We start from the raw sequence: 276,842 nt of genomic DNA, 5'->3' as shown, positions 1-276,842 counted from the left end.
TGAGCCAAGATTGCGCCATTGCACTCCAGCCTGGGCAACAAGAGCAAAATTCCATCTCAAAAAAAAAATTATATTATAAAGCCTGTTAATCTTCTGGTCTTTCGTCTTCACTTTTAATTTTATTTATATTTTGAATAGACACAGTATTCACATGGTTCAAGATTCAAGAGAACAAAAGGATATGCTGAAAAATGCGTTTCCCACCCTGTTCTTCAGCTCGTTTCCTTCCTGGGAAACAACTCGTGTTATCAGCGCATGCGCATATAAAAGCAAATTGTGTGTCTCTGCACTTTTTCCGTTTAAGTATAATTGATAAACAACTTGAACACTGCTCTGCATCTAGGTTTTATTACATAACAACCTGTCTTGGGGAGCGTTCTGTAAGGAGAATCCTAGTTATTTTTGACAACCATATGCATTCCATTGCAGGGCATACAATAATCATTCATTTATCCCATCTCTATTGGTGGACATTTAGGTTGTTTCCAGCTATTAGATTGGTGCAAAAGTCTTTGCGGTTTTGGCTATCATGTTGCAGTGATGCAGTGAAAAGCCTTGTGTATTCCTTTCACTTATGTGTGAGCATATCTGTAGGATAAATTTCTAGAAGTGCCAAGTCAAACAGGACATGTGTTTATATGTTTGATAAATACTGCCCAAATATTCTCTTTTGAGGTGGAGTCAGTCTACACACCAACCAGCAATGCAGGGGGATGCCAGTTTTCCTCCCCACCTTGCAAATAGTGTGTTACAAAACTTTTTTTTTTTTTTTTTTTTTTTGAGACAGGGACTCACTCTATCGCTCCGGCTGGGGTGCAGTGGCACGATCACGGCTCACTGCAGCCTTGACTTCTCAGGCTCAAGCAATCCTCCCACCTCAGCCCTCCAAGTAGCTGGGACTATAGGCATGTGCCACCACGTGCGGCTAATTTTTTTTTTTTTTTTTTTTTTTGGTAGAGACAGGGTTTTGCCATGTGGCCCAGGCTGGTCTCGAACTCCTGGCTTTAAGTGATTCTCCTGCCTCAGCCTCCCAAAGTGCTGGAATTACAGACATGGGCCACTGTGCCTGACCTACCAAACTTTTTTTTATCTTTGCTGATCTGGTAAGTGAAGAATACTATCTTTTGTAGTTATAATTTTCATTATCTTAATAAGTGAGTTATTGAACATCTTTTTACATGTTTATGAGCCCACGAATTTTCTTTTTGCAGGAGCAAGCACTGTCTCTTCATTTTTTTTTTTTTTTTTTTTTTTTGGAGGGGGGACAAACTCTCTCCCTGTTACCCAGGCTGGAGTGTAGTGGCACAATCTCGGCTCACTGCAACCTCCGCCTCCCGGGTTCAAGCGATTCTCCTGCCTCAACCTCCCCAGTAGCTGGGATTGCAGGCACCCACTACCACACCCAGCTAATTTTTGTATTTTTAGTAGAGACAGGGTTTCACTGTGTTGGTCAGGCTGGTCTCGAACTCCTGACCTCGTGATCTGCCTGCCTCGGCCTCCCAAAGTGCTGGGATTACAAGCATGAGCCACCACGCCTGGCCCATTTAGGCTATTTCTGATTTTCCAGTATTATAAGTAATACTGCAGTGAAAAGCCTTGCACATAAATATTCTATTTCCTTAGGCTAAATTTATTTATTTTTTTTGAGACAGTCTCGCTCTGTCGTCGAGGCTGGAGTGCAGTCATGTGATCTCAGCTCACTGCAGCCTCCGCCTCCCAGGTTCAAGCGATTCTCGTGCCTCAGCCTCCCAAGTAGATGGGACCACAGGCACGCGCCACCCCACCTGGCTGATTTTTGTGTTTTAGTAGAGACAGAGTTTCACCAGGTTGCCCAGGCCGGTCTTGAATTCCTGACCTCAAGTGATCCACCTGCCTTCCAGGCATGAGCCACCACGCCCAGCCTCTTCAGGCTAAATTTCTTAAAGTGATCTTACTTCCTGTCCCCAAACTGCCCTCCAGAAAGCTGGGCTGCACTTCTGCCGCAGCAGGATCTTTACTCCTCTTAAAATCTCCACGGAGCCTGGGCGGGAGAGGCAGAGCCCCCGGGGGAAGATTCTCTCCTGGCCTGATGTAGTGTTTTCCTTGGCTTGTCAGACATGGAGGAGATTATGCTAGATATGATAGTGGAGAGAGTCAGACATGTATGAGACTGGAGAGAGAAAAAAAACAAAATAGCCTCTCAGGTCTTGCTCAGAGCCTACTTACTCTTACTTTACACACAATTCTATATTCCAATATGTTTGTGACCTGGTTTTTAAGAGTACAGAGCAAATTAGGAAGGAGAAGGAAGGCTGCTACCTACAGGTACCCTGGTCCTCCATGAAGTTTCCAAAAGAAGAGCAAATGCAAGTAAAATAATAAAACACAGCCAGTCACAAAGCAATCAATTTGGACCATGCAGTGCAAGGCTTTAACTGTCCCAAGGATTCCAATCATGGATAAGGAAGATCTTAAATTTGATTATAAATCTGAAATTCTGGAAGTCAGCTTGAATATTGTGATAGACATAATAATATCCTCCTCCTCAAAAGATGCCCTGGTTCTAATGCCCAGAATCTGTGAATATGTTATGCTACCCAGCGAAGGGAAATTACAGTTGCAGGTGGAATTAAAGTTGCCGATCCATTGTTTTAAAATAGAAAGATTACCCTGGATTATCTGGGTAGGCCCGATGTAATCACAAAGATGCTCACCAGTGGAAGCAAGAGGCAGAACAGTTGGTGTCAGAGTGACAGGTTGTGAGAGACTGGCGGGCCACTGCTGGCTTTGAAGATGGATGGGGCCACCAGCCAAGGAATGTGGGCAGCTTCTAGAAGCCAGAAAAGCCAAAGAAACAGGCTCCCTTCCAGCCTGGAGAAAGCTGTATCCCTCAACCCCCTTGCTTTTAGTCCAGCGAGACCCATTTTGGACTTCTGATTTTACAAAACTTGTAAGATAGTAAATTTGTGTTGTTTTACATTTGTGTTACCACAGCCACAGGGAACCAATACAAATATTATCTGGTACCGCCCCGTAAAGCTGCTCAGAGACAGGGAGTCCCACCCTGGCGGGGCTCCCGCGGCTGCACAACCTCTGCAAGTAGGATCAAGATGAGAGGTGCAGGCCAGGTGCGGTGGCTCACGCCTGTAATCTCAGCACTTTGGGAGGCCGAGGCGGGCGGATCACTTGACGTCAGGAGTTCGAGACCAGCCTTACATGGTGAAACCCTGTCTCTACTAAAACTCCAAAAATTAACTAGGCGTGGCGGCGTGCGCCTGTAGTCCCAGCTACTCGGGAGGCTGAGGCAGGAGAATCGCTTGAACCCAGGAGGAGGAAGTTGCAGTGAGCGGAGAAAGCGCCACTGCACTCCAGCCTGAGCGACAGAGCGAGACTCTGTCTCAAAAACAAATAAAGGAAAAAGAAAAAAATGAGAAGCGCGTGTTCCCGACTCCGGTGCTTTTTCGCAAGGTCGTGCTACTGAGCCTTCTGAACTACGAGTCCCAGGTACCAAGACAGTTGAATTGCGTGCTGTGGCGGGTCCGTTATCTGCACCACCCGTCTGCACGGGATGCGCTGGCTTCCTGCCCCGGATGCGCAAGGCTCCCTGCGGGACACTCAGGGCGAGGCTCTGAGCCCCTCCCCCGCGGCAGATGCCGTCCAGATGTGGCCGGCGGGGCCCGCGGGCTGCGGCGACAGGGACCCCGTCGGGGGCGGCAGGAGCCCTGGTGCATCCCAGGCCCCGGGGGAAGGCCGGGCCGTCGGAGGAGCGGAGGAGCCCTGGGGGGCTCCCGGGAAGCCGCGGGCGGACGTGGGAGGAGCCCGGGCGGAGCTGCGGGCGGGCGGCCCGCTAGGGGTGAATCGGGAGGAGTAGTGGTCGGGTCAGGTTACGGCCCTTTAAAAAGACGGGAAAGGAGGAGTCCGGTGCTGGCGGGGCAGGGACGGCGGCGGCGCAGCGCGGTGTCCCGAAGGCTCGGAACCCGCCAGGGTCCAGGGTCCAGCGCCCGGCGTCCCAGGCAAGTGGGGCGGGAGGGCGGGGGCTGCGCGCGCGGGTAGGGGTCGCGGGGCCGTTGGGTGCGCGGGAACCGAGGGAGCTGCAGACCCAGCGCTTGGCGCGTGCGGAGCTGGACTTCTACGGCCGCGACGCCCCTCTTCCCAGATAGGTAAACTGAGGGCCAGGGAAAGAGAAGAATTCTTTTGGCCGAGCTCCCACTACGATCTCGCGGCCAAGTGGGTCCCCAGCGGGCCTCGCAGGGGTCGGAGGGGCTCCCATCTGGGGAGGGGGCCCCAGGGTGGGCGAGGGCGGCGGGAGCCTGGGGAGGACGGACGGGGAGGGCGGCAGAGCGGAGCCAAGCTGCGGCCGGTGGACCCAGCTCGGCCGCCGCCACTCCGTCCCTGGTGGGTGGGGCGCGGCCGAAGGCAAAGGGCGAACCCGGCCCGCCTGTGGGGTCTCTGGCCAAGACTGGGCTCAGAGGCCCCTTCTTTAACCTTAGATCTCGCTCCTGGGTCTAAAGCCTCCGCCGCAGCTCTCGGTGAAGAGGAAGGGGAACTCTAGGTGCTCAACGCCCGCGTTACAGTCGCGTTCTCCCTCGCTCCTACAACCCGGCCAAGATGCCAGGGCATGGATGGGGACCGAGGTTTGGGGGTTGTGGAGCCTATTCCACGCCCTCCCTGGTGAGCAACTGAGACAGATCCAGGGCCCCATTGCAATCCACTCTTGGTCTGGGAAGAGGTCCCCTAAACAGGGCCAATGGGATCCTTTCCCCAAATAACTCCAGAACCCCCCCAGCAGTGCGGTGGGCAGGGACGGCCCAGGTGGGCTATGTCCTGGGGTTTTGTGACTTGATCCCCACTCCTCCCCCACCTCAGCCCCTGGACTGCAACCCGCCAGGCCGTGTTCGGGGGTGGTCAGAGCCCTGGTCTCAGCCAGACCTGAGGTCTGATGTGGCTTCATCCCTGAGTCTCTAAACGCCCTGACCTTACTGGGCCTCAGTTAATTCACCTGTGAAAGGGAAGGCTTGGACCAGAGGCCCCTCAGGGCATGTGTTTTGTGGCGGGGAGGGGGGCGTGTCGGGTAGGGGTGGCCAGGAGGAAGTGGGGACGGCCTCTGTCCCACAGGAAGGCTGGCTGGCCCCAGTGGGTATGGGGGAGCTGGGCAGGGAAGAGGGTAGACTCCCCTCTCCCTATGGGAGGGTGTGCTGGGCCCATGCAGCCCTCATCCACTCTCAGCCACCTTCCTGTGGAGCCCTAGCCCCCAAGGCCACACTATGAGTGCAAGGAGGCCACCCAAAGCGCTGCTCCCGCTTCACAGATGGGGAAACCGGCCCAGAGTCTTGAGGCAGCCCAGCCCCCTGCCCTGTGCTTCCCCCAGAGCCTTCTGGGGAGTGAGACCTTCGTTACACACTGGTGCTCCTTACACTGCTACAGCCTTTAAGCTAAGGCCTCCAGCCCCATCGCTGTAAGAATTGTATGCTAGGCATTCTGAGGACATAGATGGGGGTCCCCATGTCGGAAAGAGCCGAGGTTTTGGAACTGGGTCCAGTTCCTGGGCTGGCTCTGGTGGGAGATCTGGAACCCTATGCTGGGGCTCCTGGACAGCCCTGGAGGCGTGGCATGGACAGTGTGTCAGCCGCACACTGAGGCCCTGGGGTGCCCTTATTCACCTTGGCTGGCAGCCATCTATCCCTAGCCTGGGCTTCACCCCGGGTGCCTGTCACTCCTGGCCCCGCAGTGGTCCCAGTCACACCTTGGAGGCAAGATGTGGGTCCTCCACAGGCCTGTGTCTGGAAGCAGCCCCCAGCACTCCCTGGCTAACAAGTTCTACTTCCGAGAACTACCCCCAGCTCCCAGCCTTGGTCTGGCCAAATGGGTGCGTGTCTCCTCCTGTGTCTTCAACGCCCCTTGGCACGGCCACAGTAGATGTGAGGGGCTGTATGGGAGGACATTTTTAGGAGGCATATGTAGTTAAGCTGTTGAACCTGCTGCTAACTAGCTGTGTGACCTTGGGCAAATCACAACCTTTCTGTGCCTCGGTGTCCTCATTTGCCAAATGGGGGTGATTATCCTGGTAGGGCACATAGTAGGTGCTCAGTTTCACCTACCATGTGTCTCACCAGGATAATCACCCCCCATCTGGCAGATAGGAGTTGCCAGGCAGGATCTGTGGCCCCACACAACCCCTATGTGTACTTCCCCCACCCACAAATGCCTCCGCTCCTTCCCTCCTGTGTGCCCCGCATTGGGCTGAAGAGGCTGATGAGAGGCAACTTCCCACTGGGGCCTTCTGAGGTTCTTGCAGGAGGGGCAATGTCCAAGGCTCCCAGAGGAAGCACCCTGGGGTGATGCAGCTATGGGCGGAGGCCTCAGAAGCCTGGGAGAAAGCCAGGGGCCTGCGGGGACAGAGTGTGCCCTGGCCCAGCCCCAGCCTCGTCCCTACCCTTCTCACTCACTGCTCCGTCAGAGCAGACAATGAGCCCCACGTTGTCCCTGAGCTCCTAGTCTCATAGTTCACAGTCAGGGACACTGATTGGGAGTGGGTGGGGCCTACCCAAGGACCCAGTGGTCGGGGATGGAGCATGGATAACACAGCAGCTCACCCGGCCACGGGTGCTCAGCTTTCCCGACTACAGCCCCTCCCAGGCTCCTGGAGTCTTCATATTAGAGTAGAAAGCCTTTTGTACTTCACATCTGAGACCAAGGAGCCTCTCCCCACCCACAAGTGTGGGTATCTTCCACACTGCGACTGTGACTTAGATATGCCCTGGCATGATTGTCGTCAACCTTTATGTTTTTTGGTTTTGGCTTTGGTTTTAGTTTAGAACAACTTACGTTTTCTGGACTAAAACATAGGCAGGGAAATAATACATAAACCCATAGAAAGGCTGCTTTAGTTGAGGTGAGTTGAGAGCTTGGCTTCTACCCCGTCAAAAAATTCACAGTGAAAGGAACACATGCATTTTGCTCACCAGCAGAAAGGGCCTGCACCAAAGACAACCCACAGGGCCACCACCCCCAACATCATACAGGGTGAAGCAGCAGTTCCCAAAGTGGGTGCAACTGGACAAGATGCTTTTAGGAACTACCTAGAGGAACAGTTTTTTTCTTTTATTTATTTATTTTTTTTTATTGAGACATAGTCTCACTCTGTCGCCCAGGCTGGAGTGCAGTGGCACGATTTCGGCTCACTGCAACCTCTGCCTCCCAGGTTCACGTCATTCTCCTGTGTCAGCCTCCCGAGTAGTTGGGATTACAGGCACCCGCCACCACACCCGGCTAATTTTTTGTATTTTTAGTAGAGATGAGGTTTCACCGTGTTAGCCAGGATGGTCTCGATCTGCTGACCTCGTGGTCCGCCCGCCTCAGCCTCACAAAGTGCAGGGATTACAAGCATGAGCCAACACGCCCGGCTGAGGAACAATTTTTAAACCAATAGTCATGAATTGTTAATATAAATTAACACATCCAACCATGATTTTATTATCACTCAGAAGGAGGCTAAGAAAGTGAATTGATTTAAAGAAAAATATGAAGTAAATAATCACAAAGGTGGATCACGAAGGTGGTTTGTGCACAACCCAGAAGCCCAGGAAGGAATGTTGGGTAGGGAGGGTGGAACCTGTCCCGAGGATCAAGGCTCTGAAGTTCCATCCTTAACTGCTGTCTCTCATTCTTGCATTGATGCCCCATTCCACAAGCACGTGTTGCCCGCCCATTGCACGCCAGGTGTAGAGGATACGGCACACCTGGTGCTACCCTCATGGAGGCACTTGGAGGGCTGCCTGGGGGCAGCACCACTGACTTGAGTCTCCAGGGCAAGTGGGCAGTGGATGAAGCAAAGGCAGGAAGCTTTCCAGGCCCAAGGATCAGCTTGTGTGTAGGGGGGAGGGAGAATGAAGGAGGGAAAAACAGATTGGACTTGAACTGAAAGAGGCCACTGGGGTGGAGCACAGAAGTGACGGGGGAGAGCGCTTGAGATGAGGCCAGAGAATCACTGGGGACTGGATCACACGGGCCCTGTAGGTCGTGGCAAGGACTGTAGGTGTTGTCATTCACTTGGCCAACATGTGTTGGGCTCCTGCCTTGTACTAGGCGTGGAGGGGCATACGATGCCACCAAGCCTTCCTTTGAGGTGCTTAGGTGTAGTAGCAGTAGCGTTTTTGAACACATCAGTAGCGTTTTTCTTTTTTTCTTTTTTGAAACAGAGTCTCGTTCTGTTGTCGTCCAGACTGGAGTGTAGTGGCACGATCTCCGCCCACTGCAACCTCCACCTCTTGAGTTTGAGCGATTCTTCTGCCTCAGCCCCCCAAGTAGCTGGGACTACAGGCGTGCGCCACCATGCCCAGCTAATTTTGTATTTTTATTTATTTATTTATTTATTTTTTGAGACAGAGTCTTACACCGTCCCCCAGGCTGGAGTGCAGTGGCACAATCTCGGCTCACTGCAACCTCCGCCTCCCGGGTTCAAGCAATTCTCCTGCCTCAGCCTCCCGAGTAGCTGGGATTACAGGCACCTGCTACCATGCCCAGCTAATTTTTTGTATTTTTATTAGAGACGAGGTTTCACCATATTGGCCAGGCTGGTCTTGAACTCCTGACCTCGTGATCTGCCCGCCTCGGCCTCCTAAAGTGCTGGGATTACAGGCATGAGCTACCACACTCAGCCTCAGTGGCATTTTCCTAAGTGCTGTGATAGAGGCGGGAACTGGAGACTGGGGAAGCACAGAGGGGAGTGGGGGCTGGTGTGCATGATAAGGCAGTGACATTGAGTTGGGTTTTGAAGGATGAGTAGGAGTTTGACAAGAGGGAGAGGAAAGGCATTCCTGGCAGTGGGAACAGAATGAGCAAAGTCACAGAGGTATGAAAAAGCCCCGATGATCTGGGGAGACGCTGGCAGCTGGAGCCACAGCGAGCAGTAGAAAGAGGACAGGCCAGAGGGTCAAGTTCACAGAAGGTATTGAGGCCCAAGCCAGAGTTGAGGTTTCACTCTGCAGGCTGGGCACCAGGTTTGAATGGGAGAGTCCCACCCACACTCTTAGGGAGAGCCCTCTGCTGACATGTGCTGGTGGGGTTGGGTGACAGGGGAGGGCAGCATAGCCGCCACTGCCCGATGGGGTGTGGAGGTGGCCAGGCCTGGGCTGTGGCAGGGGGCTGGAGGAGGGAAGCCCTTTTGTGTGTTCCTGAAGGTGGGGGCTGCAGAGCATGGCTGTCTCTGTGCCCCCAGCCTGAGTTGTCCTGGTGCCTAGAGCAGGGACCTCTCATTATAGAGCCAACTTTGGGCTACCTGCTGCACCAACTTGGAAGACCAGAGGCCTTGTCCAGAAGAGTAAAGATTCCAGCCAGCTGGGCCTATGGTCTGAGTCCAAAGCAAACAGGAAGAGACCATGGTGGGCCAGGCAGGGCCTCTTTCTTTGTTTAGAAAAGGGATTAGTCCAGGCCGACTTGTGGGTCTTTCTGCTGCAAAGGTGGGAGGGAGCTGCAGGCTCAGTCAGGGACATATCAAAAGGCTTTTCATGGGCAGGCATGGCGCCCCAGTGCCAGCCTGGGGGGTGCTGTAAAGATGGCCTCCCTCGAATGCCACCCTGATGGGAGGAGCCTGGCAGCATGTGCTGGGAGCCACTGCTCCCTCTCTCACCACGCCCAAGCTGGAGCCCTTCCTGACACCTGATTTCGCACGAGTGCCCCTTGGGGTCATCACCCAAGCCTAATGGGGTGTCTGCTAGTCACTGCAGTGAGAAGTCCACGCTGGTCCCAGACCAAGGCCCCTTGGGGAAATGCCAAAGGCTCAGAACACCCTCAGTCTCAAAGGTGGGCACCCAGGACTCCCCCAAAGACCCTGTGCTCAGAATCGGCCTCCACTCACCAGATGAGAGGCGGCAGGCATTTGTGTTTTGCTTATGCCTGATTGAACTAATCCACATGTCCCTTCAGTTCACACATTGCATTTATTTAACAAGCCTTCCTGCAAGCTCAGGGGTGGCAGGGGTGGCAGGGGTGGCAGACGGGTGAGGCCCTCAGGGAGCAGAGCTGAGGGAGCAGGAAGGCATGTGGGCCCTGACATGCTGGGGCCTGGCACGAGTCCGGCCTGCCTGCCATGCTTGGAGAAGGGCTCAGAAGCGGCAGGCACTTCTCCTGGGGCAGGTGTGGGGTGGGGACAAGCTGGGAGACAGAGGCCCGAAAGACTTTGGTAAGGAGTTTCTCCTGGACTGACTCATTCATTCATTTACTCAGTCCTTCGTGCATGTGCGTATCCACTCAACATCTCAGTAATGAGGACCTACTGTGTGCCAGGCACTGTGCTAAGTGCTGGTGAGGCCCTGCTGTCATGGGGCCTGCAGTCCAGGACTCAAGTTATCACCACACAGATCAAAGGGAAGACCGCTCTGAGTTCTGGGGCTTTGCAGAACAGGTTTGTGGAGCTAATGGAGCTCATAGGAGCTTGACTTGGTCAGGGAGGTCAGGGCAGCTTCGCTGCGGAAGACTTGTAGGATGGAAAGGAATTAACCAAGGCAATAGGGAAGAGAAGATCCAGGCAGAGGGAACAGGTTGTGCCAAGGCCCTGGGGCTTGATGAAGGCCAGAGTGGCTGGGGCACTGCAACAGAGGGGAAGAGGCCGGGAAATGGGCAGGCTGACTGTACCCGGGCTTGTGGGTTCCTTTAGAAGGTCTGGTCTGGACTCTACAAGCAAAAGGAAGGGTTTTTTTAGCAGTGGCGTAAAATGATCCAATTTGTGTTGAGCAGGTTCAAGCAGGCCCGAAGGGAGGCAGGGAGTCCCATAAGGGCGCTGTTGTGTCCACATAAATGATGAGAATGGCTTTGACCAAGTGCATCTTGCGATGGGGGAATGTGGGTGAACTGGATGTGGAGTGAGGTCAGGCAGTGTCGAGGTCGGAGAAACTGGGCTGGTGGATGGGGAAAGTGACAATGAACATAATTTTCCTGTAAGGTGTGTATTTTATTTTGTATGGTAAGTAATATCTTCATTTCTACCAAGGATAGAAAGAGGCAGTGGTTGAGCTTTGGGTAAGAAAGAAGGGAATGATTTTTTTCTTTTTTCTTTTGAGTCAGAGTCTCACTCTGTCACCCAGGCTGGAGTGCAGTGGTGCGATCTCAGCTCACTGCAACCTCTGCCTCCCAGATTCAAGCAATTCTCTGCCTCAGCCTCCCGAGTAGCTGGGATTACAGGCGCCTGCCACCACGCCCAACTAATTTTTTTGTATTTTTAGTAGAGACGGGGTTTCGCCATGTTGGCCAGGCTGGTCTTGAACTCCTAACCTCGTGATTCACCCACCTCGGCCTTCCAAAGTGCTGGGATTACAGGCATGAGCCACCACGCCCAGCTGGGAATGATTTTTAATCATTCTGCTATTTGGTGTTTAATATGTTTTCTCATTAAATCTGTTCAACAAACCTGAGAAGCAAATACTGTTATTTATTTATGAGGAGAGAGGTTCAGAAGGGTAAAGTTACCTGCTCAAGGTCACAGCTGGAAAGAGGTGAAGCCTTCAGCAAAAAAGCAAAACAACTCATTTCATTTTATTCCGTGAGCTGATAATGGAGGAAAAAGTATTTGGCAAGAAGCAGCAGGGAGGGGAATCTGGAGGAACTCCCTGCTCTTGAAGAATGCAAGGGAGGCTGGGACCTTGTCACTGAGGAGCCCCTGGCATCCTTCCAGAGATGCAACCAAAGGGGTGACCCCAGTGTATTCTTAATAGGAGCCGGGAACCCCTTCTCTGTGCACCACCCACCTCTTGCCCCTGGGAAGTCCTTCCCTGACTCTAACCTCAGTTCTGATGCTGTTCCCACCCTCTCAGCTCTCAAGCAGATCAATGCAATGCCACCTGGCTGCTTGCTCTACCCGCTGGGCCCACAGCCGGAAGCCTGCCCTTCAGCCCTCGGGCCTGATCCCAGGCCGCCTGCAGCCTGTAACCAGACACTGTTTGCTTCCAGCAGGCACCCCCCGAGCCCAGCTCCACACACCGTTCCTGGATCTCCTCTCCCCAGGCGGAGCGTGCCCCTGCCCAGTCCAGTGACCTTCGCCTGTTGGAGCCCTGGTTAATTTTTGCCCAGTCTGCCTGTTGTGGGGCTCCTCCCCTTCGGGGATATAAGCCCGGCCTGGGGCTGCTCCGTTCTCTGCCTGGCCTGAGGCTCCCTGAGCCGCCTCCCCACCATCACCATGGCCAAGGGCTTCTACATTTCCAAGTCCCTGGGCATCTTGGGGATCATCCTGGGCGTGGCAGCCGTGTGCACGATCATCGCACTGTCAGTGGTGTACTCCCAGGAGAAGAACAAGAACGCCAACAGCTCCCCCGAGGCCTCCACCACCCCGTCCGCCTCAGGAACCACCAACCCCACCTCGGCCACCACCTTGGACCAAAGTAAAGCGTGGAATCGTTACCGCCTCCCCAACACGCTGAAACCCGATTCCTACCAGGTGACGCTGAGACCGTACCTCACCCCCAACGAAAGGGGCCTGTATGTTTTTAAGGGCTCCAGCACTGTCCGTTTCACCTGCAAGGAGGCCACTGACGTCATCATCATCCACAGCAAGAAGCTCAACTACACCCTCAGCCAGGAGCACAGGGTGGTCCTGCGTGGTGTGGGAGGCTCCCAGCCCCCCAGCATTGACAAGACCGAGCTGGTGGAGCCCACCGAGTACCTGGTGGTGCACCTCAAGGGCTCCCTGGTGAAGGACAGCCAGTATGAGATGGACAGCGAGTTCGAGGGGGAGTTGGCAGATGACCTGGCGGGCTTCTACCGCAGCGAGTACATGGAGGGCAATGTCAAAAAGTGAGTTCCGGCTGGGCTGCCCGGTGGGGTGGATCCGAGGTGCTGAGGCGAGGCTGGATTCTGAGGGCCAAGGAAGGACTTAGCTTGCAGGCCTTTGAACCCTGTGGAGCCCGAGACTGGCCCATTGCTTCACCTCCAGCTGCTGGCAGAGCAGCTGCCAATGCGCCAAACTGGGAGGGCTTCCCCACCCCTCACCAGGGAGCTGGGGATGAGGGACGGAGTGTCCCTTGGACAGACAGGAAAACCGAGGCTCAGAGGAGAGAAACTCACCCGAGGTCCCTGAGAGCCTGCTGGCATCCTGAATCCAGAAGGAGCCCCAACCCCCACCAGTCAGCTGGCCTGGCAGGGCTCCGGAGGCTCCCAGGGAGGCGGGGGTGGGAGCAGGAGCAGGGGTTAGGCTGGGGCAGCCTTCCATGTACCCCTTTCCCTGCACGCCTGGTAGCATCCTCAGAGCCCCTCCCACACCCCCAGCCCTGGCACACCCTCTAACTTTCCCGTTGGGGCAGGGTGGTGGCCACAACACAGATGCAGGCCGCAGATGCCCGGAAGTCCTTCCCATGCTTCGATGAGCCGGCCATGAAGGCCGAGTTCAACATCACGATTATCCACCCCAAGGACCTGACAGCCCTGTCCAACATGCTTCCCAAAGGTGAGTGGGCCCTGCCTGCGGCCACACGGCCAGGGAGCAGGCACTCTGGGCTGGGGTGTGGGGCAGGAGGGTGCATCCTCACACACGCATGCTCCCTGCCCAGGTCCCAGCACCCCACTTCCAGAAGACCCCAACTGGAATGTCACTGAGTTCCAGACCACGCCCAAGATGTCCACGTACTTGCTGGCCTTCATTGTCAGTGAGTTCGACTACGTGGAGAAGCAGGCAGCCAATGATGTCTTGGTATGAGGCTAGGACCTTCTCTCCTTCATATGGGCTGGCCCCGGCTTGAGGGGTCTTCCTGTTCTCCTCATCCCTGTGCCCGTTTCTGAATCGTTAGGCCAGGGTTTGAATCCCACCTCTGAGTGATTTCAAGCAAGTGTCTTGTTCTCTGGTTCTCCATTTCTGCACCTGAAAAATGAAAGCAATGGTTTCTCCTCATGAAGAGAGTTCCTGACCCACCGGTTCCAGACAGATGGTGGCTATGATGATTGTTATTCTCCAAAGGCCCTTCTCTAGGACCCACAGCCTCCAGACCCCCCTAGCGTTCCCCTCTGCTGACCAGGCCTCTAGGTTTAGCTTGATTGGCCCCCAGCTCTGGCCCATCAGGGATCCCCCCAGCCCACTGGGCCCTGGGACCCAGCCTACCTGCCCCAGGATCAAACAGGAGCCCCTGGCCTGCTTCTTCCTCACACCCTGCAGATCCGGATCTGGGCCCGGCCCAGTGCCATTGCAGCAGGCCACGGCGATTATGCCCTGAACGTGACAGGCCCCATCCTTAACTTCTTTGCTGGTCATTATGACACACCCTACCCACTCCCAAAATCAGGTGAGGAGAGGTCCTTGAGGAGGGAGGCAGTGGATGGAGCTCCACTCCCGGAGGCCATCCTGCCAATGGCCTCGCCTCCCCAGACCAGATTGGCCTGCCCGACTTCAACGCCGGCGCCATGGAGAACTGGGGACTGGTGACCTACCGGGAGAACTCCCTGCTGTTCGACCCCCTGTCCTCCTCCAGCAGCAACAAGGAGCGGGTGGTCACTGTGATTGCTCATGAGCTGGCCCACCAGGTAGACCCCATCTTGGGGAGTGTGGAGAAGGAAACAGGGGCTCCGAGAGGAGATGGTGCAGGTCCAGGATCCGCCCCAGGCTGCTGAGAAGGGAGGAGGGTGCCGCCTGGCAGGGCAGCAGGAAGGGGTCACGATGGTGTTGAAGGTGGTGCTGAAGGGGTCACGATGGTGTTGAAGGCGGTGTTGAAGGGCTGGCAGATGGCCAGCCCTGGGGAGGGTAGTTCTGGGGATTCTCAGTGCCCAGCCTGGGCGTGGCTTGCCCAGCTGACCCCTCCCCACGCAGTGGTTCGGGAACCTGGTGACCATAGAGTGGTGGAATGACCTGTGGCTGAACGAGGGCTTCGCCTCGTACGTGGAGTACCTGGGTGCTGACTATGCGGAGCCCACCTGGAACTTGGTGAGCCAGCTGCCCTGGGGTCCGGTGCAGGAGGTGTGGAGGGAGACCTGGGCCACCGCTACCAGGCCAGTCTCCTGATGGCCCTGGGGAATTTGCAGAAAGACCTCATGGTGCTGAATGATGTGTACCGCGTGATGGCCGTGGATGCACTGGCCTCCTCTCACCCGCTGTCCACTCCCACCTCGGAGATCAACACGCCGGCCCAGATCAGTGAGCTGTTTGACTCCATCTCCTACAGCAAGGTGCAGCCCGCTCCTCGTGGGGCACGGGGAAGGAGGTGGGGACTTGGCCTGGAGGGGCCTCACTGAAGCCGGGGTCTGGGGGCACAGGGTCCTTGTGGCTCTGCACAGCCTTCTGAGCGCCCCCTCACCCCCACCCCAGGGCGCCTCAGTCCTCAGGATGCTCTCCAGCTTCCTGTCCGAGGACGTATTCAAGCAGGGCCTGGCAGTGAGTACCGCACCCTGGGCCAGCCATGAGGGTGGGTCTCCTTCTGCCCCTGGCCCTTGACCCGGGCCTCTGCCCACCACAGACGGGGAGCCTCGGGGGCTCCGGCTGTGCCCTCACTGTGCTCTGTCTTTCCACAGTCCTACCTCCACACCTTTGCCTACCAGAACACCATCTACCTGAACCTGTGGGACCACCTGCAGGAGGTCAGTAGCAGCCAGCCCCTCCACAGCCATCCTGTTGGGGTCTTGAGATGCTGAAGGTGCCTGGGGGCAGCACATGTGTAAGAGAATGGGTCCACCTCTGCGGCTGACCAGCCCTGCAGGGTGGATGGAGCCTCCGTTGCTCCTACCTATAGTGGAAGCTGGGATGGCTCCTTGCAAGAGGTGTCTGAGTGAGGCTGTGGTTGAGGTCCTGGCCGGCAGCTGACCTCAGGCTACAGCGGGCTCCTTGATGGGAGCTGTAGAGCCCCTTCCTGGTGGTGAGGAAACTGCCCTCATGGTTCCCGCCTCTGCCTGGAACTCTGGAGCCTGACATTCAACCTTCTCCCCACTCCTGGCTGCCCTGTGCCACCCGCTGGCACCACGGGCATGTCTTTGCACACAGCTCCACCACCCTCAGCAGGAACTCTGCCCTCTGCCCCTGCCCCGCCTCGAGTTCCTCTCCATCAGACCCCGCACAGCCCCTGTTTGTGGGGCAAACCCCCAGACTGCCACACCCTCCTGCCTTCCCCCAGAGGCCGCCGCTCCTCCGCCTCCCCCGGGGTTGGAGTCCACCTGCTCTCCATCCTGCCCCCATCATTTCCGCTCCCTGACAGCTGCCCCCCACCCCTTCCCTGCAGCTCTGCCCAATGCCAGCCTCTTAAGCCAGAGGACAGACATGTCCTCGCCTCACCGACAGCCCCTCCAGAGTGCCGGGCCCCAAATTCCCGTCCAGCTTCTACCCCACTGTTGCCGCTGCACTTCCAGTCCAGGCCAGTCTCACCAGGGAAGCGAGACCCAGGATCTTGTCACAGAGTCACAGCTGAGGTCTAGGTCCCTGCTGGGCAATTTCCAACCCCCCAGACCCCAAGATGCTGCTGACAAAATGACACTGTCATTGCCTGGGTCTCCCCCACTACCTTCCTTGCCGTGCCCCAACTTCCCCTCTGCGTTCCCTCCTAAGCCAAGCTCTCCTCCCTCTCACTCCTCTCTCCTGAGACCCTCGGCCGGCAGCCCCCAGCTGGTTCCTCCCCACATGCTCTTCTGCCCTCTGTGTAGCCCCGTTCTTAGGTGATTCCTTTCTTCAGTTATTAACAAATGGTGTTGGCTTTCTGTTGTGATGATAAAGGCAAGGCAGGCACATGAGCAAAGATCCAAGAAGACAACAGCAGTGCCCCTGAGTCCTGCCCCACACCCCAGTCCGAGTGCATTTCCCTCATGCGACCCCCAGGGCCCCGTCCCCGACCCCTGCCTGTGACACCCGAACACTGGCTTTCCCTCATCTCTGTCTCCTCTTTCTTGTCATCCTCCCAGTGTTGTTCAGGAAGAGCCATGGGCATCCTGGGCACCCCCTCCCTGACATACACACCTCAGGGTGGACCACAGAACGGGGGGCCACATAGATTTGCTGGGAAGCTCTCCAGCTCGTCCAGCACTGAGCAGCCGAGGAGGGGCAGAGCTGGACGGTACCCTGGCTCCCGGCTCCCAGCCCAGTGCCCTTCCCAGGCCTCCCATACAAGTGGCCCCCCGGGGTCGAGGCGAGAATCTGCAGGAGATGCCCTGAATGGCAGGGACTGGAGGGTGGCAGCCCACTGATGGCCACACCCTCTCGCTCCACCCACAGGCTGTGAACAACAGGTCCATCCAACTCCCCACCACCGTGCGCGACATCATGGACCGCTGGACCCTGCAGATGGGCTTCCCGGTCATCACGGTGGATACCAGCACGGGGACCCTTTCCCAGGAGCACTTCCTCCTTGACCCCGATTCCAATGTTACCCGCCCCTCAGAATTCAAGTGAGCAGATAGGGTCACTGAGGCATGGTCAGATGGGTGTGGTAGAGGGCGGTTACTAAGGGTCCATAGTAGGACTGGCCTCCTGTGGTCCCAGCCCCAGCCACTGTAGACAAACCCTCCCTCCAGAGCCAGGAGATCGGGGCACTCGGTGCCAGAGCTGGGCAGAAGCTGGGAGCCTGGGCAGCTGCTCCTCACTGGCATTGACCACACCGCCATCTCTCACCACCTCTGGGTCTTTAATTGCAGCTACGTGTGGATTGTGCCCATCACATCCATCAGAGATGGCAGACAGCAGCCGGACTACTGGCTGATGGATGTAAGAGGTAATCCAGCCCTGCCTTGTGGGCAGCAGCCCCCACCCCATACTCCTAGCTCCTGGCCCATGTTCTGAGGGCTGTGATGGGCCATTCCATTCCAATCAACAAATGGAGTTGACTTCTTTGGTTCCAATCTCCACTTTGCTGCTGCTTCACTGTGTGACTCTGGGCAAGTTACCATCCCTCTCTGGTCTCTAGTTCCTCATCTATAAAATGAGGCTAAGAGCAATACTCCATTAGTTATGTGAGGATTAAAGGAGAGAATCCTAGGCCAGGCATGGTGGCTCACGCCTGTAATCCCAGCACTTTGGGAGGCCAAGGCGAGCAGATCACCTGGGGTCAGGAGTTCGAGACCAGCCTGACCAACATGGAGAAACCCCATCTCTATTAAAAATACAACATTAGCCAGGTGTGGTGGTGCATGCCTGTAATCCCAGCTGCTCTGGAGGCCGGGGCAGGAGAATTGCTTGAACCTGGGAGGCGGAGGTTGCAGTGAGCCAAGATCGCACCATTGCACTCCAGCCTGGGCAACAAGAGTGAAACTCTGTCTCAAAAAAAAAAAAAAGGGAGAGAATCCACATAAAATGTTTAAAGTAGTGCCTGGCACATGTTATGAGCAGCACTACTCAGCCAGGCACTGAAGAAGCGAAGGACATGACAAGTCGTCCTTTGCCTTGGCCAAGGCTACAGATGAAGGAAGGCAAGAAGTTGGAGGCATTCTAGTGCTGTGCTGAGTGCTTTCAGTGTGTATGGTTGGGGCTAGTGAGGTATGGGGACATGGAGCCGGGAATAAGGGAGATTCAAGTTCATGGAGAGGTCAGGGAGGGCTTCCCAGAGGAGGTGAGCTGAGTCTTAGAGGAAGAGTAGGAATCAGACAGGCTAATGTGGCAGAGAAAAGAATTCCAGGCAGAGGGAATAGCAAGTGCCAGGGATAGAGGTAGGAGAGAGTGTGGGGACTGAGTGTGGCTAGGGCAGAGGTGTGCCCAAGAGACAAAGCTGGTCCCCAAGGGCCCCAGGGGCTGCAGGAGACAGTGGATGGGGCAGGTGGGAAATGAGCAACCTATTGGCCCTGACCTCTGGCTGCTGAAACAAAGTATGAGAGGAGTGAGGGAGGAGGGGGACCCACAGGGAGGAAGGGGCACTAAGCCCCAGGAAGAGACAGCAGCACTGGGGGGCTGGGTGAATGGGAGGGGAAGGGAGAGGAGGAGTTGCCTGTGGTTCCCACTTGGGTGACAGGTGTGATGGAGTGTGGAGGAGCGCAAGGAGGAGGAACAGCCTGGGTTGCTGAGTGTGAGCAGCCTGGCAGCTGGCCTGGCCATGCGGAGCCTAGGGAGGCAGGGCAGGTTCTGAGGTTTGGGGTGGCATGTCATCCTCATGAGTTTATGGTCTGTGAAGCCACTGGCAGCCCAGTTCTTCATTCCTTCTTTCCCCACCCCTAGCGTCACCCCAGAAGCTTGAGGGTGAGGTGGTGCCAGGCTGCAGGGGCAGCTGCTCTTGCAAGAGGTCCAGGGGTCAGCCCATGGCCTCTGAGCAGCCCTGCCCAGGTCTCGTCCCTCTCCACAGCCCAGAACAATCTCTTCAGAACATCAGGCAATGAGTGGGTCCTGCTGAACCTCAATGTGACGGGCTATTACCAGGTGAACTATGACGAAGAGAACTGGAGGAAGATTCAGACTCAGCTGCAGACAGACCACTTGGTGGGTGTCTGCCACCCCTCGCCCTGCCCCCTGCCCCAGGACAGGCACCAGACTGCAAGGCCTGCCACCCACAGCCAACCTGTGGTCACATGCTGTGCTTCGCATTCTAGGCCATCCCTGTCATCAATCGGGCACAGATCATTAATGACGCCTTCAACCTGGCCAGGTGAGTGCTCCGCTTCCTGGCTCAGCTGTAGAAGCTCGTGATTTCGGCAAGTCTGAGTCCACAATGAGGGCCCCTGCTCCTCCTGCTGCCCTTCCCGCATGCCACGTGCTGTGCACTGAGCTCCTGTGCTCCCTGGACGTCCCTCCCTGGGTCCCCACACACCCATTTCACAGATGAAGAATGTGACACCTTGCCCGAAGTCACACAGTAGTTCATGACAGCCAGACGGAGGCTTGTCCAACTCCAAAGCCATCCTCCACAGCACCAAGTTGTTGTTTTTGTTTTTGTTTTTGTTTTTGTTTTTTGAGATGGAGTCTCGCTCTATTGCCCAGGCTGGAGTACAGTGGCGCGATATCAGCTCACTGCAGCCTCCACCTCCCAGGTTCAAGCGATTCTCTGCCTCAGCCTCCCGAGTAGCTGGGATTACAGGTGTGCACCACCACGCCTAGCTAATTTTTGTATTTTTAGTAGAAACGGGGTTTCACCATGTTGGTCAGGCTGGTCTCGAACTCCTGACCTTGTGATCCACCCGCCTCGGCTTCCCAAAGTGCTGGGATTACAGGCATGAGCCATGGCACCCGGCCATGCCCCCCTACTTTTTTTTTTTTTTTTTTTTTTTTGAGATGGAGTCTTGCTCTGTCACCCGGGCTGGAGTGCAGTGGCGTGATCTTGGCTCACTACGACCTCTGCCTCCTGGGTTCAAGTGATTCTCCCTTCTCGGCCTCCTAAGTTGCTGGGATTATAGGCATGTGCCACCATGCCCGGCTAATTTTTGCATTTTTAGTAGAGATGGGGTTTCACCATGTTGACCAGGCTGGTCTCAAACTCTTGACCTCAGGTGATCCACCTGCCTTGGCATCCCAAAGGGCTGGGATTATAGGTGTGAGCCACCGTGCCTGGCTGCACCAAGCTTTTCCTGAAGGCTGACTGTGCCAGGCCACTGTTTTAGGTGCCAAAAATCTGGGCTGGACAGGGCAGGAGGGATGCAGCATGGATAAACAGGTACTTATTGAGTACCTACTCTGTTTGGGGTGAGGTACTCTAAGCTCTTGGACATGAGTGATGTCACCCATAGACAAGGACATTTGTGAGCTAAATGTGTACAGAAGGCAGGGGGAAGAGGAGGAAGAAAGGCCTAGAATGCCCAGAAAGTCAGAAGAGGTGGGCAGAGTTAAGAACATGGGCTTCTTGCCCTTTTGAATCTCAGCTCTGTCTCTCGTGAGGTGTGTGACCTTGGGCAAGTCAGTTCACTTCTCTGAGCCTCAGTTTCCTCACCTGTAAAATGGGGATAATAAGCAAGGGAATGAGACTGGCAATGGGTGAGGGTGGGGCCTTGTTTGTGGCACCACCCAGCAGCCATGTTGCTCTTTTTCCATGGCAAATGCCTGAGCTGGCTCAGTTGGGACTCTGGGACCTCGGGCTCCAGGAGCGGATACAGGGGGCCTAGGGATGTGGATTATCTTTGAGGGCCTGGGCTGTGGTTCCCAGGCTGTGGCTGGCCTGGGTGGAGGTGCTTTACTTGGGCCCCTCTGTTTATTCCCAGTGCCCATAAGGTCCCTGTCACTCTGGCGCTGAACAACACCCTCTTCCTGATTGAAGAGACAGAGTACATGCCCTGGGAGGCCGCCCTGAGCAGCATGAGCTACTTCAAGCTCATGTTCGACCGCTCCGAGGTCTATGGCCCCATGAAGGTACGGAGGCGCATGGCAGGGTTCAAGAACCAGTTCACCCCAGTGCCTGAAAGTGCACTATTAGGAAGTTAATAGACTATTGCCTATTGGACTCCTGGTCAGGGAACCTTCAAAAGCAAAACAAAAAACCGAAAAAAAAAAAAGAAAGATTGCCTTGTCAGGTTCTCTCCTGAGAGCACGCAGGTGAAAGAGTGAGCCAGACGGACATCGAGGTGAGTGAGCAGGCACTGAGGAGGTGAGGAGGCTGCGTGGGGCAAAAAAATAAAGGTCGCGGAGACTTCAGCAAAGTTTGTTGATTTGAAATATGGGGAATTAATGCTTTCAGAAGGCACAGAAAAGGCCACCATGCTGAGGGCCAGAAGACCTGTCTTTTGCCAGCTGTGTGGCCTTGGGCAACACTTTCTCAGACCCAGTTAACTCCTCTGCTAGATGAGCAGGTCTCTACCTGCCCGGCCAGCCCACCTGCGCTATGAGAGAGATGTGGGTATTGGCTGCTTTGGAGTATTTTAATGCTGAGCATGGGGGCCTATTTGAGGGCTGAGGCTCCCACTTGGGAGACCAAAAGGAAACTCGAGCTTATTCTGGATGAATAAGGTACACCCACAGGATGCTCACTGCAGCAGTTTATAAAAGACAAAAAGCAAACAAAACACAAATACTTAAATGTCTAAAGGTTGAAGATTGGTTAAACTGTAGAATATCCATTTCAGGGTGTGATATGTAGTCATTAAATCATGCTTGAAGAGATCTTTTTTCATTAAAAAATGTTCAACTATCGGACCTAGTGCAGTGGCTCATGCCTGTAATCCCAGCACTTTGGGAGGCCAAGGCGGGTGGATCACGAGGTCAGGAGATCGAGACCATCCGGGCTAACACGGTGAAACCTCGTCTCTACTAAAAAACAAAAAAAACCAAAAAATTAGCCAGGCGTGGTGGCAGGCACCTGTAGTCCCAGCTACTCAGGAGGCTGAGGCAGGAGAATGGCATGAACCTGGGAGGTGGAGCTTGCAGTGAGCCAAGATGGTGCTACTGCACTCCAGCCTGGGCAACAGAGCAAGCCTCCATCTCAAAAAAAAAAAAAAAAAGTTCAATTATCTGTTAATATCCATTATGGTAAATGAGATATTTTGGTAAATGAAGTTTCAGCCCTCTTACCTGCTCTCCCCACATTCCCCATCCTCTTAATGTAGTTAAATCATATAAGCATTTGCTTTATTGTGATTATCTAAATAGTATTCTCTGCTGAGCCATGTAGGGCACTATGTTTATGTTTCCTTTTTTGTTCACAGTTACAAATGTATCACACAATAGGTCAAGTTTTTGTTTGTTTGTTTGTTTAGAGACAAGGGCTCACTCTCTTGCCCAAGCTGGAGTGCAGTGGTGCAATCACGCTTCACTGCAGCCTCAAATACCTAGGCTCAAGGGATCCTTCTGCCTCAGTCTCTCCAGTAGCTGGGACCTCAGATGTGCACCACCATGCTCAGCTATTTTTAAAATTTTAATTTTTTGTAGAGATGGGATCTTTCTGTATTGGCCAGGATGGTCTGGAACACCTGGCTTCAAGCAATCCTCCCTCCTTGGCCTCCCAAAGTGTTAGGATTACAGGAGTGAGCCACTGTGCCCAGCCCAGTTTTGAGACTGGACTCCTCCTGGAGTCCTATTCTGCCTGCTCTCTTCCAGAGCTGCCACACAGCTCCCATGCTTGGAGGTGCCTCCCTCTACTGTGTTTCCTGCATCCCATGGATTCTTTGATTTTTTTTCCCTCTCATAGGGGAATACATCTTCCAGGAGTTTTTGAGAAAGGGTTCATGAGAGGTGGCTTTTCTGGGGTAGATCATCTGAAATGTCTTTATTCCACTCTCACACTGGATTGAGTGTTCAGCTGAGTTTAGAAGTTCCAAGGTGGGAAACTATTCCTTTGAATGTTTAAGGTCTTGCTCCACTGATGTCAGGCTTGTCATGTTGCTGATGAGATGCCCAGAGCCATTCTTATTTCCAGTTATTTGAATGTGACCAGTTTTCCTCCCTTCTGGAAACTTTGGGAGCTTCTCTCAGTCCTGGTGGGCCTTGGTTTGGGCCTCGTCTCCATCTACATTTTCCAATCAGGACTGGCATTCACATCATCTAGTATTGGAAGATTTTGTATTGCTTCTTTAAACTTTATTCCCTTCCTTTTTTCCAGTTATCTCTTTCTGGAACCCCTGTAAATCCAGCTTATTTCTCTTGCTTTCATCCTCTAGTTTTCTTTTTCTCTTCTGTTTTCCAGCTTATTGACTTTTTGTTCTGCCCCCTGGGAGGTTCCCTCAGCTTTGCACACCACCTCACCTAGAAATTGTTTTCATTTCTTCTGTCATATTTTTAAATTTCCAAGTGCTCTTTCTGATTCCGGCAACTTATGCAATATCTTCTCTTCACTCTCAGAGGATATTTATTACAGGCTCTTATGAAGTTTTCTTTTTTTTTTCCATTGACTCGTTTCCTCTTGAGTTTGGTGTTTGTTTTGGCCTCTTTTCAAGTTGGAGGCTGAGCTACCCCTTTGGATTTGAGACAGATACAAACAAAATGCAAGTGGAAGCTCCATGGGAAGGTAGAGTGTGTTGTCCAGGGGATCTCATTGTGAGGTGACTGGGTGGCCAAGTAACTCTTCACTGGGGACCCTCAAAAATTAGTCCACAGGTTTGTTCTCTGGAGACCATGCAGTTTTTCCAGAGAGTGAGCCTCTGTCTTGTCCCATTCTGGGACACAGGAGGGAAGGGAACTGGGGTGCCGCCTTTCAGTATGGAAACTTTCACCTCTGACCCTCTTTGCAATCCAGCAACCCTCCCACTGTGGTCTGGTGACCCCACTTTCTGAGCCTCCTGGTTCAGTCTCTCTCATGGGGGTGGTGAGGGGTGCTGCCCTCTACAAGGAGGGAAGTGGGGACTTGGGGGTTGAATGACTCCTTCCGTAGACTTTGACTTCATCTTCCTGTTTGCAGTCCTCACCTCCCCTCTGTCCCTTGCTGACTTGTCCCTTTACTTTTTTTATTTATTTTTATTTATTTATTTATTTATTTTGAGACAGAATCCTGCTCTGTCAGCCAGGCTGGAGTACAGTGGCCCGATCTTGGCTTACTTCAACCTCCACCTCCCGGATTCAAGCGATTCTCCTGCCTCAGCCTCCTGAGTAGCTGGGATTACTGGCGCCCACCACCACACCTGGCTAATTTTTGTGTTTTTAGTAGCTTCGGGGTTTCACCACATTGGCCAGGCTGTTCTCAAACTCCTGACCTCAGGTGATCCACCCGCCTCAGCCCCACAAAGTGCTGGGATTACAGGCCTGTGCCACCATGCCTGGCCTTGTCCCTTTAATTCTGAGTCTTGTCACAGCAAGTTCCCTTGCTTCTGTCTCCCCTTCTGCAGATCCTCAGTTGCAAATTCTCCCACTCTGCCCAGCCTGGTACATCTCCCTTTCTGTGTGTCCCAGCTGCCTAAACTATGCTGACCTTGCATCCGTTGTTGCCTCTCCTGTTCTTTGTTCTTGGGGGTTTATTCCTTTTACATTTGGGTGTGGATCCAGGTGGGCACAGAAATCAACCTGCCATGTCAAACCAGAGTCCACAAAGGATTTTACTAGCATGGGGTGGGGCTTACACTACAATGTTAGGAGAAAAAAGCCATGTGCAGAATATGCTAAGTAAAAAAGAAAAAAGTATAGAAAAAAGAAGATATAAATGCATCAATGTGGAAATTGTAGTTTTGGTGAGCTCCTGGGTGTGTTTTATTTTCTGCATGTGCTTCTCTGTGTTTTCTAAATTCCCCACAATAAGTCATGGAATTTTTTTTTTTTTGAGATGGAGTCTCGCTCTGTCACCCAGGCTGGAGTGCAGTGGCGTGATCACAGCTCACTGTAACCTCTGCCTCCCGGGTTTAAGCGATTCTCCTGCCTCGGCCTCCCAAGTAGCTGGGATTACAGGTGTACACCACCACAACCGGCTAATTTTTTAATATTTTTAGTAGAGACATGGTTTCACCATGTTGCCCAGGCTGGTCTCGAACTCCTGGACTCAGGTGATCCACCTGCCTCAGCCTCTCAAAGTGTTGGGATTACAAGTGTGAGCCACTGTGCCCAGCAAGTCATGGAATATTTGTGATTGTGTAGGGAAAACCCAACATTTCATATTAAGAAATGGTGACCCGTAGACAAGGAATATTGCAACTGACTAAGGCTTTAAGCAGAAAGAAACTCAGCTCAGTTATTTGAACTCTAGACTTCTATGGGCCCCTTTGAGCACTGTTTGGCCTCAGGTGAGGCCCCGACCTCTGACGTCTCTGCCGGCACGGCCCCCCAACATCAGAGGCTCCGTGGGGCTCCAGGCAGGTCAGGCATGAGTCTTTGATGCGATTCATGTTTTCTTTTCCCCAGAACTACCTGAAGAAGCAGGTCACACCCCTCTTCATTCACTTCAGAAATAATACCAACAACTGGAGGGAGATCCCAGAAAACCTGATGGACCAGTGAGTGGGAGCTCTCATGGGTTTGGAGGTCCTGGGCACCCTGGGGAGTCAAGAGCAACATCCTGGCAGTGTTCTCTGCCGCAACTCTCAATGCGGGGGCACCAGGCAGGGAGAGACCCCCACCCAGGAGCAGGGAGGCCCTGCCCTGAGGCTCCATGTGGCCTGTGGGCCCATCAGACCTCTTTATACAAAGACTCAAACTGAAACTCTAGCTCACCCCACTGGCTTGAGGTTATACAGTTTCTAGGTGTTGAAACTGGGGCTGGAGCCTATTCCTGCCCTTCTGGGTCCCTGGGCTGCTTTGGGGACCAAGGAACCTCAGGCCCAAGGCACAAAGCACATACAGGGGGGCCCAGAGGGCCAGTTAGTCCACAGAGCCTTAGGCAGGGTGCCGGCCTGGGGTTGTGTGTCAAGAGGTGAATCTTGGCTGGAGTTGGCCAAGTGTGCTAACCGCGTGTCACCCCGGGGCAGGTACAATGAGATTAATGCCATCAGCACCGCCTGCTCCAACGGAGTTCCAGAGTGTGAGGAGATGGTCTCTGGCCTTTTCAAGCAGTGGATGGAGAACCCCAATAATAACCCGTGAGTGTCTCCCCTGCGCCTCCTCTGCCAGTCTTCATCTGCCCCCCACAGCCCCATCCTCAGCAGACCCCTGTCCCACCCTCCCCGCTGCTGCTCCACACCTGACCTCCCTACCCTACACCAGGATCCACCCCAACCTGCGGTCCACCATCTACTGCAACGCTATCGCCCAGGGCGGTGAGGAGGAGTGGGACTTCGCCTGGGAGCAGTTCCGAAATGCCACACTGGTCAATGAGGCTGACAAGCTCCGGGCGGCCCTGGCCTGCAGCAAAGAGGTGTGGATCCTGAACAGGTGAGTCCTGGGGCAGGGTGGGACTGCGAGATCCCTCTCCCCACCTGGAGAACCAGGCAGGCCTCCACACTCCTCACCAGATCCTTCACATGACCTCCACAGACCTGTTGAGGTGGAGGCAGTATTTCCAAAGCAACCGGTGCAGATCAGAAGCTTTAATAAGTGATAGAGACAAGATCTGGACTCAGGTCTGAGTCCATGTCCTCTGCTCCTAGTTGCTGTGGCCTCTTAGCCTTTACCTGACAACAACTCGTGTTCACTTCTGTCAAAGGCTCTGGCGTAGCTGGACCTGAGTCTTTTCAAACGTCCAGCTGGGCACCCCCTCAAGCCCTTGGATGAGGGTCCCCACCTCCCACCATGTGCCTCATATACCATTACCTGGATGCAGTAAAGAAGAGCCACCCTTGAGGAGGGTGTGGTGGCTCACACCTGTAATCCCAGCACTTTGGGAGGCCGAGCTGGACGGATCATCTAAGGTCAGGAGTTCGAGACCAGCCTGGCCAACATGGAGAAACCCCGTCTCTACTAAAAATACAAAAAAAAAATAGGCATGGTGGCACATGCCTGTAATCCCAGCTACCTGGGAGGCTGAGGCAGGAGCATCACTTGAACCTGGCAAGCGAAGGTTACAGTGAGCCCAAATAGCCCCACTGCACTCCAGCCTGGGTGACAGAGTGAGACTCTGTCTCGAAAGAAAAGAAAAGAGAAAAGAAAGGAAAAGAAGGGCCACCCTCAACGTCAAAGATGAGAGTGGCCACCCACCTGGTGCCAGGGCTTGGGATGCTAGGACTCCTTCCTTCATTGATTCATTGTCAAATATTTCTATGTCAGGCATGACACTAGCTTAGCCAGTGACCCTGTGACCCTGCTTAGGTGACTCAGTTTTCCATCTACAGAGGGAAGAAGGAGCAAGGGGTCCCTCAGCCCCTGGCAGGCCAAGGGGATGTTGAGAGGACGCAGGCATAGGTGATGTGCGTGGGACAGTCCAAGTTCTCTCCTGAGTCACCTGAATTAGCAGTAGCTGACTCAGCATCTGGCCCTCTTAGGTACCTGAGCTACACCCTGAACCCTGACTTAATCCGGAAGCAGGACGCCACCTCTACCATCATCAGCATTACCAACAACGTCATTGGGCAAGGTCTGGTCTGGGACTTTATCCAGAGCAACTGGAAGAAGCTTTTTAACGAGTGAGTCTGTGGAATGGGTGTCAGGGACAGCGAGCGCCGAGGCTGAGGCCCCGGGGGGTGGCCTGTGCGCGTAAGACACGCCGGGGGCTCTACCCAGGAGTGGACAAAAATCAGCCAAGCCTGGGGGCTAGGGTGGGGCAGGAATGGAAAGACAAGCTGGGGTATGGGCCGTCCCTTTTCCCATTCGGAATGAAAACGTGGCGGGTGGGCGTATTTTCCAGAAGAGAGGGGAGTGAGGAACTCGGCAGTCAGACCTGTGTTCAAGCTGTGGCTCCCCCACGTCCTAGTGGGGTCTCCCAGGGCGTGTCATTTCATCTCCTCTATAATCATAGCTCCCTCCCCAGTAGGCGTGAGGATGAGCCTCCTTAGTTCCCGGCCTCCCTCACAGTTCACCTCTCTCCCTCCCTGCAGTTACGGTGGTGGTTCGTTCTCCTTCTCCAACCTCATCCAGGCAGTGACACGACGATTCTCCACCGAGTACGAGCTGCAGCAGGTAACAAGTCATTCCCCAGCCCTGGGCTCTGCCTACTTCCTTCCCAGGCCAAAGGGGCACTGTATTCTCCCACCGTGTCCCTGAGGGAGCGCAGGCTCCACGCCGCCGGGCCTTCCTCATTTACAGAGGAAGCTGAGCAGCCAGGCTTTGGAAATGTTGATAATTCAATTAAAAAAAATTCATCTTGGAATTTTTGTATAGGCACAAAAGGAAAGAGTGGTATAATGAACCTCCACGTACCCATTACCCGGGTTCGACAATTATCAACATTTTGCCAGTACTTTTTCCGGGCGGGCAATTTTTAAGCAAATCACTGACACCATGTAATTTTACCTCTAAATAATTTAGTCATATGAAAAATAAAGGCATTCTTTTTTTTTTTGAGATGGAGTCTCGCTCTGTCGCCCAGGCTGGAGTGCAGTGGTGCGATCTGGGCTCGCTGCAAGCTCCGCCTCCCGGGTTCACGCCATTCTCCTGCCTCAGCCTCCTGAGTAGCTGGGACTACAGGTGCCCGCCATCGCGCCTGGCTAATTTTTTTGTATTTTTAGTAGAGATGGGGTTTCACCATGGTCTCGATCTCCTGACCTCATGATCTGCCCGCCTCGGCTTCCCAAAGTGCTGGGATTACAGGCATGAGCCATGGCATCCGGCCTTTTTTTTTTTTTGAGACTGAGTCTCGCTCTGTCACGCAGGCTGGAGTGGTGCAGTGGTATGATCTTGGCTCACTGCAACCTCCGCCTCTGGGATTCAATCAATTCTCCTGCCTCAGCTTCCCGAGTAGCTGGGATTACAGGCACACGCCACCACACCCGGCTAATTTTTGTATTTTTAGTAGAGACGAGGTTTCACCATGTTGGCCAGGCTGGTCTCGAACTCCTGACCTTAGGTGATCCACCCGCCTCGGTCTCCCAAAGTGCTGAGATTACAGGCGTGAACCACTGCGTCCAGTAATAAAGGCATTCTTAAAACATAATCACACTGTCCTTAGCAAACCCAGGAAAATGATTATCTTCTTACTATCATATACCCAAGCCATATTCAAATTTTCTAAGTTGTTTATAAAAGGTCTTTTTACAATTGATATATATGTTTGAATTAGAAGCTTGACAAAGTCAACTTGGATTAAGTTAGTTTGTCTTTTTTAAAAATTGAGATATAATTTGCTGGGCGTGGTGGCTCACACCTGTAGTCCCAGCACTTTAGGAGGCTAAGGTGGGTGGATCGCCTGAGGTTGGGAGTTCCAGACCAGCCTGGCCAACATGGTGAAACCCTGTCTCTACTAAAAATACAAAAATTAGCTGGGTGTGGTGGGGGGGTGCCTGTAGTCCCAGCTACTTGGGAGGCTGTGGCAGAAGAATTGCCTGAACCCAGGAGGTGGAGGTTGCAGTGAACCAAGATTGTGCCACTGCACTCCAGCTTGGGCGACAGAGTGAGACTCTGCCTCAAAAAAAAAAAAAAAAAAATTGATGTATAATTCATGGACCATCAAATTCACCATTTTAAGTGGTTTTCAGTAAACTAACAAGGTAGGGTGGGTGGGGTGCTTCATGCCTGTAATCCCAACACTTTGGGAGGCCAACGCAGGAGGATCCCTTGAACCCAGGAGTTTGAGACCAGCCTGGGCAATATCGTAAGATCTCATCTCTAAATAAATAAATAAATAAATAAATAAGCTGGGCATGGTGGCGCATACCTGTAGTTCTAGCTACTCGGGAGACTGAGGTGAGAGGATCGCTTGACCCAGGAAGGCAGAGGTTGCAGTGAGCCGAGATGGTGCCACTGCATTCCAGCCTGGGTGACAGAGCAAGACCCTGTCTCAAAAAACCAAAACCAAACCAAACAACAAAAAAAAACCACATGGTACAACCATCACTACTGTCTAATTCCAGAACATTTTTATTACGCCACAAAGAAACCTTGTACTCATTAGCAGTCACTCCTTATTCCTACCTGGTCCCCTCAGCCCCTGGCAACCACTAATATACTTCTGTCCCTATGGATTTATTACCTATTCTGGATGTTTCATAAAATGGAATCATATATACACAGCATTTTTGTGTCTATCTGCCTTCTTTCACTTAGTATAATGTTTTCAAGATTCATGCATACGGTAGCAAGGATCATTCCTTTTTATGGCTGAATAATGTTCCATTACATGGATGTACCACATTTTGTTTTCAGCTCATCACTGATGGGCATTTGGGTTGTTTCAGTCTTCTGGCTATGATGAATATCATGGACCTTCACGTGCAAATTTTGTACAAACATGTTTTAATGTATCTTGGGTATACACCTAGGAGCAGAATTGCTGGGTCATTTGGTTACTCTGTGTTTAACTTTTTGAGAAACTGACAAAATGTTTTCCAAAGCAACAGTACCATTGTCCATTCCTATTAGCAATGTATTGCATGAGGGTTCTAATTGCTCCATGTCTACACTTACCTCTCTTTCCCTCTTTTTTTAGTATAGTCATCTAGTGGGTAGGAAGTGGTATCATTATGGTTTTCAGTTGTATCTCCCTAATGAGTAATGACATGATGTTGAATAGTTCATGTGCTTATTGGCCTTATACACATTTGTGTATCTTTGGAGAAATGGATAAAACTGACTGTTTTTCTTTTCGAGAGAGGGTCTTACTATGTTGCCTAGGTTGTCCTTAAATTCCTGGGCTTAAGCAACCCTCCCACTTCAGCCTTCTGAGTACCTGGGATCACAAGCATGTGCCACTGTGCCCAGTCTTTTGCTATTTTAAAATTGGATTGTCTTTTTATTGTAAGAGTTCTTTATATATTCCGAATATTAGACTCTTAATCAGAGATAGGGTTTGCAAGTATTTCTCCCATTCTACAGACTGCCTTTTCACTCACTCGATAGGTCTTTTGATACCCAAAAGTTTTAAATCTTGATGAAATCCTATTTATCTGTTTTTTTTTCCCCCTTTGGTTGCTTATACTTTATGTGTCATATCTAAGAAACTATTGTCTAACCCAAGGTCATGAAGATTTATACCTATGTTTTTTTATTTCAAAAAAAATTTTCAAACCCACAAAAGACCTGACGATGTTTTTTTCTGAGAGTTTTATTGGCCAGGCACCGTGGCTCACGCCTGTAATCCCAGCACTTTGGGAGGCCAAGGCGGGTGGATCATGAGGTCAGGAGTTCAAGACCAGCCTGGCCAAGATGGTGAAACCCCTGTCCCTACTAAAAAATACAAAAATTAGCTGGGTGCGGTGGCAGGCACCTGTAATCCCAGCTACTCGGGAGGCTGAAGCAGGAGAATTGCTTGAACCCGGGAGGCAGAGTTTGCAGTGAGCCGAGATCGCACCACTGCACTCTAGCCTGGGTGACAGAGCAAGACTCTGCCTCAAAAAAAAAAAAAAAAAAAAAAGAGTTTTATTATGTTTTCACTCAAACGTAGGCATTTGATCTATTTTGACTTAATATTTGTATATGATATGAGGTTGGGGTCCAACTTCATTCCTTTTGCATGTGGATATCCAGTTGTCCAAGTCCCATTTGTTGAAAAGACTGTTCTTCTCCCACTGAATGGTCTTGGCAACCTTGTTGAAAATCAATTGACTGTAAATGTAAGGGTTTGTTTTTGGATTCTCAGTTCTATTTCATTGATCTATATTTGCATTCTTATGCCTGCACCATACTGTCCTGATTACTGTAGTTTTGCAGTGAGTTTTAAAATTGGGAAGTGTGAGTCCTCCAATTTGGTTTTTTTTTTTTTTTTTTTTTGAGAAACGGTGTCACTCTGTCGCCCAGGCTGGAGTACAGTGGTGAGATCACAGCTCACTGCAGCCTCAACTTCCCAGGCTCAGGTGATCCCCCCATCTCAACCTCCTGAGTAGTTGGGACTATAGGCACATGCCACCATGCCCGGCTAATGTTCTGTATTTTTCTGCAGAGACAGGGTTTCACCATCTTGCCCAGGCTGGCCAACTGTGTTCTTTTTCAGTATTGTTTTGGCTATTCTGGGTCCCTTGCAATTTCTTATGCATTTTAGGATCACTGATCAATTTCTGCAAAAAAAAAAGTAGTTAAAATTTTGATGGGATTGAATCTCTAGAGCAATATGGGGACTACTGCCATCTTAATAATGCTAAATCTTCCAGTCCGTGGACACAGATTTATTTGGGTCTTTTTTCTTTTTACTTAGGTGTTCTTTAATTTCTTTCAAAAATGTTTTGTAGTTTTCGGCATACCAGTCTTGCACTTATTTTGTCAAATTTATTCCTAAATATTTTATTCTTGTTGATGCTGTCGTACATGGAATTGTTTTCTTAATTTCATTTTCAGGTTTTTCATTGCTAGTGTATAGGAATACAATTGATTTTTGTGTATTGCTCTTGTATCCTGCAACCTTGCAGAAATCATTAGTTCTAACAGTTTTTTTAATGGATTCCTTAAAATTTTTATGTATGCAAACATGTCATACACATAGTTTTACTTTTTCCTTTCTGGATTCTTTTCATTTCATTCTCTTGGCTGATTGCCTGGCTAGAACCTCCAGGACTGATAACTCTTCTAATTTGTAGGAGTATTTTTTTTAAAAAAACCCATTTATTTATTGAAGCAACTGGATCATTTGTGGTATAGAAATTTCCACATTTTAGATTTGGCTGGTTGCTTCATTAGCCCCTCTCTACTCTCTTGATTGGATTGATATTATAATAAAATATTACACATGAAGGCCAGAATCTCCCTGAGCCAGGTTTTGCCTGGGATTTTCATTTTGCAACCTCTGTGTTGACAAGGACCTTGCCCGGGAGCAAGGTGGACGTCCTCCCTATCCCTGCAACTGGGTGTGGTCCCATCCATGGGGACTGTAAAGTGGGAGTGGAAAGCCAGAGGCCTGAGAGAGCTCCTCCTCAAGGCTGTGTTAGGGACCCAGCCCGGGCTGAGAATCTTTTGTTTTTCTGGCAGCTGGAGCAGTTCAAGAAGGACAACGAGGAAATAGGCTTCGGCTCAGGCACCCGGGCCCTGGAGCAAGCCCTGGAAAAGACGAAAGCCAACATCAAGTGGGTGAAGGAGAACAAGGAGGTGGTGCTCCAGTGGTTCACAGAAAACAGCAAATAGTCCCCAGCCCTTGAAGTCACCCAGCCCCCATGCAAGGTGCCCACGTGTGTCCATCCCAGCGGCTGATGGCAGGGCCTCCATTCCTGGAGCCCGAGGCACCAGTGTCCTCCCCTCAAGGACAAAGTCTCCAGCCCACGTTCTCTCTGCCTGTGAGCCAGTCTAGTTCCTGATGACCCAGGCTGACTAAACACCTCCCAGCCCCTGCCCCTCATGCCAACCCCCCCTAGGCCTGGCATGGTGCCTGTCGCCCAGGGCCCTGGGGCTGATCTCAGGGAAGCCCAGCTCCAGGGCCAGATGAGCAGAAGCTCTCGATGGACAATGAACGGCCTTGCTGGGGGCCGCCCTGTACCCTCTTTCACCTTTCCCTAAAGACCCTAAATCTGAGGAATCAACAGGGCAGCAGATCTGTATATTTTTTTTCTAAGAGAAAATGTAAATAAAGGATTTCTAGATGACTGAGACTCATTACTAAACTAAAGCAGGAGTGGGTCAACACAGCAGCTGGGGAGGCCGGGTGGGGGAAAGCTGGGTGCATGCAGAGCACCGTGGAGCCTGGGACCCCAGAGCACAGGAGGGGAGATGTGCCCAGCCTGCTGGCCCTTCCTGCAGGTGCCCTGTGCCTGTGCCTCCGTGTCTGCCTGCAGGACTCCGGGCTCTTTTTTCATGCTCTATCGACTGAGCTAGCTGGGTGGTTTGCAGGGCTCCTTTTATCCCTATTTTGATGGCAGCTGGAGATGCTGGGTGGTAGGGAGGCATCACGAGGTGGAGGGTGGGCAGCTGTGGACCCAGTGCTCCCGCAGTGAGTGGTGAGAGGGGCCCTGGCAGAGCGCAGGGAGTGCTCTCCAGGAAGCACCCTCCTTAACGTGAGGCAAGGGTGCAGGGTGCTGGCCGTGCCCCTCTTCCCGCCCCACAGGAACACCTGGGATACCTGGGACAATGCGGGACAGGTCTGTGCAGTGAAGGCAGCAAGCGCAGGGTCCCAGACCTGGTGCCATCCTTCACTGGCCAAGGGCACGCCCCACCATCTTCCATGGTGGAAGGGTGGAGTGGGGTGCGGGTACCAATGCATAAAGAGGTTGTTTTCTAGAGCAGCACACAGGGAGGGGCTGGGCTGAGGAGCAGGCAAGCCATGGGGTGGGGACAGCTTTGCCAGGCTCATAAAGTGGGAGCTGTGCCCTCCACATCACCTGGGGCAGAAGACGGTCAGGGCCAATTCTGAGAAGGCCTGGGACCAGCGCAGCTCCACGCACACATTGGCCCTGGTGAGCATTTCTTGACAAATGGAGCCCCACTGTGGCAGGCTCCCCTCAGCCTCTGCCCCGCAAGGCCCAGTTGAACATCCAAGGCTGAGGGGAGGGGGAGAAGGCGGGAACAGCCGCAGGGGTCCTTAGGAGTCACCTCCAACAGACACCCATGGCCAGCTCCGCAGGCTGGAATCCTGGAGTCCAGCAGGTCTGGTTTCAGTTTCTTAGACAAGGGACCCACATGCCCAAGCCTCGGTCTCATCTGCACAACGCGGCAGTGTCAGAGCTGTTGGGCTCGCATGTGGATTGAAGGAGATACATGTACTTAGCAAATGGCATGACACATAAGGAGAGCTGGGTTTTATTATCACCCTCGGCCCTCTTCCCCCTTGTGAGAAGCGGCAGGCCTGGGGCCAGGAAGGCCCCCCATCCCCCACCACCATCTGCACATCAAAGAGTAGGGTGAGCTAAGGGCGGAGGCCAGCCCGGATGATGGTGCGCTGTCCCTCCACCAGCCGGGAGGCTCCCTGGGCCACCCCAGATTAAGCTCCACCAGCCACTTTGGGCCAACCCTTCCTGTCGCCAGTATCCAGTGGCCGTGGCTGGCACTTGACCTTCTGGGGACCAGCTGTGGGAGGGGCCAGCCTCACCATCTTGAGTTCCTAATGGGCTCTAGGCTCCCTGGACATTGCAGAGGAGAGAGCTGGCCTGCCAGGGAGAAGAGTTTATGCACATTATTTCATTTAGTTCTAAACTGTACCATGAGATAAGGAATATCTTTATCTCAACTTCACAGATAAGGAAACTGCAGGGCAAGGAGATGAAGTCACAACTCGGTAGAACTGAACTGGAACCGCTGTCTGGCCTTATTCCCTGCACAGAAATGGAAGCCAGTTCTCCATCTGGAGCTGGGGTGGAGTGCGTGACGTCTAGACTGCCATGCTTGTGCCCTTACTGGAAAGGGGTCTCGATCCAGACCCCAAGCAAGAGTCCTTGGAGCTCATGCAAGAAAGAATTCGGGGCAAGTCCATAAAGTGAACGCAAGTTATTAAGAAAGGAAAGGAATCAAAGAATGGCTACTACACAGGCAAGGCAGCAGCATGGGCTGCTCAGCTGAGCAAACTTAAGAGTTATTTCTTGATTTTTTTTTTTTTTTTTTGAGACAGAGTTTCGTTCTTGTCGCCTAGGCTGGAGTGCAATGGCGCGATCTCGGCTCACCACAACCTCCGCCTCCTGGGTTCAAGTGATTCTCCTGCCTCAGCCTCCCAAGTAGCCAGGATTACAGGCATGCACCACCATGCCCAGCTAATTTTGTATTTTTATTAGAGATGGGGTTTCTTGACCCCAGGAGATCTGCCCACCTCAGCCTCCCAAAGTGCTGGGATTATAGGTGTGAGCCACTGCGCCCAGCCTTATTTCTTGATTATATGCTAAACAAGGGGTGGATTATTCATGAGTTTTGGGGGGAAAGAAGTGGGGATTTCCCAGAACTGAGGGTTTCTCCCGTTTTTAGACCATACAGGGTGACTTCTGCATATTGCTGTGGCATTTGTGAACTGTCATATGCTGGTGGGAGTGTCTGTTAGCAGCTAAGGCATTATAATCAGCGCATAATGAGCAGTGAGGATGACCAAAGGTCACTTTTGTCACCATCTTGGTTTTGGCGGGTTTTGGCTGGTTTCTTTACTGCATGCTGTTTTATCAGCAAGGTCTTTGTGACCTGTATCTTATGCCGATCTCCTGTCTCATCCTGTGACTGAGAATGCCTAACCTCCTGGGAATGCAGCCCAGCAGGTCTCAGCCTCATTTTGCCTAGCTCCTATTCAAGATGGAGTCGCTCTGGTTCAAACACCTCTGACGATGCCACCTGGCAGTGTACAATGCTGGCACTCATCAGGACCTCCATGGCTGATCCTGGAATGCAGTGAGGATACACAGAGCCAGAGGAATGCCTGCAGGAACCAACTAGAACTCTGGCGGCTGATTCCCTGCCCAGCGCCCTTGCCTGCCAGAGAGACGAGCCCTCAGCACTCAAGTCCAGCAGGAATGGAAGGTGCTGAGGCTCTGCAGCCAGCAGCCCTGGTGGCTCCTCTGACCCAGCCTTTCGAGACTGTGGAGTCAGCGCTAAGGCAATCTTTCATTTTCTTTTTCCCTTTTTTTTTTTTTTGAGACAGAGTCTCACTCTATCGCCCAGGCTTGCAGTGGCACGATCTCGGCTCACCGCAACCTCCACCTCCTGGGCTCAAGCGATTTTCCTGCCTCAGCCTCTTGAGTAGCTGGGATTACAGGCGCTCACTACCACACCAGGCTAATTTTTTGTATTTTTAGTAGAGACGAGGTTTCACCATGCTGGCCGGGCTGGTCTCAAATTCCTGACCTCAAGTGATCACCCCACCTTGGCATCCCAAAGTGCTGGGATTACAGGTGTGAGCCACCGTGCCTGGCCTCAGTACTCATTTTATTGAGCACTTACTATGTGCCAAGTATTAAAACCCTGAGAGGCAGGTCTATTATTGTCTCCACTTCACAGTTGAAGAAACTGATGCTCAGGGAGGTTTCAAAGCTTACCTGTCAGTCTCACTTGGTTACACAGCAAGTAAGAGCCGAGTAGAATGCGCAACCTGGGCCCCAATGCTGTGTCTCTGCTCTAACCTTGCCTGGATTTTTCTCATCCTTCCAGCTGTGGCTGACAGCCCCTCAGGACAGCAGGGCTCTAAGGGCAGAACCAGAGCACTTCTGGAAGGTTAGAGGAAGAAGGTACCTCAGCACCACCCAAGATAGTTCCTCCTTTAGGAACTGTGAAAACTGAAGCTCAGAGAGAGTGACTTGCCTGATGCCACAGGACATGTCAGAGGCAACGGGCAACCTTGCAGGATGACAGAGGAAAGCCCCACACATCAAGAGCTCAGGCCCAGGAAATCAGGCAGCTCATGCTCTGTGCTGCCTCTCCCTTTCTCTCAAGCTGGACTGTCGCAGTGGCCTCCTGCCTGGTTCCATTTCTATGAAGCGGCCGAAGGGACTGAGAGCAGACTTCTTACCAGCTCACCCCCAACTCCCAACCCTCAGTGCTGCCCATTACTCAGGAAACGGAGGCCAAAACCTCATCATCCACCACATGGAACTCCCCACAAACTTGCCTCCAAGCCCCTTTCTGGCTCTGTTTGCCACTTTTCTCTGTCAACTCTAGACACTAGACGCTTGTTTCAACTTGGCTCATGCTGTTGCTCCTGCCTGGACCTCTCTTCCCTCACTCCTCTTGGTAAACTCCTGCATATCCTTCAATACCCAGCTCCAAGGTCACCTCTTCTGCAACTCTCTCCTCCCCGAGTCAGCAGATACAGAAGGAAGTTACCACCACCACTGGCTCCCATGCCCACGGGAGCCTTTGCTAATAGATCTTGGCATCCTTTCCCCAAGATCCTGGCAGTGCCTCTTACTCTTAAGACACCACAATCAAGGCAGCAGGACCAAGGAATCAGGTAACTCAAGAATGAGATGGTACTGCCAACCTCGCCTCCCACCAGGTTACCGCATCCTGGTCCCTAAGCACCTCACACAAACTCCCATCCTTGTGTTTAGGACCTGGGCTCTGATCATTTATTTCCCTGTAATTCACATTAGTTGGGGAATATTTTCTCTCTGGCACCTAACACATGGTGTTATGGGCTTAACTGTGTCCCCATAAAATTCCTGTATGGCTGAGCGCAGTGGCTCATGCCTGTAATACCAGCACTTTGGGAGGTCGAGGGGGCTGAACTGTGTTCCCATAAAATTCCTATGTTTGGCTGGGCGTGGTGGCTCACGCCTGTAATCCCAGCACTTTGGGATGACGTGGCAGGTGGACCATTGGAGGTCAGGGGTTCAAGACCAGCCTGGCCAACATGGTGAAACCCTGTCTCTACTAAAAATACAAAAATTAGCCGGGCATGGTGGCAGGCACCTAGGCCAGCTACTAGGGAAACTGAGGCAGGAGAATCACTTGAGCCCGGAAGGCAGAGGTTGCAGTGAGCTGAGATCATGCCACTGCACTCCAGCCTGGATGACAGAGCAAGACTCTGTCTCAAAAAAAAAAAAAAAAAAGTTTCTTATGTTTAAGCCCTAACATCCAATACTTCGGAATGTAACTGTGACTGTATTAGAAGAAAGATCCCTGAAAGAGTAAATACAGTTAAATGGGTCCCTTAGGGTAGGTCCTGATCCAACATGACTAGTGCCCTTATAAGAAATCAGGACACAGACAATAGAGACAGATGTGTGACCGTGTAGGGGCTCAGTGAACAGACAGTCAAATGCAAGCCACAGAGAGAGGCCCCAGAAGAAACCGAACCTGCCAACACCTTCATCTTGGACTTCTTGCCTCCAGAATTGTGAAAAAATAAATTTCTGTTGTTTAAGCCACCCAGTCTGTGGTTGTTTTTTTTTAAGTTTTTTGTAGGGACAGGGTCTTGCTATGTTGCCCAGGCTGGTCTCGAATTCCTGGCCTCAAGGGATCCTCCCACCTCAGCCTCTCAAAGTGCTGGGATTACAGGCATAAGCCACTGCACCCAGCCCGTGGCATTCTAGTATGGCACCCCTCGCAAACTAATACACTGGGCCTAGCACATAGGAACCACTCCCAGCATTCTTTGAAGAAAATTTCATGTCATTGTGAAAGAGCCCTAAATCACAGGTCTCTGGGACTGTGGTCTCCCCATTTGGGGCTCCTGTCTGTCTGTCCACAGCTGCATGCACCCACCCCCCCAGTCACCAGGAATGCACCCAGAAGAACACAAAAGGGCCGTGGTGATGTGGCTGGGGCAAGTGGGCAGGCCCAAGCTTAGCCCACCTGTGCTACCTTGCACAGCGAGCCAGGTGGAGCTTTTGGCCCTGGAGCTCCAGCGCAATAAATATGGTCAAACTGACAAATGAGGGCCCATACAAACCTTGGCAGGCCTGGATTCGGGAAGGAAAGAGCAGCGGAACTTGTTCCCCACAGAAGGAAAACATGTTTCCTTTTCCAGAGGCAAGAAAAACCCAGGTTGATGGACAAAAAACAAGACCAAACCAAATTTTTGTTGTGTGTGTGTGTGTTTTTTCTTTTTAAGTACAAAAAAATCAAAGCATACAGGGCTCTGGCCAACTGTCACCAAGAAGCAGAGCCTGGGGCCGGCCTCCTACACCCATTCTCCCGCCTGTCCCTGCCCAGCTGCCTTTAGGGTAAAGGAGACCCCTTCTTAGAGCAGCTCAGACTGTGCTCTGCAGAGCGCTAGGCATTCTGGGAGTGTCTAGCAGTGGAGGACAGTGCCCCCACCCTGACTCCATCCAGGGAAGGTACCCGCTATCTATTTCAAACACTGCTTCCCTGAAAGACATCACTTGGAAAAAGGGAGCCTTGGCTAAAGGAGAACATGAAAAGCCACTAATTAACAAATGAGGAGGCACCCAAGCTACAGGCCTGATTCCTGGATGGAAAGAGGGAAGCCGAGGCCATTTAGTAGAAGATGCCCAGGTGGGCCCCCTCCAGATCTTCTTGCCAAAGTTCAGGGCAGCCACTGAACCGCAGGCCTGAGCTCTGGGGAGGGCTTGCTTCACTGAGCTGGAAGGCGGCGCCCGGTCCCTGGTCCTCTGAGTTGGGCACCACCTCTGCACTGTGGCTCCAGCACCCCCAGGGAGTCTGAGGCTGCAGTCTCTGGCATGATGGGTGGGGCAGGAGAGATGGAGCTCCCAGCGATAGACAGGACTCTGGAGACACAGAGAGACCCTGCAAGAGAGATGAGAGCAGCCTGGTTAGTGGGCTACTCCCTGATGTCCAGAGATCTTGAATCTGGTTGGTTGCCATGGTATGGCTGGCAGCATTCGGACAGCCCTGGTGCCATGAATGCAGCAAAGCCAAGTGGTTAAGAGGACTGGCTCGGGAGATACTCTGCTAAGGCTTAAATCCCAGTTCTGCTACTCACTAGCAATGAGAACTCAGGTAGCTTCTTTTAGTCTCAGTTTTCTCACCTGTAAAATAGAGATGCTGATAACACCTACTTCCTAGGGTCATTACTGGGGCTGAATAATACATGTAAGGTGCCAAGAATGATGATGGGCACATAGAAAGTGTTCAACAAATTTTGGTTAATATGATTTTTTATGGACCATGAGTCATTCATGAGCCTCATGAATGAACGAATCTTGAAGAAAACTTGAAATCACCAGCTCTAGGCCCATCTACTCAGGAAATGCTGCCCTTACCCTGGGACTTCCTTCCCCCACTGCAGTCTTAATAGCACTTGAAGTCAGCACGCCCACCCTGCTACCTTCCACCCTCTGAGCAAGTCGGTGGGCTCCCCCTCTTTCCTATGGCTGTGAAGACTGCTTGGGGTGACTGTGGAGATGGCCTTAACTTCCCAGGGTCCCACCTCTTCTCCCGAGGAGCCGAGGGTTCCTTCCATTCTCCCCTCCATTAGATAATCCTGGAGTAGATAAGCTGGGATCGAAAAAGTATGAGATTCTCTGCAGACTGGAGGCTGGGGAACACAGCAAGGGCCTCCACACATACCTGGTACACTGCGGCCAGCTCCAGGGTTGCTGGGGGCGTCGTCCAGGGCACTGGTGGGTTCCGGGGCTCCGGGGACGACTGCGTCCAAGGACAGCCTTGGGGTGGCGTCCAAAGAGACGCGTCGGAGGTTGTCCCTTGGGACGAATACGGGGGCGACTGTATCTTGGGGCAGTAAGGGGGTGTTGCCCAGGGATCCGTGTCGTGGACCCCCCTCCCCAGGCGCTCGGGTGCGGCTTGGGCTCCGGGGCAGGCGGACGGGGATCCCCAGGACGCCTCGGCGAGGACGGCGGACACCAGGCCCGGCCTGGGCCCCTGTCCTTGCCCCTGCCCTTGCCCCTGCCCCTCCGCCTGCGTCTGCGCCTCCGCGGGGCCGCGGTCGGGGCACAGCGGGCAGCCCCGAGGGGACCCCGCGTCCCCGCGCTGCCTGCGCCGGCACTGCAGACTCTCCTCGCTGAGACCCAGCACGGCCGACAGGTGGCCGATGTAGCGGATGGCCAGGCGCAGCGTCTCGATCTTGGTCAGGCTCTGGCCGGCGGGCGCCACGGAGGGAGGAAGAAAGCGGCGCAACTCGTGCAGCGCGCGGGCCAGCGTGCGCATGCGCAGTTTCTCCCGCTCGCTGGCGCTCTGCCGCTGTCCGCCCGCTGGCTCGGTGCGCGCTCGTCTGGGCGTCGTCGCGGCTGCCTGTTCGGCTCGGGAGCTGCAGCCCGGAGGCGCTGGCTGCGGGAGTCCGCGGGCGCCGTCGCAGGGGCACGAACCCGACGAATCCGAGGAGGAGGCCGGGGACGTGGAGTCCGAGTGGCCGGCCCAGCCCCAGCCCTGGGCGAAGATCCAGTGGTCGTGGCCGAGAAGGCTCTGCGGAGGAGGCGACTGGGCCATGGCCGGGCTGCAGGCTCTGGGAGGCTGGGCTGGCCACCTCCAGGCCTGAGCTTTTATGTTGACCAAAGGTGCGAGGTGGCCCCCCGCCAGGTTGCAGAGAGGTGTCAAAACCCACAGAGCCCGGGGAAGGTCTGGGCAGGGGGCCCCTGGGAAAGCGGGCCCATTTGCGGAGGTGTGGATTCTGATTCCTTGGGGGCTCTAAATGGAGGCCCCTGCAGCCCGGGAAGTATGGGAGGGACAATTCGCATCTGGATGGAGCTGCTAAGCTTCTCACCACGCTCCCACCCACGCCCCTGCCCCGTCCACTGCTCACGGTGAGTGCCCGGGAGCCCAACAGTGGCGGGTAGTGCCATGGTCTGTGGGTGCCTCAGGAACCCCGTGAGGAGTGGGTGCCTCTCTCATCACCAACCTCCCGGAGATCTGTGCCCAGGACGCGGTGCCTACTGTTGTATTAAATAAGGCATCAAGACAAGCCCGGAGGGCCCTGCCCATGGTGGCTGAGGAAGAAGTACAGGTGGGCCCTTCTGGGGTCCCCAAAATCCACAGTTTCTGATTTGTTGAGTGACACCAAGAAAGGCATCTCACTGCCCATGGTCTGTATCTACTCTTGAGAAATGGAATAGATTAGGTTGGGGAAGAGGAGTTGGGTACCCTAGGTGATGAAAACCTGCAAAAATGGGTCCCCAAGCTGGCCTCTTTATTGGCTGTGACCTTGGTTAAGTTATTTAGCTCCTCTGAGCCTCAGATTCCCTCATTGGTACCAATAGTGATACAAAATACCTATGCCTAGGATGGTTCCTGGACTAAGTACAGCGATCCCTGTAAAGCACTTAGGCCCTGGCAAGTGAGCTGAAGGTTTGCCACGATCATTTTATAAAGAAGGTACTGGCCAGGCGCGGTGGCTGACGCCTGTAATCCCAAGACTTTGGGAGGCCGAGGTGGGTGGATCACCTGAGGTCATGAGTTCGAGACCAGCCTGGCCAACATGGTGAAACCTTGTCTCTACTAAAAATACAAAAACCAGCCGAGTGTGGTGGCAGGCACCTGTAATCCCAACTACTCGGGAGGCTGAGGCAGGAGAATCGCTTGAACCCAGGAGGTGGAGGTTGCAGTGAGCTGAGATCGTGCCACTGCACTCCAGCCTGAGTGACAGAGTGAGACTCCATCTCAAAAATAAATAAATAAATAAATAAAATAAAAGGAAAGTACTTACATTTCAAGGCACTAATGGGCTTTATTCATTTAATTCATATTTATTTATTTATTCTCTCTCTTTTTTTTTTTTTGAAACAGACTTGCTCTATCGTCCAGGCTGGAGTGTAGTGGCACCATCTCAGCTCACTGCAACCTCTGCCTCCTGAGTTCAAGTGATTCTTCTGCCTCAGCCTCTCAAGTAGCTGGGACTACAGGTATGCACCATCATGTCTGGGTAATTTTTGTATTTTTAGTAGAGACTGGTTTTTGCCATGTTAGCCAGGCTGGTCTTAAACTCCTGATCTCCAGTGATCCACCCGCCTTGGCCTCCCAAAGTGCTGGGATTATAGGCGTGAGCCACCGCGCCTGGCTGAATTCATATTTAGCAACCAGTAAATGTCGAGCACACAGGGTGAATGAGCTAGTCATGGTCTCTGCTCTGAGATTTCAGTCTTGTGGGAAAGAAAAGTGAACAGGCCATTGTATAACAGTAGCTGTATGCCCTTAGGCAGAGCCCTTAACCTGTTTGAGCTTGAGCTTCTGCTCAGTAAAACAGGAATAATGATAGTATCTACATGGGACTGTGTGAGGGATAGTTGAGATAGTAAAATTTATAAAGTAAATTATCTTCTCAGCAACAATTACAGTTTTAAGGAGATTGTCAATGTCCTGTGTGGTCTTGGGGAAAGGGCTGAGTCCTGAGGCTAAGAGCCAAAAGAAGGCCAGGGACATTAGGGTTCTGGCCACAGAGGTGAAGAAGTCATAGCTGGGCCTTGAACCATGCGTAGGATTTGAGTAAGGAGAGAGGCAGGTGCCGTGCATTCCGGATGGGAACTGCATAAGCAAAGACCTGGCCTTGGGACCTTCCAAGATGCCTCAGGAGCAGGGCACTGGGGTGGTGATGTGGAAGGCCAGAGCACACCTGGGCTGGGGCCAGGTTAAGGAGTTGGTTTTGGGAGCCATGGGGACTTTTGAGCGGAAGGGTGATACAATTTTAAAAATCATTAGCTGATAACTAACTAAAGATCAACATGACAGTGGTGTTCAAGAAGAGATTAACCTGCAGCAGCCTGAAGTAGCAAATGGCTTTGTAATTATGTAATCATTATTATTATTTTTTGTAGAGTTGGGTTTTACCCAGGCTGGTCTTGAACTCCTGGGCTCAAGTGATCTGCCCTCCTCAGCCTCCCAAAGTGCTGGGATTATAGGCGTGAGCCACCAGGCCCAGCTGCCTTGTAATATTTTTGTGGCTGATTTTATTTTATTTTATTATTTGTTTTATTTTTGAGACAGGGTCTGTCGCCCAGGTTGGAGTGCAGTGGCAGCTCACTGCAACCTCCGCCTCCCAGGCTCAAGGAATCCTCCTGCTTCAGCCTCCTGAATAGCTGGGACCACAGGTGCACGCCACCATGCCTGGCTAATTTTTGTATTTTTAGTAGAGATGGGGTTTCGCCATGTTGGCTAGGCTGGTCTCGAACTCCTGGCCTCAAGTGATCGCCTGCCTCAGCCTCCCAAAATGCTGTTATTACAGGCGTAAGCCACTGTGCCCAGGCTTTATTTATTTTAATTTTAGAGACAGGGTCTCACTCTGTTGCCCAGGCTGGAGTGCAGTGAAGCAGTCATGGCTCACTGTACCCTAAAACTGTGTTCAAGTGATCCTCCTGCCTCAGCCTCTCAAGTACTGGGACTATAGGCGCATACCACTATGACTGGCTAATCTTTTTTTTGTGTCTTTCTTTTTTTTTTGAGGGAGGGCGTGGCTATTTTCAAAAATTAACTTTTAATTACACAAATTATGTAACTACTACATTTCACTGTGAGAAATGGAAACATTACAGATAAAGTTGGAGTCTCTTTAACCAACCCCATAAACCCCCAAAAGGTAACAGCTGTTATTAGGCTGTGTGTGTAGTTCCAGACGTAGCCAGTGGGTTAACATAAACATGTGAATCCTTAGCAAACACACAGTAACCCTCCAGTTACATTATGTACATTGTTATGTGTAAATGTCAGCTTGTAATTTGTTTTTCTTCTTTTCTTTTTCTTTCTTTTCTTTTTTTTTTCATTCAACAGCATGTTTCAGAGCATTCCATGTCAGGACATATTTTGCTGACTCACCCTTTAAAAAAATAATGGATCAAATTTTTAGTGGGGATAATCCCAGCACTTTGGAATGCTGAGGTGAGAGGATTGCTTGAGCCCTGGAGTTCAAGACCAGCCTTGGCAACATAGTCAGACCCCGCATCTAAGCAAAAAAAAAAAAAATTAGCCAGCATGGTGGTGTGGGCCTGTAGTCCCAGCTACTTGGGAGGCTGAGGCAGGAGGATCCCCTGAACCCAGGAGTTTGAGGTTGCAGTAAGCTATGATTGCACCGCTGTGCTCCAGCCTGGCCACAGAGCAGCACCCTGTCTCAAAAAAAAAAGTACTGCCAGCGAATACAGATTTAACCAAAACCTTGGTTATAGTTGATCTAAATGTTTTAAATATTTATCCATTTAAATAATTTTTTTCTTTAGACAGGGTTTCACTCTGTCACCCAGGCTGGAGTGCAGTAGGGCAGTCATGGCTCACTGCAGCCTCCACGTCCTGGGCTCAGGTAATCTTCCCACCTCAGCCTCTGGAGTAGCTGGGACTACAGATGTGCACCATCACGCCGGCTAAATTTTGTATTTTTTGTAGAGACGGGGTTTCACCATGTTGCCTAGGCAGGTCTCACACTCCCGGGCTCAAGCAATCCACTCGCCTCGGCCTCCCGAAGTGCTGGGATTACAGGTATGAGTCACCGTACACAGCCCATGTAAATAATTTTAACTTTGGAAAAAAGGTAAAATGGCAGGAGGTACAGATACACTTTCAATAATGAAATTATATCACTTTTTCTCCTCAGAATTTATTTTGAAATATATTGGAGAAAACATGCCCAAGTCACTGCTCTAACGTTATGATGAAGTAACACTTGGCGTTGAATAACACTGGGCAGACAACTATCGTTTAGTTTATTCTAGCAGCTATGAATAAAGAAGAGAAAATTTTAATTGGTCCATAACATGAAAAGAAGGTGGGATAGATTTCAAACAGGCTTTCTTTGGAAAGAAGCAGTTAGTTATGGAACATTTCATGGCTTAAATGGGTTTAAACCAAAATTAAAAAAAAAACAAAAAAAACCTATTTCCTAAGGGGAAATAAGGGACAACTCGTAAAACATTCACCCCTAGACTTTTTGGCACATGTAGTGTAGGTACATCATTTATTGGTCCAAGACCACACAACACTATAAAGCTCTTGACATACTGTCTATCAGGGAACTTGCACGTATGCATTCAACAGTTATAAACAAAATTCATCAGGCTTCATAGATCCGTCTTGATCTACGTGCTGCATTTCAGATATAGCAGGTGCTGTTTCTATTGGTGTTTCTTCATTATTATTATTTTTTTTGAGATGGAGTTTCGCTCTTGTTGCCCAGGCTGGAGTGCAATGGCATGATCTCGGTGCACTGCAACCTCCGCCTCCTGGGTTGAAGCGATTTCTCCTGCCTCACCCTCCCAAGTACGTGGGATTATAGATGCCTGCCACCATGCCTGGCTAATTTTTTGTATTCTTAGTAGAGACAGGGTTTCACCATGTTGGCCAGGCTGGTCTCGAACTCCTGACCTCAGGTGATCCACCTGCCTCGGCCTCCCAAAGTGCTAGGCTTACAGGTGTGAGCCGCCACACCTGGCCTCTATTGGTGTTTCTGACTCACACCTTTATTTTTATTTATTTATTTATTTATTCATTTATTCATTTATTTATTTTTTTTTTTGAGACATTCTGTTTTGTCCAGGCTGGAGTGCAGTGGTGTGATCTCAGCTCACTATAACCTCCGCCTCCCAGGTTCAAGCGATTCTCGTGCCTCAGCCTGCCAAGTAGCTGGGACTACAGGCATGTTCCACCACGCCTGGCTAATTTTTCTATTTTTAGTAGAGACAGGGTTTCACCATGTTGGCCAGGCTGGACTCGAACTCCTGACCTCATGCAATCTGCCTGCCTCAGCCTCCCAAAGTGCTGGGATTACAGGCATGACTCATGCCTTTTAACTGCTGTATGGTAGTCCATGGCATGCACAGCCACTTACTGATGCACCTTTATTGTATTTTTAGTTTTTGCCCAGCAGTGCTGCCCTGTGCGTGAACAGCTAGGAATGCATTGGTGCATGGTCTTGTGATCTCCAGGAAGCTTCTGAATATCCAGAATTATTTCCCCCCAACCTCCTTAGAGCCAGCCTGAGGGATTTCTTGTGGAGGGATTTGGTATATAATGGGATTCCACCACAGGCACAGAGCCCTGCACATGGTACATACATCCTTTCCTCTCGGAGATTGCCTGGTCTCCTTCTACCTTGGTTTGAGCTGGCCTGGAGCCCAGACCCTAGGGTGACTGTGGGTTGTACAGTGTAAGTTCTGGAAGGTGGGGCCCTGGGCCTGGTTTGTTGTGGCCCCTGGCACTTCCCTGCACTCCTCAGCCAGGCTCTGGAAGCACAGGGGCACTCTATCTGCTAGCCTCACCCACCAGGAGGGAACCCCAAGTGGATCCCCCAGCTGGGCCTCCACTTAGCACAGGGAGGCAGTGCAGCTTAGTGGTCAGGCGTCTGGGCTGCAGAGTGAGACAGGCCTGGTTTCTTACCAGCTGGGAGAACTTGGGCAACTTACTCAATCTCAGTTTTCTCATCTATAAGTGGGTATTCTGATCTCCAGGATAACTGAAGTAAAATAAGATAATGCATGTGATAACATTTAGAACAGGGCTGATGTTATGCTTACAGCAAGTTCAGGAACAGCAGAAAGAAATGATTAAAGGAATAGGTTGGATTGTGAGTGAGGGAAATGATATCTTCAGCCTCGGTCTCAGAAGGAAGTGATTCCTTGCTTTCTGGGAACTGCTCCCACACCAGACCAGGGCAACCTGCCCTCCCCACCTCTTCATATCCAGCCTTTCTCTTCTGTTGGGCCCTGGCAGGGGTGCCTGTCCAACTTGCCTACAGCCCTGGGGCCCTTAAGGGGTCCACTTCTGGATGGGTGTGGGGCCACGTATTTACTCCGTGCTGGAACCTGCCCTAGGTGCCGAGCAAACAAGCCAGGTTTGGATCCTACTCTGCAGCCCCTTTTCAGTGTTTCCACCCTTCATTTGGTTCCCCTGTTAAAAAGAGGGCCTGTGGCTGTGTGCCGTTGGGTAAGGTGATTACATTCTGGGCTTCAGTGTGCTAGTAGCACCAGGTTCACATCTTCCTTTCTGTGATAGGAATGGTGGCTAGATCAGGGAAACGTGGTCAGAAGAATGTATTTGGGTTTCACAAGTGTGGCAGACACTGCTAGTTGCCCACACAGCCTTTATTTGCCTTTTTCTTTTAGTAATCTTGTGTTGTGCATGGTGATACACCCTGCTAAAAAAAAAAAAAAACCCTATATTTGCCAGCTTCTTTTATAGATGGAATGGCCAATGAGATATTAGTGGAAGTCACTGGCTGGAGCTTCTGGGAGAACTCTTTAGCGCTGAGAAGTACACTCCTGTGGCTCTGCCCCCTTATATTTTCTTCATTACCTGGAAAACATCTGATGGCTGGAGTTTCAGCAACTCCATTGTGACTCTGAAGCAGTCTCAAAGACAGAAATCACACATTAAGGATGGTAGAGCAGAGAGAAGCCTGCGGCATTGATGAGAACGTGGACATGCCACACTGGCCCTGGACTGTCCACCCCTGAATTTCTTTCATGTGAAAGAAAAATAGGCCGGGTGCCGTGGCTTGTGCCTGTAATCCCAGCACTTTGGGAGGCTGAGGCGGGAGGATCACTTGAACCCAAGATTTCAAGACCAGCCTGGGGAACATAGGGAGACCTATGTCTCTACAAAAACAACGAAACAAAAAGATGGGCAATGGTGTCACATGCCTCTGGTCCCAGCTACTCGGGAGGCTGAGGTGAGAGGATTGCTTGAGCCCAAGAGGTTGAGGCTGCCGTGAACTATGATCATGCCACTGTGATCCAGCCTGGGTGACAGAGTGAGACCCTGTCTCAAAAAAAAAAAAAAAAAGAAAGAAAAGGAAAGAAAAGAAAAGAAAAAGAAAAATCACCATCTTGTTTAGGTCAGTGTCATTTTAGGAGGTACTATGAGCTACCAAACACAATTCCTACCCACATAATAGGGAAGTTCCCAGAGTTTCCTTATCACCAAGTGGGGCCATGTGAGCTGGATGACAGTTCAGTTAAGTGAATTCACAACAGATTCAGGGCTCCCACAAATGAATGAACGGATGTTCACTGGGAGGAAGGTCTCTAGTGAGGGGCCACAGGCACTGTTCCCAGCCTTTTCCTGGGCAGTATTATGATCTTGAATGAAGATATGAACTGATCTAATGTGGGGTAAGACCCAAACCCAAAAGTGACTTGGAAAACAGCCAGTATCAAAAGAAATCCTGACAGGCTGGAACAACCTATCAGACCTGATCAAATAGAACCAGCAGGTCCCGTGTACTCTTCTCCAAGTTCATGTCAGGAGGCATCCTGTAAAATCAGCACATGTGGGAGGGCATGGTGGTCATTGCCTTCAAAGTATGAGGGGCATAAAAGTAAATGTGATCCAAGCTGCATGCAAATTCACAAGAAGCAGGCCAGGCGCGGTGGCTCATGCCTGTGATCCCAGCAGTTTGGGAGGCCGAGGCAGGTGGATCAGTTGAGACCAGGAGTTTGAGACCAGCCTGGCCAACATGGCGAAACCCCATCTCTACTAAAAATACGAAAAAGCTAGCCAGGCATGATGATGCGCACCCGTAGTCCCAGCTACTCAGGAGGCTGAGGCAGGAGAATCCCTTGGACCCAGGAGGCAGAGGTTGCAGTAAGCTGAGATCACACCACTGCTCTCCAGCCTGGGCAGCCGAGCAAGACTGTCTCAAAAAAAAAAAAAAAATTTTTCACAAGAAGCAGGGGTGGGGGCAGGGGGGGATGGTCTTCAATCGAGGAGTGATGGTTCCTTATTCTCCAGACAGGATGGGCCCTACCTAACTGGAGGCCACTGTTTATGAGGGATGGGGACAAATCCCAGCTTAGACAGGGACGTTGGTGAGAGGGCTTGAAGCCAGGTCGCCAGAGAAATAGCTGGAGGACCTGGGAGCATTGAGTACAAAAAGAAAAAAGTGGAGGGGATGTGACGGTTGTCTGCAGAGGCACGGACCCAGGGGAACACTCCAGAGAGAGTCTGAAGAACTTTCTAAGTCAGAGGCACTGTCTTGTAGGGGAGGGAGTGGCCTGTTCCTGGAGCTAATCAAGAAGAGGTCAGATGACGACACGTTAGGCACGTGCAGGAGCTGGAGCAGATGGCTGCTGTGGCCTCTGCCAAGCTCTGTAAAACAGGGGGTTGGACCTGATGACCACTGATGTCGTTTCAGAGCTCAGGCCAACAACTAGGGAGAGAACAGGAGCTGCTGCTTCAGGACTCTGGGTAGTCCCAGGGCAGGGGAGCACAGGGGAGCCCTCAGGGCGTCCTGAGTTGGGGGAGCGCAGAGGGAGGCCTCCCAAGTGCCCAGGCTCAGGCCACCTGCACACCTACTCTTGTCGGTGCCCGAAGCTCAGTGACTCGGCTGGGCCTGCTCTCAGGGCTGGAAGCACAAAGCTGCCATCATCTTGTGCAGGGCTTGCCTGTGTGGCGTGGGTCAGCTTGGCCCCGAGGCAGGTAATGCCCATGTCTGTATTCCTTCTAGACAGTGAGGAAACTGAGACCTCCATCCCACCACCCCCTTATGGGCCTCCCAGCACTTCCTCCCCAACCAGCAGTGGGGTGGGGAGGGCAGAGGCCTCAGTTTGGCCCCCCAAGATATGCTCATTTGGCCCTGGCCCTGTTACAGGGTGGGAGAGGGCAATGCCCTTGGTCCAGCCCACCTTTGGTGGCTTAGTACAGGCCCCTACAGCCACCTGGCTTCCCACAGCCCTGTGACAGGAGCTCTGCACCTGCTCTTTCTCCCTGGGCAGGCAGTGCAGGGCCCTGGGAACAGGTCCAAGGCCCTGGAGCCAGGTTAAAGTCTGGCCCTGACCCACGGGTCTCTTCTCCTTTCCTTCCCCTTGGATCCCTTCCAGGCCCTAGGGGGTGAGCAGGCTGTGGGAATGCGGAAGGGAATTGGGGGTGCTGGGCCAGGAGGGAGCTGCAGGGCCGTGTGGTATTCTCATTACCAGCGAGGCAGAGAGGGCCAGCCCAGCCTCCCCCCCGGGCCACTGTGGCTACCTTCACACCTCCTGGCTGCCTGTTGACACAAAGGCCGCCTCCCTCAGGGCAGAAGGTGTTGACTTGGGAACGAGGGTGTGCAGGAGCCTCCAAAACAGCCCAGCAGCAGACCCCCTCAGAAGCCCCAAAAAGTGCTTCCGGGGTGGGGGGTGGGAGGCTACAGGTCCCAGCCCCAGGAGGCCAGGGTAAGGCCAGGACCTATGTTCCTGGGCTGGGGATGGAAGGAGTGTGGGAGGACTCGGGTCTTGATGGACCGCTCACTTGGGGAGCCCGAGTCCGCGTCTCCTGGCCCCAGGGGCTGGTACATGGGCATAGCCATGGAGACCCTGCCAAGCAGAGCACCTCACTGAGAGGTGTCACTGGGAGGCCCAGAGACTGACAGCCACTGGGGCAAGGTCACAGAGCAGCCACTGGAACTGCCACTTGCCCCGACTGCGTGTCAGGCCAGCCTCGTCTTCTGAGCCCTTTCCACAGACCAGCTGAGCCTGTGCCTGCTGAGCCTACTCTGCTCAAACCCTGTGCCCTGCAACCTGCAGCTTGCCCCTGGCTCAGCTCAGGAAATGGTCCCCAGAGAGATCACATCACTTGCTGAAGGTCCCCAGAGCCAGGACTCCAGCCCACTGGTATCTGGCTTTGAGTCAAAGGCCGTGCATAACACCAGTGGGAACACTGCCTGGCTGGGACTGAGTCTCCAGGAGGATAAGTTGCCTGCTTGGGAGTGGAAGGAGAAGGACCGACAAGTCAGCGCTGAGTCTGGTGGTGGCCAGGTGTGCAGGGTGCCTGTGGAAGGCAGGGAGGTGCTCCCTGCCGGGGCCATCAGGGCAGGTTCTGGGGGGAAGGAAAGGACCCGAGATTGTGGATTTTCTCCAAGTGATGGCGGGTGGGTGTTCCTGGCAGAGGGAAAGGTGTGAGCCCAAGGCTGGAAACAGGGAAGCCCAGGGCGAGCTTGCTGGCAGTGCCCAGGGGGCTGGTGCCTCAGGCTGGCAGGGATAAGCAGGAGATGATGTAGATAAGCAGGTGGGAACCGGATGGGGTGGGGGAGGTCCTGCTGAGTGAGGAGTTCAGACTCAGGGAGGCAATGAGATCCACATAAGATTTGAGGAAAGAGAGAGGTTGGAAGGCAAAGATCCTGAGGCAGGAAACTGGTCCAGAGGCTGCGCTCATCTCAGGTCAAGGGCTGCCTGCAGCCTGGCAGGGGCCTGGGAGTGGGCCCAGCCGTCACTGGAGAGAATGTGGAAAAGGGGAAAGGACTGGCTGCTGTTGGCTGGGGAAGTAAAGGAGGGGCTGGGAGCCCCAGGCACAGGGAGCTGCCCAACAGAGCTCACCCTCTGCTCTTCCTCCAAGAAGGCTGAGCCAGGGAGTCCCCAGGACTACGTGGTCCAGTTCCTGGGACAGCAAGGCCCATGGAGGCAGCTCAGGCCTAGTGCCAACAGTGCCTGGGGTCAGCTCCCCATCTAAGCCTCAGTCTCCTCATCTGAAATGGATGTCCTTGCTGGGAGGATTAGATAGAGGACCATATGTTGGGCACCTGGGACTCCACAAGTCCTGCCTGCCTGCCTGCCCTGCTGGAGAGGACCACCCGAGGCCCTGCAGCTCTTGGGAGGACAAAGGGCAGTGCCCATTCCAGGGGCTGCAGGCTCTGGGAAGGAAGACCCAGCCTCCCAGGCCTTGTCTCCAGGCTTGGGCTTATCCATTGGAGTGTGAACAAGCTGGATAGGGGGGCGGGGGGGTTCAAAGTGTTTTCTTCCCTCCCCTCCCCTCCCTTCTTCTCTCTTCCCCTCCCCTCCCCTCTTCTCCCTTCCCCTCCCCTCTCCTCTCCTCTCCTCTCCTCTTTCCTTTTTCTCTCCTTTCTCTCTTTCCTTCTTCCTCCTTCTCCCTTCCCTTTCCCCTTCCCCTTCCTCTTCCCCTTCCCTTCCTTTTCTTTCCTTTCCTTCTTTTTTTTCACCAAAGCAACGCATCCTCATTACAGAAAAGGGAGAGAATATATACATACAAAAAGAAGGGAATGTAAAAGGCCCCCAGTTCCATCAACCCAGAGAGAAGCACTTTGGCCCATGTCACTGCATCTTAACCTTTTTTAGGCCTCTCTGCCAGCACAGGAACATAGAGATAGAGGCATTGAGAGGCAGCGTGTCAATTTCTGGGGTTGGGGGTTGTTTTTCTGTTTTTTGAAGCTTCTAACATATATATTTTTTCTCTTTTTTTTTTTTTTTTTTGAGACGGAGTCTCACTGCTCTGTCACCCAGGCTGGAGGGCAGTGGCGCAGTCTCTGCAAGCTCCGCCTCCCAGGTTCACGCCATTCTCCTGCCTCAGGAGATTACAGGTGTAATCCCAGGCCCACGCCTGGCCTATTTTTCTCTTTTTTTTTTTAAACAGCTTTTTTGAGATAGAATTACATACCATACAATTTGGCCGGGCGTGGTGGCTCATGCCTGTAATCCCAGCACTTTGGGAGGCCAAGATGGATTACTTGAGTTCAGGAGTTTGAGACCATTCTAGGCAACATGGCAAGACCTTGTCTCTACAAAAGAAAGCAAAACTTAGCCAGGTGTGGTGATGCACGCCTGTGGTCCCAGCTACTGGGGTGGCTGAGGTGGGAGGATCGCTTGAGCTTGGGAGGGTAAGGCAGCAGTGAGCCATGACTGCGCCACTGCACTCCAGCCTGGGCGACAGAGCCAGACCCTGTCTCAATAAATAAATAAAGTGTATGATTCAAGGTTTTTGTATATTACATTTTAATTATTTAAAAATTGTAATATTCACCTGAGGTTAGGAGTTCGAGACCAGCCTGGCCAACATGGCGAAACCCTGTCTCTACTAAAAATACAAAAATTAGCCAGGTGTGGTGATGCATGCCTGTAATTCCAGTTACTCAGGAGGCTGAGGCAGAAGAATTGCATGAACCTGGAAGGCAGAGGTTGCCATGAGCCAAGACTGCGCCACTGCACTCCAGCCTGGGCAACAGACTGAGACTCCATCTCAAAAAAAAAAAAAAAAAGGAATATATATAACATAAATTTGCCATCTCTGCCATTTTAAAGTGTGCAATTCAGTGGCATTAATTACACTCACAATGTTGTGCAACTACGACCACTTCTATTTTTAAAATGTTTTATCACCTTAAATGGAAACTCTGTAACTCTTAAGCAATAACACTCCATTATTCCCCACTTCATTCCTTGGTAACCTCTTACCTGCTTTCTGTCTCTGGATTTGCCTGTACTTGGTACCTCATATAAGTGGAATCATGCAATCTTTGTCCTCTGGTGTCTGGCTTTTTTCACTTAGCATAATGGTTTTCCAGTGCATCCACATTGTAGCACGTATCAGTACTTCACTCCCTTTTATGGTTGAATGATATTCTGTTGTGTGGATAGACCATATTATGTTTATCCATTCATCCTTCAATGAACATTTGGGTCGTTTCGACCTTTTGACTACTGTAACTAGAGCTATGCATTGGTGTACAAATATCTGTTCTAGTCCCTGCTTTCAATTTCTCTGGGTATATGGTGTGCTGTTTCATGACCAGCTTTTCTCACTGATATATCGAGAACATTTTCCATACCAGTAGATGTACTTCTGCAACCAGATTTTTAAGGCATGCTCTGTACTCCACTGGTGACGTGGTGGTGACAGTTTAGTTAACAAAATGTGTACTCTGAGATCCCTTAATAAAGTTTTCCACATAAGTACATCCTTATGCCTATATTTTAAAATTTATTTCTATTTTTATTTATTTATTTTTTAAGACTGGGTCTTGCTATGTTACGTTGCCCAGGCTGGTCTCGAACTACTGGGCTCAAAGCTGTCCTCCTGCCTCAGCCTCCCTAGTGCTGAGACTACAGTAATGTACCACCATGCCCAGCAATAAAAATTAATTTAATTTAATTTAATTTTTATTATTTATTTATTTTTGAGATGGAGTCTCATTCTGTCATCCAGGCTGGAGTGCAGTGGCACGATCTCAGCCCACTGCAGCCTTGCCCTCCCAGGCTCAAGTTATCCTCCCACCTCAGCCTCCGAAGTATCTGGGACTACAGGTGCACACCATCACACCCAGCTAATTTTTTTAAAAAAAAGTTTTTTTGTAGAGACGGGGTTTCACCATGTTGCCCAGGCTGGTCTCAAACTCCTGGGCTCAAGCAATCCATTCACCTCCACCTCCCAAAGTGCTGGGATTACAGGTATGCACCACCGCGCCTGGCCAAAACTTATTTCTATTTTTTAAACTTTTTTAAAAAATGTTTATTTTTCAGATGGAGTCTCACTCTATTGCCCAGGCTGGACTACAATGGCATGATCTCGGCTTACTGCAACCTTCACCTCTTGGGTTCAAGCAATTCTCCTGCCTCAGCCTCCCAAGTAGCTGGGATTACAGGCATGCACCACCACACCTGGCTAATTTTTGTATTTTTAGTAGAGACAGAGTTTCACCATGTTGGCCAGGCTGGTCTCAAACTCCTGACCTCAAGTGATCCACCTCGGATCCTCGGCCTCCCAAAGTGCTGGGATTACAGGCGTGAGCCACCATGCCCAGCCTTTTTAATTTTAAATAATAAAAAAAAAATAAGAAGAAAGAAACCTAAACGACTCGGTATTCCCAGGCTGTCTCCCATCCTAGTACTTAGCTTCTGAGATAAGACAAGATTGGGCGTGTTCAGGGTGGTATGGCTGTAGACCAGAACTTATTTTTAAATTGCACATGTAATACATGAATGGAGTCTTTTTGTGAAAAATGTAAACAATGAAGACAAATTTCAAGCTTGACCAGCCCCCAGAACTCACTCCTGCCCCAACCCACACTCCAAACAAGTCCTGGTATGTTTTTCTACATTTGGTGTGTACCCAAGGCCTCTGTCTATGTACATATACACATATATACGATAGACCCTTTCAGAATACATAGTATCATACTATGACTTTCTGTGTAGAGGGGCTGTTTTTCAAATTTCATTTTCTTTTGACTTTGCTTATATCAATGGTGCCATACTGAATGAAATTTCTGCACCTTGATTTTGTCACTAAGCAGTCTGTCTAAACTTGCACTTTTAATCTTTTCCAATCAGGATGAATTGCTGTCAGGGGAATGGCTGGGCAAAGGGCATGGTGAGGCTGTTCTGAAGCTTCAGCCCAGCCCTGTCGAGTCCAGGAGGTGTGTGGTTGAGGCTGACCTGGTTAATGGCAGCCAGCAGCACTGTCCACACACCTGGGGCACCTTGGCCAAGGCACCTGGCCATCCTGTGTGCTCCCAGGGCCTGGAGTGGAGCATAATCTACAAGGCTGAAGAAAACTTCCTTGGCTCAGGCCAAGCGCTGGATCGTGGATTTCTCTTGGTAAGGGGCCTTGGGAGCTGAGGATAGAGTTCCTCTTGTCCTCGGTCTTTGGTACGTGGTCAGTACAGATCATGTAAGACCCCTCTTTTTATTTCACATCTGGCCAATTTAAGCTCTCTCCCCCTTCCCTTCAATGTTCTCTAGCCTGTCCAGGGATGCCCTGTCCCCAGCCTCTGGCAAAGGACCCCCGCCCACTGGCGCTGCCCTTCCCCAGGTCCTGCCCAGGCATTCCAGCTAGGCCCCAGGAGCCCCGCTCTGCTTTTTACTGGGTCTAAAGTCAGACACCTCGGGGGCATTCTCCTAACCTCAGATGCAGGACCCAGAGCTGGCCAAGGGCCTGAACCAGGCGGCTCGTATGAGGTACCAGGCTGGTGACCTGGGCCGGCCCTGCACTCTTCATTCTTCTGCCTGGGGCTGGCCACGCTCCCAGCACCTCATCACTGTTGTGAGCAGTCGGTAGGGGAGAGGGGGCACTTAGGGCCCAAAGCCTTCACTTCCTGCCTGGATACAGCTCCATCCTGGGCTTTTCTGGAGGGCCTGAGCAGGCTGGGCACACCCGACTTGGCAACTGAACCGAGTCTGCAAACCCTCACCCGAGAGTTGGCAAGAGTTTCGAGTTTCGGTCATCTTGTGGTCTGGCCTCTTTCTACCTCAGCTGCACCTGGGGTGTGTGTGTATTGGGGAGGGGTGTTGAGCCCTGCTTGGCTCCTGCCTTCCTGAACCTGTCACCCTTTTCCTCATTCTGCTGGGCGCCCGTCTTGCTCCACGTCTCTGCACACAGATGCATGCTTTTCCTGGTGGACAGACCGGCAAACGGGTCCAGAGAGGGCAAACGGCCTGTCTAGGGTCACATGGCCTGTCACACAGGCACTGAACTGGCCTTCATCTATATCTTAAGCCAGCCCAGCATCCCTGACACATCTACACAGTTCCCAGCGCACCCCCAAGTAGAGCCAAGCCTGGGTTCTGGCCCTAGCCCCAGAAAAAACGTCCTTAAGGGTTGGAGGAAGAGCTGCCCAGTTCAGACCCAAAGATCCCACATGGCTGGGCAGCGCCCTCTGTTGGCTATGGTTGGGAGTGTGTGGACACTGGAAAGCCAGGGGTCAACCCTCTGTCCCGACTGGGGCCTTCCCACCAAGGCAGGCAGTGTCCCCCAGGACATCTCAGCAGGCAGTCGGGAGCCCCTGCTCCATTTTGCAGGTGGCATTGTGTGACAAGTATGCCTCCTCCCTTTATACCTCAGTTTCCCCACTTTTCACTCTAAGGCTGAGACCCATTGGCACTTCCCTGGAGGAAGTGAAGGAGCATAAATGCTACGTCCTTAGGAGAGAGGAGCTATCTGCTTACCCTGCATTGTCAGCCAGCTCCAGACCCACCAAGATGCGGCACTTCCTCTTGAGCCTTTCCTGGAATCTGCCAAGTCTCTCTCCTTTCTCCCGCCCCCTCCCTCCTCGTCACCCCTGGGCTGCCTGCGACTTCCACTGGCTGAGCACCCAGCTGATCTGTAGCCAGATAATCAGATTATTGTGAGTCTAGAATAATCTATTCCATATGGCTTGCCAGCTCAGTGGCTCCGAGAGCTGAAGGTGTGAGGGGAGGGAGTGATCATCCTTGGAAGGGGCTGCCCTGGGAGCTGCGGAGCCTCAGCGGGAGGCTGATAGGAAAGGAAGCACAGGTGGGGGAAGGTGAGCCCGCCTTGCTGGGCCCTCTGACTTCTCTGGGCTTCAGCCCAAGCATGGCCTCCAGGCCTCACGATCTGAGACCCACAGGGGCTGGGTGCTCCCCAGGGCCTTTCCCACCTTTTGATTGGAGTGGGGTGTTCACCATGGGGCACTGCTGCATAATTTCAGGGAGATTTTATTTTTTATCCTCAGGCTGCATCCTCCAGGGATCTGGTCCATGAAGTCCAGATGGGGCCTGCAAGCTCTTCTTCTTCTTCGTCTTTGTCTTCTTCTTCTTCCTTCTTCCTTCTTCCTTCTTCCTTCTTCCTTCTTTCTTCTTTCTTCTTCTTCTTCCTTTTGTCTTTTTTTTTTTTTTTTTTTTTGAGACAGAGTTTCACTCTTGTTGCCCAGGTTGGAGTGCAGGGGTGTGATCTCGGCTCACTGCAGCCTCCACCTCCCAGGTTCAAGCAATTCTCCTGCCTCAGCCTCCCGAGTAGCTGGGATTACAGGCACCTACCACCATACCCGGCTAATTTTTTATATTTTTAGTAGAGATGGGGTTTCTCCATGTTGACCAGGCTGGTCTCGAACTCCTGGCCTCAGGTGATCCACCCGCCTCAGCCTCCCAAAGTGTGTGGATTACAGGTATGAGCTACTGTGCCCGGCCTCTTTCTCTTCTTAGTCTCTGTGATGTGAAGCAAGGCTTAATGTGACTGGAGGGGTCCCCAACCCCTTCACTCTTGGGACCTCCCTCCAGGATGGAAAGAGCCACTCATCCTCCAAAGGAGACATGGGAGATATAGGGAGGACAGAACAGAGGCTTCGGCCTCTGACAGAGCCAGATGGATGCCAGCTCAGCCCCTGCTCACCCTGTTAGGTGAGACAATCTCTCTGAGCCTCTGTTTCCTCATCTACAAAGTGGGGGCCACTACACCCACATCAAAATGTGTTGTGAGTGTGAGCAGCGACCCTGCAAACTCCAGTCCAGTGCCAGACCTCGGGGGACAGTAGTGTGCACGCACGCTCCATACAGCCTGAGTTGATCCACACATGCTTAGCCCAGAAGGCATGAATTACCCTGTGGCACAGCAACAGACAAGACACTGAGGCCAGAGATGGAGAGCGAGGTGCCCGAGTGGCACAGGTAGTGCACAGCAAGGCAGGGCCTCATGCTCACGTTGGCCAGACTCCAGAGGGGTGTCCTGGGCTGTCTGAAGGCGGAGGCTTCACTACTAACAATCTCTCCCCTGAGAGGGTTGCTGCAGAGGTGTGGCGGGAAGATCCCTGGCTGTGGGGGACACCCAAATTAGGAGCCTCCCAGGAGATGCTAAGTAGGCTGGCAGTAAGAGAGCTGCTTCCTTCTCCTGGGGCCTCTGGCTCCGGCAGGGTCAGGATTAGGGTCTGCAAGGGGACTATTTACATAGCACCTCTGATTAGTACTCCTATGTCAGAGAGGCTGGCCGGGAAATGAGGGCCTTGGGGCTGGGAGGGGGGCCGGGCAGTGCCCAGGACCCAGGTTTGGCGTGAGAAGCAGGCTGGGTAGAGTGGGGAGGCTGAGGCCCAGGCCTGAGCCTGAGAGGGTGCTGCCCTGTCCAGCCTGCCCCCCATGCTGGCCTCAGCTTGCTCTCTCACCTCTGCTCCTGTGGGGCTGCCCCAAGGCCTCATTTCCCAGCCTTACACGTTTGGCAGACGGTAGGCTCGGGCCAGGGGAGCAGAGGCCACTAGCTCCGGCACTTGTCAAAACACAGGCCCCAGAGGTGTGAAGGCCTCACCCCAGTGGGAGAGCGTGTGGGCCCTGCCGCCCGGAGAACTCATTAACTCAGGCAGCCCCCACGTGAACCCACCGGAGAGGCTGGCCACAATAAGGAGATCAAAGGGGAGACAGGCAGGGGACAGGGAAGAGGAGGCTGGCTGGTGGGAGGCGGCAGGGACTGGGCTTGAGGTTGGGGTGCCTCCCATCCCTCAACTTGGTTCCATCAGGCCCACCGACCATTGCCCTTGCACCAGCTGGGCCCCTGGGGCGATTTCCCAGAGACCCCAGCGGCAACAGGGGAGGGAGGGACTCCATGTGTTCCCTCCAATTTGTCAGCCTTGAGGGCTGAAGACCCCAGAGATGGGACTGGGGATAGAACCTTCCCATCTGCCCCACCTCTCTCTTGCCATATTTGTTGGTTGTCTCCACACTTGCCCCTGTGTCTTTCTAACCCTACCTCAGTGGTGACACCAGGGATCTTCCTGTCACAGGCCACTCCTGATGTCCCTCTCCTGCTCCATATCTCTTGGTGGCTCCCACGTGCTCACTTAACATTAGCTATTAGGTTTCAGATCTGAGAACTTCTAGGGGCTGTGGTTTCAACATAGTGTGCTTCCCACACATATGGTCTCTTGTCCAAATATGTCTAGTTGATTTTGTACTTAATAAAATACAGGCTGGGCATGGTGGCTCATACCTATAATCCCAGCATTTTGAAAGGCTGAGGTGGGAGGATCACTTGAAGCTAGGAGTTTGAAACCAGCCTGGGTAACAAAGTGAGACCCAGACTCTACAAACATATATATATATATATATATGTACACACACACACACACACACATATATACACACACACGCATATATACACATACATATATATACACACACATATACACATATATACACATATATATACACATACATATATATACAGATACATATATATACACATACATATATACACATACATATATATATACACACACACATATATATATATTTTTGTTTGTTTGTTTTGAGACAGAGTCTCGCTGTGTCACCCAGGCTGGAGTGCAGTGGCACCATCTTGGCTCACTGCAACCTCTGCCTCCCGGGTTCAAGCAATTCTGCCTCAGCTTCCCAAGTAGCTGGGACTACAGGCACCCGCCACCATGCCTGGCTAATTTTTTTGTATTTTTAGTAGAGACAGGGTTTCACTGTGTTATCCAGGATGCTCTCAATCTCCTGACCTCGTGATCCACCCACCTCGGCCTCCCAAAGTGCTGGGATTACAGGTGTGAGCCACTGCACCTGGTCCAAAAAAATATTTTTTGATTAGCTGGGTGTGGTGACGCACGGTGCCTGTGGTTCCAGCTACTGAGGAGGATGAAGTGGGAGGATTGCCTGAGCCCAGGGGATCGAGGCAGCAGTGAGCCAAGATTGCGCTACTGCACTCCAACCTGGGTGACAGAGCAAGACCCTGAAAAAGAAAAAGAAAATAAACAAAAAAAAGCACCCCAAACCAAATTCATTTCAAAGCGTTGTTGACAACCCAGTAATGGCGGTTTCTTCTGGCACAGGCAATTGGGAGCCCCAGAGCAGGATGGTAAAGAGATTTGCTCTACCTTCTGCACGTGTTGACTTTGTAACTATGTGTAAAGCAAATGCTCTACTTGCAAATAAAGATACGAAGATAAAACATGAGTTTGCGATCATTCTGAGTTTACTCAAGTAAAGCTACGAAATGAAGTCATAATCATGTGAGAATCAGGGCTTTCTTGGCATTGAGAAGCTTAGCAGTCCCTGGACCACAGGGTACCTGGAGCCTCCTGAGGTCCAGCCCTTCTGCTTTCTGGCCTTTTCTTTTCTTTCTTTTCTTTTCCCTTTTCTTTTTCTTTCTTTCTTTCTTTCTTTTTTTTTTTTTTTGAGACGGAGTCTTCCTCTTGTTGCTCAGGCTGGAGTGCAATGGTGCGATCTCAGCTCACTGCAACCTCCACCTCCTGGGTTCAAGCGATTCTCCTGCCTCAGCCTCTCCAGTAGCTGGAATTACAGGTGCCTGCCACCACGCCCAGCTAATTTTTTTGTATTTTTAGTAGAGATGGGGTTTCACCATTTTGGCCAGGCTGCTCTCGAACTCCTGACCTCGGTGATCCACCTGCCTCGGCCTCCCAAAGTGCTGGGATTACAGGCGTGAGCCACCGTGCCCGGCCGCCTTCTGGCCTTTTCTCTGCACCCACTCCCACGCCGGCACACAGAACACTTTACCAATTCCCAACCGCATGTTCCCTTGGGCCTAGTGGCATCAGAGGCCTGGTCACTGGGCCCCCATGCCAGTTTCCTGAGTTGGCTCTGGAGCCCAGGAAGGCATCCATCTGCTGCAGTCCAGGAGTGGGCTCTGCTGACAGCTGCAGGCTGAGGAAGTGCCTCCTGGGCCAGGCTGTCCTTGGGTGTAGATGGGTCCTAGGGCATATGCACAGGCAGGGGGCTTCTCCCCTTCTCCCCACTCTAGGGGTTGGCTGGCACTGCTTCTCCTGGATGTGATCCTGGGCATAGGCATTCTGGGGCTGCTGGGACAGACTGCAGAGGAGGAGGAACAGAAGGTGTCAGAGGAGGCCAAGAGCAGCAGGAGACAGAAGAGATCCCAGGAAGGAGGGGTGGGAGACATGCCCAGGGATAAGGTACCATGCCATGGGGCCATCATTGCTACAAACCAGCTCACCCATCAGGCTCACTGGGCTGGAAGCTATGGGGGAATGCAAAACATCAGACCAGCAAAACGAATCCTGGCACTTTGGGAAGCTGAGGCAGGCGGATCACTTGAGGTCAGGAGTTCAAGGCCAGCCTGGCCAACATGGTGAAACCCCATATCTACAAAAAATACCAAGATTAGTCAGGCATGGTGGCATGCGCCTGTGGTCCCAGCTATTCAGGAGGCTGAGGTGGGAGGATCACTTGAGCCTGGGAGGCAGAAGCTGCAATGATCCCAGATCATGCCACTGTGCTCTAGCCTGGGCAATAGGGCAAGAGTCTCTCTGAAAAAAAGAAAGAAAACAATCAAACACAAATTGGGACACATATCTATTCCACATCAGCTAATCAACTCTGAGTGTCCTGTACTGCTTGGATAAGTAACAAAGTATTACATACTGACATTATTCCAAAGGAGTTTATAATCTACTAGAAACAATTAGGATTTAAAACATGAGAGCATTAACAAGAAGACAAATAGTTTGGAAAACTACCATACTAAAGTTCAGAGAAAGCTTCATCAAAGGTAAAAATTGGGCTGGGGCTGGGCACAGTGGTTCATGCCTGTAATCCCAGCACTTTGGGAGGATCTGTTGAAGTCAGGAGTTCGAGACTAGCCTGGCCAACATGGAGAAACTCCCTCTTTACTAAAAACACAAAAATTAGCTGGGTGTGCTGGCACATACCTGTAGTCCCAGCTACTTGAAAGGCTGAGGCAGGAGAATCACTTGAACCCAGGAGGTGGAGGATGCAGTGAGTCGAGATGGTGCCACTGCATTCCAGCCTGGGTGACAGAGTGAGACACCATCTCAAAATAAATAAATAAACAAACAAATAAAAATAAAAAAAGTTGAGCTAGGTCTTGATGTTTAGAAAGCTTGCTAAGTAGGAATGAGGGCACTACAGGGTGGGGCAGTGGCATGGGCAATGGCAGAGAGGTGGGACTTGGCATGTGTGTGTGTAAAACAGAGGAAGACAAGTCTCATGGGCCAAGGGGTCTATGTGCCACAGCAGAGACAGCCTGAGGGCTGAGAGGATCCACATTCCAGAGATCCTTGGAGGCCAGAGGAAAGAATGTAGATTGAACGGAAGATGGAAGAAATGTTTCCTACAGAAGATTAGACTGGGTGAAGGAAGTTGGGAGAAAGACTGGATTCGGGTAATGGAAGGAAAAGAAAAAGAAAGAAAAGCAAAGGAAGAGGTGGACCTGAAGAAAATACAGAAAGAAGGGATATCATCTGGAGACGGCTTGGAAGGAGAAGGTGAAGTGGAAATCCCTGCAATTTCATACCATGAAGAAAGCTGGTATTGCTGAGAACCAGGCCAGTTAAGCAGAGAAGATGGGTGAGGGGTGAGTGGAGGGGTAGGGAGGAAAGGGGGTGGAGGAGGGAGGAGACGATGAGTGGTTTGGTGTACACCAAGCTTGTCCAACCCACAGCCCAGGATGGCTTTGAATGCGGCCCAACACAAATAAACTTCTTAAACATTCCATAAACTCCTTAAAACATGATGAGATTTTTTTTTTTTTTTGCAATTTTGTTAGTGCAGTAGCTATCGTTAGTGTATATATATATATATATATTTTTAGACAGAATCTTGCTCTGTCACCAGGCTGGAGTGCAATGGTACAATCTCAGCTCACTGCAACCTTTACTTCCCAGGTTCAAGTTATTCTCCTGCCTCAGCCTCCCGAGAGCTGGGACTACAGGCATGCGCCACCACACCAGGCTAATTGTTTGTATTTTTAGTAGAGACAGGATTTCATCATGTTGGCCAGGCTGGTTTCAAACTCCTGACCTCAGGCGATTCTCCTGCCTCGCTCTCCCAAAGTGCTGGGATTACAGGTGTGATCCCATGGTGCCCAGCCTCATTACCGTATTTTATATGTGATTCAAGAAAATTCTTCATCTTTCAATGTGGCCAGGAGGCGGAGGTTGCAGTGAGCCGAGATGGCGCCACAGCACTCCAGCCTGAGTGACAAAGCCAGACCCCGTCTCAAATAAAAAAAAAAAAAAAATCAGACGTCTGGCACTGAAAGAAACCATTCTGCTTGAAAACAGGTAAAGATATGATGCCAGACACCAGGTACTTCACAGTCTGGCTGGAGAGCAGATAGCCATGCATGAAGTACCTATTAAGACCAGGGTGCAAACTCAAACCCCTGAGGGGCCAGGTGAAATTTCATCCAGGCTGCGGTGCAATGGAGCGATCTTGGCTTACTGTAACTTCCGCCTCCTGGGTTCAAGCGATTATCCTGCCTCAGCCTCCTGAGTAGCTGGGATTGCAGGTGTCTGCCACCATGCCCGGCTAATTTTTGTATTTTTAGTAGAGACGCGGTTTCGCCATGTTGGCCAGGCTGGTCTCAAACTCTTGATCTCATGATCTGCCCTCCTCGGCCTCCCAAAGCTCTGAGATTACAGGTGTGAGCCACTAAGCCTGGCCTTTTTCTAATATTCTTTAACAACTCCGCTTTCTTGGATGGGAATTCATGAGCTCTAGTACTTGAGGAGATTTTCATCTGTAGATGTCAGGATTTTCTTATCTACTATATTCAGCACCCATCCTGGAGCAAACCCAAAGAAAATCTGCCTTGGATCCTTCTGAGTACTGAACATTTGAAGAGTTCTTCTTTCGTGATATCCAGTAAATTAGAACTGTCCTTCCTGGCAAGCTCAAGTTGTGCTTCGGGAAATTTGGCAGGATCTGCCAGGTTCCCACGATTCTTTGCATTGGTGGAATATGGTAACAGTGCTTCAGAAGGAAGCATTCTTTTTGGAATGGGTTGTCTCCAAAAAGAATGGAACAGGTTTGGATAGAATTTCCAGACTTCTTGGATCCTGTAAGGCTGTAGTGACACCACCACCATTTTTTTCAGTTGCAGCAATAGCTAGTTCTGAAGCCAACTGTACTTCAATATTAACTTTTTTTTTTTGGAAGGGGAGTCTCACTCTGTCATCAGACTGTAGTGCAGTGGCATGATCTCAGCTCACTGCAACCTCCGCCTCTCGGGTTCAAGTGATTCTCCTGCCTCAGACTCCCAAGTAGCTGGGACTAAAGGCACATGCCACCATGCCCGGCTAATTTTTGTATTTTTAGTAGAGATGGGGTTTCACCATGTTGGCCGGGATGGTCTCGATCTCCTGACCTCATGATCCACCCACCTTGGCCTCCCAAAGTGCTGGGATTACAGGCGTGAGCCACCGCGCCCGGCCCAATATTAACTTTCACCTGAAAGGTGTCAGCAGCCTTTTTGACCAGCTGAACACCATAATCCTCTTTAAGTGGCTGAATGGTCACACCTCTTCCATTGACAAGCTGGGTTAAGTCAATAGGTTGAGTAGGATCAACACGACCCAAATCAGTAACATATTACAGTCTTGATACTTAAAGGTTGATACTAGTGTCTGAAGCTAAGTCCTTCATTAAATCTGTATTTTGGGATTCCGATGTAAAATAGAGTCTGGCCATCCTCAAAGCCCAGCAGAGCCCGTTTCCTCTCTGCCTTTCTCTTTTATGGCCTCTGCCGCATTTTCTACCTCTTCTCCGACCTTTTGCTCGTCTCATGGGTTTCCTGGAGCCAGGATTCGGCTTTAAATTGGTCAGGCTCATGCGCAGCAGGGCCCAGAGCTGCCATAACCTGCGAAAAGAGTTTTATTTCTTCCTTTCTGACCTGTATGTCTTTTGTTTCCTAATTGCACAGCCTAGATCCTCCATCTGGTACAATGTTGAATAGGAGTGGTAAGAGAGACACCCTCACTTTGTTCCTGCAATCGGGGGGTGGGGGGAAGCTTTCAGTCTTTCACTACTCAGTATAAGGCTACCTGTAGGTTCTTTGTAGGAGCCTTTCATCGGGTTGATGAAATTCCTCTCTATTCTTAGTTTGCCGAGAATTTTTATCACGAAGGGTGTTGGATTTTGTCAAATGCCTTTGCTGCGTCATTTCCACTCACATTTCACTGGGAAAACCTGTTATACCTGTCAAATAGCGGCAGAACATCAGGTAGAGGCCAGTGGTGACAGCTGTGGCAACAGGCCAAGCTCCAGACCCTGCCAGGCTAGAGGTGTCCTGGGGTTGGAGCAGGCTTGCCCCCTCCCTCTGCTGAGAAGTTCCAGCATCCTGACCAGACTCGGCAGCTTATTGGATTTGCCGGGGTGCAAGCTTCCTTGCACTGTCCACAAGTTCTTATCAGGGAAGGGTCTACCCAGGGCCATCCTGCCTCAAAGGAGAAGTGGTTTACTGTTTTCTCCACCTTTAGAGGGAATGAGGGTCCCTGCTCCTGGTCCTTACTCTACTCCACTGTCCAGTTGGCGCATGCCCTGAGGCTCTCATTATACAAATTGGAAGCTAAGGTGCAAAAGAACTAAGAATTTGCATAAGGTCCCCAACAGGTGAAGGCAGGCCCCAAACCTAGGATCTAGACTTCGTTTTTCTGACCCAGCTTTCTTTAACCTACAGGGCTGGCACAACGCCCCGGGCTTCACCCAACACTGGGCGCAGGCGGGAAGCCCGAGAGGCTGGGTCGGGCGCCCAAACGAGGGCCCAGGTGGGGCGAAACAGGCGCAGCCAAGGGGCTGGCACCTCGGCCCCCCGCCGTGGAATCAAAGGGTCAGGCTCCGCCCCCTCCAAGCCCCGAGCCCACTTTGATGTGCTGATGCGGCCTGGAAGGGGCCACTTCACACCTCGGGCTCGGCATAAAGCGGCCGCCGGCCACCGGCCCCCAGACGCGCCGCCGCTGCCATGGCCCAGCCCCTGTGCCCGCCGCTCTCCGAGTCCTGGATGCTGCTCTCCGCGGCCTGGGGCCCAACTCCGCGGCCGCCGCCCTCCGACAAGGATTGCGGCCGCTCCCTCGTCTCATCCCCAGACTCATGGGGCAGCACCCCAGCCGACAGCCCGGTGCCGAGCCCCGCGCGACCCGGCGCCCGCCGGGACCCCCGCGCCCCCTCCGTAGGTAGGCGCGGCGCGCGCAGCAGCCGCCTGGGCAGTTGGCAGAGGCAGAGCGCCAGTGAGCGGGAGAAACTGCGCATGCGCACGCTGGCCCGCGCCCTGCACGAGCTGCGCCGCTTTCTACCGCCGTCCGTGGCGCCCGCCGGCCAGAGCCTGACCAAGATCGAGACCCTGCGCCTGGCCATCCGCTACATCGGCCACCTGTCGGCCGTGCTAGGCCTCAGCGAGGACAGTCTCCAGCGCCGGTGCCGGCAGCGCGGTGACGCGGGGTCCCCTCGGGGCTGCCCGCTGTGCCCCGACGGCTGCCCCGCGCAAATGCAGACACGGACGCAGGCTGAGGGGCAGGGGCAGGGGCGCGGGCTGGGCCTGGTCTCCGCCGTCCGCGCCGGGGCGTCCTGGGGATCCCCGCCTGCCTGCCCCGGAGCCCGAGCTGCACCCGAGCCGCGCGACCCGCCTGCGCTGTTCGCCGAGGCGGCGTGCCCGGAAGGGCAGGCGATGGAGCCAAGCCCACCGTCCCCGGTTAGTGTCCCCTTCCCCGCGACGCCTTCGTCCGTGCCCCCGCGCACAGCCCCACCGCCCGCCACGGTGAGGACCAGGCACCCTGCCGCTCCCCGCCGGCAGCCTGGCCACCATAGTATGCCCAGGGCTCCAAGAAGCGAAGGCAGGGAAAGGCCACGCAGAGGACTGGGTCTCCCCTCGCTAGGGGCCCCCTGAGAGTGGAGCCCACGAGCGCGGACACCCGCACAAGGCCATCAGTGCTGAGGGCTGCGCTGTTCCCTCTCTCCCTGCAGCTCCTTCCGGGCGACGTGCTGGCTCTGTTGGAGACCTGGATGCCCCTCTCGCCTCTGGAGTGGCTGCCTGAGGAGCCCAAGTGACAGCGGACAACTGACGCCGTCTCTGAGCACCGAGGCTTTTTGGCCTCAGCACCTTCGAAGTGGTTCCTTGGCAGACTGCCTTTCCTGGAAGAGGGCACGGGCGATCCCGACGGGGGCATTCCTGCGGGTGAGAGCCGTCCCCACCACGGCGGCCCTTCTCAGCTCCTCCCTCCAAGGAGGGACCCATAGGGCTAGACACTTTGAGGCAATCAGGAGGCTCTGCCTAATGTGAATTTATTTATTTGTGAATAAACTGTACTGGTGTCAGTTGGCAATTTCTTCTTCCTACCCGTGGACACAGCTCCCTCTCTCCCTCCAAAGAAGAGCATGGGAGAGGTGGGAGGGGTTCTTGCAATCTTTAGCCCCCCCCGACCCCCACAGGCCCAGACCCCTTTGGCCTTACCCCCAGCCCTGGCTCAGCGTCTAATCCAGATGGGTCAGCCTGGAAGGGGTGGGGAGAGGCGTCCTATGAGAAGGCAGCGGCAAGTAGAATCTGCTCATTTTTTCTTTGAACCTGGTGGGGAACTGGTTAAAACCAAAATATCTGTGTAGAAATACAACTCCATTATTGAGTATTTATTGTATGTACATCAGGTACCTATTATACTCAAGTAACCATTTTATAGAAGGATGAGGATCAGCGCTCAAGCCCAGGTAGGCCTCCAGAGTCCCAGCGCTCAGCTCTTGTAGGATTTTGCCAGCTCCATACATGTTGGGGCCTGAGGAATAACAGCTCCAAGGGGTCATTTTCTTGCTTCCTGGGGCCTTATTCTCTATGCACTGGAGCATCCTGGCCTTGGACCCCCCGCAACCCCCCGCCGGCATTTTCCCATCTGCCTTTTCTCTGGTTTCCCCACCTTGTAGCTTAGAGACATAAATAATGGTGTGGCGGTCCTGAGTTTATAGAACCATGACTTCCTACAGGCCTAGCTGGGCTGAGATGAGGGGCCCATGGGGTTGCATCGGAATCCACACAGGCAGTTGCACGCCTGTCTGCATTGGCTGGATTCACATCAGGGAGCAAGAAACGGGAGGCTTGAGCCCAGAAAGCGTGTCCTCAGCCAGCCAGGGTGTCCAGGGAACAGTCATGCTTGGAGGATGGGGTGGGGAGAAGGGATGTGTAGCCTCTCTGCCAATCGTCCTTTACCCTCTATGGATAGATACCCAGTTCTCCCCTCCTCTCCTTCAAGTGTCTGAAACACAGGCTTTAGTGTCTGTTTTTATAAGAGCTTTATTAAGATACAATTCACATACCATAAAATTCACTCTTTTAACAATTGAATGGCTTTAGTACATCCACAGAGTTGTGCAACCATTGCCACTAATTTTAGAACATTTTCACCCCGCAAAAGAAACCGTGTACCTGTTAACATCGCTCCCCACCATTCCCCTACTCCCAGCCCCTGGCACTCACTCATGTAGTCTCTGTCTCTATAGGTTTGCTTTTTCAGGACATTTCATATAAAAGGAATCACAAAATACGGCCTTTTGTGTCTGGCTTCTTTCACTGAGCACAATGTTTTTAAGGCTCATCATGCTGCCTCCTGTGTCAGAACTTCATTTCTTTTTATTGCCCAATAATCTTCTGTTGTTCAGCTACATGACAGTTGGTTTATCCGTGGTTCATCCGCTGATGCTGCTCGGTTTGTTTTTCAACTGCTTCAGAGATCGCTTCCAGTACTCCGGCCCGGGCCAGGAGGGGCAGTAATGCAGAGTGGGATTGAGTCCCTGATCTGCAGTTCAGGGGTCCAGGCCAGGCAGGGCACACCTGGGCTGGCGCTTGGCCACAGAGTGGGCTCCAAAAGTCAGGCCTGCAGCGGGGTGGGACCTCACACCTCCGCAGGTCACCCCCTTTCCTGCTCCTCTGTCCCATTTCTCACTCCCCTCCCAGGACCCTAACTGGGGTAGAGTGGGAAGCTTTCTGGAGCCGACACAGCTTAGAAGATCTATTTGCATGGCAAAGGCCCTGTGTTTTAGAATGGGGAATTAAAGTTATTAGCAAGTCTTTTCACAGATAAGTGGGGCTCATTGGCCAGCCCCCTTCCCTGCAGAGGGCTTCTCCTCCGCCTCTGAGCCTGGGAGTGGCCCAGTGTTTATTAGCACCTAGGTGTGAATTTTCATTAACAAGGTTCTGCTAATAGCTGCCCAGACTCAGGACTGGAGATAGGAAGGGGACATCTCCCATTGCTCCAGCGTCCCCAACCCCCATCCCGGCCAGCCCCATCCCACACCCAGAGGAAACCCTGTGTGCCTGTTCACAGAGCCGACAACAGTAGCCAGTGTCCAGGTAGGCACCCCGTGCCGGGTGGTAGCGGAGCCTCCCTCACCTCAGTTCTCAGCCCCGCTGCAAGGTAGCCCCAGGTGCAGGGCCACTTTAAGAACAGGAGGGTTAAGAAAAAGGCTGCAGTTGGTGGGTGGCAGTGTTGGGATCTGGACCTGGCTGTGACTCCAGACCTGTGTGCATAACCACCAGGTGTGCTGCCTTCGCTACGGCTGAACACCAGCTTGTCTCAAGAACAGAGGGTACTAGGGGGCGCCTCACCTCCCCTGAGGCCCAGTGAGGGCGCCCCACTGTGGAGTGGTCTGGGCCAGGCCCCACGTGCTGTGGAGGAAGTAGTAAGAAGGACTGCACCGGCGCAGGGGCACCCGCTGAGGCCAACTAGCTGCCCGCTGGTCCCCGCTAGTCCCCAGCCGCCCTCCTCTTCTGGGGCGCTGCTTTCACAGGGCCACCTGGTGAGAAGGCTAGCGCAGGGAAACCAGCATTTCCAGAGCAGCGACCCTCGGCCAGGCTGTGTGCTTAGGGCTTAAAATTTGGGCTCAGGGCCGCTGGCGAGGTGGGTAAGTTTGCACTCTCTCTGTTTTACAGGCAGAAGCTGAAGCACAGGGAGCTTGAGCAACTTTCCGTAAGGCTAGTGTGCAGCCCCCGGGGACGGGCCAACTGTGGGCTGGTGATTGGTGAAGCCTGTCTTTGCAAGAGCCCTGGCAGCAAGGTAGGGGTGTGTGTGTGTGTGTGTGTATGTGGCAGTGGGGCTGTGTGTGTGGCGGCGGGGCTGTGTGTGTGTGCGCTCGCGCGTGCATGTGTGTGGCGGTGGGGCTGTGTGTGTGGCAGGGCCGTGTGTGTGTGTGTGCGTGCGTGTGTGTGTGGTGGTGGGGCTGTGTGTGTGGCGGGGCTGTGTGTGTGTGTGCGTGCGTGTGTGTGTGTGTGTGGCGGCGGGGCTGTGTGTGTGTGCACGTGTGTGTGTGTGTGTGTGTGTGTAGGCAGGGCTGTGTGCGTGTGTGTGGAGGCGGGGCTGTGTGTGTGGAGGCGGGGCTGTGTGTGTGGAGGCGGGCCTGTGTGTGTGGAGGCGGGGCTGTGTGCGTGGAGGCGGGGCTGTGTGCGTGGAGGCGGGCCTGTGTGTGTGGAGGCGGGGCTGTGCGTGTGGAGGCGGGGCTGTGTGCGTGGAGGCGGGGCTGTGTGCGTGGAGGCGGGCCTGTGTGTGTGGCGGCGGGCCTGTGTGTGTGGAGGCGGGCCTGTGTGCGTGGAGGCGGGGCTGTGTGCGTGGAGGCGGGGCTGTGTGCGTGGAGGCGGGCCTGTGTGTGTGGCGGCGGGCCTGTGTGTGTGGAGGCGGGCCTGTGTGCGTGGAGGCGGGGCTGTGTGCGTGGAGGCGGGGCTGTGTGTGTGTGTGTGGAGGCGGGGCTGTGTGTGTGTGTGTGGAGGCGGGGCTGTGTGTGTGGAGGCGGGCCTGTGTGTGTGGAGGCGGGGCTGTGTGTGTGGAGGCGGGGCTGTGTGTGTGGAGGCGGGCCTGTGTGTGGAGGCGGGGCTGTGTGTGTGTGTGTGGAGGCGGGCCTGTGTGTGTGGAGGCGGGGCTGTGTGTGTGGAGGCGGGGCTGTGTGCGTGGAGGCGGGGCTGTGTGCGTGGAGGCGGGGCTGTGTGCGTGGAGGCGGGGCTGTGTGTGCATGGAGGCGGGGCTGTGTGTGCATGGAGGCGGGGCTGTGTGTGTGGAGGCGGGGCTGTGTGTGCGTGGAGGCGGGGCTGTGTGTGTGGAGGCGGGGCTGTGTGTGTGGAGGCGGGCCTGTGTGCGTGGAGGCGGGGCTGTGTGCGTGGAGGCGGGGCTGTGTGCGTGGAGGCGGGCCTGTGTGCGTGGAGGCGGGGCTGTGTGTGGAGGCGGGGCTGTGTGCGTGGAGGCGGGGCTGTGTGCGTGGAGGCGGGGCTGTGTGCGTGGAGGCGGGGCTGTGTGCGTGGAGGCGGGGCTGTGTGCGTGGAGGCGGGGCTGTGTGCGTGGAGGCGGGGCTGTGTGCGTGGCGGCGGGGCTGTGTGCGTGGCGGCGGGCCTGTGTGCGTGGCGGCGGGCCTGTGTGCGTGGAGGCGGGCCTGTGTGCGTGGAGGCGGGGCTGTGTGCGTGGAGGCGGGCCTGTGTGCGTGGCGGCGGGCCTGTGTGCGTGGCGGCGGGCCTGTGTGCGTGGAGGCGGGGCTGTGTGCGTGGAGGCGGGGCTGTGTGTGTGTGTGTGGAGGCGGGGCTGTGTGTGTGTGTGTGTGGAGGCGGGGCTGTGTGTGTGTGTGTGGAGGCGGGGCTGTGTGTGTGTGTGTGTGGCGGTGGGGCTGTGTGTGTGTTTGTGGCGGTGGGGCTGTGTGTGTGTGTGGCGGCGGGGCTGTGTGTGTGGAGGCGGGGCTGTGTGTGTGGAGGCGGGGCTGTGTGTGTGGAGGCGGGGCTGTGTGTGTGTGGAGGCGGGCCTGTGTGTGTGGAGGCGGGGCTGTGTGTGCATGGAGGCGGGGCTGTGTGTGTGGAGGCGGGGCTGTGTGTGCGTGGAGGCGGGGCTGTGTGTGTGGAGGCGGGGCTGTGTGTGCATGGAGGCGGGGCTGTGTGTGTGTGTGGAGGCAGGGCTGTGTGTGCATGGAGGCGGGGCTGTGTGTGTGTGTGGAGGCGGGGTTGTGTGTGTGTGTGTGTGGAGGCGGGGCTGTGTGTGTGTGTGGTGGCTGGGGCTGTGTGTGTGTGTGGTGGCTGGGGCTGTGTGTGTGTGTGTGGAGGCAGGGCTGTGTGTGTGTGTGGAGGCGGGGCTGTGTGTGTCTGTGTGGAGGCGGGGCTGTGTGTGTGTGTGTGGTGGCGGGGCTGTGTGTGTGTGTGTTTGGAGGCGGGGCTGTGTGTGTGTGTGAGTGGTGGTGGGGCTGTGTGTGTGTATGGAGGCAGGGCTGTGTGTGTGTCTGTGTGGAGGCGGGGCTGTGTGTGTGTGTGTGGTGGCGGGGCTGTGTGTGTGTGTGTGTTTGGAGGCAGGGCTGTGTGTGTGTGTGAGTGGTGGTGGGGCTGTGTGTGTGTATGGAGGCGGGGCTGTGTGTGTGTGTGGAAGTGGGGCTGTGTGTGTGTGTGTGTGTGTGTGTAGGCAGGGCTGTGTGAGTCTGTGTGGTGGTGGGGCTGTGTGGGTGTGTGTGTGGAGGCAGGGCTGTGTGTGTGTCTGTGTGGAGGCGGGGCTGTGTGTGTGTGTGTGGAGGTGCAGCTGTGGGTGTGTGTGTGGCAGTGGGGCTGTGTGTGTGTGGGGGGGCAGTGGGGCTGTGTGGGTGTATCTGAGTGTGTGTGGTGGTGGGGCTGTGTGTGTGTGTGTGGAGGTGCAGCTGTGGGTGTGTGTGTGGAAGTGGGGCTGTGTGTGTGTGTGGCAGTGGGGCTGTGTGGGTGTATCTGAGTGTGTGTGGTGGGGCTGTGTCTGGGGGGGTGGCGAAGCTCTGTGTGTGAAATAATGTTCCTAATGCACGCTGGCCACCAGTGTCATGGTCAGCAGGGAACCAGCTTCTGCTTGCTGACCACATGGGCCACTCCAGATTGAGACAGGGATGTGTGGTGCTGTGTGGCTGTGTAGAGGTGTGGATGCTGTGTGGAGGTGTGGATGCTGTGTGGAGGTGGGGATGTGTGCAGGTGTGGATGCTGTGTGGATGTGTGGATATGTGGAGGTGTGGTGCTGTGTGGAGGTGTGGATGCTGTGTGGATGCTGTGTGGAGGTGTGGATGCTGTGTGGAGGTGTGGATGCTGTGTGGAGGTGGGGATGTGTGCAGGTGTGGATGCTGTGTGGATGTGTGGATATGTGGAGGTGTGGTGCTGTGTGGAGGTGTGGATGCTGTGTGGAGGTGGGGATGTGTGCAGGTGTGGATGCTGTGTGGATGTGTGGATATGTGGAGGTGTGGTGCTGTGTGGAGGTGTGGATGCTGTGTGGATGCTGTGTGGAGGTGTGGATGCTGTGTGGAGGTGTGGATGCTATGTGGAGGTGTGGATGCTGTGTGGATGCTGTGTGGAGGTGTGGATGCTGTGTGGAGGTGTGGATGCTGTGTGGATGCTGTGTGGAGGTGTGGATGCTGTGTGGAGGTGTGGATGCTGTGTGGACGCTGTGTGGATGTGTGAGTAGGTGTGGATGCTGTGTGGAGGTCTGGGTGCTGTGTGGATGCTGTGTGGATGCTGTGTGGAGATGTGGATGCTGTGTGGATGCTGTGTGGAGGTGTGGATGCTGTGTGGTTGCTGTGTGGAGGTGTGGTTGCTGTGTGGATGCTGTGTGGAGGTGTGGATGCTGTGTGGAGGTGTGGATGTGTGGATCCTGTGGGGAGGAGTGGAGGTGTGGATGCTGCCCCTGGGCATTGGTTTGCCTTGCTCTAGTTCCAACAGTCACCTGAGAAGACATAAGGTTCTTTTTCTTTTTTTTTTTTTTTTTTTTTTTTTGACGCGGAGTCTTGCTCTGTCACCCAGGCTGGAGTGCAGTGGCACGATCTCGGCTCACTGCAAGCTCCGTCTGCTGGGTTCACGCCATTTTCCTGCCTCAGCCTCCCGAGTAGCTGGGACTACAGGCACCTGCCACCACGCCTGGCTAATTTTTTGTATTTTTAGTAGAGACGGAGTTTCGCCATGTTAGCCAGGATGGTCTTGATCTCCTGACCCCATGATCTGCCCACCTTGGCCTCCCAAAGTGCTGGGATTACAGGCGTGAGCCACCGTGTCCGGCCGACATAAGGTTCTTGATGTTTCCATGGGGTCTGTCACCCAGAGGGCAAGGACCTCTTTTGGGCCCAGGGGTATGGCCAGCTCTGCCTGGAGCCCTGGAGCCCTGGAGCCCTGGAGCCCTGGCAGCGCAGCCTACCAGCTGGCGAGCGCCAGCCTAGTGCTGACCGGCCCTGGTTCCTTCTCCCTCATCCCACTGGTGGGACCTGGCACATAAGACGCCTTGTGAATGCCTCAGATCCCCTCTCCCCACCCGCTCTCCCCTCACACGCTGGGAAAGGAGAAGGTGGCCAGGTGTGGGCAGCACATGTCTTGGCAGAGGGTGGGCTGGGCTCCCTGCTGGCTCTGCTGGGCCAGGTGCCTCTGTTGTCTGCCTGCTCAGTATCCCTCCTGCCTTCCTCCCTCATGGGCCTGTCATTTCCTTTCCCCAGAGAGCTCTTCCCCTTGTCAGTCCTTGGTTTGGGGGTGGCAAGACCCCTCCCTCCCTCCAGGGACAGACACCTGCCACAGCCCTGACCATCATTACAGTGAGCGGTTCAGGAAAGAGACCACATGCAGGCCAGTGAGGAGCAGGCTCAGGGCTTCGCCAGCACTATTGGGAAGGGGTGGTCCACCGGGTGCTTCTGGTGTCACCCAAGCGGAAGGCCTGCCTGAAGGGGGAGTTAGAACTGAGAGGCGGAGGGAGACTCCGGGTGTGATCTCAACACCTGGAGTTGGATCCAGCCAAACTGAGAGCGTGACTCCTGGACGGCTAAGTTATCTGAGCCAACACATCCCCCTTTTTGCTAAAGGTAGTTTGTGTTGGGTTTCTAGCATTTGCTATGGAGAAGCCCATGGGGACTGGACACAGGCTGTTCTACGCTGTCTCACCTGAGTCTCAGTTCCCTGCTCTGTAAAATGGGGATAACAATAACATCTATGTTTACAAGGTTGCTTAAAGCTTAAATGTAAAATACACCAACCACAGAAATGTTGGTTCCCCATCACCTTAGGTGGTGTGTAAGCCAAGACCATCTTCCTAAGTTCTCCTCCCTCATCTCCAGAGAGCTGCCAGAGCACCTGCTGTGTAGAGGGAATTACTGCCAAGAGCTATGCTGGTGGCTATATTTCATTCTCATGGTGGGGTGTGGAGAGGGCCAGAGTGTCTCAGACGGGGATCCCTTCATCCCAGGGGACAGTCAGCCAGCCAGCATCAGTGTCACATGGGAGGTGTCTGGCCAACAAGGAATGTAGTATGTGACCCAGGGAGGAAGTGGATGGGGCTGCAAAACAGCAGCCGTCACAAACTCTGCATGCAGTCACCCTCCCAGGTACTTTCTCACCCAAGAGACTGAGCAGGCCTAGGACCAGACTGGGACACTTGAGCCCCCTCAGCCTCCAAGGCTCCACACAGGGTCCTTGCGGATCCCTTGGGCTGCTGGGGACCCCTCCGTCTGGTTTTTTTGGGAGGACAGTTTCTAGAGAAGAGCAAGGCATCTCTCTGCCCAGCCACCTCTAGCGTTCCCAGGCCAGCAGGCCAGGGGCAGCAGTGGCCCAGCTCCTGCCTGCCACCTCTCCCTCCCACTCTGCCTCTCGCACCTGTGTGGTCTCAAGCCCTTACGCCACCATCCTGAGCCTCAGCTCCTCAAAGCTATTCTATAAAGGTGTGAGCCAGCTGAGGGAGGGAGAAGTAGGTGGGGAGAACAGGTGGGCGGGGTGTCTTGCTTATCTGAGGACAGGGCTCTCCAGGGCCTAGGAGGTGAGTGGTCCTCACCAGGCCAAGGACTCTGGTTGAAACCATCATCTGGGCCCTGCTGGGGTCTGGACTGGGTGGGAACGATGGGTTATATACCACAGCAACTTGGGAGTCTGGAGGCAATATCACTGTTTATTTGGGTGACACATCTGCCTGCCTGAGGGCTCTGACAAGAGGCTTAGTGTTTGAAGGTCCCCCAGATTATACTTCTCCCCTTGCTGGCTCTGCAGAGGCCCCAGACTCCGAGTGCAGGCCTGTGGAGCTGTGGCTCTGTTACATTTCTCTTGGCCTCAGCGTCCTGGGAGCGGCTGCCTAGTGGCTGAAACCTCCTTTCCAGAGATCCCAGGGCGGTGGCAGCCTCACTTCTTGAAGTTCTCTCTCTGGAGTGACAAGGAGTACCTCTGAAGTCGGGCCCAGTGCTCCTGCTCCTTCTCTGGGTTCTTCTCCAGCTTCCGATAGCTGAGGGCCACACAATGTGATGAGAGGAATCTCCCTTCACTTCCCCAGCTCCCGAGCCCCCAGGGCAGACCTTGACTACCCTGTGCTCCTACGAGAAACTCTAAGAGGACACACCTGCATCACCTCTGTGTCCTCAGGGCTCAGCCTGGTACACAGCAGGTGCTCAGAAAGCCTTTCCTGGAGGAATGATGGGTCTAGCATTCTTACCTGTGAGGTGCATGTGGGTAGACAGGATGGCGAGCTGAGGAACTAAAAGGCTATTTGCAAACAAGCTGTGGTATTACATGCAACGGAACATTCAGACTGAAAAGGAAGATGTTCTGACACGTACTCCACCACGGATGACTCTTGAGAACATTACGCTGAGTGAAATATGCCAGTCACAAAAAGACACACTGTATGATTCCAACTTTTATAAAGACAGTTTGAGTTGGGTCTTTTAAAAAGTAAGAGTTGTTGGCCAGGCGCGGTGGCTCACGCCTGTAATCCCAGCACTTTGGGAGGCCAAGGCAGGCGGATCACCTGAGTTTGGGAGTTTTAGACCAGCCTGGCCAACCGGGAGAAACGCCGTCTCTATTAAAAATACAAAACTTGCCAGGTGTGGTGGCACGTGCCTGTAATCCCAGCTACTCAGGAGGCTGAGGCAGGAGAATCGCTTGAATATGGGAGGTGGAGGTTGCGGTGAGCCAAGATAGCACCACTGCACTCCAGCCTGGGCAACAAGAGCAAAACTCCATCTCAAAAAAGAAAAGTAAGAGTTGTTTAAAAAAAAAAATAAGTGCATGTTCACCACGGAAAAATCAGAGAAGCCCAAGATTCACCCCTCACGGTGCACACAGAGACGGGCACGCTTAGCAGGGTGGAGGGGGCTGTCAATGGGGTTGTGGTGGGGAAGGAGGTGCAAGTGAATGATGTTAAAATGCTTAGGCAAACAGGAAGAGGAGTACTCTGGGGGAGAAAGACAATGACCATAGCTTTGATTTGTTTTGAGGCTCTCCATCTATGTGGAGATAAGATTTTAATTAATTTATTAATTAATTTTTTATTTATAGATGTAGATGTAAAGATGGGGTCACACTGTGTTGCTCAGGCTAATCTTGAACTCCTGGCCTCAAGTGAGCCGAGATCGTGTCAGTGCACTTCAGCCTGGGTGACAAGAGCGAAACTCCGTTTCAAAAAAAAAACCCTCCCTGTGAAGAATAGCTGAACATTCTTGGTGGACCTTTAGAGAGGGCCAATGTCAACCATCGCCTTCTTCATTGTCTCTCTCCAGAGACTCATGAGACCGTATTCGTCTCCTGAAGAATAGGCACATTTCCCTCCAGGAGGTACCCAGAGCCTCCCAGCGACCCACTACAACGCAGGAAGGACTTGAACGCCCGTTAAGTGCAGGTATGAACTAGGAAGCGGAGAGGAGCTATGGTGCCACCTAGTGGCGATGTTTAGAATTTTCCCAGACATCAACTTGGATTAGCAGGGAGCCATCATCGTGGTCATACCTACCATTTACTGAGCAACCACTGTGTGCCTGGTACTTTCCATGTATCATCCCACTTAATACCTTAAGCCCAAATAAATCAGGCATCATTAAAATGGTCAGAACACAGCCTGGCATCTCACAGGTGCACAATATATGTTTTTTAAAACTGAGCCTCTGAGAGGCTAAGTAACTCGCCCAAGGTCTCATTGTAAGTGGTAGTGTCAGAATCAAACTCAGGTCTGTTTGGCTCCAGACCTGCATATCTTAACCATTCTACTTCAATCCTCCCTGAGTAAAGAGTCTACACAGAGAAAGGGGGAAACAGTCGTGGAGAGACATTATCGTGATTGGAGACATCGCAGAATCTCAGAGGTCACGTTACATACAAAGGAACATCTAGGCCCTGGAAGGAAAGGAGCCTGCCAGAGCCACCTAGTTCTGTAGTGGCAGGCCTGGGACGAGGATCCAGGAATCCACTGATGACCCCAATCCACCCAAAATGTGTGGTCACATCACAAAAAGGAATCATCAACAAGGATTTGCAAATCCCCAGAAATTTGTTGTGAGATGGATTAGAAGAGACACCTATTTCTCCAGAATGGCCTGAGTACTGTTCCTTATGCTTTGATAGCAGAAAGGAGGGCAAGAAAACGGTGCTTGCAGGATTAGGGAGAGTGGAAAGAGGAAGGGGAAGAGGAGAAACGCATGCATAACAGTTTATCTGAATGATGGGTAAAAGAAAGGGGTCTTAGATCATGGGTTGGCAAACATTTTCTGTAAACGCCCAGAATGTAAATAATTTAGACTTTATAGGTCATGCTATCTCCTTCGCAGCCTTCAATCCTGCCATAGCATACAGTAGCCATAGATAATACATAAACAAATGGGCACGGCTGTGTTCAAATAAAACCTTATTTACAAAACCAGGCAGTGGACTGGATATGGCCCACAGGTCATAGTTTGCCAATCCCATCTTAATGATTGTGTCTAATAATCCAAACATACTTTTTTTTTTTTTTTTTAAGGCAGGGTCTGACTCTCACCCAGGCTGGAGTGCAATGGCACGATCTTGGCTCACTGCAACCTCTGCTTCCCAGGTTCAAGTGATTCTCCCCGCTCAGCCTCCAGAGTAGCTGGGACAAAAGGCATGTGCCACCACGCCCAGCTAATTTTGTGTGTTTTTTGTAGAGATGGGGTTTCGCCATGTTGGCCAGGCTGGTCTCGAACTCCTGAGCTCAAGCAATCTGCCTGCCTCGGCCTCCCAAAGTGCTGAGATTACCGTCGTGAGCCACCACGGCTGGCCTAAACATACTTTTAAGAGGGAATTGAGAAAGTTAAAAAGATGATCTTGACAGGAAGAAAACACCAACTGGAAGCCCTTCTTTTCTCCCAGCCTGAATTAATGACTCTTTTCCTGCCAATCCACATGTGAAGTGGAGTGTATCTCATGGGCTATCACGGGGTAGAACCCTTCACTTAGGGGAAATTTCTTTTTTCTTTTTTTTTTTGAGACAGAGTCTTGCTCTGTCACCTAGGCTGGAGTGCAGTGGTGCGATCTTGGCTCACTGCAACCTCTGCCTCCCGGGTTCAAGCAATTCTCCTGCCTCAGCCTCCCGAGTAGCTGGGATTACAGGCGTGTGCCACCATGCCCAGCTAATTTCTGTATTTTTAATAGAGACGGGGTTTCACCATGTTGACCAGGCTGGTCTCGAACTCCTGACCTCAGGTGATCCGCCTGCCTTGGACTCCCAAAGTGCTGGGATTACAGGTGTGAGCCACCACACCCAGCCAGGGGAAATTTCAATGCTGAAAGGATTTACCACAAACAAACTCCATTATCCCTCAATCCAGAGACAACCTCAGATGTGGGAGGGGGTGAAGACACAGAGCTCTTTACCTCTTCTGGAGGAAACGCTCACATCTTTTCTCCAGTGGCAGTGCTTGGGGGAAGGCCATGTTATCCAAGTCCCTTTGAGGAATGGTGCAATTTTTTGAGATATTTTCCAGGAGTGGGCAGGCCTCAAAATTAAAATAGAAAACAGAATATTGGATTCCAGCATCGTCAGTGGACTCAGTTTCATGTGAATAGTCTCCTGTGACAAGACAAGAACACCATGTTCTGTGTAACAATCGCTTTCTCAGTGGACTCTGTGGTCCAGGTGAGCATGTGGGGGCTCCTCTCTGCTTATAAAGGCTGGGTCATCTGGGTTGAGCTGTGACTTCAGAGAGAAGACCCTGCTGGCATTTTATCGAAGTGCCCTGTGAGGACTGAGCTGCGGTACCCTTTGGCCTATGGTGGAGGGGGATACAGAGTGGGGAGGAGATCGGAGGGGCTCTCTCTGTTTGTGAGAAAACTAAGTCAGGGAAATGGTCAGTGGGCATCAGCCCTGGTCCCTTTCTGTACCTCGGAGCAGGAAACATGGATGGTCTGGAGACACAGCAAACACTGGCTTCCAGGGGACCTCCAGAGGAAAGGCTCCCGGGGGGGCAAAGGCACAGATGATTTCACGCTTGGCCACATCCATAAGGCACACAGAGCCATTCTTGGAAAAGATGAGCACCTGGGAAGCAAAGAGATGGTGAGGGGGACTTCTACTGGACTCTGTCCCTCACAGGAAGGTCAAGTGTAGAGGTCACCCCAGTAAGGAATCAGAGAAGCAGCTGGACATAAAACCTCTTGGGCCCCAGCCTCTGGATCCATCCAGGGCTTCTGGGGACCTGCACACACATGTGTGCTGACTCCTCTGGGGTCCCCCTCAGCCAACAGACCCTCCTCCACATGCTGTCTCCTCCAGGGCTATGCACTCCTCCCCTTTTTCCCGGCCTTTCTTCCAGTTTCTCCACATCTCTGCTGAAGAGCTCACCCTCCATGTAGCCAAAATTCAGTTTCTCACCTGTGCTCCCAACGCCTTTCCTTCCCACTGCCTCAGGGACCTTGCTCAATCTAACAGCCCCTCCTGGCCTGAGATCCGAGCTGGGGACACTCTCCTGCCTGGGCTCTTTCCTCTGCAGTGAACATACTAAACTCTCCCCATCCTTAGGAAGTCCCCTTTGGCCGGGCGCGGTGGCTCTCGCCTGTAATCCCAGCACTTTGGGAGGCCGAGGCGGGCAGATCACGAGGTCAGGAGATCGAGACCATCCTGGTTAACACTGTGAAACCCCGTCTCTACTAAGAATACAAAAAATTAGCCCGGCGTGCTAGCGGGCACCTGTAGTCCCAGCTACTCAGGAGGCTGAGGCAGAAGAATGGCGTGAACCCGGGAGGCAGAGCTTGCAGTGAGCCGAGATTGCGCCACTGCACTCCAGCCTGAGCGACAGAGCAAGACTCCGTTTCAAAAAAAAAAAAAAAAAAAAAAAAGCCCCCTTTGACCCAACATCCTCCTCCAGCTGCCACACCACTTTCCCCTCCCCAACACAAAAGGGTCTCTCCACACCCTGTCCACTCCCCCACCTCCTGCGTCTGTCTCCCAGCCTCAGCCACTCGTCTCCACCATGTTCTTGGTTTTTCTGCAGCACAGGACACTGCTCTCACTTTCTTCAGACTCTCCTCTCTGCTTGCAGGACTGTCCCCATGCAGTTTTCCCTGGGGCCCCTCTCGGTCACTTTGTGAACTCATTTTCCAGATCCTGTAAGTGATGGTAGTGCCCATGGGAACCTCTTCTCTATTCACTCCCTCTCTTTAACTAGGGGAACCTGCTGTACCCCCCACTTCAACCACCTCTCACTAACTGTACCTGGCTGATGAGCATGGAATCTACATTTTCAGCCCTGGGCTCTCTTGGAGCCTCCCCTCGGGGTCCTGTAGGCCCCTCACCCTCTGCAGGGCCACACCAGGAATCACAGACTTTCTCTCCAGGCCTGCAGCGGGCCCTGTAAGGACTGGGGAATCAGCTCTGCAAGCGAGGATCAACCGCTCACGATTCTCTCTCCTTTAGCAACAGCCACAGGTAGCCCAGAATGTGGAGTCCATCTCCAAACTGAGATCTCTCAGCTCTCCATCCCTGCTCTAAATATGCTGTTCCCATTCTCTGACCTCTCTGTTTTGAGCCCCATCCCATGCAGGGACGCATCTGTATCCTTCTGCCCAGTGTACAGGACCTTCCATGGTCTGGCCCACCTGTCTCCCTGCCCCAGCCTCCTCCCTCTCCACATTCCACAGCAATCTCATGTGGCAGGTACTGGGACTTCCTGCAGTGCCCGGGACACATGGTGCTCTCTTGCCCCCATGGTGTTGCCTTCTCAACTCCTTTGGCTCAGCTCAGCTGTCACCTCCTCCAGAAAACACAGTCCTCCCCTGCTGCCAACTTCTGCAGGTTGAGTTAGGTGACCCCTCTCTCTATTCCATGCATCCATTAAAAAATTCCTATCACAGCCTTTCTCATGTTCTAAGGCAGCTGCCTGGTGACTTCTCTGTCTTCCCAAATGAGCTGTGTGCTCCATGAAGGCAGGTTCTTTCTCTTTCTATTTGTAAACCCGAAAGCTACTCCAGTGCCTAACACATAAGAGGCCTTCAATAAGCATTTTCTAAAGGATAGATGACACATTCATAGAAGAGAAATGACAGGCATGGGGCATTCACAGAGAGGCATGGGGAACCTACCATGCCAGGTAAGGCTGGGACTGGGGCCACTGCACAGATGGTTTTATCCAGGTGCTTTACAGGCCTATAGGACAGAAAATATACAGACGTTCTCCTACTTTAAGAGTTTAAAAGTTTTGATATCCTCTTCTAGGCATATATCCTGGGAAAATTCAGAGAAATCAAGAAATATGTGAGGAGGCTGTTCATAGTAGCAAAAAATTAAGAACAATCCAAATATCTATTAGGAGGATGCTGAAGTCATTGTGGTATATTATACAATGAAATATAATACAGTAATGAAAATAAAAGAACTGGAGCTACATGCATCAACACATGTGGCTCTTGTGAACAGTGTTGCAAAGCAGGATGCAGAATAAATACCATTGAAAAACAAGTTGGAGGCTGGGTGCAGTGGCTCACACATGTAATCCCAGCACTTTGGGGGCCAAGCACTTTGAGCCCAGGAGTTCAAGACCAGCCTGGGCCACAGAGTGAGACCCTGTCTCAAACAAAACCAAACAAAACAGAAAGAAAGAAAGGAAAGAAGGATGGATGGAAGGAAAGAAGGAAAGAAGGAAGGAAGGAAGTATGGAAGGAAGAAGGGAGGGAGGGAGGAAAGGAAGGAAAAAAGGAAGGAAGACAAGTTGGAGAATATATAGAATATGGTTCCCTTTATAAGTTTCCTAAATATGCAAAGCTAAATAATACACTGTTTAGAGATACAGTCATACAAATGTGGTTAATTCTTTTTCTTTTTTTAATAATTTTTTTTCTTTTCACAGAGAAGGGGGTCTCACTATGTTACCCAGGCTGGTCTTGAACTCCTGAGCTCAAGTGGTCCACCCGCCTTGGCCTCCCAAAGTGCTGGGATTACAGGTATGACCCTCTGTGCCTGGCCTAAATGTGGTTAATTCTTAAAGGAAAGCAAAGGAATGATGAATTTAGAAAAATGGTGTGGTAGATTGAAAAGCAGTTGGCTGTATTTGGCAGTGACTCCCATCAAAAGATGGAGTCTGTTTTTCTACTACTTGAATGTGGGCATGGATGTGGGATGTGCTTTGCCCAATGGGACATTAGCAAATGTAACATGAGCAGAAGCTTGAAAAGCATTTGTGTGCTAGGGTTGCCCTCTCCTGCTGCTAGGAGCCCTTAGACTACCATGTGAGGGAGCCTGTACTAGTCTGCAGGAGAGACCATGAGGAAAACCGAGGTGCCCTGGCCAATAACCTGCCAACTGCCAGGTGTGTGAGTGAAGCTATCTTAGAAGAGCTGCAAGCTGCCTAAAGGCACATTTGAGAGCCCAGGTGAGACCAGTAGAAGAAATGGACTGAGTCCAGTCCAAATTGCTGACCTACAGACTCAAGGACTAAACACTGATATTTTCTTAAACCATTAAGTTTTGGGGTGGTTTGTTATTTAGCATTAGGTAATAAGGTGTTTGGGGTGGAGCAAGAAGGATTGCTGAGGGAGAGCCATGCAGGGAGCCCAAATGGAACTGGAGATTATCGATTTCCAATGGGTACAGGGGAGTTGATCTCATTATTCTTTATTACACACACACATACACACATGGACGCACACACACACACACATTATACAGGTTCATTTGCATGCATTAGGTATTTTTAAATGTTTAAAAGAGAGAGAGATCCCTGGAGAAACTGATGGAAGGTTACTGTGGGAGAAGTGAGCCTCTTCTTGGCCATATGGGACAGGAAGGATGTTGTCTTAATCCATTTTCTGTTGCTTATAACAGAATACCTGAAACTGGATAATGTATAAAGAAAAGGCATTTGTTTCTTACAGTTCTGGAGGCTGAGAAGTCCAAGGCCAAGGGTCCACAGCTGGTGAGAGCCTTCTTGCTGGTGGGGACTCTCTAGAGAGTCCCAAGACGGCACAGGGTGTGACATGGTGAGGGAGTTGAGTGTGCTCATGTTCTAGCTCAGGTATCTCTTCCTTTTCTTATAAAGCCACCATTTCCACTCCCATGATACCCATTAATCCATTCACCTATTAATCCATTAATGCATGAGTGGGTTAATCCATTCATGTGGGAAGAGCCTTCATGATCCAATCATTTCCTAAAGGCCCCGCCTCACAGTACTGCCACAATGGGGATTGAGTTTTCACATGGACTTTGGAGGGGAGAGTCAAACTATAGCAGAAGTCATCTGTGCCATCATACAATTTTGTTAGAAAAAATTGTAACATATATATGACATTGGTGATCTTCAGAAGCTCACCAGGAGAGTGATGACTATACAAAAGGTGGACTGTAGTCAGAGAGGCTGTCAGATTTTACTATTAAATAGCAATTAAAATAATCTGGCCGATTATTTACCCCGTCCCGCCCTCAAGCTACTGACCTCTCAACAAGCACACTGATGGTGGGTCCTTGGATCCCGCCAGCCTCCACCAGATGGAGGGAGGCGTCTGTGCACAGCACCACACATTTCATTTGGGATTTCACTGGACCTTCAGGATACATATTCTGTCCTTTGTGGACCAAGAAATATTTTAGGAAGTGAATGCTTTGGCAGAAACATCCCTGAGGAAGAGCAGCGACCCCAAGAGGGAATCCTAGAGAAAGTAATCACACAAGCCGGTCAGAAAAGGGGGTAGGGAAGGAGGCCATAGGCACAGGGGCTGTGACCAGCAAGTGTGTGAGGGACTTGTAGGATGTGAAGGCAAAATCAAGCAATGAGCACCCTGTGAGAGCAAACCAGTAAACTCAGTGCCCAATAGGAGAGAAAAGCCCCCTGCAGGGGAATGCTGCTGTGTCTGGAGAGGAACTGGGGAGGGGGAGAAGCAAGAGCATGGAGGAGGGCCGGGTCAGCACTGGAGCAGAAGGAAGCTACGACCCAGCCAGGGACTGAGGTGCAGCTGACTGTGGGATGGAAAGGCGTATGGGCAGGGGGAGGCACAGCTGTTTCAGAAAAGGCAGTGTGTGTGTGTGTGTGTGTGTGTGTGTGTGTGGCCAAACAACAAGAACTTAATATCCAGAAAAAAGTGAAAACAAGCTATTTTGGTCAAGGGCTTATGAAATCATCGTCATTCTTCTTTCCTTGAAATATCTTTTGCTTCTATAATAATGCTGTTGGTTCAATAAGTAAAATAAAGGAGGATCTTTAGTGGTGTTTATCTTAGCAGTGTGTGGGGAAAATATCCTCCAAAGTTGAAATAAACACTGCATTCTTCAGAAAGTGATAGCCAAGTGAGGAAGGCAATTTGCTAGCTTGACAGACGCCTCCCTGAGAACAGTCAGCTACCTGGTCTGATCACAAGCTGCCCAACAAACAGGGTACTATCTCTGATGCTCTGCACCTGCCAGGAGGTCTGCCCAGTGAAGGTGGCCCACCTCCACTCTCTAGGAAAATACATCTCCAACTGCGAAATGGCAAACCACTGAGTCATTAATGGCCTTTTACAAAGTCTGGTTAGAGGGAGCTGCTTCCCTAGAGGCTGACAAATTTAGGAAGCAATATCATTGATTTCTGTATCTGCAAAGCTGGACCCAGGACCCTAGAACTCCACCACAGTGCCACCCACCCAGAATAGCTGCTGGTGTCGCTTTGACTGCTTTATAGGTCTCTTAGCTCCAATACAATAGAGTTCCTGCTGACTGGGGATGACGCAGAATAGCAGGGAAGAAGACTCACTTATTTAGAGAGCTTGGGGGCTAGGAGGAGGAAGGCTGAGGCCACCATGATCACCTATACTGTGCCAGACATACTTCGTCACTGGAGTGTAATAATGAAGGCAATGATCATACTTCCAGAGCCTAGTACAGTGCCAGGCTCAGAGAAGTCACTCAATAAACACATGGGCAGTAGGAAGCATTAGCACATATTATATCCAATAAATGTTTGTTGAATAAATGAATAAGAGGAGAGCAGGACCAGTTCCCCAAGGTGACTTTAAGAACACAGAGGTAACAGAAGGCCCAGGGCCTGTGGGAATCCCAGAGCTCCCAGACTCATTGCCCAGAGTCCCACCCAGGTACTAGGTAGAGAGGCAGGGAGGGCTTACCTTTGGCCAGGTCCCACAGCGTGAGCACACCATCCTCGCAGGCCAGCACCAGGTAGGAGGAGCAGCAGCTGAGCTGAGAGACTGCAATGGGCGCAGCACAGGGCCACACACCCTCGGGGTCTAGGGGGAAGGACAATACTCAATTGGTTCCCCCCAGACTCTGCACCTACCCATCACTTCTCCCTGGACAACCTGTGACTCAGACTGGTCTGCCTGTTCAGGGAATGGGAACCAGGAGCACCTGTCTGGACTCACCATCTTCCTTTTCTTTATGAAGTGCTATTCTCCTTGCCTAGGATGATAAGATAATATTACACTATTATTACTCTACAGCTAATGTTTAATGAGTATGTCCTAGATGCTAGATACTGTGTTAGGCACTTTACATACATAATTTCATTGCATTCTCACAAGGGTTCTATAAAGTAGTCTTATTATATCCCCATTTTATAGATGAGGCAGAGAAGTGACTTGCTCAAGGCCATACAGTCAGTATAGAAGGAGATTAGAAGCCAGGTTGCCTGGGAAAGGGATGGAAGAAAAGAAACTCCTCCTTTGTGAATTTTTTAACGTTACTTTTGAAGTGTAATATAAAGTATAACAAGTGTACTGTTCAAGGAATTATCACAAAGCAAACTTGCTCATGTAACTGCTTCCATTAATTTTTTTTTTTTTTTAAGACAGGGCCTCACTCTGTCACCCAGGCTGGAGTGCAGTGGTGCCATCTTGGCTTACTGCAGCCTCAACCTCCTGGGCTCAGGTGATCCTCCTGGCCCAGCCTCCTGAGTAGCTGGGACTACAGGCTCATGCCACCACGCTTGGCTATTTTTTGTAGAAACGGTCTTGCTATGTTGCCCAGACTGGTTTCAAACTCCTGGGTTCAAGAGATCCACCTGCCTCTGCCTCCCAAAGTGCTGGGATTACAGGCGTGAGCCACCACGCCTGGTCACCTCCATAAATTTGTAAAACAACAACAACGTATATTTCCTTAGAGCGTTTCAATTTCGAAGAGCTTTCACATACAGAAACTCTCTGGATTTTGCTATTTTCAACAAACGCATGCATTAGACAACAATGGTGTAATTAATTAGCTCTATGTTTTGCATGAAAAGTGGGTTGGGGTGTGAAGCGACTGGCCTGAGACTACATGGTTTGCAGACAGCTGGGCTAGGATTAGCACTGACCTTCTGATTCCAAGCCTACTTTCTCTCTCTCTCTCTTTTTTTTTTTTTTTTGAGATAGTCTCGCTCTGTCACCCAGGCTGGAGTGCAGTGGTGTGATCTTGGCTCACTGCAACCTCTGCCTCCCGGGTTCATGTGATTCTCCTGCCTCAGACTCCTGAGTAGCTGAGATTACAGGTGTGTGCCACCATATCCGGCTAATTTTTGTATTTTTAGTAGAGATGGGGTTTCACCATGTTGGCCAGGCTGGTCTCAAACTCCTGACCTCAGGTGATCCACTCGCCTCGGCCTCCCAAAGTGCTGGGATTATAGGCGTGAGCCACCATGCCCAGCCAAGCCTACTCTCTTTTTACCTTAGCTGCTTAAGGAGCCCTGTGGACCTGACTGTCAACTTTGTCCCTATTGACCTGTTGTCTTTAAGGAACATGACATTTCAGAGACAGATTCTTGGGGTCACACTATACCCACCAAACCCCCTACTGCCTGCCTAGATCTGGTCCCTAAAGTGACACTTGATGTACGTCAGTCACATGCTCTCAGCTAAGCTGGAGAAGGACATGTCTGCAAGTCCTGAGCTTAGGCGACTCCCATCTCAGCAGTCAAGTACCAGTTTTATCCTTTAGAGTTCGGTTTAGTGAATATAGGAAGAAATTGTGACTTCTGGTCCAGTGTATACCAAGGACACAGGCCATTCCTGGGGAAAAAAAAAAAGAGAGAGAGAAAATGGGTGTTACATAAGAAATCTGGGTGGCCTTTGGTTTGCACAGAAGGTGTTTGCCCAAGAGGAAGCTGGTTTGAAGTCTGAAGTGGTTTGTTTTAATGGGCAGCACCCAAGAGAAGGGTGAGTTTCCCAAGAGAGGGACTGGGCAGCCCTGTGAGGACTGTTCCTGGGGCCCACTCGCCTTCTTGGATAGGGAGGACAGTCTCAACTCCCCTTGGCCGCTTTCACATCTAGAAAATTCACTCTCAGTGTTTTAAGTAACATCTTCTACAAGACAAACTCATATCCAGAAGCAGCCCGGTGGATGTGGGCTCATGCTTTCTCCTATGGCAACCACTCCCTGAAGGCAGTGCCAGCCTTTGTGATCAGGGAACCTGTGCTCAGGGGCCACAGATGCAAACAGAAACTGACAGGCTACAGCTGGCAACCGAACTCCCCTCTTCCTTCCCTCCTACCATGCGAGGTTTGTTGGGGAACATCTCTGTGAGGGCTTGCTGAGGGGTTTCCCCAAGGTGACCCCTTGCTAGGACAACCACCCACTTCATGTTCATTTACCTGAGGGGCCCTTGACTTCCGTTGGCATTGCAAATAGGCAGCTAGGAAGAAGGAAATAGAAGGTGGCTGTACTGGGAAAGAAAGAGACACGAGTCAGAGCCATGTAGACTCCCTGGCAAGGAGAGCTGCTGGCAGAGTCTTGGTCCTAAAACCAGAATAGATAGTTAGAATGGACCTTCCCAGGGGTAAGAAGGCCATGAAGCAAATCACATTCTAGGTGCTGGTCCTGGTGGGATGCGCTGACCTTGGATGCTGGTGAGGACAGGTTGGGTGGAGCTGGGAATCACTCCTAGGCCAGTGTGGTGTGCAGAGCTCTTGCCAGAGAGAGCTGTCTTTTGGAGAGCCACTTCTGTTTTGGGGAAGATCTCCTTAAAGAGCAGACTTGGGTGATCTACATAGATGTTCTCCTATCCCAGGGGCAATACGGCCAGTGTCGTGCTGATAAACTGGGTCTCTTAAATAAAAGAGGCCCCAATTTGTAGGGTTTGCAGATTTTCATGGTGTAAATGCTCCCACAATGGACAACTAACAGTGGTTTAACAACTGGCTTGCAAAACCCTAATTATCTCACTATGCAGTAGGAGCCAGCCCCGGCATACCACTGAATCTTGACATGGTTCCAGACAGTAACAGGAAGCTGTTGTCAGGGATCAGCCTTAGGACTTTGTGTCCTGAAGTAAGAAAATTTAAGGTCCACTTGACAGCACGAGAGATTTCACTTCCCATGTGAGAACAAGAACATTCCTGAGATCCACAGTAGCTGTGAGGAGACCTAATTCCTAAAACCAGCTCCCTCAGTGATACTTCAAAGACTGGGGCTCTCCAACACAACTTGGAGCTAATGAGACCTAACTGCTCACCCAGATGGGAAAGTCATATATTATAATAAGTATATACCTATGCTACATTACATTTAGAAAGGCAGGAAGGAAATGGAGAAAAATTTTAGTAGTGGTAACTTTATTTGTCTTTAGGATCTTTTGTGTTTTTTATTATTTTTTTTAATTATTATTTTTTAAGACAGAGTCTATCTCTGTCCAGGCTGGAGTGCAGTGGCATGATCTTGGCTCACTGCAGCCTCCATCTTCTGGGTTCCAGTGATTCTCCTGCCTCAGCCTCCTGAGTAGCTGGAATTACAGGTGCCCACCACCATGCCCGGCTAATTGTTGTATTTTTAGTAGAGACAGTTTCACGATGTTGACCAGGCTGGTCTCAAACTCCTGGCCTCAGGTAATCCGCATGCCTCAGACTCTCAAAGTGCTGGGATTACAGGCCTGAGCCAGCGTGCCCGGCCTCTGTGCTTTTAGATAACTAGAAAAAAAATTTTAAAAAGAAAAAAAAATTTTTAAAGAGATGTCATATATAAAACTGAAATAAATTATATTTCTAATTTCTATAGATATCTGTTTCTTCTTTTAACTCCATATTATCAGCCTTTGTTCTAACTATATAGTAACAATCTCCATACAACATTTCAAAATATCTGCTGATGTTCTCTCAAAATTCTCCCAAACCGGAAAGAGCTTATTTATTTTAGAGTAAGGTCTCGACATGTGGCCCAGGCTGGTCTCAGATTTGGGGGCTCAAATGATCCTCCTGCCTCGGCCTCCCAAAGTGTAGGGATTACAGGTGTGAGCCACTGTCCCGGCCCCAGAAAGAGCTTTTAGATCTCAGATTAATTCAGGTCCCTGGGTTGATTCCTGTGTGTGCCAAGACAGCAGAAGCCTGGGGAGGCTCCCTGGCTTTCCCAGGATTAGGGGGCTCACCTGAGTGGCTCCTCTTCCCACTCCCCATCTAGATACTTCTTGTAGGAAGCATTGAAGATCTCAGCTTGCTGCTCCCACTGACTGTCCTTGATGAAATGATTCTGCCCGGAGCCCAGTCCGTAGCAGTCCTTGATCTTTGCAAAGACTTCCAGGGGGCTTTTGAATGTGGTGCCTGGGTTGAAAATATTACAGAATTAGTCAAGCCATCTGAATTCCCCCTCCTGATTTTCCCCTACTTCCTCCAGACTTCCCAGCTTCCTGCAGAATCCCTCAGCCTCAGAAATCCATTCTTGCTCTGCAGTTGGTCTGTATTCAGTCTTCTCCCGGCCTCTCCTGGATCCCACCAGCTCACAGAGCCCAGGCAGAGAGGAGCTGCTGTCCTCCTTCTTCTATATCTTCATCCCAACATCATTCTCTCTGCTTTTGGATTACAGAATATTTGCAAAGGCCGGGGTGTGGGGGGCGGTGGGGCAGGGAAATGTTCACAATGCCACTAGAGACTTTAGATCACTGTCCCTGTCTCCCCAGCTGAGGAAGGCCCCAAATCTGCCAGTTACCATCACTTTTCAGCCACTGATGAAGACTCACATAATTAGGCAGCCTCAGTCTGTTCTTATGCCAACATTTACCCAATTATCTTCCTTTAAAAAAACTTTGTCAGTCACTTTTCTTACTAGTTCTCTTCCCAATAACCTTTCATTTCCTTCTTTTTCATCTGTTCCTAAATCCACAGTAAAACTGGATGACTTGTTTTCTGGATTTGCACCCTGAGTTTCAGAATTCTGTTCACTTTGGAAGGTGCCTGGGTCCCTCAAGTTGCCCAGGAGATTCCACAGTGCCCTTGACTGCTTCATCAGAGACAATTGCATAATTTTCTAGAGGGAGACACCAGTTTTATAAACACATAATATCATATGATACACTAGTTCTCAAAGGATGACACCAGATCAGCAGTGGCAGAGTCACCTGGGAACTTGTTAAAAATACAGATTCTCAGGGCCCACCCCAGACCACTGGAATAGAAGAAACTCTGTGGTGGGGCCCAGCAATCTGGGTTGTTTTTTGAGATGGGGGTTGTGTTATATTGCCTAGGCTAGGCTTGAACTCCTTGGTTCAAGCAATCCTTCCATCTCAGCTTCTTGAGTAGCTGGCAGTATAGGCAAACAATCTGGGTTTTAATGAGTTCTCCAAATGAGTCTGATGCAGCTAAAGTTTGAGAATTGCTATTATACATTATTCCCCTTGTATTTTCACTTACTAAAATATTTTGGAGATTATTTCATATTAGTACTATAGATCCTCTTCATTGTTGCTTATCTTTAGTTATTAAACCTTTTTCTTATTGTGAAGTGTAACATACATTCTGAAAAGAGCATAAAATATATACCTTAATATACCTTAATGAGTTATTATAAAGCAAACCTCTGGTATCATCTACTCAGGTCAAGAAATAGAACATCGGCTGGCTGCGGTGGCTCATGCCTGTAATCCCAGCACTTTGGAAGGCCGAGGCAGGAGGATCGCTTGAGCCCCGGAGTTTGAGACCAGCCGGGCAACATGGCAAAATCCCATCTCTACAAAAAATACAAAAATTAGCCAGGCCTGATGGCACGTTCCTGTAGTCCCAGCTACTTGGGAGGCTGAGGTGGGAGGATTGCTTGGGAAGCAGAGGTCACAGTGAGTCGAGATTGTGCCACTGCACTCCAGCCTGGGCGACAGAGGCAGACCCTGTCTCAAAAAAAAAAAAAAAAAAGAAAAAAGAAAAAAAGAAAAATGAAAAAAAAAGAAATAGAACATTGCCATCTCACTAGAAGCTTCCCAGGGGCCCCTTCCTAATCACAATTCTCTGGGAAGAGTGGCAACCACTCTCCTGACTTTTATGGTAGCCACTTCATTGCATTTATTTATGCTTTTATCACCTAAACATGCATCCTCAACACCATAGTTTCATTTTGCCTGATTCTAAACTGTACGTAAGGGGAACCATGCAGTGTTAACTCTATGGCTGCCCTCTTTTGCTCAATATTGTTCATGAGATTTATCCATTTGGCTGTGTGTAGCTGCAGTTTGTTCATTTTTCATTGCTGTATAGTATTCCATTGAATAAATATAGTACAATTTATCTGTTCTACTACTGATGAACATTTAGTTGCTTTGTGTTTGGGTCTATTAAAAATCATGTCACTATTACCATTCATGCACATGTTTCCTGGAACACACTTGCTTGCAAATCTATGGGTACATTCCTAGAAGTAGGGTGACTAACTCAAAATGGCTTGCTTAGGAGTTTCCTAGTTTTAGCACTGAAAAGTCTCACATCCCAGGAAACCCCTCCATCAGGCAAACTGGTATGGTTGGTCACCCTATCATCTAGCAGTGTAAATACTGTGTCATAGGATACAAATTATTGTCAGCTTTACTAGATAATACCAAACACATTTTCCAAAGTGGTTGTACCAGTTTTCATTGCTAAATGCAATGTATGGGAGTACTGATTGTTCCACATCTTCACCATCACTTGGTGTGGTCAGTCTTTTTAATTTTACCCATCCTAGTGAATGTGTTTCGCTACTTCACTGTGATTTTAATTTGCACTTTCCTGCAGACTAATGATGGTGAGCACCTTTTCATGTTTATTGGTCATTTAAATAATCTTTTTTTTTGTGAATAGCCTGTGCAATACTCTTGCCTGTTTTGCACTGAATTATCTCTCTTTTTCTTAAGAATCTGTAGTAATTCTTCATATATTCTGGACATGAACCATTAGTGGGTTTTATGTGTTTTGCAAATAACTTCTACCTCTATGTGGCCTGATCTTTCATCCTCTTAATGATGTCTTTGAATGATCTGAAATTCCTAATTTTAATGTAGTCAAATTTATTCAATTTTTAAAAATTGTAAGTACTTTTTGTGTCTTATTTGAAAAGTCTTTCCCTACCCAGAGGTGATAAAGTCATTGTTTATATTATTTTCTTTTTCTTTTTTTTGAGACAGGGTCTCGCTCGCTGTGTTGCCCAGGCAGGAGTGCAATGGCGTGATTTCAGCTCACTGCAACCTCTGCCTCCCAGGTTCAAGCAATTCTCCCGCTTTAACCTCCCAAGTAGCTGGGACTACAGGAACACGCCACCATGCCTAGCTAATTTTTGTATTTTTTTTGTGGAGATGGGGTTTCTCCATGTTGCCCAGGATGGTCTCAAACTCCTGAGCTCACAAGCAATCTGCCTGCCTTGGCCTCCCAAAGTGCTGGGACTACAGGTGCACACCACCACGCCCAGCTATTTCTTTCTTTCTTTTTTTTTTTTTTTTGGTATTTCTAGTACAGATGGGGTTTTGCCATGTTGGCCAGGCTGGTCTTGAACTCCTAGCTTCAAGTGATCCACTTGCCTCGACCTCCCAAAGTGCTGGGATTACAGACATAAGCCACTGCACCGGGCCTGAAGAGTATATTTATTTTCTAAAAGCTTTACTGCTTTGCCTTTCATGTATTTACTTCTACAGTTCATCTGGAATTTAGTTTTGCATATGGCATGAGGCAGGGGTTAAGTTTTATTTTTGTCTCCACATAAACAACCACCACCACTTATTGAAATGACCACCCTTTCTCCAGTGCTCCGTAGTGCTGCCTCTGTAATGCATCAAGTGTCCATTTATGCCTGGGTCTATTTTGGTTTCTCTATCCTGTTTCATTCACCTATTTTTCCTCTATTTTTCTATCTGCTATTTCTATCTATCTATATTTCTATATTTCATCTACATTTCTATTATTCACTTATCTATTTTTTATCTTAATAACTGCAGCTTTATAATAAATATTGATAGAGCAAGTCTGACCACCACATTCTTTTACAAGAGAAAATTGTCTATTCTTTGCCTTTGGCATTTCCCTTTTCGGGGGGTTGTTCTTGATTTTGAACCAGGGTCTTGTTCTGTCACCAGGCTGGAGTGTAGTGGTGTGATCATAGCTCACTACAGCCTCAACCTCCTAGGCTCAAGTGATCCTCCTCCTTTGGCCTCTCAAAGTACTAGGGTTACAGGCCTAAGCCACCACACTTGGCCTCTCTTTTTTTTTTTTAATGGTTGCAAAGTATTCTTTTGTATGAGTGTACCAGATTTTATTTATTTATTTATTTATTTATTTATTTATTTATTTATGACGGGGTTTCACTCCCATCTCCCAGACTGGAGTGCAATGGCACAATCTCAGCTCACTGCAACCTCTGCTTCCTGGGCTCAAGCGATTCTCCTGCCTTAGCCTCCCAAGTAGTTGGGACTACAGGTGCATGCCACTCTGCCTAATTTTTGTATTTTTTGTGGAGGCGGGGTTTTGCCATGTTCCCCAAGCTGGTCTTGAACTCCTGAGCTCAAGCAATCCACCCACCTTGGCCTCCCAAAGTGCTAGGATTATAGGCATGAGCCACCACACATGGCCCAGATTTTATTTAACCAATTATTCACCTCTGTACATAATGCTACCGTGAACATTCTTCTGGGTTTTTTTTTTTTTAATCGTAACTACTAGTCCACCAGGGGTGAACACTCTTATAGATATGTCTTTGTGATCATGTGTGAATGCTGAGAGGATATCCTCTGTATTTGCTGCCAACAATAGCTAGCCTCTCTGCTCCTCTTGACCAAGTCCCTTTCTTTGAAACTGTGCCCAAATGTCCCTTACTCCCTAGCAAGTCAGTCGCTTCTTACCCTGAGTTTTCACGGCCCTTGATGGTCCCCATTGCTGTACTTATCACATCCTACTATGGTGGTTTCTTGTCATTCTCCCTTAGTAGACTATCAACTTCTAGAGTGCAGGAGAGGAGAGGTGTTTTGCTCATCTTTGTGCTTGGTGCATTATGGGCATTCAGCAAATAATAATGAATAAATTAATACAAGAATGTAGGAATGAATGTATTACAACTAGCAGTCAAATGAATTAGCACAGAAATGTAGGAATAAATGAACTCAACCTGGCAATTCAGAAAAGATATCTTTCTCTCCTGACCTTCCAATTCTGTTAGTTAACTGTAATACAAATGCATTACTTACATTTTTTGTTTTAATGTCTCAGAGCTTATGAGTTTAAAAAAAAATTTCCTCTTCATAACTATGTTTGTAATTTTGATATTGTTGCTAATAAGTTGAAAAGATAAGATATGTGGGGAAAGGAGGAAAGAACAGATAAACCAATGGCAAAAGGAGAGAGATTTGAATCACACTTACCTGTAACAGGCTTAGGTGGTTTGATCTTCATTATGTAAACTGGAAGACTCAATTTAATGTCTCCTTTAAAACAAGCATTTGTATCCTAAAATAAGGAAAAGGCATAGTTAATAAGCCAAGAGAAGAGAGGAAATACAATAATTAAAAATACTAATTTTAAAAGAAGATGGAAAAGAGGGGGAAAAAGAAGAAAAAGAGATAGGACAAATAGAAATAGCAATATTGTAAAAGTAAATAAAATAAATAACAAGACTGTAGATTTAAACCCAAACATATAAATAATCACATTAAATGTATATGGTCTAAATAACCCCAATGAAAAGGCAGAGATTGTCAGACTCTATAAAAAGGCTAGACCCTTACTGGGCATGGTGACACACACTTGTAGTCCCAGCTACTCTGGAGGCTGAAGTGGGAAGAACGCTTGAGGCCAGGAGTTTGAGGTGGCAATGTGCTAGGATTGTGCCTGTGAATAGCCACTGCATTCCAGCCTGGGCAACATAGCAAGAGTCCATCTTTGAAACAATTTTTTTAGAAAGGCAAGACCCAACCATATGAGGTCAAAAAGAAACTTTGTGTGTGTGTGTGTGTGTGTGTGTGTGTGTGTGTGTGTGTGTGTCAGGATCTTGCTCTGTCACCTAGGCTAGAGTGTAGTGGAACAACCACAGCTCACTGCAGGATCGACCTCCTGAGCTTAAGCAATCCTCCCACCTCAGCCTTCTGAATAGCTGGGATCACAGGTGTGCACTACCACACCCGGCTAATTTAGTTTTGCAGAGACGAGGTCTTGCCATGCTGCACAGGATGATCTTGAACTCCTGGGCTCATGTGATCCTCCTGCTTCTGCCTCCCAAAGTAATGGGATTACAGGTGTGAGCCACCACACGTGGCCAAGAAACTCATTTTATGAAACACTATCTGAAACCATAGGGAAAAAGAAGAAACTCGTTATATTAAATATAATGAAACATGTTAAGAATAAAAGTACAGAAAAAGCTATATCTTGCTAAAATGAATCAAAAGGAAGCTTGGGTGGCCATATTAGTATTTGACATAGAAGAATTCTGAACAAAGAATATTATCAGGAATCAAAGGGTCAGTGAATAATGACAAAACAATCAATTCATCCGAAGACAAAACATTCCAAATTGTTAAGCATCTAATTACAAAGCTTCAAAATACATGAAGCAAAAATTCGTAAGAGTGAAAGAAGAAAAAGATAAATCTACAATCTTAGAGACTCCTTTTTCAATAAGTACAGAATAAGGAAACAAAATCAGTAAGAATATAGTAAGGATATAAAAGGAAAAACAGGAAGGAGATAGAAGACTTGAATAGCCTGACCAATAACAGCTTTATTGGTCTTGAAACATCCTTTTCAAGTGCATATAAACACTTACCAATATAATCCACATTGTGGGAATAAAACAAATCTAAATAAACTTAAAATGATTCAAATATATAAAGTATGTTTTCTGATCGCAATGGATTTTCTGATCACAACGGATTTTATGAGAAGCCCATAAAAAAAGCCAGCTGTAACATTTCCAATATTTGGACACTAAATAACATACTTCTAAAAATCTACTAGTCGGCTGGGCGCAGTGGCTCATGCCTATAATCCCAGCACTTTGGGAGGTCGAGGCGGGCAGATCACGAGGTCAGGAGTTCAAGACCAGCCTGACCAATATGGTGAAACCCCATCTCTACTAAAAATACAAAAATTAGCTGGGCATGGTGACATGCGCCTGTAATCCCAGCTACTTGGGAGGCTGAGGCAGGAGAATTGCTTGAACCCAGGAGGCAGAGGTTGCAGTGAGCCAAGATTGCCCCACTGCACTCCAGTCTGAGCAACAGAATGAGACTCCGTCTCAAAAATAAAAAAATAAAAACCTACTAGTCAAAGAAGAAATACAAAAGCAAATTTTAAAGTACTTTGATATGAATGAAAATAAAAAAATCAAATTTTAAAGCAGTACTTAGATACAAGTGTATAACATTAAATGCCTGTATCAGAAAAGACGATCTCAATGATTTGAGCTTCTAACTTAAGAAACTAGAAGAGGAGCCGGGTGCAGTGCTCAGGCCTATAATCCCAACACTTTGGGAGGCCGAGGCAGGTGGATCACGAGGTCAGGAGTTCAAGACCACCCTGGCCAAGATGGTGAGACCCCCGTCTCTACTAAAAATATAAAAATTAGCCAGGCGTGGTGGCAGGCACCTGTAATCCCAGCTACTCGGGAGGCTGAGGCAGAGAATTGCTTGAACCTGGGAACGGAGGTTGCAGTGAGCCAAGATCATGCCAGTGCACTCCAGCCTGGATGACAGAGCGCGATTCCATCTCAAAAAAAAAAAAAAAAAAAAGAAAGAAAGAAATTAGAAGAGGAAACTAAACCCAAAGTGAGCAAAACAAAGGAAATAATAAAAACAAATGAAATCAGTGAGATAGAAAACAGAAAAACAATAGGGAAAAATATATGAAACTAAAATCTTGTTCTTTTGAGAAGATGAATAAAATTGACAAACCTTTAGCCAAACTGATTAAGAAAAAAAGAGAGAAGACACAAATGACCAATATCAAGAATGAGAGGGATGACATCACAATAAATTTTAAAGACAATGAAGGGATAATAATGGAATGTTATGAACCCCTTTAAGTCAATAAATTTGACAACTTAGACAAAATGGACAAATTACTCGAAAGACACAAGGTACAAAAGCTTGCTCAAGAAGAAATAGATAACCTGAAAGTGCTTTATCTATTAAAGAAGTTGAATTTGTAGTTCCACAAAGAAAGCTCCAGGACTAGATGCACACATTAGTAAAGTCTACCTAACATTTTAAGAAGAAATAATGCCCAGCCTGGGCAACATATTTTTCTATAAAAAATTTTAAAAATTAGACAAGCATAGCAGCACACAACTGTAGTCTTAGCTATTTGGGAATCTGAGGTGGGAGGATTGCTTGAGCCCAGGAGGTTGAGGCTGCAGTGAGCCATGATCATGCCATTGCATTCCAGCCTGAGTGACAGAGGGAGCCCGTTTCAAAATGAAAAAAGAAAAAGAGAAGAAAAAAATGTGCCAAAAAATTGATGAGTAAAAAAATGCAAGTTTATAAGAAAATATATACAGTATGATGCCACTTATGTAGAAAAAAATTCCATAAAACAAAACTATATTTTTCAAAATAAATGTAAGAATGTAAATACACACTAAAGATCTAGAAAACACACATCAACTGGGGCTGGGCGCAGTGGCTCATGCCTGTAATCCCAGCACTTTGGGAGGCCAAAGCGGGTGGATCACCTGAGGTCAGGGGTTCGAGACCAGCCTGGCCAACATAGTGAAACCCTGTCTCTATTAAAAATACAAACAAACAAGCAAACAAAAAAACACACACACATCAAGCTAATAATGGTGATTACCTCTGGAGAGGGCTGTTTATCTGAATTCCTTGACTTTTCCAAGAGTGATATATTCATATATTATTTGTATAATGTGAAATATAGTATAACTATTTTTATTTTTATTATTTTTTGTGAGACAGGGTCTTGCTCTGTCGCCCAGGCTAGAGTGCAGTGGTGCAATCTTGACTCACTGCAGCCTCTACTCCAGGGCTCAAGCCATCCACCCCCTCAGTCTTTTGAGTAGCTGGGACCATAGCCATGTGCCACCACATCCGGCTAATTTTTTTTTTTTTTTTTTTTTTTTTTTAGACAGCTGTCTCTCAGGCTGGAGTGCAGTGGTGCAATCTTGGCTCACTGCAACCTCCGCCTCCTGGGTTCAAGCGATTCTCCTGCCTCAGCCTCCTGAGTAGCTGAGATTACAGGCACACGCCACCACATCTGGCTAATTTTTGTATTTTTAGGTGAGATGGGGTTTCACCATGTTGGTCAGGCTGGTCTCGAACTCCTGACCTCGTGATCCGCCTGCCTCGGCCTCCCAAAGTGTTGGGATTACAGGCGTGAGCCACTGCACCCAGCCATTTTTTGTATTTTTTGTAGAGGCAAGGTTTTGCCGTGTTGCCCAGGCTGGTCTCAAACTCCTGAGCTCAAGAGATCCTCCTGCCTTAGGCTCCCAAAGTGTTGGGATTACAGACATGAGCCACCCTGCCTGGCCTAATGTAACTTTGAAAGGGAAAAAAGAAAGGGCTCTAGCGAGAGACTTCCATTTCAGAAGTTCACCACTGCTCTACTGACACGCCTGAGTCCTCCAAGAGCCATGCCTTCTGAAGACATGGTGTGTTCCTGATCTCAGAGGAAGAGCCAGGAAGCTCCTGGGAAACTGCTCTGTTCTCTAAGGTATTCCAAAACAAACACGAAACCCCCACGTCACTCGGCTTGGTAAATTGGGCTGTTATTTTGGTAGAGGCAAATCCAGGATTCATGGGACCCTCTTTTAAGAAAAAGAAGACAGAACTATGAACACAAAATGCCCATGGCCACTGTAATTCCATCTAATATGGAGGAAATTGTGACAGAGGAAAGCTAGAGTGAAGAGGTAGTGGAATTAAGTGATTATGGTTAAAATATGTTACTTTGCTAATTTTACAAAAATATATAACCATATGAACACATTGCTAGGGCCCCTTCCAGGGGCCCAAGTGAGGGGCCCTGAAATTTAAGCTCCCTTAACTTCAGGTAAACCCACGTCTGGCCAAATGACTTGGGTCAACTATTCTCAGGGACGGGAGGTCATCTTCAATGGATATGAGGCACAAGATTAAGTCACTGAGAATTGAAAATAGTGCCCAGGTGGAACATTTTATTAGCATATTTGACATTTAAGGTAAATTTCAAGTAAAAATCAAAATCTTGGGCCCAGTGCGGTGACTCACGACTATAATCTCAGCACTTTGGGAGGCCAAGGCAGGCGGATCACCTGAGGTCAGGAGTTCAAGACCAGCCTGACCAACATGGAGAAACCCTGTCTGTACTAAAAATAGCCGGGTGTGGTGGTGCATGCCTGTAATCCTAGTCACTCAGGAGGCTGAGGCAGGAGAATCACTTGAACCTGGGGGGCAGAGGTTGCGATGAGCCAAGATCGCTCCATTGGACTCCAGCCTGGGCAACAAGAGCAACAAGAATGAAACTCTGTCTCAAAAAAAAAAAAAAAAAAGAAAAAGAATTAATAATTTAAAAAAAATCTCTAAAAGGCAAACTTAAGTCTCTCTGGAGATTTTCTTTAAAGTTTCTTACCATTTCTAAAGGATCTGCAGAAATGGGACCAAGGGTGTTCTGAGGAGAAAAATGAGAAATTAATTCACAATAGGTTTGATGTACGTTTACCACCCCCTTTAATCTTCTGGCATGCTCTCTCTTCCCCTCAATTACTCTTGTGAGTGAATTCATGCAATAGATATGGAGGGCCAGTATTTGTGTGGGCCTCTGGCCTGCAGAACTTCAACACATGATCCCTATTTTCCAGGATCTTAAAAGGTAGGTGGGGAAACAGGAAATAGTTAATAACAAGAGGAAATCTGAATGAATAGAGTTGAGGAGATCAGTCAGAACACCATTACAAGAATCTAAATTGAGGCAAATATTTCTGATTGGCAAAACATATTGGTGATGTTGAGAATTACATTTAAGTAACTCTAAATATAATTCATAGTAAAAGAACTACCACTGTAACTGGCATTCATTGGCTGCTTCTCAGTGTATGAAAAGAAGTGAATTATGGTGAGAAACCACCCCATTCAAGGTGCTTTTCCTATTTGGATAACAAATTAATCCAAACAAAAATATATCTTTTGAGTACCAAGTATGATACTATGGAATTTGTTGATAAAAAGTAGAAGGTATGGTCTTAACAATCTAGAAATTTATTATTCATTGAAGACAAGAGGATTTTCATATATAACAGGATAACTACAAACCTAGGCAGTATGTGAGAAGCGTTAAAAAATAGGTACAAATAATAACATTCTGTAATAGCTTAGAGGAGGAATATCTCTGGGCTAGTAACTTTCCCAGGGACATAGGACTACACTCCATTATGAAGATATTCACTGGGCATAAAGGCATTTATTCAAAGCCACTTGAGCTCAGCAGTGAATGTAACTCTCAATCTTGGTCTCCTATATTAATAATTTCACTAATTTATTTAGCACCCAATACAATGTATTTTAAAGGGATGCTCAGTTAATATTAATATATTAACGTTGGTGGTTTAAAAGTAAAAATAATAAGCATACACTGTATAAATAAGCAAATTAAGTCTTAATATTTACTGAGCAACTATATCTTAAAAACACAGCACAGGCTGGGTGCGGTGGCTCATGCCTGTAATCCCAGCACTTTGGGAGGCCGAGGCGGGCAGATCACGAGGTCAGGAGATCGAGACCATCCTGGCTAACACAGTGAAACCCCATCTCTACTAAAAATACAAAAAAATTAGCTGGGCATGGCGGTGTGCACCAGGAGGTGAGGCAATACTCAGGAGGCTGAGGCAAGAGAATTGCTTGAACCCGGGAGGCAGAGGTTGCAGTTAGCAGAGATCACACCACTGCATTCCAGCCTGAGCGACAGAGCGAGACTCAAAAAACAAAAACAAAAACAAAAAACAGCACAAGGCCCAGTCATCATATATAAATAAACTGAAATGGTAGAGTTTCTACTTTCTAAGGATAATAGAAAATATATATATATTTCTGTATATTGAGAACAAACTCTTTATACCATAGTCTGGAAAATTTAATGGAATTTGAGGCATGAAAAGATTATTTCAGCCAGGAGGGGAAAAAAGATTACCAGTGAAGCAGGAGTCAGGACAAAAGACCCTCCTTCCAGAGAAATGCCTGGGAGCGGTCTCAGTGGGCAGGCAACTCCCAGACTAGAGATACTGCGATTCCCACTACTGAAGACACCTCTAGTTTTTAGTATCTTACTTTAACCAAGTAAGGAAATTGACTTGGGAGACAGGGGCCAATATTCCTGTTGTCTTCTCTTATAGCCCAGAGGCCTCATTCACCATAAGTTTCCAAGGACTTGGGCTAGATGTGGGTCAGGGGTAGGGAGAAACATATCAGCTGAAAGCAGAGATATTTCCTACCAGTTGCGGCTGTCTGACTTTTTTCTTTGGATTTGAAGTGAGTTGGGGGTGCTCTAGTTTCTTGAGCCAAGTCTCCTTGGGCAATTTATACACATCCAGCCAAATATCTCCGGCTCCTGCATTGGGAAACCAGAGAACCATTAAGCAACTGTAAGACAGCCACAAGTTTCCTCTGAGAAATGGCCTGTCTTCTTCTCAGAACCACTGGCAAAGAGACCAGCCACCTCCGTAGCAGGCAACTTTGACACACTGAAGGAGAAGTAGTTCTGCAATGGTTATTGCAAGTCCTCATGCCCCACATAACTTTCCCATGGAGAGTTATCCCCTCAACCCACCACCACCTATCTAAGGGAAACAGGGGCTTCTCACACTAACAGCACTCATGCAACAGCTTTTTGACCAAATTGTTCTGCCCAGCCCCCATGTTTTCTATGTTGCAAATGGTAAATTCCATTGACATTAAAAAAAAATATGGGACTGGGCATGGTGGCTCACGCCTGTAATCTCAGCACTTTGGGGGGCTGAGGTGGGTAGAACACCTGCAGTCAGGAGTTCTCAGCCTGGCCAACATGGTGAAACCCCATTTCTACTAAAAATACAAAAATTAGCCGGGCATGGTGATGTGTGCACCTGTAATCCCAGCTACTCAGGAGGCTGAGGTGGGAGAATCACTTGAACCCAGTGGGTGGAGGTTGCAGTGAGCAGAGATCAGGCCATTGCACTCCAGCCTGGGCAACAGAGTGAAACTCCATCGCAAAGAAAAAAAAAAAGAAAGAAATGCTTCATGAATTTGTGTGTCATCCTTGCAGAGGGGCCATGCTAATCGTCTCTGTATCGTTCCAGTTTTAGTATATGTGCTGCTGAAGCGATCACATCCACTGACATTTTGCCTTCAGTTTTACCTGTCCGGGGAGGAAGGCAGCAAATACAGAATCAGCAACTGAGAGGAGCGTGTCTGAGGAAGGGTTAGAATTGGGAAAGATGCACCTAAAGAATTCTTCTGATTAATATTTGAGGAGGTAACAACCCATGGGTTGGCTGTGGGACTTTATCTTGTCAAAGAAACATGCTCAGCTTCTATAGCAAGTACATGTTAACCTGGGAAAGGTTGTTATTCCATGGTATGGGATCCTGGCTAAATTTTTTCTTAAAAAGTAATCTTCTGGTCACCTTAATTTCAGACTTCTGGCCTCTAGGACTCTGAGGGAATAAATATCTATTGTTTTGAGCTGCCCAGTTTGTGCTACTTTGTTATGACAGCCTCAGGAAACCAATACAGATGGTGCACAAGTTTCCTTGAATACACAAAACATTATACAATGCATATCCTTGGCCAGGCATGGTGGCTCATGCCTGTAATCCTAGCACTTTCAGAGGCCGAGGCGGGCAGATTACCTGAGGTCAGGAGTTTGAGACCAGCCTGGCCAAAATGCTGAAACCCCGTCTCTACTAAAAATATAAAAATTAGCCGGGCGTGCTGGCAGGTACCTGTAATCCCAGGTACTTGGCAGGCTGAGGCGGGAGAATTGCTTGAACCTGGGAAGCAGAGGTTACAGTGAGCCGAGATCACGCCACTGCACTCCAGCCTGGGTGACAGAGCAAGACTCCTTCTCAAAAAAAAATAATCATAAATAAAATGCATATGTTCCTCAAATACCTGACATTGGAGGGGGCTTGGACAAGAGTATAAAATAGAGGCCAATATAGCATATATCTAAATATTTAAAGGTTAAAAATCAAGGCAACAAGCATTTGAATAAAATATGTTCTATTATCCCAGTGATAACTGCAGCAGGCAAGATCCAATGATGAGTGCTGAGATTGGTGGGTAAAACATTAAGGAGAAACAGCACATCAGCATCATCTCAAAGTATCTCCCTCAAGTTGTTTATTAATTACTGTGGTGGTTTTAACACGTGTCCAAAAATCCTTTGATTCTCTCACCTCCAGGAGGTGATACTTTCACTCTTTGTTGCCCAGGCTGGAGTGCAATGGCACGATCTCGGCTCACTGCAACCTCCGCCTCCCAGGTTCAAGCGATTCTCCTGTCTCAGCCTCCCCAGTAGCTGGGATTACAGGTGCCCACCACCACGTCTCGCTAATTGTTGTATTTTTAGTAGAGACTAAAAATCTTTAGTAGAGACAGGGTTTCACCATGTTGGCCAGGCTGGTCTTGAACTCCTGACCTCAAGTGATCCGCCTGCCTTGGCCTCCCAAAGTGCTGGGATTACAGGTGTGAGCCATCACGCCCGGCCAGGAGGTGGTACTTCTATCATTTTCCCTTGAGTGTGGTCTGGACATAGTGACTTGCGCCTTACAGAGGACGGGAAGGGAAAAACAGTAGCTCTACAGTGGAGAAACCTGGCGGACACCACTTGAAGTGATCAAGGTTAATATTAGCAGTAGTGAGTCATGCTGCTATCATGTATCGCTTGATATGATGCAATGAGAAAAGCTTGTCACCTCTGTTGTATCTTCCCCCAAATCCTTAACCCCAGTTGAATCATGAGAAAAATATCAGACAAACTGAAATTGAGGGACAGTCTACAAAATACCTGACTGGTACTCTTTAAAAACGTTAAGGCCTTGAAAAATGAGGAAAGGCCGAAACCATCCCAGATAGGAGGAGACCAAGGAGACGCAATGACTAAATATAATATGGTATACCAGATTGAACTTTGGAGAAAAAAAAAAAAAAAAAAAAAAAACAAAGATTAGTGGAAAAACTAGTGAAATCTGAAAAAAAAAATCTATAGTTAAGAGTTAGTTAATAGTATGTACCGATGTCATTTGCTTAGTTTTGACAAATGTGGTATGGCCATGTTGAACATTAATATTAGGGAAGCTAGGTGAAGGGCATAAGGGAACTCTGTAATTTCTTTGCAACTCTTCTTTAAATTGAAAATAATTTCTAAGTAAAAGGTTTGGAGGGACAAAAGCGATCATTTGGAAGATTGGAAGAGACTGAAAATTTGAACCTTAACAGTCTTTGGTTAATCTTGCCTTGTAGGAGGAAGGCTGCAAAGTCCCCTCCTTGAGAGATCTCCATCTTTATACAGGTAGTTTGCTTGCTGGTATCATCCTGAAAACAAAAGAGATGTTGATAGAGTAGGCATAGCCTGCTGACAGAGAATGTATTTCAGGACCTTCTGTGGTTTGCACCCAGGAACAGAGATCCTTTTAAAGCTTGGGACATGAAAAGATGCTTCAAACTGCTTCATACTTCCCATTTTTGTACAGGAATTGGACTAGATGGTATGTAAAGAAGTAGAACTCGCTTTTCTATGTAAGGTTTTTGAACTTATTTCCTGGTTTCTTAAATGGTCCTGGTGATGTCTGGCATACTATTGGATCTCCTGGTCAGGTGTGCAAACCCTAAAGCCTATGCTGGCATCCAATTATTCAACTAAATTGAAATAAATTCTACATGACACTGAAAACTCTGGTACTTGCTGGACAAAAGGCTCTATCTAAACTATGGTAGAAACTGAATGTAACCCTAGTATGAAACCTGCTCAAATTGTGGATAAGGTCAGAGAGGCTCAACGTGAATGGTTATGCTATCTTTTTTGTTTTTTGTTTGTTTTTTTTTTTTGAGACTCGCTAATTTTTAAAAATTTTAAGAGAGATGGAGTCTCACTTTGTTGCCCAGGCTGGTCTTGAACTCCCGGCTTGCAAGTGATCTTCCCAAGTTGGCCTTGCAAAGTGCTGGGATTATAGGGGCATGAGCCACCATGCCCAGCCTAATGTATCTCCCAAGTCTCTTAATTTATATTAGCTCCCTCATTTGTTTTTCTGTTTGCCATTTATTTGTTGAAGAAACCATGTCATTTGTCCTATGGAATTTTTCACATTGTGAACTGGGTTGATTGCATCTCCATGGTTCCTGTATTTCCTGTAAACTGATAATCAGATCTACAGCTTTGATTAGGTTGAGGTTCAATGTTTTGACAAGAACACTCCACAGGTGCACTGTGTCCTTCCTACTGCATCATATCAGGAGGCCCATAGTAGCTGGTTGTCTCTCTTTTAGTAATGTTAAGGTTGACAATTGAGAACAGTTATCATCCTGACTTCTTTATTACAAACTTCCCCATCAGCCATTGGTGGTTATTGCCTAGACCATTCTTTGTAATAGGCAACAACAGTAGGATACCTCAGTTCTATCATTCCTTCCGCATTTGTTAGAATTCTTCTCTAAGGAAGATCTTTCCATCATCAACTATCTGGTTGCCTTGAAATTTGGTTACCCATATGAAAAAGTCAGGATAAAAGCTTGATTCTTTCCCTTATCAGTTTTCAGAATACTGAGTTTGTGCCCTCACAACTTCCAAAGGTGACAATAAAGTAAGTATTTAAAATACATTATTACGAATTATGTTTTAATTAATTTAATTATTTTAATTAATTTAATTATTAATTAAAAATTAATGGATTTTAAACACTTTTGTGTGTTTTAATCCACCAACAGTACTTTTTTTGTAACGTCCCTGATAATTTGAATATCGTAGTTATGCTGGTCTCATAAAATGAGTTGCAGGACATTCCCAGTATTTTTTTTCCTTAGGAGAGTTTATTTAAAGATAAAATTTAAATATAGATAAAGGCACAGGTATTAAATGCATAACTTGATGAGCTTTGACAAACTTATACATCTATGTAACTAACACCCAGTCAAGGTATAGGACGTTACCATTATCCTAGAAAGTTACCTTATGCCTGTTTGAGCCATTACACTTCCATATGCAACCAATGTTCTGCTTTTCATCACTAACACAGATAAATTTCACCTGTTCTTAAGTTTCATATAATTAGAATGTACTCTTTTGTGTCTGGCTTCTGTCATTCAACTTGATGTTTTTGAGTTTCATCTGCTGTGTTGTAATCATCAGTTGTTTATTATTTATTATTGCCGATTAGTGTTCCATTGACTTAGTCTACCACAGGTTTTTATTTGTTCTCTGATTATGTTTTTTTGTTTTTGTTTTTGTTTTGAGACGGAGTCTCGCTCTGTCATCCAAGCTGGAGTGCAGTGGTGCGATCTCAGCTCACTGCAATCTCTGCCTCCCGGGTTCAAGCAATTCTGCTGCCTCAGCCTCCCAAGTAGCTGGAACTACAGGCGTGTGCCACCACACCCGGCTAATTTTTTGTATTTTTAGTAGAGACGGGGTTTCACCGTGTTAGCCAGGATGGTCTTGTTCTACTGACCTCGTGATCCGCCCGCCTCAGCCTTCCAAAGTACTGGGATTACAGGCATGAGCCACTGTACCCGGCCTTGATTATGTTTTTTTTTTTTTTTTTATTACAAATACAGCTGCTATGAACATCTTGTACAAATCTTTTTGTGAACAAATGTTTGCATTTCTTTTGGGTAAATACCTAAAAATGGGCTTGATATATCATAGGTTTAACTTTGTAAGAAACTACCTCACCTGTAATCTCAGCACTTTGGGAGGCCAAGGTAGGAGGACTGCTTGGGTCCAGGAGTTCAAGACCAGTCTGGGCAACATGGCAAAACACTGTCTCCTTTTGTAAATGTCAGTTTAAATCTTTTGCCTATTTTTATTGGGTTGTCTTTTTATTATTGATTTGGAGTTCTTTATATATTCTGGATACAAATACTTTAAAGGATATATAAATATATATAAAGGATATATATAAAACAGGTATTTTCTCCCAGTCTCTGTGGGGCTTGTTTTTACATTTTCTTAGTATATTTATTATTATTATTTAAGGCCTTTATTAGCAGTTTGCAGTTTGGCTTTTTAAAAACCAGATGCTGCACTGATAATGCAATTAGTTCTAGTTATCTGGTTAACAGGTAAAAAATAAATAAATAAATAAATCACCCCCACCCTGCCCAGCCTCAGGATCCAAGGCATTCTCAGCTGGTGGATCCCTTGCTTTTGTCTCTGCCACATTGGGGTTTAGGATTTTCTGGACATCTACATCTGTAACTGAAGTTGCAGTTGCTGACCTTGCGTCTCATCTTGATTTTCCTTCTCCTCTTCATTGCTGCCCTCTCTAAGCTGTCTTTGGTGAGAAGGGGCCCTGGAGAATTGTGGTCTAGGATTGTGTCACTGGTCCACCTTGTTCTCCTGCATCCTGGTTATCAGTACCTCCATCACTTCTCCCTGCACAGGACAGGTGCGACAGTGTGGGCACCTGGTTGTCACAGCCACCATAGTGGTGCCCCACAATAATGTGGGTACCTACAGGGTCGCCACAGGCTAGAAACCCATGCCTGGGCCAGCTGTTGAGCCTGGCCTTCAGCAACACTCTGACCCTTGGTCCTTTCCCCACTCTCACTATTCTGATAATTTGGCTGGTGAGTGAGTGGAGGACTGGCCCTATGATGCGGACAGCATTCATAATGGTTAGTCTGCTGCAGATCTACTGCCTTGCATGGGAATGCAATTAGGGCCTGTAACATTTGTGACCTCCATGCCCTTCAATAACCTCAAACTCCATCTACTACACTGGGAAAGCACTTCCTGGGGTTATTCTTTTATGACTGTCTGCTGTCCAAATATACCTCCTTGATGTCCTTTCTGTTGATGAAACCATATCCATTCCTGACATTGAATCATCTGTTTCCGAAATTTTCACTGCAATGACCCTCTTGTCCTAGCCACCCTAGCAACCACTTCTTGTGCTGCGGATGTGGGCACTACTGAGGACTGGCAGCTGCTGGGTCTCAGCCTCCTTGCTCAGGGTAGTGGTGATGGTGACTGGGGCCAGCTGTGACAACTGTAGCTCCTCCAGGGTGTGACTGTCACTAGGACGGGTGGAGGTGGGGCTGTTCAGGGCTCTCTGGGGTCCGCTCTCTGCTCCTGCTACTGACTGAACTCTAATAGCATCTTGTGATGAGCAGAAATTTGAAATTTTTTAACAGCTTTATTAGAGTTATCATGACATAATAGCATGTTTGAAGTGTGCAATTAGATAAGTTTTAACATATGTGTACCTCTTGAAACCAACACCACAATCAAGACAGTGAACATATCCATCACCTCCAAATGTTTCCTCCTGCCTCTGTGTTGTGTTGCCCCAGGCAACAACAGATCTGTTTTCCATCACTAGGTTAGTTTGCATTTTCTACAGTTTTATAAAAATGGAACCATACAGTTATGTATTTTTTATCTGACTTCTTTCACTTAACATAATTATTTTGAAATTTATACATGTTATATGCATTAATAGTTCACTCCTTTTTATTGAATAGTATATCCCATTGTATGGATACACCACAATTACTTATCCATTCACCTGCTGATGGACATTTGAATGGTTTCCAGTTTTTGGCTATTACAAATAAAGTTGCTATGAACATTCACGTACAAGCCTTGGTATGGGCATACACTTTCATTTCTCCTGGGTAAATACTTAGGAGTGGAATGGCTGGATCACATGGTAAGTACATGTTTAACTTTTGAAGAAACTGCCAAAGTGGTTGTACTATTATACTTTACCACCAGCAGTGCATAGGAAGAGTTCCAATTGTTGCATATCTTTGCCAACACTTGGTATGGTGTTTTTATTTATTTATTTATTTTCCTTTATTTATTTATTTATTTATTTATTTTTTTTATTTGTGTGTGTGTGTGTCTGTGTCTGTGTGTGTATCTGTGTGTTTTGAAACAGTCTTGCTCTGACCCAGGCTGGAGTGTAGTGGTGTAATCTCAGCTCACTTCAACCTCTGCCTCCAGGGTTCAAGTGATTCTCCTGTCTCAGCCTCCTGAGTAGCTGGGATATAGACGCCTGCCACCATGCTCAACTAATTTTTGTATTTTTAGTAGAGATGGGGTTTCACCATGTTGGCCAGGGTGGTCTCAAACTCCTGGCCTTAAATGATCCACCTGCCTGCCTCCCAAAGTGCTGGGATTACAGGCAAGAGCCAGTGTGCCTGGCCTATTTTTGGTGAGTGTTTTTAATTTGAGGATTCTAATACATGTGTAATTATATCTCATTGTGATTTTAATTTCCACCTCCCTAATGACTAATGATCTTGAGCATCTTATTTGCCTTCCATACATCTTCTTTGGTGAATTCTTTTCAAATCCTTTGTCCATTAAAAAAAAGTTACATCTTTCCTTGTTTTGAGAGTCCTTTGTATATTCCGGTTACAAGTCCCTTATCACATACGTAATTTGCAATGAATTCTCCCAGTCTATGGGTTGTCTTTTCATTCCATTAACAATACCTTTTACAGAAGTTTTAAATTTAGATAAAGTCCAGTTTATCTTTTCTTTTATGGATCATGCTTTTGGTATTGTGGCTAAAATATCTTTGCCTAACCCAGGATCACTTTCTCCTATGTTTCAGCCTAGAAGTTTTATAGTTTTAGGTTTTACATACAGGTATATGATCCATTTTGAGTTACTTTTTGTATATGGTGTGAGGAATGAAGTCCAATATTAATATTTTCTTTTATGATTAGTGCTTTTCATGGTCCTAAGAAATCTCTGCCTGCCCCAAGGTGGCAAAAAAATTCCTCTGTGGTTTTTTTTTTTTCCAAGAAGAAATGTTTTTAGCCTTTACATTTAGATCTAAAATCTCTATCAAATTAATTTTTATATATGGTGTGAAGTAGAGTTGAGGTTCATTTTTCCATATTTGTTTTTCCAGTGTTTTAGCATTATTTGTTGAAAATACTTTCTTTTGGCCCCCAGTGAATTGCCTTGGTGCCCATCAATAGTATTTCTTAGAAGACAAATTATAATAAAAAATCTACTATGACTGACACCTGTAATCCCAGTACTTTGGGAGGCTGAGGCAGGAGGATCACCTGAGGCCAGGAGTTCATGAACAGGCTGGGCAACAACATGGCAAGACCCTGTCTCTATTTAAGAAAAAAAAAACACCTTACTCTGAGCAATACCCTCTCTTTTGGGAATTCATTGATTTAAAAAATACTTTCTGAGAACTTACAGTATTGTAGGCAATGATCTGGGAAAAGGGGATTCAAAAGGTAAATAAGACAGGTCCTCTTCCCTCAGGAGAAGCAGTCACATGAACAAATTAGGGTAGAGGGTGTGGGAAACACTGTGGTAGAAACTGTGTTCTCTTTGTCAGTGGCACAAAGCAGGGACAGATCAGCTCCTCTTGGGTATATAAGGGAAGGTATCTTAGAGGAGATATTTGAGCTGGTCTTGAAGAATGGGGGAAATTTTGGTAGGGAGACAAGGCAGGCAGGGAGACAAGGACAGCATTTGAAGCGGAAGGAACAGCATGGGCAAGGGAAGGGGAATGTGAAACAGCCCAGGATATTTAGGGACTTTTAAGTACTTATTAGATATGTTGGTCTGATTCTCAAAAGAAAAATCTGGAGTTCTTTTGCTAATTTCTTTTCTTGACAACAGGGTAACTAAATCCAAGGAATTCAGCATGTACCCTTTGATGGTGGGGGATCTTTTAATTGGATATTTTGGAGGAGGCTCTCTGGCCATGGAGGTCTCTATTTCTTTCTAATCTAGGCCAGCTATCATTGCTTCCATATTAAAAATAAACTGAATTTGCTACAGCTTTTGGCCCAGCTAATGGGGAAAGAATGGGAACTCACCACTTCATTGATGGCTTTGATTAGGTAAAGACCTTCCTTATAAAAATAAAAGAGTCTAATGATACCTGAAACAGAAAAGTAAGTGAGAATGTAAGACAGACAATTGAGCTGAAGAGAAATTGGAAATTTTATATTGGACTTTGTGAACTTACCATCATGAGCTCGCTCATTCTTAGGCGTCCTTCCCAGCCCCTCCACTGCCTATGCTGCTCTTGGTCTCCCTGCCTTCCTCCACCCCTCACTTGAATGTTCAGGTTGTTTTCCTTCCTGGGTCCTCTCCACCTACCCTAGCTCCACCGGCATCTCCCAGACGTCTCCTGTAAGACATGGGCTACATCCATCTACTGGTTGATTCCTATCTGCCTGATTGAGCACACCATCCCTTACTGCTTCACACCATTATCCAACTGTTTCCTGCAAATGTATCATATTCCTCTTGAGATTCATAGATTCTTTGAGGGAAAGGATCATAGCTCACTGTTCCATGTGTCTTGCCTCTCAATCCCAACAAGCTCCTCATGCAGTTAATTTTGTTGAATTAATAAGTAGATATGTTAATCTAATTCTCATTTAACCTAATGGCTCCAGTATACAACCATCACCCACGATGACTTCTTACCTCTTTCTTGAGGTGCCTCCCACAGATTTATGACTTGCCTCTCTATACTATAATATCACCTTGTAAAGGCATCTGGCCCACTGTGGGTAAACGTCTAACTCAACCCAATACAGATTCATGGGATATCTGATTCATGCCAACAAATGTGCTAGGGACACCAAGACAGTCTACCTTCAGATTCATCATACTGAGGGTTACACAGACTTGAAACCACCTAGTATAATGTAGTGTGATACATATGATCCTATCTTTACACCAAACTCCTTCTGAGTATCAACATTCCCACAGAGATATCCCTAGATGCCTCAAGTCTGCACATGTTCAAATGGAATTCTTCAACTCACAGAACCCTGAGATCTTATTTTCCCGTAACTGTTATCAAGAAATGACATCATCATCCACCCAGTTATCTACGGCACAAAGGGGGAGGCATTCTCCTTCATCGCCCCCCAGCACACTTTCCCACTACTTGACTCGTATGCATATTCCATCATTCCCTAAGTTTTTCCATTAAACATTCCTTTCATTTTTTAAGCTTTTTATTTTGAAATAATTTTAGACTTATATAAAAGTTACAAAAATAGTACAGAGTCTCTTTGTATCCCTTGTCTTGCTTCCCCTAATCTTAACATCTTACATAACCATAGTACACTTTTTCTTTTTTTTCTTTTTTGAGACGGAGTCTCATTCTGTCACCCAGGCTGGAGTACAATGGTGCGATCTCAGCTCACTGTACTCTCTGCCTCCCGGGTTCAAGCAATTCTCCTTCCTCAGCCTCCCAGGGAGCTGGGATTACAGGTGCCCACCACAACGCCTGGCTAATTTTTTTTTTTTTTTTTTTTGTATTTTTAGTAGAGACGGGGTTTCACCATGTTGGCCAGGCTGGTGTCAAACTCCTGACCTCAAGTGATCCACCTGCCTAGGCTTCCCAAAGTGCTGGGATTACAGGCATGAGCCACCACACCTGGCCTTTCTTTTCATTTTAACAGCCCCTGTCTTGGTTCAGATGTTCAGAATTTTCTCTCCTTAATGACTGCATAGTTTTTCCGCCTCTCATTTTGCCTTTTTCAAACTCCTGCTAGAGTGCCCTTCTTAAATGCCAGTCTGGTCAGGTCACTCTCCTGCAGAAAGTTCTTCAGTGTGCCTGTGCTGGCTGAGCAGAGCCTGATGTCTAGAGAGATGCATGCCTTCACAGATGATCTCCAAGTGAACACGCACTTTCCGCTCTGCCTGCCACAATATGACACATCCACCTCACTCACTTCCAGCCAATGCTGACATTTGCCTTCTCATCCTCCACAAAGTAGGAAAGCTCCTCATATCCAGAGGTAACAGTCTGTTTCATCCAAACATAAGGACAGGCTAGAGGGAGCCTAGCTTTTGGGGGGCAACCAAGAGTAACAGCTCACCTATCTAGGACACTGTCTACAGTTTTCGATACCATACTTCTCATGGAGGCCTGGTTCATCCTCAGGCTGAGGGAAAAAGAGCAAGCTCTGGTTTGTATGAGAGGACTGCTGAGTGCTGGAAGGGTATGGACTCCAGGGCCATACTGCCTGGTTTGAAGCCTGACTTTCCATGTTACCTCAAGTAAGTTATTTAACTTCCATAAGTCAGTTGCCTCTTCTGAACAGGAATAAAAAATTTTACTTCCCCGCTAAGGCTGCCATGAGGATTAAATGGGCTAGCACATGTGAAATGGTAGAACAGTACCTGACCCACCATACCTGTTCTGTACATATAGTTACTATTACATGACCAGGGAGAAGTCTCCATGCCTGGCCCCACCAATACCTCAAAAGGAGATTAAATTGACAACAGTCTACAGGTATCTGTAAATGAGGCTAAAAAGGAAGATGAAGAACAATACCCATTTCATCCACAGGAGCAATAAGTATTTCATTCCCCAAATCTGTGGCCCAGATGGAAGTGACATCAACCTTAAGCTTCTCCCATGCATATATTTGTTTAGCACTGTACAGATTATAAATTGAGAATCCTTTGGCTCCTCCAATAAACACATAGTCTTGGGAAACAGCCATACAATTTGGCATTTTGTTGAGCTGGGAAAACAAAGAAAAAATATTATTTTCAGTTGTCACTGTCTTCAAATTATATGAGTTAGCTTCTCAGAGACATTCAGGGGCCCTTCCTAGATAATAATAACATTTCCTGGCTGGACGCAGTGGCTCACGCCTGTAATCCCAGCACTTTGGGAGGCTGAGGTGGGCAGATCACATGAGGTCAAGGGTTCGAGACTAGCCCGGCCAACATGGTGAAACCCCGTCTCTACTAAAAATACAAAAATTATCTGGGTATGGTGGCATATCCCTGTAAGCCCAGCTACTTGGGAGGCTGAGGTAGGAGAATGCTTGAACCTGGGAGGCGGAGGTTACAGTGAGCCGAGATCACACCATTGCACTCCAGCCTGGGCAACAGGAGTGAAACTCCGTCTCAAAAAAAAAAAAACCCCAAAAAACAACATTCCCAAACATAGTGCTCATCTAAAACTCTTGCCTAAGCATCAAGAAATTCATAGTATTTCACTGTTAGGGCAAAGAGAACAGAGAAAACAAATAAGTTGAGAACAAATGCATATTCACAACACTAGGCATGACCACAGGCCCTGTACTTTATTCAGCCGGTGCACTGTGGGAAGAACGGTAGCCAAGGCACTGGCAGATCCTCAGCCATCCAGCAAGAGAGTAGATTAATACATTAAGAAGATTTTTCAGTAACAACCACTGAATATAAAAGGATAGTATTCAATTAACCAGAATACCCCATATTTCCCCAGGCAATTACCAGATCATTTTAATCAACATCAGCATGCTTCTAATCTTTCAAAAATGCACTGACTTATTGAATGCAGCTTTCTGGTAGGAATTCCTTCCTGGATCAGGGGCTTTCATTTATTAACACTCAACTGAGAAACAGGGGCTCCTGGTCAACTGCTTACTCCATACCTGGATTTCTCCAAATGGAGGGTAGACGGTGGGCTGGATCTCGCTGCTCTCAGCTTCCCTCAGTGCGTTCCTCTCTTCAATAATTTCCCAAGACTGGTCAAACAGAAGGTTCACCAGCTTGTTGATCATTCGATAAGGCTGAGGCAAGGAATCCAGCTCCTCATCTGGATCCACGAGGACATGATCCTCTTCATCGTCTTTAGGCCAGTCCTTCTCTGTTGGGGGTGGCACCTCCAATGGTCCCTTTCGTGTACCAATGGGGTGTCTTATCTTCTGGGTCTGACTTCCTCTCAGGAATGACATCACAGAAGGTGGCACTGGGAACCTCTATGAAACTCTGAAAAGCTGATAAGAGAAGTAAACAAAGGAATTCTGGAAAAAAGGAAGCAACGAGAAGATAGCACACCATCCTTTTCTAGCACAATAGCCTATAGGGACTGTTTATTCCACAGACTGGCATTTTCCTTAATTACCAGAGGACTATTACCACGTTCTTAGGCTATGCTCTTCATATTAGTAAGGACATTAGAGGAGGCAGGTATTTTCCAGGCCACCCCTCGATGATGTGTACTAAGAAGGAAAGAGGAATTTGATACCCTTGTTGATAGGAGGGCAGATGTCTTTCTGTCCCAAATACAATTCACCCTCTCTCCTACACCTTATGCCTTCTCCTCATTCTCTTTCTTTCTGCAGATGGCTGTGCCCAAGCCAGGTGGGCAGTGAGCCATGATTCTCCTCCATTTCTTTCCTTCACCCCCCATCAGATGAAGTTCAAGCACTCCCAATCCCGACTGTCTGATTTGTTCCCTTTTCTCCTTTCCCACTGCTGCTACCCAGGAGTTCTGCAGACACAGTGCTCAGGGCCCATGAGATTTTTCAAGAGCCTCCAGAAATGTTTGAGACATTAAAAAAAGAATTGACCAAAATAAGATCCATAAATTTCCACTTCTATCTGTGCCACAGATTTGAGGAATAAAATACTTATTGCTCCTGTGGATGATAATTAAATATTTACAAAAATATTTACAATTTAATCAGCTCCACTCTATGTGTGTGTGTGTGTATACACACACATATGTATACATCAACTTATAAATATATAAAGTCTGTATATGTATACAAATAAGGTTCACGTCTACAAGAAGAGAACGAGTAATCTTTACTTCAGAAAATTCAAAATTGTAGGGCCTGTGGGGTGGTTCATATCCATAATCCCAGCACTTCAGGAGGCCAAGGTGGGAGGACTGCTTGAGGCCAGGAGTTCGAGACTAGCTTGGGCAACATAGCAAGATCCCATCTATACAAAAAATTTTAACAATAGCTGGGCATGGCGGTATGCATCTGTAGCTACTTGGGAGGGTGGGGTGGGAGAATTTCTTGAGCCCAGGAGTTTGAGGTTGCAGTGAGCTAAGATTGTGCCACTGCATTCTACCCTAGATGATAGAGTGAGACCCTATCTCAAAAAAAAAAAAAAAAAAAAAAACCCTCAAAATTGTGCACATTATAAAAAGGCTTTCATATGTTACAGTTTTTAAAAAAATATTTAATGTAGAACATAAGATACATTTTAAGGTGCTTAATATATAGTGGAGTAGGGTCTTGGACTGTATGAGTGCCGAGGGTCCATGAAGTCTTGTTTTTTTTTTTTTTTTTTTTTTTTTTAATTTATGAAGTATTTATTGATGATTCTTGGGTGTTTCTCGGAGAGGGGGATATGGGAGGGTCATAGGATAATAGTGGAGAGAAGGTCAGGAGATAAACACATGAACAAAGGTCTCTGGTTTTCCTAGGCAGAGGACCCTGCGGCCTTCTGCAGTGTTTGTGCCCCTGGGTACTGGAGATTAGGGAGTGGTGATGACTCTTAAAGAGCATGCTGCCTTCAAGCATCTGTTTAACAAAGTACATCTTGCACTGCCCTTAATCCATTTAACCCTGAGTTGACACAGCATATGTTTCAGAGAGCATGGGGCTGGGGGAAAGGCCATAGATCAACAGCATCCCAAGGCAGAAGAATTTCTCCTAGTCAGAACAAAATGGAATCTCCTATGCCCACCCCTTTCTACACAGACACAGCAACAATCTGATCTCTCCTTCCTTTCCCCACACTTCCCCCCCTCTTCCTTTCAACAAAACCGCCATCGTCCTCATGGCCGGCTCCCGATGGTCGCTGTCTCTTCGGAGCTGTTGGGTACACCTCCCAGACAGGGCGGCCGGGCAGAGGCGCTCCTCGCTTCCCAGACGGGGCCGCCCGGGCAGAGGCGCTCCTCACTTCCCAGACGGGGCCGCCCGGGCAGAGGCGCTCCTCTCCTCCCAGACGGGGCGGCCGGGCAGAGGCGCTCCTCGCTTCCCAGACGGGGCCGCCGGGGCAGAGGCGCTCCTCGCTTCCTCCCAGACCGGGTGGCAGCCGGGCAGAGGCGCTCCTCACCTCCCAGATGGGACGGCCGGGCAGAGGCGCTCCTCACTTCCCAGAGGGGGCGGCCGGGCAGAGGCGCTCCTCACTTCCCAGAGGGGGCGGCCGGGCAGAGGCGCTCCTCACTTCCCAGACCGGGCGGCCGGGCAGAGGCGCTCCTCACTTCCCAGACTGGGCGGCCGGGCAGAGGCGCTCCTCACTTCCCAGATGGGGCGGCCGGGCAGAGACGCTCCTCACTTCCTCCCAGACGGGGTGGCGGCCGGGCAGAGGCGCTCCTCACCTCCCAGACAGGGCGGCCGGGCAGAGGCGCTCCTCACTTCCCAGACTGGGCGGCCGGGCAGAGGCGCTCCTCACTTCCCAGACTGGGCGGCCGGGCAGAGGCGCTCCTCACTTCCCAGACTGGGCGGCCGGGCAGAGGCGCTCCTCACCTCCTAGACGGGGTGGCCAGGCAGAGGCGCTCCTCACTTCCCAGACGGTGTGGCGGCTGGGCAGAGGCGCTCCTCCCTTCCCAGATGGGGCAGCCAGGCAGAGGCGCTCCTCACTTCCTCCCAGACGGGGTGGCGGCCAGGCAGAGGCGCTCCTCACTTCCCAGAGGGGGCGGCCGGGCAGAGGTGCTCCTCACTTCCTCCCAGACGGGGTGGCGGCTGGGCAGAGGCACTCCTCACCTCCCAGACGGGGCGGCCGGGCAGAGGTGCTCCTCACTTCCCCCCAGACGGGGTGACGGCCGGGCAGAGGCACTCCTCACCTCCCAGACGGGGCGGCCAGACAGAGGCGCTCCTCACTTCCCATACGGGGTGGCAGCCGGGCAGAGGCGCTCCTCACTTCCCAGATGGGGCAGCTGGGCAGAGGTGCTCCTCACTTCCTCCCAGACGGGGTGGTGGCCAGGCAGAGGCGCTCCTCACTTCCCAGACTGGGCGGCCGGGCAGAGGCGCTCCTCACTTCCCAGACTGGGCGGCCGGGCAGAGGCGCTCCTCACTTCCCAGACTGGGCGGCCGGGCAGAGGCGCTCCTCACCTCCTAGACGGGGTGGCCAGGCAGAGGCGCTCCTCACTTCCCAGACGGTGTGGCGGCTGGGCAGAGGCGCTCCTCCCTTCCCAGATGGGGCAGCCAGGCAGAGGCGCTCCTCACTTCCCCCCAGACGGGGTGGCGGCCAGGCAGAGGCGCTCCTCACTTCCCAGAGGGGGCGGCCGGGCAGAGGTGCTCCTCACTTCCTCCCAGACGGGGTGGCGGCTGGGCAGAGGCACTCCTCACCTCCCAGACGGGGCGGCCGGGCAGAGGTGCTCCTCATCTCCCAGACGGGGCGGCCGGACAGAGGTGCTCCTCACTTCCCCCCAGACGGGGTGACGGCCGGGCAGAGGCACTCCTCACCTCCCAGACGGGGCGGCCGGACAGAGGCGCTCCTCACTTCCCATACGGGGTGGCAGCCGGGCAGAGGCGCTCCTCACTTCCCAGATGGGGCAGCCGGGCGGAGGCGCTCCTCACTTCCTCCCAGATGGGGTGGCGGCCGGGCAGAGGCGCTCCTCACTTCCCAGACGGGGCGGCCGGGCAGAGGTGCTCCTCACTTCCTCCCAGACGGGGTGGCGGCCGGGCAGAGGCGCTCCTCACCTCCCAGACGGGGTGGCCGGGCAGAGGCGCTCCTCCCTTCCCAGACGGAGTGGCCAGGCAGAGGCGCTCCTCACCTCCCAGAGTGGGCGGCCAGGCAGAGGCGCTCCTCACTTCCCAGAGTGGGCGGCCGGGCAGAGGCGCTCCTCACTTCCCATAGGGGGTGGCAGCCAGGCAGAGGCGCTCCTCACTTCCCAGATGTGGCAGCTGGGCAGAGGTGCTCCTCACTTCCTCCCAGACGGGGTGGTGGCCAGGCAGAGGCGCTCCTCACCTCCCAGACGGGGCGGCCGGGCAGAGGCGCTCCTCACCTCCCAGACGGGGCGGCTGGGCAGAGGCTCTCCTCACCTCCCAGAAGGGGCGGCTGGGCAGAGGCGCTCCTCACTTCCCATATGGGGTGGCAGCCGGGCAGAGGTGCTCCTCACTTCCCAGACAGGGTGGCGGCCAGGCAGAGGCGCTCCTCACCTCCCAGATGGGGCAACCGGGCAGAGGCGCTCCTCACTTCCTCCCAGACGGGGTGGCGGCCAGGCAGAGGCGCTCCTCACCTCCCAGACGGGGCGGCCGGGCAGAGGTGCTCCTCATCTCCCAGACGGGGCAGCCGGGCAGAGGTGCTCCTCACTTCCTCCCAGACGGGGTGGCGGCCGGGCAGAAGCACTCCTCACCTCCCAGACGGGGCGGCCGGGCAGAGGCGCTCCTCACTTCCTCCCAGACGGGGTGGCGGCCGGGCAGAGGCGCTCCTCACCTCCCAGAAGGGGTGGCCAGGCAGAGGCGCTCCTCACCTCCCAGACGGGGCGGCCGGGCAGAGGTGCTCCTCATCTCCCAGACGGGGCAGCCGGGCAGAGGCGCTCCTCCCTTCCTCCCAGACGGGGTGGCAGCCGGGCAGAGGCGCTCCTCACATCCCAGACGATGGGCGGCCGGGCAGAGGCGCTCCTCACTTCCCAGATAGGGCGGCCGGGCAGAGGGGTTCCTCACATCCCAGACGATGGGCGGCCAGGCAGAGATGCTCCTCACTTTCTAGACGGGGTGGCGGCGGGGCAGAGGCTGTAATCTTAGCACTTTAAGAGGCCAAGGCAGGAGGCTGGTAGGTGGAGGTTGCAGCGAGCCGAGATCACACCACTGCACTCCAGCCTGAGCACCATTGAGCATTGAGTTAGCGAGACTCCGTCCGCAATCCCAGCACCTCGGGAGGCCGAGGCAGGCAGATCACTCGAGGCCAGGAGCTGGAGACCAGCCCGGTCAACACGGCGAAACCCCGTCTCCACCAAAAATACAAAAACCATTCAGGCGTGGCGGCGCGTGCCTGCAATCCCAGGCACTCGGCAGGCCGAGGCAGGAGAGTCACCGGAGCCCGAGGCAGGGAGGTTGCAGCGAGCCGGATCATGGCAGTACAGTCCAGCTTCGGTAACAGCGGGAGACCGAAGAAAGGTAACAGCGGGAGACGGGAGAGGGAGAGGGAGAGGGAGAGGGAGAGGGAGAGGGAGAGGGAGAGGGAGAGGGAGAGGGAGAGGGAGAGGGAGAGGGAGAGGGAGAGGGAGAGGGAGAGGGAGAGGGAGAGGGAGAGGGAGAGGGAGAGGGAGAGGGAGAGGGAGAGGGAGAGGGAGAGGGAGAGGGAGAGGGAGAGGGAGAGGGAGAGGGAGAGGGAGAGGGAGAGGGAGAGGGAGAGGGAGAGGGAGAGGGAGAGGGAGAGGGAGAGGGAGAGGGAGAGGGAGAGGGAGAGGGAGAGGGAGAGGGAGAGGGAGAGGGAGAGGGAGAGGGAGAGGGAGAGGGAGAGGGAGAGGGAGAGGGAGAGGGAGAGGGAGAGGGAGAGGGAGAGGGAGAGGGAGAGGGAGAGGGAGAGGGAGAGGGAGAGGGAGAGGGAGAGGGAGAGGGAGAGGGAGAGGGAGAGGGAGAGGGAGAGGGAGAGGGAGAGGGAGAGGGAGAGGGAGAGGGAGAGGGAGAGGGAGAGGGAGAGGGAGAGGGAGAGGGAGAGGGAGAGGGAGAGGGAGAGGGAGAGGGAGAGGGAGAGGGAGAGGGAGAGGGAGAGGGAGAGGGAGAGGGAGAGGGAGAGGGAGAGGGAGAGGGAGAGGGAGAGGGAGAGGGAGAGGGAGAGGGAGAGGGAGAGGGAGAGGGAGAGGGAGAGGGAGAGGGAGAGGGAGAGGGAGAGGGAGAGGGAGAGGGAGAGGGAGAGGGAGAGGGAGAGGGAGAGGGAGAGGGAGAGGGAGAGGGAGAGGGAGAGGGAGAGGGAGAGGGAGAGGGAGAGGGAGAGGGAGAGGGAGAGGGAGAGGGAGAGGGAGAGGGAGAGGGAGAGGGAGAGGGAGAGGGAGAGGGAGAGGGAGAGGGAGAGGGAGAGGGAGAGGGAGAGGGAGAGGGAGAGGGAGAGGGAGAGGGAGAGGGAGAGGGAGAGCCAGAGCCATGAAGTCTTGTAAAAGCCCTGCTGCCATCGTCATCTTTTCTTACCGGCTGGAGTATATTTGTGATGCTTTCAATGTGTGAGTATGAGGACACTAGCTGACACTGGGGAAAGAACCACCGAAGTAATTAGTGGGGAGAGTAAGCTGAGCTCACAGAGGGCCAAGAATAATGCCTGTTTCCACCAGCAAGACTGGAAAGCCTCATAATTCACAGGGATTATGTAGACTACTCCGAAAAATCTTGCCTCGGTCATGGGAAAAATTAGCCCTAGAATAAATGCTCCTCTGTTGTCACCCATCAAATCTTAGAAGTTAGATAATCAAACTATTTCTAAGTAACATACTGCATCCCAGAACAAAGCTCAAGAATATTTAGAGGAATATAAAAATATCCAGCATTCAATGGAGTAAAATTCACAATGTCTAGGATCCAATAAAGAAATTACTTGGGCTATAGAAAGGCAAGAAAATATAAGCCATAATAAAGAGAAAAATCGATCAACTAAAGCTGAACCAGAGTCAATAAAGATATTAGAATTAGCAGACAAAACAGTTATAACTTTTTCCACAAAGTTATAAAGTTATAACTGTTATATCTATATCTTTCTAAATCTATACTGAACTTTTAGAGACACAGCTACAAGGTCTGAGATGAAAAATACATCAGATTAGATTAACATGAAGATTTCAGAGGCAAAATTAGATGGCCAGAAGAAAAGATTAGTGAACTTGAAGACACGGCAATAGAAACAAAATGAAACAAAGGAATAAAAAAGACTGAAAAAAAGAGAAGAACTGAGGTGTGAGATCATTTGAAGTGGCCTAATACAAGAGTGACTGAAATCCCCAAAAGAGAGAAGAAACAGAAAAAAAATTTGTAGAAATAATGAACAAAAATTTTCTAAATTTGATTAAAACTATAAACCCACAGATTTGAGAAGAAAAACTATATAAAATTATGGATAAAGACAAAATTTGAAAGCAGCCAGAAGAAGAAAGGCATCCCATGTACAGAGGAACAAAGTGAAAAATAACAGCAGACTTACTGAAGGAAACCATGCGAGTGAGAAACAGTGAAGCAACATCTTGAAAGTACTGAAAGAAAAAAACTTGTCACTCTGGTATTCTATATCCAGAAAACATATTTTTCAGAAAATTAAAGTGAAATAAGCCTTTTTAGACACACAAAAATTGGAAGAACTCATCATCAACGAGCTAGCATTAAAATAAATAATGTAAAAGAAAGGCTTTTAGGCTAAAGGAAAAGGATCAGGGTATAGTAGCTCTCGCCTATAATCCCAGAACTTTGGGAAGCTGAGGTGGGAGGATCACTTGAGCCCTGAAGTTCAAGACCATCCTGAGCAACAAAAGGAGACCTTTATTCTACAAAAAAAAATTTTTTTAATTAGCCAGGCATGGTGGCATGTGCTTGGAGGATCACTTGAGCCTGTGAGGTCAAGGCTGCAGTGAGCCATGATGGTGTCACTGCACTCCAGCCTGGGTGACAGAGATCCTGTTTCAAACTAATTAATTAAATAAATAAAATAAAATGATATCAGGTGGAAATAGAAATTTACATAAAGAAGTGAAAAACACTGGATACATTAGGCAAATTAAAAGATTTTTCTTATTATTTAAATCTCTTTAAAAGATATTTAAAATGCTTAAACAAAAAATAAAAATGTAGTGTAGGATTAATAACATATGTAAAGAAAAATGTATGACAATAATAATACAAGGGCTAGGAGAGGAGAAATGGAAGTATACTAATACCACTTGAAGGTAGGCTATGCTAGGTTAAGATGCATACTCTAAACCCTAAATTAACCACTAAGGAAATAAAACAAACAGTTATAGCCAACAAAAGCAATAAAACACATAAAAGTACTCAATTTAAATACTTAATTTAAAAAAGCAAAAAAGAGGAAAAAGGGAACAAGGAACAGATGGTACAAACAGAAAGTATAGCAAAATCTAACCATATCAATAATCACATCAAATGTAAACACTCCAATCAAACGACAGAAGTTGTCAGAATAGATGAGACTCAATATATGCTGTGTACAAAAACCCCACTTAAATATTAAGACACAAATAGGCCAAAACTAAAAGGGTGAACAAAGGTATACTATGCTAACATTAATCAGAAGAAAGCTGGAGTGACTACATTAATATCAGACACAGTATATTTCACAGCAAAGAATATTACCTGCGATAAAGAAGTTCATTTAATAATGATAAAGGTGGGCCGGGTGCAGTGGTTCATGCCTATAATCCCAGCACTTTGGGAGGCTGAGGCGGGCAGATCACGAGGTCAGGAGATCGAGACCATCCTGGCTAACACGGTGAAACCCCGTCTGTACTAAAATTACAAAGAAATTAGCTGGGCGTGGTGGCAGGCACCTGTAGTCTCAGCTACTTGGGAGGCTGAGGCAGGAGAATGGCATGAACCCAGGAGGCGGAGCTTGCAGTGAGCCAAGATTGCACCACTGCACTCCAGCCTGGGCAACAGAGCGAGACTCCGTCTCAAAAAACAAAAAAAATAATTATAAAAGTGTCAACTGATCAAGAGGGTATAAAAGTTCTAAATGTTTATGCACCTAATAACAGAGCTTCAAAATACACAAAGCAAAAATGGATAGAATTTTAATGAGAAACAGGAAAATCTACAATTACAGTCAGAGATTTTAATACTCTCTTCTCAATAAATTATAAACACATAAACAGAAAAATTTGTGAGGATATAGAAAACTTCAATAACACTATTAAGTAATTTTTTTCCAATTGACAGTTACAGAACGCTCTACCCAAAACAGCAGATTACAAATTATTTTTAAGTGCACATGAAACATTTACCAAGACAAACCATATTCCAGGTCATAAACCAACTAAGTTTAAAAGAACTTAAATAATACAAAGTATGCTCTCTGACTACAACAGAATTATTTTAGAAATCAATAACAGAAATTTTGATGGTTCAATGTGTACAAGACCTCAAAATATTAGGAAACTAACATGCTTCTTAATAACCCATGGATCACTTTTAATAGTTTTAATGCTCCTAGGGTAGATACTCAGGAATGGGATTGCTGGTCATATGGTAAATATATGTTTAAAATATTTTACATACATATTAGAATGGCTAAAAGAAAAAAATAGTGCCAGGTGTGGCAGCTCATGCCTGTAATCCAAGCACTTTGGGAGGCCAAGGTGGGAAGATTGCTTGATGCCAGGAGTTTGACACCAGTCTAAGCAACACAGTGAGACCCCCATCTCTACAAGAAATTTTTAAAAACTGCTGGGGTGGGAGTGGCATGCACCTCAGTCCCAGCTGAGGTAGGAGGATTGCTTGAGCCAGGGATGTCAAGGCTGTAGTGAGCCGTGATCATGCCACTGCACTGCAGCCTGGGTAACAGAGTGAGACTTTGTCTCTAAAAAAACAAACAAACAAACTGACAGTACTAAGCACTGGTGAAGATGCAGAGCAACTGGACTCCCATACATTGCTGTTGAAAATGCAGAACAGTACAGCCACTCTGAAAAAGGATTTGACAGTATCTTATAAAGTTAAACATATATTTACCATATGACCCAGCAATCCCATTCCTGAGTATCTACCCTGGGAGTAGTAAAACTAACCTATAATCCGAGCACTTTGGGAGGCCAAGGCAGGCAGATTGCTTGAGCCCTGGAGTTCAAGACCAGCCTGGGCAAAATGGCAAAACCTCATCTATACAAAAAATACAAAAATTAGCTGGGTGTGGTGATGTGCACCTGTAGTCCTAGCTACTCGGGAGGCTGAGGTGGGAGGATTGCTTTAGCCAGGGAGGTCAAGGCTGTAGTGAGCCATGATCACACCACTGTACTCCAGCCTACGTGACAGAGCGAGGCCCTGTCTCAAACAAAAACAACAACAACGACAACAACCACCACCACCACCACCACCACCAATGTAAGCTCACACAAAAACCTCTATGCAAATGTTTATGACAGCTCTACTTACAAATGTCAAAAATGGGAAACAATCCAAATGTCCTTCAACAGGTTTATCAATGGATAAACAAACTGTGGTATATCCATATAATAGAATACTACTCAGTAATAAAAAGCAAAAAACTATTGATCCACACAACAACATGGATGAATCTCAAAGACATTATGACAAGTGAAAGAAACCAGTCTCAAAATTTATATGCAGTGCAATTCCATTTATACAGCATTCTCAAAAATGCAAACTGAGTAATGGGGAACAGATCAGTGTTTGTCAAGAGTTATAAGCAGGGAAGGGTGTTATTCAAAAAGGATAGCATGGCTGGGCATGATGGCTCATGTCTGTAATCTCAGCACTTTGGGGGGCCAAGGCAGGTGGATCACTTGAGGTCAGGAGTTCAAGACCAGCCTGGGCAACATGGCGAAACCCCACCTCTACTAAAAATACAAAATAAGCTAGGTGTGGTGGTGTGTGCCTGTAATTCCAGCTACTCAGGAGGCTGAGGCACAATAATCGCTTGAACCTGGGAGGCAAAGGTAGCAGTGAGCTGAGATTGTGCCATTGCACTCCAGCCTGGGTGATGGAGTGAGGCTCTGTCTCAAAAAAAAAAAAAAAAAAAAAAAACGGTCAGCATGAGAGAGTTTTTTGGAGTGATGGAACTATTTCATCAGTGGAAAGAAAAATGTAAAGCTGTCTTTATCTCCAGATGATATGCTTATATAGGAAACCTGATGAAAACATTTTCTAGAACTAATAAATGAGGAGAGCAAGGTTGTAGGATACAAGTTCAATATACAAAAACTGATTGTATTTCTATGTACTGGCAATAACAAACCAAACATTGAAATAAAAATACCATTTATAACAGTATCAAAAACATGAAATACTTAGGGATAAATCTGACAAAAGATACATAAAACCTGTATACTGGGCTAGACAAGGTGGCTTGCACCTGTAATTCTAGCAACTCAGCAGGCCGAGGTGGGAGGATTGCTTTGAGTCCAGGAGTTCAAGGTTGCAGTGAGCTATGATCACGTTGCTGCACTCCAGTTTGGGCAATACAGCGAAACTCCCTCTCTAAAAAACACCCACCCATATACTGAAAACTATAAAATATTTCTGACAGAAATTAAAGAAGACCTAAATAAATGGAGTGTGATACCTTATTTATGAGTTGGAAGACTCAATTTTGTTAAAATGTCAATTCTTTTCAAATTCATGTACAAATTCAACACAATCCTTATGATAATCCCAGGTGGCTTTTTTTTTCCAGAAATTAAGAAGCTAATTTTACAACTCATAATTGGAGGACTAACACTACCTAATTTCAAGACTTATCACAAAGCTACAATATTCAAGACAGTGTGGTATTGGTATCAAAATAAACAAATAGATCAATGAAATCAAATAGGGAGTCCTAAATTAGATGCAAACATATATGGAGAACTTATTTTTGACACGAGCACAAAGACAATTCGGTGGAAAAAGGATATTCTTTTCAACAAATAATGCTGGAGCAATTAGATATCTATATAGGAAAAAAATGAACGCCGATCCATACCTTGCACCATATGCAAAAATTAACTCAAAGTAAAATCATACACCCAAATGTAAAACTGAAAACTATAAAACTTCTAGAAGAAAACTTTGGCAATCTTTACTTAGACAAAGATTTCCTATACAAGACATTAAAGTATAACCTAAAAAGAACAAACTGGTCATTTAAACCTTTTCAAAAATAAACTTATATTTCTTCAAAACACACTGTTAAGAGAATAAAAGGTAATCCTCAGATGGGGAGAAAATATATGTGCAAGTCACTTATCTGATAAAGTACTTGTGTCCAGAGTATTTTTAAAACTCTCAAAACTCAGTAATAAAAGAAATAACCCGGCCGGGTGCAGTGGCTCACGCCTGTAATCCCAGCACTTTGGGAGGCCAAGGCGGGCAGATCATGAGGTCAGGAGAGCGAGACCATCCTGGCTGACATGGTGAAACCCTGTCTCTATTAAAAAATACAAAAAACTAGCCGGGCGTGGCAGTGGGCGCCTGTAGTCCCAGCTACTCGGGAGGCTGAGGCAGGAGAAGGGTGTGAACCCAGTGAGCCGAGATCATGCCACTGCACTCCAGCCTGGGCAACAGAGCGAGACTCCATCTCAAAAAAAAAAAAAAAAAAGAAAAGAAAAAGAAATGAAATAACCCAACAATTTTTAAATATGTGCAAAAGATTTGTATAGAAACTTAACCAAAGAAGATATACAGATGGCAGATAGATTCATAAAAAGATGTTCAGCATCATTAGTCATTTGTGAAATGCAAATTAAAATCATGAGATACCACTATACATATATTAAAATGCCTAAAGTTAAAAAGATAGACCATACAAGTGTTGTTGAAGATGTACAATAAGAATGCTCATATACACTATTGGGAAACCAAAATGGTACAACTGGTTTGGAAAACAGTTTGGCAATTTCTTAAAATGCTAATGTGAAGGCTAAAGCAACTCCATCTTGGATGATAATCCTCCATGTTAACTTCTGATTAGCCCCAGTTCCAGAAAAACCTCTAACATTTCCAGTTTGACTCATTCCTTGTGTAAGAGCACCACTTACTGTAAATATTGCCCTTAGGTCAAAACAACCTTGATGTTATCATTCTTGCCATAAATTGTGTCCTTAAGCAATTATCTTACACATTCCCTCTGAAGCACCTTTCTCTATAGCACAGAAACCCTGGATCTGGTGGATAATGGCAGGGATCCACCATCTTGTCTTGCTTCCTGAGACACAGACATGGCTTCTGTTTGTTTGTTTAAATTGTATTTATTTATTAAATGTTTGTTTCTGAGAAACTGGGTATGTCAGCCTCTTGCTTTGGCCTCTCAGCTTTTTCAGACTTTTGAGGGTAAGTTTGCATAGGCCTGTCCACTGCAGGACAGTTAAACACACATCCACCGTCATATCCAGTCATTCCACTCTTAGGAGTGGCAGAAGGGAACTGAAAACATATGCCCATACCAAGACTTGGACACGAACAGTCATTACAACTTTATTTGTAGGAGCCCCAAAGTGGAAACAACCCAATGTCCACCAATAGGCAAACAGATAAGCTCTCACACATTGTCAGTGGTAATACAAAATAGGATAGCCACTTTGGAAAACAGTTTGGCAGTTTCTTACAAAGTTAAACATACCATATGTTTCAGCAATCACATTCCTGCGTATTACACTAGGAAAATTAAAACTTATGTTTCACATCAAAATCTGTACTTAAATATTTATAGCAGCTTTATTTATAATGGCTTCAAATTAGAGATAACACAAATGTACTTCAGTGGGCGAATGGATAATGAATTATAATAAATTCATATTGTGGAATAAAAAATTACAAACTACTGATGTGCACAACATAGATAATCTCAAATGCATTATGCTAAGTAAAATAAATCAGAAAAGAAAATAAAACGCTACATACTATATGATTCAATTTATATGATATTGTGAAAAGGGCAGAATTGTAGGTATAAAAAACAGATGAGGCCAGGCGTGGTGGCTCACACCTGTAATCCCAGAACTTTGGGAGCTCGAGGTAGGTGGATCACCTGAGTTCAGGAGTTCCAGACCTGACCAGCATGGTGAAACACCGTCTCTACTAAAAATATAAAAAATCAGCCATGCGTGGTGGCGCATGCCTGTAATCCCAGCTCAGGAGGCTGAAGCAGGAGAACCGCTTGAACCCGGGAGATGAAGGGTGCAGTGAGCCGAGATTGCGCCATTGCACTCCAGCCTGGGCAATAAGAGCAAAACTCTGTCTCAAAAACAAAAACAAAAAACAGATGATACACATCTGTGTTTAGAAGCACCCTGTGTTCACCTCTATCATCTAACATATCTCTGTGTTGTACTTACCAGTTTACTGTGTTCCTTATTAACCTATTACTCTAGGACTAGAGTTTAGCACAGTGGTTGGTATATGGCCAGCACTCAATAAATTCTTATTGCTTGCAGAATTGCCCTGACCTGGGCCATGTACTTAGAGAAAACTTCTGGCTCTCTTCCAGGCTCTTTCCTCTGCAAAAAATGAGTAACCCATGGGGCCAAGGAGATATGCTCACCCAAAGCCTAGTTTCCTTCTTCTGGAGTCTAGACCATGTTCAGGGTACCAATACCCCTGGAATTTACTGCCCAAATGACACCATGGCCTGCATGAGCCTTTCTCAGCTTTCTCCTGAGGGCAGACCCAGCTGCTAACGTGAGCACTCCTCGATCTCAAAGGTGGCAAAGGCATGGCTGCTTGCAGAGGTATGGGCAGAAGTTGGATGTGGCTTGGAGTATCAGGATGGTATGCAAGGCTCCTGGCCGGGAATGTAGGTGGGCACCAGAAAAGAAAGGGAAGTGGGAAAAGACTGGCGGCCATTTCTCCCCACACTGCCATATTCCAGCTGTGTTTCCAGGTATCCTAAGGAGTCTAGGAATTCTGAAAATGGCCTTCTACATCATTGTGAGGGTTTATTTGTCAATGTAGGAAAACAGACTATATTTTACTTAACAATTTGTTACTTGATTTATAACTAAAATATTTAAACATATGGTATGCTGGACTGCATTTGTACTCTTACCCACCGCCTGCAAATGTTAGGAGCTGGCCTGACCAAGGGAATAAAGATTACGAAAATGTTGACCTTATTTTATTTTTTTGAGACAGAGTCTCGCGTTGTCGCCCAGGCTGAAAAGCAGTGGCACAATCTTGGCTCACTGCCACCTCCGCCTCCTGGGTTCCAGCGATTCTCCTACCTCAGCCTCCCGAGTAGCTGGGATTACAGGCCCCCGCCACCATGCCCGGCTACTTTTTTTGTATTTTTAGTAGAGACGGGGTTTCACCCTGTTGGCCAGGCTGGTCTCAAACTCCTGACCTCAGGTGATCCGCCCACCTCGGCTCCCAAAGTGTTGAGATTACAGGCGTGAGCCACAGCGCCGGCCGACCTTATTTTGTGGTTATAGAGGGTATATTTTATAAAATTACTGCCACTGAGTGGGTAAGCCTCCTTTTCTTCAAGCCGCACAGAACGAATGTTCAGCGGTGCAATTTCATTGCAATCTATTTTTGCTTCACTTTGCTCATAATGACTCTTTTAGGATTTCCTCAGGTAACAATCTTCTTTCAGTGTTCAATAATCCAAGCAGAAAATTTTCTCACTTCATCCGGCTCCCATGCTAGGTTCACACTGTGAATTGGCTTATCTCTGCCCTAACCACTTCCTTCACCAGACATGGAGCTGGTGTAGCTCAAGGGAAAGAGGCACGGCGCTGGGAAATGATTAGGCCCCACCGTCCCAAACAAGAGCTCAGGGGAGTTCTGAGGCTGGAGAGACCATTCGGGATTTCACCCCGGGTTCCTGAGAACCTGAGATCTGCGGGGAGGCGCGAGACATCCGGAAACGCCCGAGTCTGGGGAGACGGACCCCCTCAAACTTTCTCTAGGAGAATCTACAGGTAAAGGGGACTCCTGGGACTCGAGGGGGGCCGCACCCCCTCAGACTTTCCTCTAGGAGACTCTACAGGTAAAGGGGAGTCCTGGGACTGGAGAGGAGCCCCGGCACCCGAAGGCAGGATCAGAAGTTTTGCTCACCTGGCCCGGCGGCGTTGCGTCGCCTTGGTAACCATAACTTCCGGCTTAAACCGGAAGTCCGCGAAGTTGCTCTACAGAAAGTGCGCCCGCCCCCTCTGGGGCGGAGAGACTCAGCCCCTCCCCCTCAGCCGATAACCTGGGACTGACCGTTCCCTGGGGATCCGGCGGGCCCCAGAGGACCCACGCCTGAGCCCGGTGCCACTCGTGGCCTTTGGGCTAGGAGCCATGGACGCCTTCACCCGCTTCACCAACCAGACCCAGGGCCGGGACCGACTCTTCAGGTGAGTCAGGTGCCAGCGGCCTCCGCCCCTTTCTCGCCCTAACTCGGTGCTCCCGTGCCTATTCCCCGGCACCCGAGAAAAAGGAGGTGATAGCCTAGTAGATGGAAGCAGGAAGGACGTTGCCAGCTCCTACGGGGGGAGTTTAGTATCCGAGCCCCTCCTCACCCTAAATTCAACGTGAGTGGGGCCAACGCACCCGCGTCCCGTCCTAGCCTCGTGCACGAAAGCCCCAGTGCCTGGCACCCTAGCCGCCTCGAGATCGCCTACGACGTGACACCGGCTGACAGCTCCTCCTCCCCTCCTAACTGCTCTCCGGGCACAGAAAGATTGGTTCTCTCCACTCAACATTCTTCCGAGGGATCTCCTTTAAAGAGAAACTTTGGGTTAGTATTTGTGGCTAGGGAAGCAGAGCGCTTGGTGTGGCTTCAAATAGCTCTCTTTTTTTTTTTCTTTTGAGACGGAGTCTCGCTCTGTCGCCCAGGCTGGAGTGCAGTGGTGGGGTCTCGGCCCACTGCAACCTCCGCCTCCCGGGTTCAAGCGATTCTCCTGCCTCAGCCTCCCGAGTAGCTGAGATTACAGGCGAGCACTACCACGCCCGGCTACTTTTTGTATTTTTAGTAGAGACGGGGTTTCGCCATGTTGGCCAGGCTGGTCTCGAACTCCTGACCTCAGGTGATCTGTCCACCTCGGCTTCCCAAAGTGCTGGGATTACAGGCGCAAGCCACCGCGCCCGGTCTCAAATACCTCTTGAAATGTTTGAGGAGAGACAGAAGTTCGCTTCCATTATTGCCCAGGCTGTATCATTGAGATACTGCACGTGGAATAGTTTTGTAAATTGTAAAACGAAATATAGCGGGGATGAGACCACACCAACTGGATTGGGGGGAAATACAGTGGGGAGAAGCTCAGAAAGAACTAACTGCACCTCTAAGGTTCATGCTGTGCTACTGAAAATATTAAACAGAGATTGTGTCTCTTTCTTTCTGTTCCATAAGAAACGAAAAGAACTGAGAGATTGTATCTTTAAAACAAATACAGTACTAGTTCATGATGTTTTAGAGATTTGGTTGATTCTTGCTTAATTAAAAAATAGTTACAGTTGCAGTTTTATTTAACAGGTCTTCATTCTCTTCTGGGTGTGCAAGTGCTGAAACAAACAGATCAATTAGAATGGCCCCAATAATGAGGCTTTTGGAAGCCATCTTTATGCCAGCTATTGTTCCCAGTGTTTTGCAACTATGAACTTATATAACCCTCATCACAACCCTATGACGTAGATACTCTAAATATTCTCCCCATTTCAGATGGAGAAACTGAAGCAGAAGGAGGTTAATAGATACTACACGGCAGAACTGAGAGATTCACATCCACGCAAATGACTCCAGTGCCCACTTAACTACCAAGCTATACTGGCTTTCTCATTAGCTTGATAGGTTTTCTAAATGGTTGCTTTATATACAAGCTTCATTAAATAGAAATTTCATTAAATAGAAAGCTGTAATTCCAGTGTACCTAGAATGTACCCTGCAAGGTTTATCAAGGAAGTTGGTTAAAAAAATAATCATTTAGGCCGGGTGCAGTGGCTCACACCTGTAATCCGAGCACTTTGGGAGGCTGAGGTGGGCAGATCACGAGGCGGGCGGATCACAAAGTCAGGAGATCGAGACCATCCTGGCTAACATAGTGAAACCCCATCTCTACTAAAAATACAAAAATTAGCTGGCGTTGTGGTGGGCGCCTGTAGTCCCAGCTACTTGGGAGGCTGAGGCAGGAGAATGGCATGAGCCCGGGAGGCAAAGCTTGTAGTGAGCCAAGATCACGTCACTGCACTCCAGCCTGGGCAACAGAGTGAGATTCCATCTAAAAAAAAATAAAAACATAAAAAATCATCATCATCATCATTTAGGCTGGGTGCAGTGACTCACACCTGTAATCCCAGCACTCTGGGAGCCTGAGGCTGGCAGATCACGAGGTCAGGAGTTCGGGACCAGCTTGGCCAACATGGTGAAACCCCATCTCTACTAAATATACAAAAATTAGCTGGGCGTGATGGCGCGTGCCTGTAATCCCAGCTACTCAGGAGGCTGAGGCAGGAGAATCGCTTGAACCCGGGAGGTGGAGTTTGCAGTGAGCCAAGAACGCACCACTACCCTCCAGCCTGGGCAACAGAGCGAGATTCTGTCTCGAAAAATAATAATAATAATAATTTATGTTTATTCCAAAAGATCTGAGATCTCTGGCATTCATTTCCCAGCCTCCTTGATGATCTGTATAACCTTTATGACCACACCGGCATTCATAAAATAACACCTTGCTTTCTGTGCCAATAATTCTCGCGCAAACATGGTGAACATTCCTAAAACCTGTCGGACTGTAAGAAGTGTGGCAAGCACCAACCCCACAAAGTGACATAGTACAAGAAGGGCAAGGATTCTCTGTATGCCCAGGAAAAGCAGCATTATGACAGGAAGCAGAGTGGCTGTGGTGGGCAGACTAAGCCGATTTTCCAGAAAAAGGCTAAAACTACCAAGAAGATTGTGCTAAAGCTTGAGTGTGTTGAGCCCAGTGAAGATCTAAGAGAATCCTGGCTATTAAAAGATGCCAGCATTTTGAACTGGGAGGAGATAAGAAGAGAAAAGGGCCAAGTCATCCAGTTCTAAGTGTCATCTTTTGTTTTATTATGAAGACAATAAAATCTTGAGTTTATGTCCACTTCAAAAATAAATAAATAAAAGTGATGTCTTATTGTTGGCCTGATCCTTATTATTAGACCAAAGCTCAGAAAGGCAGAGTCATTGACATGACCAGCCCTGTAACCAGGAAGCACACTTAAAAAAGAGAAAGCGATTGTTTATGATTCCAGTCTTCTCTTTTTATTTCATTCCTAGTAACAAGTTCACTATTTTAGAAAATGGAAAATGTACCATATTTTTATTGAGAATAATATTTATAGCATAAAGGGATTCAAATGCACTTACAAGACAGTAGGAACCAGGCACCTACTTTATTAGTAGATTGCCAAATGGATTTGGATGTGTGACTATGTAACGTAAAATTTCTCCTACATTTATATTAGTAAGTCATTGTTATTTGCAAGCATGACAATAATCACTTTATTAAATATATAGTATTATTAAGCAGGATTCTGCCTGTATTTTATATAAAATATGAATGAGTTTTGAAAGACAACTATGAAAACATATTCATACTAATTTATGTACTGATGTGTATTTGGTCCTTTCGTTTATAAAAAATTAAACAATCTTGAAACTGTGGATTTTTCATTTGGTTCTGGTTTGAGTTTGTGTCCTGTCTCATAGATGGTAGGTTAAGTACATGGTAGAAAAGTTCATTTTAGAAATCTGAAAATCAGGCCAAGCACAGTAGCTTATGCCTGTAATCCCAGCACTTTGGGAGGTTGAGGCGGGCAGATCACGAGGTCAGGAGATCGAGACCATCCTGGCCAACATAGTGAAACCACATCTCTACTAAAAATACAAAAATTAGCTGGGCGTGGTGGCACACACCTGTAATTCCAGCTACTCGGGAGGCTGAGACAGGAGAATCGCTTGAACCCGTGAGGTGGAGGTTGCGGTGGAGCCAAGATCACACCACAGCACTCCAGCCTGGTGACAGAGAGAGACTCGGTCTAAAAAAAAAAGAAAGAAAGAAAGAAAGAAATCTACACTGGGGAAGAGAAGGAGTATGGATCTTTGTAGACTTAACATGAGGGAGATTTTGTACAGTTTCTCACTTTGACTATATCCATTTCTCTGTGCCAGCAAAAGGTCTTTTGGAGGCACATTGGCTGCATTATTGTAGAGTTCGTTTTCATTACCTTTGTGTTAAATTTCCATGACATGTTCTACCCTTTGGCTCTCCTGTGGAATGACTGTTGCAGAATTTTGCTTTTGTAAGAGTTGCTATACGAGAAATGGTCTTGGAAATGTTGTCTGTAGGCATGTGTTTCTCTTTCCCTTACTTCATGAATTAAGTTTTATTTGGTTTGTAAATCATTCTTCTCCATTTTTTTTTCCATTTCAGAGCCACTCAGTACACATGCATGTTGCTTAGATATTTGTTAGAGCCTAAAGCTGGCAAAGAGAAGGTGGTAATGAAGCTCAAGAAACTGGAGTCCAGTGTGAGCACTGGTCGTAAATGTAAGTACCCTGTTTCTTGAGGAACAGTGGCTCCTGGTTTAGAATCCTCAGCCTCAGACCCTGTAATTCATGGAGTAATTTCTAGGTCATTAATTTCTAGTCAATCAAGTTTATTGGTGAAATTGACCAGTAAGGCTGTCCTCATGGCACAACAGATTTGAATGTGTTGCTGCAGACCATTCATAAACACCTTCTTATGTTCACATCTGGTGCTACACCTTATCTTTCTGCTTAATCATAACCAGTGAGACAGACAACGTGTTAGTTCACCTTTAGTTCTTAGAATCACAGTATGTTTTAGCAGTCTCTGACATGAGCTTCTGCTCCTGTGAGCCCCTTTGTTCTAAACAAGAGCGGAATATTTATATCCTAGACCACCTGCCTTTTTCTTTTCTTGAGGAGTGCTAGAGGCTATATAGGTGGATACATTTTTGTAGACCATGTTTGAGGTAGGTTTCATGCTAAAGGTAAAAAGTGAAATCAATATTTTGTGTTTGTTAAATTCACCTTAGTAATATATCATACTGGGAAATCCAGTACTTTTCATAGCAGTTGCCTTTCTGACTCTTTGTTGTTTGATGAAAACCAGATGTTGCTATAGTAGGTTAGCAGAGGCATTAGAATGGAATGTAGAGCATCACGTATTGATCAGTTGGTTTTGAGCACCTATGTTATATAGGTACATTCCTGAGCCTTATGGGAGAAGTAAGGTGCTTTAAATAATGATATATAAGATTTAGTGCCAAACTTGTTGGCTGAGGTAGAGGAAAAGAAAGGTGTTTTAGAGGAGGTGGAACCTGAGGTGAGGCTAGAGAGAAGGAAGAAGAGAGTTTCGAAGGGCAGTCTTCTCTAGTAAAGGCTCAGAACTGTTCTGAGCAAACCATTGTATGGGAGGATCATTGTCAAACTACAAAACTAGTTTGACAGAGAGAAGATTTAAATTGTCAAGTAGAGGGGTGGGAAGGGTGGGGCGAGCTTTTCTGGATGGCACTGAAGGCCAAGATTAGAAATTCTATTTAGATTCTTTAGAATGTTGGAGCTGAAAGGTCCTTTAGAGGTCACTAGTCTCTAAGTCCAGAAGGGGCTTATCCAGGGTCATTCAGCCAGTTAGTACAAGAGCCAGAACTGGAACCCAGAATCTATATACTAAAACAGTCATTATATATACTATTTTACTATTTTATGTTATTTTTGATAATACCAAACATTCTTTTTTTTTTTTTGAGATGGAGTCTCACTCTGTTGCCCAGGCTGGAGTGCAGTGGCGTGATCTTGGTGCACTGCAAGCTCCACTTCCCGGCTTCAAGCAATTCTCCCACTTCAGTCTCCCCGGTAGCTGGGACTACAGGCATGCGCCAATATGCCTGGCTAATTTTTGTTTTGTTTGTTTGTTTGTTTGTTTTTAGTAGAGACGGGGTTTCACCATGTTGGCCAGGCTGGTCTCAAACTCCTAACCTCAGGTGATCCACGCACCTTGGCCTCCCAAAGTGCTGGGATTACAGGCGTGAGCCACCGCGCCCAGCCCCTTCTGAGATTCTAAGTTTTCTGAGAGTAGCTACTTCTGAGCGCCTCCTGAGTCTAAGGTATGGTCCTTCAAGGAAAAGTACTTCTTTTGTACCTTCTGTGACATTTAGTACTATAAATTTCTCAGAAGGTGTTCAGTAAGTACCTAGTGATCGATGCATCCCTGATGATTTGAATTACATGCTCACATAGGACATGCCATTGCAATGGTTGATTTAATTCAACTAGGAGCTCTATTGTTCTATCCATTAAATTCTACCATCTTTATTTTCTTGACAATAGGTAGCCAAAAGGGGGTGGGACCAGAGAAATGGCAAAATGATAATAGTGTTTTTAAAAAGGACAGTCTTTTGTCTGGAAAATAAATAAAATGTAAGGCATCAGACTCTCCAAGAGAGTATTGCATCTGGAGTTCATGTTATCATAGTACCTTCCTTCTAAAGAAGTGTAGCTGGTAAATAATCAAATGTAACAGTCCACACTCATGATTGACCTTGCCTGGAGTATGCTGTCAGTCAACATTAAGGTGTTCATTACAATGGAGGAGGTAAATTTAAAGAGTCACTGTATTTTTTGCCTCCCAAGATCATTTTAGGTGTCCTTAATGTACTGTAAAATCTTGCTCTTTTTCTGAACAAAGACTGAGCCTTGAATGACCATCAGTTGTTAAAAAGACCAGTGCTAAGCTGGGCACACTGGCTCGTGCCTATAATCCCAGCTACTCGGGAGGCTGAGGTGGGAGGATTGCTTGAGCCCAGGAGGTTGAGGCTGCTGTGAGCTATGATGGTGCCACTGCACTCCAGCCGGTGTGACAGACCAAGACCCTGTCTCAACAAAAAACAATGAAAAGCTGGCTCCTCACCCTGATACAGGGATTCTATCTTCCCATTGTGTACTAATGAAATAACTGTTCACTATTGTGGGTTCTACTTGCAGGGTTCAGACTAGGCAATGTGGTACATGCTATACAGGCAACTGAGCAGAGCATTCATGCCACTGACCTGGTACCTCGCTTATGCTTAACATTAGCCAACCTGAACCGTGTGATTTATTTCATCTGTGACACCATCCTCTGGGTGAGGAGCGTAGGTCTAACTTCTGGCATCAACAAAGAGAAATGGCGAACGAGGGCTGCTCACCACTACTACTATTCTCTTCTGCTGAGCCTGGTCAGGGATCTGTATGAAATCTCCCTGCAGATGAAACGAGTTACACGTGACAGGGCAAAGAAAGAGAAATCAGCATCCCAGGATCCTCTTGGGTGCAGTGTGGCTGATGAGGAAACAGAATGGCTCCAATCCTTTCTACTTCTCTTATTCCGATCTCTGAAGCAGCATCCTCCCTTGCTCCTGGACACAGTGAAGAACCTTTGTGATATCCTGAACCCTTTGGACCAGCTGGGGATCTATAAGTCCAATCCTGGCATCATTGGACTTGGAGGTCTTGTGTCCTCTATAGCAGGCATGATCACTGTGGCATATCCTCAGATGAAGCTGAAGACCCGTTAGGGTGTTTTTAGGCTTGGAACTAGTACCTACTTTAAAAGATGGCCTCTTAGTGGGATAGACATTTGTATAAGTCACAGGCCATGTCATACTGTGCTTAAGTTCTTGTTCATGTGAGCATTTAACAACCTATGATGTGGGCAGAGATGAGGCCAAGAATGGAGAAGGGAGGAGCATGAAGAGTTGTATGTTTTTGGAGTGCTGGAGTGACTTGTGAATTTCTGAATATTTTCCCTTCATCTAACATTGATTGAACATCTCTTATGTGCATAATGGGAGCTTAGTATTTGCTGAATGAATAAAAATTGAAAGGAAAAAATTTAAAAAGACCTAATCGCACTGATCATTGAACACTAATATACAATAACTTTAGGGTTATATGGATCATTGGTTTCATATGATTACAGTAGGTCTGGTGCATGGCACTCTCAGATCTAGTAGAGGCTCTGATGTCAGTAGCAGGATAGAGGAGATCTGGGCTTACAGCCTCTCAACTTGTTGGCCCTTATACCATCACTGCACTCATGTCCTTGCTCTGTCCAGAAGTAGAATCAGAAAAGCATCAGGCACCTTCATGGTATAAATTGTTCTATGGGTGCAGTGAATAAGCAAAAATCAGGAGCAGACAGGAGGGACTTATAAAAATACGTACAGGGTCACAGTGGGTGCCTATATGTAGTCTGTGACAGATAAGAAGCTGACAGTGAGATAAACAAAAAACTGAGGCTACAGCCTCATTCCTCTGACTCCTAATCCAGTGTTCTCTCCATGCTCTCCCACTGTCTTCAGAATTGAGTAGAAATGTGATCCCCCCGAATCCTGTTTTTTGCCTCTTACTCTCCCATTATTTGGAATCTTCCTTGTCCAGTGGTTTATATTCTTTTCTAGAAAAACTAAAACTGGGTGGAGTGTGGTGGCTCACACCTATAATCCCAGCACTTTGGGAGGCTGAAGTGGAAGGATTGCTTGAGGCCAGGAGTTCAAGACCAGCCTGGGCAATGTAGTGAGGCCCCATCTCTACAACAAAGTGTTAAAAAATTAGCCAGGCATGGTGGCGTATGCCTGTAGTCCCAGATACTCTGGAGGCTGAAGCAGGAGGATCACTTGAGCCCAGGAGTTCAAGGCTGCAGTGAGCTTCCACCGTACTCCAGCCTGGGTGATAGAGCAAGACTCTGTGTCTTAAAAAAAAAATTAAAACAGTATTTAGACTTATCAGCTAGATTGTTTTATTTAAATCCTTCTAACAATTTAGGCAATTCTACATTAATTTTCATCAAAATTTATCCAGTCAAAAAAATTTCATGAATACTCCAGATGTAAGAGGGTCACAATTTTCTATGGTAAATCAGACGTCTTATTTGTAGGGTGATTGAGGGAGGTGGAAAGCACAGGAGGAAGCCAGTGAAGAGGACACTGGAATGCTGAGTCAATGACATTGACTCATGTTTCTATCTCCCATCTTGGGTGTGGGTCTTTATATGTGGTTACAGATCCTTTAGTTTGAGGGAGGTGAGGTAGAGAAATAGGATGCCAGCAGGTAGGAGGCTGATGTCAGTCCTCCCAGCAAAGCTGTGTCATTTATCTGAATGGAAATGAGAAAATAAATATGTATTCAATAAGTTACATTTCCCAGAAATGTGATTGAGATTCTCAAAGAATAGACTCAGATTCTTGGCTGTCTGTTTAACCAATCACGATATGGGATTTGAAAAATAAAATTTTGGGAATTTTAAGAGACATGAAAGCTACTAGGTCAGGGCAAACAAAAAGCTTAAATACCTATTTTTATTGTCCAGATCCTCTACTGTAATAGATTAATTATGTTCAATAAATTTCTAGACAAAATTGACTTGTGTCTGTGAGTGTGTTCTGGGAATAGAGAAGAGTTAAATGTAAGGCAATCCAGCAGATAATCCTCAATCAGCCTACACAGTTGGTACAGCGAGCTCTGGGCTAGAAGATCCAGGCTGAGGAGGAGGATGGAGAAAGATTGAGATGTAGAACCTCTGGGTTGAGAGGGACCTCTAAAATGAACTCATCTAGACTGCTACCATGGAGAGGGTGCTCTACAGTAGCCCTGTCAATGGCTGGCCGGCTTCGGCCTAGATAAGTCTGCCTTGAATTCATGGTGATATGTTATGTTACAGTGGTATCCATCTCGGTACTTTTGTCCTATGCAATGGTGAGTGGTGGGGAGTTTGGGAAATACTACCTCTTCTCGAGTTTGTGTAAACCTTAATGGTGTCCTGGTACCTCCCTGTGAATCCTTCTTTCTAACTAATGTTTTCCACCCCAGAGCCTCCACATTCATGAGGGATGCCAAAAATCGAAGAAGTTCTTCATAGATGTACAGCCCAGCACATTCACAACTGAGCACTGTTGCCTGATAATTCATTTATTCAACAATGAATGTTTGAGTGCCATGCATGGTTTTGGGGATCCACTTGTGAGCAAGATGACCTAGGTCCCTGCTCTCACGTGGTGGAGGGGTAGGGAAAGCAGGTAGGTACGGAGAAGGAAAGAAGATAGAACTCTATGCCCTGCAAGCTACTGCTAGAAAACTAACACTTCTGTCTTCCCTTGGGACTCTCCTAGGCCCTTTCACCACTTCTCACCTCTCACCCACATTCTGCACTCCCAGCTAAAGCAGCCAAAGGACTATTTGATTTGGCAGAGCTTTCAGGCACAAAGCCCTATGTTCCCTCTGGCCCAAAGCCACTACTCTGAAGGCTGAAAACTGCCCTTTGGCTCAGGTTGCTGTCCAGTCACAGCCTCACAGATAATTTGTGCTGAACCTTGAGGTGAGGGCAGAGGCCACTTCTTTAAATACTTTGTCTTCTCTACTGCCTTACATTTGAAAAGCCCAGGTTGGACAGTAAGTATTAAACGTATAGCATATTACTCCTTCGAAGCCCCCCTGCTTGACTCCTCCCTTTCCTGCCTTCTCATTCCCTACTTTATTGCATCACAGATACGTAATTTATTACCAAGGATCTTTCATAATTCCCCACCCCTGCCTCTTTCTTCTCTTGCTCACAGTGTGTGACTTAGCAGAGTCAACAATACATACAATTCCACCAGCAACAAAGAAAATAAGTTTTGTTTTCCTATTGTCCATTTTCATGAAGAGGCCCTTCTTAGTTAATCTGAAAGCTATGGCTTACACCATAGTCCTCCATCATATCTGAAGCCAGGAACTAAAACTTGGGCTTGTGCTTGAGTCCTGGCTAAAGAAGGGTTGAGTGGTGCTAGTTCTTGGTTGTCTGGGTGCTATTGATTAGTGATAGAATCTTTGTCAACACTCACTTATCCAGACTTATGAGAACAAATATCTACTTGGCTCTCCTACTCTTCATTCTGGTAGCATCTTAGGCCAGATAAAGTTCAATAAATTTTTTTGAATTCTAAGAAGTGGGAATTCCTCCCTCAAAGGCTATACTGTCAAAAACTCAACTCCCGGCTCTGTCGCTTCTTCACTGAGGGCACTTTATCTCCATAATCAAAGATGAATACATTCAGATGAACTCTTCTGTGTGGGTTTAAATTTTACTGTTCAACATTCACTCTTGCTAGTAAATAAGAAAAGATGAGAGAAATGGATTGAAAACTGTCCCACAAGACCCTCTATGGAAAAGGAGCCAAAAGATTGCAGAGGTATATAGAACTTTAGAGCTTTTGAGTTTAACAATGTATATCACTATACCTTCTTTCTGGAAAGCAGATTTTTGTGAATTGAGGGCAGGAACATTATAGAACTGATGCTTCATGGCTCTGGAATACTAAGTCCTCTGAGCCTGGATCTCCTTCAGCTCTGCCACCTACCTCCTTGTTTGCTAAGTGTCCTTAGAGAAGTTAGGATATACCTGGGGAACCCTGGGTCAGATAACCATGACAACTGGCTGACCCTGCTTTCTCTTCCTCTCTGCCCTCCTCTAGCTGGGAGGCGTAAGTAGCATTGCCCAAGACTCCCAGGAGTGATAGGAATTGTTTCTGCCTGAGGGGACGCTCTGCAGCCTGGGCTCTGTGAGACTGAGGTGGCGGTCAGCTGGAGTGAGTGTTGGGGTCCTGGGGCACCTGCCTTACATGTCTTGTTTATGAACATTAAAGGGACGAAGTTGAAGGTAAGGGCCTCTTGGGAATTTTGCTGGAGATGAAAAACTCTGCAGGGAAACTACTGAGGGAGAGATTCTGGTATAGATACCAGAATCTAGAAACCAGAATCTAGAAATAGAGGAATTGGATAGGCACAGTGGATCATGCCTTTAATCCCAGCACTGCAGGTGGCCAAGGCAGGTGGATCACTTGAGCCCAGGAGTTCAAGAACAACCTGGGCAACACAGTGGGATCCTGTCTCTACAAAAAAAAGAAAAAAAAATTAGCCCTGCATTGTGGTGCATGCCTGTAGTCCCAGCTACGTGGGCGGCTGAGGTGGGAGGGTACCTTGATCCCAGGAGGTCAAAGCTGCAGTGAGCCATGATTGTTCCACCACATTTCATCCTGGGCAACAGATTGAGACCCTGTCTCAAAAAACCGATAGGGAGAGGGGGAGAGGGACAGACAGAAAGAGAGAGAGAAATAGAGGAATTAACCCAGAGCCTTTTCAAAGATGAAACCTGAAACTTGTTTATTTATTTTTTTAGAGATGGGGGTCTCACTATATTGCCCAGGCTGATCTCAAACTCCTGGGCTCAAGCAATTCTCCCATGTCAGCCTCAGTAGCTGGGATTACAGGTGCTTGCCAATGCACCCAGCTTGAAACTGGTTGTTTTAGTCTCTTTAGGACCTTCATTTAAGAGCCTTAAGACTTTATCTAAAACTTTTTATCTCTTATGGCTACCTGCATTTTTTATTTCCTAACCTGAACTCCTTTTTTTTTTTTTTTTTTTTTTTGAGACAGAGTCTCGCTCTGTCGCCCAAGCTGGAGTGCAGTGGAGCGATCTCAGCTCACTGCAACCGCCGCCTCCCGGGCTCAAGCGATTCTCCTGCCTCAGCCTCCCAAGTAGCTGGGATACAGACGCCCACCACCACGCCTGGCTAATTTTTGTATTTTTCATAGAGATGGAGTTTCACCATGTTGCCCAAGCTGGTCTCGAACTCCTGAACTCAGGTGATCTGCCTGCCTTGGCCTCCCAAAGTGCTGGGATTACAGGCCTGAGCCACCACGCCTGGCCTCCTAACCCGAGCTCTTATAGGAAACATTATTCTCGGCAGGGCGTGGTGGCTCACACCTGTAATCCCAGCACTTTGGGAGACCAAGGTGGACAGATCACTTGAGGTCAGGAGTTCGAGACCAGCCTGGCCAACATGATGAAACCCCATTTCTACTAAAAAAAAAAAAAAAAAAAATTAGCCGGGCGTGGTGGTGGGCGCCTGTAATCCCACCTACTTGGGAGGCTGAGGCAGGAGAATCCCTTGAACCCCGGAGGCGGAGGTGGTAGTGAGCCGAGACTGTGTAACTACACTCCAGCCTGGGCAACAGAGCAAGACTCCATCTCAAAAAAAGAAAGAAAGAAAGAAAGAAAGAAACATCAGTCTTGACAAGCTACGGAGCAACTCATTGCTATGGGACCCTAAGGAGTGGGGCTATTGTGTGTGACATTCACCCTCCAACCTAATGCCTTCTGTTCAGGGCAAATGGGCCCCCAGGCAGCCTGGGCCTAGTTGGTGGCCATGAGATGTAGGGAATTGACCCAGTGGAGCTCAAGCCTGAGGGCTTCTGATGGGATCTGGGACTCTGTTTTGCAGCTTGAGGAGCTAGGATGGCAGTCAACAAAGACCCCACCTTGCTGGATGGAGACCTCCCTGTGAGTAACTTGGGCTCATCTGGGATGGACAACTGAGGGAGGAGGAAGAAGCAGGGAGGGGAGACGCAGGGGACTTAGAGCAAGATATTCCCAGATTATAATCCTAGTTCATTGACTACCACCGCTTAGTTATTCTTGCCCTCACCACCTTTTGTAGGGGGCAGTTGGAGGATCTGGGAGGGGGAAAAAAGATGCCTATTAAAAACTAAGCATCTTGAAAAAAAGGGACAGAAATCCTGGCTTAGGGACACGGGGGAGTGGAGAGGAAGGGAACTACTGTTTAAACCCTGACGCAGAAGCCCATGCTCTGTCCACCGCCCAGCTGGATGTGCATTCAGTGCAGAGCCACTGCATTCTGTGTCTCCAGCATCATTCATATGGCAAATGTCACCTCTCGGAGTTAGACGGTGCACAGCCTGTGCTGCTGTGTGGGGGGAAGGGTGGGATATTCCGTGTGTCTGGTGTTCTATCTCTGACCTGGTTTTCACTGTGACTTGAAACAGTGGCAAGATGCCTTGCCAGGAATGCTTGATGGCTCCTGGCAAGGCATCTCAGATTTGGACACAGTTCAGATAGTGAAACTTAAAAATTATGAACCTGTACAATATCCACCTTGCCCAAGTTAGGCTTTTACTAACTCTTGCACTAGGAATCACTTTGTTTTGTATTGAATCATAGAACAGAGAGAGGCGTAAAATGGTCAAGTACATGGTTAAGCCATTCTAACAGACGGTGGTTTATTCCCTTCTGAAGGAGGAAAGAATCTCTTTCCTCCTTCGGTTTTGTCTAAAACAACCTCTGAAGCCTCGTCCAAAATGTTAAAAAGAATGTTTTCTTGTTTATAGTCATACTGTATTTCTAGTTCAAATTTCAAATTCACCTGCAGGATCAAAAACTGAGATATTGGCCGGGTGCGGTGGCTCACGCCTGTAATCCCAGCACTTTGGGAGGCCGAGGCAGGTGGTTCACAAGGTCAGGAGATCGAGACCATCCTGGCTAACATGGTGAAATCCATCTCTATTAAAAATACCATCTCTACTAAAAATACAAAAAATCAGCCGGGCATGGTGGCGGGTGCCTGTAGTCCCAGCTACTCGGGAGGCTGAGGCAGGAGAATGGCATGAAGTCGGCAGGCAGAGCTTGCAGTGAGCTGAGATGGCACCACTGCACTCCAGCCTGGGAGACAGTGAGACTCCATCTCAAAAAAACAAACAAACTAAACTAAGATATTGTGGGCTGCTCTGTCTTTGTGTGCATGTAGGTCTCATTGATGGGGGTCTTTGAACTCTGCCTCCTACAAACAGAACAGGTCAGGTGTTCACTTTGCGAGCAAAACCATGCCACAGTGTCATATTCAAAGCTACAGAGAGCTTGAGCATCTGAATCTGACCTGGGGAGATTTTTTCTTTTTACTTTTGATACAGAGAATTCTCAACATTCATAAGAATAGACAGAAAAGAACATAGTAAGCCCCATGTACCCTTTGTTAGCCCCGAAGACCATGAATTCATGGCCAATCCTGCCTCATCCTCACTTCCATTAATTCCCCAACTTCGTGTTATTTTGAAGGTAATCCCAGGTAGGCCATTTCCAACTTGTGTTGGAATCCTGGCTCTGCCACTTATCAGCTGTGGGATCTTGGGTAAATCACTTCCTGTTTCTGATTGTCAGTCTCCTCATCGACTCAGTGTTGGTGACAGTGCTGACCCCAGAGGACGGCTGTTAGAATTAAGTGAGCTCATGTCACCAAGGCACCCAGACCAGTGCCTGCAGCATAATGGCACCTGGCAAATGTTCTTTCCCTCTGCATGCCTAGAATTTGTTCTTTTAATTTTATTTATTTACTTTTTAGATGCAGAGGCTTGCTCTGTCACCCTGGCTGGAGTGCAGTGGCACCGTCATAGTTCACTGCAGCCTCGGCCTCCTGGTCTCAGACAGTCCTCTCATCTCAGCCTCCCCAGTAGCTGGGACTCTGTAGTCCACATGCCATCAAATATTAGCATGGCTGGCTTTTTTTTTTTTTTTTTTTTTTTTTGTGGCTCAGAGTGGTCTCAAACTCCCGGGTTCAAATGATCCTCCTGCCTCAGACTCCCAAAGTGTTGGGATTACAGGCATGAGCTTCTACACTTAGCCCTAGAATTCATTCTTTTACTCAGAGACCAGTGTTTTTTCACTAAGATTCCTAGGTGACCTAAAGCTTAATTATGTGACTGCTGCCAAAGGTGCATTACTAACAGCACAGCACCCCGGAAATGATAAACGATTGTTCCACTACACCCAGCACGCGCAGATCACACCCAGAGTGCTGTCTTTGAGTGTTTTTTGTTTTTTGAGACAGGGTGTCATTCTGTCATCGAGGCTGTAGTACAGTGGCGTGATTATGGCTCACTACAGTCTCCAACTCCCAGGCTCATGTGATCTTCCCGCCTGAGGTTCCTGAGTAGCTGGGACCACAGGCACACAGCACCATGCCCTGCTAATTATTATTATTATTATTTTTTTTTTTTTTAGAGACGGGGTCTCCCTATGTTGCCCCGGCTGGCCTTAAACTCCTGGGCTCAAGCGAGGGTAGTATATTTTTAAGAAAGATAATGTAAAACTGTAGCATGTCCAGGAGAGGGGGTCACCAGACCACAGTGTGAACCATTTGTAAACGAAGGTAGGGACTGGAGCCATTTAACATGATAGAGGCACTTCTAAAGGGAGACATATTTGACTTCAAATATGTGAAGGGCCAACCCGTGAATGATGAAATAGGTTTGCTCAGTTTTGTTCCAGAGGGCAGAATGTGGAACAGGGGGGTGGAGACAAATTTCAGCTCAGCAAAGCTGTCCAACAAGGGACACAGGCCACTTTGTGAGGGGGAGAGCTCTCATTCAGGGAGACATTCAAATATAAGTCTTGGCTGGGCACAATGGCTCATGCCTATAATCTCAGTGATTTGGGAGGCTGAGGCAGAAGGATCACTTGAGGCCAGGAGTTCAAGACCGGTAAGACCCCCCTCAACAAAATAAAAATATTAGCAAGGCATGGTGTCACACGCCTGTAGTCCCAGCTACCCAGGAGGCACAAGTGTGGGGACTGTTTGAGCTCACGAGTTGGAGGTTACAGTGAACTATGATGGCACTAATGCACTTCAGTTTGAGCAACAGAGTGAAACCCTGTCTCTATAAAAAATAATAAATAAATACAAACAAATACAAGTCTACCAGAGAAACGATGGAAAGGATTCTTACTACAAAGTCCCCTAAGATTCTGTGATTCTGTGCAGTTGGGCAGATCTAAACCTACACATTCTACTAGGCACAGCCCTGACTGTAGTTCAGGTATTCAGCTAACATTACTGTGCCATGTTTAGGCTACACTCTGGGGATGCAGAGATGACAGTCTACGGGGAGTGAGATGAATACACATAACCACAGCACGGTGCGACGAATGTGGAGACAGCCAGGGAGGGAGTGGCTTCCAACGTGATGGAGGAGAGTCTGGAAGCTTCACAGGGGAAGTGCTGGTCAAGCAGAGTCTTGAGGGAATGGCATTCTGCTAGGCAGCAAGGGCTGTCGGGAGGGAAGGTGAGCATTCTAGGCAGTGGGGCTGGGATACACAGGCAGGGAGGCAGTACCTCAGAAAGACCAGAAAAATGTTTGGAGAAGCCACCAATCAAAAGTGGACTAAAACTCTAGACATTAACAACACTTGCTCTCTACCAGGAGGTATCAGGGGAGTGAGTTGAGGTGGGGGTGGGGGTGGTGGGATCTGACTTGGTCCCTGGAGAACAGAGATTGCCTTGGCAGCTCTCCAGAACCTGGATGGTGACCAGGAGGACATGGCCAGCTGACTCTTGTTTTCCCCACGGGCTCTCCCATGCTCCCATGATTGGGGCATCTAGAGACCTCTTTGGCCTTGGTTCCCCCCAGGTCACTTGGACTTGGGCTAGTTGCACCATTGGTCCCCGTGACCCTGGGGTCACCTTCCTGGGAGGCTGGAGAGGGAGGTGGGACAACTTGAATGTGTTCCTTCCACACCAGGAGCAGGAGAATGTGCTGCAGCGGGTCCTGCAGCTGCCGGTGGTGAGTGGCACCTGCGAATGCTTCCAGAAGACCTACACCAGCACTAAGGAAGCCCACCCCCTGGTGGCCTCTGTGTGCAATGCCTATGAGAAGGGCGTGCAGAGCGCCAGTAGCTTGGCTGCCTGGAGCATGGAGCCGGTGGTCCGCAGGCTGTCCACCCAGTGTGAGTCCTCGTGGCGATCAGCAGCTGCCTGCTTGTTCACTGCCTACCTTCCAGTCTGTCTGTCTGCCTCTCAGTCTGTCTGACTGTCTGATAACTTGCTTGTCTGTCTGCCCACATCCCATTGCATGGTCTTCTTATCTATGGCTATAAAGGTATACATACCGATCTCTTTTCATCTATAGATGCCGATCTATGGCCCAGCTGGCATTTTCCTAGGATAACAATGATGGCCAGAGAATCTGCAGGGGAAGGGAAGGCAGAGCTATGCAGGCAGTGGTGAGGGTGGGGCCCATGGCAGACCAGACACTCACTGTAGCAGCACAGGCAGCAGCAGCAAGAACCAGCAGAGTCTGGTAGAGGCAGAGGCAGCCGGCACTAAGGGGCCTGGCAGGGCTGGAGGGCATGGAGGGAGGGGAAAGCTGGCTGAGCCCAGCAGCTGATGGTAGCGGCTCATGACGGGTGGGGGCGGCAGAGAGCCACCAGCCAGGGCCCTGGAGGCAGAAGACGACTCTCCTACGGGCCTTACCAGGTGTGCACCACTCAAATTGTTCTGCCCCATCTGAAAATGTGGTCTCCAAGGCATACACAGGGCTGAGGGAAATCACAGTAATGCCAAAAAGTCTAGCACCTTCCACCATCCTAATTACAGAATTATGGGTAGCTGAGGACTCCACACAGCAAACAGGAGAGGACAGATGTAAAGCAGGCCCAGGGCCTGTCCCTGGCTGCAAGCTCCTTAAATAGTTTCCTTGAGTCTCATTCTCCCCAACTGGAAGACAGCCAAGTCATCTGGGCTCTCTGCTGCTTGAGAAGTTTGTGAAGAAAAATAAGGTATCTGGAGAAAGAATATATGAAAGAGTATAAAGAACTCTCCTTGAAAGCTGTGGCCCCCATTGGCCATGGCTGCAGAGCCGGTGTCCCGGCCAACCCAGGCGGGATCCCCTTGAAGCAGGTGCATCTCTGATGCATGCCCATTCTCCGGGGGCAACTCTTTTCCCTTCCCTGTGACCCTTTTCAGACAGTTGACCATCTCAACACCTAGTGGTTATAAAGAAGAGCATGGACAGCCTCGGGCCTGCACTGGCTGTGCTGGGAGTTTGTCATGTTGAGAGCTAAGCAGGCCCAGCCCCAAGGCCTCACTGCCATCTGCCTCCCTCTCACACCTCTCTTCTCCCTCTCGTGCTCACTCAGAGCTCCCATGCAGGTGGGGAAGGAAGAGAAGGAGGGAAAGAACGGTACTTGTTTGTGATTCATATAGCTCCCATCATTCTTCTTCACAAAAATCCTGCCAGACAGGCACCATTAATTCACCTTTTACAAGGTAGGAAGCAGAGGCTCAGACAGGCTGTGACTTGCTGAGGCCACAGGCTGCTTAGATGTGGTCACTTGGCCTTTTGAGTGCAGGTCTGAGCGACTCCAGAGTTCCCACACAGACGAAAGAAACTGGCCCAGGTCTTGAGGAGTCCTTGTGGACAAGGGCTAAAGAGGGCAAAGGGCCTGGGGCCCAGAGATGTTGAGGAGGCAGCAGGCCTTGGGATTTGAGGGCTCCAAGTCACTTCCTTGGCACAGAGGCCACTGCTAGATTCTCATGGGGAGGGGCAGGGCTCACCCAAACTTGGCCCTTTCCTTCCAGTCATAGCTGCCAATGAGCTGGCCTGCCGAGGCTTGGACCACCTGGAGGAAAAGATCCCCGCCCTCCAGTACCCTCCTGAAAAGGTGAGCCCCTTTCCACCTCTCGAAGCCTCCCTGCACTCTGTCGTCACTACCTCTCAGGGAGGAGAGGGCAGGGGCTGCTATGCCGTGACCGGAAATCTGTGTCCCATGGTGAGCACCCTCCAAGGCTGGTGAAGACTGCCTGCTCCCAAGGCCACACAACAGGCTCCTCTTCTCCCTGTGAAGCTAAATGGAGGTGGGGTTTCTGGGACCAGCAGGCACGAGCCCAGAGGCAAACCCAAACAGGAGCTCGAGGCAGGTCCCACTGCCTCCCGATACCACGCCCTGGGATCTGAGGTTCCATAGTCTGCCCTGGACCACTGGGCAACTACAGCTGCCTAAGATCCTGAGTGACACACATTCAGATCCCAGGAGTGTCATCCCATATCCTCAATATCCAACATTTTATGGACCATGAGATTGAAAGTCACTTTACCTGGCTATATATTTATTGGGTAGTTGCTATGATAAGGACTCATTTTTGGTGCTTCTGGGGAATAAGCTTCGGTCTCTGACCTCATCTATCTCACTGACCAACTATCTACCCTTCCCACACACATGTACTGAGCCCTACCCTATGCCCGGGGCCATCACCTGTGCTTTATGAAGCGCTCTCATTTAATCCACTTGTCAACCCTCTGGGATAAGGGTTGTTATCTCCATTTTACAGAGAGGAAACCAGTGTCTCCCCCATGGCCACACAGCCTTAAGTGGAGACAATGAGAGCAGGTCTGTTCAGCTGTGAGGCCTGTGCTCTTTGCTCCCCATTTTTCCAGGTAAAAGGCAACATTTTTGTCACAAAGGAGCTCCCAGGATAATGAAGAAAAAGACAAATTGTTTCGATGCAGAACTTGTAGGAAGATTAAGCACAGCTATAAATCAATAGAAATGCTGTGTTCTGAGGACAGGATGGAGGAGATTCCTTGTGAGCCCGAGGGTATCAGGACAGGTGGCACCAAGGAGGAGGCTTTGGGGTCATCCTCACAGATGGGAGGGATCTTGACAGGCAGTGATGGGGGGTGAAGAAGCCAGGAGATCCAAACAGTTGGCACAGGGAAGGTTGGAGCCCTCTCCCTTTAAAGCCCAGCTTAATTCCAGGTACCTAAATATCAGTACCAGTTCCCTGGGCCTTTAGATGACGCCTTCCTGGGAGCTGGGCTCAGGTCACCAGACCCCAAAAGGGCAGCCCTTGTAGGGCCTGCAAGACCACATGCTTAACACCCCCACCAACTTCCCCCAGATTGCTTCTGAGCTGAAGGACACCATCTCCACCCGCCTCCGCAGTGCCAGAAACAGCATCAGCGTTCCCATCGCAAGCACTTCAGACAAGGTCCTGGGGGCTGCTTTGGCCGGGTGCGAGCTCGCCTGGGGGGTGGCCAGAGACACTGCGGAATTTGCTGCCAACACTCGAGCTGGCCGACTGGCTTCTGGAGGGGCCGACTTGGCCTTGGGCAGTATTGAGAAGGTGGTGGAGTACCTCCTCCCTCCAGACAAGGAAGAGTCAGGTACCTGCCATTCAGAGGCTCGGCCTGGGAGTGAATTGTCATACACACTGCCTGGGAATCAGCAGGAGGTGGCTCATCCAGCCACTGCTCTGGAATAGGGAAGGCCAGTGGGATTTTCAGATGGATTCATAATCATTTACCCCCCCCACCCCCATCCCATCTGTAAAGAGGGAAAGTGAGTTGTGGAACTCACCGGTGAGTTTGTGGTGGACCTAGAACACCTACTTTCCAGTCCTAGACATGACCCGGATCTCTCCGGCCCCTCTCTGACCTGTTTTCTCTTCTTTCCCCCCAAATCCCTACCCAGCCCCTGCTCCTGGACACCAGCAAGCCCAGAAGTCTCCCAAGGCCAAGCCGAGCCTCATGAGCAGGGTTGGGGCTCTGACCAACACCCTCTCTCGATACACCATGCAGACCATGGCCCGGGCCCTGGAGCAGGGCCACACCATGGCCATGTGGATCCCAGGCGTGGCGCCCCTGGTAAGTATCTGCCCTGAGCTCTGACTGACCCAGTGCCTGGGAGCCCTGTGGGCCTCCTAGTCCCTCCCATCACCCCTTCCTGTCCTGAGAACATTCTCTCTTCCAACCTGGGCTGGGGCTTTAGTTCTAAGAGGACTTGAGAGGGGTAGAGGGATGCCCTTCCAGACCACAGGGAAAGAGAAGGGACAGGATGTTAAGCAAGGGCAGGCCTGCCTTGCTAGAGTGCTCCTGCCCCACCACTCACTTCTATCTCCCCCATTTCCCTCTGAGTCTCCCACAAGCCCCAGCCTTCATCCCCCCAAGTGGGCCTCTTTCTATGGGTCTTCCCACTTATAAGACAGCAGGACCTCCATCTGCTATGCAAGCACTAGGGACTGTCATCCTTAAATAAACAAAGTATACAACCCAATTTGTCAGGGAGAGTGTACCCAGCACCAACGCACCCAAGGTAAAGTTGCCCTTTCTAGGCCCAGGGAGAGTTAACTCCCTACCACTCCCCACCTCCACCTCTCTGTATTTTAGCAGAAATAGGCTGGATGTTTTTCATAAGGAATTTTAGTAAGAAACTAAGGCCAGAAAAGAAAATAAAACAATATTAAAGCATAAAGGCCAGCAAACAAGATGACTACTTTTCAGCCATCTTTTGAGCAGTACTTTTAAAAGCATCATCAGGCGTGGATCATTCATTCAAGCAAGTGTTGGCCCTGCAGGGATACAGGAGCAGTAGTTCCCCTCTGTCCCCTGCATCAATAACAGCTGAGACTGAGTCACATGCCTGGACCCCGCCTGCAGTGGGCAGAACCTCACATGCCACCATTCACATAGAATAGAGTGGCATCCCCAAAAGCTGTGTAATAAGGAGGCTCTGTTTGTGGGGCTCCCTAGAGGTTTAGAATGTGCCTCAGGAGACACCAGCCCACTTGCTCAGTCAATTTCTTCCCATGGGACGCTCTGGTTCATTGAATTTTTCACTCTTAAAAGATCTGGGAGGAGTATCTACCAAAGCTAACATACATATATCCTATGGCCCAGCAGTTCCACTCTTAAGTGCATACCCAACAGAAATGAGCACTTAAGTCTCCTAAGACAAGTAAAAAATGTTCAGATCAGCAATATCTTTAGCTAAGAACTGGAAGCAATGCTAATGTCCATCAACGGTAGAATGGGTAAATTACGGGAAATTCGTATGCTGGAATATTACACAGAAATGAAAAAGAAGGAACTACTTCCATTTGCAGCAACACGGGTGAAACTTACACCGTAATATTTAACTAAAGGAGCCATTAATGAATGAATACACGTGGTGTGACTCCACTTATATGCAGTTCAAAAATAGGCAAAACTAATGCATGGTGACAGAGACCAGGATTATGGTCACTCTTGGGGGAATATGGACTGAGTGGGGACACAGGGAGTCTTTGGGTGTTGTAAATTGTCTATGTCTTGATCTGTGGTGGTTACACAGGTGTGTTCTTATGAAAATTCATAGAGCTTACACTAAAGATGTGTGCACTTTAGTGTATGTAGATTACCACTCAATAAAAAGTTTTAAGAAAAGTCTGCTGGGGCTGAGCCCTGCTCACCACCTGGCCCGGACCCTGGGGGCGAGGGGCTTGGGCTGCTGGGGCTCCCTGGCCTTCAGCAGGGGCAGTTGAGCCAGCAATCTGCTGCCATCCTCCCTCAGAGCAGCCTGGCCCAGTGGGGTGCCTTAGTGGCCATGCAGGCGGTGTCCCGGCGGAGGAGCGAAGTACGGGTACCCTGGCTGCACAGCCTCGCAGCCTCCCAGGAGGAGGATCATGAGGACCAGACAGACACGGAGGGAGAGGACACGGAGGAGGAGGAAGAATTGGAGACCGAGGAGAACAAGTTCAGTGAGGTGAGGGGGAGAGTGGGAGCCTCAAGGTCCCCCAGCCCACAGAAGGGGTGAGAAGCAGGGGCATAGGGTGAACTCAGAGCCTCTGCCCCAGATGCAGGGGCACGGCATGTGTGTGCAACACCCTTCACCCCACCCCCAAATGCCCAGCTGGCAAGGGACTTCCATGTCATTCTCTCAGCTGACCCTTGCAACACTCTGTAAATAGGCAGGGCAGAGATTATTGTCCCATTTTGCAGGAGAAGAAAGAGAGGTTCAGAGAGGGAATGTGACCTGTCCAAGGCCACACTGCTAGTGGCAGAATAGGCCTGAAGTTTTGTAAATTTGGTATTCTCATGCTTTCCCCTCTAGCTCTGGGGCTGGTGGGGAGGGAAGGGTCAGGGGAGTTATCCCAGGAGGCACTGACCCTGCTCTGGCCCCCAGGTAGCAGCCCTGCCAGGCCCTCGAGGCCTCCTGGGTGGTGTGGCACATACCCTGCGGAAGACCCTCCAGACCACCATCTCGGCTGTGACATGGGCACCTGCAGCTGTGCTGGGCATGGCAGGGAGGGTGCTGCACCTCACACCAGCCCCTGCTGTCTCCTCAACCAAGGGGAGGGCCATGTCCCTATCAGATGCCCTGAAGGGCGTTACTGACAACGTGGTGGACACAGTGGTGCATTACGTGCCGGTGAGTACCACCCCTGGCAAACTGTTAGTGTCCCAAGGAGGCCTGGACAGGGCAGATAAAGTAGATTTGACTGAAGGGGCTGCAGTCCCCCTCCTTTCCCCTACTCCTCTGAAGACCTGCCCACTCCAGTCCTCAGTGCCCTGGCAACATTTTAACATATCGGGCCTCTCCCAGCCCCAGGAGTAGAGGCCCATGGCTCTGGCCTGAGGCTTCTCCCCACGGCCCCTCCCACCTGCTGGTAGAGGAGTCTCCAGCCATCAGTCCCGGGATCCCAGTGGCTCACCTTCACCCCTTTGCTCTCAACTGAAAGGCCGGGCAGGTGCTGCGCAGGTTTGCATGCTGCTGCCTGGGAAGGGGTTGGAGAGGCTTCCAGGGCACCCTGAGGGGTGGGTCATGAGTTCCAGGGGACAGCAGCAGGCGCCACCCAATTCTATCACCTGTCACCGATAGGAAAAACCCAGGGGATACCAATGCCATCCCTTTGGGAGCCCCTTTCCAAAGCAAGTTACAGGTTATGCAGGCCTGGGGGGCGGGGCTGGTCAGGGCAGAAAGCACCCTTAGAGCTGGGAAGGCGGTGGGTTACTCAGTCACTCTACCAAGCAGCATGCCAGGGATCTTAGCAGCCCGCCTGTTCATCCTGCGCTCGGGCCAGCCCCAGGAAGGTGTACCCGTCCCTGGCCAGGTCACTGTGTGGGCTGCGAGGAAGAGTTAGGAAAGCTGATGACCTCCCATTGAGGGTTCCCCTCAAGAAGGCCTAGGGGATCCTGAAACTTTGGGAGGCTTGGCTTGCCTGAGCAGCCTTGTCCATGGAGAAGCTCACAGTGGGCAGGACCTCAGGGCTTTCCCCGGTGCCCCCCAAACTACTGAACCGCTCCCCAGCCTGTGTCCTCCTGACGGCCGCTCCCAGGGGAACAATCGAGGGGCCCGGGAAGGGGCGGTGGGTCAGAGGCGCAGGGCCCAGGGCCAAGCCAGGACTCTAAGGCGGCTGCCGGGCCCTCAGCTCCCCAGGCTGTCGCTGATGGAGCCGGAGAGCGAATTCCGGGACATCGACAACCCACCAGCCGAGGTCGAGCGCCGGGAGGCGGAGCGCAGGGCGTCCGGGGCGCCGTCCGCCGGCCCGGAGCCCGCCCCGCGTCTCGCACAGCCCCGCCGTAGCCTGCGCAGCGCGCAGAGCCCCGGCGCGCCCCCCGGCCCGGGCCTGGAGGACAAAGTCGCCACGCCCGTAGCGCCGCGCCCGGGCTTCCCGGCCGTGCCCCGCGAGAAGCCAAAGCGCAGGGTCAGCGACAGCTTCTTCCGGCCCAGCGTCATGGAGCCCATCCTGGGCCGCACGCAGTACAGCCAGCTGCGCAAGAAGAGCTGAGTCGCCGCACCCGCCGCCGCGCCCCGGGTCGGCGGGTTTCTCTAATAAGCAGAACCCGCCCTGTCCAGGCGAGCGTTGCCACTTTCAAAGTGGTCCCCTGGGGACCTCAGCCTTATCCCGATGATGCTGCCAAGGCACACATTTTTTTTTTTTTTTAGCATCCTTTTGGGGCTTCACTCTCAGAGCCAGTTTTTAAGGGACACCAGAGCCGCAGCCTGCTCTGATTCTATGGCTTGGTTTTTACTAAAAGAGTAATTGCCTTACTTGATTTTTCATCTCTTTAACCAAACTTGTGGCCAAAAGACATTTGACGGTTTCCAAAATTCAGATTCTGCCTCTGTGGATAAATATTTGCCACGAATGAGTAACTCCTGTCACCATTCTGAAGGTCCAGACAGGTTTTGACACATTCTTAGCACTGAACTCCTCTGTGATCTAGGATGATCTACTCATCCTCTGATGAACGTCCTCTGATGATCTAGGCTCCCAGCAGACTACTTTGAAGGGAACAATCAGATGCAAAAGCTCTTGGGTGTTTATTTAAAATACTAGTGTCACTTTCTGAGTACCCGCCCCTTCACAGGCTGAGTCCCAGGCCTGTGCTTTGTAGAGCCAGCTTCTTGCTCACAGCCGCATTTCCATTTGGATCATTACTGCCTTCACCTGCCTAGTCACTCTTTTGATCCTGGGGAACCAAAATGGTGATCATATATAGACTTTATGTATAGCCACAGTTCATCCCCAACCCTGTTCTTCAAAATGTTAATATTTGATAAATCTAGAAAATGCATTCATATAATTACAAAATTCAAACATTGCAAAAGGGTGTGTGTCTTTCTCCCCGAGCTCCCTGTTCCCCTTCATTAAAAACCACCATGGTGCCATCTCTTGTGTATGCAGGGCTGTGCACCTGCAGGCGCGTGTGTGTGCACTCCCCGCTTGTGTTTACACAAGCTGTGGGGTGTCATACATGCCTGCTTTTTTCATTTAATAATACAGCTTGGAGAGATTTTTGTATCACATTATAAATCCCACTCGCTCTTTTTGATGGCCACATAATAACTACTGCATAATATGGATACGCCTTATTTGATTTAACTAGTTCCCTAATGATGGACTTTTAAGTTGTTTCCTTTTTTTTTTCTTTTTTGCTACTGCAAACAGTGCTATAATAAATGTCCTTATCAAAAATGTCTAGTGTACATGTGTGGCTATATATATATATATATATATATATATATGATAGATGCATAACTTGTAACCATGACATACTGGGTGAAAGAATATGTGCATTTTAAGTATTACTAGATAATACCAAGTAGCCTGCCAAACCAAACCCTGTTTTTCTAGTTATTTTCACCTGCAGCTTCAGAAATATGCACAGAAAATTACAAGTCTTCAGTCAGTCCTTTTAGACATCCATATATTTATACTCATCTTCCACAGGTCCCCCTCAGACACGTAAGCACCCACTCTATTAGCTCCCACTCTATTGCACACCTGGAAGCCCCACTCCCTGAAACTGACTCTAGGGCCCTGGAACTGACTCTGTGGCCCAGGCAGATCTTTAGTGTAATGAGTCATGGGCCTTGATCTGTGGTTTTGGAGTCTGAGGATGCCAAGAATGGTGACAGGAGAGAGGCTGGTAGATATACACATAAAGACGTGGCCAGGCCCCTGAACCAGCCATGGACCCTGCCCACCCCACTTCCACGATATAAACTACACCCAGCAGTTCCCTGGGGGGTGGGGAGGGAAGATGAGGGGTGGAGTTTGCAAGAGGGGTTCTTAGAAGCTGATAGAACAGGGCTGAGCAGACAGAGCCCAGCACAGCCTTGGCAGGGCTCCATGGACAGATGCTGGAGAAGTGACCTCAGGCCTAAATGTGCAGAAAGAAACGCCTGCCTGTCCTGGGCCTCACCCACCCATGCTGCTTTCTTCCTGGTACTCCGGAAACCACATTCCTAGCTCTCTCCTCCTCCCCAGTCCTGCGGCTCCTCCTGCTAGGCTATACTCCAGAAGGCAGGAAAGCTGCCTCCTCAGCTGCATGAGGGCTGCGGCCGCCAACATGCCTGCTGGTCAGGCCCAGTTCCTTCACACAGCCCGGGTGCTGGAGGCCGCATATGGAATAGGACAGCCCAGGAAGCAAACAGTGTAAGTTGTAAGTTTCTTTTTACTCTTAGAAACCTCTTGATTAGGCAGCAAGGTACACTAAACCTGCTTCTCAGTATTTTGAACACATCTTGGCCAGTAACAAGGGCAAAATAGCTCCTCTAAATAGCAGACATTTGCTTCCTTGGTTCTAGGCTCAATGGGGGACTTTCCTGTGTTCTGCAGGGCATCACTTTGGCAAGGCCCACCCACACTCAGTATCTTCAGTGTAGCTCAGGACCTAGCAAAGACCTCCACTTCACATCGGGTTGCCCAGGGTCCTTCAGAGAAATACCCAATGCCTTCCATTCTAGCTTATAAAACCCACTTCTAACTCAGCCACAGCTTTTGGAGATGCAAACAATTACAGACAATAACATACATTTATCCAGGCAATTATTTACCCCTTTTTCCTCCCATAATTTCATTTTGAGACCGTATCGCTCTGTCACCCAGGCTGGAGTGAAGTGGCAGGATCTCAGCTCACTGCAACCTCCGTGCCCCCAGGCCGAAGTGATTGTCTTGCCTCAGCCTCCTGAATAGCTGAGATTACAGGCGTGCGCCACCATGCCCAGCTAATTCTCATATTTTTAGTAGAGACGGGGTTTCACCATGTTGTCCAGGCTGGTCTCGAACTCCTGACCTCAAGTGATCTGCCCGTCTCGGCCTCCCAAAGTGCTGGGATTACAGGTGCGAACCACCATGCCTGGCCTTCCTCCCATAATTATCTAGGATCTTAATATCCAAGGAACTTCTGGGCATGGAGAGAGATACCATTATGACTTGTGCTTAGATGCTCATTGTCTTAAGCATAACTTTCCTGACCATTTAAATACTTCATACTTAATCAAAATTTATAAAATGCATATATCAAATTATTTTAAATATTTAAATGTTGATTAGGTGGCTCACGCCTGTAATTCCCAGCACTTTGGGAGGCCGAGGCCGGCGGATCACAAGGTCAGGAGTTCGAGATCACCCTGGCTAACATGGTGAAACCCCGTCTCTACTAAAAATACAAAAAATTAGCCGGGTGTAGTGGCAGGCACCTGTAGTCCCAGCTACTCCGGAGGCTGAGGCAGGAGAATGGCATGAACCCGGGAGGCGGAGTTTGCAGTGAGCCGAGATCACGCCACTGCACTCCAGCCTGGGCGACAGAGCTAGACTCCATCTCAAAAATAAAAAAAAAAGAGTTTCTTAGGGAATATGACTAAGAGTGGGATTCCTAAATGATAAAGTGTGTGTATCATTAACTAGATATTGACAAATTGCCATTCAAAGTGGTTGCTCTGATTTACATTCTCACCAGAAGTATATGAGTCCTCTTACTCAGCATCCTCATCAGCACTTGATATTGTCTAATCACTTTTCATAAATCTGAGGGGAATAAAATGGAATCTTGTCACGGACTTAATTCCCTGATTAGCAATGATATTGAACATTGTTTATGGTGTTTATTTAATATTTGCATTTCCTCTTGTGTAAAGTATTTGCTCTTTCTTTTCTCTTTTCTTTTCTTTCTTCCCTCCCTCCCTCCCTCCCCTTTCTTTCTTTCTTTCTTTCTTTTTCTTTCTTTCTTCCCTCCTTCCTTCCTTCCTTCTTTTTTTTTTTGAGACAGGGTCTTGCTGTGTCACCTATGCTAGAATTAATGCTTTAATCAATCATAACTTACTGCAGCCTTGAACTCTTGGGCTCCAGCGATCCTCCTGCCTCAGCCTCCAAAAGTGCTGGTATTACAGGCGTGAGTCATCATGCCAGGCCTAGTTTTTCTCAATGATTTTTAGAACTTCTTTATATTTTCTGAATACTAACTCTTTATCAAGGATAAATATCACAAATATCTTCTTCCAGCTTGTTGCTTGTGTTTTCATTCTCTTTCTGGTTTCTTTGTTCATCCTTTCAATGAACAAAAGTTCTTAATTTTGATTTAGTCACAATTACCACTCTTTCCCTTCGTGGTTTGCAATTTTGAGTTGTGATTTTTGTTTGTTTTTAACCTTTCCTATGGTGCTGAGAGTTATGTTTTAAAAGCTCTCCCCTACCGTGAAGTTATGATGATGCTCCCCTAATAATATTTGCCATTATGATTTTCTTCTAACGCTTTATCCATTTTACATTTCATTAATTATTATTATTATTTTTTTGAGACAGGGTCTCACTCTGTCACCCAGGCTGGAGTGCAGTGGCGCCATCACGGCTAACTGCATCCTTGACCTCTCGGGCTCAAGCTATCCTATCACCTCAGCCTCCAGGGTAGCTGGGACTACAGGTGCACACCACCATGTCCACCTAATTTTTGCATTTTTTTGTAGAGATGGGGTTTCGCTGTGTTGCCCAGGCTGGTCTCCAACCCTTCAGCTCAAGTTATCTGCCTGCCTCAGCCTCCCAAAGTGCTGGGATTATAGGCATGTGCCACTGCACCGGCCCAGCCCTACATTTAATTAATTTTTATAAGTATGGTTTAAGTAGGAATCCATTTTTTTTCTTCCACGTGGATAACCATCTTATACATTTCCTAATTGAATTTTTAGTTGTGCTTTCTCTCTCTCTCTCTCTTTCTCTGTCTCTCTGGAGATGGGGTCTCTATCATCCAGGCTGGAGTGCCATGGTGTAATCACAGCTTACTGTAGCTTTGACCTCCCAGGCTTAAGCAATCCTCCCACCTCAGCCTCCAGAGTAGTTGGGACCAGAGGTGCACACCACCATGCTCAGCTAATTTTTTTTATTTGTAGAGATGAGGTCTCGCTATGTTGCCCAGGCTGGTCTTGAACTCCTAGGCTCAAGCTATCCTCCCGCTTCAGCCTCCCAAAATGCTGGGATGACAGGCGTGAGCCACCATTCTCAGCCTTGAGTTTCTCTCTGAATAAATTGTATACTACAGGAAATTTAAGAGTTGTCTCCAATGTCAGCTGGAAACTTCTGATTTACTGATGTCTGATGAACAATGGACCAGGTTCGGCCTGACAGATTGAATAGCTTTCCGCCACTGATCTGCACTCTCTACTCTGTCATAGGTCTGGTTTCCAGATTTGTTCTATTTGTTATTCCTGTAACATTAACACATTGTCTGAATTATAATAGTTTCAAATATGTTTTCTCATCTTCTTGGGCAAGTCCACCCATACTGCCCTTCTGCAAGTGTCTGTCGCAACTTCCGGCACTTTGCTTTTCCATGTAAGTAGTAAAATCAGCTTGTCAAATTTCACAAAAGGAATTTTTACAGGCTCAGTTTGTTTCAAGTAACTATAATTATTCTTTGCTCTTCTGAAGCTCATGATGTCACAAGTTGGCTGGTAAGAACCCCTTTAAGTTGGGGCTTTTGTCATTTCAGGCCTACAACATACATTTTAAAAGCATCTGAATTTTTTGACCACAAAATAATTATTCCAGTTCTTACCCTAATATATGGAATCAGCTACTTTTAATGGAAAAGTAATAGTGATAAAGGCCACAATTTGGACACTCGGGTACATACCAGATTGTTGCATATGAGTGCTACTGATACACAGAAAAACACTGCACATCCACCAGAAAGAGCAAGAAAAAAGATATATCTTTCTAAAATCATGAATGCACATTGATAGTTCCACCATCATGAAATTCTTTAAAAATTTATTATAACATGAAAGTTTTTATTTTCTCTACAATTTAATTACTATAATTGTAATTAGAATTGTACCTCTCTCTCTTTTTTTTTTTTTTTTTTTGAGACAGGGTCTTGCTCTCTCACACAGGTTGGAGTGCAGTGGCACCATCTCGGCTCACTGCAACCTCCACCTCCCAGGATCAAGCCAGTGTATCTTCCTACTTCAACCTCCCGAGTAGCTGGGACTATAGGCCCATGCCACCACGCCTGCCTAGTTTTTGCGTTTTTTGTGGAAACAGCTTTGCCCTATTGCCCAGGCTGGTCTCAAACTCCTGGGCTGAAGTGATCTGTCTGCCTCAGCCTCCCAAAGTGGATGGGTTTGCAGGCATGAGCCACCTCGGCTGGCCCAGAATTGTACCTCTTAAAACATGATGTTTCATTAATCATCATCACCTTTTATTACATTTTACAGACATGAAGATCCAAGTTCAGTTTTCAGCTTCTTCACATTTTCAGGGTCTAAAATGATTTTCTTTGGGCATCACCGCAGCAGGCTGCTCTGTGTTGTTCTTGTTCAGGACCCCAACTGATTTAGAATATTTGGGACCAACAGTGTCATTCTATAGCATGTCAAAGAACACTGGGGTTTCATGTGCTCTTTCCAATTGCTTGAGTTTTTAGTTTCTCCTTAACTGAATTGTCTATTGGAGGAAATGGCACAGCTCCTGGCATCTGACAGATAGATGCTTGGTACCTGAATCATGGTCCTTTGTGATACACGAATCAGTTGGCCAGCCTCTCCTCTATGAAGCTTCAAGGATGTGGTTGTGGAGATTGTGGATGACTTCCCTATATCCACGCTGTCTCACACTGGTATTGCAAGCCAATCATGGTAGTTCCATCCCCTTGACAGTGATTAGTTTGGGGGTGGACAGGACTAAGCTGTGTGGTACATGGAATGGGAAAGAAATCAGCTTGGAGGGCTCTTGATCCAAAGGGCATGCCTCACCACACACTGCTGTCTTCTTCCTCTGGACGTTTTGTGTCTGAAGTTGATGGCAAAAAAAAAAGAAGAGTTAAAAAGGCCAGCTCCTTGGTAATGTTGCTACTGACTCAACCTGCCCAGAAGCCCTCATCCCTCTGGGTTTCACTGTTCCCCGAGATAACACATGACCTTATGGTTCAAGCCACTTCAAATTGTGGTTTCTGTTACTGGAGGCTGAGGGTTTCCTAATATAGATCTATCTGATGAGCCTGGCAATTTCTATGGCCTTTAATTACGTTGCCTGTCTATGACAGGTAATCTTCTATATACATAATAAAATTTCACTGGAAACTACACTGGAGTTTACTTTTTCTAATGGCGTTTTAAGTGACAAATATGTTTTCAGATTTTAAAATTCACCCATTCATGGTGCTTCCAGTGCAAACAATGGATCAGAGGTCTCAGAGGTGAAGACACCAACCATCTCTTTGAGGCTGCCGTGGACACCCCCAGATCACCTCTCCTGCCCCTCCTGGTGCCACGTTTCCCTTGACAATGAGTGTAAGATAGAACTCAATTTTAGAAATGCTAAAATGTGAGAAAAGGAGAGTCTTACAACTGAGAAAACTTTTTTAAACGTGGGGAGATTAAAGTTTCTACCGGCTTTGTGAGTGGCGTGCAGGGGGCGTGGTTTGGGACTGGGAGTGGAAAACAGAGACCGGGGACGAAGGTGACTCGGGGCTGAGGACAGGATGGTCTGGAGTCCAGTTTGGAGGCAAATTCTAGAAAATAAGACGATGCCATCATGAGGATGCTGCACACTCTCCAGGCCCAGCCCTTGCGCACGGGCCCCGCCCGCCCTGTCTGCGGGCCGACTCCGCGACGCCGACCGGCTCGCGCCTCCGCCCCCGAGAGCCCCGGCGGGCGGAGTTGCGGGTGAGGGGAGGGCTGGTTTGGGGGGCAGGGGTCCCGATGACGGCATCGGAGCGCGCCGCACTGGGGATCGAAGCCTGACTGCCTGGCCCGGGACGGCGCTCGCACCCAGGCAGGTGAGTGTGGGCCCGAGAGCGGGTTAGGGGCGAGGACCGGGTGGGTGGAGGGAGGCGCGCGCTCCCTCCTCGCGCAGGCCTGGGCCTGGTGGCCCTGGGAGCCTGCACTCCTGGGAGACCTGACCCGGCATGAGGAGCCCGGCACCCTTGCTCCCCAGCCTCCTGGAAGCTCTTCCTTGGACTGGCCGGCGCCCTCTTCCCGACATCTGGGGGCTGAGGCCGGCATCCCGGGCCTGCATGGAGGGGCGAACGCCAAGGCTGCGAGAGTCGGGTCCCGATTTGTAATCACTTCTTCCAACTTTCCGGGAGCTCCGTCCCGCGCCCGCCGCCTCCAGCCCCGGCTGCCCTACCCCGGCTCCGGATAGCGCCTGCGGGGTTGTCAGAGCGCCTTCGGAGCGGGAGCGCTGTGCGGAGAAGCAGGGGCGCGCGGAAGCCGGGACTGCACCGAGCTCGGAACGCTCACGCGGAGGAGGGGTGCGCGAGGGCCCACACGGTACTGCGAGGCAGAGTTTACCGCTGTGTGCCCAGGCTCGGGAGCCCAATAGGGGCTGGGTGATTGAATTAACGAAAGGTTACTGTGCTGAGAGAGAGGTTAAAGGGTAAAGAATGAAGTGCCGGTGTGGCGGTGGGAGTGAGGAACCTGGTAAGAGGAGGCAGGGCAGGGAAAGTTCCCTGGATGAAGATTATCCATCACTATTTGTTGGGCAGCGTGGGACCTTGTGTTGGGCGCTGGTGATGAAGTGCAAAGTGGACCCAGAGGGTCCCTGCCTTCCAGCTCCTGGTCTGGGAGGTGGGGGAGAGAAGCGGGTAGTAACCTGCAGTTGCACTAGAGTAGTCACGGGCGGGTGGAACAGCACTGGGGGTTGTGTGCGTGTCGTGGTGGGGTCACAGAGGAGGGGAGCTTCCGTGACTCCCTGAAGAAGAAGATGGCTGCAGCCTGAGCCGGGAGGGATGGGGAGGCTTGGGTAACACCTAGCCGTTGCAGGCAGAGAGAGAAGGCGAGGAAAGGCCTGGGGTGTAGGAAGTGAGCAGTCCAGGGAGGCAGGGCCTGATTTAAGGCTTGTCTTTTTTTTTTTTTCCTTAATATTTTGAATCCCAGGCCGGTTGCGGTGGCTCACGCCTGTAATCCCAGCACTTTGGGAGGCCGAGGCGGGCAGATCACGAGGTCAGGAGATCGAGACCATCCTGGCTAACACGGTGAAACCCTGTCTCTATGAAAAATACAAAAAATTAGCCGGGCGTGGTGGCAGGCGCCTGTAGTCCCAGCTACTTGGGAGGCTGAGGCAGGAGAATGGTGTGGAACCCAGGAGGTGGAGCTGCAGTGAGGCGAGATTGGGCCACTGCATTCCAGCCTGGGGGACAGAGTAAGACTCCGTCTCAAATAAAAACAAAACAAAACAAAACAAAAACAAAAGCAAAAATATTTTGAATCCCAAGGGCAGTGGAGAGCCTTTTTTTGGGGGAGTTGGGGTTAGGCAGGGAGTGAAATAATTGCATTTGCATTTTGAGAGATGCCCCTGAGGCGCAGTGGCTGATGCCTGTAATCACCGCACTTTGGGAGGATCCCTTGAGCCCAGAAGTTCAAGACCAGCCTGGGCAACATAGCTAGACTGTCTCTACAAAATAATAATAATAATAATAATAATAATAATAATAAAATTAGGTACATGTCTGTGGTCCCAGCTACTCTGAAGGCTAAGGTGGGAGGATCACTTGAACCTGGGAAGTCTTGGCTACAGTAAGCAGTGATCATGCCACTGTACTCCAGTCTGAGTGAAAGAGAGAGACCCTGTCTCAAGAAGAAAAAGAAAGATGTCCCTGGCTGCCCTGCGGGAGGGGACAGGGAGACTGAGACCAGGGGGAAGGCTGCTCAAAGTCATCCTGGCACGATGTCAGTGGCCAGGACCAGGGCTTTAGCAGAAGAATGGGAAGCAGCAGGTGAACTTGAGAGATATTTAGGAGATGGAATGGGCAGGATTTGGTGGTGAGAGCTTGGTCTTGAAGGATCTGTTGGCTTTTTTGAAGAAGGTGAGGCAGGGGATGTGAGTGACTTGACAAAGACAGAGACTGTGGTAAACGCAGTGCATGTTAGGGACAGGAGTTCCCTGGTGTGGTGTGGTGCTGTGTGTGTGTGTTCTTCTAGGAGATGGGGCCATAGGGGCCATAGGGAAGAGTGCAGCTGAAACACTGGAGTTCAGGAGTTAGGGCCTCATTTCGCCAGTGCTGGAAGCCATGACATGTTCCTGTGGGGGACTATATATGTCATGGCCCTTGCAATTTTTGAGCACCAGGTTGGACACGGGGATGTTCTGACCTTTGACTACCCTCCCCCAATCCCTCCAAGGTCAGGAGCTGCAGGATCTGGCTCGAGTCCCCTGCAGGGTGAGTCTAGCTCCTGGAGTACAAGTGCTGATGGCCAGGGCTTCTCTCTCTCTCCACAGGGCCCAGAGCAGTCCTCCCTCAGCATGGGGCTGGAGGCTCAGAGGCTGCCAGGGGCTGAGGAGGCCCCAGTGCGAGTTGCCCTGCGAGTTCGACCACTGCTGCCCAAGGAGCTGCTGCACGGGCATCAGAGCTGCCTGCAGGTGGAGCCAGATCTTGGCTGCGTCACCCTGGGCCGTGACCGACACTTTGGCTTCCACGTGGTGCTGGCCGAGGATGCCGGGCAGGAGGCCGTGTACCAGGCCTGCGTTCAGCCCCTCCTTGAGGCCTTCTTCGAGGGCTTCAATGCCACTGTCTTTGCCTATGGTCAGACGGGCTCAGGGAAGACATACACCATGGGGGAGGCCAGTGTGGGTGAGTGACTCTGTTCGTGGCCCTGTGCCCACTTTAAGGAGCCTTAGTTCCTTCCTGGATTTCTGCCCCGTCCTCTTGCTGCCTGTCCCTGTGGAAGGTGGGGATGCTGGGGGAGGAAGAGTCGATTTCCTAGACAGAGATCTGTGGCCCAGGCTGGGACCAGCCATGTCTGTGGGCTAGGCAGGGCAGGAAGGAAGGGGCGTTGGAGGTGAGTGGCCTTCTCACCTCCATAGAGATGGCGCCATGCTGCCTGGCTCTGGGGACCTCAGCAGAGGAAGGGCACGGAAGGTGGCGTGTCTCTAGAGGTTGTCAGGCTGGCTAGGGAAGGTCAGTAATCTGTGTTCTAGCTGGAGCAGTTGGGAGTGGGGGCCGTGTGTCCTGGAAGAGGCTGCTTTGGATGCTGCAAGGTGCTTCAGCCAGGCTCTGGAGCAGTTTCGAGAAAGATCCTTTGGGCCAACTGAAGGAAGTGTCCCCTTTTAAGTAACACAAGCTGCTTTTTCTCGGGTTACTGCCTTGCTCTGCTCCCTTCACTATAACAGAATACCATAGACTGGGTGGCTCCTCAACAGAAATTTATTCCTCACAGTTCTGGAGGCTGGGAAGTTTAAGATGAAGGCACCAGCAGATTGAAGGGCCTTCTTCCTTACAGACAGCGCCTTCTCTCTCTAAACTCACATAGTAGAACACAGAAGGGGTCTCTCTCAGCTCTCTTTTATAAGGGAACTAATCCCATTTATGAGGCCTCCCCCCATCCACTTCCCAAAGCCCCCACTTCCATCATATTGGGGGTGAGGATTTCTACATGTGAATTTTGGGGAGCATAAACAAATTCAGACCATAGCAGTTACAGAAACATACTTTGTTGTAAAAAAAAGTTAGGAAAATACAGCAAAACACATGCATGAAATAAAATGTACTTGATAATTGCCTTTCAGAAATCCGCGGCCGTTAGCCTTCCAGTTTCTTTCTCTGGGAAAATTATTTTACTTTTCAAAAATGGGATTATATTATACACATTCTTTTGTGTCCTGCTTGATTTTCTTAACAATGTATCATTGGCCAGGCACAGTGGCTCACGCCTGTAATCCCAGCACTTTGGGAGGCGGAGGCGGGTGGATCACCTGCGGTCAGGAGTTCGAGACCAGCCCAGCCAACATGGCAAAACCCCATCTCTACTAAAAATACAAAAACTGAGCCGGGCATGGTGGCTCACGCCCTGTAATCCCAGCACTTTGGGAGGCCGAGGTGGGCGGATCATGAGGTCAGGAGATCAAGACCATCCTGGCCAACATGGTGAAACCCCGTCTCTACTAAAATACAAACAATTAGCTGGTCATGATGGTACATGCCTGTAGTCCCAGCTACTTGGGAGGCTGAGGCAGGGGAATCGCTTGAACCTGGGAGGCGGAGGTTGCAGTGAGCCAAGATCTTGCCACCGCACTCCAGCCTGGTGACAGAGCAAGACTCTGTCTCAAAAACAAAAAACAACAACAACAAAAAACTGGCCAGGCATGGTGGTGGGGGTCTGTAATCCCAGCTACTCAGGAGGCTGAGGCAGGAGGATTGCTTGAACCCAGGAGGCAGAAGTTGCAGTGAGCCAAGATTGCTTCACTGCATTCCAGCCTGGGCAACAGAGCGAGACTCCATTTCAAAAACACAACAACAACAAAAAATGTATCATGAACATTTCTCAGTATCATTAAATATTCTTCAATCTAACTTTTTAGGCCAGGCACAGGGGCTCACACATGTAATCCCATCACTTTGGGAGGCTGAGCTGGGAGGACTGCTTGGGCACAGGAGTTGGGAGACCAGCCTGGGCAACACAGCAAGACCTTGTCTGTGCCAAAAAAAAAAAAAATCTAACTTTTTAATGGCTACCTGGCATTCCATTGTGAATATAAAATAGTTGGTCAGGTGCAGTGGCTCATGCCTGTAATCCCAGCACTTTGGGAGGCTGAGGCCGGCGGATCACGAGGTCAGGAGTTTGAGACCAGCCTGGCCAACATGGCGAAATACCGTCTCTACTAAAAATACAAAAATTAGCTGGGCATGGTGGCAGACGCCTGTAATCCCAGCTACTCAGGAGGCTGAGGCAGGAGAATGGCTTGAAACCGGAAGGTGGAGGTTGCAGTGAGCCGAGATCACGCCACTGCACTCCAGCTTGGGCAACAAGAGCAAAACTCCGTCTCAAAAAAAAAAAGTTGATTTGGCTAGATCTCCTATTGGATCGTCGGATGGACACTTAGGATGTTTGCATTTTTTGAAGTCATGAGGAAGAGTGCTGCTCTGAAGTTCCTCTGATTATTTCCTTGGGATAAATTTAGGAGGCCCTTTAGATAATTGAGCATGGATTAGGAGTAATCAAGGCAAGGTTATTTGATAATCTGTTGAGGATGCAGTGAAGGGGATGCTTACATCATGAAAGGGGTTGATTGAATCAGGAGAGGTTGCTTCCAACTCTTAAATTTTATAATTCTGCCTGACCACGCTGGAGCATGGCCTAGCTCAGGCCACCTGTCCCATCCTGGCCTGGGCCACTGCCTTCTCCATCCTAGAGCACCATCCTCCAGCTCTGGCAGGGGCCTATGAGCTTGCGGGCCTGGGGGCCATGGGCCATGTCCAGCTGAAGTGGCAGGAGGCCCTGCGGTGTCTCCCCAGCCTCCCTCCTTGAGGATGAGCAGGGCATTGTCCCGAGGGCCATGGCCGAGGCCTTCAAGCTCATCGATGAGAACGACCTGCTTGACTGTCTGGTACATGTGTCCTACCTGGAAGTGTACAAGGAGGAGTTCCGAGACCTGCTCGAGGTGGGCACAGCCAGCCGTGACATCCAGCTCCGGGAAGATGAGCGCGGGAATGTTGGTGAGGAACTCTGGGGTCCTCCACTGAGGGAGAGGGGCTTAGGGAGGCTTCACCTACTTGGAGTGGGGTGCTTACCTGTCTGGGAATGGCAACTCCTCATGGAAAACTCAAGCCCCGGGAGGTTTTGCTTTAGCTTCCCGTCTCCACTGAGTTCAGTACATGCTTCTATACCCAGAGTGAGAGGCGCTGAGGTGGGCCAGTGGGAAGCCGGAGCCCCTCGAGCCCGAACTAGGAAGGGCAGTACCCCGTGGGCATGGGGAGGGAGCAGTGGGTCAGGAAGGGGCAGGTTTGGGGCTAGTTCTGCTCTGCCTGCCCTCCTGGCTGGTCAGTCTGGCGGCCCCTGCCCTGGGGCTCACGGCCTTCTGTGCCCGCAGTGCTGTGCGGGGTGAAGGAGGTGGACGTGGAGGGCCTGGATGAGGTGCTGAGCCTCCTGGAGATGGGCAACGCGGCGCGGCACACGGGAGCCACGCACCTCAACCACCTGTCCAGCCGCTCACACACGGTCTTCACCGTGACCCTGGAGCAGCGGGGGCGCGCCCCCAGCCGCCTGCCCCGCCCCGCCCCGGGCCAGCTGCTCGTCTCCAAGTTCCACTTCGTGGACCTGGCGGGCTCAGAGAGGGTGCTCAAGACGGGCAGCACCGGCGAGCGGCTGAAGGAGAGCATCCAGATCAACAGCAGCCTCCTGGCACTGGGCAACGTCATCAGCGCCCTGGGGGACCCTCAGCGCCGGGGCAGCCACATTCCCTACCGCGACTCCAAGATCACCCGGTGAGCCGCTCCCTGGCTCCTGTGTGGCCTGGGGAGGCGGGGAGTGTCCAGCACGCCAGTGGGGGTGGAAGCCCAGGCACTGCGAGGTCTCCAGCCCACGGGGAACCGCGCCAGGAGCCGGTCCCGGGTCTGGCCCGCTAGCCCTGGGCCTGGAGCGTCGGGGCCCCTGAGAGCCTCCCCCTCGCGCCCTCAGGATCCTCAAAGACTCGCTGGGCGGGAACGCCAAGACGGTGATGATCGCCTGCGTCAGCCCTTCCTCCTCCGACTTCGACGAGACCCTCAACACCCTCAACTACGCCAGCCGCGCCCAGAACATCCGCAACCGCGCCACGGTCAACTGGCGGCCCGAGGCCGAGCGGCCACCCGAAGAGGCGGCGAGCGGCGCGCGGGGTCCGCCACGGCACCGCTCCGAGACCCGCATCATCCACCGCGGCCGGCGCGCCCCGGGTCCAGCCACCGCCTCCGCGGCGGCCGCCATGCGCCTGGGCGCCGAGTGCGCGCGCTACCGGGCCTGCACCGACGCCGCCTACAGCCTCCTGCGCGAGCTGCAGGCCGAGCCCGGGCTGCCCGGCGCCGCCGCCCGCAAGGTGCGCGACTGGCTGTGCGCCGTCGAGGGCGAGCGCAGCGCCCTGAGCTCCGCCTCCGGGCCCGACAGCGGCATCGAGAGCGCCTCCGTCGAGGACCAGGCGGCGCAGGGGGCCGGCGGGCGAAAGGTGGCCAAGGGACAGGTTGTGATTGTGGGCAGTGGGGAGTGGTGGAGAGGAAGGAAGAGGGTCTTCAGACAGCAGCTGCGCCCCTGCCTCCTGTCCATTAGCGGGGCACATTCGGGATTCGGTCAGTTCTGCTGATTACCGTGGTCACTTCCTTAACTTCACCGAGCCTCAGGTCTCCAGCTGTAAAATAGGGATAACCGTAGGACTTACCCCCATCTCTTAGTGGGGATGTTGTAAGGGCTGAGGGTGTCACATGTGCCTAGCATGCCGGTGAAGACGCAGTAAATTGTTCCTAATAATAGTGGTGATATTATTAATACAAATACGACGGATAATTACAAGAGATGACCCAAATGGCTTGCAGAGGGCACCCAGGCCAGCTGGGATCTGGGGTGCCCTCCCACCAGTGTGTCTGGAGTTCCCACTGCAGGCAGGGCTTGGAAGAGTAGGTAGAAAGCAGGGCTAGACAAGAAGAGGCCGGGTGTCCAGCTCGCCCTGTCAACCCCCGCCCCTGAAGCCCCTCTCCCTGCCCTATAGGAGGATGAGGGGGCGCAGCAGCTGCTGACCCTGCAGAACCAGGTGGCGCGGTTGGAGGAGGAGAACCGAGACTTTCTGGCTGCGCTGGAGGACGCCATGGAGCAGTACAAACTGCAGGTGCGGCGCCCGCTTCACAGTGCGGGGAAGGCTTCCCAGAGGAGGATGGAGGGAAGGCAGAGCTGAGTTTCTCAGGACGGGAGGGAGTTAGGGTAGGGTACTGCGGGGTAGGGGTGTAGAGTCAGGAGGTGCACATGAGCGAAAGTGTGGAGGTGAGCATCACAACAGCGCAGGTGGGTGTGCAGGACCACCAGGCAGGGCAGCTTTGCTGGGTGGTGTGAGCTTGGACGGGAGAGGGGACTGGAGGGGCAGCAGCGGGGGACCTTGGAACCCGGCGTAACCAGATCAACATTGCTCCTGGCGCCCTCTGGTGGCGGCGGTTGGAGGTGGCGGTCTGGCAGGATAGGGGTGTGATGGGACCTTGGGGTGAGTTTGAGTCTGAACTCCTACAGAGTTGTTGGGGTCGGGAGAGGAGGAGAGGAGTATTTGACACTCCTTAGTTTCAGCCCAGAGACGGTGGAGTGGCCTCAGACCTGTTCCTCAGTTTCCTACACTCCTGCCTGTCGGGGCATTCATGCCCCCTCGGCACCTGGACCATGTCTTGCAGAGCGACCGGCTGCGTGAGCAGCAGGAGGAGATGGTGGAACTGCGGCTGCGGTTAGAGCTGGTGCGGCCCGGCTGGGGGGGCCCGCGGCTCCTGAATGGCCTGCCTCCCGGGTCCTTTGTGCCTCGACCTCATACAGCCCCCCTGGGGGGTGCCCACGCCCATGTGCTGGGCATGGTGCCCCCTGCCTGCCTCCCTGGAGATGAAGTTGGCTCTGAGCAGAGGGGAGAGGTGAGAAGAGGGCGAGGCTGGGTGTCTGTGGGCCCTGCTGGACTGATCAAACTTGGGGCAGAGGAAGGGGGCACTGGGGCACTTGTCCCCCACTCATGCTTTCATGGGACTGGCTGTGAGATGCGAGAGGCTGCTTTCAGCTGTCCCCAGAGGAAGAGCCAAGATTTGAATGACTCTGGGCCTCCCAGAAGGGTCCAGTGCCATCCGGCATCCCTGGGGTAGCTGAAGATCGCTTGGAATGAGGAGGTTACAGAGGGGGTTCTGGCTTCCGGCGCCAGCTGGAAACCTTGCACGCTTCTGCAGACGGAGAGCTCATCACCTTTCAGACCACCCCCTCTGTCTTTGGATGGCTGTCTTTGCAGTTCGCTTTTCCACGTGGGGAACCTTGTTTGGACAAAGGTTACTCCTGCTCTGCCTGAAAGTTCTGGGTCCTCTGGGGCTTTTAGGCCTGGGTCATCTCAGCTCTCAAAGCTGGGGGTTGGCAGAAGTCTCGTGTTCACCCATCACTCTGGCAGGGAATTGTTGGTGAGATAGGACTTGGGTGCAGATGACCTGTACACAAGGTAGAAAGGGCAGATTGTCACCTGAGGAGTACCAGGTATCATGGGAGCCAAAGCAGGCGGGAGGGGAGGGGAGGGAGGAAGCTGTCACCCCAGCTTGAGATTCAAAAGGCTGCCAGAGGGGTCATTTGAGCTGGATCATGAAGGTAAGGCAGGGCTTGAGGAGGCAGAGATATGAGGAGGGCAGGCAAGGTGGGGTATACCGCAGGGACGATGACTTGGGATGGGAAATGGCTCACTCCCCTAGCAGGTGATAAATGGTAGGGAGGCTGGAGCTGAGTTGCTGACTGAGGTGAACAGGCTGGGAAGTGGCTCTTCAGCTGCTTCAGAGGAGGAAGAGGAGGAGGAGGAGCCGCCCAGGCGGACCTTACACCTGCGCAGGTGAGTGGGACCCACTGCCCCCACCTGACAAGGGCCTGCTCAGGGGCCAGGGCTAGGCAGGCTGGGGATCCCACTGTCTCCTCTCCTGACAGCAGTGGGGAAGCCTCTGGGTCCAAGGATGCCCTCATGTTGCCCTGGCCAGCCCTTGGGGGAGAGCTGTGGGGCTCTGAGCCGAAAGGTCTCACCGGAGCGAGTGTGATACAGGGTGGGCCCAGGCCTCCTGACTTCAGCCTCCAGTGTTGCCCTCTATGCCCCCAGCTGCCCTGTACCTCCTAAAACTCTGCCCCTGGACTCCTGATTCTGCCAGACTCACATCCTGGGTTTATATTGATCCTGGGAGGTGGAAGACCCGGTGGCCTGTCTTCCTCCCTCCAGGCCTGGGGGTGGCTGGGCTGGGGCAGGGGCTGGGGAGCAACATGGCCTCCTGCTTCTGTCCTTCAGAAATGGGATCAGCAACTGCAGTCAGAGGGCGGGGGCCCGCCCAGGGAGTCTGCCAGAGAGGAAGGGCCCAGAACTTTGCCTTGAAGAGCTGGATGCGGCCATTCCAGGGTCCAGAGGTAAGCTGGGTGGGGTGCAGAGAGGGCCTCCTCCCCATTGCCCCTCCACGGTCTTGGGCCAGCCATCTTGGGACAGTCCCACCCACCATCCCTGGCATCCGCTGCCCTCCACTCCTCTGTCTCCCCCACTGTCAGTTGGGGCAGCGACCTTGACAGGCTGCCTGTTGCAGCAGTTGGTGGGAGCAAGGCCCGGGTGCAGGCCCACCAGGTCCCCTCTGCCATGGCCTCAGAGTGGCGGCTGGCCCAGGCCCAGCAGAAGATCCGGGAGCTGGCTATCAACATCCGCATGAAGGAGGAGCTCATTGGCGAGCTGGTCCGCACAGGTGAGGGGTGGGTATCAGGTGGGCCTCTCACCCGAGGGGCACTTCTCATCGTTACTTCTGCACTGTTCTAGAGGGATTTCAACAATGAGGTGGTTAGGAGCAGGGGCCAGATGGCCTACGTTTGATACTCAGCCCAGCCTCTTCCAGCTGTGTGACCCTGAGCAAGTAGCATAACCCCTCCGTGCCTCAGTTTTTTCATCTCTAAAATGGGGATAGTCGTTGTACCTACTGAATAGGGGTGTTGTGAGGGTGAAGTGAGTTAATTCAGGTGAAGTGCTTAGAATAGCTCTTAGTAAGCAGTACTTCTTTATTCTTCTTTTTCTTTTTTTGCTTTTTTTGAGACAGAGTTTCACGCTTGTTGCCCAGGCTGGAGTGCAATAGCGCGATCTTGGCTCACTGCAACCTCTGCTTCCCAGGTTCAAGCGATTCTCCTGCCTCAGCCTCCCGAGTAGCTGGGATTACAGGCACCTACCACCACACCCAGCTAATTTTTTTTTTTTTTTTGTATTTTTAGTTGAGATGTGGTTTCACCATGTTGGCCAGGCTGGTGTTGAACTCCTGACCTCAGGTGATTCATCCGCCTTGGCCTCCAAAAGTGCTAGGATTACAGGCATGAGCCACTACGCCCAGCACTTCTTCTTATTTTTCAAGTGCCTGCAATGTTTCAGCCATTGTGCTGGGCAAAGTATCTCTCAGTCCTGGGGAGCACACAGTGAGTGTCATGGAGGACTGAGTGTCTCCAAATTGTGTTATGTCTTTGACTGGTGATATGAGTGAAGGAGGGGACAGGGGGTAATTTTAGGTGGTGACCAGTGGAGCGTTTTTATTTTAATAGTTAATGAATTTGTTACCAAATTCATCATAAATATTTTCAACCAGACATGAGACGAGTACCATGGGTCCCATATACCCATCCTCCAGACTTAGTAGTTACCAAGATTTTTCCACAGTTGTTTTACCTCCTCTCCCTTTTTTCTTTGCTGAATATTTTGAAGGACATACGAGACTTCATGTTCTTTCTTTCCTATACCTCCCAGTATGCTGCTTTGAAAATATGAACTTTTTTTTTTTTTTTTAACCTAACTGTAATACCATCAGCACACCTAATGAAACTAATGTCCTCTTTTTTTTTTTTTTCTGAGACGGAGTCTCCCTCTGTTGCCAAGCTGGAGTGCAGCGGCACGATCTTGGCTCACTGCAACCTCTGCCTCCCGAGTTCAAGTGATTCTCCTGCTTCAGCCTCCCGAGTAGCTGGGACTACAGGCGCATGCCAACACAACCAGCTAATTTTTGTATTTTCAGTAGAGACGGGATTTCACCATGTTGGCCAGGATGGTCTCGATCTCTTGACCTCGTGATCTGCCCACCTCAGCCTCCCAAAGTATTGGGATTACAGGTGTGAGCCACCGCGCCCGGCATGGTCCTCTTAATGACCTCTTAGTGTCCTCTTAATGACCAGAGCGTATGCACATTCTCTCCATTATCAGCAGTGTCTGTTTATAGCTGGATTGCTTGAATCAGGCTCCAAACTTGTTCCACACACACATCATACAGTCGTCACTTGATATCTATGTGGGATTGGTTCCAGGACCCCGTGAATGCCAAAATCTGTGGATGCTCAAAAAAGGTTTAGTAAATAATATGGTATAGTATTTGCAGTAACTGATCCACATCTTCCTTTAAATCACTTTAAATCATCTCTAGATTTCTTATAATACCTAATACAATGTAAAAGCTGGGTAAATAGTTGTTACACTGTATTGTTTAGGGAATGATGACGAGAAAAATCTGTACATGGTCAGTACAGATGCAGCCATTTATTTAGAAAAATATAATTTCCATCCATGGTTGGTCGAACCCATGGGTGTGGAACCCAGAGATGCAGAGGGCCGACTGTATTTGTTTCCGAGGTCTCTGACGTCTCCCTTCTCTCAGTCATCCTGTGGAATGTCCCAAACCCCACGTTTGGGGTTTGTCTGTTTGCTTTTTTGTGGCGTCATTTAGCTCATTCTTTTGTCCTCCAGATTTCCTGGAAATTAAGTTAGTTCTAAGGGCTTAATTATATACAGGTTCAGGTTATATATTTATTTTAGAATGCATTTGGTAAAAATAAAACTAATTTGTAATTTCCTTGGGTCGCTGTAGTGGATGAGGCTCATTTAAAAGGTGAGTTGAGGCTGGGTGTGGTGGCTCACGCCTGTAATCCCAGAACTTTGGAAGGCCAAGGTAGGTGGATCACCAGAGGTCAGGAGTTCGAGACCAGCCTGGCCAACATGGTGAAACCCCACCTCTACTAAAAATACAAAATTAGCCAGGTGTGGTGGCACGTGCCTGTAATCCCAGCTACTTGGGAGGCTGAGGCAGCAGAATCACTTGAATCTGGGAGGCGGAGGTTGCAGTGAGCCAAGATTGTGCCATTGCACTCCAGCCTGGGCAAAAAGAGCAAAACTCTGTCTCAATAAATACATAAATGAAGAGTTGATTTGAAGAAAAATATTAAGTAAACTGTGGTACTGGTGGTGCAAAGGCTTGGTGAAACCCACACAGGTGTCCAAGGGCTTGGAAACCTCCCAGGGGCACAAACAGCCGGCCCTCTCGGTGGAGCAGGGCTGCCTGTGCTGACACATTCCCGCTTTCTTCCAGGAAAGGCAGCTCAGGCCCTGAACCGCCAGCACAGCCAGCGTATCCGGGAGCTGGAGCAGGAGGCAGAGCGGGTGCGGGCCGAGCTGAGTGAAGGCCAGAGGCAGCTGCGGGAGCTTGAGGGCAAGGAGCCCCAGGATGCTGGCGAGCGGTCTCGGCTCCAGGAGTTCCGCAGGAGGGTCGCTGCGGCCCAGAGCCAGGTGCAGGTTAGTCTCGGGGCTTCAGGGTGGGGTGCTGGGGTGACTCCTGCCTCCTAGGCCGCCATCCTTGGGACCAGGACATGTGGGCTTTGAGGCCCAAGTTCACTGTGGAACCTTGTGCTCCAGCCCTGGCCCCCCAGGGTGAGGCTGGTATTGTATAGAAGCCGGGGGTCCGCCCAGCTTTACACACAGTAGAGGCAGGGGGCAGGTCCTGCCTGAAGACCACCTGGGAGAGCAACGAGAGGGTGAAGGGTGGGCGTCTAAAGAAACCTACCCTGCAGCGTGCAGTCCTCTGTCCCCTGGTCCCCCTTTCAGCTCTCCATTCGTTTACCCCTCCATCCCATCCTCCTTTGTCTGTCTACCCGTTGGTCCATGTGTCTGTCAAACCCATGCATCGGTTTAGTCTTTCTTTGAGACAGAGTCTTATTCTGTTGCCCAGGCTGGAGTACAGTGCCACCATCCTGGCTCACTGCAACCTCCACCTCCTGGATTCAAGTGATTCTCCTGTCTCAGCCTCCTGAGTAGCTGGGATTACAGACACGTGCTACCACGCCCAGCTGATTTTGTATTTTTAGTAAAGACGGGGTTTCTCCATGTTAGCCAGGCTGGTCTTGAACTCCTGACCTCAAGTGGTCCGCCCACCTGGACCTACCAAAGTGCTGGGATTATAGGTGTGAGCCACCGCGCCTAGCTGGTTTAGCCTTTTATCAGTGGATTGACCACCTGGCCATTTATCCACAGGTGCATCCACCCCTTCCATCCCCTTTTGTTAATTCATGCATTCTGTCTGTTTTAGTTTGCTACAGCTGCCATAGCAAACTTCCATAGACTAGGGGGATTTAAACGACAGAAGTTTAGTTTTTCCCAGCTCTGGAGGCTGTCAGTCCGAGGTCAAGGTGTCCACAGGTCTGGTTTCCCCTGAGGCCTCACTCCTTGGCGTGCAGATGGCCACTTCCTGGCTGTGTCTTGACACGGCCTTTCCCCTGTCTGCTTGCAGCCCTGGTATCTCTTCCTCTTGTCATGAGGACCCTGGTCATATTGGATTAGGGCCCACCCTGATGTCCTCATTTAAACTAATCGCCTCTCTAAAGACCTTCTTTCCAAATGCAGTCATATTCTGAGGTGCTGGGGGTTAGGGCTTTCATATAGGAATTTTGGGGAAACACGATTCAGCCCATAACGGTCTTCATCCTATTGTTTTTATTTTTTATTCTTGGACGGAGTCTCACTCTATTGCTCAGGCTGGAGTGCTGTGGTGCAATCTCAGCTTACTGCAACCTCCGCCTCCTGGGTTCAAGCGATTCTTGTGCCTCAGCCTCCTGAGTAGCTGGGACTATAGGCGGGTGCCACTACACCTGGCTAATTTTTGTATTTTTTTTTTTTTTTTTTTTTTTAGTAGAGACAGTGTTTCACCATGTTGGCCAGGCTGGTCTTGAACTCCTGACCTCAGGTGATCCGCTTGTCTTGGCCTCCCAAAAGTTCTGGGATTGCAGGCATGAGCCACTGTGCCTGGCCTATCCTATTTTTTTACCTTCATATGATCTCGCCCACCTAGCCATCTGTCCCTCCCACCCTTCCATCCGTCCATCCTTATTTTCTCAGTTCAAATGTCCAAGAGACAATATCCTGGAGTGGTTGAGAGCATGGGCTCTGGAGCCTGACTGCTCAGGTTTGAATCCCAGTTCTACCACTTACTAGCTATGTGTCGTTGGTCAAGTTTCCTAACCTCTCTGCCTCAGTTTTCTAATCTGTGAAATAGGGATAATCATAATTACACTTTTCGTAGGCTTGTTAGGACCATTTAATATACACAGAGCTCTTAGTATGGTGCCTGGTGCGTAAATGTCATAGTATTTACTATTATTAGTATACTGTTATTATTTTTTGAGTCAGAGTCTCGCTCTGTTGCCCAAGCTGGAGTGCAGTGGCACGATCCCGGCTCACTGCAACCTCTGCCTCCCGGGTTCAAGTGATTCTCCTGCCTCAGCCTCCTGAGTAGCTGGGATTAGAGGCACCCACCACCACACCCAGCTAATTTTTGTATTTTTAGTAGAGACAGGGTTTCACTATGTTGGCCAGGTTGGTCTCAAACTCCTGACCTCAAGTAATCCGCCTGCCTCAGCCTCTCAAAGTGCTGGGATTACAGACATGAGCCACTGCACCCGACCTCTGTTATTATTATTGGTCTATCACCCACCTACCCATTTGCCCTCTATCTGCCTGCTCTTGTTGAGTGCCCAGCACTATGGCAGGCTTGCAGTAGCCCCGTGCATGGCCCAGTGAAGACTGTATGGGTCCCAGGTGCTGAAGGAGAAGAAGCAGGCTACGGAGCGGCTGGTGTCACTGTCGGCCCAGAGTGAGAAGCGACTGCAGGAGCTCGAGCGGAATGTGCAGCTCATGCGGCAGCAGCAGGGACAGCTGCAGAGGCGGCTTCGCGAGGAGACGGAGCAGAAGCGGCGCCTGGAGGCAGAGATGAGCAAGCGGCAGCACCGTGTCAAGGTCAGGCTCATGGCAGGGCGGGGACCCTCTGTCCAGGCCAGTAGGCTGAGCTGGCGGCCCAGCCAGAGGAGCCCAGGCAGGGTTTGCCACCCACAGCCACGTGACCTTAGAAAGCAGGTCACTTAGCCTGAGTCTGTTTTTTCATCTGAAAATGTGGAATGTTATAGGAAACTCAAGGCCAGGGTGAGACTTCAGTGAGATGAGGTATATGAGGTGACTGGCATCTCGTGGGGCTTATTTCTAGGTGTTTATGTCTATTTGCTGGTCTCCAGGGAGATTTGTGTGGGATGGGTCTGGGGGACACTTCGCAGGGCCCTCTTGGGAGTGGGCAGGCACTCCTGGGGGCTTTGGGATCGGTGGCAGGCTCTGGTAAGATGCTGGCACCATAAACAGCCCTGCCCACTGAGCTCCTCACCCAGGAGCTGGAGCTGAAGCACGAGCAGCAGCAGAAGATCCTGAAGATTAAGACGGAAGAGATCGCGGCCTTCCAGAGGAAGAGGCGCAGTGGCAGCAATGGCTCTGTGGTCAGCCTGGAACAGCAGCAGGTGGGGCCAGGTTGTGTCCGAACCCAGGGCTCCCCTGGGGGCTGGCTGGTGGGTGCACCTTTCTCCCCAGTGAACCTTGAGTGGCGGCTGACACAGCCAGAGGTGGGCCCTGAGTTCCCTCCCTCCCTCCCTGCTTTTCCTTAGAAGATTGAGGAGCAGAAGAAGTGGCTGGACCAGGAGATGGAGAAGGTGCTACAGCAGCGGCGGGCGCTGGAGGAGCTGGGGGAGGAGCTCCACAAGCGGGAGGCCATCCTGGCCAAGAAGGAGGCCCTGATGCAGGAGAAGACGGGGCTGGAGAGCAAGCGCCTGAGGTCCAGCCAGGTGAGGCCCTGCCAGGTGAGACCCAGCCAGGAGAGATCCTGCCAGGTGAGGTCCAGTGAAGTGAGGTCCAGCCACGACAGATCTTGCCAGGTAAGCTCCTGCCAAGTAAGTTTCTGCCAGGTGAGGTCTAGCAAAGTGAGGTCCCTCCAAGTGATAAACCTGCCAGGTGAAGTCCTGCCAGGTGATGTCCCTGCCAGGCGAGGTCTAGACAGGAGAGTTTCTTCTAGGTGGTATCTCTGCCAGGTAAGTTCCAGACAGAGGAAGCTCTGTCCTACTGGGTTCCATCCTGTGCATCCCCGTGAGCTGTAGGGCTTCAGGATATTTATGACACGGTTACAGATGTAAGCACAGAAGAACCTCTCTTAAGTGTCCATCCTCCAATTCATTTCACTCATTAACCCCCTACTCAGTGCAGGAAGAATGAGGAGGCGCAGGTATAGGAAGGTGGTATAGCCAAATAGAAAGAGACTTCTCCGCCTGGCATCATTACTCCATCTAGAATAGGAAGGTCAGCTTCTGAGCCACAGCGTTGTCTTCTGTCAGATGGGATCATAATGTTACCATGATGGGTGGAGGGGGATGGCAGTCATTGATGCAGGGCCTGTTCTAGTACAGGGGCTTGGGCCAGATGCCCAGTGTCCCAGGCCCGCAGAGGCCAGGAGCCTTGCTCCTGCCAGCACACATCACTCTGATGTCCAGGAGGATTCAGGGTGCTACTGGATGATCCGTAACTTCCCTCGGCCAGGAGAGCCCTCACTTCCTCCCACATCTGGCTCCCAGAAAGGCCTTTGGGGCTTGGCCAATTCCTATCACTGTCCGGTCCGGTCATCTCAGTGACGGATCATTCCTCCCACCCCTACCCATTGCCTGTTCTTGCCAGGAGAGCCACGTCCCTCTGGTCCTTATCCTCCTCTCGCCATCTCTGAGTGCCCCTCTGCAAATGCTCTGCTCCCTTTAGCCCCGCCTCCTGGAGTTTCTGTGAACTAAGTCTGGTCTCCCTGCTGAGCAGAACATTTGGAGTGTTGGTTTCTTGAGGGAAGGACCCAAGTCCTCCTTAGCATCCGGCCCTTTCTGTCACCCCTGTGAGGACAGTGCCTGTTCCTTCTCTAATCCCTGGTGATTCTGCCCCCAGGCCCTCAACGAGGACATCGTGCGAGTGTCCAGCCGGCTGGAGCACCTGGAGAAAGAGCTGTCTGAGAAGAGCGGGCAGCTGCGGCAGGGCAGCGCCCAGAGCCAGCAGCAGATCCGCGGGGAGATCGACAGCCTGCGCCAGGAGAAGGACTCGCTGCTCAAGCAGCGCCTGGAGATCGACAGCAAGCTGAGGCAGGGGAGCCTGCTGTCCCCCGAGGTACCCTGCAGCCCCCTGGCTCAGCCCCTTGGCCTCCGCCCCTGGCTGCCATCGTCTGCCTGTCTGTCTGCTCTCCTCAGCCCTTGCTCCAGCCCTCTGCAGGTGCTAGGCCTTGCTGTCGGCAGAGCCAAGTTTGCACTGTTAGGTGGAGGTGGGGGCTGGGGAGGGCTGGTCTGGCCCTTCTGCCCCTGCTTTGGCCTCATTGGCTGGGACACAGAGGCCAGGCTGTGCTGACCTCTCAGCTCCTTTCTGGCTGGAGCCTGGACTCCTGTTCTGTGCTGCATTGAGTACCTGCCCGCACATCTCGGCTCCGTGTGTGGATGGAGCGTCAGGCACATACTCCGTGCACCTCATGCCCGCACATCTGTGTTCCCTGAGCAGAGAGAAAGCCTGTGACTACAGTCATGTGCTGTGTGACATTTCAGTGAATGACAGCTCATACAATGGTGCTCCCAGAAAATTATAATACCGCATTTTTACTGTGCATTTTCTATGTTTAGATACACAAATACCCACCATGGTTAACAACTGCCTACAGTATTCAGTACAGTCACATGCTGTCCAGGCTTGTGGCCTAGGTGTGTGGTGGGCTATACCATCTAGGTTTGTGTGAGTACATTCTGATGTTTGCACGACGTCGAAAACGCCTAATGATGCATTTCTCAGAACGTATCCCCATCGGTAGAAGCTTACCCAGCAGACACCATGGTGCCTCCGTGGCTGTCCCAACCATGCCTTTTGTTTGGTTAGGGTGCTCTGAGCTTCCTGAATGTAGATCATTCACAGGGGCTTGCAGTTGAGCAGGTCACATCTGAGCAGTGCCCCCAGCTCACCCTGGGGTCGGGGCTGTGACAGTGAGCAGGGGGCACCTCTCTCGATGCGCTGACTCTGCCCTTGGGACGAGGGGACCCTTAAGGCCCAGTTGTGGCTGCGTGTTGGCTGTTGTGTGTCTGCCCAGGACTTCGGTGTTCACGCAGTGGGTGCTGTTCCTCCATGCATGCCCCTGTCCCTGCAGGAGGAGCGGACGCTGTTCCAGTTGGATGAGGCCATCGAGGCCCTGGATGCCGCCATTGAGTATAAGAATGAGGCCATCACATGCCGCCAGCGGGTGCTTCGGGCCTCAGCCTCATTGCTGTCCCAGTGCGAGATGAACCTCATGGCCAAGCTCAGCTACCTCTCATCCTCAGAGACCAGAGCCCTCCTCTGCAAGTATTTTGACAAGGTGGGCCACCAGCCCACGGCCCCCCACCTCCTCCTCCTCTGCGGCACGTGCGGGGAGGTGTCTCATGGCAGCTGCTCCAGCAGATATCCCGTTTCCTCCCAGACTGGGGGACAGAATCAGGACCACCTCATCTGCAGGGCCACCTGACCTTAAAGCCTATTTTACTTGTGAAACTAAGACCCAGTTTCCTACCCCCCTACTTCCGCTCTGATTGGCTAACCTCAGGGTGGTCCGTGGCCACAATAGTAGCTCTCAGTAGGGGAAATTTTTGCCCTTTTGTGACATTTGGCCATAGCTGGAGATACTTTTGGTTGTCACAGTGGTGGGGGTGGAGGCCAGGGATGTTACTAAACATCCTATAACACACAGGACAGGTCCCCACAACCAAAAATTATCTGGTCCCAGATGTCCATAGTGCTGAGGTTGGTCTAGATGAAATCCCACAGCTTGAGGCTCTGCCCAGCTCCGTGGTGTGTGGTTAGGAAAGGGTTTGTGGCAGAGATAGCAGATAAGGTGAGAGCCAGCTCTGATCGTTGGAAGATAACTAGAGCACTGCTGAGGTGTCTGAGGCTAAGTCGTGGCTCAGCAGGGAAGACCCTGGTGATTTCTTAGTGCGTGGTGGCAAGTGTGCCAATACTGTGTCTGTGATTGAGGATTAGCTGGATGAAGAGGGGTCATGATGAGGGCTGAGCCTGGCTGGGTCTTGGGACAGGTGGTGACGCTCCGAGAGGAGCAGCACCAGCAGCAGATTGCCTTCTCGGAACTGGAGATGCAGCTGGAGGAGCAGCAGAGGCTGGTGTACTGGCTGGAGGTGGCCCTGGAGCGGCAGCGCCTCGAGATGGACCGCCAGCTGACCCTGCAGCAGAAGGAGCACGAGCAGAACATGCAGCTGCTCCTGCAGCAGAGTCGAGGTGAGCAGCCCCGGCTCACGGCTCACAACCCCGGCCCCCTCCATCCCCCCCACCCCGCTCCCTTCCATCCCCCCACCGCCCCCTTCTTCCCCCCTCACTCCCGTCTTCCCCCCGCACCCCCCTCCTCCCCCCACCGCCCCTGTCACTCACAGCCGCTGCCCCTACAGCCCTGGCGGCCCGGCCCACCGCTGACAACCCCGGCCCCCACCCCGTCCACAGGCCCCGCCCCCACAGCCCTGGCCGCCTGCCCCGCCTGCAGGCCCTCATCACCCTCTCCTCACCCTTCCACTCTAGACCACCTCGGTGAAGGGTTAGCAGACAGCAGGAGGCAGTATGAGGCCCGGATTCAAGCTCTGGAGAAGGAACTGGGCCGCTACATGTGGATAAACCAGGAACTGAAACAGAAGCTCGGCGGTGTGAACGCTGTAGGCCACAGCAGGGGTAACTCTTCGTCGCCGTCACTGAGCCCGGCCCCGCCGTGCTCTGAAGTCAGGCCTGTTCCCTTTCTTTGGGGAAAGCTTAGAGACCACTCTCCCTCGAGCCTTTATTGGCTCAATTCACAGCTTGCTTATTGTGCTGGGGCACTGGGGAGCTAGGGCTTCGGGAAGGTGTTGCCACCTCTGTTTCTGATGAGGATACGTTACTCTCCATGACAGGCGGGGAGAAGAGGAGCCTGTGCTCGGAGGGCAGACAGGCTCCTGGAAATGAAGATGAGCTCCACCCGGCGCCCGAGCTTCTCTGGCTGTCCCCCCTCACTGAGGGGGCCCCCCGCACCCGGGAGGAGACGCGGGACTTGGTCCACGCTCCGTTACCCTTGACCTGGAAACGCTCGAGCCTGTGTGGCGAAGAGCAGGGGTCCCCCGAGGAGCTGAGGCAGCGGGAGGTGGCTGAGCCCCTGGTGGGGCGGGTGCTTCCTGTGGGTGAGGCAGGCCTGCCCCGGAACTTTGGGCCTTTGTCCAAGCCCCGGCGGGAACTGCGACGAGCCAGCCCGGGGATGATTGATGTCCGGAAAAACCCGCTGTAAGTCCTCGGGGCAGACCCTGCCTTGGAGGGAGACTCCGATCCTGCTGAAAGGGGCAGCTGCCTGTTTTGCTTCTGTGAAGGGCAATCCTTACTGCACACCCTAAATCCTGGCCCTCATCTCTACTACACTCATTGGGATCAACAAATTTGGGCCACGGCCCAAAAGAACTGGACCCTCATTTAACAAAATAATATGCAAATTCCCACCACTTACTTCCTTGAAGCTGTCGTACCCAATTGCCGCCTTGTGTCTTGCTCGAGTCTCAGGACAATTCTGGTTTCAGGTGTAAATGGATGTGCTTGTAGTTCTGGGGTTTGGCCAAGAATCATCACGAAAGGGTCGGTGGCAACCAGGTTGTGGTTTAAATGGTCTTACGTATATAGGGGAAACTGGGAGACTTAGCACATTTTTAGGATCTTAAAAAACCATTTAATAAAAAAAATCTTTCTTTGAAGGGAGAAATGGGAAGTTTTCACTTAGAGTTTGATTTACAGGACAATAGGAGGAATCAGATTTGGGAACACAACAGGCTTGAACACTTGCTGGAGACTGAGAGACAGTTCAGTCAGCCCTCACCATTAGCCAGACCCCTGGCCAGGACCCGCAGCAGGCTGGTCCAGCGGGTCTGTGGGGCACTCTTGGTGGAAATGATGAGCCAGGTGATGGTCTCCCCAAGAGTGGGCAATGGGCGAGGCCTGTGCCATGAACTGGCTGACTCTTGGACAGTCCTTGAAATGTGGCTGCTCCAGAAGCCACTCGAGCTGGACCATGGTCACAGTTAACCTCAGGCCCAACATTAAACAAAAATGTACTGAGTACTCAGTCACTAGAGATGATTTTATTGTTACACAGGGAAGGCAAAAAATAGCTTCCGCTGCCCCATGCACTCTTCAGTTTCACATATATGGCTTCACAGTTTACAAAGCGCTGCCTGTGTCACAGCAGCCCGGCCTTACAGCAGCTCAAGGGACCCCAGGGAGGGCTCCTTTCTCCATTTGCATAAATGAGGCACAGTAGCCCCCTGACTTGCCAAGGCCATGGCTGGGGTGAGGCTGGAATGGGATTCCTTGTCTGGCTTCCTGACTCCCAGGCTGCCTGAGTTATAGCACCAACTACATTGCCATCCACCTCTCCTCCTGCAACTTCCCCAGCAAGGGGCAGGGCCAGGAGATGGATTGGATCCATGAGGGGAATTAGAAAACCCTAAGGCATTCTAATGGCAATCTGAACGCTGACCATGGCAAAAGAGGCTTGGGACCAGGCTTCCAACTTCTTTATGCCCATAGGGTCCTGGCTGACTCCTTGATCTTTTGGGCTCAGTAGTGTTTGTGGCTATAAGTCCTCCAGCCAGGTTCCCATGAGCTTCTTCCGTGTATAAGTTCTGCTGATGGGGCGCCTCCTGGAGAATGCGCGACTGAAAGGAGAGTCTTCTACAGTGGAGGGAAGTACATCCACATCTTCATCTAGAAGAAGGTAGAAAGGCTTAGCATGCAGGAGTCACAGAGGACCGAACTGAAAAAAAATGGGCTTAAATTGCAGAGGGTTACACACAAAAACAGACTTTTAGAAAATCAGCACTGTTTGGAGGTTCACTCATCCTGCAGAAGTGGTACCTACACTTTTTAGAAGGACCCTGCCCTTAACAGCTATGCACCATGCTGGCAGCAAGAAGCAGTTCTGAAAATGCAAAGTACCTGTGGTTTGAATTCCCTCAGGTTAATATCCTGTATTCTTTCTAGGTCTCAGATCTCTGGGGTTATGCTGTTTTGCATGATTTATATCATGGTCTTGAGGGAACTGAACCACCAAAGGCCCCCTCCTCCTGCACTCCCCCTTTGATTCTAGCAGCAGAAAGCAACATTGCTAACCAGGGCAGTTAACAGGCCAAATCCTTGTCTTTTGGGAATAGGATTTGGAAGGAGAAGGGGAATCCTAGAGCCTGCAAGCTGATTATAACTACAGTCAGTACTGTGTCCCACCGAATGTACAGAACGTGGGGATAAACCGGCTGTGGGGAACTAGCTCTAAACAGGCCTATCACTCGTGCTGCTCAGAACACCTTCCTGTTCAGATTCTTAGACTGCAGATGAGCAGTATGTTGCGGCAAACCCACGACTGTCAACATTTTCAGGACGACCGAGGAATTTTAGTAGGATTTTGAGGGGGCTTCTGTTCACATGCACACAAGTTCTAATGTGGAGTTTCTCTGGGAAGGGCACACGCGACGCTGCAGGCACGAAGTCACCTACTCCACACTTGGCACTCCCCAGGGCTCCTCTAGAATCGAGCTGCCTGGCAACCCTGGTGAATTCAGACAGTCTCCCACAGGAAAGGGTCCTAGACCTTCAACAAACATTACCTCTGGGGTCTTTGCTCTGAGAGGAAGGTGTTTTCCCCTGGAACAGCAGCGGAGACTGGGTCAGAGCCTGGAGGGCACTGGTAGAGAGGCAGCTCCGCACGGCACAGCTGGGAGGTGGGGTGGAGCCTAAAGATATCCCACATGGTTAGAGCAGCATCCCCAGACCCCCAACCGGGAAGCCCAGGCCTCCCAAGAAGCAACTCCCAAGTGCCTCCTTGTCAAGAACTCTGACCAAAAGAAACCACGAGGCAAGCGGGTTTCAAAAACAAACTCACCGGAAACAAACACCTCATCATCTCCCGTGGAGGGGAGCTGCCATGCACTCCAACTTGGAGACCCCTCTTTACTCTTACTAACTTCTGAATCTTCTCTCAGGTCACAGACCCTTTTGGCTCCACGGTCAGCTTCTTCCTTGGCCAACAGGACTCTCTTCCTGGAACTCAACCCAAACTGTCCCCAGGAGGAGGCCTCCTCTGCCTTAGGCATGCTGTTCCTGGGAGGCGACTGGTCTGGGAGCTGGCACACTCCCTCGAGCTCAAAATCCTCCAAGATGGGCATCCTGTGGATGCTGAGTTCAAGGCCGTGGTCCTTGCCCTCTGACTCAAGCAGTGACAGGCTCCCAGGAAGGTCTGCACCGACCTCGCCCCTCCCAGAAGAGGAGCCGGCACTGCAGCCCACTGCCCTCTTCCTCCTGGGCCAGTCTTTAATTATGTCTGGAGTTGTCTTCCCACTGTGCTTGGGGGATGGTGTCCAAGGAACCCCATCTGTTTGAAATGGAGAGGGGGTACTAGAAGGGCCGTGGGTGGGGGTACAGGCCTGGCAGATGTAGGTTTGCCCCCCGCTCTTGCCAGGCGTGCTGTGGGAGAGGCGGGGGCAGGGGGGTGACACATAGGTGGGTTCAGGTTTGCTTAAGGACCTGCTGGCCCTGGGCATGCTGAGAGCAGGGGGGAAGCTCTCCTCTCCCAAAGAGCTCTCCTCCTTGCTGAGAGACTCAGCCTCTAACGAAGAGCTGGGGTCTATCTTTTTAATTCGAAGTTTGGGAAGGCCAGAAGCTTGCATCTCCAGCTCAACCTCGTAGGTCTGTGGGCTGGCAGACTCTGTGGAATGCCAAGCTGATGCTGGCAGGTTGTCTAGTTGTGCCGAAGCCTGGCACTGTCTCCCGTCTGTGGTACAGTGCACGTCACAGGAAGGCATCAGAGGAGATCCAGGCCCACAGGAAGGAGGAGATGGGGGAATCCCAGGGTGAGACAGAGAAGACTTCTCCTCAGCATCTGCTGTCCTTAGCCCCTCACCCTCTTCCACTGATAAGACGTTACTTTTCAAGTTACCAATGCCATGGTGTTCAGCTTCACTAAGGAGAGTGAGATGCTTTGTGTCACTTGTAATGAGCAAAGGAGAGGATGCATGCCAATCACTCCTGAGACCAGGGCCTGGGTAGCCCCGTCTTTCAGAAGGAGACTGAGGAGAGAGGCTCAGTCCCTTCTGGTCATCTCTAGAGTCTGTGGGGGCAGCTGGGCTGTCAGCTGTGCCAACCCCAGGAGTAGCGGAGGCATCAGGCTGACACTCCAGGATGCTCCTTCTGGGATCAGAGGTCTTTCTACACCGTTTCCCAACTTTAGAAGGGGGCGGAGGAGGGACAGTGTCCGATGTAGCTCTCTGTGAGAGTTTAGGGGGAGTTGAGGGAACAGGGCAGGAGAGAGATGCAGCTACACTGGGTGACATCTGGGGCTCTTTCCAATCCAGTTCTCCTGGGGAAGGAGACTCTATTTTAGATTTCCTAAATGGACTCTTCTTGGAGACATCACGTAAAGGAGAGGTAAACAGTTTCTTTGGCGTAACAGGTGGGGAAGAAGTCACAGTTGAATTCCCTGGTCTTTTTGGGGTTTTGATAGCTTTATCCTTTAGTTTCTGGGCTGGTTCCTCTGCCCGAGCAGCTCTGAGGACATGGGGCTGTTGGTGTGTTTGATTCTGAGGCGTGCCCATGAAGGCTGCTGCTCTCGGAGGTGTTCTGAGAGGGTCTCTGATGGGAGTGAGACACTCTCTCCTGGGCTGGGCAGTCGATGAAGTTGGGGGGGCTGGACAGGAGGGGCTTTCTGGACTGGAATTCACTGAATGTGGCCAAGTACAATTTGGCAAAAACCCAGGCGGCTGAGTACCTTGCCTCTTAGGAGTTCTTGGTGTCTTCGTTTCAAGAGAGGTACCTTCTCCTGCCTGGGTACATCGTTTTTGAGGAGTGATTTTGGAATCCAATGGTGTGTCATGGCCGGGTGAGGAGGAGTCTTTTAAGGACTCCTTAAAAGTTGCCTGCTTTGTAGGGGTCATTTTTGCAGGGGACTTCTGCAGCCTTTCTGGAGTATACAACGGAGTTTGTGGTGTATGAGAGATCCTTCTTGGTGTAGTTTTAGAAAATCTCAGAGATTTCTGGTGACTCTTCTTGGGAGTCTGAAAAGAGAAATGCTTACTTCAGTCCTTGAATATTATAACTCATGATCTCTGAAGTGTTTTAGTAATCTCTAAGACCAAATGGGAGATTTATAGTCAGCCAAAGGAATGATCTAAAGATGGAAATCTCAAATAGTGACCCGTTTCCCTCTCCAAAACATGACTCAGATTTTACTTGTCCACTTTTTCTAGGACCAAACACTATCCAAGTTTAGTTTGTCCTAAGAACAAATAATTTTAATAATCTACATATTGCTAAACCATGCTTTTTGCCTCTAATGGAATTGTTCTACCACTGCAGCTACTCTCTAGCTCTTCCTTCTTTTCAGATGAGGCAGCTATTTCTGATCTTTGCCTAAAGCAGCCTCCAGGAGCCACTTCATCTGCTGCTCACCCTCATTCAACATGTGCTTACTGATCACCTGCTATGTGCCAGGCACTGTGTGTTGGGGGCATGGAATACACAGATATATAAGGTGCAGCAGCAAAGATAATGTCTCAGAAAAGACACTCCCCAATAAAAAATTTCCCTGCCTTCTTGCAAAAATATGTAGTGAAAAGCTCCAACAGGTAAGGAAATCAATGCTCATCTTTCCTACAACCTTCCTTCATCCTGTCAGGGGACTCTCAGTCTAGTTGGCATTTCCTGTTCAGTGGGGCATACACAGGTGAAAATACAATGTGACTGGCGCAGTGACAGGGACATGTAAGGGGCATCACAGAACACAAAGAAGGGCTGCCTAACCCGGCCTGGATCAGGTCTTCAAGCATGGGTGCTGGCAGGGGAAAGCAAACACAGGAAAAGTGGGTGGGGTGGTGGGGGCCTGTAGGCATAGAAAACAATACCAGCAAAGGCCTGGAAGTGAAAAGCAGCAGCTGTGCAGGATGGCACCCAGCCTGATGTTGCTGGGAAGGTGGAGCGGGGAGGGGTGAGGCCAGAGGGAACAGACCACGGAAGACCCTGCCTGCCTGGGGGAGGAGACTGATCTTGGTTGTGTAGATCTATGGTTTTCAAACCCTCCTCCAGAGCTCTATGTCTTTCCCAACCTCCAGGCAATTTATTGAGTTTCCAAACAAAGGTGATTATTTTTGAACCCAAGAGTTCCACTTAGGAAAACTTAAAACCTTGCTTTAGCGGACGGGGAGTCTATAGAGCTTTAAGCAAAGTGAACATTTTAAGCAAACTGAGAGGAGTGTTTCAGAAAGATCACTCTGACCTCTGGGTGGAGGATTTCCCTTTGAGAGGGAAGAGCCTGTTGAAGTGCTCCAAGTAGACCTGAACTAGGGTAGGAATTGCAGTAGGGGAGAAGAGGGGGTGGGTACAAGAGTCAGTCTGTAGGCCGGGCACAGTGGCTCATGCCTGTAATCTCAGCACTTTGGGAGGCCGAGGCAGGTGGATCACTTGAGGTCAGGAGTTCGAGACCAGCCTGGCCAACATCTCTACTAAAAGCACAAAAATTAGTTGGGCGTTGTGGTGGGCACCTGTAATCCCAGCTACTTAGGAGGCTGAGGCAGGAGAATCGCTTGGACTGGGAGGCAGAGGTTGCAGTGAGCTGAGATCATGTCACTGCACTCCAGCCTGTGCAGAAGAGTGAGACTCTGTCTCAAAAAAAAAAAAAAAGAGTCATGGACAGGACTCGACTGATTGGCTATGCCTGGGGAGAGGGAAAAGGATGACTCCCAGGTTTCTAATGTTGGTGACTGGATGGAGTGGGCAATCAAATGGAAAAGATGAGTGTCACACACTCCAGAAAGATATCTGTACAGTATATAATATAAACGGTAGACAAAGCCAAGAGAACAGATGAGATCCTCTCTATCTCCTCCTCCACCGCCCCGACCGTGGCTTCAGTCAAACCTGCTGCTTGAAGTTCCCACATGTCTAATAATCATTCATGCGGCTCCACCCAATCACCTCCAATCTCTAGTATTATCTAGAGATCACCCGCTTTCTCTTCCCTAATGGACTCTGAGTTCCTTGGCCATGTCTCTGTTCCAGGAGATTATATTATTTCAAACGCTACAGAAACATTATACCTGGTAAGCTGCAGCTACCTCCGAATCCAAAGTGTTTCTTGAACGCTTTTTCATTCGAGCTGAACCCTTTTCTGAGGGGCTGATCATCTCAGACATTGCCCCAAAAAGAAGACTCTTGGGAGACCGAATACTTTGGACTGGAGAATTTTCTCTTTGGTCTGCAAGTCAAAAACAGCAACAACATTTAATTCTTTCTCAATTCCTGTTCTTCCAGTACTATTAAAACAGGCAGCCAGGCGCGGTGGCTCGCGCCTGTAATCCCAGCACTTTGGGAGGCCGAGGCAGGTGGATGGCCTGAGGTCAGGAGTTCGAGACCAGCCTGGCCAACATAGCGAAACCCCATCTCTACTAAAAATACAAAAAATTAGCTGGGCGTGGTGGCAGGGGCCTGTAATCCCACCTACTCAGGAGGCTGAGGCAGGAGAATTGCTTGAACCCAGAAGGTGGAGGTTGCTGAGACGAGATCGTGCCATTGCACTCCAGCCTGGGCAACAAGAGTGAAACTCCATCTCAAAAACAAACAAGGCTGGGCGCAGTGGCTCACGCCTGTAATCCCAGCACTTTGGGAGGCTGAGGCGGGCAGATCACTAGGTCAGGAGATCGAGACCATCCTGGCTAACACAGTGAAACCCTGTCTCTACTAAAAATACAAAAAATATAGCTGGGTGTGGTGGCAGGCGCCTGTAGTCCCAGCTACTCAGGAGGCTGAGGCAGGAGAATGGCATGAACCCGGGAGGCAGAGCTTGCAGTGAGCCAAGATCGTGCCACTGCACTCCAGCCTGGGCGACAGAGTGAGACTCCATCTCAAAAAACAAACAAACAAAACATAAGAAAAACCCACCCAGTTCATAAAAGAAAGAAGGCAACAATTTTTGAGAGCAACTCAAGGGAAAATCCCACCTATTTATGTCAGCAACTGCAGTAACTGCTGCCTTTTTGAATTTTAATAAGACTGCATATTAACCCCAGCTCCTATGTTAGAAAATGTAGACAACTGAACTAATTTAATTTGTAAATATAAAAACACGTATCTGGCTGGGTGTGGTGGCTCACACTTGTAATCCCAGCACTTTGGGAGGCCGAGGCAGATGGATCACTTGAGCCTAGCAGTTCACGACCAGCCTGGGCAACATGGTGAAACCCAGTCTTTACTAAAAACACAAAAAATTAGCTGGGCGTGGTAGTGCACGCCTGTAGTCTCAGCTCCCTGGGAGGCTAAGGTGGGAGGATCACCTGAGCCTGGGAGGTTGAGGCTACAGTGAGCTGTGTTTGTGCCACTGCACTCCAGCCTTGTCTCAAAAAAAGATAAAATAAGAAACACAAATCTATTAGCAAGCTAACCATGGACAGAAGAATGAAGAACGTAAACACAGGTATCACCTTCCACCTAAGATACTGATGTGTAGGATCTGTCCATATGGGAAATTATGGGTAGCTTCCTCTTGAATGAATGAGCTACCTATAATGACAGCATGGATGACCAGTTGTAGGAGTCCCAGCGATGACTGATTACAAAGTCATGGACTGTGCATCTAGCCATCACCCTGAACCTCAACTAGACATGCCTATTCTACTTCTCCAATGCCAAGAAAGAAAATGCCAAATTTCATGCTTCTTTTCCCAAAAACACTTCCACCAAGTCAGCACGGACTTGTGAAGGCAGAGGGGCCCATATGTTACCTGACTTATCTTGCTGGAAAGAGCGGACTCTTTGCACACTTCGAGACTTTGGCTGAGACACAGAATAGAAGGAGGCAGAATGTGTCCTGCTAAATGACAACTGCTTGATTCGAGGACTTCGTCTCAAACTTATTTCTGGAAAATCAGAACCACAGTAAGTAACCAAAGACAACTACAAGCTTGACATTTTCTCATGTTGTCCAAAAACGGGAAAAATTTACATAGTACTGCATATAAGATGGAAATTCAACAAGCTATTAGCTTTAAGAGACTTCTGAAGTGTCTCTTAAAAAACTAAGAGGGGTTTGATACATGGTCCCAACAAGGTATTAAAAAAACACTGACCCACTAGACTATTACCTTCAGAAGTCTTATTTACTGCCACCTTAAGAATGGTGTAACCAGCCTGACCAACATGGTGAAACCCTGTCTCTACTAAAAATACAAAAATTAGCCAGGTATGGTGGTGGGTGCCTATAACCCCAGCTACTTGGGAGGCTGTGGCAGAAGAATCACTTGAATCTGGGAGGTGGAGGTTGCAGTGAGCGGAGATCATGCCACTGCACTCCAGCCTGGGCGACAGAGCAAGAGTCTGTCTCACCAAAAAAAAAAAAAAAAAAAAAAAAAAAAAAAAAGAATGGTGTAGGGCGAAAACAAGTATTTATGTTAGGTTTCGTATGTAATATGTTACATGGATTTATATAGAAATAATAGCAGTAAGAGCATATGCTAAAATGTTAGAGTATTTCTGAGTTGTGGAATTACCAAGTGCTTTAAAATTTTTGGCTTCTTTATATTTCCTGTTTTTTCCACAATAAATGTGATTTACTTGAGCAACTTAGAAGTTAGTTTTTTAAAACCCCTCCTTCATCATGTATACTTTTATTATTTTATTTTTTAGAGACACGGTCTTGCTCTGTCGCTAGGCTGGAGTACAGAGGCACGATCATAGCTCACTGCAGCCTTGAACTCCGGGGCTCAAGAGATCCTCTCACCTCAGCCTCCCGAGTAGCTGGGACCACAGGAGTATGCCAACATGACCAGCTGATTTTTAAAAATTTTTTATAGACACAGCATCTCACTGTGTTGCCTAAGATGGTCTCAAACACCTGGCCAGTGATCCTCCCCACTTGGCTTCCCAAAGTGCTGGGATTACAGGTGTGAACCACCACACCTGCTGCTCACCCTCATTCAACATATGCTTACTGATCACCTGCTATGTGCCAGGCACTGTGTGTTGGGGGCAGGGAATACAAAGATACATAAGGTGCAGCAGCAAAGATAATGTCTCAGAAAAGACACTCCCCAATAAAAAATTTCCCTGCCTTCTTGCAAAAATATGTAGTGAAAAGCTCCAACAAAGTTATATATACTTTTAAAATAAGTCATAGCACTTTGTATAACACAGTTTAGCCCTCATCCTGAATTTCATATCTGTTGTGCAAAAATATTTCTTTTCCGGAATTCTCTCAGTACCTTCTATGTAAAAGAACATTCACTTATAAATATTTACTGAGCTGCATTGTGGACTCAGAGCCATCACAATTTCTGTAAAATATCTTAGGATATGCCAAGTAACAATACATGCAGAAAGGTTTTCACAGAAGCTGGGTAGACTGCATTAAAAACAAAAAGAGATAACACTCACCATCTCCTTTTTCAGGGGACTCTTCAACAACACCAATATCAGGACCAGGATCAGAGGACCTCGAGGAACCACATGCACAAGGATTATTCCATACCACTTGTAATTAACACTTATGAAGGAGACAGGCAGCTTCTCACTTAACAAGATCACAAAGATCACAGGGTCTGATAACACCAGTGCTGGTAAAGGGCTCTCATACGTGATTATTGTCAAGAGGGAGGCTGGCCACAGTGTCTCACACCTGTAATCCTAGCACCTTAGGAGGCTGAGGTGGGTGGATCACTTGAGGTCAGGAGTTCGAGACCAGCCTGGCCAACATGGTGAAACCCCGTCTTTACTAAAAATACAAAAATTAGCTGGGCATGGTGGCATGTGCCTGTAGTCCCAGCTACTTGGGAGGCTGAGGCATGAGAATCGCTTGAACCCGGGAGGCAGAGGTTGCAGTGAGCCAGGGTCGTGCCACTGCACTCCAGCCTGGCAACAGAGCTAGATTCTGTTTCAAAAAAAAAAAAAAAAAAAAAAAGATAGCTGGGTGCAGTGGCACACACCTGTAGTCCCAGCTACTCTGGAGGCTGAGGTAGGAGAATCACTTGAACCCGGGAGGCAGAGGTTGCAGTGAGCTGGGATTGTGCCACTGCACTCCAGCCTGAGTGACAGAGTGAGATTCTGACTCAAAAAAAGAGTGAGATGGTTAGAATGTGGTTTTGTTTTGCTTTTGTTTTCTTTTTTTTTGGAAAGCAATTTTACAACATCAGAATTATAAACCCCATTAATGTATTAAAAAATTATACCAAACTATCAGACTATCACAGTAATGAGCAGCAACATTCAAGTTTCTGTTTAAGAGCCTTAATTTCTGCCAGTGTGTCAAGGACTTTATAAAAAATTTAATTAAAAATATATATGCCTCTGACCCACCAATTTCACCTTTTGCAATTTAACCTATAAACTTCACAAGTGTGTAAAATCCATCTACAAATAATGTCAAGATGGGTTTCTGACAAAAATGAAGTAGATGTGCTTCTATTACCCTTGAAATCAAGCTAAAAACCCATGACATTATCTATACAATGAGCAGGGGACAATTCTGAAAGGCAGAGAGAAGAAGTCAGCCTGGCTGGGGACTTCGGGACCTGAGGAGGGCAGTGAGCTCCCTGGGTTTTCTGTTTGCTGCCTACACCCCTAGACTGGGTGCCAGAAAAGCTGACAACCCAGGTATACCAGGAGCAAACTACAGATGCCCCAAGGAAGGAGAGCTCTCAAGCCAAAGAACTAGGAAAGGGTCAGCCAAGCAAGACAGAAAACTTTCAGACAATAACAGCCCTACTCCAACCAACTGCTGCAGAAAAAACAGCAGCCCCACCCACACCTCTGTCAGCAAAGGCGGAGTTGGGATCCCAGACTTCCACCTTCCCTATGTTCACAGATGAATGGATTTAAAAACCGTGGAGTATCTATTCCATGGAATACTTCTCAGCAATAAAACAGGATGAACTATTGCATGCAACAACATGGATAAATCTCAAAATAATTGAGGCCAGACAAGTGTACATTTTATATGGTTCTCCTGCTCCCACGGAGAGCTTAGAGAATGCTCTTTGGTTTGAGGCAACATAGTTAAGATTTAAGTCATGAAGGTCAAGAGAAGCCAAGTAGTGGCCCACAAGGCCGCTTTGAGGTGGTGTGAGTGTATGAAGAAGCCTGGATGGGGATGTTACTCACCTGCCCTTGATTTGTCTGTGCAGCAGCCTTTTGGAGATCTGCTTATGCACTGGAGTCTCGGCCACACTCTTAGTCAGCAGTTTGTGATAACCTAAAATGTAAACACAGCTTAAATCATAAATTTCATTTAACCTCATCAAGAAGCAGCAGTAAGGCCAAGGGAGCAGTTTGAACTTCTGTATGGCTTATTACCTAGCTGGAGAGGATCTTAATGGTCTTTGGACTAAGTTCTGTGGTTACAGGACTCAACATTGATAGAAGTTTGTCAGCGCTATTAGAAATTAAAAAATGACATAAGACAATATAAATATAGGCTGGGCACAATGACTCATGCCTGTAATCCCAGAACTTTGGGAGGCCAGTGAAGGCGGATCACTTCAGGTCAGGAGTTCAAGACCAGCCTGGCCAATGTGGTGAAAGCCTATCTCTACTAAACATACAAAAATTAACTGGCGAGGTGGTGCGTGCCTGTAAGCCCAGCTACTTGGGCGGCTGAGGCAGGAGAATCACTTGAACCCAGGAGGCAGAGGTTGCAGTGTGCCAAGATCATGCCGCTGCACTCCAGCCTGGGCAACAGAGGGAGACGCCATCTCAAAAAAAAAAAAAAAAAAAAAGAAAGAAAGAAAAGAAAAGAAAAAAAGACAATATAAATATAAAATTTTATCTAATAAGCAATCCTGAAAAAATGAAAACTGCTCACTTGTTAAGACTAACACCTAGTTGGTGGTTCTAGTATTTATGATTAAATGAAATATGTGAAAATGCTGATATGCCACATAAATGTTAATTATTAAGATAAACCTAGGTGGCACAAAATTTCTCAGTAGAGTAGGCAGCCAAGCTACTTATGAGAGGACTGATTTAAAGTGAGCTTAAAATGACTAGTAAAGAGGAGTGATGCCAGTAAGAATGGTGAGGTAAGGACCTCTGAACACTCTCCTCCATAAACGAACAGAGATCACTGGAAAAAATGGTCAAAAATCAACTTTTCCAGAACTCTGAACATTAACTAAAGGTTTGCAACAATCTAGGGAGTATTTGTTCAAGAAAAAGGAAGCTTTAACTTGTCTTAGTCCCCACCCCTTCCCCCTAGCCCTAGGGTAGCTTTAAAAATCAACTGCCCACAATCCCAGTGAAAACCAACAGCCCAAAAGCCTCTGGACAGGGCAGAATGGGGCTGGAGCTCCTCCAAAACTCCGTTCTCAGATAACTGTCATCCATTAACCTGTCTGGCAGTTCCCTGGAGAATCCTACTCAAATCAAGTCTTGTCTTGATTTGACCTGACTCAGAACTCATACAGTGTATACCACCTTTTTCCCTGACAGCATTTACTGAAAACAATCAGCAGCAATTGTTAAATGTCACAGCTGCCTGAGGTGGCGGTAACATTTGGTGCAATAACAAGCTGGCCAAAAGTTTAACTGGGAAAATTGGGGGAACGAGACATCACAGGGGACTTTGCAAACCTCTGACGACATTCTTGGGCATCCAAAAGTCCACACACATATGTAGCACTGTGCCTGTGCCAAGGATAGACTTGAGAAGCCTGTGAGCTGCCACTTATGGCTAACCTTGAGGCTCTGGCAAAACAGAAAGTGAAGTGGAATTCTAAACTGCCTGGCTGAGTGTTGAAGGCATGACCCAACACACACAGAGACCCTCAGTAGGGGCTGTGAAACTTATGGGTTCCAGGCATTTAAGGAAATCTCTGTCCAATCATTAGCTGACCACAAAGACAACTGAGCAGAGGCTTTAGTGGCCACACATGACAAAGAATACAAAATTTAAACAAATAGTTCAGAAAAGTCACTAAACAAAAACAATAACAAATCCTGGCAGGGGTGGGGTGGGTCTGATTGTTACAGCTGCCTCATTATATTGTTTAAAATATCCAAGCTGGGTGCAGTGACTCATGCCTGTAATCCCAGCACTTTGGGAGGCTGAGGCAGGTGGATTGCTTGAGTTCAGAAGTTCAAGACAAGCCTGGCCAACATGGTGAAACCACATCTTTACAAAAAAATACAAAAATTAGCCAGGAGTGGTGGTGCATGCCTGTAGTCCAGCTAGCTACTTGGGAGGCCGAGGTGGGTGGGAGGATTGCTTAAGCCAGGAAGTCAGGGAGTTTGAGGCTACAGTGAGCCAAGATCATACCACTGCACTCCAGCCTGAGTGACAGAGCAAGACTCCATCTCAAAAAAAAAAAAAAAAATCCAGTTGTCAACAAAATAATGAGTCATGCAAAGAAACAAAACAAAAAAGTACGGCCCACACACAGGGGAAAAAAAATCAGCCAATAGAATCTGTCCCTGAGAAAGTCCAGACATTGGACTTACTAGAACAAGACTTTAAATCAGCTGTTTTAAATATGTTCAAAGAACTAAAGAAAATCATACCTAAAGATCTAAAACGTGAGTCCAATGACTTGCCAAACAGAGAATATCAACAGACGGAAATCAAAAGAAAAAAAAAGCGAATAGAAATTCTAGAGATAAAAAGTATAACAAAAATGAAAAGTAAATTTGAGGTGGCAGAAGAAAGAGTCAACAAATTTGAAGACAGGTTAATTGAGATGATCCAGTTTAAGGAAGATAAAGACAAAAGAATGAAGAAAAATGAACAGAGCTTCAGATACTTGTGACACCATCAAGCACGACAACACACACATACCAGAAGTCCAGAAGGAAAGGATAGAGAGGAAGAGGCAGAAAGAATATTTGAATAAATATTGGCTAAAAATGACCTATATTTGATGAAAGACACTACACATGTAAGAAACTCAATACAAGTAGAATAAACTGAAAGAGATCCAAACCCAGACAAATCATAATCAAACTATCAAAAGTGAAAAAAAGAAGATCTTGAAAGAAGCCAGACAGCAGCTATTCATCGTGTATAGATCCTTGACGAGATTAGCAGCTGCTTTCTCGTCAGAAACAAAGGACAAAAGGCAGTGTGATGACATATTCAAAGTGCTGAGAAAAAAGACTGTCAACCAGGAATTCTATACCCAATAAAAGTATTCTTCAAAAATGAGGAGAAATCAGCACATTCTCAGATTGAAACAAAATAAAACAGAATTTGTCATTAGCAGACCTACACTATAAATAATACTAAAAGGAGTCCTGTGGGCTGAAAGGAAAGGGCCCTAGGGTAACTCAAATCCACATAAAGAGATAAACAGCATTGGTAAAGGTAACTATATAAGAAAAACATTATAAAAGTGTTATTTGTAACTGTTCCCCCCTGTTATTTAAAATACAAAGTAATGATTATAAATCAGTGTTGATGGGCATACAATGTATAAATGTAATTTGCATGACAATATAGAACTAAGAAGGGATAGTCAGTAGAACTATACAATAGCTAAGTTTTTATAAACTATCAAAGTTAAATTGGTATCAATGAGAACTAGACTGTTATAAGTTAATATCTTAATTGTAATCTCCAGGGGGAGTGAGGTTATGCAACATGATGGAGAAGAAAGCTCTAGGGGTCAGTCCCTCAACGCAAATAACTAGTAAACTAGAAAAAAAGATCAGAATTCACTATTTTGGAACCTGGGAACTTGATTGAACCCCTGTAATAACCTGGGAAATGCTTGATGATGGTAGAGGCTGCTGATCTTTAGGAAGGGAATGATGTGCATGAACTAGCTACCATTTCCCTTTTCTCATCCCTGCTGTAGCTACTAGGATAGCAGCCCACATTCCAGGAGCAGCTGGCTGCTGCTAGGGCAGACAGTGAAGATCTTGTCCTCCAAAAATTGGGGGTTGCATGCTTTGGTTAATCAGGCAGATTCCTGTAGGAGCAGTGCAGACACTGCCTTGGTTTCAGCTCTCTTAGGCTACACTGGGTTTCTCCCAATTATCAGAAGATTAAGGGACAGACACACCTTCCCCCTCCTCGTTTCTTGAATCAGACATTTAAGGAAATCCTTCTTAGGTCATTGGCTGACCACAGAGATAACAGACAGAAACTTCAGTGACCACACATAACAAGGTATACATACTTTACACAAATAGTTCAGAAAAGGCACAAATGAATAGCTGAAGTCCTTAATAAGCAAAGAACAGGAATCCCTGAGGGGTGACAGAATCTGACCTCCACGCAGTTACCACATTATAATATCCCTAATAACCAGTCCTCAACAAAAAATTACAAAGTATACAAAGAAACAGGAAAGTATCACCTATTTACCAGAAAAGAGAATTTGGCAAAAACCATCACTAAGGAAGCCAAGACACTGGAATTACTAGTCAAATATGTTAAATCAACTTCTCTAAATATGCACAATGAGCTCACTTAAACCATATATAAGAAACTAATGGAAATCAGGAAAATAATGTATGAACAAAATGAGAATATCAATAAAGCAATAGAAATGATAAAAAAGAATCCAGTAGAAATTCTGGAGCTGAAATGAAAAAATTAACTAGAAGGGTCAACCACAGATTTGAGCTGGCAGAAGAATCAGTGAACTTGAAGATAAGGTAACTGAAATTATCCAGCCTGAGCAGAAAGAAAAAATAATTAAAAAAAAAAAAATGAACAAAGTCTGAGGGACCTGTAGGACACCATCAAGTGTACCAACACATATATCATGGGAGTCTAAGGAGGAAATGAGACCAAAAGCAGCAGAACATTTTTTGAAGAAATAATGGTTAAAACCTTCCAAAATCTGATGAAAGACATGAACATAAACATCCAAGAAGTTCCACAAACTCCAAGCTGAATAAACTCAAAGAGATTCACACTGAGACACGTTGTAGTCAAAGTGTTGAAACCCAAAGACAAAGAGAGAATCTGGAAAGCAGCAATGGAGAAGCAGCTTAATAGGATTAATAGTTGATTTCTCATCAGAAATTTGGGAGACCAGAAGGCAGTGGATGTCACATTTGAAGTCCTGAAGGGGGAAAAAAAACCTGTCAACCAAAAATTCTATGTCCTTCACAAAGAAAGTAGAAAGTAAGACATTTCCAAATAGATAAAAGCTGAGGGAGTTCATAATCAGTAGACTTCCCCTATAAGAAAAGCTAAAATGAAAGGTACTAGACAATAACTCAAAGCCACAAGAAGAAATAAAAAACAATGGTAAAGGTAACTATATAGATAAATATAAAAGCCAGCATTATGGTAATTTTGTTTTTTTTTTAATGCTATATAATTTAAGTCTGTATTAACAGGTACACAATGTATAAAGATGCAGTCTACAACAATATAAAGAAGAAGAGACAGAAATATATAGTAGCAGAGTGTATATTATTGAAAAGAGGTTGGCTTTATTTATAAAGCCAGGTTCTTTTAAGCTTAAGATGCTAACTGAGGTAACCAGTAGCGGGGTTAACCAAGGTAACCACTGAGAAAACAACTTAAAAAAATGCAGAAAAAGAAAGAATGGAGTTAAACTAGTACACTACAAAAAATCAGCTAAATACAAAAAACAGGAATTGAGGAATTGAGAAACAAAAAAGCATAAAACATAGAAAATGACAGCTGTTCCTTATTAGTAATTACATTCATAGAAGTGGATTAAGCACTGCAATTGAAAAGCAGATAAGCAGAATGGATTAAAAAAACATGATCCAACTCTATGAGGTCTATAAGATATTTAATTTAGATACAAAGACACTAAGGTTGAAAGTAAAAGGACAATGAAAGATATCCTATGCAAAAGAGCTGGTGGGTGGGGAGCTGTATTATTGTCAGACAAAACAGACTGTAAGCCAAGAAAGGTTACAAAAGACAAAGTACATTACCTATTGGTAAGAAGTTTAATTGATCAAGAAGACATAATAATTATTGACATATATACTTAAGTACAGAGTCTCAAAATACATGAAGCAGAAATTGACAGAACTGAAGGGAGAAATAAATAATTCAACAATAATAGCTGGAGACTTTAATATGCCACTTTGAATAATGAATAAACAATAAAACAGAAGCTCAACAAGGAAACAGAAGACTTGAATAATATCATAAATCGACTAGACCCAACACACATCTATAGAATCCTTCACATTCTTCTCATGCACATATTAAACATTCTCCAGGGTAGACCAAATGTTAAGCCATAAAATAAGTCTCAAGTTTCAAAAGACTGAAATCATACAACGTATGTTTTACAACAATAGAATGAAACTAGAATAAATAGAGAAGAGAATTTAGGAAATACACTTATGTGGAAATTAATGCACTCCGAAATAACCAATGGGTCAAAGAAGAAATCACAAGGGAAATTAGAAAATATTTTGAGATGATGAAAACAAAAACAAATCATATCAAAATGTATAGGACATGCCTAAAGCAGTGCTTTATTAAAAAAGATCTCAATAGCTTAAACTTCACCTTAAAAAAGGAGAAAAAGAGCAAACAAAAACCAAAGCCAATAAAGGGAAAAAAAAAATCAAACTGAGATTAGAAAACCAATAGAGGCCAGACGCGGTAGCTCACACCTATCTCAGCACTTTGGGAGGCTGAGGCGGGCAGATCACTTGAGGTCAGGAGTTGGAGACCAGCCTGGCCAACATGGTGAAACCCCGTCTCTACTAAAAATACAAAAATTAGCCGGGCGTGGTGGTGCACACCTATAATCCCAGCTACTGGGGAGGCTGAGGCAGGAGAAGCCCTTGAACCTGGGAGGCAGAGGTTGCAGTGAGCCAAGATCACGCCACTGCACTCCAGCCCAGGAGACAGAGTGAGTGAGACTCTGTCTCAAAAAAAAGACAAAGAAAACCAATAGAGAGAAATCAATAAACCAAAGTAAATTCTTTGAAAAGATTAACAGAATTGACTGGGTGTGGTGGCTCATGCCTATAATCCCAGCAACTGTGGGAGGCCGAGGAGGGCAGATCACTTGAGCTCAGGAGTTTGAGACTAGCCTGGGCAACATGATAAGACCCTGTCTCTACAAAAAATACAAAAAATTAGCTGGGTGTGGAGGTGTACACCTGTAGTCCCAGCTACTCAGGAGGCTGAGGTGGGAGAATCACTTGAGCCTGGGAGGTAGAGGCTGCAGTGAGCTGAGATTGCGCCACTGCACTCCAACCTGGGTGACAGAGCAAGAACCTGTCTCAAAAAAAAAAAAAAAAAAAAAGATTAACAAAATTGACAAACCTTTAGCTAGACTGAAAGAAAAAAGAGGGAAGAAGACTCAAATTACTAAATCAGGAAAGAAAGACGGTACATTACTACTAATCTTACAGAATCTCCCTTTCGTTTTTCCTAGCTATTCTGAAATGTGGTACCTTTGTTCTTCTTGAAGTTGTCAAGTTTATCCTCTAGACCTTCCACAGCTGATACAGAATGGCTTCTAGGCAACCCCCGCTTTAGTGATCTCTTTGAAGGGGAAAGCAATTCCTGGTTGAAAAGATTTCTTCGAACTTTGGTCACTTCTGAAAGCATCAAAAAATAAAAGAAAGAAAAAGAAAAAGCCAAAGATTATCATCAATAAATGCCGTATCTGAGAAAAGATAACCGAAACAGAGGAGCTCCTTGAGGAAACTACTCTACAGATTGCTATTGTCACATATGCTAATAAGGTTTCCTTAAATAGTATATTCCCATAATGCATTAAAAATATTTACTTTTGCAAATTAAAAAAATTTTATATGTTATTTTGCATGAGGTAGGGGTCCAATGTCATTCTTTTGCATGTGGATATCCAGTTGTCTCAGCATCATTTGTACAAAAGACTATTCATTCTCCATCAAATTGTCTTGGTACCCTGAATATCAGTTGACCATAATAAATGCTAGTGCTAATTTCTTTTTTAAAGGCTAGATAGAATTCAGCAGTGAAAACTTCTAGTTCTGGGCATTTCTTTGTGAGTAGTTTTTTGATAACTAATTCAAATTTTTTACTTGTTATAGATCTATTCTGATTTTCTATTTCTTCTTCAGTCTGTTTTTAGTAGTTTGTATCTTTCTAGGAGTTTGTCCATTTCATCTAGGTTATCCAATTCGTTGGTATACAGTGGTTTGTAGTATTCCATTATGAATTCAATTTAAATCTAACTTTTCAGGAACATGAGGAAGGCCCCCACCACTTATTGAGTTAGAAGCTACTCATTGTAAGATGGACATAATTCTTAAGTAAGAGGATGGCTAACATAGGTCATGGTCCTTTTAATATATCCCATGTTATGATTATTTTTCTCATTTTGGACCTTTTTGCTGCTGTCTATTCAGCTCAGCATTGAGCAGAGAATTGTTCTTTTCAATTCTACAGATTTCTTTCTTCTTCTTCTGACTACTTTACTAAGCTGCTGGGACATTTTAAATTTTATTCTTGACTCCAAAACATGAAAGTTCTCATCATCTAGACTCAAAGTTAGAAAAAAATAGCTGAAAAGTCAAGAAGTACTTGGCAAAGCCAGCAAGACAATACCTTAATCTTAAGATGGCCTAGTGGAAGTGATTCAAAAATTCACCAAGAGTGAATTCTTCAAAGATTAATCATTTAAATCCAAACCAAATAATCTGGGATCCACAAACTGGGAGCAACCCTTGTGTTTACCCATCAATGACATAAAGGTTCATATTAAGGTTATTAAGGACATCAATAACACACACCAAAGTTTTAAAAAATTTTTCCCTATCTCCATTATAAGAGTTCCTGTTACCTAACTTAGGCTGTTGGTGAAATTGATTTATGACCTGAAAGCCAAATTCGGTTTGTTATTCTCTATTTTCCCAATGTTTTGAAAAGTTTAATACCTATAGAAAGTTTCAAATAATAATGAAATTAAACATATGCCCATCACTAAACTTCACCAACTGACAATATTTGTTTTCTCCTTCCTTCTCTCTGTATGTACATTATTCCCCTAAACACTGGAGAGTAAATTGCAAACAACTGTTCACTTCCTAAAGGTCAGCATGTATCTCCTAAAAACATTCTCCTCCATAACCCCAATGCCATTATTACACTCAAACTATCTTTAGCACTGATACAATATTATCTAGCATACATCGCTTCTTCAAATTTCTCTAGTTGTCTCAATAATATCCTTTCTAGTATTTTTTTCCCTAAATTTAAGATCGAAGCAGGGATCATGGAATGCATTTAGCTGTCATGCTTAAACTCCATTCATCTGAAACAGTCCCACTGCCTCTTTTCTTTTTCCTTTCTTCCAGCTTTCATGATAATGTTTTTTTTATTTTGTTTTTTGTTTTTAAAGATTTCAGACCAATTATTTTGTAAAATACAATATTTTGAGACTATTCCTAGGGGACTATGTCCATGGTATTTGGACATATTTTATTAGCCAACAATCATATAAAGCCTTAATTTACACCTGTAAGGAGCTGCTTAAATACATACAATAAAAATAAAGTTGTCATTCTAGTGAATAAATATATACACTCAGAAAACAGTATACCTTGCACTGTATCTTTCGCTGGCTGGGAAGGCTGCTGAGGAGCAGGGTGAGAGTTCTCCTGAAACATGAGAAAATCCAGAAAGAAAATTTAAACAGGCATTCATTGAAATAAAAGAATAAAGATTTCACATGAACTCTTTGACTCCTGCAATTCATTTATAGGGAACCATAATAGAAATAATAAAATGTACAACAGAAATGTTCCAGAAACACTCAGTGCTGCACTATAGTAATAATACAAAATAAAAAACACTATAAATGCCCATAAAGAGTGAAACAGTTAAATAAATTACATACCCATCCAGTGCAGACATTACAAGAATAAGGAAGGAAGACCTCTCTATATATGGTTGAGCATCCCTAATCTGAAAATCCAATATGCTCCAAAATCCAAAACTTCATGAGTGCCAACACGACACTCAAAGGAAACACTCACTGGAGCATTTTGGACTTCTGGATGTGGGATGCTAACCAGTAAGTACACGTAATGCAAATGTTCCAAAATCCAAAAACATCTGAGATTGGAAACACTACTGCTCCTAAACATTTTGGGTAAGAGATACTCAACCTGTACTAACATAGAGATCTGTGATAGGGAGGAAAAAGGAAAATATTAAGTATTCTAAGTTATATCATTTATATATATGTATATAACGGATCTGCATAAATCTTTGGTGTTATTGGTGCATATCGAAAAGGGCCTGGAAATACACACAACCAACTATCATCAGTGATTACTTCTGATGAATGGATGGAGAAGGAACACCCTAACTTTTAACTTTATATGTTTTAACTTTTTAATGATAATCATGCATACCTTTTATACGTAATAAGGGAAAAGCCATATACATTAATTAGAGGGAGGCTATACTCTCAGAAACATTTCTTTATCAGACTGCTATTTACTTGCTATTACAATAGAAGATTCAAGAGTCTAAACCCCAGATGCATCAAAACAAGGAAATTGTTTTTTAAAGATTTTTTGTTTTTTTTCAATTCATCGTAATAATTGAAGAAGCCACCACATATGGGCAGAAAGTTAACAAATGGTCTCAGTGATATAACCAAGGTCTTGCTGATAAGACATGAGATGTGATCATTCTTATTTATATTGATTAATAACTCTTTTAAATAAATAAACTATAATTGTAAAAATATGTCATACATCCGGCCGGGCGCAGTGGCTCACGCCTGTAATCCTAGCACTTTGGGAGGTTGAGTGGGCAGATCACGAGGTCAGGAGATCGAGACCGTCCTGGCTAACATGGTGAAACTCCATCTCTACTAAAAAATACAAAAAGTAGCCGGGCGTGGTGGCGCACGCCAGCTACTCGGGAGGCTGAGGCAGGAGAATGGCGTGAACCCGGGAGGTGGAGCTTGCAGTGAGTCGAGATCGTGCCACTGCACTCCAGCCTGGGTGACAGAGGGAGACTCCATCTTAAAAAATAAAAATAAAAATAAAAATAAAAAGTCATACATCCAATTTCCTATCCATGGGTCAGTAAACTACAGTGTACAGACCAAATCTGGACCACCTCTTGTTTTTGAAAATAAAGTTTTTACTGAAACACAGTCATGCTCGTTTCTTTCCATAATGCCTGTATCTGCTTTCCCACTATAGCAGGAGAACTGAATAGATATTGCAGAGACATAGGGCCTGCAAAGGCTAAAACATCTACTATCTGGCCCTTTACAGAAAAAGTTTGTCAACCCTTGTTAATCCATGTAATTGAATGAAAAACTAGGAGAGTATGTCCTGGAGGTATTAAGGCAGGATCAAACCTTTTTTTTTAAAAATCATTGTGCTCTTCTGGAGTTAAGATATGTAAAAGAAATTAATATACATTAATGTAATTAATACTATATGTCTACACTTAAGTTATAAGTTCACTGCTTCCCGAGTTAACTATATTGATCCTTCAGAGAACTGAGATTTATTCTTTTAAAAATGTAACATCTGGTCCTTTCAGTTAAACAACTGTCACTTATCTATGGTAACAACTTTGACATGAAGAAACATTACTAACCACAATGACCTCAAATTTTTTTTTTTTTTTTTTTACAGAGTCTCTCTCTGTAACCCAGGCTGGAGTGCAGTGGCTTCATCATAGTTCACTGCAGCCTCAAACTCCCAGGCTCAAGCGATCCTCCTACCTCAGCCTCCCGAGTAGCTGGGACTACAGGAGTGCACCACCATACCTAATTTTTAAATTTTTTTGTAGAGACAAGGTCTCACTATATTGCTTAGGCTGGTCTCCAACTCCTGGGCTCAAGTGATTCCTCTTACCTTGGCCTCCCAAAGTTCTGGCATTACAGGCATGAACCACTGTGCCCAGTTGTAATTCTGATCTTAGGGATGAAAACTGTCTTGTCCAATCTAAAACAAAAGTTTCAAAGTGTGCTAGAAAGATCTGCAAATCATTGTAAAATCTAGTGAGAATAAAGGCCTGGCAACTTTTGGCCATGCACTTTTGGATTTTCCAATCTTCAATCAGGATTGTGAGATATGTAAGATTTGCATTTTATTCACAAAGTATAAGAAAGTGAACACTATTAACCCTTTAAAAGAAATCCCACCTCCAATTCCAAAGGATTGCTACAAATATCTAGAAACAGAACAAACCACTATTATAATAATTAATGCTTCTAAAGATAGTTCTCATTGAATTTTAACTCTTCTCAGATAGTTCATGCAGTTGAAAAGTTTCATTGTGTTTTTAGTCTCCCTTTTTTCCTTAGCGAGATATTAATTCTACTTAGTAAACAGATTCCAGCTAGGTTTATTTTTTTTTCAACCAATAAAAACCTCAAGTCCTTATATCAACTGCCATGAAAAAAATAGTACCCCATTATCTGTGATTTCACTTTCCACGGTTTCAGTTTCCCATAGTCAACCATGGCCCCAAAATGGGTGAATATAGTACAATAAGATATTTTGAGAGGGAGACCACATTCACATAACTTTTATTATATTATATTGCTATAATTGTTCTATTTTACTATTGTTGTTGTTAATCTCTTACTGTGCCTAATTTACAAATTGAACTTATGCATGCATAGGAAAAAACAGTACTATATATACGGTTCAGTACTATCTGTGGTTTCAGGCATCCACTGGGGGTCTTGCAACATATCTTCTGCAGATAAAGGGGGACTACTCTACCTCCTGGCTCCATGATGGTCATCATCTTCTTTTTCAAAAAAACTTGTTATTCATTCATTTATTCATTTATTAATTCACTTAAGAGATGAAGTCTTGCTTTGTCACCCAGGCTGGAATGTAGGTAGTGGCACGATCATAGCTCATTGCAGCTTTGACCTACTGGGCTCAAGCCATCTCCCTGCCTTAGACTCCTGAATAGCTGGGCCTACAGGCATGTGCCACCATGCCCGGCTAATTTTTTTTTAATTTTATTTTTTGTAGAGACAGGGTCTCACTATGTTGTCCAGGCTTGTCTCAAACTGTTGGTGTCAAACTATCCTCCCTCCTCTGACTCCCAAAGTGCTGGGATTATAGGTGTGAGCCCCTGTGCCTGGCCTAAATTTGTTATTGAAGTAAAATATAAAATATTGAAAAGCACCTTCTGGTATGCAACCAAAGTCCTATTACAATTGTATATTCTCTTCCAATGACCGCTTTGCTTATTTTAGTTATTGTTTTATGAGTTTTCTTATCTACATTAAAGATCTTGAATTAATTCATTCCTAACTTTTACTCGCCGTTTTTCTTCACATTACCTCTAACTATCACACTCTTGAGTAAAATTGTTAATCTCTTAACAAGTTTATATTTCTTTATTCCTTGGATTATAGTTTTATACACATTCATAAAAATATTTAACATTATTTCTGTATTCTCCAAAGTTCATTTTCCTAAAAGGAGGGACACTGCCTTTTTGTTCTTATATACTGTGTCATCTCAAGCTGGAAGGTTTACTTACTTTTTTCGTAGCTCTCTTTGACACTTTAGGAATTTCAATTTGTCGAAGATTCTGTGAAACCTCAGCAATGCTTTTATGTCTTATTAATGCATTTTTCCTTTTAAAAATAGAAATAGTTAATACATACTAGATAGAGGTTATATATAGTTAAATTCAAACGGAACTAGAGTCTAAGTAAAATAAAATATGATTTAAATAAAAGCCAGTTATCTTAAGGTTGTTCTGGGTTTACAATAAAACAAGCCACCCCAGAATTTTCAAAAGTAACAAATTCAACCAGTTATGAACAATGAAAAGCATCAAGGGAAATTTAAAAAGCTGAAACTCTAAGCTTATTTCATAGAAGGCCTAGTTCCTGGAGACCTCATGTGGACAGTAAAGAAGGCTTTGTGAAATAGGAAATAAACACTATACAGTCGCGCAATGTTTCCTTCAATGACGAACTGCATATATGACAATGGTCCCATAGGTTATAATGGAGCCTATAGAGAAACCTAATAAATGACACTTGATATTGGTATTACAGATCAAGTAGGGGAAATGACTGCTATTCAGTAACAACGCTGGAACATTAGCTTTTCCATATGAAAAAATATACATAAATGAAAAAATATATACTATCTAGGTTTTGGTAGGCACACTCTGATGTTAGTACAACAAAAATTGCCTAACAATGCATTTCTCAGGATGTATCCCTGTTGTTAAGCAAAACATGACTATATGTTTCCTAGATAATATAAAGATTGTCAGATGCTCCTATAAGGAGCTCTAATAGTTGGCTTCTCTGATTCAGACATAAGGGCAGCTATTAGTTGAACAAATTATATGGACAAAGATGACTGGACTGTGGTTTAAACACATCTTTTATCAGAACTATAACAGTGCAAATAATTCCTTTGATTCTTTGAGCTCTTACCTTCTCTTCTTGGCTGATCTGGTACGAAGTTCCTGCAGTTCATCAGATTCAGGGCTGCCTGACACTGATCTACGAGCACTTGACAAAAAAGGCACAGAAAGAAGTGGTGATTTGTTCTCTTGTGTCATGGAGTCATCACTGAAAAAATCTGTAGGAAGGACACCAGCCAGCTTCTGAGGAATCACAAACCCTAGGCTGTTGTAAAGATTTCCAAGTGTCTTTGGGATAGAGTCAATATACCTGTGGAATAGATTGATCGAATATGGAACAGACTTACCATCTTACCCTCTCTATTCCCTCCCTCACCCAGCCTAAGAAGTAGTCCTTACAACTCCATAATTCAGAGACAACACCGTATGTAGGTTTTGACAAAACAATTTTAAAGTTAAGTTAGTAACCATCGAACTTACAATCTCAAAATTTCCTCCAGAAACTCTGCTAGGTATGCTGAATCCTCAGTTAAACACACCATGCGCAGCAAATCTGTCACCTGAAGGAGATTTTAGAACATTACTAGATAGATGCCCTCTGCAGGGAAGCTGAAAGCATCTAGGGCTTATTTCAATGGCACGAAACTATATACTTGCCTCCTCCACTACTTGTTCCATATCATCTGTACTTTCATTTATTGAAGGGCATTGCAGACACATCTCCAAACGAAGAAATACCTGAAGCTGGCATCTTGAGAGAAAAAAATACTTGGTCATATCTACTTTGGATGTCACTAAACAAAAAGCTCCTTCCGTAAGCATAGATCTATTTATATAAGACACAACAACCAAAAAGGAGGAGAGCCAGTGCCTTTTCTAAAAACTGATATAGTTATTAGATAAATAGGTGATTCAAGTTGCATATTATAACATCAAAAAGAATTGGCTACAAAAGCATCTTCATGCAGTTGGTAATCTTTTTTTTTTTTTTTTTCCTGAGACAGGGTCTTGCTCTGTTGCCCAGGCTAGAGTGCAGTACTGGGATCATAGCTCATGGTAGTCTTGAGCTCCTGGGCTCAAACAATCCTCCAGCTTCAGCATCCCAAGTAGCTAGGGCTACAGGTGTACACCACCATGCTCACCTAATTAAAAAAAAATTTTTGGTAGACACGGTCTCACTATACTGCCCAGGATGGCCTCAAATTCCTGGCTGCAAGCAATCCTCCTGCTTTGGCTTCCCAAGGCACTAGGATTACAGGCATGAGCCACCGTGTCATGAACAATCTGTTTTAAACTGATACAAGCTAATCTCATAGCTTTGTTTTAGAGTGATGATTTTTTAAAAAATGGTAGTTACTTACTCTCTAACTTTGTTTTCCTTATCCAGTTTTTTTCCTAGATTCTGTCGAAGACTTTTACTAGTTTTTAAGAGATTACTTTTTACTTGATTCAGGCAGTTCACCTAAAAATACAAAATTATTACATAGGAGAATAGTGTTACTTGCCATTATTTCTAATTTCTTTCACAGTTGACTAAAGCCCTAAGAAGGGAAATATATTCCCTTACAAACTTCTCTATTCTTTCATTTGAATGAAAAAGTGACATGAATATTCTTCTTTTATATCTTCAAAAAGAACATGGTAAAAAAGTTATTTTGAGAGCTAGTGGGCATGGATAAAACAAGCCTGCCCTAAATAAAGTGTCTTAAAAGAAATGTTCCACAAAGCAGCGATTAAGAAACCTAAGTATCATAAACAAATCCTCCTGTTTGCTTTAGAGAAGGAGCTCCGTGATGGCCACTGAACATGAATAAAACAACAACACGGTCTAAAACAGTGGTTTGCAACACTCCCAGTGCATAAGAATTATCCAGGGGGCTTTTTAAAAGCACCAACCCCAGAGATCTGTTTCAGTTCATCTGGAGAGAGCAAGGCATATATATATATATTCTTTTGAGATGGAGTCTCGCCCCGTTGCCCAGGCTGGAGTGCAATGGCACGATCTTGCTTCACTGCAACCTCCACCTCCCCAGTTAAAACGATTCTCCTGCCTCAGCCTCCCGAGTAGCTGGCATTACAGGAGCCTAACACCACATCCAGCTAATTTTTGTATTTTTAGTAGAGACGGGGTTTCACCATGTCGGCCAGGCTGGTCTCAAACTCCCGACCTCGTGATCTACCCGCCCTGGCCTCCCAAAGTGCTGGGATTACAGGCGTGAGCCACCGCGGCCAGTCGGCATATATACATTTTTTTAAATGTTGTAGATGATTCTAAAGTATAGCCAGGGTTAAAAACCACTGGCTTAATCACGCAGCTAACATATACCTCACATGAGGAAAGGCTTTTCATTAGGAGAGAATTATACGTAATTATCCCCACTCACCCCATCTCTTTGATTTCTGTCTTACCAGTTCACCATATCCAACTTCTGAGATCTGGAACTGTACTTACTCCCTTACTCATCTTACCATTTTTGAATCATGTATGGCATAACAGACATTTTCCAAGACATTAACCAAATCTACCACCAACCAACCAACCACTACATCCATGACAAACAACAATATCCGGACCCTCTTACTTCTAATTCCTTGGTGCCTTTTGATTTTAGGAACATTTTAACGGTTGAGATCATGTTTCGAGCACACGCATACAACATGATTTCTCCTGTGGCCACAGTCTTTTGGTAATTTTCACATATATATGACAGCAGCTCTTCCTCAGTTTTAAAATCTGTGAAAAAATGAAACGAAATGGATTAATCACATCTTGCTCAAGTCCTTGTATTATTTAGGCCAGTAGTTGTCCACTGGGGAAAATATTTCCTTGCAGGGAACATTTGGCTATGTCTGGATTGTCATGACTGATGGTGGTGGGGGCAGGAGTGGCTGCTGGCATCTAGTATGTAGAAGCCAGGGATGCTGTTAAACATCCTACAATGCATAGGACAGCCCTACAACAAAGAATTATCTGGTCTAAAATGTCAATAGTCCAGAGATTGAGAAAGTACAGAGATAAGTGATTAATTTTATTTTATTTGAGACAAGGTCTCACTCTGACAATCAGGCTGGAGTGCGGTGGCACAATCTCGGCTCACCACAACCTCCACCTCCCAGGCAGGCTCAAGTGATCTTCCCACCTCAGCCTCTGGAGTAGCTGGGACCACAAGCATGTGCCACCACACCTAGCTAATTTTCTGTATTTTTGGTAGAGACAGGGTTTCACCATGTTGCCCAGGCTGGTCTTGAACTCCTGAACTCAAGCCATCTATCCGCCCTGGCATCCCAAAGTGCTAGGATTACTGGCATGAGCCACTATGCCCAGCCAAGTGATTAATTTTAAGGCTCTATATACCAAGTGTAAGTGTTAAAAATTTAAAGGTAGGAGGCCAGGCATGGTGGCTCATGCCTGTAATCCCAACAGTTTGAGAGGCCGAGGTGGGTGGATCACCTGAGGTCAGGAGTTCAAGACCAGCCTGGCCAACATGGTGAAACCCCTTCTCTACTAAAAATACCAAAAATTACCCAGGCATAGTGGCGGGCACCTGTAATCCCAGTTACTCAGGAGGCTGAGACAGGAGAATCGCTTGAACCCGGGAGGCGGAGGTTGCAGTGAGCCGAGATCGCACTATTGCACTCCAGTCTGGGCAACAAGAGTGAAACTCCATCTCAAAACGAACAAACAAACAAACAATTTAAATGTAAGAAGAAATAAAACTGGCTTTGGTGATATGACATGATTAGAAAATCTGAAAGAACAAACAACAAAACTCCTGGAACTGGGCCGGGAACGGTGGCTCACGCCTGTAATCCCAGCACTTTAGGAGGCTGAGGCGGGCGGATCACGAGGTCAGGAGATCGAGACCATCCTGGCTAACACGGTGAAACCCCATCTCTACTAAACAAACAAACAAACAAACAAACAAACAAAAAACTCCTGGAACTAACAAGTGATTATAGCAAATTTGCAGGATACAAGATTAAGACATAAAAGTCCATTGCTTTCCCATATACCAGCAATGTACAAGCAAAATTCAAAATTAAAAACACATTACCATTTAAATTAGCACCACCCTAAATATGAAATACCCAGGTATTAAATCTAACAAAATTTGTATAAGCTCTATATGGGGAAAACTACAAAATTCTGTGAACAAAATCAAAGAACTAAATAAGTGGAGAGATATTCCATGTTCACAGCAAGAAAGACTCAATACTGTCAAGATTTCAGATTCCCAATTTGATCTATAGATTCTATGTGCTCCCTATCAAATAAGTTATTTTCTGCATATTGACAAACCGATTCTAAAGTTTATATGAAGAGGCGAAAGACCCAGAATAACTAACTCAATATTGAAGGAGAAAAACAAAGTTTGAGGACTGATGGTACCAAACTTCAGGACTTACTATAAAGCTACAGTAATCAAGACAGTTTGTGTGGTATTAGCAAAAGAATAGAGAGATCAATGTAACAGGAGAGCCTGGAAATAGACCTACATAAATGTAGTAAACGGATTTTTTTTTTTTTTTTTTTGAGACGGAGTCTTGCTCTGTCACTCAGGCTGGAGTGCAGGGGCGCAATCTCGGCTCACTGCAACCTCTGTCTCCCGGGATCAAGCGATTCTCATGCCTCAGTAACCCCAAGTAGCTGGGACTATAGGCGCCTGCCACCACGCCTGGCTAATTTTTGTATTTTTAGTAGAGACAGGGTTTCACCGTGTTGGCCAGGCTGATCTCGAACTCCTGACCTCAGGTGATCTGCCCGCCTCAGCCTCCCAAAGTGCTAGGATTACAGGCATGAGTCACTACACCTGGCCTCCACTGATCTTTGACAAAGGAGCAAAGACAATATAATAGTGGAAGACTAATACAATCATCTTAGCAATAGATAAAAGCAGCAGAAAAAAATTGCTAAAAATGTTGAATATTCAAACATTAATAAACTTGATGTACAGACATGTATGAAACCAGATATTCAACAATTAGAGAATACACATTATTTTCAAGTGCACATTAGGTCAGTTTCAGCAAATATTAAAGAATCAATCTTACAGACCACATTGAACACAGTTCAAAAATATTAAAAGCTAATTATAAAATACTCCCTTATATTATGGATGTCAGAAAATATTTATAAATAAGTATCAATGAAAATAGAAAACAGTAAATACATAATGCAGTTAGTTATACTTAAAGAGAAAATGTACAGACTTTAGACTTAAGTGATTATTTTTGTAAAGCAGATAAATTAAAAACAATTAACTATCTAAGGGTCCAACACGTGAAGTAATATGAGAGAGTAAACCCCAAAAATAAAGGTAGGAAGGTAATCATAAAGAACAGAAATGAATAGAAAACAAAGCAACAACAGCAATCAACAGAAACAAAAGACAGTTCTTTGAAAAGCCAAATAAGGCCAGGTGCGGTGGCTCACACTTGTAATCCCAGCACTTTAGGAGGCCGAGGCAGGCTGATCACCTGAGGTTAGGAGTTCGAAACCAGCCTGACCAATATGATAAAACCCCATCTCTACTAAAAATACAAAAATTAGCCAGGTGTGGTGGCATGCGCCTGTAATCCCAGCTACTCGGGAGGCCGAGACAGGAGAACCACTTGAACGTGGGAGGCGGAGGTTGCAGTGAGCCAAGATCATGCCATTGCACTCCAGCCTGGGCAAAAAGAGCAAAACTCAGTCTCAAAAAACAACAACAAAAAAAGAAAAGAGAAATAAAACAGAAAACTCTATAGCAAAATTGAAAAATTAAAGAGAGAGAGAGAGAAGGCATAAATATTAAAAATAGCAGGAATTCAAAATACTATTAAAAGTAAGGTCTAATTTTGTTTCCATAAAGGTATCTAGTTGTTCCAGCATCATTTATTGAAAAGATTATGTCTTTCTCACAGAATTATTGGGGCATCTTTGTCAAAAATCATGTGCCTACTATTGTGCAGGTCTACTTCTAGACAGAATCTAGTCCAGAAATTATGTTCCTGTCACACTGTCTTCAGTACTGTTGTTTCGGCCTTCCGTTGCATGTATCAAGCACATTTCACACACCTTTACTAGCCCACTAAAGGTGTTCTGTCCCATTCAAACTGATTATCATCTATGGCTCTCACATTCCACAGGAAAAAAAAAATCTGTAAAGCAGCATAAAATTTACACTTCAGAATTTTCTTTCTTTTTTTCTTTTTCTTTTGAGACAGAGTCTTGCTCTGTCTCCCAGGCTGGAGTGCAGTGGTGCAATCTCGGCTCACCACAACCTCCGCCTCCCTTATCTTTGTAGCTAGATCATAAATCTAAGAACAGGACATTATCTTATTATTTACTGTATTCACCATAACACCTTTTTGGACATGTAGCAGATAGTCAATAAACTAAGGGTATGATTAAATTTTATTTTTAAAAAAGAGGGATATAAAAGAGTAAATTATAGACTAAGAGGAATACCTTTAGGTTTAGAACTTCTTAGTGTTCTTCCTCTGTCTTCCAATTTATCTACTGTTCTCCCACTGGGTATCTTTTGGATTCCTTTCTCCCCAGCCACATCCGGACTGCCATCCGGATGTAACTTCTGGGCCTTCACATTCAGCCTTGCAACATTCAACATCTTTAAGGAACGGCACATGGTATTCATCTTCTGTCTCACTGGAGTACGAGGGACCCCTCCTACCAAAACAACATCAGAGGAGGAAAAGTAAATTGCCTTCCAATTCTGTGGAATCAAGAACTACTTTAATTCAGATTACTGTGAAAGAATATGAAAATGAAGCATATCCCTCCAGAATGATTTGAATTAGGCAGTTCTTGCATCTCTTTCTGCCCACACACAGGGTAGAAAGAGAACCTTTCTTTTAACCGAAGTTTAGGAACTAAACATCTCAATGTGATTGGATTGGAATTAAACATCTCAATGGATAGTTTTCCCATAAGGCAAATGCCAAACAGACTTATTTTGGTGTTACCCAATGGCCACCAAAAATGGTGATGAAACTTTTCTGAATGGCAATTTAGCAATCTACATAAAGAGCCAATTTTCATACCCTGACACAGTAACTGGTTCCTGGAAACTTCTGCTAAGGTAATTACTTAAAAAACAAATTATATGCATAATGTATACTACAGTATTATTTATAATGATGAAAACTGAAAGCAATCCAAATGTTCAACAACATGAGAATTTTGTAAATTTAGTTAAGCAGTGAGGTGGAGTAATATCTAAAAAGGCAAGGTAGCAAAAGAAAAAACACTTATAAGCAGAACACAAAGTTGTATTTGAATTTCTATCATAATTCAAAATGAAGATGGCTTATTCATTAGACAGATAAGACTGGGTGATTTTTAAAAAATCACTATTGAACTAATGTAATTACTTAAAAATTTAAATATAAAAATTTGCCCTTCTTTATTTAGTTACCATTTCAACCTCATTTCAGGAAATGCCCATCTTTTAAAACATATAGTCTCAAAAAAGAATGCCTTAAGAAACAGCCTTTCTAGGTACATACGTTTCTTTTTGCTGTCTTCTTGATGAGCTATAGTGGATTCTTCACGAGATTTTCTCTGGTAGAGCTCGGCAAGGCAATGTATTAATTCGCCTTCAGTTTTGGAAGACTCTTCCTTATTAGCTGAGGCAGGCTGTAGTAACCTGTGAAGTCAAGATGTCTAGAATAAAACCAAAATTCTAATTTTGCAAAATGCTTTAGAAATAAACAACACTGAAATACCCACTATCCTCTAAAAAGCTAACCAAAAGATGTCCCCACAAGATGCCTTCAAAAATATATTTTCTTAGGAGAGAAAATGTCCCTCCTGTCATTTTTGATTTGAACGAATGCAGGAACCAAAGCTGTCTTGTTCACAAAACCATTAACCATTACATATAATATTGACTTTTATTAATAGGATTCTTCATGAATTAGGGTACAAGTCTAATTATGGCAACTATTTCACTTCAGGCTTCCATAGTTATTTTTTACTCAGTTTCCATATATCAAAGTACAAAATGATGTTAACACATTGTAGTAAGTATTGCAATGACTTCAAATAATTCTTTCACATTGTAATAAACTAATTTGGGATTGATGAGAAGAGGAGGATGTAGGGCAGGCAGGAGGGGTGATTAGTTATTAAATGCTTTTCCACCTAGAGCTAAGTATCTGTCATTAAGGAAATTATGAAAATGGCACAACATTCAAAATGTGTTATTTGTATTTTAATATTTTCCATGATCTGATATAACTGATTAAAAAGTGGAAGAAAGTTACAGTGACATTAGTTGAACAGATATCACAGGGTAGAATATGTGTTGGGTCTATCAGCTTTATTCATATAGCCAATATGAAGCAGATTAATCCTCCCTAAGTGTGCTGGTGCTCTGTCGCCCATCCTGGAGTGCAGTGGCGCGATCTCGGCTTGCTGCAACCTCCACGTCCTGGATTCAAGTGAATCTTGTGCCTCAGCCTCCCAAGTAGCTGGGACTGCAGACATGTGCCACCACGCTGGGCTAATTTTTTTGTATTTTTAGTAGAGACAGGGTTTCACCATATTGGTCAGGCTGGTCTTGAACCCCAGGCCTCAAGTGATTTGCTGGCCTTGGTTTCCCAAAGTACTGGGGTTACAGGTGTGAGCCACCATGCTGGGCCTGGATTTTCTATAAAGACAATCATACTGTCTTCAAACACTTCAATATTTACATCTCATAAAAATACTTAGAGATAATTTTAAAAAATAACATGGGCCACATTTGTACATTAAAAACTACAAAACACTGAGGGAGATTAAAGAGAGACCTAAATAAATGGATAGCTGCACCACGTTCATGGATTGGATGACTCAACATTGTTAAGATGTCAGTTCTTCCCAAATTTATCTATGATTCAACGCACTCCTAGAGTTTCAACAGATGTTTGTGTGCGTGGAAACTGACAAGCTGGTTCTGAAGTTTATATGAAAATGCAAAGTATCTAAAATAACCAAAAAAATTCTAAAAAAACAAAACCAAAGTTTAGAGGACTTACACTACCTGATTTAGTGACTGGTGCTATAAAGCTACAGTGTATGGTATTGCTATAATGCAATATTGAAGATAATGTGGTATTAACATAGTTTCTGGACTGTATTCTGTCTAGAAATCAATCTGCACAAAGGTGGCCAGCTGATTTTTGACAAGGTGCCACAGTAATTAGTGGGAAAAGATAGTCTTTTAGCAAATGGTGTTGGAACAACTGAATGGATATATGTGTGGAGAAAATAAATGTCAACCATACCTCTTAATAATAGTTTGAATTTCTGTCATATTGTTTACATTTCTAGTATTGTTTGTCTTTTAATTGCTTGATCTTGCTATAGATTATTTTATTTGGCTTTTTAAAGAACCATCTTTTGTTTCTCTTGATCACTTACATTTATTTGTTTTCTATTTAATTTATTTCTGTTGTTATCTTTACTGCTTTCCTTCTTTTGTAGGGTGGAGGTTACTTTCTTATTTACTTCTCATGTTGGATCCTTAGTAATTGGTTGTTAACTTTTTTCTTTACAAAAATAGTCTGCAAATACTTCTTTAAGTATAAATTCAGCTGCATTATTCAAGTTTGCTGTTTTCTATTTGCATTGATACTTAGTTATAAATATTTTCTCACTTTAAGGGAGTATTTATTTATATTTAACTTGACGAATTACTTTGGTAAATTTTAAAGAATTTTTGGCAGGTATATATTTATATATTGTTAACATATTATCTAGCTAACATACTCTCACAATATATACTAAATATGAGAGTATTTTATTTTTGTAACTAGTTTTTAATATTATTAGACTATACTCAGAGAATGTGGTCTGTTAAGAAAAAAAAATGCAGATAACTGAACATTGATTTTAATAATCAATACTCAGAGATGTAAAAAAGTTTTACCCAAATGACTCCATCAAATCGGAACTGGCACCACTGATGTTACAGAAAGGAAACCACTTTTCCATAACAGCTGGACTCCAGGGAGTGGTGTGGCCAAGCTCCTGCTGGGCCCACTCTGGAACAGGAGAAGCTATTGGAGCAAAGGAACAGAGGCAGAAGCGGAAACAGCATGAGAACCAAAGCAGAGAATTCTAAGCACTTGCTCCTCCCCTGGACTGACTGCATCCCTCCAAAGGACATACAAAGTGCATGGTTAGCATTTGTTCTCCGGCACCACAAACTGCTACAGGCCTATGTGGTAAATAAAAAATGCTACTGAAAAACAGACACAATTTAAAGTCTTTTGTTCTTATTACTGGCTATAAATCCTCTCATTTCTGAAATGTTCCTCTAAACAGGTTAAAAATATATATTGTTCTTCTTTTTATTTATTTATTTTTTTGAGACAGAGTTTCGCTCTTCTTGCCCAGGCTGGAGTGCAATGGCATGATCTCGGCTCATGAGCCGCAACCTCCGCCTCCCGGGTTCAAGCAATTCTCCTGCCTCAGCCTCCTGAGTAACTGGGATTACAGACACGTGCCACCACGCCCAGCTAATTTTGTATTTTTAGTAAAGACGGGGTTTCTCCATGTTGGTCAGGCTGGTCTCGAACTCCTGACTTCAGGTGATCTGCCTGCCTTGGCCTCCCAAAGTGCTGGAATTACAGGTGTGAGCCACCGTGCCTGGTCCTGTTCTTAAAAATGGCTTTGTATGGTTGGGTACGGTGGCTCACGCCTGTAATCCCAGCATTTTGGGAGGCCGAGGTGGGTGGATCACCTGAGGTCAGGAGTTTGAGACCAGCCTGGCCAACATGGCAAAACCCCGTCTCTACTAAAAGTACAAAAATTAGCCGGGCGTGGTGGCAGGTGCCTGTATTCCTAGCTATTCGGGAGGCTCAGGCAGGAGAAGCTTGAACCTGGGAGGCGGAGGTTGCAGTGAGCCAAGATCACGCCACTGCACTCCAGCCTGGGTGACAAGAGCGAGACTCCGTCTCAAAAAAAAAAAAAAAAATTGGCTTTGTACAAGAATAAATATACAGTAACAAAACTGAAGAATATCACAATTCTGTCACACTGAGTAGGTAAATTGGAAATAGGAAGATGTGGCTCTGTGTTGGGGAGTGTAAGGGTAGAAGTCTCTCTTAAAATAAGCCTGATGGAGGAGGCGGTTGGGGGAACAGTAACAGAAATTTCAGTGAACTCTGTAATTCTGAGAGATCCATCTAAGACCCCAGACAAATGAAATGTTAGACATTAATGAAGTCTTGGGGCAAAAAACCCAAATACTTAAAATGTATTCAAACTTATTGAGACAACCAAGTTCTAGGCCTTCTATCAGTGAGAGAATTCAGAGATAAATACAATGCCTACTTCAAAACGAGCTCCCAATATAGGAAGAGTAGATCCACTCTTGTGAAGTCATGGAGATAACGTATAAATGTTAGCACATGCTAACTCTGTCCAGATAGGCAAGGAAGGTCTCATGGAGACTGCAGTATTTGGGCTAGGTACTAATGCATGAATAGGACCTCACCCAGATGGAGCATGGTGGGGAGACTGGACAATAAGCCGGCACACTGATTTATAACCTGGAAGAAACTGTGGGCCATGCTACAGCAGAGAGTACTGGTAAAATACTGCAGTTCTTCCTTTACCAGATTCCAAAATAGTTTTCTGAGCTGCTTCCAAGACTATATAAATAGTTAAGATACAGCCTGTTCTACAATACAAAATTTTCTACAAATAGCCTATACACAAGTGGTAAGTAAGATAGTGACAGTAGTACAAAATATTACGTTGCTTTGGTTATGTGATCATTCCTAATGTGCTAATATTTTATACCACCAAGTAGCAGCAGCTGAATTCAAAGTGCACAAACATAACTAAATATAACAAGCTAGAGGAGCACAGTGCTGTACACTACGTCCTTTCAACCCATATTCTTCTCCTTTTCTTCTCCTTGGCTGTTTGGCAACGTGCACTTTCTTGAAAGTGCTTATGATGTAGTTCCGTATCTTTGTCATTGGCCCCTGTCTCCATAATACTACAGCCTCAACCATCTTCCTCATCATGCCATCTTCACCTTTCTTTTAAAGGATAAGGTATATTTATTATGGAGTTTACTTATTATGAATTTAATGTGTTTTTTAATCAAACTAGAATTTTTATTAGGATTGCAATTTTTTGTTGTTGTTTTTCATTGAGACAGGGTCTTGCTATGTTGGTCTGGGACTCCTGGGCTCAAGCGATCTTCCTGCCTCAGCGTCCTGAGGAGCTGGGATTACAGGCATGTGTCCCCACACCCAGGATTGCCTTAGTTTTTATCACTACCAAAGATTTTGAGAAGTCTGCCCCAACTGTAGTTTTCCCAAAGCTATTATTTTTAGTGTAAGATTTTGTATAATTTTTTAAACAAGCAAAAGAAACTTCATATCACATGACAGCATAAATGCCTATAATTGCATTTGCTGTTATATTACAAAATTCAGACAAGGGCAGTAAAAGTCTATGAGAATAAACGTGACATGATTTCTTCTCAAGTCCTTGTATGCTGGATTAGGGGAGAAAGGCCAGAAATACCTGCCTCAGGCCTCCAAGTCTCAAGCCTCCCTCTGCATGGAAAGAGAGTGCCCCTCACAGTTACCTGCACCTCTTCCAGCAAATGTCAAGCAGGAGCCCCATGCTAAAAACAAGGCCACCCTCCACTGGCCTCCTGGGCAGGGCTTTGGAGGGAGCCCTAGGCCCTCGGAGTTAGACACCCTCCTTCTAGTCTCCACGCCTACATGGGCAGGAGTGGGGGTGGGCCAAACACCCACCCTTCTTACCCACCAAACTCACAGGTTCAGCACCATTAGCTGCGTTGAAACCACCAGGAATCAATCTCCTGCTCCCCTTGATAGCTGCTTTTTCCCGTCAGGCGAAGCCCTAGACCCCCAGGTCACTCCAGTCTGCCCACTGGAATCTCCTCACTGCTCTTTCCGTCTCCCATCCTGTCACCACGGCCCAGCCCTTCCAAACGTAAAATCCTCCCACCCTGCTCTCTGGAACTCACTGACCCTCATCAGCAAAATCCCCTATGTGCTCAATTCCATCTCCTCCTGCCCTGAACACACTGCTTCCCCTGCAGCGCTGGAGAGAGCTGGCTGCTCCCCCGCCATGCTCTTTTACCACTTGGCCCTGAGGTGGGCTGGTATCCTCCTTGCCTCTTCCAGGTCATTTTCCCTCTACCTGCTGAAAATAATGACAAAAATCCAGCTTTGAGTCTCACATCAAAGCCTACACTCTCATAGTCATCTAACAAGCCTGGATCATTCCCCCTTACTCCTCAAAGACTATTAGCTCCCGACTCACCACCGTCAGTCTCTCCAGTACTACTCAGTCTTAACTCTGGATAATTTCAATACACACATTTGATGCTACCAACACTCTGGCCTTTGCTTGAATTCCCCACCTCTGGTGCCCCGGTGCGTTGCCCTCCTTCAGTCACTCTCTCCCCCTGGTCACCACCCTCTGTGATCTCAAGCACCCCACTCTGACCACCTCCACCTATTTTTTAGCTCTCTCCTTTGAGCACATTGGCTCCAGAAATCCTGAGACCCCTATAACCCATTGATCTGATCGCCTGTCCTTCCGTTGTCCTCACTTCCCTCCTTACCCTGCCTCGTTCCATGGACAAATCCCATAATCTCTTCCTGTTCACACTTTTGAATCCCTGACCCCTCTCTAGCTTTACCACCCTCATTTGGGAAAATCCCAACCCTGGTTAATCCAGTTCCCTGCCTACTCTGCAGCTGTGCCAGCTGGTGAATGTGGCTGGAGGCAGGCAAGCCCACAGAGGGATCTCACTTTACCTTCACGACTATCCCGGCAACCTTCCTCCACCTTTCTGCTATCTTCACCCTCTCAACAGCCACTTCCTCCTCCCCTCTCTCCTCAGCCTCCAGCATCTCCTTAAGTCTTCATTTTCAGCTGATGACGTCACTTCCTAACTCACTAAAAAAACTGAAGCAATCAGAAGAGAACCCCATACACTCACACCAACATCACTCACCTCGGCATCCCAGCTCTTATATTTTTGCCTTCCCCCAGTTGTCACAGATGAACTGTGCTCGTTCCCAAGACCAACCCCTCCACTTGCACTTCCTCAAAGTTCTCTAACCAACAATCCTCTCCATCCCCTGCATTAATTTTTACCATATTATCTCATCAGCATGCAAGCAGGCTATTATTATTTCTAAAATAATAATAAACCAAAACCAAATCAAAATCAAAAAAAACCTTGACCCTTCTTCCCTCTCTAGCCATTGTTTTCATTACTCTAATATGTTTTAGATCAAAACTACTCCAAAAAATTGTCTGCACTTGCTGTTTTCCTCTTTTCACAGTCTCTCCTGAACCTATTCCGACTCACATTTCTACCCTCACAATTCCACCAAAACTGGTGTCACAACCATCATGTTGTGATGGTATCACGAGCATCCACATTGCTCAGTTGAATGTCAGCTCCCAGCCTTCATCTTCCTTGGCCTGTCAGTAGTAAATAACCCAGCCAAGCACTTCCTGTCTTCACTTGGCTTCCAGGGTACCACAATCTGGGTTTTAACTCAGTGACTGTCCCCCTTTTGTCTCTTTTGCTGGTTTCTCTCTTCTCATCCCCCAGACTGCTTAACATTGGGGTGCAGGGGTTAGTCCTTAGTCCCCTTCTCTTTCCCATCTACACCCACCCTCATGGCGATCTTAACCCATCTCATGGCTTTAAACCTCACTGATGACTCCCATCATCTCTAGTCCAGACAAATCTCCAAAACCCAAACATGCATAGTTGATGCCTACTCAATACCATGTGTGGATGTCTAATGAACAACTCAGACTTACCATGCCCAAAACAAACCCTCCAGTCCTCACCACCCCAGCCCCTGGTTCTCCCACAGCCTTCCCTATCTTAGAAGGAAACTGCTTTCTATCAGTAGCTTAGGCCAAAAGTCTCTGGAGTCATTTTCAATTTCCCTATAGCTCACTCTACACATTTAATCTAACAGCAAATTTTGTTGGCTTTGCCTTCAAAATATATCCAAGAGCTCCAACTATTTCCAACTCCCTGCATTTCCCACCATCTCTTGCCTGGATTATTGCAATATTTCTGACTGGTTCTATCCTTGCCTCTCTGTAGTCAGTTCTCAATATGGAAGCCAGAGTAATGCTGTTAAAACACGTCAGATCGTGTCACTGCAGAAAATCCCCCAAAGGCTTCCTCTCTCACTCACAGTAAAAGCCAAAGTCTTTTCAGTGCCTGTAAAGCCCTGCCCAGTTTGGTCTGCTGCCCACTCTCTGACCTCACCCTCTCCTACTCTCTCCTTGTTCCTTTCACCGCAGCCACAGGCTTCCCTGCCATTCCTCTAACACCCTTCTGAGCCTTGGCATTCACTGTTGCCTCTACCAGCAACTCCCTGCCATCACTTCCTTCATGCCTTTGCTCAAATATCATTTTTTCAGCAAGGGCTTCCCTGACCACCCTACTTAAAAGTGCAACCCCTCCCTACCCTAACACACCCCATTCCTTTGTTCCTGCTTTACTACTATAACTTTTGTCTCTTTAGACTAAACCGTAATTTTCCTGACTTATTGTTTTGTCTCTCCTGACTAGATAGTCAGCTCCATGGGAAGACATCTTTGTCCATTTTGTTCTCTAATATAGTCCCAGTACCTCGAACAGTGCCTGACATACAGCAGGTACTCAAATCTGTTGAATAAATGAATGAATTAAAGAGATATCAAGTTGATTATATATATATATACACACACATATATATACACATATATGTATATGTATATTTAAATCTACCTAGCATAAATAAGGTTTGTAATACTAATATGATAAACAATTAGTAGTACTACAAATAGTAGTAACAATGCATTTAGTTGCAAATGCTAATAGTAACAATGCAATGCAGGGTAGATAGAATCACTACAGTTTTATATGCAGTATTTATTAAATATATTAAAAACCATGACTTCGATTTCAGACTGGTGTCATGGAACCTGCAGCCTCCTCAGAAGTACTTAAGGAATTCTATAAATAACAATGATTTAAACTGCCTGAAGTATTGTAGTTTTCTTTTATCTGTGTTATAACATATTGGGGTTCTACTAACTGCACAGTGAAAAAGTCCCGATGCTGGAAAAGACTGCAAACCACCCTAGACTCTGTTAGTTACTGGTTTAGGAGCTTACCAGCAGAAGCAGTATCTGCAAGTGAATCATGAGTCTGATTCAATATACTATCCACAACATCTGAGAAAAGGGAAGCTGTGTCCCGGGGGCTGTCACCCACAGCTGTTTGGAGAACATGTCGTTGAAATTCAGCCTCCTTGGTGCGGAACACAGTGAGGATCGTAGCATTGGCAGAGAGTGGGGAAATAACTCCAGTGACGGGGGGCCAGCCTTCACCAGGGTCCACATCAGCAACCTATGTGAGAAGTTCTAATTAGTTGAGAATATTATTGTCAATATGCCTAAAGAAGAATGTAGTGTACTAAAAGACAGAATAACCATTTTCCCAATTATTATTAACGTGAAAACTATGAAAAAGATAGATTTGATAATTATTAGAGGTAGAAGGGAATTTATTAATCACAGAGTCCTAATATTTCTACTTACAAATAAGTAAAACCTGACATTACCAGGAATATTTACTAGGTATTTACTATGTGCTCACTGAATCCTCACAATTGCCCTGAGGTAAAAATAATTATTATCCCCATTTTATAAAGGAGGGATTGAGGCTGAGGCAGAAGTAACCTGTTAAAGCCACCTACTTAGTAAGAGAAGATACCAAGCATATGTGACTTTGAAACCCATGTACTTAACCATGAGGCAGAAATACCACTTGAGTGATTTATCCAGAACATACAGTAGGCAGCAGAGCTGAGACCTAATCCAGATCATTGACTCCCAAACCCAGTGCTCTTTTCCTCAGAGAATACAACTCTCAGAACAGCATCTGTCCAATGACTACCCTATTTTTCTCTGGAATATTTTACAATGGGAACCAGAATAGAGACCCCTCCTGAGAGTATGAAGGCAAAAGACAAAGTAAGGTAAGGAATTTGCTGGTAGTTTAAAAATAATTATCACCGTTAAATCAAATCTGGGTATGTATATGTTCCTTTTCAGAAGACATTTCTACATTTGTGTAACTACTGTCCAACTGCTGAGTTACACAGACAATTATATTACATTGTATATAGTTACACAACTATTATACTATTATATCTAATTTTACTGTGTAGCAGCTTTTTCTTAAATACTTATACAAAAGTAGTAAATATGTAACAGAATATATAAAAATGAGAAATCACTCATCACATTACTACCCTAACATAAACACTCCATCTGGCCAACTGCCTTCTTCCCTATGTGAATATAATTTAACTTAATTGGATTCTTGGTACATGCAATTTTATGAATGATTTCTTCTCTAATGAGCATTGCTGTCATGATACTATAATGTCGACAATATTATTTGCAAAAGCATAATCAGTTTTACTAAGACTATATTGTGTAGGGCATTTATAAACACACTTATTTCACTTTACCAGTGCGTTGTTAGACAAGAATAACTTCCCGTGTGGAGGATACCTACCAGGTGTAACTCTTCAGCAGTCAGCCTGCTTACCAACTGCTGAAATAACAGCCTTTGAGTTGCTGTGCTCTCCTCTAGACTTTGTAGCATCCAGCTGTCAGTGCCCAAAGTGCTGCTCGTTGGGAGAGACCACTGGGCCACTGAGCCTTTTAGAAAAATTCTGACTGGTTTCTGAAAATGTCTCTGATGCATGGCCAAGGGCTCTAGGGTGACTGTCCATGTTTCTTGAATCTCTTTGCCTGCTAGAAATAAAGATTAATTAGACCAGAATGCCAAATTAAAATAAAAAAAGATTAAAATTCCAATATAAGGAATAGATACTAAAAAGAGATTTAATAACAATAAGAAAAAAATCAAGTTGTCAATTGAGATACTGTCACTTAGTTGAACACTTCAACTCTTATTCTACTGCCAAGCCATCATGGCAAGTTCATTTAGCTCTATAGAAAAAGCTATAAACAAATGGAATTACAAAGGCAATATGTGATGGCAGAACTTCTCAGAAATTATGACTTAGAAATAAGTATAAGTATCGAAAGCCAGCCATGGTGGCTCATGCCTGCAATCTCAGCACTTTGGGAGGCCAAGGCCAGAGGATCACTTGAGGTCCATGAGTTGAAGACCAGCCTGGGCGTCATGGCAAAACCCCATCTCTACAAAAAAATACAAAAATGAGCCAGGTGTGGTGGCTCATGCCTGTAGTCCCAGCTACTTGGGAGACTGAGGTGGGAGGATCCCTTGAGCCCAGGAAGTCGAGGCTGCAGTGAGCTGCGATCTGAGCTATGATCATACCACTGCACTCCAGCCTGGGTGAGAAAGCAAGACCTTGTCTCAAAAAAAAAAAAAAAAAAAGAAATAAGTATTCAAGCAATGTTTACTACTTATAAGAAAGAAGACACCACTTCTTAAATCCATAAAGTACAGTGCATCATATCTTATGAGGAGGTTAAATTCTAAAGACTGTGTAATGAAATTAAATAAACAAAACTACTCTTGAAAATTCCTTAAACTGCACATAATGTACAACACAGTTTTATGTATGTATCTCTATACAGTATTATTTCTGTGAATATACAATGTATTCAGAAATGAGATTTACCATATAGCAAATCATATAGTGAAACTAATGTAATGAAGATTCCAACATGTTTGCTTTCCCTGGTAACAAGCATCATTCTGGGTTTCTGTAGACTAATTTATTTCTTCTTTTAGTCGACCATTGTTTCTCTATGGTCTTCAATTTATCAATCTCCTCTATGAGGCAATGAAATAGTATACCCATGTGCTTGGACGCCTGAATAATATTAACCTTCTTTGGGAATAGCTGGTAAACTTTAAAATCAATCATTCACTTGTTTTTTTGTACACAGGCTGGCAGTTGTACTGAATTAGAGTTCAACTCTTTCATACAGTATCTCTGATTTTGCCTTGATGTCTTTTAATTCTTTCATGACAAGCATTCATTGAGTGCCTGGGCTGTGAGAAATGCCAAAGAAGTTAAAAGCTTCTTTGAAGAAATTAATATAACTGAGATTTAAAAAAAAAAAACCTTAAAATATTATTTGCTTACCTTCAACAGGGAGAAATAACATTCCTTCCATTCGTGGAAATGAGGCCTCATACTCAGGAGAATTATAGAGCAAACGGTTTAAAGTGGCATCAGTTGGCAGCATTGAAATCCACGGAGAAAGATGAGGTTCACTTGACAGCTTTATTTCACTCCTGAGCAGCATTTCCCCAGCTTGAGCAAAATCCCAGCTGAAAGATTCAGATGGCAAGACAGTGCCACCTCCGTGGTGGAGCAGTTCACAAACAGTCCAGTATCCAAGGTGGTCTGGGGATTCCCACAACTAAAATAAAATGACAAACAACCTTAGGTTACTATAAATTAGGCATTGATAAATAAAAGTAAAGGAAATCAGGAGAAAGTAAAGTTGATACCAATATTAAAGGATCGAATTACACAACCAAGGTATTTGCTGAGCTAAATAGAAATAATGGTCAGCATCAAGCTACTGTGCAGCCCCAGAACAAATTACTACCTAATATGCCTTTGAGAAAGCATCCATTTAGTAAAAATAGTACCTCATTTACCTTTTTTGTCAAGAAACAGAAAGAAGTGACACAAATCACTGGGTATAGATCATAAAATGTTAGAAGGAACATAGAACCATTATACATTAATAAAAATAACCTTTTTTTTTTTTGAGTCAGAGTCTTGATCTGTCACCCAGGCTGGAGTGCAGTGGCATGATCTCGGCTCACTGGAACCTCCACCTCTTGGGTTCAAGCGATTCTCTTGCCTCAGCCTCACAAGTAGCTGGGATTACAGAAATGCGCCACCGTGCCCGCCTAATTGTTGTATTTTTAGTAGAGACGGGGTTTCACCATGTTGGCCAGGCTGGTCTCGAACTCCTGACCTCAAGTGATCTGCCTGCCTCAGCCTCCCAAAGTTCTAGGACTACAGGCGTGAGCTACTGTGCCCGGCCTATTAATAAAAATAATTATGTCCTATACAGCACAACACAATAATGGCCAGGTGTCATGGGAGTGAGGCAGGAGCACCTCCTCCAGATGGTGACCATCACTCTGACTTGCCCACCCACAGGCCTGCACAGAGACCAGACAAACTGAGGCCTCGTCACATCTTTTGCCTTAACGCTTGCCATAGCCTGTAAAGTCTGTGCTCTGCCTCTAATCGATCCTCCATGGTGCTCTAAGTATTCTTCCAAATCACTTCTCTGGTCATGCTACTTCTCTGAAATTCTGAAAGGCTTCCCACTGCCTCCAGAATAAAGTAACTCTTCAGCATAATCACAAAGCCCTTCACAACCCAACCCTAAACCACCTTTTGGAATACATTATCTTCTACCCCTCATCCATCCCCACTCCTTCTAGGCATATTGAACCATTTGCTATTTCCTGAACATGCCATATTTTAAGGCTTCCCTGTTTTTGCTGATTTCTATTTCCTGTGCCTTCCCTTCCTTCTTCACCAACTGAATGGTTATTACACTTCTGTATCTGGCTCAAATCCTGCTTTCTTTGTAAAAGCCCTGCTTCACTCCTTCACACACAGCTGACTCTTCAGTCAACCTTCTTTCAACAAACTTTTATTGAGTAACTTCTATGTGCCATGTCTAGGATCTTGAAGTGAGGGGCGGAGGGTGTGAATAAAACAGTACCAACATAAAATGTTTAACATGGCATCACAGTATAACAACAATATTCAGCTACTATGGGAATATGAAGGAGGAGCACACCCCTTAGAATATGCTCATCATGCCGGTTAACAATTATAAATTATAAATCGCTATGTGAATGTGAGGAATCAGAACTAGAAGCGTCTTGAAAGTCAACTAGGTCATTCCCAAACTTCCCATAATAGTCAAGTTCAAAGACAAGCAGGGAATCGTCCATAGTCACAGCAAGGCAATGATAGACCAGTCCAAGAACCCAGGACTGTTCTGAATAGACTGCTTTCATTTATTTTTATTTTTTGAGACAGGGTCTTGCTCTGTTGCCCAGGCTGGAGTGCAGTGGTATGAACATGGCTCACTGCAGCCTTAAATTTCTGGACTCAAGCAATCCTCTCACCCCAGCCTCCTGAGTAAGTAGCTGGGAGTACAGGCATGTGCCACCACACCTGGCTAACTTTTGTATTTTTTATAGAGATGGGGTCTCACCATGTTGCCCAGGTTGGTCTCAAACTCCTGGGTACAAGAGATCCTCCTGTCTCAGCCTTCCAAAGCTGGGGTTACAGGTATAAGCCACTAGGCCTGGCCTAGACTGCTTTTAAAATTTGGATCATGATCATCTGATGGACTTTGATAGATTCTCTGATGGATTAATTGAGTGGTTTATGATCAGCATTAAAAACAAAAAAACAAAAGATCACATGTAATGAAGATAAACAATGTATCGGAGCACATTATCTTATAATCTATATAAACTTTTCAGTTATGAATATCAATCTGGAAAATGCTGTATTAACCAATTAATTAGTATGTGCTGTTACCACTCATGTATCTATATCTGTGTTCACTGCTATGGAGAGAATGGTAACCTAGTTCAGAGGCCATAGATCCTGATTAGGATTTTCTGCCAAATGGACACAAAAATTTTGTTGAAATTGTTTCAGCCAGAAGACCAGCCAGGAAAGCAAACAAAAAAACCCTGTTAATAAAATGAAAGGTTAAGATGTAACTTTATGGCAGGTTGTGGTGGCTGACGCCTGTAATCCCAACACCCCGCACTTTGATCCACAAGGCAGGTGGATCAACTGAGGTCAGGAGTTCAAGACCAGCCTGGCCAACATGGTGAAAACCCATCTCTACTAAAAATACAAAAATTAGCTGGGTGTGGTGGTGGGTGCCTGTAATCCCAGCTACCGGGGAGGCTGATGCAGAAGAATCACTTGAACCTGGGAGGTGGAGGTTGCATTGAGCCCAGATCGTACCACTGCACTCCAGCATAGGTGAAAAGAGTGAAACTCTGTCTTGGGAGGTGGGTGGGAAGATATAACTTTAATAATTGTTGAAAAGGACATTAAGTTCCTATTAAAGGTAATGTGTGCATGGCGTAGTCTGCTTAATGTTGCTTACAACAGAATAACTGAAACTAGGTAATTTATAAAGAAAAGGAATGTATTTCTTACAGTTATGGAGGCTGAGAAGTCCAAGGCCAGGGGGCTGCACTTCCAAAAGGCTGAGCAAGTGAGCTCAACACTTTCTTCCTCTTTTTATAAAGCCACCAATCCCACTCCCATGACACCCATTACTCCATGAGTTTTGGAAGGGACAAATATTCAAACCATAGCAAAACATGTGATTAAAAAAAAATAACAGCCTGTAATCCCAGCATTTTGGGAGGCCGAGGCAGGTGGATCACCTGAGGTCAGGAGTTTGAAACCAGCCTGGCCAACATGTTGAAAACCCATCTCTACTAAAAATACAAAAATTAGCTGGGCGTGGTGGTGGCTGCCTGTAATCCCAGCTACTTGGGAGGCTGAGGCAGGAGAATCACTTGAACCTGGGAGGCAGAGGTTGCATTGAGCCCAGATCGCACCACTGCACTCCAGCCTAGGTAACAAGAGCGAAACTCTGTCTTGGGGGGAGGGTGGAAAAAAAAAAAAAGATGTAACTTTAATAAGTGTTGAAAAGGACATTAAGTTTCTATTAAAGGTAAGGTGTGCATGCCTTAGTCTATTTAATGTTGCTTACAACAGAATAGCTGAAACTGGGTAATTTGTAAAGAAAAGGAATGTATTTCTTACAGTTATGGAGGCTGAGAAGTCCAAGGCCAGGCGGCTGCACTTCCAAAAGGCCTTCTTGCTGGTGGGGACTCTGCAGAGTCCCAAGGCAGCACAGGGCAAAGCATGGCAAAGGGGCTGAGCAAGTGAGCTCAACACTTTCTTCCTCTTTTTATAAAGCCACCAATCCCACTCCCATGACACCCATTACTCCATGAGTTTTGGAAGGGACAAATATTCAAACCATAGCAAAACATGTGATTAAAAAAAAATAACAGCCTGTAATCCCAGCACTTTGGGAGGCCGAGGCAGGTGGATCACCTGAGGTCAGGAGTTCGAGACCAGCCTAGCAAACATGGTGAAACCCTGTCTCTACTAAAAATACAAAAATTAGCCGGGCGTGGTGGCACGCGTCTGTAATCCCAGCTACTCGGGAGGCTGAGGCAGGAGAATCACTTGAACCCGGGAGGCAGAGGTTGCAGTGAGCCGAGATTGCACCATTGCACTCCAGACTGGGCAACAGAGCAAGACTCTGTCTCAAACAAAACAAAAACAAAAATACAAACAGTATACTATAGAGTATGGTCACATTTTTCATTCGTATGCATATTATAGGATAAGTGACAGATATGTCCTAGTGGTAGTTTCAAATTTGGGGATCTGTAAATGTCCACTAGACTATAAGCTCCAAGAGAGCAGGGACCACATCTGTTTGATTCCTTAGTATACCTGGCAGGTATGGAACAAATATGTATTGAATAAATCTAAGGCATAAAGTTGAAAATGTGTCAGAGGTCTCTTATCCTCCATTCTATCCTATATCTTTGCAAATATGATATCCTGTTTTATGCACTTGGATCCCTCTGCCTCCAATGTAAATGCAGGTTCTGTTTCTCCCAGTTCTACTTCCCAGACTGCGCGCTCCCCAAGGCAGGACCTGGATTTTCTCTTCTTCCCTTCTCCCCACTCCTGGACAGAGCACTCCCCAAGGACACAGCCTAAACCTTCCTTTTGCCCAGCATGGCTGGGCAGGTTTTTGAATAGGAAATGATAGATCTTCAGCAGAAGAAAATTCCAGAAAAGCTTATGAGTATCTGATGGGCATTTTCTTAGGGGAAACAGCAGATGTAAGAAGGGAAGCCTCAGAGAAGACCCATCTCCTCAGTCGACGGTATGTCAGACCTGGAAGGGATCTTTAAAAAGATCCAGTCAACCCACTTATTTCAATACTATTCCAAAAAAAAAAAAAAAAAAAAAGAGAGAGAGAGAGATTAAAGAGAAAAAAAGAGAGACAAAGAATCTCCAAGACCCATCAAGCCCCATCTAACTTATTTCTAGCCAGTATTTAACATAATACAATTCCAGAAGAAAGTCTTTGATGTGATATCAATTGTTTCAAACTGAGCAATGTGTTGTATACTGTGTCTACGGCGTGACTGGCTGCCTTAAATTTTAACATTTCTAGGATTCCATTTTCCCAATCAAATGTTTACCATCCCCTTTAACACTTTTTGTCCTTTCCTTTTCTTGACAAACCACTGCTGCCTTATTTTGCATTTGCCCCGCCTTTTTTGGGCTTTGTATGTGAAGGCACTTTGAAAATTTTAACACACCATATCATTATTTAAATGCTTGCTCATTTTCCATCTGTAATCTTGCAATTTAACTCACTCCTGGGTTAGTGACATGTATTTCCATTCAGTGGAATCGCATCTTTCACCTGGTTAAACCACATTCCAAAGCCTTTCCATTAATTAATTAGAACAAAATCCACATTTTCGACCTTGGCCCTACAGGTCGGCCTCTCCTGCCTTCTGACTTTCTCTCACACTGCTCCCCTTGCCTACCAGGTCTCAGCACTCCTTGCCTTTTTGTTTCTGAAACAAACTAAGTTCACTTCCAGCTGAAATCCTTACACCTGCTTGTCTCTTCACCTGGAATGTTCTTTACCTACCTTTGAGTTCCTCCTCCTTCACCATTCAATTCTCTGCTCAAAAAGGCCTTCCCTGCCGGGCATGGTGGCTCACGCCTGTAATCCTAGCACTTTGGGAGGCTGAGGTTGGCGGACTGCCTGAGCTCAGGAGTTTGAGACCAGGGTGGGCAGCATGGTGAAACCCCGTCTCTACTAAAAATACAAAAAAATTAGCCAGGCCTGGTGGCGCCCGCTTGCAATCCCAGCTACTTGGAAGGCTGAGGCAGGAGAATTGCTTGAACCCAGGAGGTGGAGGTTGCAGTGAGCCGAGATCGCGCCACTGCACTCCAGCCTGGGTGACAAAGCGAGACTCTGTCTCAAAAAACAAAACAAAACAAAAAAACCTTCCGTGACTACCACTTTATATGCAATAACCACCCCCTTCTACTCCCATCCTCTCACCCCGTTTTATTTTCTCCAGAGCATGATTTGAAATTGTCACTTGCTTATCTGTTTAATCTCTTCCCTGCTTTGGCTACCATGTCCCCAGCAGCTCAAACAGTGTGGTAGGCACTCAGTGTGACTGGCTTCTCAATGAACATTTGTTGACTAAATGAAGTGCAATGAGAAGGATGAAGGCAAAAATATATACTTATCCTAGCACTTAGGAGCAGGGGGCCTCATCTCCTCAACAAAAATCCAGATTAGCCATTTAAGACTTCAAGTTTGCAAGAATTTACTCATTTAGTCAGCAAATACTGACTGAACACCTACAATGTTTAATACACATCTGGGTGGCTGGGCGTGGTGGCTCACACCTACAATCTTGGCACTTCGGGAGGCCATGCCTGAAGCCAGGAGTTCGAGACCAGCTTGGGCAGCATGGAACCTGGTCTCTACTACAAACACAAAAAAATTAGCCAGGCGTGGTGGCGTGGGCCTGTAGTCTCAGCTACTTGGGAGGCTGAAGCATGAGAATCGCTTGAACCTGGGAGGTGGAGGTTGCAGTGAGCCGAGATTGTGCCACTGCATTCCAGCCTGGGCGACATAGACTGTCTCAAAAAAAAAATAATAATCATATATATACATATATATATACACACACACACACATCCCTGGTTATTGTGTTAAAACCTGCTGCCTGCCTCTGAGGTATTTTTAGACTAGATGGAGGGTGAGAGATGTGCACAATCAAAACATATGGAGAAATGGTTAAGTGCCACACAAAATGTGTATGGCAATTCAGACTCTGGACTGAGCAGCTGTCACTGGGGGAAGCCTTAAAGGGTAAGTGAAGTTAAGACTGGCCTGGAAGAGTGAGAACTGGCATTCCAGGCAGATTGAACAACACACATAACACAAAACAGGCAGTCCAGACCTGTTGATTTTCTAGACTGGACTTCAATATGCTAGAGTAGATGTAGTGTGTAGGAAAATGAAGTCTGGGAAGGCAAGTAGGGCCCAAATTGTGACGGGTCTTAAACAGTAGGTAGTGAGGAACTACCCATTTTGTTGTGAAAACTGTCCCTATTTATTTGTTTCCTTCCGAAGGGACGCATAGTCATGTCAGTCTCATTCGGGGTCTGTGGCTGTTCTAAGGACACCGCCAAGTTCTGGTTAGCAAGGAAAGCACCGTGCACACTATCTGAGACGACTGTAACCTTCCTTACCTTAGACCATTCGGTGGTATCCACCCAGTAGAAGGTGATTTTTCGGGCGACCATGACTTCCTGGACTCTCTTGGGCAACAACTTCTCCATCACCTGCTTAGGGGTGGGCGGCAGGCGCTGGGCCTGGGCCTCGGCCTCGCACCCAGACACGAACTGCAGCAGCTCCCTCTGCGAGTGCGGACAGGGGGCCAGGAGGAAGACGGCGTTCACCAAGCCCCCGAGCGCGGCCTCGGCCTCCTTGGCCTCGCTCTCCACATCCAGCAGTCTCCTCCCGCTGCTCCGCAGGATCGGCTTTGTGGGCGACGTGATCTCGGGCCGGTCCCACTGGTAGTCTAGCAGCGTCTCCATCAGAGCGCCGTGCGTGTGGGTGGCCCTGGGCGCCGGGCCGGGCAGGTGAGCGCGATCCTCGAGCCTGGCCTCCAGCTCCTCCTCAAAGTCCTCCCACGAGCGGGACCCCAGCTCGCGGAAGTCAGACACGCGGGACGGCCGGCTCCGCGCCCCCTGCGAGTCAAAGAACTTGAAGGCCCAGTGGACCCTGGCCAGGCCGAATCGGCAACTCAGGTAGGTGAGGAGGCGCAGGGCGGCCCGCCGGACCCGGCTGTGGCGAGCGGCGCAGCCCGCGGTGTCCAGCAGCAGCATTACTTTGTGACAGCATGCCATATCGGCCGTGCCGCCGCTCCGGGGCCCCGGTCCGGGCCCGCGCCACCGTCCCTTAGTCCCTTCCTTCAGGGAACCAGCGCCACTCACTGCTTTCCTTTGGGACCCTGGTCGAAAGGCTCCCGCGCTCTCCAGGAGCTGCTGCTATTGGGGGAGCTAGTTTCCAACGTTAGCTCCTATTGGCTGCTTGCCTTACGTAAGTTACGAGAGCAACTTCCATTTTTGGCGGTGATTGGAGGGGCAGTGGAGAAAACTTCAGTCTGATTTGTGGAGGGAGTGACTGTGGGCGGGTCTCTGTGTTCCGAGAGAAGCTTAGCATTCATTGGCCTGGGCCTTCGTTTTAAATTTTAAAGAGGTGGTGCCTCGGGGGCGTGTCAAGAAGTTTCGCCATTGGAAAGAGGCCCGCGTTTGTGCGCAGTCGTGAGTGCGGACTGCGGGGACACGTTTCCCAAGACCGAGGAAAACTTACTGCCGGGAGGGAATTTGGGATGGTTTGAATCGAACTTGTTGAAATCCCTGTGGACCGTCTATGAAGTAGAATCTGACGACTACGGCTTTAATTTTCTGTAGTTTAAAAAATTTTATTAAAAATTAAAGGTTCACTGCCTTTGCCCCAGTAACTTCTAGGAGTTTATCTGCAGAAGGTAATCGGAGAGCCAGATAAAAGACATCTGTACATCTTAGACTTTATTTAACATCAGAAAAAATGGAAACAGTTTGGGAATGGTTAAATAAGGTATTGTACACGCCCAAGGGGAGCATCATGCAGCTCCTTTTTTTTTTTTTTTTTTTTTTTTTTGAGACGGAGTCTCGCTCTGTCGCCCAGGCTGGAGTGCAGTGACACGATCTTGGCTCACTGCAACCTCCACCTCCGGGGTTCAAGCGATCCTCATACCTCAGCCTCCTGAAAAGCTAGGACTACAGGCGCACACCACCACCCCAGACTAATTTTTATATTTTTAGTAAAGACGGAGTTTCACCATGTTGGCCAGGCTGGTCTCAAACTCCTGACCTTGTGATCCACCTGACTTGGCCTCCCAAAGTGCTGGGATTACAGGCGTGAGCCACCACGCCTGGCCTAGTGCAGCTGCTTAAAATAGTGTTTTATTATGTAATGTTAGGTTTAAAAAGTGGACTGCAAGCAGCACCTGCAGTGAATTCCCTAAATTTTCTATCTACATGTATATATAGATAGAAATCACATGTAGATTTGCATTACAGATAGAAATTATATATCGCTATATAGATAGAATACATAGAATTATATATAGATAGGCCGGGCACGGTGGCTCATGCCTGTAATCCCAGCACTTTGGGAGGATGAGGCGGGCGAATCACAAGGTCAGGCGATCGAGACCATCCTGGCTAACATAGTGAAACCCTGTCTCTACTAAAAAAAAAATACAAAAAAAAAAGGAATTGTATATAGATAGATAATCATAGATAGAAGTTATATATAGAGAGAAATGCATTTATATGCATATTTTAAAACTGTTAATATAGTATTGTATACCGGAAGTTGTCTGTGATTGTCTCTCCATGTGATTCTTCTTGAAACTTTTTTACACTTCCTCTCGCTGGCCAACAGTGAACAGGCTGATTTCAGAGATGTGAGATGTGCCTCTAGGATCAATGGAATATGGTATTTGGAAAGAAGAAGGGGACCAAGAATGAAGGTCGGTTACCTGAATGTGTGTTTAGGGAGATTGATCCAATACTCCACACCATTGAATTCTGCTTGCTAAGTAATTCTGTTTCCACTTGGAAACAGAACAACTTCCTTTATATGCTTTGGCTACAACTTCCTTTATGTGCCTTGGCTTCTCCAATCAAAGTCCTCAGCAATTACTGCCTCATGTACAACAATTTTCTCTTTTGGTTGAGTTTTCTAGGGCTGCCTGCCATAACAAAGGATCAAACCCAAAAATTGTCTCACAGTTCTGAAGGCTTGATGTCCAAAATCAAAGTGTTGGCATGCACTTGCTCCTCTCCAGCCCCCATGGCTCTAGGGGAGAATCATCCCTTGACTCTTCTAGCTTCTGATGTTTGCTGGCAATTCTTGATGTTCTTCCTGTGTGTCTTCCCGTCATCTTCCCTCTGTGCATGGCTGTCTCTGTGTCCAAACTTCCCTTTTATAAGGACACCAGTCATGTTGGATTAGGGCCCAACCTAATGACTTTATTTTAACTTGCTTACTTCTACAAGACCCTGTTTTCAAATAAGATCATATTCTGGGGGATGTTGGGGGATAGGAGGACCTTAACATATCTTTTTTTTTTTTTTTGAGACAGAGTCTCGCTCTGTCACCCAGGCTGGAGTGCGGTGGCGCAATCTTGGCTCACTGCAAGCTCCGCCTCCTGGGTTCCTGCCATTCTCCTGCCTCAGCCTCCCAAGTAGCTGGGACTACAGGTGCCAGCCCCCACACCCGGCTATTTTTTTTTTTTTTTTTTTTTGTATTTTTAGTAGAGACAGGGTTTCACCGTGTTAGCCAGGATGGTCTCGATCTCCTGACCTCGTGATCCACCTGCCTCGGCCTCCCAAAGTGCTGGGATTACAGAAGTGAGCCACCGCACCCAGCCAGGACCTCAACATATCTTTTTGGGAGGACACAGCTCAGCTCATAACACCTTTCATCCTTATGCCAGTCATTCATTTCACTCATCCAACAATATTTACTACATACCAGGCGCCATTCCTGCCCTAATGGAATTTCCAGTCTAATAGGTAGGGGATCAGACATTAGACAGACAATAATACAGATGAACATAATATGAAAAAAAAATTTTTTTTCTAAAAGAGGTTTTTTTTTGTTTTTGTTTTGTTTTGTTTTGTTTTTTGAGACGCAGTTTTGCTCTTGTTGCCCAGGCTAGAGTGCAACGGCGTGATCTTGGCTCACTGCAGCCTCCACCTCCCGGGTTCAAGCAATTCTCTTGCCTCAGTCTCCCAAGTAGCTGGGAATATGGCTGCCCACCACCATACCCCACTAATTTTTTGTACTTTTGGTAGAGATGGGGTTTCGCCATGTTGGCCAGGCTGGTCTGGAACTCCTGGCCTCGGGTGATCCACCCACCTCAGCCTCCCAAAGTGCTGGGATTACAGGCATGAACCACCACCGGGTCTGAAAAGAATTTTAAGGGGAAAGTGAAGCATAGGATAAGGGACTACAATGGGTGAGCTGGTTAAGATTTTTGTTTAAACTTTAACGTATTCACATATTGCATTTTGTGACATATTGCGTCACAAACCTTACGGAAGTGTATATTGTGCCTTGAGGTGTTAAGGGATAAGAAACAACCTAATGCAGTGAGATTTAAACTGAGATTTTAGGGGTAAGTAGGAGTTTAACAATGGTGGGTGAGATAGGGACAGGAAAGAGCAGGGAGGAAAAGTGATTGGGGCATCTTTGAAAGACCCAGACAGGAAGGAACATAGAGAGTTTGAGGAATGGAAGGAGGGCAGTGGGGCAGTGGGGCTGGGTGGTGGTGAGCAGGGGGTGGGATGAGAGAGAGGCCAGGCAGGCAGTGCAGGCAGGCAGTGGGACCAGTGAGAGGCTCTGGAGACCACAGAGGTAGCTTGGATATTCTACTGAGCATGATAGGAAACCAGGGGAAGGTTTTGAGGATGGGAGGGACTTGATATGATTTGTGTTTTGAGAAGAGCGCTCTGGCTACTAGGTGGAAAATTGAATATGTAGGGGTAAGAATGTGAGGAGATGCTGCAGACCATGTTGGGGACTGTTTTCCATAGGGAGGAGCTAACACACAAGGAAGTGCCCAAGGCAATCAACCCATTGGGTGCAGGAAGAAAATATTGAACTTCCGTTTCTCTTATTTTTTATCTGACAATGCACTCATTCATTGGATACCAGTGTTTTGTGACTACTGCATTTTTCATTAATCTGATTAAATGGATTGGAAGATTATCCAATTGAGTTTTAACTAAAAGGAGTCTCAAAAAATGAACAAGTGTGGCCGGGCGTGGTGGCTCACGCCTGTAATTCCAACACTTTGGGAGGCTGAGGCAGGTCGGGAGTTCGAGACCAGCCTGACCAACATGGAGAAACTCCATCTCTACTAAAAATACAAAATTAGCTGGGCGTGGTGGCGCATGCCTGTAATCCCAGCTACTCGGGAGACTGAGGCAGGAGAATCCCTTGAACCTGTGAGGCAGGGGTTGTGGTGAGCCAAGATCGTACCATTACACTCCAGCCTGGGCAACAAGAGCGAAACTCCGTCTCAAAAAAAAAAAAAAAAAGAAGAAGAAAAAAACGAAAAAGAACAAGTGGCTTTACAAGATTCCTGCTAAGAAGTCGTATGTTGGAAGTCATATTATTAATATTAACAATACAATCACAAGCAAATTACATGAAAATGGTGGATCTGACATTCTTGTTTTCCTAGTATGAGATCTTTTTTAGCCACACTTTGAGATTAAAAAAGACAATTTGATCAAATCTTACACTTGTGTCCAAGTGAAATGTGGAATTAATAAAAAGGCTATTTGAAATGCGTATTTTTATTATAGTTAATCACAAACCTTACATAAGTGTATATTGTGCCTTGAGATGTTAGGTAAAATGATCATATGAAGCTATCACAATTAGCAAGACATTTAAAAACGGCCTATTTTCTCTTTATGTCATCCTTTATAAATTTCTATTTTATGTTTTATAATACATATTAGTAGGTATCTGCATGTAATTTGCCAGTTAGTAAATATACATATATTAGGGGTGCAGGGTCAGCTTCTATTTCTATATATTTCAAATTACATAAAGTATAATTCTATCTTCATCAGGGAAGATACCAAATAAATGTGGAAACCACTGGTCTGCTTATGATGGTGGCTTTGGTACAAGTGATGGATATGGTGAACCATGGTTGAATTCTGGATATATAATATTTTGAATGTAGAGGTGACATAACTTGCAAACAGATTGCAGAACAGAATAATGACTTCTAGGCTTAGGGCTGAAAATGGAATGAAGGGTGGAGAAGATTCAGTGAGGAAGTGATGGGAAGGAGGGTGCAGAATATCAAAGGTTCTAGTTAACCCATGTTAGCTTGAAGATACCTAATGGACCTCCAAGCGGATATGCCAGTTGTGTATGCAGTTAGATATATGAACTGGGCCAGGCACAGTGGCTCATGCCTGTAATCCCAACACTTTGGGAGGCTGAGGCCAGTGGATCACTTGAGGCCAGGAGTTTGAGACCAGCCTGGCCAACATGGTGAAACCCTGTCTTTACTAAAAATATAAAAATTAGCCAGGCATGGTGGCTCATGCCTGTAATCCCAGCTGCTTGGGTGGCTGAGGCATGAGAATCACTTGAACCTGGGCAGCAGAGGTTGCAGTGAGCCGAGACTGCACCACAGCACACCAGCCTGGGTGACAGAGCAAGAGTCCATCTAAAAAAAAAAAAAAAAAAAGATAATGAACCTGGAGCTCTGGGGAGAAATTGAGGCACAGAGGTAATTTGAAAGGGATGAGTACTTAGCTGTCATTGAAAGCCCCAAGCGTGGATGAGATGTTGGAAAGAGGAGTGGCCACTTGGATAGGAGGATGCTATGGTCTGAATGTTTGTAGTCCCCTAGAATTCATATGTTGAAACCTAATCACCAAGGTAATGGTATTAGGAGGTGGGAGGTGATTAGTTCTGAAGGGCAGAGCCGTCATGAATGGGACTAGTACCCTTACAACAGGCCCTAGGTGTGGTGGCTCACACCTGTAATCCTAGCACTTCGGGAGGCCAAGGTGGGAGGATTGCTTGAGCTTAGGACTTGGAGGCCAGCCTAGACAGCAGAGCAAGACCCTATTTATGCAAAAATTAAAAAAAAAAACAACTAGCTGGGAGTGGCGGCACATGCCTGTGGTCCCAGCTACTTTGGAGGCTGAGGTAAATGGATCACTTGAGCACAGGAAGTCGCAGCAGTGAGTCATGATTGCACCACCTCATTGCAGCCTGGGTAACAGAGCAAGACCCTACCTCAAAAAAAAAAAAAAAGAAAAATAGACCTAAGGGAGCTCGTTTGCTCCACCTACTATGTAACGATATAGCTAGAAACCTCTGTCTGTGAACTGGAAAGTGGGCCCTCTCCAGACAACAAGTCTGCTGGTGTCTTGATCCTGGACTTCCAGCTTCCAGATTGTGAGAAAAAAAAATGTTATTGATAAGCCACTCAGTTTATGGTATCTTGTTATAGCAGCCCAAAAGGACTAAAACAGTAAAATCAGGAGAATTTGCTGAATGTAAATCCAGTGAAAAATGGGTTTCAAGAATGAGGGAGTGGAATACTATGCAGCCATAAAAAGCATGAAATCACGTCCTTTATAGCAACATGGATGCAGCTGGAGGCCATTATCTTAAGCCGATTAATGCAGGAACAGAAACTCAAATGCCACACGCTCTCGCTTATAAGTGAAGCTAAACACTGGATACTCATGGACATAAAGATGGCAATACCAGACAGTGGGAACTACCTTTTGTAGTTCCTTTAGGGGGAAGGAATGAGGGGAGCAAGGGTTGAAAAACTATTGGGTACTATGCTCACTATCTGGGTGATGGGATCAATTGTACCCCAAACGTCAGCATCACACAATATAGCCAGGTAACAAACCTGCACATGTACCCTGTGAATCTAAAATAAAAGTTGAAATTATAAATAAGTAATAGATAGAAAAAATTAAAAATGAAGCTGGGAAAAAAAGAATGAGAGAGTTGTTTACATTTTTAACAGTTATCTTTTAGAGATGCTGAAATATTTTACCGACAAAATGATATAATGTATAGGATTTGCTTCCAAATAATAGGGAGGGGAAGATGCAGAGGTGAGTCTGGGCAGGACTTCCCTGGCTGTGGGTTGGAGGTGGTTGGGCTGAGTGGTGTGTATGTGAGTCTCATTGTTTCATGCTCTCTCCTTCCTTTTTTTTTTTTTATTTATTTTTTGATGCAGAGTCTCCCTCAGGCACCAGGCTGGAGTACAGTGGTGCGATCTCAGCTCACCACAACCTCTGCCTCCCAGATTTAAGTAATTCTCCTGCCTCAGCCTCCCGAGTAGCTGGGATTACAGGTGCACGCCACCATGCCTGGCAAATTTTTTTGTATTTTTAGTAGGGAAGGGGTTTCACCATGTTAGCAAGGATTGTCTTGATCTCCTGACTTCATGATCCTCCTGTCTCTGCCTCCCAAGGTGCTGGGATTACAGGCATGAGCCACCACACCTGGCTTTTTTTTTTTTTTTTTTTTTTGAGACAGAGTTTTGCTCTTGTCACCCAGGCTGGAGTGCAATGGTGAGATCTCGGCTCACTGCAATCTCTGCCTCCTGGGTTCGAGCAATTCTCCTGCCTCAGCCTCCTGAGTAGGTAGCTGGGATTACAGGTGCTGCCACCACGCCCAGCTAACTTTTGTAATTTTAGTGGAGACAGGGTTTCACCATGTTGGCTAGGCTGGTCTTGAACTCCTGACCTCAGGTGATCCACACGCCTCAGCCTCCCAAAGTGCTGGGATTACAGGTGTGAGCCACCACGCCCAAACTCATGCTCTCTCCTTCTGTACATGTGCAAAATTCTCCGTGATTAAAGGAGGCAGCAGTGGAGGAACACAGGGCATGATTCCCTCTGCCACAGGCTGCTCTGAGGTGGGATACAATGAAGGCTGAGAATGGACTGTTGTTGGGTTGGGCAAGGTGACGGGCACTAGATTGCTTTGACAAGAGGAGTTCTGCCTGAATGGTGGGCATCCAGGGATCACGGCACTGGCAGAGGGGGTGTGAGGAGAGGAAGGCAATGAGGACAGGCCACTCTCTTGAGCAGACCTTTTTTTTTTTTTTAAATATAAAAAGGAGAGCTGAGAAATGAGGTGGTAGCTAGGGGACATGAGGAGTTTAGGCAAGGGTTTTTGATGTTTTGTTAACATCAGAATATTGCAGGAGATGTTCAGTGTGTTTGTACTTGGTTGGAAATGACAGAGATTAAATGAAAAGCTGCTGATAGAAAAACAGCGTTGGGGAGAAAGAGGACTGTGGCAGTGCAGTAGCTGGGTCCGGGGTGGGCTCTGTGACAATTTTAGGGTTCTGTTACAAAAGAGAGAAGGGGAGAATGGACATTGAGGAATAACTAGCAGCCTTAGACACACTAGGATTTGGGCAAGAACAGTAGGTGAAAGAGGAGGGTGAGTGGCTTGAGGATGGGACCTAGGGAGAGGAGGTATTGATGAGAAATTATTAGGAATTCTTTCAGCTGTGAAGGCAGGACATTGGGCCAGAGTGGCTGAAGTAGATTGAAGATAGGTGGCTGCTGGTGTAGGGTCATTGGTTCAGTCGTGTCAGGGCCAATGACTGTGCTGTCCTCCTCCCGTTTACACATGCTCATTAACCCAGGGAGGCTGCATACACCCTGGAAGGCAATGCTTTCACAGAAACCACCCCCGCTTTTGGATTTTGACTTCCATCCCATTTGACTGAAATGGGTCACATGGCTACTCCTAGCTCCAAGGGAGGCTGGGGCATTGGGGGAGATTGTCATGCTGGGAGTTGAAGTGTTGGCTGGATCATTTGCACAGATCCCAGGGTGCTAGGAAGGTATGAAGAATGACGATGGGGCAGTGGCAGAGAGACACAGCGGTGACCAGAGTACTCCGTGAATGAAGAAGAGATCTGAAGAGGACTGTGACAAAGAGGCAGGGTGTGGCCTAATGTCAATTGTTTCAAAAAGGCTGGGGGTTTATGGAGGACCGGAAGGGAGGACAGCTACCCCTATCTCAGGCCAACTGGAATGAGGAACATGAGAGGGAAAATAGCCCTCATTTGAGGAGGCCATAGGGGAAGTGTTGCTTGCAGGCATCAGCCAGTTTTCCTACAGGGCAAGAAGGTGAAGGGAATATTCAGAGTGCAGGCTGAGGGCACAGGGGGTTTGTGTAGGGGTGCACTGCAAATTCCAGAAGACACCCTAGGGAGGCTGAGGGAGGATGGGAGATGGGGTCAGCTTATGGCTATGCAGAGCTGTAAGAGGTTAAAAATCTACATGAGGAGGATGACCTGAGCTTGAGGGTGTCCCATCTGATAGTTTTAACTTTCTCTGAGGAAGGATGCAAGACTGAGTGAGCGGGGAGTTGGAGGAGTGGGAGTTGGGGGAAAGAGGAGAAGGTTAAAGCAGCTTCTCCAGAGAGTGGAAGGTGAGTTGGCCAGGCAGCCATGAGAAAGGCCCTGGCTGTAGCTTCTCTCTCGCTCTTCCTGAATTCCCCAGGTGGAATTACCACACCCTTTTCTGCATTCCTATGGCATTTTTCTAATGGAAAAATTTAAGAACAGTCTAATAGCATGGAATTTCTATCCCTGAAAAACATATTTGTAAAAAATCAAAAATCGAACCTGGGTTATGGCTCTCATACCTTCGGTTTACATCAGTGATTGGATTGAAATTGTTTTCAGTTGGCTAAACTGCTCCAGGAAAAAAAAAAAAGGTGTGGAGAGGTGGCGTGTGTTTTGTCCCAGCCAACTAATAAACTCAAGATATTTTAATTAAGATGAGAAAAAGAAAGAATAGCCAGAATGAGTTGAGGAGAGGTTTAATTACGCTTGGAGATAAATGCAAAGATTATCCATCCTTCCTTCCATGAATTGCTTTTGTACTTTTATTGAAAAATCAGACCGGGTGCAGTGGCTCATGCCTGTAATCCCAGCACTTTGGGAGGCCGAGGCGGGCGGATCACCTGAGGTAGGGAGTTCAAGACCAGCCTGACCAACATGGAGAAACCCTGTCTCTACTAAAAATACATAATTAGCTGGGGGTGGTGGCAGGTGCCTGTAATCCCAGCTACTAGGGAGGCTGAGGCAGGAGAATCACTTGAACCTGGGAGATGGAGGTTGTAGTGACCTGAGATCGTGCCATTGCACTCCAACCTGGGCAACAAGAGCGAAACTCCATCTCAAAAAAAAAAAAAAAAAAAAAAAAAAAAAAATCAGACCAGGCGTGGTGGCTGACGCCTGTAATCCCAGCACTTTGGGAGGCTGAGGTGGGCAGATCGCCTGAGGTCAGGAGTTTGAGACCATCTGGCCAACATGGTGGAACCCATCTCTACTAAAAATACAAAAATTAGCCGGGTGTGGTGGCACACACCTGTAGTCCCAGCTACTCAGGAAGCTGAGGCAGGAGAATCACTTGAACCCAGGAGGCAGAGGTTGCAGTGAGCCGAGATCGTGCCACTGCACTCCAGCCTGGGCAACAGAGCGAGACTCCCTCTCAAAAAAATAAAAATAAAAGATAGACCAGGCGCGGTGGCTCATGCCTGTAATCCCAGCACTTTGGGAGGCAAAGGTGGGCGGATTACCTGAGGTCAGGAGGTCGAGACCAGCCTGGCCAACATGGAGAAACCCTGTCTCTACTAAATCACAAACATTAGCCAGGCGTGGTGGTGGGCGCCTGTAATCCCAGCTACTCAGGAGGCTGAGGCAGGAGAATTGCTTGAACCCAGGAGGTGGGGGTTGCAGGGAGCCAAGATCGCGCCACTGCACTCCAGCCTGGGCGACAAGAGTGAGACTCTGTCTCAAAAAATAAAAATAAAAATAAAAATAAAAATATAAATAAGTAAATAAAATGGTTAAAATGTTCCTATGTGTAAAAAAAGGAAAAAATATGTATATATAATAAAATAAAAAGGAATACAATGGTTAAAATGGTCAGTTTTATATTATCTGTATTTATTATAATAAAAAATCTTCAAGCTAGAAAAAAATCAATTGAGCATATTTGTATTGCCTATTTCTAGGTTTTTAATGCTAGTTCACTGACCTATGTGTCTGTTTTTCTGCCAGTACCACACAGTCTTAATTACTGTAGCTGTGTAATAAATCTTAAAAGCAGGTAGCATGATTCCTAGCACTTTATTACTTTGTTGTTGTTCAAAATTGTTTTAGCTATCCTAGTTCCTTTGTCTTTCTATATAAATTTTAGAATAAGCTTATCTATATCTAGGAAGAATCTTGCTGGAAGTGCATGAAACTTACAAATCAATCTGGGGAGAATTGACATCTTTGCTACGATCCTCCCAGTATGAGAACATGTGTATCTCTTCACTTAGTTAGGTCTTCTTGGATATTTTTTCAGTGTTTTGTAGTTTTCAACATACAAGTTACGTACCTGTTTTGCTAGATTTGTATCTAAAATACTTTTTTTTTTTTTTTTTTGAGACAGAGTCTCACTCTGTTGCCCAGGCTGGAATGCAGTGGTACGATCTTGGCTCACTGCAACCTCCACTTCCTGGGTTCAAGCGATTCTCCTGCCTCAGCCTCCTGAGTAGCTGGGACTACAGGCGCACGCCACCATGCCTGGCTAATTTTATGTATTTTTTAGTAGAGACTAGGTTTCACCGTGTTAGCCAGGATGGTCTCAATCTCCTGACCTCGTGATCCTCCTGCCTCAGCCTCCCAAAGTGCTGGGATTACAAAATACTTCTTTTTTAAAACAATTGTATATGGTATTTTATATATATATATATATATACACACACACACACATATATACACACATATATACATATATACACATATATACACATATATACACATATATATGCACACACATATATATATAAAGGAGGAAAATATATATATACACACATATATGTATATATGTTTTCCTCCTTTCTTTTTATTTATTTAATTTTATTTTATTTTTGAGACAGGTTCTGGCTCTGTTGCCTAGGCTGGAGTGTAGTGGTGTGATCTCAGCTCTCTGCAACCTCTGCCTCCCGGGCTCAGGCTCAGGCGATTCCTGTGCTTCAGCCTCCTGAATAGCTGAAATTACAGGCTTGTGCCACCATGCTCGGCTAATTTTTTTGTATTTTTTTTGTAGAGATGGAGTTTCATTATGTTGCCCAGGCTGGTCTCAAATTTCTGAGCTCAAGTGATCTGCCCACCTTGGCCTCCCAAAGTGCTAGGATTACAGGTGTGAGCCACCACGCCTAGCGCCCGATTTTTCCTCCTTTCTAATGTATGAGTTTAGTGCCATACATTTTCTTCTTAGCACTGCTTTAGTTGTGTCTCACAAATTTTCACACATTATATTTTCATTTTCATGCAGTTCCATTTAAAAAATTTCCCTTGAGAGTTTCTCTTTTGACCCTAGGATTGTTTAGAAGTATATTTAGTTTTCAAGTGTTTGGAGATGTCCCTGTTATCTTTCTGTTAATGATTTCTGGTTTTATTCCATTGTGGTTGTTAAATACATGCTGTATGATTTCAGTTTTTTTTTAAATTTATTGAGGTTCATTTTATGGCCCAGGATATGGTGTATCTTGGTATAATGCTCCATGGGCACTTGAAAAGAACGTGTATTCTGCTGCTGTGAGGTGGAGTGTTCTTCTATAAATGTCAATTAGATCCTGTTGGTTAGTGGTGTTTTTGAGTTCTTCTATATTTTGATTTTGAGTTTTTTTTTTTTTTTTTTTGAGATAGAGTCTTGCTCTGTCACCCAGGCTGGAGTGCAGTGGCACAGTCTCGGCTCACTGCAACCTCTGCCTCCTAGGTTCAAGCAATTCTCCCGCCTCAGCCTCCCAAGTAGCTGGGATTAAAAGTGCCCGCCACCAAGCCCGGCTAAATTTTGTATTTTTAGTAGAGATGGGGTTTCACCATATTGGCCAGGCTGGTCTCCAACTCCTGACCTCAAATGATCTGCCTGCCTCGGTCTCCCAAAGTGCTGGGATTACAGGCATGAGCCACCACTCCCGGCCTATATTTTGATTTTCTGTATAGCTGTTCTATCAATTGTTGAGAGAGATGTTGAAGTCTCCAACTGTAATTGTGGATTTGTCTGTTTCTCCTTTCAGCTCTATCAGTTTTGCTTTATATATTTTTACAGCTCTGTTGTTTGGTGCATACGAATTTAGAATTGTTGTGTATCTTTGTATTCTTGGTAGATTGACCCTTTATCATTCTGCAGTATCCATTTCTAGACCTGGTGATTTGCTTTGAAGTGCTTTATCTGTTATTAACATAGCTATACTTTGTTAATTTAGAATTAATTAAGATGTTTGCATCTTTTTTCATCTTCTTACTGTCAACCTACATACATTATTATATCTGAGATGAGTTTCTTGTAAATGACATATTGTGTCATATATTTTTTAAAATCCTTTCTCCCAATCTGTCTTCTGATATATTTAAACTATTTACCTTTAAGGTAATTATTGATTTATTAGGGCTTAAGTCTGCCATTTTATTGTTTGTTTTTCTGATTTTTTTTCTCTTTTTTTACCCCTTGCTTACCTCCAGTTTACTTAAACTTAAAAAAAAATCCATTTTGATTTATCAATTGTGTTTTTAAATGTATTTCTTTTGTATAGTTTTCTTTTAGTATTTTATCTAAGTATTCATTATGTACATATAGCTTACCATGGTCTCCTGGTGAAGTACAGTAAAGTATAGAAAGCGTGCCTCCTTTTAGCCAGGTGCGGTGGCTCATGTCTGTAATCCTAGCACTTTGGGAGGCTGAGGCAGGTGGAGCACTTGGGGTCAGGAGTTGGAAACCAGCTTGGCCAACATGGGGAAACCCCCATCTTTACTAAAAATAGAAAAATTAGTCGGGTGTGGTGGTGCATGCCTGTAGTCTCAGCTACTCAGGAGGCTGAGACAGGAGAATCACTTGAGCCCGGGAGGCGGAGTTTGCAGTGAGCTGAGATCACACCACTGTACTCCAGCCTGGGCAACAGAGCAAGACTCTGTCTCAAGAAAAAAAAAAAAAAAAAGAGAAAGAAAGAAAGCAAGCTTGCCTCCTTTTAAGTCTCTTTATCCTCTCCCACTTATAATTGTCTTAAATATTTCCTTTACAAATATTGATAACCACATTAGGCAATATTACAATTTTTGCTTCAACCATCAAACATAATTTAGAATACTCAAGAAGAGAATGAAAGCTTATTGTATTGACCATATTTTTACTCTCCCCATTGTTCTTTCTTCTTTCCTGATGTTCTAAGATTCCTTCTTTCATTATTTCCTTTCTGTTGTAAAGTCTTCTTTTAACCATTCTTTTTCTTTTCTTTTCTTTTCTTTTGAGATGGAGTTTCGCTCTTGTTGCCCAGGCTAGAGAGCAATGGCGCGATCTGGGCTCACCGTAACCTCCGCTTCCCACGTTCAAGCGATTCTCCTGCCTCAGCCTCCTGAGTAGCTGGGATTACAGGCGTATGCCACCACGCCTAGCTTATTTTTGTATTTTTAGTACAGATGGGGTTTCACCATGCTGGTCAGGCTATTTTTGAACTCCTGACCTCAGGTAATCCACCTGCCTCTGCCTCCCAAAGTGCTGGGATTACAGGCGTGATGCACCGCGCCCGGCCCTTTTAACCATTCTTTTAGGAAGTAGGTATCTGGGGGTGATGAACTCTCTTAGTTTTCCTTCAGTTGAGAATGCCTTAATTTTTCCTTTATTCCTGAAGGATATTTTCACTGGATGTAGAATTCTTCACATAAAACTTCTAGACACAAAACAGTTCTCAAAACAATATTTGAAAATATTGTGCCACTTCTGCCTGGCCCCATGGGGCCTCCACTGACACCATGGGTAGGGGAACCTCCTTACCACAGAGAAATGGAGGGAGTTCCAGCTTCCCACTCAGCCTTCTCTGACCACCTCCAGGCAGGGAGGAAGAGGGGTGCCTCATTCTCACTTGGTTGTGGTGAAAGCCCTCACTCTGCACCAGGCCTCCTCTGCCACTGCCCCAGCAGGGAAAGAGAGAGCATCCTAAACTTCGGATGGATGTGGAAGTCCAGGTTCCCCAAGTGGCCTCCACTGACTGCAGGGGCTGGGCCTCATTGCCACTGGATGGAGATATAGGTGCCAGCCTTCCACTTAGCCTTCTCTGACACCACCCTGGCAAAAGAAGGGGCCGCCTCATTACAGCTGTGCGAGGGTGGAAGTCCAGGCTCCCACTCAGCTTTTCCACCATTTGTTTACCCTGTGGAGTTTGGCTGCACTAGAGTGATTATTGGCTAAAAGTTTCTGTCTTGCTAGGCTGCTCCTTTCCTGGTCGCTTGACTAGAGAGCAGCCCTTCTTGGGGCCTCTCTTGTCTGTGTCCATTGTTGTATTAAGTTGTCAGCTTCTCCAGGATCCAGTTAAGATATAATTAAGGCCAAATTAAAACCTAGAGGCTGGGTGCCATGGCTCACAGCTGAATCTCAGCACTTTGGGAGGCTGAGGTGGGAGGAGCACTTGAGCCCAGAAGTTCGAGACCAGCCTAGGCAACATAGTGAGACCTCATCACTACAAAAAATATGGGCACCGTGGCTCATGCCTATAGTCCCAGCACTTTGGGAAGCTGAGGCAGGTGGATCACCTGAGGTCAAGAGTTTGAGACCAGCCTGGCCAACATGGTGAAACCCTGTATCTCTAAAAAAAAAAAATACAAAAAATTAGCCAGGCGTGGTGGCAGGCACCTGTGATCTCAGCCACTCAGGAGGCTGAGGCAGGATAATTGCTTGAACCCAGGAGGCAGAGGTTGCAATGAGCCAAGATCGTGTGCCATTGCACTCTAGCCTGGGCAACAAGAGTGAAACTCCATCTCAAAAAATAAATAAATACATACATACATAAAAATTAAAATATATTAGCTGGTTATGGTGGCACATGCCTGTGGTCCCAGCTCCTGGGGAGGCTGAGGTGGGAGAATTGCTTGAGTCTAGAAAGTTGAGGCTGTAGTGAGCCATGATTACACCACTGCACTCCAGCCTGGGCAAAAGAATGAGACCCTGCCTCAAAAAAAGAAAAGAAAAAGAAAACTCAGAGAACTTGCTGCTGTGTCTTTCCCTGGGTCCCAAGTTCCCCAGCCAGTCTCCTTTCCCCTCAACCTTTCAGAGTCTTCTTATGTTTAGTATATATGATATTCAAGAGTTTTTAGCTTTACATAATGGGAAGAATAGGAATAAATGTGTCTACTCCATTTTGTGTAGAACCAGAAGTTGTGGGAATCATTGTTTTTATTAAAACTTATATCCTGGAAGAGCATTCCATGCTCATGGGTAGGAAGAATCAATATCGTGAAAATTGCTATACTGCCCAAGGTAATTTATAGATTCAATGCCATCCCCATCAAGCTACCAATGACTTTCTTCACAGAATTGGAAAAAACTACTTTAAGGTTCATATGGAACCAAAAAAGAGCCCGCATTGCCAAGACAATCCTAAGCCAAAAGAACAAAGCTGGAGGCATCACGCTACCTGACTTCAAACTGTATTACAAGGCTACAGTAACTAAAACAGCAGGGTACTGGTACCAAAACAGAGATATAGACCAATGCAACAGAACAGAGCCCTCAGAAATAATACTACACATCTACAACCATCTGATCTTTGACAAAGCTGACAAAAACAAGAAATGGGGAAAGGATTCCCTATTTAATAAATGGTGCTGGGAAAACTGGCTAGCCATACGTAGAAAGCTGAAAACTGGATCCCTTCCTTACACCTTATACAAAAATTAATTCAAGATGGATTAAAGACTTAAATGTTAGACCTAAAACCATAAAAACCCTAGAAGAAAACCTAGGCAATACCATTCAGGACACAGGCATGGGCAAGGACCTCATGTCTAAAACACCAAAAGCAGTGGCAACAAAAGCCAAAATTGACAAATGGGATCTAATTAAACTAAAGAGCTTCTGCACAGCAAAAGAAACTACCATCATAGTGAACAGGCAACCTACAGAATGGGAGAAAATTTTTACAATCTACCCATCTGACAAAGGGCTAATATCCAGAATCTACAAAGAACTGGAACAAATTTACAAGAAAAAAATCAAACAACCCCATCAAAAAGTGGGCGGAGGATATGAACAGACACTTCTCAAAAGAAGACATTTATGCAGCCAACAGACACATGAAAAAATGCTCATCATCACTGGCCATCAGAGAAATGCAAATCAAAACCACAATGAGATACCATCTCACACCAGTTAGAATGACAATCACTAAAAAGTCAGGAAACAACAGGTGCTGGAGAGGATGTGGAGAAATAGGAACACTTTTACACTGTTGGTGGGACTGTAAACTAGTTCAACCATTGTGGAAGACAGTGTGGCAATTCCTCAGGGATCTAGAACTAGAAATACCATTTGACCCAGCCATCCCATTACGAGTATATACCCAAAGGATTATAAATCATGCTGCTATAAAGACACACGCACACGTATGTTTATTGCGGCACTATTCACAACAGCAAAGACCTGGAATCAACCCAAATGTTCATCAATGATAGACTAGATTAAGAAAATGTGGCACATACATACCATGGAATACTATGCAGCCATAAAAAAGGATGAGTTCATGTCCTTTGTGGGGACATGGATGAAGCTGGAAACCATCATTCTGAGCAAACTATCGCAAGGACAGAAAACCAAACACAGCATGTTCTCACTCATAGATGGGAATTGAACAATGAGAACACTTGGACACAGGGTGGGGAACATTACACACCGGGGCCTGTCGTGGGGTGGGGGGAGGGGGAAGGGATAGCATTAGGAGATATACCTAATGTAAATGACGGGTTAATGGGTGCAGCACACCAACATGGCACATGTATACATATGTAACAAAGCTGCACGTTGTGCACATGTACCCTAGAACTTAAAGTATAATAATAAAAAAAGAATAAAGATTGTGTCTTACAGACTAAAAAACAAATAACAAAAAAACACAAAACTTATCTCCTTTGGGCAAAAAAAAGAAAAAACCTTATCATATTGGGTTATATTCGAGCAACCTCTTTAAGAGTTTGCCGCATTTTCTATACTGTAAATTCTTAGAAGGAAAGAGCTGTGTTTTCTTTGTCTTCATATCCCTAGTTCTTAACAGAGTAGGGACTCAATAAATTATTTTTTAAATTGTGTTGTAGTATGTTATTAAGTATTCATTATTTACCCAAAGAAGTTAGGAATTTGTGCAGATACAGACAAGTTACCACTAGAGGGCAGCAGCAACAACTCTTTACAAAGTGCTGTGAAGCCTACATGCCACTCCGGAATTAAACCTTTCCCAAGAACTGCCTATCCTTAGTTTTCATAAGAAAAGCAGAAGCCTGGGAACTGATTGTAGTTGAGCCTCCCAGGGAGACAAAGGACCCTGGGTGACTGACAGGCTGCACTTGGAACACTGGGGCTCCATTCTTTTGGAGAAAGATGCTTCTCCCTCTTCCCTGTTAAGGGAAGAGAATTCACATATTTCCAGCATCTGGTGGGACAGCCATGATGTGCTGGGTTCTCCTCATAGTGGTTCTGCAAGGCAGGCATTATTTCTTCCTTTTTTTTTTTGTGATGGAGTTTCACTCTTATTGCCCAGACTGGAGTGCAATGGCACGATCTCGGCTCACCACAACCTCCGCCTCCTGGGTTCAAGCGATTCTCCTGCCTCAGCCTCCTGAGCAGCTGGGATTACAGGCATGTGCCACCACGGCTGGCCAATTTTGTATTTTTAGTAGAGACGGGGGTTTCTCCATGTTGGTCAGGCTGGTCTCGAACTCCCGACCTCGGGTGATCCGCCCGCCTCGGCCTCCCAAAGTGCTGGGATTACAGGCGTGAGCCACCATGCCTGGGCTATTTCCTCCCTTTTACACATGAGGAACTGAGGCTCAGAGGACCTCTCATAGCCAATAAGAGAGTGCTGAAGGCATGACCCAGGCCTGACTGATCCCAGTCTCTTTCCACTAGTCTACACTGCTTCCCCCAGGAGATGCAAGGACAGCCACCTCCCTGATACAGTAGACAGGAGAAGGGAGCTCCTTGGGCAATGGAGGGCCCAGCATTGTGGCGGTAGGGAGCCAGGCTAGGGGACATGGGCAGAGGAAACTGCATCCCAGCCCTCCCTGCCCCACACCCTGCAGCCTCTGAGCCCTGAGCCCTGGGGCGGGTCTCCTGGGGACATGGATTTTCCTCTGCAGCGTCCATTCTGCCCAGGGTCTCAGGACTCCAGTGGTACGTGGTGGTCTCTGGGGGAATCCATCCCTTTGTGGCAGTATTTCTGGGCATGAAAGGGCCCTGAGCCACCTTTCTTTAATGTGGTGATGATCTACTCAGTGTTTAAGAGTTGCATGATCTGGGGCCAGTGCAAAGTGAAAATGCAGGACCCCTTGTTTAAAAATTAAGAATTTCAAGATGGCAGCATCAGAGCAGGAAACAAAGCACGGGTGCCTGCGAAGCATGCGAGCCTGTGCCATGATACACGCCACATGTCCATGAAACCAGCCCTGTCTGGGGCACTATTTCTAATAATGACATGATAACAGTGTCCATCTTTTAGGCAACTACTTTGCGCTATAGTCTGTCACTTTAAATATTTTATTTCTTTTAACCTTTCTAGGGCTGTAAACCCTGTGTGTTTTTATCCCTACAGTGAGGAGGTTGGACTAGACCAGTTGTTCTTAACTCTAGTTACACATTAGAAGTACATACGGACATTAAGAAAATACCCAAAGCTGGCCCCATCCCCAGAAATTCTAATTAAACCGGACTGGGGGAGGGGTCTGGGCATGTGAGTAAACGGCTCCCTTGTTCTAAGACTCTGGTTTCTATCTGAGGGTGATGAAGACAAAAATATCCTTCCCCTCCTTTGAAAAAGCAGCTGAGGGATCTGGACCACTCTTGCTGCAGCTGGGCAGGGAGTCTTGAGGTCTCAGGTCTGTGAAGTTTTGCTGACAGTCACACGAAGAATATGTGTCCTTGGTGGGTCTAGCTAAGGGGCGGGTCTCCTGGGGACTGTGATTTTCCTCTACAGCATCCACTCTGCCCAGGGTCTACTCCAGTGGTACCTGGTGGTCTCTGGGGGAAACCATCCATTTGTAGCAGGATTTCTTCTGGGCATGAAGAGACAGCAGCGGCGTTCGTTCTGCTTCTGGGATCTTCCAGCTTGCCTAGCTTCCTTCGTAAAGCCAGAGCAATTTGTGAGAAGCTGTTATAGAGAAGAAAACAACAGGAAAATAAAGTTGACCACACACTTTCTGAGTCCCTGGCATTGTGCTGAGGAGCATTTGCATTTGATCCTCCAAAAACTCTTCTGGATGAGTATTTTTTTAAGTCCCTGTTTTTATAGCTCAGAAAGGATACGTTGCTAGGCATCACACAGCTGATGAAGTGGTCCCTCTACTGACTGCGGGGCAGGGGCCAGGACTGTGGTTCAGAGAGGCTGTGGAGGGTGGACTGGGGTACAGAAATGGTCAGAGAGGTGCGCTGTCCTCTATCTGACCCCTGCTAGCCTGAGGCCTGGGACCCTATGCTCTTCCTCAAGCTCCACCCCCTCCTACCCCAGCAGTACTCCCTGGCCAAACAGTGTCTACGGGCCAGTGTAATCCCAGACCTTTGTGGGACTGGCCCTCCTTTTTCTAGCCAGGGGAGCTGAGCTGTGGCTACAGCCAGTGAGGTGTGGCTCAGGCCTGTCTTATCAGGACTGCACAGAGCCCAGAAACCCCTCACCTGTGAGAATGATCTGGAACACTGGGTCCATTCACCGATCCGGGAACCCAAGGACAAAAGGCAGGTCTCCTGGGGAGGCCGCCCAGTCTCCTCATGGGAGCCCATCAGGAGATGGGGCTAACACAGACTCAGGCTGAAACTCTGTATAAAATCAAACACCTTCTCTGAATCTTAGTTATGCTGCAAAGAACCAGAGTGTGGCAGCCAGGGTGGGAGCAGGCCACACCCTGATGTCCATCAGCCTCTGGCTCCACCCAATGGGGGAGCCTCACTTTTGAGGAAGGAGCTCAAATTCCCCTCACCACAAACACAATACTCAGAGGGGCTTGTAGAGGTTCAGGGGAGCTGTGAGTTCCCAGGTGAAGGAATGAGAAGGAATGGAGACCTCAGTTTGAGTTTCGGGGAGCGAGCAGGATTGCAACCTTCCTAATAGAGCCTTGGCCAGAGCAGAGGGGAGGGCTGCAGCTGAGGCCCCACCCTCCTAGGAAGCCACACTGTCACCTTCAGGACTGTGAACTTGCAGTTTCACAACCCTGAGCAGGGCTAAACCAGTGAGACCTGGACCAGCTAATGGGAGCATGAGCAAAGATTTCTATCACACTGTGAATTCTAGGGCTGCCAAGTGGTTTGAGAGTAAAGGGCTGGAGGATCCATTTTGAATTCATTCTTCAAAAGTGTAGGGTCGAATGAAAAGTGTTTTGTGAGATGAAACTATGATATGGGTTGGACGGTGGTGATGATCGCACAACATTGGGAGTATATTTCATGTACAAGAATGTTTACAGCAACCTTAGTCATAATAGCCCCAAACTGGAAACAGCCTAGATGTGCATCAATAATAGGAAAATGGGTAACAGTACTAGAGTCACACAATGAAATACTACTCAGAATAAAAAAGATCAAACTACAGACACATGTGGTAACATAGGTGACTCTCAAAATCATTACGTTTAGTGAAGGAAGCCTTACACAAAAGAATATGTTCAGTATAATTCAATTATATAAAGTTCCAGAACAGGCAAATCTAACCTACGGAGGAAAAGAATTACAAGAGTGGCTTTGTCTGGTAGATGGGGCAGGGATTGACTAGGAAGAGGCAGGAGGTAATGGTGATGGGGTTAGACACTGCTCTATATCTTGGTAGGGATTGGGTTGCACCGGTTTATTCATTTGTCAAAATTTGGAAAAGTTTCACTTAAGATGCTGCATTTTTTTGCTTATGAATTTCACCTCAAAAAATTAAACAAGGCTGGGCGAGGGGGCTCACACTTGTAATCCCAGCACTTTGGGAGGCCGAGGTGGGCGGATCATGAGGTCAGGAGTTCGAGACCAGCCTGGCCAACGGTGAAACCCCGTCTCTACTGAAAATACAAAAATTAGTCAGGTGTGGTGGCATGCGCCTGTAATCCCAGCTGCTCAAGAGGCTGAGGCAGGATAACAGCTTGAACCCGAGAGGCGGAGGTTACAGTGAGCTGAGATCATGCCATTGCGCTGTAGCCTGGGCGACAGAGCAAGACTCCGTATCAAAAAAAAATAATAAATTAAACAATACTGAACTCTAGTTAATGAAAGGCATGCTGAAGTAATTAGAGGAAAGGGTGTTGATGTCTGCAATAGATTTTGGGATCCATAAAAAATAAAGTGGATTGATGGATGGATAGAGATGAGATGTGGCAAAAGTAGTAAAAATTAATAGTACAATCTGGGTGATGGGTGTAGGAATTTTGACTGTAAAATCATTATGTTTAAAATTTTCTATTTAAAAATGTTGAGAAAAGATATATTGCTATATCATGGAGTAGCACGTAAAATTTATGTGACTTTTCCGTGCTAGAACAGGAGTGTTTCAGCAGACCCTTGAATAAGTTTGGCCTAAAGCACCTGCTGTTCCCCACACTTACCTACCATTACTGATTTTTTTTCCTTTCTTTCTTTTGGGAAACAAATGAGCTAGCAAACTGTGCCTGATATGTGGTCTGTCTCTCTCTCTCTGTAGCCAGAAATTCTACCTGTTTGCTCTTTTAACAGACTCAAGAGGGCTGCCCACTCCACTTGTCTGAAATATGTAACCAAGTTATGATTGGTTATTTGGATGTCACTAAGGCCCATAGTTTCTGCCCAAGGAAAAGTAATAAAATAGGTCAGGTCACCTCTCCCCTTTAAAGCAGCTGCGTTAATGTGAGCAACATGGCTGAAGGTTGGCACGCCAAATTCTGTGTCCACATCCTAAGATTGAGATGAAATAAGTAGAGATCTAGACTCTTCAGAGTTTTTTTTAATTGTTATTGTTTGTTTTGTGTTGTGTTTGTTTTTGTTTTTGTTTTTTAGAAAGAGGGTATTGCTATATTGCCCAGGCTAGTCTCAAACTCCTGGGCTCAAGCAATCATCCTGCCTCAGTCTCTGAAGTAGATGGGACTATAGGTGCACACCACCACACCCTGCTGGACTATTCAGACATTTGAAAGACACTATTGTATCCGTAGAAGCTGAAAAACCAGAGTGGTTATTATGTGAATATCTTGAGTATTGTCTTAGGCAGAGGATAAAGAGAAGAAAAGAAAACCCCTGTGACTGGAGTCTGCCCCTTGGTGGACTAACTCTTCTGACTCATCGTTTCTTACCATAAAAAGTGGAACTATTGCCTTCCTGAATTGAATGCAACAAGCATTTCAGACAATGAACTTCAAAGAAACACTGTGTTCCTTGTGGACTGTTTGGGGCACGCCCTTCGACCCCTGAGAGTTATCCTCACTCTTTCTTGTTCCTAGGGCCACTGTATTAGTTTCCCTGAACTGCCTTAACAAAGTCCCCAAGACTAAGTGGCCTAAAACAGCAGCAATTTATCCTCTCACAAGTCTAGAGGCTAGACATGATATCAGTGTTGGCAGGGCCATGCTCACCCAATGGTACAGGAGGGACTCTCTCCCCGCCTTTTCTAGATTCTGATGCTGGCCCTCCTAGTGTTTCTTGGCCTGTAGATGTATTGCTCCAGCCCCGTGGCCAGCTTCTCCCTGTGTGTCTTCACATCCTCTTCCCTCTGCATGTCCTCTGTCTCTGTGTCAAATTCCCACCTGGTTTTTTTTTTTTTTTTTTTTTTTTTTTGAGACAGAGTTTTGCTCTTGTTGCCCAGGCTGGAGTGCAATGGCGCGATCTCAGCTCACTGCAACCTCTGCCTCCCGGGTTCAAGTGATTCTCCTGTCTCAGCCCCCCGAGTAGCTGCGATTACAGCACATGCCACCACGCCTGGCTAATTTTTGTATGTTTAATAGAGACGGGGTTTCATCATATTGGTCAGGCTGGTCTCGAACTCCTGACCTCAGGTGATCTGCCTGCCTCGGCCTCCCGAAGTGCTGGGATTACAGGGGTGAGCCACTGCGCCCAGCCTCCCACCCTTTTTTTTCTTCAACTTTTATTTTAAGTTCTGGGGTACATGTGCAGGATGTGCAGATCTGTCACATAGGTAAACGTGTGCCATGGTCGTTTGCTGCACAGATCAACCCATCACCTAGGTATTAAGTGAGCATCCATTAGCTATTCTTCCTGATGCTCTCCTTCCCCCTACCCCTACCAACAGCCTGAGTGTGTTGTTCCCTGCAACCCATGTGTCCATGTGTTCTCATCATTCAGCTCTCACTTAGAATTGTGAATATGTGGTGTTTGGCTTTCTGTTCCTGCATTACTTTGCTGAGGATAACAGCTCCTAGCTTCATCTGTGTCCCTGCAAAGGATATGATCTCATTCCTTTTCATGGCTGCATAGTATTCCATGGTGAATATGTACCACATTTTCTTTATCCAGTCTATAATTGATGGGCATCTGAGTTGATTCCACGTCTTTGCTTTTGTGAATAGTACTGCAATGAACATATGCATGTGTGTCTTTATCAAATTCCCCTTTTCGTAAGGATACCAGTCATATTGGAGTAGAACCCACCCTGATGACCTCATTTTAATTTCATTACTTCTATAGAGGTCATCTTTACAGGTAGAGACTATTTCCAAATAAGGTCTCATTTATGAGTACTGCAGGTTAGGACTTGAGCTTCTCAGGGGACACCATTCAACCATAACAGGCACTTTGGAAAAAAAAGATTTGAGGAGCATTGCATTCATTATCTCGTGTAATTGTTAGAATAATATTATGAGGTGCATCGTGGTTGTTTTTAACATCTGAGGAGACTAAGGTGGAGAAAGGCATTAGATGACTTGGTCACTGTCACCACAGTGGACACTTATTGTCATAATGCACAGCATTCATCCTTTTTTTAGTGACGGCACCCTCATTTCCGTAAAGGTAGAAATTGCTTCCCCTCAAGTCCCTGGCTGTGCCCGCAAGCTCCTTCATCTCTATCTTGTACACGTAAGCCATATTTAGACAGGATCATTTGAGAAGGGCTGCCTATGGACATAAAAGTAAAATAATAAATTTTATACAGAAATGAGGGTATCCTGATCGTCATTTCGTTAGAGGCCCTCTTTATTCAGAAATAGCATCAAGATGAATATATTCCAATATTTTGATTTGCATTCAGAAATTCAGGTTGAGCCTGGCACAGTGGCTCACGCCTGTAATTCCAGCACCTTGGGAGGCTGAGGCAGGAGGATCACTTGGGCTCAGGAACTCGAGACCAGAAATCTAGGTTGTTTCTAACATTGTCCAGTGGAATACCGTATGCCTGAATTAATTGTTCCAGTGGGGAAAAAAGGCATTTTATAGTCTACTTGATTATTTTCAAAATAGTAATATTTTTTAAATCAGAAAATAAGAAATAAAATAAATGCTATTATTTAAAAATTTCAGATGACACAGTTACAAATATCATCCAGAATTCTACTGCTATTAACATTTTGATGTATATATCTGTGTATGTAGCTATTCTTTTAAAATGGGAGCATAGTATGTTTATTATTTTATAATTTGACTTTTTAAACTTAAAATTATATTATTAGTAATTTTACATGCCAATGAGCAACTCCACATTATCCTATTTAAACAACAAGATGAATTGCTTGGAGAAAAATTCCTCCAGGTATAAAACCCAAACCTTGGCCAGGTGCAGTGGCTCACGCCTGTAATCCCAGCACTTTGGGATGCTGAGGTGGGTGGATCACTTGAGGCCAGGAGTTGGAGACCATCCTGGCCCACGTGGTGAAACCCTGCCTCTACTAAAAATACAAAAATTAGCTTGGCGTGGTGGTGCGGGCCTGTAGTCCCAGCTACTTGGGAGGCTGAGGCAGGAGAATTGCTTGTGAGTGGAGGCTGCAGTGAGCCGAGATCGCACCATTGCACTCCAGCCTGGGAAACAAGGGTAAAACTCCGTCTCAAAAACAAAAAACAAAAAAACCCAATCCTCCTGTCCAGGCAGCAGGACCTGATGGCAGTATCCCAGGGCTGCCTCCACCTCTGCTTCTGGCCTCATCTTGGTCCCTTTCATCCTCCCTTACCCACCTAACCAGCTTTCGTGCCCCTCTGCAATCACTCCAACATCAGCCAAGAATCTTTCCTAGACTTTCTATACACTTATGAAAACACCCAACTTTATGTAAATAAACATCAACAGTGGCTTTACCAATTCCGAGTTTATTTTTTTTGCTTAGCAAGAGGTTTAAAGGAAGGCGATTCAGTGTGGGAGCAGCATTTCCACGATGTCATGAATGTTTCAGGCCACTGTCTTTCCATTCCAGGGTCCTTGCCATTTGGCTTTACCCTCTGTGTGGTCACTAAGTGACTACTTCACCTCCAGCTTCATGTCTGTGCTCCAGACAGGAAGAAGGCAAAAGGAGGAAAGAGAAGAAGGAGGAAGCGGTGACACCTGTATTAAGAAACCAAAAAGCTGACCAGGTGCAGTAGCTCATGCCTGTAACCCCAGCCTTTGGGAGGCCAAGGCGGAAGAATCACTTGAGCCCAGGAGTTTGAGACCAGCCTGGGCAACAAAGTGATATCTCCTCTCTACAAACAATAAAAAAATAGCCAGACGTTATGGCATGCACCTGTGGTCTCAGCCACCTGGGAGTCTGTGGCAAGAGTATCCCTTGAGCCCAAGAGGTCAAGGCTACAGTAAGCTGTGTTTGTGCCATGGCACTCCAGCCTAGGTGAGAGAGAGAGACCCTGTCTCAACAATAAATAAATAAATAAATAAATACATACATACATACATACATACATACATAAATAGAAAAAGAAAAGAAAGCAAAAGCTGTCCCAGAAATTTCTAGAACACTTCTACTTAGCAGAACTGTGTCACATGGCCACCCGTAGCTGCAAAGGAGTCTAGAAAGCTGAGTATTTTGTCTGGGTACATTGTCATCTTAAAAAAAATCAGGCTTCTGTTAGTAAGGAAACAAGAGAGAATGGATATACGTATTTTTTTGTTTAGAGACAGTGTCTCATTCTATTGCCTGGGCTAAAGTGCAGCGGCATAATCATAGCTCACTTCAACCTCAAACTCCCGGGCTCAGTTGACCCTCCTGCCTTAGCCTCCCAAGCTCCCAAGTAGCCGGGACAACAGCCAAGTCAGCCGTGCATCACCACGTCTGACTAATTTTTTGTATTTTTTTTGTAGAGATGGAGTCTTGCTATGTTGCCCAGGCTGGTCTCAAACTCCTGGCCTGAAGCAATCCTCCCATCTTGGCCTACCAAAGTGCCAGGATTACAGGTGTGAGCCACCAAACCCAGTCTCATTTAATCTTCACAACCTTTCAGAGGTGAGAAACTGAAGTTCAGAGAGGTCACATAACTTGTTCAAGATCACTCGATAGTTTAAGTGGTAGATTTGTTTGTTTGTTTGAGACAGAGTTTCGCTCTTGCTGCCCAGGCTGGAGTACAATGGCACAATCTCAGCTCACTGCAACCTCCGCCTCCCGGGTTCAAGCAATTCTCCTGCCTCAGCCTCCCAGGTAGCTGGGATTACAGGCACGTGCCACCATGCCTGGCTAATTTTGTATTTTTAGTAGAGACAGGGTTTCTCCATGTCGGTCAGGCTGGTCTTGAACTCCCGACCTCAGGTGATCCGCCCGCTTTGGCCTCCCAAAGTGCTGGGATTACAGGTGTAAGCCACCACGCCCAGCCTAAGTGGTAGAATTTAAGTCAACTTTGTGTAACAAATTACTCATGCTACACCTTACAATTATCTCAAACTCAGCCGGGCGCAGAGATGTCATGGTGGAGAACTATGACTCTGAGAGTTTATCGTCTAGTAGGGGCAACAGACACAGACACAACTGATCATAACACAAAGCAGACAGAGGTGAGCACTTTAATGAAGGGACAAGGATCGTGCAGCAATGCCTCAAGGACAGGTGAGGTTTGAGCAGAGCTTTGAAGGATAGACAGGACTTGGGATTTTTATAGGTCGCATTGTGGGAGGGTGTTCCAAGCAGAAAGAGCAGTGTGGACAGAAGCAAGGAGGTGGGAAGCTGAGTTGAGCGGAGGCATTCACATGGGGCAGAGTGGGAGATAAGGGTGGGAAGCTGTGCTGTGGGTGGGTTGTGGTTCTGTAACTGCCTAGCTCAGGAGTCTGGGCTTTATCTTTATTCTCTGCAGGCTGGGAAACCAGAGAAGATTTTGAATGAGGAGAGAACTGAAAGAATTGCATTTCGGTTTTCACTGGGGAGGAAAAATTGTGAAAGGAGAAGAAAAAGGGAAAGGCATGGATTCCAAAGATGTAGCCTTTGGAGGACAAATTTGTCACCATTCCCCAAGTGCTGGCAGCCGAAGAAGACTCAAGCCTAGAAGCCCCACATTCTCCCCAGCAGGCACCTGTGCAGATGCTGACTTTGGTTCGGAGCTGATGGAGGGTGGGAGAGGGAAGCCTTTTATCCAAGCCCCTGGGGAAGTAGGGGGAACAGAGCTGGGATGATGTCCCTAGAGCCAGGGCTGGGAACCAAGCATCAGGCCAAGGGGACCCTCCCAGGTAATTGCCTGTACCACCCTGTCCCCGGCCCTCTGACTTTTACTGCCAAGTTGGGTGACTGTGCATTTAACCCAAGAGTGGCCTTGGTCCAGCCTGAGCTGCTCTTGCCATACTGGCAGGGGTTGAGGTGGGGACAGGGTTGGCTTGGAAAGACTTCAAGTCAAATATGAAGATAATTTGATTCATTCAGCTAAGGGCCAGTTGGGATGGGCAATTAGTGCAATTAGTGTGAGAACTGAGTGGTGTAGGAAGTGTGGTCAGCATTGTTGGTTCTTAGCATAGACACATTCCATTTGAAGATGACAGGGAACACTGCACAAGTCAGAGTTGCTGAGTAGGTGACATTGTCCCCACAGGCACCTACAGGCCTAGCGTCCTCTCATCTGAGCATCTCTGACCTCATGGGTGTGGTCCTGGGGCAGCCCAGTTCTTTTTTCCTTACCTGTTATGTTTATTTATTGAGTGTCCTTGTGTGTTTATCCTGATTACATTCATACACACACACACACACATACACATACATATATATAACCTTACACATATACCTATATTTCTTACTAAAAGCTAATACTTGCTTATCACAGAAAATTTAGAAAATACGCATAAGCAAATTGAATAAATTAAAACCATCACCCAGAGTTAACCTCTATGAAGCCTGTTATGTAGTTCCTGACAATGTTTATTTCCCAGTGGGTACATACCACAAATAAACACTGTCAGGAACTACATAACATTTAAAAAATAGATTATATCAATTTTAAAAATAGATTATAGGCTGGGTATGGGGGCTCACACCTGTAATCCCAGCACTTTGGGAGGCCTAAGCAGAAGGATTGCTTGAGCCAGGAGTTTGAGACCAGCCTGGGCAACATAGTGAGACCCTGTCTCTACTAAAATTTTAAACATTTAGCCAGGCGTGGTGGTATGTGCCTGTAATCCCAGCTACTTGGGAGACTGAGGCAGGAGGATTGCTTGAGCCCAGGAGTTTGAGGTTGCAGTGAGCTGTGATTGAACCACCACACTCCAGCCTGGACAAGAGTGAGACACTGTCTCAAAAAAAAGAAGGAGGAGGAGGAGGAGGAAGAGGAGGAGGAGGAGGAGGAAGAAAAACACCATCTTGCAATCCCTAATCCTAATGAAATAATTGATTCAGGCAAGGAGTATCAATGGATGTTAAAACCATTAGGTAAAAAGTTTCTGGGGGAAAAATGACTGGTCTAAGGAAGAAAATACAGTTACACTGGAGGGAATTGTGTCCACCATCTTAGCATTACTGCTAGTAGTATACATCCTGTGCTTTCCAAGGCGATGGATTAGGCAGTCCACATCACCTGGGATATATTCTTCCCAAAATATTAACCTGAGATCAATCAAGACTTTAAATCTAACTTACAGTTTGTAGGAAATGCAAGGGATATGGAACATATTAAGTGACACCACAAGGAAAGAGTCAGATATATAGACAGAACAATTCAACTAGACACTGGCATGGGTTCTTCAAATCAATGTTAAAACACACACACACACTCACACACACACACACACACAACACAAAACAAAACCAGTGGGGATTCCTTGAGATTAAAGACACATAAGTTACATGATAACCGAATCCAATTCTTGGTCCACAGTTGGATTCTGCTTTGAATAAACCATCTAAAGAAATCATTTTTAGGGTAGTAAAAGAAATTTGTGTAAGAACAAGGTATTAGCTGATAATAAGAAATATGTTAATTTTTTAAGTGTTATGGTAGCTTTGAAAAGATGCCTACTGAAGTATTTAAGGACGAAAACATTTTAATAGCTCCTTTGATGTTGTCACTTTAAAAACTTAAGCAGAAAAAAATAGATGAAAAAATATGGCAAAATGTTAAAACTGTTAAATTTGAGTAATGAGTATATTTGGATGATGGGTGTTCATTATAGTATTCACTCTATTTTTCTATAAGTTTGAAGTTTTTCATATTAAAATATTTTTTAAAAGAATAATATTTGCTCAGTGGCAAATTTGCTCAAACAAAAAATCTGGAGATGTCATATAGAGAATGCCTGGCCAGATGCCTGCTTCTCTGGAAAAAATCAGAGTACCTGGCTGTTGGACCTATATTTTCAAATGGAAACATCTGGCCCTGAGCAGTGGCTGCTCCTTCAGGTCCCCTCTGGCCCCCAGCAGTTCTCCTCTGCCCACTTCACTCAGTTTGCCTAAAAAGGCCCAATAAAACATAAAAGCAACAATGAAGCCATTGCTTCCAGGATACCTGGAGAAGGAAGGCCCCTGGTAAGAAGGAGGGACCAGCTTTATGCTGATGACTCCTGCGGCTGAATGAGAACCTGAGGGGATGCAGGTGGGTTCTGTCCCAGGCAGCAGGTCAGTACCCAGAGGCCTTTCTCAGGGTAGTGGTGTTGGCTCTGTGGTGTGTCTCAGTCATGTGATTTTAGGTCGCTGATATATGTGAACATTTATCATTATTCTTGGCTGCTCATGCACACTCTTCTTCTTTTAGGGTGTCCTTCACGTTTTGAGTCTGTGCCTCCCAGGAGTAGGAACTGGAAACTTACTTTCCCAGCTTCCTTTGCAGCTAGGGCACAGACATGTGACCTGCTCTTCACCAATCAGATGCAACCTTGGAGCCTAGGAGTTGGGAAGTGAGAGTGGTTTTGACAGCGTGGTGGCAGAAGCACTCAGGCTTTGAAGGCAGCTGTGGCAGGGTTGTGTGGTGGCATGTGGAGCCCTGCATCCACTACATGAGGGGCAGCGTGGCCTACGGGCAGCAGAGTTGTTTCCTCATAGTGGCTCTGCCTTGTCACAGCTGTCAAGCCTGACCTCTGCCTTCACAGAGATTCCTTGAGAGGCACAAAAAAGCCTTTTCTGCTTAACTTGCCAGAGTGGGTTCTGTTGTTTGCAGCCAAAAACTCGGAGTGATTTGCCACTTAATCTCTCTAGGCCTCTTGCTGTGAAGAGTGAAGGAGATAACATAGCCTGGAAGCTAAGCTCTCTACTTCCCCCAGACCTGGTCATTTTGAGAGTCAGCTCCCACTGAGATGTGGAGCCCCAGGGTGCTGGGAAGGCATCAGCAAGGAAGGTGCAGAGAGAGGAAGCTGTTGTCCTCTTAGTGAAATCTCCAGATGAAGAGCCTTGTCTTGGCCGGGTGCGGTGGCTCACACCTGTAATCCCAGCACTTTGGGTGGCCGAGGCAGGTGGATCACTTGAGGTCAGGAGTTCAAGACTAGCCTGGCCAACATAGCGAAACCCGTCGCTACAAAAAAAAAAAATACAAAAATTAGCCAGGCGTGGTGATGCATACCTGTAGTCTCAGCTACTTGAGAGGCTGAGGCACAAGAATCACTTGAACCTGGGAGCCGGAGGTGGCAGTGAGCCAAGATTGCACCACTGCACTTCAGCCTGGGTGACAAAGCGATATTCTGTCTCAAATGGAAAAAAAAAAAAAAGAGCCTTGTCTTGTCTACCTTGACATTAAGCATTTGATTCATGTTTCTTCACAAGGAAGAGTTAGTCTTGCTAATCAGATAGGGCAAATGAGAAGTGAACTTCTTCCAAGCCAGACTATGAGCTGTTCCCTTTGGGTCCTTTTGAAACTCAGGAATCTCCTGTGATGAATACCTCTTTCACAATGCTCCCAGAGCTTAATGGATTAATATCACCTTGGTCTTGGGACTCTATGTTCCTTTGATCGTTTGATCCCCAAGACTCCCAGAGAAAAACGAAAGAAGAAAGCCACACCGCAAATTCTGGTGTTGAGAAAGAATACATTGGAGTTATCCAAATCAATTAGCCACATGATATATAGCAGCCATGTCTAAACAATGTTCTCTGTCATTCATTTCTCATTTATGAATAAAAAAAATTCCTCTTTGGCTTCCCAAAGTGCTGGGATTACTAGCGTGAGCCACAGTGCCTGGTCTAAACGAGGCTCTCTGATTCATCTGTACTGGTACCAATCGGGATGAAACATCCACCTCAGAGCCCCCTTTCATCAGCCCAGGGGCTACTCACAGCATGCAGTCAGTGGAAAGAGGAAGACTTCCACTGCCCTGACTCAGTTACATTTTCAGCTCACCCACTCCGATCTCCTTCTTAACCACCTGGGTCTGCCCACCTTCCTGCCTTCCTCTGGGATTTGATCATGGAACTTAATCCCTGAGGCTCATGTGGAGACAACCCGGCAACCCAGCCATCCAAAAGTCAGGAGCTGAGTCACTGGGGCCACTTGGACTGCAGATTAATAATAATTTACTACTAATAGTGACAGCCAACATATAGTGATGACTGTATGCCAAGCACTGTTCTAAGAACTACACATACATTAACATTTCATTTTCATAATAACTCCATGAGGTAAGTACCATTATCTCCATTTAATGAGGTAGAGAAGTTAAGTGACTTGCCCAAATTCACATAATCTCATTCCCACGCTCCCAATTGCCTAATTACTCATACGGGTAAGAGGCAAAGTGGAAAGTGAGTTTGTAGAATTGTATCATAATTCCCAGGTGAGCTTTTCACTCTGAGAAGGTCTTGGAGGATGAGGACATTTCTCTGGACTTTCTGTGAACACGAGACAAGTCTTTTCTCAGTATTTTCAAGGGTTTGCAATGGCCCTCTGGGTGTTTAGTTGCCTAGACAAGCAGCCACAGGCGCTCAAGGAATCTGACATCTTAGTGAGATGGCTTGGCTCTCCTGTGACCAGGTGTACAGTTCACTTAACCTCTTTGAGACTCAGTTTCTTTTTTTTTTTTTTTTGAGATGGAGTCTCGCTCTGTGGCCCAGGCTGGAGTGCAGTGGCGTGATCTCAGCTCACCGCAAACTCCGCCTCCCAGGTTCAAGCAATTCTCTGCCTCAGCCTCCCGAGTAGCTGAGATTACAGGTGCCTGCCACCATGCCTGGCTAATTTTTGTATTTTTAGTAGAGACAGGGTTTTACCATCTTGGCCAGGCTGGTCTTGAACTCCTGACCTCATGATCCACCCTCCTCAGCTCCCAAAGTGCTGGGATTATAGGAGTGAGCCACCACGCCCGGCTGAGACTCGGTTTCTTTATGTGTTAATCAAGAATGAAAATACTACTCAGCTCATGGAGTTGCTGTGAGGATTAAATGAGATTATGTATGGAGAGTGTTTACGCAGAATAAGTGAGTATTCATTGTAATTATTAGCTGTATCGTGTCTTCCCCATTGTCCATTATCCACACACGAGAGTTATATTCTATGTAACAAATACAGGGAAGATGGAGAGCCTCCAAGCCACGTAACTCTGCTAATCCTGTGAGAGGACTGTCAAACCTCTGAAGATCAAGGTAAAGCAGAGGTCACCAGACAGTGCTAAACTTGAACTAATACCTGCAGGATGTTAGCCACCTGTTGGGTGTCACAAAAGTCATGAAAAAGTAGAAGAAGACAAAACAAAGCAGGGAGGGAGACTTGTGACAGCCCTACCTTAACCATAAAGAAGGCACCAAAGGATAAGACAATAGAGAAGACACTATACCTATTCAGGGAGAATCAAAGGGGAGAGAACAAAACAGGCTTGATTTAAATCATCCTTCAGCTGCAGATGTCAGCGCTGAAGCCGGTGCCCCGCATTGCTCACCTCTAGTCCTTTGGATAGTTTAATTTTAACACCTTCTTTCCAATTATGTTTTCCTTTCTTAAGAAAGTTATGAGTGTAATTATATATTTCATACATACAGAATATATTAAAAACTGAACAGTTTTAAAGAAAAATAATAGAATGAGTACCTATATACTCACCATCCAACTTTAAGAATGAAGTTACCAGTGCCCTAGAAGCCACTGTGTGTCCCCCTTCCGTGATTCCACACCCCTCCCTCCTCACCATTCTTTTTTTGTTTTGTTTTGTTTTTTGAGACAGAGTCTCGCTCTGTCACCTGTGCTGGAGTGCAGTGGCACGATCTTGGCTCACTGCAACCTCCGCCTCCCAGGTTCAAGTGATTCTCCTGCCTCAGCCTCCCGGACTACAGGCGCGCCACCACGCCTGGCTAATTTTTGTATTTTTAGTAGAGACGGGGTTTCGCCTACTATGTTGGCCAGGCTGGTCTCGAACTCCTGACCTCAGGTGATTTGCCCGCCTCAGCCTCCCAAAGTGCTGCGATTACAGGTGTGAGCCACTGTGCCCAGTCCCTCATGACTCTTCTGAATTCTGGATCACTCATTTCTCTGACTTTCTCTATCTGTGAACCACTATACATGCCTCCCTAAACATTACGCCGTTAGCTGTGCCTCCCTCTCAACTTTATCTCCTTTCTTGTTTTCTTTTCATTTTTAAAAACTTTTTATTTCATTCCCCCAACCATCCTACTTGTTTGGAATTTATATGGTTTATGTCTGGTCTTTTTAGTGGTTATCCTAGCTCTTTGTTTTTTTATTGTGGTAAAATACATATAACACAAAAGTTACAATTTTAACCATTTTTAAGAGTTTAATTCAGTGTTGTTAAATACACTCACATTGCTGTGCAATTGTCACCACTATCCATCTCCAGAACTTTTTCATCATCCCAAACTGAAACTCAGTACCCATTAAGAAGTAACTGTCCTTCCCCAATCCCTGGTAACTACTATTCTACCTTCTGTCCCTAGCTCTAACATGCATACCTAACATAATGAAGCCAAAAGTCAATCAATATCTGTACATTCCTCCCAAATAATACAGGAATCTTAGAATGCTTTAATTCCAATCACACTTCCCTGACTTATATGGTATTCTCCCACGGCATTTGAGCTCGTTTCCCATGTCACACACACAGATTTCAGAGTATTTAATATTTTCATAAGGACAATATAAACTTAATCTTATTCACATATTTGCCAACATCTTTGCTCACCATTTCTTTTTCTCCTTTCCTTCCTTCCGTCTCCCTTTTCCTTTTCCTTTCCTTTCCTCTCCTTTTTCCTTTCCTTTCCTTCTTTCTCTCTCTTTCTTTCCTTCCTTCCTCTCCTCTTTCTTTCTCTTCCCTTCTCTTTCCTTCCTTCCCTCTCTCCCTCCCTCCTTCCCTCCCCCCTTCCTTCATTCCTTCCTTCTTTCCTTTCTGTCTATCTTTTTCTTTCTTCTCTCACTCTGTCGCCCAGGCTGGAGTGCATTGTACAGACATGGCTCACTGCAGCCTCTGCCTCCCAAGGCTCAGGCAACCCTCCCACCTCAGCCTCCCGAGTACCTGGGACTATAGGTGTGCAATACTATGCTCAGCTAAGTTTTAAAAATTTTTTGTAGAGACTGGGTCTCGCCATGTTGCCTAGGCTGGTCTTGAACTCTTGGGCTCAAATGATCCTCCTGCCTTGGCCTCCCAAAATGTTGGGACTACAAGTGTGAGCCATTTTCCCAGCCCCATTTATTTTTCTATCTCAGTTCTTCCATCTGGGATACCTGAAGTACATTCTTTAAATTTTCTTTAGTAATAATTTGTTTTGTAGCACACTCTGTTTGTGTTTGTCTGAAAATGATTTTATTTCACCATTCTTGAAAGATATGGAATCTTGACAGCTGTTTTCTCTTAGGACAGCAAAGATATTATTCTGCTCTCTTCTGGTTTCAGTTGTTGCTGTTGAGAAACTGGCCATCAGTCTAATTGCTATTTATTTGTAGGTGACCTGTGTTTCTCTCCAGCTGCTTTTTGGATTCTCTCTCTCTGACTCTTGTGTTTGTGTTATAGTTTTGCTGTGAGGTACCTGAGTTTGGATTTCTTTTTGTTTACCCTGCCTAGGATTCACTGAACTTCCTGAATTTGAGGATTAGT

General features: G+C 47.6%; 8 protein-coding genes, 1 long non-coding RNA gene, 1 other non-coding gene and 1 pseudogene across 32 annotated transcripts; 6 read left to right on the top strand and 5 right to left on the bottom strand.

Annotated features, from left to right (window-relative positions):
* The first annotated feature begins 3,800 nt into the window (after positions 1-3,800).
* Positions 3,801-33,777, top strand: ANPEP (alanyl aminopeptidase, membrane). Of its 3 annotated transcripts, none has more exons than XM_063652936.1 (21): positions 3,801-3,996; positions 11,926-12,762; positions 13,269-13,411; positions 13,515-13,654; positions 14,114-14,240; positions 14,324-14,478; positions 14,762-14,875; positions 14,974-15,117; positions 15,257-15,322; positions 15,460-15,525; positions 17,144-17,316; positions 17,563-17,639; positions 19,197-19,330; positions 19,441-19,496; positions 21,040-21,187; positions 25,592-25,683; positions 26,155-26,265; positions 26,390-26,557; positions 27,604-27,744; positions 28,156-28,237; positions 33,170-33,777. In XM_063652936.1, the coding sequence occupies exons 2-21, from the start codon at positions 12,149-12,151 to the stop codon at positions 33,320-33,322; spliced, it is 2,904 nt and encodes a 967-aa protein (XP_063509006.1). In that variant the 5' UTR covers positions 3,801-3,996; positions 11,926-12,148; the 3' UTR covers positions 33,323-33,777. The 3 variants fall into 3 exon arrangements, with proteins under 3 accessions (XP_063509006.1, XP_054306369.1, XP_063509007.1); XM_054450394.2 differs by having other exon boundaries at positions 3,807-3,992; XM_063652937.1 differs by lacking the exon at positions 3,801-3,996 and adding an exon at positions 4,475-4,650 and having other exon boundaries at positions 11,787-12,762.
* Positions 33,778-39,625: 5,848 nt separating this feature from the next.
* Positions 39,626-41,965, bottom strand: MESP2 (mesoderm posterior bHLH transcription factor 2). Its single transcript, XM_054450393.2, has 2 exons — positions 41,090-41,965; positions 39,626-40,306 (listed from the first exon to the last, which is right to left on the bottom strand). Exons 1-2 carry the CDS (start codon positions 41,963-41,965, stop codon positions 40,037-40,039), a joined length of 1,146 nt encoding a protein of 381 aa, XP_054306368.1. The 3' UTR covers positions 39,626-40,036.
* On the top strand, positions 41,722-56,135 carry LOC129013741 (uncharacterized). Its single transcript, XR_008494068.2, has 3 exons — positions 41,722-42,033; positions 43,259-43,374; positions 55,669-56,135. It is a non-coding gene; the product is annotated as an uncharacterized LOC129013741 (long non-coding RNA).
* A 9,237-nt stretch (positions 56,136-65,372) lies between these two features.
* LOC129013896 (large ribosomal subunit protein uL15m-like) lies at positions 65,373-67,626 on the bottom strand (annotated as a pseudogene).
* Positions 67,607-71,600, top strand: MESP1 (mesoderm posterior bHLH transcription factor 1). Of its 2 annotated transcripts, XR_008494067.1 has the most exons (3): positions 67,625-68,350; positions 68,623-68,833; positions 71,573-71,600. XR_008494067.1 is itself a non-coding variant. In XM_054450392.1 (2 exons), exons 1-2 carry the CDS (start codon positions 67,625-67,627, stop codon positions 68,704-68,706), a joined length of 810 nt encoding a protein of 269 aa, XP_054306367.1. In that variant the 5' UTR covers positions 67,607-67,624; the 3' UTR covers positions 68,707-68,973. The 2 variants fall into 2 exon arrangements, 1 of the variants encoding a protein (XP_054306367.1); XM_054450392.1 differs by lacking the exon at positions 71,573-71,600 and having other exon boundaries at positions 67,607-68,350; positions 68,623-68,973.
* A 5,902-nt stretch (positions 71,601-77,502) lies between these two features.
* WDR93 (WD repeat domain 93) lies at positions 77,503-134,098 on the bottom strand. Of its 6 annotated transcripts, XM_063652928.1 has the most exons (18): positions 133,597-133,643; positions 126,184-126,336; positions 117,577-117,921; positions 116,481-116,673; positions 113,992-114,056; positions 107,433-107,511; positions 104,430-104,545; positions 102,575-102,613; positions 97,378-97,462; positions 92,164-92,335; positions 90,398-90,468; positions 89,729-89,815; positions 87,941-88,060; positions 86,278-86,491; positions 83,930-83,993; positions 81,734-81,890; positions 81,227-81,422; positions 77,504-77,849 (listed from the first exon to the last, which is right to left on the bottom strand). In XM_063652928.1, exons 3-18 carry the CDS (start codon positions 117,877-117,879, stop codon positions 77,750-77,752), a joined length of 2,061 nt encoding a protein of 686 aa, XP_063508998.1. In that variant the 5' UTR covers positions 117,880-117,921; positions 126,184-126,336; positions 133,597-133,643; the 3' UTR covers positions 77,504-77,749. The 6 variants fall into 6 exon arrangements, with proteins under 6 accessions (XP_054306358.1, XP_054306360.1, XP_063508998.1 ...); XM_054450383.1 differs by lacking the exon at positions 126,184-126,336 and having other exon boundaries at positions 77,503-77,849; positions 133,597-133,649; XM_054450385.1 differs by lacking the exon at positions 126,184-126,336 and having other exon boundaries at positions 77,503-77,849; positions 86,278-86,407.
* On the bottom strand, positions 105,196-105,302 carry LOC129014960 (U6 spliceosomal RNA). Its single transcript, XR_008494472.1, has one exon. It is a non-coding gene; the product is annotated as a U6 spliceosomal RNA (small nuclear RNA).
* PEX11A (peroxisomal biogenesis factor 11 alpha) lies at positions 133,650-142,911 on the top strand. 3 transcript variants are annotated; one of them, XM_054450390.2, is made up of 4 exons: positions 133,714-133,877; positions 134,090-134,260; positions 137,922-138,037; positions 140,498-142,911. In XM_054450390.2, the coding sequence occupies exons 1-4, from the start codon at positions 133,822-133,824 to the stop codon at positions 141,067-141,069; spliced, it is 915 nt and encodes a 304-aa protein (XP_054306365.1). In that variant the 5' UTR covers positions 133,714-133,821; the 3' UTR covers positions 141,070-142,911. The 3 variants fall into 3 exon arrangements, with proteins under 3 accessions (XP_054306366.1, XP_054306365.1, XP_063508999.1); XM_054450391.2 differs by lacking the exon at positions 134,090-134,260 and having other exon boundaries at positions 133,650-133,877; XM_063652929.1 differs by lacking the exons at positions 133,714-133,877; positions 134,090-134,260 and having other exon boundaries at positions 137,976-138,037; positions 140,761-142,911.
* Positions 142,912-145,071: 2,160 nt separating this feature from the next.
* Positions 145,072-159,894, top strand: PLIN1 (perilipin 1). Of its 2 annotated transcripts, none has more exons than XM_054450388.1 (9): positions 145,072-145,116; positions 146,812-146,870; positions 150,899-151,103; positions 152,737-152,819; positions 154,057-154,321; positions 154,629-154,801; positions 156,486-156,677; positions 157,098-157,343; positions 158,344-159,894. In XM_054450388.1, exons 2-9 carry the CDS (start codon positions 146,826-146,828, stop codon positions 158,701-158,703), a joined length of 1,569 nt encoding a protein of 522 aa, XP_054306363.1. In that variant the 5' UTR covers positions 145,072-145,116; positions 146,812-146,825; the 3' UTR covers positions 158,704-159,894. The 2 variants fall into 2 exon arrangements, with proteins under 2 accessions (XP_054306363.1, XP_054306362.1); XM_054450387.1 differs by having other exon boundaries at positions 145,072-145,187.
* An 825-nt stretch (positions 159,895-160,719) lies between these two features.
* Positions 160,720-188,032, top strand: KIF7 (kinesin family member 7). Of its 10 annotated transcripts, none has more exons than XM_063652925.1 (19): positions 160,720-160,857; positions 168,916-169,267; positions 171,929-172,129; positions 172,504-172,897; positions 173,091-173,610; positions 174,148-174,264; positions 174,812-175,039; positions 175,850-175,980; positions 176,422-176,537; positions 176,711-176,860; positions 179,504-179,706; positions 182,002-182,199; positions 182,619-182,744; positions 182,889-183,065; positions 184,198-184,413; positions 185,429-185,635; positions 186,348-186,546; positions 186,841-186,987; positions 187,203-188,032. In XM_063652925.1, exons 2-19 carry the CDS (start codon positions 168,940-168,942, stop codon positions 187,568-187,570), a joined length of 4,026 nt encoding a protein of 1,341 aa, XP_063508995.1. In that variant the 5' UTR covers positions 160,720-160,857; positions 168,916-168,939; the 3' UTR covers positions 187,571-188,032. The 10 variants fall into 10 exon arrangements, with proteins under 10 accessions (XP_063508995.1, XP_063508994.1, XP_063508993.1 ...); XM_063652924.1 differs by having other exon boundaries at positions 176,708-176,860; XM_063652923.1 differs by having other exon boundaries at positions 175,847-175,980; positions 176,708-176,860.
* TICRR (TOPBP1 interacting checkpoint and replication regulator) lies at positions 187,977-240,830 on the bottom strand. Of its 3 annotated transcripts, none has more exons than XM_054450368.1 (22): positions 240,053-240,830; positions 232,790-233,069; positions 231,220-231,461; positions 229,809-230,043; positions 223,540-223,669; positions 221,135-221,274; positions 220,077-220,295; positions 216,208-216,359; positions 214,987-215,087; positions 214,283-214,376; positions 214,106-214,185; positions 213,696-213,935; positions 212,780-212,876; positions 208,839-208,896; positions 206,704-206,850; positions 199,459-199,549; positions 197,737-197,795; positions 196,089-196,223; positions 194,409-194,566; positions 190,205-192,371; positions 189,930-190,055; positions 187,977-189,033 (listed from the first exon to the last, which is right to left on the bottom strand). In XM_054450368.1, the coding sequence occupies exons 1-22, from the start codon at positions 240,710-240,712 to the stop codon at positions 188,903-188,905; spliced, it is 5,742 nt and encodes a 1,913-aa protein (XP_054306343.1). In that variant the 5' UTR covers positions 240,713-240,830; the 3' UTR covers positions 187,977-188,902. The 3 variants fall into 3 exon arrangements, with proteins under 3 accessions (XP_054306343.1, XP_054306347.1, XP_054306346.1); XM_054450372.2 differs by having other exon boundaries at positions 213,696-213,773; positions 240,053-240,821; XM_054450371.2 differs by having other exon boundaries at positions 231,220-231,458; positions 240,053-240,821.
* Between the last annotated feature and the right edge of the window lie 36,012 nt (positions 240,831-276,842).

Source organism: Pongo pygmaeus, chromosome 16 (genome assembly GCF_028885625.2).
Source record: "Pongo pygmaeus isolate AG05252 chromosome 16, NHGRI_mPonPyg2-v2.0_pri, whole genome shotgun sequence".
Lineage (NCBI taxonomy): Eukaryota > Metazoa > Chordata > Mammalia > Primates > Hominidae > Pongo > Pongo pygmaeus.
This window is presented reverse-complemented; position numbering and strand designations above follow the sequence as displayed.

Bases quoted from the DNA above. Each gene is read 5' to 3' on its own strand.
- KIF7 (XM_063652923.1), top strand. From the start codon at position 168,940: ATGGGGCTGGAGGCTCAGAGGCTGCCAGGGGCTGAGGAGGCCCCAGTG. The intron at 176,861-179,503 runs GTGAGGGGTGGG...GCTTTCTTCCAG, and splicing joins TGGCGAGCTGGTCCGCACAG to GAAAGGCAGCTCAGGCCCTG. The intron at 182,200-182,618 runs GTCAGGCTCATG...CTCCTCACCCAG, and splicing joins AGCGGCAGCACCGTGTCAAG to GAGCTGGAGCTGAAGCACGA.
- PLIN1 (XM_054450388.1), top strand. From the start codon at position 146,826: ATGGCAGTCAACAAAGACCCCACCTTGCTGGATGGAGACCTCCCT. The intron at 146,871-150,898 runs GTGAGTAACTTG...CTTCCACACCAG, and splicing joins TGCTGGATGGAGACCTCCCT to GAGCAGGAGAATGTGCTGCA. The intron at 152,820-154,056 runs GTGAGCCCCTTT...AACTTCCCCCAG, and splicing joins TCCAGTACCCTCCTGAAAAG to ATTGCTTCTGAGCTGAAGGA.
- MESP2 (XM_054450393.2), bottom strand. From the start codon at position 41,965: ATGGCCCAGTCGCCTCCTCCGCAGAGCCTTCTCGGCCACGACCACTGG. The intron at 40,307-41,089 runs GTATGTGTGGAG...TCTCTCTTGCAG, and splicing joins AGCTGGCCGCAGTGTACCAG to GGTCTCTCTGTGTCTCCAGA.
- PEX11A (XM_054450390.2), top strand. From the start codon at position 133,822: ATGGACGCCTTCACCCGCTTCACCAACCAGACCCAGGGCCGGGACCGA. The intron at 133,878-134,089 runs GTGAGTCAGGTG...GTCCCGTCCTAG, and splicing joins GGCCGGGACCGACTCTTCAG to CCTCGTGCACGAAAGCCCCA. The intron at 138,038-140,497 runs GTAAGTACCCTG...TTCTACTTGCAG, and splicing joins TGTGAGCACTGGTCGTAAAT to GGTTCAGACTAGGCAATGTG.
- WDR93 (XM_054450381.1), bottom strand. From the start codon at position 117,879: ATGTCATTCCTGAGAGGAAGTCAGACCCAGAAGATAAGACACCCCATT. The intron at 97,463-102,574 runs GTAAGAAACTTT...TCCTTATTTTAG, and splicing joins CTGCAGATCCTTTAGAAATG to GATACAAATGCTTGTTTTAA. The intron at 77,850-81,226 runs GTAAAGAGCTCT...TGTGGCCCTCAG, and splicing joins GAGCGTTTCCTCCAGAAGAG to CTATCGGAAGCTGGAGAAGA.
- MESP1 (XM_054450392.1), top strand. From the start codon at position 67,625: ATGGCCCAGCCCCTGTGCCCGCCGCTCTCCGAGTCCTGGATGCTGCTC. The intron at 68,351-68,622 runs GTTAGTGTCCCC...CTCTCCCTGCAG, and splicing joins AGCCAAGCCCACCGTCCCCG to CTCCTTCCGGGCGACGTGCT.
- ANPEP (XM_063652936.1), top strand. From the start codon at position 12,149: ATGGCCAAGGGCTTCTACATTTCCAAGTCCCTGGGCATCTTGGGGATC. The intron at 15,118-15,256 runs GTGCAGCCCGCT...CCCCCACCCCAG, and splicing joins ACTCCATCTCCTACAGCAAG to GGCGCCTCAGTCCTCAGGAT. The intron at 19,497-21,039 runs GTGAGTGCTCCG...GTTTATTCCCAG, and splicing joins GACGCCTTCAACCTGGCCAG to TGCCCATAAGGTCCCTGTCA.
- TICRR (XM_054450368.1), bottom strand. From the start codon at position 240,712: ATGGCATGCTGTCACAAAGTAATGCTGCTGCTGGACACCGCGGGCTGC. The intron at 215,088-216,207 runs GTAAGAGGGTCC...TTGTATTTTTAG, and splicing joins AAGGCACCAAGGAATTAGAA to GTGAACTGCCTGAATCAAGT. The intron at 194,567-196,088 runs GTAACATATGGG...TTTGACTTGCAG, and splicing joins TTTCCAGCAAGATAAGTCAG to ACCAAAGAGAAAATTCTCCA.